This window comes from Neopelma chrysocephalum, unplaced genomic scaffold (assembly GCF_003984885.1).
Source record: "Neopelma chrysocephalum unplaced genomic scaffold, ASM398488v2 Primary Assembly neopelma1_194, whole genome shotgun sequence".
Classification (NCBI taxonomy): domain Eukaryota; kingdom Metazoa; phylum Chordata; class Aves; order Passeriformes; family Pipridae; genus Neopelma; species Neopelma chrysocephalum.
In genome coordinates, this window is record NW_020897856.1 from 481,899 (window position 1) to 725,909 (window position 244,011).

A 244,011-nucleotide genomic window follows, 5' to 3' on the forward strand; every position below is an offset into this window, starting at 1 on the left:
AAGATGGATTCTGAGCAAAGGCATGAAATGTATTCCTGAATGTACTTCCTTTCCTTTCCTTTCCTTTCCTTTCCTTTCCTTTCCTTTCCTTTCCTTTCCTTTCCTTTTCTCTTCTCTTCTCTTCTCCTCTCCTCTCCTCCCCTCCCTCCCCTCCCCTTCCCTCCCCTCCCTCCCCTCCCCAAACCTTCCCAAACCTTCCCTTCCCAAACCTTCCCCTTCCTTCTCTTCCTTCCTTTCCTTTCCCTTCCCTTTTTTTTCTTGGGTTCCAACTGCTGTTGAGTTGGAGCCTGCACATCTTACCCGTGCATGATGTGTTCCACTAAGATGGATTCTGAGCAAAGGCATGAAATGTATTCCTGAATGTACTTATTTTGTTTAGACTGAAAATAAATGCACAACTTCTATGTCCTGTTTTCTATCTTGAAAATAAAAAGTATCCAGGACAGACACAATGTACTCCCCAAAGTTCAAATTTATACCAGTCAGAACAAGCACAGCAGTCATCACCTTCAGAGAGGCTCGTTAAAGGAGTCACTTCCCCCCACAGGACTTGTCAATCTGATTTCACAGACAAGGAAAGTAATTATTAGAATATTTATGTTCATTTTATTTTCCCACCACAAACTAACCCCTGGAGTCACAGTCATTCAAAACATATTGTGTGATCTGGCAGCACTCCAACCCCCGCTGACTTCCCTCTGTAATTAGTACCTTTTACTTCATTGCATCCCCTCAGTCTTTGAACCTTGAGCCTCCGTGAAACCTCAGGTGCTCATTTTTAATGGGTACAGTGATGAAGAAAATTACATTCCTGACAGGAGTTACAAAGAAAGACATCAGTGCCTTGTGGAAGTGCAAGCCCTACATTTGCTGGTGGCTCGAGGAGGTCGAGTGGATCTACTTGTTCTGCTTATTGCTCTGTATAAAATTCAGCAGAACTTTATGCAGCAGCTTTATGCAGGTAGTTTTCTGTAATAACCATTTATTAGAGCCTGCCATGTAACAGCATGCACAGAAGAACTACAGCCTAAACATTTGGCCTGAAGCAAAAACCTGATGTGTGTTGTTGTTGGAATTACCTGTATATTGCACTATTAACAAGGGCTGTTAAGTGAGATGCTCCTAAGTTCGTCTGATTCCAGCAAGAAATAGCTTCCTCTAATAGAACAGTCAAGAAGAACAGCAGTCTTTCTGAGCCAGGTCAGTCAGGTGTGCAGTTTACAGAAAAGATTTCACTCTGCAAGTGATACTTGAGTTTACTGAGAAATGCTGGGCTTTGTCTGCAGCCCTCCAACAGCTCCACTCTCAAATAAATGTGGGGAGGCAGTGCCAGGAGATCTAACCTGTTTGTTAGGAGAAAACTCCACTTATTCACATGTTAGCAGCACTACAAACCAATCTCAGCTACCCCAAAAATCAGCTGGGAATGTGCTAATACCAGAGCAATATGAAGAATGGATCTGCAAGTGACATTGCAGGCATGAATGGAATATTAGAGCTTAAAAAGGCAAAAAAGGTCTCTGTAAAAACTTGTCCATAGCTTCCAGGAGATTGCTCTTGAGTTCCAAGGAAAGCAGTGTCAGAAGACTCACCTTTATCCACTGTGTTCTTCCTGACTGCCAGACACCCACAGGATCTCAGATGCTTCCAACCTAAACACTGGAAGGACAGCAGCACATGAGAGAGAAAAAGAGGGAACAGAAACACATAAAGCAAGGAACATGAAAGTAAGGAACAAGTACAGAAAAAGTAAGCTAAGAAAATCAAATAATAAAATGAAAACTGAACTCACTTGCTGAAATTTTTTTCCCCACTGAGGCAGCCAGGCCACCCTGTTAAACCAGTTAGCCTGAAGGAATGACCAGTTCCTGCTGGGCATCTCTCAGGGCTCTGAAAGGGTTAAGAAATAAAGCTGCTCTTGCCACTCAGCTGAGTGGTGAGTATGTCCCAGAAACACCATGAACTGGACACATTTCAGGCCAGCCAGTCAAAATGATAAACTTTCCATCTAAAAGCCATGTACAGCTGAAGTGGCACATCCATCTTTCCTTCATTCTGCAGACACATGATCGACAAAGCTGAAGTTTTATGTTCTGAGATCCTGCACTCAGCAAAGGCAATGACACAATTCCCATCACAGCCACAGTTTCTTGTCATCAAGTACTTGTTACCTATGGACTGAACCATTTCAGCCACGGAGTATGTGGAAACACTGCATATGTTCAGACTTCTCTGCAAATTAATCATCTGGGTTCACAGAGGTGAACCACAAATCATGATTCTCCTCAATCAGGAATCTAGCAAGCAAAAATTACAAATAATCAAGCTTGCCAGAATTCAGAAACCTGATCCCAAAATAAGCAGCAAATGAGAACTCACATCCAAAACACATTGTCTAAAATTGCTAATGCCAGGATCACAAAGCTTTGAGACTCCAAATCCCCCTTCCTTGTTTCTGCATCTGTTTACTCAGTTGTATTCTACCATGGGTTGTGCTCTGCTAAAAATTTCCCCCATGAGCACTGATCTGTGTAGGAGTTATGTCCCATCATAACACCATCAGCATGAGAACCACAATGGACTAGTACACAACCAACACAGCTGGAAGGAAAATTCTGTTCTAGCTGCTGGACATAGGAAAAATCCCCATGTACTCCTTAGCCAGCAGAACAGGTGGTCCTTAGTGCTCCCATGTGTGATCTCCTCAGGTGATGGCCCTACAGAAATTGGAAGGGAAAGAACTGCTGGCTGGCACAGTGCCTTCATCTTGGGCTGGGTTATGATCACAGGATGAGATCCCTATACCCTAAACCAGCTTATCTTTAAAAGAACTGCATGAAAGGCAACAAACATAATCTGAAAAGAATTGTGAGAAGTATTTGACTCATCGCTGCCATTGAACTTGGAAAGTTAAAGTTGAAAAGATAATTTCCTACAAATCCAAAATTAGTTGACCAGAATTCTAGACCCAATGGAGTTTAATGATGTCTCATTCTTTTAAATTAGTCTTCCAATTTGGGAAGAGAGAAGATGGTAATCTGCAGAGTAATGAAAGTAAAACATAACTTAAAGAAACAGAAAGGGTACACATGATGAGACAAAAAATTCAGAGAAGGGAACATTTTGCCAAATGAGAAGGTCCACAGGGGATTTCCAGAGCCCCTCTCCTCCTTGTATTGAAAAAGTGATGGAAGAAACCATTATGCATTAGTCCCTGGGGCAAGTACTTCCTTTTTGTTGTCATTGCTTTATCTGAAAGACCTCTACCATCTGTAGGAAACTTTCAGAGAGAAACTTCACCCATGTACTTCCATGTGTATAGCCTGACCCACCTGGTTTGTGCAGAGCCACCACAAAGCCCTTGGCTCCTCAACGCTGGCAGATCAGAGCTGGCCACACTGGGGAGCACAACACCCACACACAGCTGAGAAAAACGGAGCCCTGACCAGTGCAAAGCAAGATATGGAAGGGACTGACAGTATTCTCAAGAAAACACCAGAATATATCAATTTTCTTATACTGCACATGTGCATTTATTACCCGCTGCAGCCACTTGAGGATCTTAATGTCTGAGATGATTACACAAGCCATCAATCAGTGTAAATAAACTCTGGCAATATTGATATTTCATTGGCAGGTGAAGCATTGAACCTCCAAGATGACAAGTTTTCACCACCGCCTGCGGACACGTGAGCACTGAGACAGGAGGAGATTGACTTTGCAAGCTCTTGACAGAACCAGGCTGCCGCCAGCCTGTCTGTGTCCCTGACAATACTGCTGTCCCTAGGAGTTTTGGCAGTAGGTTTAACCTCTGTATTCAATATTTGGCATCAAATTTAGTGCAGCAAAATGTCCAAATTGCAAACCTTAGTGTTCTCCTTACAGACAGAAACAGAGCTCACTGCACCAGAGCCTCAGCCTGCTCTAGACATGCTGCTTCCATAACAGCAAAATCAGAGTCTATCAGCAAATTCTCTCCAGGCAGGGAGGCTCAATCTATACCCTGAATCTGAGCAGGTAGATTATTTTTGTCATTTCAGCTTTTTATCAGTCTCACTCCTACGTGCTTGAAATACTCAAATGATAAATGGACAAGTATTAATTTTCTCTGGAGACAGATGCACACACCTGGATACAAATGCATACTCACACAGCATCATCACAGACAAACAAACCTCACACCTGGATTAAGTGTGTAAGTGTGGTGGCAGTTTGTGCCTGGTGGGTTTTTAAACAGCACAAAAGCAAATTCCCTCTTACACTGCCACAAGTGTTCCGTACGATGCTGTTCTGTAGCTGTAAGAAACAACAAACTAAGAGACTATTTCATATTTTCTTTTAAAACCAAGTCGAACATAAAATGAGTATTTCTTCCAGAAGAGTTCTCTGAGCTTTAACTAATCCACTGCAATAAAACAGAGGGTAAAGTTCTGTGGGAGCCTTTTGTATCTGGCAGAGTTTCTCCAGAGCCCGGGAGCGGCAGGAGAGCACATCTGGAAGATGCAAGAACAAAACAGGATATTTAGAATAAATGTTCTTGCTGACAGGAGGGATGAGCACTGCAGGCCCTCTGCACACACCAATGCAGCTCCACAGCACTTGCTTGCTGTATTTACTTGAAAAATTGAAAGAAATGGAATTTAAAGGAGATTCCATACACTAATGCTCTAGAGTGGTTTTGCAGAGAATTCGCTCAGGGCAATATCCCTGAGCCCTGTATTCCACACATATGCAGGAAACATTCACTGCCATATCTAAGAATTTTCCAGCAGTATTTAGGTACCATAACTGTAAGTTCTTCTGTGGACTATGGTCACCTCCAGCTCTCATGGTCACAGACTCTCCTCTAGATCTGATATTTTAGAATCAAACTTTCATCATGGTAATATGAAGGAAGCGCATAACACAGTGTGCTGGAGAAGAGATGTGAGCTCTGACTACACACAGGACCTTCTGCTTCTCATTCCTCATTTAAATCAACAGGAAGGGAAACTTATTTTCTAGTAGGTTTGTTCTTGTAAGATGACTCTTGCAAGTCTGTTCCCCCGAGTTTGTGGGAAAGAGACTCTCACCCATGGAGATGATAGACAATGAAAGATTAAATCCCAAATGATAGCTGCTTTCTGTATGTCACACTGCCTGGTGCTGGCAGTGTGGGTCTCCAGGGATAAGCCAATCCTCCTCACAAAACAGTTGGAAGGTCAGGACTAGGTCTTCTGTCCAAACTGCTGCAGGCAAACTTTGCCAGCTTCTTCACTCCCATTGAGAGCTTCACATAAATTCTACTGAGGTGACTCACTGGACTGACCCTGCTCCTCCCACAGTGTGTTACCTTGATTCTGAATTTTATATATAGGTTTTAAATGTTCTATATACAGTTCTTGATTTATATTACTATTCTAAAAACAAGACAACTTTGCTTGAGCAGTGGGTAATGGCATTTCCATCCTGCCATTTCAGTCATCCATTAGTAAAACGAAGGCAAAGTTCTGATCTGTGACCCTCAGACAATCTCCCATACAAGATTTTTAAAACAACGTGGCCTAAGATGTTGTCTTATTTTGGCAGACATGTAATTGTACCATCAAAACCATCCTGACCCTAACAGTTCAAGCCCTGGGAGGTCCAGCAATAGGCAGCAGTTGTTACTCTGCTGTCCTTTCTGCTCTAACTCTGAACCCAGTCCTAGAGAAACCTGAGTGATGCTGAACAGAGCCAAGCTTAAACAGAAACTATTGCAGATTCATCAACTCCTTGAACTTGCAAGGAGCCTTGAGAGATCTCCAAACTCCTTCTTTCAGATCAGACCTGATTTCAGACCTCAGTGCATTACCCAGATAGGAGCTGAAGACCTCCAAGGCCAGTGATGTCTTTGGTGTACTGTGAGCTTCTGATTAATTATCCTCTAAATGAAAAACATTTTTCTTTATTTCTGGTTCTTTGCCTCAATTTATATGCACTATCTGTTATTCTTCTGCTGTGCATCTCAGTAAAGAGCCTGGCTCTCCTTCACTTGTGCCAGAAGCTGGGTATCAAGTCCCCTCTAAGCAAGTCCCATTTCCTTGGCTGCCTCTTCTAGTTTTCTCCCCATCTCATTCATCCTTCAATGGCCTTGCTCCAGTTCATCAGCATCTCCCTTGTACGACCTTCATCCAAAGCTGGGTGAACTGCTACAGAAAACTAAAACTGCAAGAACATACAGAAGCCAGGAAAAATGTGACCAATCCAAACCTTAAATATCATGTACTGCAGCTATTGAACCCAAGTATCATTTAACCAATATATCCCACAGCCAGAATGCTCACAACTGGTGTAAATGGTCCTACTCTTTCCTGGTGTTACATAGTCATGCACCTCACCTCTGTCTGAAAATGCAGCCCTGTTCATTCTGCTGATGAATCTGAAACACACTGTGGAGATGCTTTTGTGCTCCAGCAGATCCCTGAGAAAACCACAGAAGAAATTACTGATGAAGAAGCAGGCATTTGACTGCCTCCCAAAGAGAATGGTATCACAAGCACTGAGATGCACTCAGCTACTTCCAGCTACATGGGATGAAGACACCAATGACAAAACTTCATCCTAAATGTGTTAGGAGGTTATTAGTTACTTAAGATTCAGATCTATTCCCCTACTACCAGGGGCAGTTATCTAGAAACCAATCCATTGTTCCAGGTCAGGAATCTCAACTGGTAGTAGATTAAGTTGCAGGTGGAGAGAAGTAGTGAATGAGAGCATTTTTCTTGTATCTTACAAAAATCACTCTCTTTCCTCAAAGCAGGATATGTTATCACTCCAGCAACTGACAGACCTGAATTACAGTGGATCCAATTATTTAAATTTCATGTCACTTTTCTTCAGGAGCTCTGCAGAGTCCACTGGCAGATACAGGCTTTCTTTATGCCCAGCAAAGTACTGGTTGTTCTTGAATACTGGGTCACCTTATGAATAGCAATCATAGTCTGTGGTTTATAATCTGAACATTTTAGCAGTGATAATTTTAGATATCAGCAACTTTGTCAGAAAGGAATAAAGTAGCTGAGAAAGCCTCGGTCTCCCCAGTCCCATCAGCTCAAGTGGAGAACTGCTTGTTGGCAGGGGTTTGATCTGGTCCCAGTTTAGCAAGCATCATGTTTTAGTGCAGTAATCATTCACCTCTTGCTTGCTGTGAAGTGGGAAGTGAAGTTATCATCATTCTCTTAACAATATGGAAGACTAAGGAGTCCATTTCCAAATGGTTGCGATAAAACACGATTGGCAGGCAGGGTGAGGATGAGAATTACAAAAAAATTCATGGCACAAGAAGCAGGCTGAAGGAGCAAATTGCAGTGTTGAAGCAAGGCATGGGACTTGGCCTTGTCTTTGCCTTGGGGGAACTGTAGGAACCATCTCCTGAGGCAGTGGGGAGCAGTTGGGTGACAGGTAAGCTCTGCAGAAACCAAACCTGAGCTACAGATGCTCTGCCCAGAGGGGCTGGGGAGGGGGAGTGCAATTTCACCCCCTTTTCACACACCAAACAGCTCCTTCTCAGTGCCGTAGTTAAACAGCACTGAGATCATCTTAAACAGCACTGTCATCATCTCCTCTATCCACCCACTCTGTTCTCCTTAGGGAGGGCTCTGGCTTTCCTGCATCCCCCATGCAGACCTGGAACTCAGGGGCCCTTCCCCAGGGCCTCACACTGGGGACATTCAGGTGGCAGGTTCCCCCCGGGTGCCCCCCCAGGGCAGACAGGCTTCAAAGTCCTTGCAAAGGAGGCTGGGAACTGGGCACCATCCCTGGCTTCCAGATGGTAATAACAGGAATTACAAAGTTCACTTTTCCATTAATAGATTGAACATCAGAGAAGTGCTCGGGTGAGGTTTATCTTATCTGCTCTAACAGAGCACACAGCGTGCGATGCTCTCAGACACAGGCGCAGCCTGAGCCAAACACGAGTGACAAGGCAAAACCAGAGCAAAGAGGTCATTCAGCCTGCACCACACCTCGACTGGAGGTTCATTTGGGTGGGAGATTCTTTTAAAAATGAAAAAAAAATTTCTTTAAAAAAGCAGACTTTTTTCTTAAAAAAGGATAGTTTTTTCCTTAAAAAAAAAAGCCAGTGTTTATATGACATAGTGTGTATGAATGTGCTCTTGTGAGTTACGTTTTTACTTGCCTCAAACCCCAGGTTTTTACCTGGTGTAGCAGAAGCCCCCTCTGCCTCAGGCAGAAGTCCCTCTAACCCAAAGCAGCCACAGAAAGCAGGATCACTTGGCAGAGTACCAGTCAAAAGAGCTACAGATGCTCCAACTGCTCCCAGGAGTCCAGTCCTTAAATCAGTCATAGAATCACTGAGGTTGGAAAAGACCTCTAAGATCACCAAGTCCAACCATCAACCCAGCACCACCATGGTCACCACTAAACAATGTCCCAAAGTGTCACATCCACACATTTTTTTGGAACACCTCCAGGGATGGTGATTCCACCACTGCCCTGGGCAGCCTTTTGTGGGCAACCCTCTCAGTGAAGAAATTCTCCCTGATATCCAATCTAAACCTCCCCTGGTGCAACTTGAGGCTGTTTCCTCTCATCCTGTCCCTTGTTCCCTGGGAGCAGAGCCCGACCACCCCCCCGGCTCCCCCCTCCTGTCAGGGAGTTGCAGAGAGTGAGAAGGGCCCCCCTGAGCCTCCTTTTTTTTCAGGCTGAGCCCCCTCAGCTCCCTCAGCTGCTCCTCATCAGACCTGTGCTCCAGACCCTTCCCCACCTCCCTTCCCTTCTCTGGACACGCTCCAGCTCCTCAAGGTCTTTCTTGTCATGAAGGGTCCAAAACTGACCCCAGGATTCGAGGTGTGACCCCCCCCAGTGCCCAGCACAGGGGACAGTCACTGCCCTGGTCCTGCTGCCATACCAGAGCTGCTACAAATACCATGATAATATCAGGGAAATGGCAGAGACAAAGACTATTGTGGCTCCATTTGTCCCCATTTGGCTTCTCATTTGCTATCTTGTCTGTGTAGAACACAAACCCTCCCAGGCACAGGCACCTTGTTCCCACACAGTGTGTAACACAATGGGACCCTCACTCACACCTCACTCAGGATGTTTCCCTGTTACATTTGCATTACACAACACACCCTCTTGGGACCTGGGAACTAATAAAAGAGCAAAACCACCTCGTGATGCATTTTTAACCCATTTTGCATTTTACAAATCCCCCACCTCCTTGGGGTTGGAGGACATCAGGGAGTTCAGAGAAGAAAGGGAAACTTTCAGGTTCCCTTCTGTCCCAACAGACAATTACAATTTAACTTCCTTTTTTTTTTTTCTGGATGGTTGCTTCTGCTGGGCATGGTGTTGATTTATATCAGGCATGAGAGCATCCTGCTCAGGAACTTGATAATCTTTCAAAAGCACTTCAGTTCATCAGCTCTATCTGGTGGTCTGTGTGTTTGTCAATGTACTTACATTTATTTATATATCCATATCTCTATACATAATATACACACGCTGTATACATATTGTATATATTCTATATAATACGTATGCACAAACACACAGAGCACCAGACACATAGTGTATATATATTTATACATGCATTTTTTTCCCAATAATACAATACTTTCAGTGCACAATGAAACAATCATTTCAGTTAATGTGGGCAAATGAGTGGGCAGTGGACAACATAAATAAAATGTATTAAATATTTCACTAAGGCAGAGATCTTTCAGGACAGTGTTTGAGATGTATCCCGTGGGTTCCACAGAAGCACTCAAGGGTTGTTATGAGGTCTAAATATTTGCTGCAGGATGCAGTTCTAGGGTTCACGTTTGAAAGTCAGAAAGATTTATTGATTATAGATTTATATTTTTTCCCTGTTTTAAAAAAGTTTTTAGTTTCAAGTTTTTTGGGCTGTTGTTGTCAGTCAGTGTGTCATTCCTGTAACAGTCTGACCCTGAAGCACTCATAGCACAGATGAAATGATGGGGATAACAGCTCTGAATACAGGGACAGACAGGTTTGGTTTTTTATCATTCCAAAGCCTTCCTTCTCTAGTCGAGGGTGAGAATTTTGGCTTAGCTCTACAAAGGCATTTGGATGCCTTATTCCTACATAAGTATCCACCATTTATCACACAGGAGCCACATATGTAAATACCTTCACAAATCTGAGATAGAATATTTGAGCTTTGCACCCCCCCATCTGTGAAACAAGGGAATCATACTTCTGGTTAATTTTTTATGAGCTTGATTTTCCTGGAAAAGCAATCCTGTAGAGTTAATACAGTGCTTTGCTAGTTAAACAGAAACAAAGGCAAAAGCAAAAGTTTATCCAAACACCGTTCTCCTGGTCAGCTTCCTCTACCCCCTCCAGGTTTAGCATCACTTGGCCCCAATCTATCTCAGCCACCCCAGAAAGAGCATATTTTATGGAGGAATCTACTTGGAGTGTGCCACAGGGACACTTGGAAAATGAAGATGGTCCTTTCATTAAAGGAATGAAGTCAGCATTCAGGAGTTACAGCACGCTGAATTCCCATGTGACCCCTCTCTTAGGGTAAGCTGTACTCCTGAATCCCAATCCTACTTTCAGGAGGATTAACATGGATTAAAAACTGGCAGACTGACAGCGCTCAAAGGCAGCTCAACTTGGGAATCATTAGTGGCACTGTAACTATTCCCAGTGCATCCCCTGCAACTGGGGGCTCATCAGTGGCACATCACTATTCCCAGTGCATCCCTGCTGGAGGGGGCTCAGAACCATTTAATATTTTTACTGATGACAAAATACAAAATCATCATGGTTAGAGTTTTCTAATGGCATAAAGGTGGAAGAAAATGGGTGGCTGGTGCAGAGAAATCCGGTTCAGTTGTTAAGTTGGATGTAAAAACATGGAAAATGTGGCGTGTCAGCTCTGTGACCAAAGAGCATGGCAGGAGGGGACGTCAGGAAGCTGTAGCTGAAGGCAGCTGGAGTGTCCAAACAGAGAAACCCCTGACCTTGTTCCCTTGCTGGGAAACAGCTGGAAAATCCCATTATTTCAGTAGCTGGCACAGGTTTGCCAGCTCCTGAAGCACTGTCCTAGTGCTGGTGTCAAGATGAGAGGCAGAACACTGGTTTGGGAAGGACTCGGGGAAGTGTGGCAGAATCACCAGAGAAAAATAAAATACAGATTTGCTGGAGGAGAGAGTGAGGGGAGAGTAAGGGGGTTACTTCATGGATGGTTATAAATAACAAAGGACAGGGACAAAACATTATTTGGCTCTTTGCTCTAATGAGCTACATCAGAGCTGGCCCAGCAGAGCCCACGCAAAGGGGGTGAGACAAAACCTGCACCCATGTGGGGATCATCAGTGAGGATCAGCCAATTCTGGCTGTGAATCTGCAGCCCCACAAGGAGGGAATGCTTTCCTAAAGGAAATTAGCTAAGGGAAGTCTGGCCTTGTCCGTGCCTGCATAAGCAGTGGTGATAATACTTCCTTCCAGCCTTACAAACCTGCCAGACTACGATTCCATGTTTCCCTGGTTAAACCACTCCATACCAAGGACATTGCAATGATGGTGTTGGTGCTGAAGAGCTGGAGCTTGACAGTTTTAAATCATACACAAATGGTCACCAAGGTGTTACACTTCTACTGCTAAAATAAGAATCATCTCTTGCTCTGGATTTTATTGGGAATATTGCCCCTGCCCTGCCCTAACTAGGCTGGGGTCACATAGCCCGACTGGGATATCCACAGTTGTCTGCTGCTGTGGTCCTGCAGCTCTGTGACACAGATCACCTGCACCTTGCTAAACCTCATTATTTGTTGTTTACTTTCCCAGATTCCAATTTCTCTGGATTTGAGAACCAGTTTATAAAGCATTAATGTCTGTTGTCATACGTGTTTGCTACAAAAACTGAAGATAATTTTTTGTGTTGCCTTGAATAAGGTGAGGATGTTCTCCATAACTGCAGTTCTTCACAGTCACATAGGCATATTTTAAAACAGAGCTTAATTTCTAAAGTAAATGCACAAAACCTCAAGTCACCTCAGTCTCCCACAAAAATTCAGGTGTAGAGAGGTTTTATAATGGTAATATATAGGAAAGCTGTCACCTTGTCACCTCAAGAGCCATGGTCCATCACTTTATAATCCACTCTGACATTGGCTGACAGGAAATGTCATTTCTTTACTATTATTTGTATATTTTTAGAATAGATTGTCTCTCTGGTCTCTTGGACCAATATACTTAAAATTTTGATCCAGAGTGAGTTTCTACAAATAATAAATGGGCAGATTGTCTGGAAAAAGCTTCAGAGCATCTCAATTTGGAAGAGCCACCCAAGCCATAGCATTTCCCACTGCTCTGGCTCTCTCGGGCAAAGACTGCTGTCCCTGACACATGCTGTCATTAGATTCTGGTTTTATCTACCTAAAATTGTCCAACTGTAATGTCTGGCTGAAGCTTCTCCTCCAGATGAAAATTTGTCGTAATTTTCTTAGAAATTCTTAACCAAATTTTAGTTCCAATGTTAGGATACAGAAAGCAGATTTATTTTTTATTTTCATCCTATTTTTTTACAGATTTTATTCTGTTTTGGGGAGCCAAAGGTGGCACTTGAGCAGCTTCATAAAATCACAGACTGGTTTGTGTTGGAAGGAACCTCAAAGACCATCTTGTTCCGCCCCCTGACATGGGCAGGGACACCTTCCACCATCCCAGGTTGCTCCAAGTCCCATCCAGCCTGGCCTTGGACACTTCCAGGGATGGGGCAGCCACAGTTTCTCTGGGCAACCTGTGCCAGGGCCTCCCCACCCTCACAGGGAAGGATTTCTTCCTAATACCCAGTGTAACACTGCCCACTCCCAGCCTACAGCCATTCCCACTTGTCCTGTTGCTCCACGAATATCAAGTAAGTCACCCTGATTTCAGAGAAACACCCCTTGGTGGAACCTGACCCATCTCTGGCCAGGCCTGTCCAAAACCCCAGTGCCAGGGCAAGGTTTGTGTGATGAAGTTGGCACACATGCCAAGCCCACGGGTCAAACAAGTCCCAGGGATTTCGATCTGCGTAACTCAGAAGAGGATTGAGCCCATGTGATACCAACGACTGCTTTAGACACTTCTTGCACGAGATGCATATTGGATTTGCTTTTATCCCTTCAAAACAGCAACAGGGAGCAATCTCTGAGGAATACAGCAAAGCATTAGTTTGCTGTTCCTGAGTGATGGCTCCATTACAGACTTAGAGGAATTCATTATTATCCTAAGCCTGGTGCTTACTTCAGAAATCAGGGAAGAAGTGCTAGCATGCCACAAATTTGACACAAAATTGATCTCTCAGGCAAAAAAAAAAAAAAAAAAAAGAGTGGCTACTACAATAAAACTGTAGTGTCAGGCTGTCTCTGGGCTAATAGAAATGGGGGGAAAATCACTGAAAATGGAGAAAATTAACTACAGAGCTATTTGCAAGCCAAGAGCAATGGAAACCTGCCGAGCCTTGGTCTCCAAATGACTCTGGGGGAGTGGGCATCCCGAGGGGCAGCTGCAGCTGCTGGAAGTCACTCCCTGCTCCTGCCTGGCAGGGCACCCCCACATCCAGCTCCTGTGCCCTGCTCCCTGCTTGGAGACTAAGACACAACTGCAGTGACCCCTCCATCTTCTCCTGATGGAAAACCCATGGGCCACAAACACATTTTCACTACAATTGCTATTCCCAGTTTAAAACCACATCTCTCTCTGAGAAGATGAAGAGCAGTTTGATACCAAGGCTGGGTTTTTTAATTGATGCAACAACGAAATTCTCTCAGCCCTACAAGCACATTGTGGCTGTCTTTAAGCTCAGCTTGATTTCAGCTCAGTTTGGTCCCCAAAGCTCACTTCCAAGGCCTCTGACAGCCACTGAATTTCATCCTCCTGTGGGCAGCCATATACCCATCACACTTTTATTTGAAATTGGTGACAGACCCTGAAGCTACCTCAGTTTCTCATTCTGGGAGTTCTCAAACTTAACTGAAGGGAAATAATGACTTTTCCTGGCTCAGGTGCCAATTTGAACTAAAAGACTTCTCTTCTTGCCAACACCTTGTGCCACCTTCCTGTCTTGCACATGCTGTGAGTAGTTTTCCATTCACACCTGGACACAGCAAGGCAGCTCTCTCCAGCCTTTCCTAGTATCCAGTGCCCTGGCAAACAAAGCATCATTTGTTTTTTAACCACATCTTTCTTCAAAGTCTTCAGTAGCTTCAGCCTTGGTATCTGCATAGAAGCAGAGTATGATCTCGTGCTTAAAGATCAACCAAAGCTATATGGTCAGATCCCCAGCTAATTTAACAGAGTTGTAACTAAATCCATCTATTTGTACCAGCCAAGGAGCTGCCCACTGTCCATTCTAACAAATACAGATTTTTTTTTTCATGGTGGATGCTCAGTGCTTTTCATAGTTCTGCATTTCCCTGTGCAGTTTTAAATGGATTGCCACAACGAATCATTTTATTAAGCCATTTTTATTTTAACCTTTTGCCCTTTTAACGTCACGTAATGGATTTGTCACAGTCTCTAAGTGGTGCATTCAAATATAATTGCACAGATGCTCTGCAACATTGTCAATATGCTCACTTAGCCTGAAGGATATGTAAGTACATGTCCAGCATTGACTTCAAAACAGCCTGAACCGATATTGGTTAATATTTCTTCTTCCAGTTGGTTTAAGGGACTGAACAACGGAAATATTGCCCACAAGCAAAGTGCTGACACATCACTGTTGTTCAAGACAGTCAAAATGGCACAAGATGATGAAGAGGGGAAATATTCAAATATTCTTTGCCCCAGACATGAGCTGTCTGGGACAGAAACACAAAAATAGAAATTCCCTGCCCCAGCCCGTGCCCTTGACCCACTTCACGTCCTGTGTGGTCAAAGAAAGGAGCTACAAGGAGGGGAAGCAAATGTGATCAGAGCTACCCAGCAAGGGATGAGGAAGCAGTCTGGACTCCTTAACCACAGAGAGACACCTCCAGGAGAGTTCTGTACAGCCTCAAGGTCCCAAGGAAGGTTACGGGAGCGCTGCTCACTGCTGGACATAGAAGGTGCCAGCACGACAGCCTGAAAATAAAAAGAAGACATTTTCTAGCCAAGGTGGAGTTCAGCTACAGAATTCTTTGACACGGGACACTCTGGATAATAAAAAAAGATAAAATTATGTGGTGAAAAAACCCATCAGCTAAGTTCTAGGACAAAAGTCCTCTAAGGGGTTATTAAAGGCCAGGTGCCACTTCCAGGTTGGGATATCTGTGAGCGTCAGGCAGTCACACTAATGTAGTGCACATCCATAGATCCTTCACACCTGCTCTTGGCCATGCCTGGAAGCAGGTTCCTCACCTGGCTCTGCTGTGTGCTCTGGGCAGGTACAGGAGCTCACCTCCAAGATCTGCCTCCCTCAGCTCCACATCACTGTTGGAGAAGGGAGACTGGCACAAACACAGCCCCAGTGTGCTCCAGCACAAGGATTACTTTGTTCCATCTTTAAAGATGTTTACAATGGACATAAAGATGTTTTCCTCATTTTCACTGCCCTGCCTTATTTCATCTCGCTAAGCAGCTCCAGCATCAAACAAAAAACTCACAGCTTTGCCATCTTCCTCTCTGAAGCAGCCGTGACTGTCTGTCAGTGACCAGGCATTCCACGAGCACAGGAAAAAAAGATCTGGGATTAACATCCCCTCTGCTTCACGTCACGTTTTGAAGCAGCTTTACACACAGGTATGTGATTGTGCTCACCTCGTGGGGCTCAGATTCAAGAAAAAATTCTTCTCTGTGAAGGTGGGGAGGCCCTGGCACAGGTTGCCCAGAGAAGCTGTGGCTGCCCCATCCCTGGAAGTGTCCAAGGCCAGGTTGGACGGGGCTTGGAGCAACCTGGGATGGTGGAAGGTGTCCCTGCCCATGGCAGGGGGTTGCAATGAGATGATCATAAAGTTTCGTCCAACCCAAAAAATTCTGCGATTCAATGATTTAGCAAAAGCCCTCACTTGCTCACAACAAAGCATTGAAATGGTGGCACTAGTTCTCCTAAAACCTCATTTTCTTTTTGAAAAACAGTCAAATGAACCCCGTGTACCCCCTCATAGCCAACACAGAGGCTGGACAAGGAATAAACCAATCAAGTCCACTGAAATCTAGACATTTTATAAAAGATTAGGGTGAAATCAGTCCCATTTGCCTCTATCAAAACCTGGCCCAGATTCCCTGGTGCTGATGGTTCCCAGCAGGCACAGCAGGTAAGGACCATCCATCTCACTGTTTTCCTGTTTCTCAGCAGATTTGTCCCTGTCCAAGCCCTGATGGACCCTGTGCACAATATACCTGATCCTTTCGACACCCATGAGCAATTTGGGGCCACAGGTACTAAAAGGTCACACATCATTTAGCAAAAACACAACTTCTGCACTGACAGTGATTGGTTTCATTTCCCGCAGTCTCAGTGCTGACACTGGGTCTTGTCCAAGCTCCAAAGATCACAGTGGGCTATGGAGAGCTCAGATATTGCTTGTGCAGTACCAAAGGCTCAAATGTAGGTGGAGAAGAGAGATTCCAACTGGATCCAGGTCATTTCTGGAATGCTGTGACTCTCTGAGCCATAATTGTGTTACTCCTCACCCTGATCACTGCACTGCTCATCATGTGCAGAATTAGCCACCTGCCAACATGCATCCCACGTCTAGGGAAGGGAAAAAATAACTGGAGCTTGGCTCCATCTGCCTGCCCTGGCACTGCCTTTTACCCTTGCTCCTTGTTTGTGTTTTTGCCTTTGCCAGGTCGTCTTTCTACCAGTGTAATCAGCACATTTTAGCAGAATAGGAAAATTAATAAAAAAGCACTGAGACAAAATTGTGTGGGAATGGGAATAAGTACAGCTAATTGATTTGTTAATGAAAGCTTCCTGAAAGAAAGCTGGGGTTGTTTGAACCCCTGTGACTCTCAATTAAAAAAAAAAATAAAGAAGAAAAAGATAAAAAATGGCAGACATCACTTTAATTGATTGCAGAAAAGGGATGATGGGCATGTTGGAGAGAGACAGCAGCTCCTGGATAAGCAGCTGGCCAAAGGAAAGCCTCACCCAACCGCTGATGGGAAGGACCGAGCAAGCTCTCACACAGTCCGGAGGTTTAGCTCCCAGGCACAGAAGTATTTTGGGATCCTGCAGTGCCTGATAGCTCAGAGCACCACAACTTGGCTGAATTCTGCACCAGCCACGCTGAGAGCAGGTCTGATGTGGCTGTGAGGCAGGTAGGGTCTGGTGCCTTGGTGTCACAAAGACCTGGCGTGTTTTACTTCATGGTTGTAACCAGCAAAGTGGAGATGGTTTGTTGTGCAGCTCCACAGGCCACATCCCTCATGCACAGAGAAGGTTCTTGGCTTATTGCATGGTTTTGGCACCATTTCTGAAACGTGCTGATGTCAGGACATCCCAGCTATAGCTACTGCACTTTTAATCCTCACTTCACTGAAATTCAGTCCCCTGGTTAAAATTCACCGCTGCTGCCACAACTGTATTTTTTTATCTGGTCTTATCATGGCCAGCATATAAAATTCAGCTCTATGCAGAGCTAGAAAGGAGCTATTAGTGGTTTAAATCTTATTTATGCACTAATACGAAGGCATAAGTAGGACTAATGGGATGCTTAATCCCTGTGCTAGCCTTCTGCACAGAAGCAAGCTGAGTTCAGAAGAACAGATTTTAGGACAAAGGAAGGTCTAAAGCTTGTAACTTTTATGACAAATACTGTCAGTGACTCCTATTTCTTCAGCTTTGGAAGTTCCCACTTCCTTCCAAATGAGAGAAGATGAAGAAACACAATGAAACAAAGTCCTGACCCTCCAGCCTGTCTATGTAGGGGAGGTTCTCCAGTCCTCTTATCGACTTCGTGGCCTCCTCTGGACTTGCTCCAACACTTTCATGTCTTTTTTATGCTGGGGGCACCAGAAATGTATGCAGGACTCCAGGTGGGGTCTCACAAGAGCAGAGTAGAGGGGGAGAATCCCTCCCTCAACCTGCTGCCCCAGCTTCTTTGGATGCAGCCCAGGATTCTGTTGGTTTCTGGGCTCTGAGTGCTCACTGCTGGCTTGTGGTGAGTTTATCATCACCCATCACCCCCAAGTCCTTCTCCACAGGGCTGTTCTCAGTCACTTCTCCACCCAGTTCCCTATCCACTGAGTGTTCCATCCATCCAATCCATGTCCCTCCACTTTAGAGACAAGAAAGTCATGCGGGACAGGCACCTCCCCCACGGATTTGTACTAATGAAGTCACAGCAAATGAGATACATGTCTTCTCCTGCATTTCTTGGTGCATTTGGTTGCTAGAACAGCAGTGCAAAGCAAGAAAGCCTCATAAGAAATAGGGTTTGCCTGCTAGCAGGTGACTGGAGTGGTTCATTATCCCTGGAAGTCTTCAAGGCTGGGCTGGGTGGGGCTCTGAGCAACCTGGTCTAGTGGAAGGTGCCCCTGCCTATGGCAGGGGGTTGGAACAAGATGTGTTTTAAGTCCCTTTCAATCCAAGCCATTCCATGATTCTATGATTCCTAAGATTAAAAGAAAAAAAAACAAAAGAAGACATAAAAGGTTTTTGGAAAGTACGGTTTGTCATTTGGATATTTTCAGAGGGAAGTGATGTGGTTTCCACAGTTCCTCAATGAGATAAGCAGGCAGATCTCAGTCATCTTTCTGTAAACATAAACCAGAGCTCGTATCCCACCTTCAAATGGACATCAGCACTCTTAACAGGAAATGGGGTGTATTACACATCCCCTCATTTATTGACCTAACTTCCATTTGTGGATAGATTTGAATTCATACGCAATAGCACCAAAAGACTTCAACCAGTGTCCCAGGCTGTTGAGGCACATAAGGGCAGACAGCCCAGACACACAGGCAAAGCAGAGGGTCCACGTTCAAAAACAGAGAGGCAAAAGGAGGAAGAGCAAGGAAAGACTAGAAGAAGTGTCACAAGTCACCAAACAGGCTGGAAATGGGTAGACACATTGGCTTTCTTTAGCCTCAAATGTACTCCATGTCAACTCTCCACTTGAGCAAAACCTGCTTAGACCTGCCTGGAGCCTTTGTGCTGTTACCAGAATTATTTATTTCCAGAGAATTTGCCTAAAACAAAGTTAACTCATAATCTAGCACTTCCTTCTCCAAAACGCTTTGAATACTTGGAATAAGCGAAAAATCTGCATGTCAAAACAGGTGTTTCTTCCAGCTTGTAATTATAAGCCAAATGGGGTATCTGTATCAGCACAGACCTTTATCTTGGTCCTGTGAAAACCAGTGAAACTCTGCTTTCTTTGGAGTACTTTTCTGAAGAATACCAACTACCCTTACCCCCAAAAAAGCATCTAACAATGTAGTGGATTGTAGGAAAGCCTGATGAAACAGGCAGTGCCTGTGCTTCCTAGCCTGACTCATACTGACGGGAGATATATTTGGTGATACAGACTGATTTCAGCAGCGTGGCTTAGAGATAAAAAGAGGCATTATTAACAGTGGTGATGATGATAGCATGAGGGAAACCAAATCTCTTGCCTAACAGTTTGCCACAAGGTTCTGAATATTCAGTAATTATTTAAAATATGAATGCATTGCTCCTTTTCAAGTTTACCCCTAAGATGTCTGCTCAGAGCCAGCTATAAAAATAAAAGTCATTAAAAATACAAATAAAAATCACAGGTAAGAAGTCTCTAGTATAGAAATTTGGTTTATGTGAAGAAAACTACAGGAATATTGTTCCTGCCATATCTGTCCTGCTGTAATCCCTTCCCGCTCTTCCACACTGGCACGTAGTACAAAAAGATGAAAGTGAGTTTTCTTGCATGTATAAATATGGCAGATGCTGTTAGCAGGAACTGGTCTTTGCTTGGTTAGAGGACAGAGAAAGATCTTCTCCCTTCTGCTGTGTAGTTGAAGCTAAAATCAATATAAAGAAAGAGAGAGCATGTTACCCAGGTGGGGAGCACCAGACTCCCCAGAGCTCTGCCACAGCCCCTCCTGCAGCACTGGCTCTGCTGAGGAGAGGGAACGAGGATCAAATGCAATAAATCATATTTGAGTTGCTAAAGCCTGAAATCTGGGTTCCCACATGGGGAGCAGACCTACTGAGAAAGAGGGGGAAATTTCTCCCCCTGCCACGTTCATTTTTCAGAGCACAGCTGCACTGTCAAGGAAAGAAAAATGATACAAAAAAGAACTCAGCTTTCATTGCACCCTCCACTACAACATCTGCTCCACTGCTGAAGGTCTGAGATGGGTGATGAGTTAATAACTTCAATCATCAAGTCTGGTTTGCCACATCTGCTGGATGAGGAAGCCCCATCCCTATTGTTTGCTTGTACCAGAAAGGGCAGGCAGAGATCGTGGGGTGATGCTCTGTAACTCACCACCTGAGGAGGTGAGAGGAACCTCACAAACCCCTCCAGAACTGCCTGAAGAACCAGGTCCGTGGGGTTCAAGCCAAAAGCAGGGGCAGCCTTCGGTGGGCAGGTTCTGCACCTTCACACTGGGATGACACTGCACAGCAAGGCAAGGGAGGGATGCTGACACAAAGCTGTGGTGGACAACACTGAGAGGCAGAGTTTATTCCTTTTAATAGTTTTAATAGTTCTGGGTGATTGTTGTGGTTTAACCCCAGCCAGCAACTCAGCCCCACATGGCCTCTCACTCAACCCCCAGCAGGATGGGGGAGTGAACTGGAGGGGTAAAACTGAGACAACTCACAGAGGTAAACACAGTTTAACGGGGAAAGCAAAAGCCTTGCACATGAGCAAAGCAACACAAGGAATTCATTCCCACTTCCCATGGGCAGGCAGGTGTTCAGCCATCCCCAGGACAGCAGGGTTCCATCAGGTGTCATGGTAACTCGGCAAGACAAATGTTAATAGCTCTGAATGTCCCTTCCTTCCTCCTTCTCCCCCTCACTTTATACACTGAGTATAACATTCTGTTATATGGAACATCCCTTTGGTCAGTTCAGGGCAGCTGTCCTGGCCATGCTCCACCCCAGCTTCTTCTCTGCCAGCTCACTGGCAGTGCATGGAAAACGAAAAAGTCCTTGGTTTAGGGTAAGTACGACTTAGCATCAACTAAAACATCACTGTGTTATCAGCATTATTCTTACACTAAATTCAAAACACAGCGCTGTACCAGCTACCAGAAAAATTAACTCTGTACCAGCCAGAACAAGGACACTGACCCACTTTCCAAAAAAACCCCTGACATTACAGAATCATACAATTGATTAGATCGAAAAAGATCACAGAGTCCAGCAGTAAATCTAACACTGCCAAGCCCACCACCAAACCATATCCCCAAGTGCCACATCTACCTGCCAGTGATGGTGACTCCATCACTGCCCTGGGTAGCCAGTTATTTGAACCAATCTGGCCAGCAAGTGTCTGCTGTGAGTGCTGGGAAGGAGGTGGCAAAATTTCCATGTTAGTGCTGCAGAGAATTAGAAATAAAACCTGAAATCCATGAAACTCACATACTTACAGAAAGACAGGGAGGTGAGTTCTTACTGGTCATTTCACAGAGGTTTAAGTCCAGAGTTGCACTGAAGCATCAGAAACAATGAATTATGTTATTCCTTTACCCATCAGCATTTTTCTCCTCTTGGTGATGTGCTCCCCCTTGGGCTTGTTCACTAAAATAAACTCATATTCCCCAGAGCAAAAAAGGACTTAATTTCTTACTGAGCAACTCCAAAGCAGGGGAAGACCCACTAGAACACGTCAATGAGGAAAGTGAGGTGCTTCTCTATCTTTTTGAAAGAAAAAAAATAAGGAAAAAAAAAGTGCTCAAGGCTTACCTCATCAGAACTTTGGAAATTAGGAAGAGCAAGAACTATTTGGAGTTTTCAGGATTTATTTAAGCCACACTTCACTCCTCCACCTGGCTCTCACCATAGGCTGGGAATTCTATTGACTGAGAACATTTATCCATAGAGTTAAGCCCCCACTTTGCTGGGCTGGGGAACTGTGAACATGCAATGACATGCAATGTTGTATTTCACAAAGGAAAAATAGGTCTAAAGAGAGGTCAATGGGAATTTTATCACGGGATTTCAAAGCAGCCAGGATATGGTTTCAAACTGGATGAAAATAATCAAGAAATCCAGGAATTGTTGAGGAAGAAGAGAACCGCCCACCAAGCACACCTTGCACTGCCTTCCTGTCACGCTAGAAAAACAGCCTTTCGTCTTGCTTGCAGCAAGCTCCAACAGAAACTCCGTGACATCCAGAACAAATGGTGGACCGATCTAGCTGCAAAAACTCAACTATGTGCAGATACAGGGGATCACAAAGGATTCTATGAGGCCCTGAAAACAGCATACGGGCCTACATACCAAGTCCAAAGCCCACTACTCAGTGCAGATGGTCAAACGCTTCTGACAGATCAAACCTCCATTCTGAATAGATGGTCTGAACACTTTCAGACTCTTTTCAGTACCAACCGTGTAGTACAAGACTCAGCAATTCAGTCCATCACACAACAACCGGTGAAATACGAATTGGATACTGCCCCCACTCTAGGAGAAACCCTCAAGGCCATACAGCAGGTGAAAATCGGCAAGGCAGCTGGGGTTGATGGAATCCCACCTGAAGTCTGGAAACATGGGGGCCTTGCACTCCATGCTAAATTTCATGAGCTTGTGGTGCGCTGTTGGGAACTAGGCGAACTACCTTCAGACCTTCGTGATGCAGTCATCATCACCTTGTATAAGAAGAAAGGTACTAAATCAGACTGTTCAAATTACCGTGGTATTACTCTGCTCTCCATTGCTGGCAAAATCTTGGCAAGAATACTCCTGAACAGACTAATACCCGCTATAGCAGAAGAAATTCTACCTGAAAGTCAGTGTGGCTTCAGAGCCAACAGGAGCACCACAGACATGATATTTGTTCTCAGACAACTGCAAGAGAAGTGTAGGGAACAGAACAAAGGTCTCTATGTAACCTTTGTCGACCTCACCAAGGCTTTCGATACTGTGAGCAGAAAAGGTCTTTGGCAGATTTTGGAACGTTTAGGTTGTCCCCCCAAGTTCCTTCAAATGATCATCTCACTTCATGAGGATCAGCACGGCCAAGTCAGATATGGCAACACACTTTCTGAGCCCTTTCTAATAAAGAATGGTGTGAAACAAGGCTGCGTTCTCGCTCCTACCCTATTCACAGTCTTTTTCAGTATGATGCTCCAAAGGGCCACGGCAGACCTCGATGATCAGGACGGTATCTACATTCGATATCGTACTGATGGAAGCCTATTCAACCTAAGGCGACTGAAGGCCCATACTAAGACCCTAAACCATCTTGTCCGGGAGCTGCTCTATGCTGATGACGCCGCCCTTGTTGCCCACACAGAAGCAGCTCTGCAGCGTTTAACATCCTGCTTTGCAGAGGCTGCTGAGCTCTTTGGGCTGGAAGTCAGCTTAAAGAAGACAGAAGTTCTCCATCAGCCTGCACCTCAGGAAGTCCCCCACCGTCCCCACATCACCATCGGCCAGTCAGAACTCAATTCAGTCCAACAGTTTAATTACCTAGGCAGCCTCATCTCCTCAGATGGTAAGATTGATGGGGAGATAGACAATAGGTTAGCGAAGGCATACAGTGCTTTTGGAAAACTCCATAAACGAGTTTGGCGTAATAAACACTTGAAGAAAAGCACCAAGATCAGTGTTTACAGAGCCATAGTGCTGTCTACTCTTTTATATGGTTCCGAATCATGGGTCATCTACCGCCACCACCTGCGTCTCCTAGAACGCTTCCATCAACGCTGCCTCCGTACAATCCTTAACATCCATTGGTCAGACTATGTGACCAATACATCTGTTCTCGAACAGGCAGCAATTACGAGTATTGAGGCCATGCTCCTGAGAACGCAACTGCGTTGGGCAGGGCACATCTCTAGGATGAAGGACCACCGCCTCCCTAAGATCCTGCTCTATGGTGAACTTGCCACTGGCTGCCGCAAGAGAGGAGCCCCAAAGAAAAGATACAAGGACTCCCTGAAGCAACAACTCAGCCTCGGGCATATTGATCACCATAACTGGTCTACTCTGGCCTCTAATCGGGAGGCCTGGAGACACACCATTTATAACGCTGCTGATGCTTTTGAGAAGGCACGCAGGATCACTCTTGAGGAGAAAAGACAACGCAGAAAGAATCGAACCTTTCAGAATATACCATCTAAGGAGTCTTTCTGCTGTGTCTTTTGCAACCGGACTTGCCTTTCTCGTATTGGCCTTTTTAGCCACCAACGCGCTTGCATGAAAAATGGGTAGAGCCCTTCCCAAATCTTCGTTCGCGAAGCCTAGCCATGACCAGAAGGATGCAGATTCATTGTGATTCAAGCAGACTTCACAAATCCTATGCGAGCTCTGCTGTAGCTGTGAACTAATCACCCAAACCAAAAAGCTCCTTGAGCACAAAGGGAAACCTGAACTGACACTGAAGTGCCGAATTCAAGGTCGTACTGTGGACAAGATGAGGCTGTTCCTTCTGTAAATGCAAAACGGTTTCAGAACTGGTGAGGCTGAACCAGAGCATGAACCACTGATTCTGAAAAGATATTTATTTCTTCTAGTCCACCTAAAATAAATTAGGCCTAAAGCACGTTCTAACTTCATGTTTCATTAGGTACCGTGTTTACAGGAAACTCCTTCAGGCCATAAAACAAAGCTCCACACTTTTTAATTATCGATTATTTTCCTTCCACTGCCAGCTCCTTTTCTTTTATCTTTTCCATTTATCTAAAGCTTGTGCAAAACTCTGTAAGAAGCCTGCCGTTACAGAAAGTGCTAATGGTGGTAATTAAACCTGATTGTTTTCAGTCACTAGAAATCACCATTTAGATTATTGGCAATTCCTGTACTGAAATACCATTATTAGTGAGCTCTAAGGCAGCAACATTCTGGCGCAGAAGGCGACAATACCATCACCTGGAACAACTTTAAGGCTCATAAATGAGTAATAGGCGGGAAATCTTACCCTTTTTCATGTGTTATTCACTTTTGGGATGACTCTCCTTTCCCTAGAGCATGACGGTGAAGGCGAGCATTGGAACCCCTCCCCGAGGGCACAGAGTTGCTCCATGAGCAACTGGTGAGCAGGATGGAGGTGGTGGCTGAGGGACAAGGCCAGGACGGGAGCTCAGCCTCCCCATCTGGCCGGATCTCTGTCAGCAGCGCTCGTGATAATTTCCTTTTCATTTCTTTGAAATTTTTTTATTTATTCAATTTCCATACATAGTCCATGTCAAAATTCATACATTTGGGGGCGGGGGGTGGGGGGGAAAGAGGAAAGAAATATACTCACCTGAAAGGCAAGTAGGTGTGAGTAAATGGTGTTGGGACAGTGCCACTGATGGGGTGCAGAAGTGAGGTGCACACCCTCACCCCAGCACATCCCACAGTTTCCCACAGCACTCCCAGTGCAGCCAGGGCTTCTTATTTTCTCTTCATTCACGATCCCTTCAGCCTTTAGGACCCAGCTGAACTGCAGCCAGTTATTTCAGCTCTCCTATGCAGAACTGGCATGCCCAGGGCAGATTTTTATAGACATCAGTGATGGAAACATAAAAATAAAAGAGATTAGGCTTAAACAGCCTATCACGGTGGGATGGCTGTGATTAATATCCAAACAACATGCTGTCGGTTCTCACTAGATCAAAGTGGGATATATCCATAAATTTGAAAAAATAAATCCACTGTCAAAACACAAGTGTAAATATCCAGCAACTACTCACTTTCAAGTATGACGCTGCTGAATAATAAAGGACTTATAGGCATCCAGGAGACATTTTTCAGAGTTAACGCAGTTTTGGGAGTGAGTATGACAGTACTGAGATGGGGAATACCAGTCAGCACCAGCCAGAAGCTGCCAGCTTCCTGAGCACATCTTGCTTTTGGCCACAGGCACTCAAGTACACGTTGAGGCTCTCCCTTCAGCCAGGCACTGTGAGCAGCTCAGCCCTCCCGTGCCAGCTCATTAACCAGATCTTACTAATTTGCAAGCAATTGTTTCATGGGTGTAGACACAAAAGAGGTGGGAAGGGAAGTGGCATTGAATTTGTGCCTCTGGAGACTTAGACCTCAGGAGGAAGGACTCACAGAATCATGGAAAGGTTTGGGTTGGAAGGCCCCTTAAACATTACCCAGTTCCAACTCCCTGACACATGAAGGGACACCTTCCAAGCTGTCCAAGCCCTGTCCAATCTGGCCTTGGACACTTCCAGGGATGGGGCATCAACAACCTCACTGGGCATGGTTACAGCAGATGAAGTTACTGCTACTGCCCATCACAGTGAAAGAAGGTTCCCATCTGTACAGGCTACTCAGGGTGGTAAGGGAAAAGCCCCAAAACAGAAACCCCAAACCAATCCGCCCTCATTTCAGCCAGCACCCACAAAGAGCAGTGCTCAGATGGAGCAGGATGGGCACAGGTTTTATCTGAACTCTCATCTGGCTTTCACATGTCTGTGGCTGCACGGTGGTTAACAGTTCCCTGCTGGAAAGTAAAACTCCAAGACATTGCACTGTGATGCAGGAAAGCTCAGCTAACTGTGGCCCATAAAATGCTAACACCTTGCAGAGCTCAGCCATACATTCCTCTTTCCTACTTTGTGTTGCTGGGAGAAGAGGAGTAAACAGAAGACGACTAAGTGGCAGCATGAGGCATAAAGTAACTCAGGTTAAAAGAGACAAAAGCTATTCTTTTCAGCAGGAAGAATTCCCTTTTTACAACACAGTTATGCGCTTGCACACAGCAAGGAGCAGCATCAGGTATTTGTTACCAAGATGTTAATTTGAGACCTCATTAGCAACCACAGAGTGTATTTAATGAACAGGGGCTTATTAAAGTATCTTATGAAAGACACTAAACCGGCACCACACAGCACTTAACCGTTTAAATCAGTGAGCCTGAGACGCAGTCCCCAGTGGGAGGGATCTCTGAAAGATCTGTGGGACACACCTGTGGCAACAGGAATGGGACATGTGCAACTCAGGGAAAGGACAAGAAAGGAGATTTGAGGAGCAACCTGCTTGCAGTGATGAGAAAAAGAACTAAGTGAAAGCACAGGGACAAAAGCAATGGAAAGTGTGTGGCCCAAAGAGGATGGAAGCATTCTTCTGTTTCTGTGTGCTCCTGCTTATCCTGAAGATGTTTATTGCATCTTCTTCACTGTTTTGTTGCTAGAATGCTATTTTTCTTCCCTACTTGGCAGTGTAGCAAGAATGTGGCATGTTTTAGAGACCCCTGTCATCATCTTTGTTTCCAGATTTGTCTCATCAGCAAATTTACATTTTTTATATTTGTTCAGCTTGCTGTGATTGGCTGATTGTTAAAGGAACAAGGCTTTGCAAGGGTAGCACCACAGTTTTATCAGTCTCTTCACAGAAAATCTTTCCCTTCTGAGAGGGCTCCAGCTCTTGGCTCAGCAAGGCACCATGTCCCCCTTTTGTCTTTTTTTTTATATTTAGAAAGGTTTTTAAAGGTCAGCGTGGTGGATGCAGCCGACTACCTTAACCAAACTAGAAATGGTTTGGTACAGGCTCTGAAAGAGCTGCAGCCAGGCCATGAACTCCCCCAGGAAACCCACAAAGGGGCAGAGTGACCCCCCAAACAGCAGCGCACGCGAGCTCGGATCACGCGTTTAACACATCAGCACTGGGTGGTTTTCCCAATGCTCGTTTATCAAGGAACAAAGGCAGCTGTGGCTATGAGGAGTCTCATGCATATCCTTCCCACCATATGCAATTTGACTTTGAGCCGGCCACTTTATCCCATAAATACATCAGCCTAAGTGAGCCTTCCCTGAGCTCTCCCTGCCCAGCAGTGTGGCTGCGTGCTGGTGACCCTCCCTTGAGCTGGGAGGTTGGAGGTTCCTTACCTGAGGTTGAGAGAGCCTTCCTTCCCCAAGGCAGAGAGATGCCTTATTTACAACAGATCCTCAGTGAGTGACCGATACTGTGCTGAATTAATACTAATGAAATCCAGTACCTCGTTCCATTACAGAATCACCACAGTTGGAAGAGACCTTCAAGATCATCTATAACAGCCAGTAAAACACCTTCTTAAGAGATCTCTCTGGGATCTACAACAGGGTTGAGGCAAAGTGTCTCTTTGCAATGGCTGAAGCAAAGGGGAAAAACTTGTTCTCAGGGCACACACACTCTTTTATTTTCACCAGTGAGCATCTGTCCTCAGGATCTCTTTTTTCTCCCCTCTTACTTCATTCAGTTCTTCCCTTGCCATTTCTCTCTCTGTGTATAATTTATTGACCTTTCTTTCACATCTCCTGGGACTTGCAGCTTTAAAAATCACACAAACTTCTAGTTTTAATCACAGAATCCCAGTATGGCTTGGGTTTGGAGGGACCCTAAAGACCATCTCATTCCAACCCCCTGCCAGGTCATTCCAAGCCCCATCCAACCTGGCCTTGGACACTTCCAGGGATCCAGGGGCAGCCACAGCTTCTCTGGGCAACCTGTGCCAGGGCCTCAGCACCCACATAGGGAAGAATCTCTTCCCAATAGCCCATCTAACCCTGCCCTCTGGCAATGGGAAGCCATTCCCCCTTCTCCTGTCCCTCCAGGCCCTTGTCCCAAGTCCCTCTCCAGCTCTCCTGGAGCCCCTTTAGGCTCTCTCAGGTCTCCCTGGAGCCTTCTCTTCTCCAGGTGAACCCCCCCAGCTCTCCCAGCCTGGCTCCAGAGCAGAAGGGTTCCAGCCGTTGGAGCATCTCCGTGGCCTCCTCTGGACTGGCCCCAGCAGGATCTGATGATCTTTGTGGATGATCAGCAGGCTGGAGGAAACAACACAGCCCCGTTGTGTTTTCTTACCTGGCAATACACTCCCTAATGTTATACTAAAACATGTATCTAGGAACTCTGGTCACCCCTTTTCCCCAGCTGGAGCACATTCCCTCATCTGACTGCCTTAAGCCCTAACTATGGACACAAGGGCTCCATGAGGGCTCTTCCCTTCTGGTTTATTTAGAAAGTCATGAACCAGCATGATTTTGGGAATTGCTCCACAGGCTGTGCGTTACCAGGCCCCATCACTCCTCAGTTCCAGTCACACACAAGTACACGACCATTAATTCAGCAAAACCACGGGCAGTGTTCCCCTGTCTCAAATCCCTACCAGCAATTTATTTGATAACATCCTATAATGATACCATTTATTGGCTTACAGCAGAAATCTTTGCTGTTGCAACTCCTTGGATAATGAAAATGGGAGCAAGATGGTATTTTTCTAAGCAGAAACCATTCACAACTCTGTCCCCCTGTCCTGAAATTACTGGAGAAACATTGCACTGCAAAACAAAAGACTTCAGAACTGGGTCATGTTCAGAATGTCCCCTGTCTGCAGATGTTTATCTCCATCTCTACAGGTATTGTGAGATGCATTAAAGTGCACAGGATGAGCTGCTCCAAGGAAGATTCAGATCCACAGAACTGAGGAAGTTACTCTCCACTGCCTCATTTTGTGCAACAACTGTGAGTTGATTACAGGTGTGCTCCAGCTCCCTCTGCCATTCACTTATCTTTAAGCTTTGCTTTTATCAACACAAGCAGTATGGCAAGTCCCCTTCCTACTGACACACAGCAGCACGTGGACACAGCCCTGTGTCACACACTACTGACAAACTCAGGCAGACAAGCCTGCAGTGGCTGATTAAATCAATCCAATCTCACCCTGTCACTGAACACGACTTCAAGGAGATCTTTTGCCACCCAGCTCCAAGAATTTGATGCTTCTTGGCACTGGTTTAACAGAGGGACTTGCAGTTTGATTATCAAAAGGGAGTTCCTCACATGAACTGACGAGCACGTGGTCCACACACTCTTCTCTGGGCACTCAAGTTCTGCAAATAGGTCTAGTTCTGCCCAGGTGAACTGAACGTGCACAGGACCAGTGATTAATTTAGTAATGGGTGTCTCTGGCACAGCCTAAGGAACAGGCATCAGATTTTCTCTCTTCTGTAACAACCAATTTTGCTACCAAAACTAGTCTGTTGTTGCTCCCTCTCCCCACCTGCTGAACCACAACCCCTGAAGTTCTACCTTACTCTAAGAGTTTTACACACACTCAGTGTATTTCCCTTTCACATTGTTTCCAGTAGAAAGGTCTCCCTATTTTAATTCTATTGCTGTGTTACTCCCTTTCTCCATGGTGTGGTTTCATCAGTATTTATTGTAATGAAAAAAAGAATTCTAAAACACAAAATTCCAAAATACAATTTTCCTTGTCAAAAAATTAAGTGGACTGTCCATCCTTTGAACAGCACTATGGCACTGGACTTCCTAACACAAATTCCTACCCATGGCTGCCTGTGGAAATGTCCCAATGCTTCCAGATTTGCCCAAAGCACCTAGACTATTATACCTTAACACCACAGGCAACTTCAAAGTGTTGAAAAACTAAAACTTCCAGAGATCTCTTTACAGCTTCAGTATAATCAAGAGTCAATACTGGGCCTTTTATCAAAGCAAAAATGTGCTGCCCTACATGGAGAGTGAAATCAATAACGCATTCACGGGGCCAAGACATGGTGTTTAGTTATTCTTACTCAACTTGGAAGTCAGCTGTCACCAGTTTCACACCAAACATTGCCATCTTCAGCTTGGAATCCGAAAGCATCTCCTTCAGCACTAGAACTGGGACAACATCATATTTTCCAGTTGAACCTCTTCTTGCAAGTCACAGACCACTATGGCACAACAGCTATAGGGCAAATGGCTAATTCTTGTAACACAAGGTAGAAGTATTGACAGATTCCTGCCCATTCTGAGATGGTGGGATAACTGCCTACTCCTCTTCAGACTTAAAGACACTATTACAGACCAGACGTAACCTCTTTGATCCGACTGGGGAACTAAGAAACCCCCATGTCTGCAGAGCATGTTCCTGAAACATAGGGAAGTTACTCAACATTTGCAGACATAGCAGGTCCACATGACAAATTTGGGGACTTGGGAGTCAGGGTTTTCTAACACAGAGTGCGTGCAGTCTACACACAGGAGCACAGTGTCTCTGTAAATTGTTGGGATTTCCATTTGTTTCCTTATCAAGCTGCACATGACTCCCACTGATGAGTGCACACTCCATGCACACGCTGCTCCCAAACCAGATTTTTCCTAAGTTCCTTTAAATGCATCGGTGAAGCTTATATAGATTATTCCAGGTTGGAGGACTTGTTGTCTGAATTTAGAACCACTTTGGCAAGATTTGTCTCAGCAACACTCCCGCACACTGTTGATGCTCAAATGCAGTAATTCTAAGGCGGCCAAGGTTTGTTTTGCTGCATTTGAGCAAGTCATCCCCAAAGCTAGTTACAGCTCCCCAAAACTCTGTTTCAGAGACACCAAACAGAATTCTTCAGATCACACATGATCTGCAAGCACAGCCAGCAACTGGCTCTCTGAAAAGCTTGTCTGAGCAAGGTTTCATTTTACAGTAGCATGAAATCCCTCCACCAACCTCCACCAACACTCCTGCAGCACCTAGAGCAGAGTCCAAGCCCAGTGAAAACCCTCGCCATGCCCCACATGGGCTGAAGAACAGAAAAAGGGAAATGGTAGGTAGGTAAAAAGGGAAGGTGCTTGTTTTCAGGGGACACAGTCATTTATATTTAGCAGGGAAATGTTCCGTGTTGCTGGTGAAAGGCCACGAGGGATGTAACGCGGCTGTCGGAGAGGCTGAACCACCAGCTTTCATCTCCAGTTTCAGTATGGGTGGGCAGCTGGTTCTGGGAAACTCTCCTAGGATGTAAAATAGGTAAGAAAACCCCTAACCATTTGTTACCTCATCCCAAAGAACGTGAAAAAAGTATTGCTGCCTTTCATATGAATACAAGGTAATATTCATGTTTCGGAGCTCACTTTGTGCCTTGATAAATGCCTGTTATACTGATGACTTTTTTCAAATAACCAAATAAATTAATAAAGATACTCAACTATTTCAGAATTGCTTCAAAAACAATATAATGTGATTCTTTGAGAATAATACTTCCAGCTGTATCATTCAATATAAGTTCTTTTCGAATAACAGCCAAAATTCTAGAAATCTAGTGTCCTCTATGAGAATCAGATCTCCTCCTCCTTTCCTCAACCATTAAAAAGAAATCCTGACATTTTCATCACCCTCCTCTGAGCTACTCAATTACTAAGGACTGCTCACCATCCCCCTCACCCCACTTACCAACACCATGAGTTTTTCAGTTACAACTCTCCACTCAATGGGGTCATTTAATTAAAAATTACAGTTCCATCAACAGAACATAAAAATGAGACTGACCACTGCTTCCTGTAACCTGCACCCTGACTGACAGTAATCAAACCCTAGGGAAGAGCAGTGCTTGAGAGAAAACACCTACTGATGTTTGATACACGAATTAACCGGGATTCAAGGGAGTCTGAAGTGATTATTCCCTGTATTATTAAAAGATGGGCTTGTATTTGTTTTGCAGACAGGGTTTACACTGCTGGCTTTAAACTACAAAAGCTCCTGATGATTCAGGGCTTAGTGATAGAGCAGATATTCCCCAGGCAGGTTCCTTGAAGTGTCCCCTGAGAGTGGACAGACACCCCAGGAACAAAGCTGCCGCATGAGAACCTGGACACAAATGTCCCCGGGTGCCACTGTGTGTCAACACTGCAGCTACACTGCAGATATTCTCTATAATTATTTTTTAATTGTTTTTAAAGATGTGTATTTTGACACACTTGGTTATTAAAAAAAATAACAAAATGAAGAAAAATTGGAGGAAAAAAAAGAGTGTGCCAAAGTGGTTTTTTTTTGCTTGGTTAATAAAAACAGAAACTGGAGGATGGACTGAGATGTGTCAGTTTTGTTTTGGTTTACCGTTCTCCCTTCCCATTCCTTTCTTGGTATCAAAGAAAAAGAACCAAGCAAGCAGAATAAAAAAGGAAAAACTTTAAAACAAAATAAACCGAAACAAACAAACCCCCCAAACAAACAAAGAACGAACGAAGAAAATCCCCACCTCCAAAAAAAGAAATGTTAATAAATGAGTAACTTTTCAAGGCAAACACTCTATCCCATTATATTTTCAAGGAAGTTTGGGAGAAGAAATAACACACACTGAAAACAATTCCTTCACATACGACAAATTACTCTTCAAGAAATCTTTTCCGTGTTGACTGATGGGAAGTGATGGGTAGGGAGGAGAGGGAAAATGCAAGTCTGATGAAATTTTCCCAGTAGATAAATCAAATACATGGATTCTAATTTTTTACCATCATGGACTTCAGATACATGATTTATTACATCAATGTAAAAAATAAACCAAACCCCAAACAAGGATAAGTCCCTTTCTGTAGGTCTGAATTATACTCACTCATGCAGATCACTAATTTTCAACAATCCTAACAAGCTCTGGCTGTATGGAGCAGCTCTTCCTCGCTACCAATATCAGAAAATGTAGGAGGCTGAAGAGAAAACAAAAGTTAAACCAAACCATTTAAAAATACAGCACTGTGACATGTTTTATTTCACTTTGATTGATACTACATGCTTACTACCACCAGGAACAGACATGCCTTTTTTTTTTGTTTTAGATTTTTTTTAGATTTTTTTTTTTAAACCTATATTAAATGTTGACCTAAACCTTGCTGTGCCTTGGAAATCTGGCTCAGGAGTTAACTGCAGGAAATTTTATTTAAATAGATAAGCATTTAAGTTTGAAAATAAGATAAACACAGGTGAACAGGAAAAGTAAATTACAAATTCAATTCATACAAATATCTCTTATACTATGCACTAAATCCTGTTATTCAGCTGAAGTCTTTTAAAAATTCTTAAAATACTTATGTAACATTATTTACAAATTATATAAATAAAACCTAGCCCACTTAAATTAACCAATACAACAAAAAAGTCACCTTTTTGTATGGTGTGTACTAAAAATGTTCTTGTTTATTGATCATTACCCAGTTGGCAGTATAAAATGTTTGTTCACTTACATCAAAACGGGTTCCAATAGAAGAAAGGAAGGTATTGGTTCCAAATGAAAACAATCAATAATATAAATGCTTAAAATCATTGAGGCTTCTTAATGTTCTATTCTGCACCATTTGCAGTCATTTTAACAAGTCCCTTCTACAGTATTTGTCTTGTGAACAGGTCATCTCAAAATAGCAGAGACATAGTTTTAGCAAAGGGAAAATACTCAGTACATTGCTCACACTTCACAAGGACCTTTTACCAGGAGGGAGAGGCAGAGAATGGAATGTCAGTGGCCAGCACAAGCCTTTACAACATTTAACTTAAAAGGCAGCATTTATAGAACTAATCACAGACTATACACATCCTGCACTCAACAGCAATAAAAAGGACTGGAAAATATACATTTAGGAAAACAAAAGACCGATGGTTTTCCATTACCTTTGTTAAAATTAATGCTTTGCTCCTTGTCTTTTGTTTTAAAACCAGCATCATCGACACCACCAACAACTACAGCTACTTTTTCCTTTAACATAATATATGGCAGGTAACTACTGGACGTGGAAAATGTACAATAAAAGGCAAGAAACCACTGAATTTCCTATGCAGACACATGAAAATATAAAGCCGTACAGATTCCAAAGTGCCATGAATACCAAATTCAAGTGATCGTTTATAGCATGTAGGAAAGAAACTAAATGGAACTTGCTCTATGGGTTGCTGAGCCCTTCAGCTGTATCCTCAGTCTCCCCTTTGGCGGCTTTGGTGAGAATTTCCATCCATTTCATCTGCAGCTCCTCATCTTCTGCACTGAAATAGAGAGTTTGGTGGGACTGGCAAAGCTTAAAGACGTGCTTCACTTCAAACTTCTCACCAGAACCTGGTAAACTGACTTCGTAGCCAGGCAGAGGGATGGGACGTGGGCTCCGCCCGTCCTAAAGGAGAGAGAAGGAATGTCAAAATTCAGGAACGAACGGCACTGAAGTGGGAGGAAGGGGGCATAGTGCACACACTGCAGGAAGCACACGGATGCAGTCCCAGGGACACGTGCATTTGGCTCCTCGTTCAGCACTGCGGCGCAGAAAGCAGGGAAGAGGCGATATCGACTGCTCGACCTTACCCAAGGAAAAGCAACGACTTACTGGTGCTTTATTCTTCTCATTGCACACATTTCCTTTCACTGTAAACTAAACATGCCCAGGGATTTTCATATAATTTCACGTAACTTAGGCATGTGTCTTTTACAGAAATTCCTTTGCATTAGGTACAGGCAATGGGATCCAGCTGAGAAGAGTTTGAGTTCCCTTTTGAACTTCATGGGACATTTTTGAGGATTGGTTAAAAGGAAACAAATAAGCAGAGCTGGACCCTGAGAGACAACCAACAGGGAAAAGACACTGAAATAAAAGAGACTTTTGGATTTTCAGTCTAACAGTGAATCTTCACAGAAGGTCTTGGGTTATTTATGATGCCTCTCAGAACTGTCAAGAAAGTCAATGCTCAGGTTCTTGAGCATCCTTTATTGGCCAGACTGATTCACAGATCTAAGCAGCAATACACCTCTCTAACAGTCACATCCTGAGCATCAACCAACTCCTCTTCTAAGCTCTTGGGAAAGACATATTTTAGCAAGGCAGGGTGTGCCATGGCCAAGCAACTCTCTTCAACTGCTCCCAGCAACGCATTTCCAAAGACAAGTCCCCAAACTCAAGTCTGAACCACACAGGCATCAAGCATCACCTCCTGTAGCAGCTCCTGTAGCAGCTCCTTGTGTAGCAGCCCCTACCAAAGCTAACCAATATCCCACAGAGAAGTGGCAAAGTCATTCTTCTTCCAGCCCACACCAAATGCAGACAACTTGGTAAATCTGGAAGAGGATCAAAGCTCTAAGAACAATGGCCAAAAAAATTCCCTACTTTTCTAACACCTTGACTAAAGTAATTCAAGTTTCAAAACTGCTCACATCAATTCAAACACATACTAAAGGAGCAAGAAATACACAGTCAAAAATGTGTCTACACAGTTTGTTACATCAATACAGGCTTCCTGATTTATTCATCTACTACATGCAAAAATGCCAGAGCCCAACTGCTAGAAGATCAAGCACTATTCAATGAGATTTAAGGCAGCCTTAGGCCAAACACTAAAGAATTCAGTTCCCATTTGAGTGTAAACAGTTGTCTCAAATGCAGCACAGTTTCTATACCCTGACACCACAGCCACATCCCTATAAACGGGGAGATCTTGCCCATGCAGAAGAAGAACTGGCATGTACAGAGCAGCTCCAGCCCTGCACATGTGGCACTGCTCAAGCAAGCAAACATGGGACTGATGCACACAAATGCACAAGAGCACATGCAAGCTCAACCATGCCTGTTTCGCTGGTCTTGGTTTGGAAAAACAGACATTCAGACTTGTCACATGGAGAACTGGAGGCTGCCCATGACAATGACGAATGATGTCGTTTGTAGCAGTGCACCAGAAGAGCAAATTGATGTTTGAGTTGTACAGTGTTGCACCTACCCAGCATATGCAGACACAGGCAAATTAACCAGCCTGCCTTTGGTTCTTGCATCCTCCCTTTTCTTAATATGCTGCCTTTGGCACTTTGTCTGTACCTGCCTAATTCAAAAGGAAGGGATTTACATTATCTCTGAAAAGCTGCACTACTGACAGGTAAAGGCGAAGCACTTGGCCTCAAGGTAAACCCCACCCCAAATCCCAACCTCACTGAGGGACCAGCAGCACCTCTGGATGCCCTCTGACCTGGAGCCCAGCAAATCCAGAGGCTGTTCTGCACCCATGGGGAATTCCAGCCCTACCCTGAGCATGGAAGTAGGATTTACAGACCTTACAGAGACAAAATTCGTATTCCAGTTTCAAGAGCCTACCAGATTTGGTTGGTTGGACTGCTTTGGTTTTTTTTTTTCTTCTTAATATTTCTGTATGCAGCACAGTAGAGCTGCACGATATTGATATTTCATCAAACCAAAATACCCAGTGCTGAGAAGGGCTTTGCTTTAGGGCTGATTGCAATCATGTTTCTCAAATAGTGAGTGATAGATAAAAATCTAGTGGCTGTGTAATACCATCAGCAATCACAAGCACTGTGCACCCATCCTGACTCTCTGCAGCATAACACAAATGGGTTATTATCTAGGTCATTACAGCAGCATGAATTCGTTGCTGTATTACAGCAATTACAACACCCAGGGTTTAAGATCTGGGAATGGACAGCTCAGTTCCACCACACAGGCAGTTCTATTCCAGGCACCCTGCACACAGACATCCCTCCTGCACTGCACAGCTCTTTGCACTGTATAAACTCTCTTACCCAACAGTGACCCACCAACGGCACCACGGTCATTCCCCCCTCCTACTTTTAAGAGGGTTTAGAAAACCCCTGTTTTTTTCCACCCAAATTCCACCCACTGCCCAATCACGATCACCACAAAAAGCGCAGGCAGAGTTTTGTGTGGAGCCAGGTAAAGCTTCTCCTAAACAGGATCAACAGGCAAGCCAAAAAAATACTTCTCTAAAACCCTGAGCTCAACTTCAAACTCAGCTACTCTCTTATTTTCTAAAAGTTAATCACATTTACACAACAAACAGAAGATTTTTCTTCTTTATAAAGCAAAATTTTCTCTTGGATCAAAGCTGATCCAAAATACATACATATATATCCATATATACACTAGCTCTCACTATATTAGATTCACCCTTCTTACTTCTCCAAAATCCACTACTTTTCTACCCAGCCTGGATGGCTTAACTCTGCACTTATTACTCAGATAAGTTTGTGTCAGAGCTGTGGAGGCAAACAGGGGCAGAAGCTCCAGGTGGAGCCCTTGGAAAGACAGACTAATTTCTCTAAATCCACTGCTCCTTACGCTTGAAGTGGTCTTTGCTTATAAGCAAACTCTTGTAACTCCACTGAGATAAACATGACAGACGGCTACACAAATTCTGTCTCGGTTTGAGGACAGGTCAAATTGGTATGATTCCCAAACCTAAACAAGCTGGGAATTTATCTTCATGCATAAAGCCTTATGCAAGACAAACTAAGAACAATCAGGGGATTAATTCATTCTCCCGGAACAAGGATCTAAAGCAAAGAGCAGTTTTCTTGCTATTTTAAAGTCTGTGAGTTGTGTTTCCATCTGCACTGGCATTCCTTCTTTGCTGTGAGGGCCAGGGGTGTAGAGGAAGAAGCTGTCAGGGCTTTTACTGCATCCAAAACTCCAGATGCAGCTTGGTTTGCTCCTTCTTCCCAAGAGGCAGCTACTCTTTCTGTTCTTCTTAACAATAATCCCCTAACTTTCAAACTCCTATGGTCATGCTTTACTCTGTGTTTCAAGACCTTTAATACTACTGTTGGCAATATTACTCCCAAAAGGCACCTCTTTTAGGCACTGAAATGCTTCTTGGAAAGTCTAAAGACGTCTGTGAGATCCACCAAGGTGGTTGTACAAAACACAACTATGCCTGGGAAAATAACATTCAAGCACATGAGTGGTTCCCAATGGATTTCAGACACTCAGACACCAGTAAAGCAGCTCTGGAAAAGACTTTCCTCAGAAGCCTATGAAAACCAGAACTGACAAGAATGTTGGGTTAATATCAAGGAATAGGATTTGCTGCCTAATTTTTTTTCCTGCAGTTGGATGCAAATTGAGGTATACAAATGGGAATGGCAGGCCCTTGAAGAAGGGATTCATTTTTGTGGTTGTAGTAGTTTAGTCTGGGCCTTCCTTGGTGACCAGTTTGCAACCAAGGAAGTGCCCAGATTTACCCAGTATTCCCTACGATTTTTACGTAAGCCGGAGTATAAGAAGAAAGGAGGAGAGGCCTTCGCTCTCTTTCCTTCCAGCAGCTTTGGAGATGCGGGTTCCCTGCTGTTGAGTCTGTTGTGTTGGGGAGCGAGGCCTAGTGAGGCCTAGTGAGGCCTGGTGAGGCCTAGTGAGGCCTAGTGAGGCCTGGTGAGGCCTAGTGAGGCCTGGTGAGGCCTAGTGAGGCCTGGTGAGGCCTAGTGAGGCCTGGTAAGGCCTTGCCAACCTTGGGCAGCAGAGGTTGCCGGTGGTCGTTCCAGTGTGACTTTCTGTTGTTCCAAGGAGAGTAGTAAGATATTCTTTTGCTAATTCTTTTAGTTGCCAGATCTTGGGCTATCGATCATGTATATTTTATTTTGGTTTTGTGATCATGTATATTTTATTTTGGTTTTGTTCCTTTTTTTCCTTCTCCCTTCCCTTTCCCTTGGAGTTGTGCATGGTATTTCAACCGTACATAGCTGTACATGTCATAAATACATTTATTTTCATAGAAGTTTGGCTAGTTTGGATTTTTCATAGTTTTTCCTTAGCACTGAGCTGGGGGTATTTTGGTGTTGGGTCTGGGACTTGGTGGGGAGCCAAGTAAAACTCAGACAGTTGTTCATAGTCTCAGCCTGCAACTGGTGATTCCTCACAGCAAATCCCAGTTCTGGAATGTTAAGATAGATCAACCTTGTCTTGTTGCTTTCTTGCCACTTTACTGGGAGATTCATCTCACACCTGAAATAGCTGAGGACAATAACCACTAAATTTAACTGTCATAAAATTGACAAGTGGTGTCAAAGGCAACCTTTTCCCTTAAAAAATAAGACCTTACTAATAATATCAACAGAGACTCCAGATCAAATTTGGCAGGACATGGACAAAGTAGGCAGCAACTGAAGGAGAGAAGCTCCTCCAGCTTCCACCCTTGGCTTTGCACAACTGTCAGGTGGGGCCTGCAGAATCGAGCATCATTCTGTGTGCACTGAACGCAGGTGATTTATGTCCACGGGTTATTATTTGTGCTGTCCTGCAACAGCCAGTTGGGTAGTAGGAGAAATTCTACATTTCTGGGTAAGAGGTGTTGTTTCCTCTCAGCTTCTCACTCTGATCATCTCTTAGATGATACATCTCTTAGATGTCATATATTGCTCTTGGGTGAGGAAGGCCAAAGAATTTAGACCTCTCTCCTTCTATTCCCACTCCTCTTGCCCAAATGTGATACAATCAGGCACATCAGCTGAAAAGCTGCACAGCAAAGCCATTTTCTCTGCTTAGCTTTTTAAAGCTTTATTCCTTTCCCTAGACCCTGACTCCAAGAGAGACCCAAAGACTGAGTTTGTTGCCTTGTTTTAGTGCCTCGTGTGAGGCTGTTTGCTTTTTCAACATGTAATTTCAGCCACGCATTTCCTGTTGACTCAGAGAGAAGCCAGGCATTTGGAGGCTTACCCAGTGTGGGGTTGGAATCAAAGATGAAGTCAAGGGGGCTGTGTCTGAAGCTCCAAATTCAAGCTTTCGGCCTCTTTAAGCTCTATGTTTAAACCATTACACACACTTGTTTGAAGCCAGAGGTGCTCTTGCTGACAAGCAGCAAAATGCACAGAGTTCTAAGGACAACATGTAGTGCTTGTTGAACACCAGCTACAGGGTGAGCTTTACTTGGAAAGGCTTTATAAAATCAGGGGGAAAACTGAGTTCCCAGACTGTTTCCAGCCACAAACTGATGCCAATAAAAAGTAAACCTTCTTATCACTACAGCTACAGCAGGACGATGGCAGGCTGAATTCAGACCCATTCCTTCTTCCATCCCACCCAGGAGACAAACAAAGCTGTGTATAAATGTGTCAAATGCCAGATACAAAACTGGATATGGGGAATCTCATTTCAGCATTGTCATTCTTTATCTTCAGCGCTGAGAAAGCATGACTGATATTTCTATTTTGGATATTCTATCTTGGATATAGATGTTTCTATCACTTGACTGTCATCACGCACAACAGCACATTTAGAAACAAAAAAATCTTATTCATGTAACTATTTCAAGTAAAGATAAAATCCCATGATGCTATGACAAGGAGCTTTACCATTTCTCAGGCTGAAGAACAATGACATTTTCACAAATTCCTCCACCCTCTCAACCCAGAACTACGTTTAAAAAAAAAAAGGCCTGTAGCAGCAATTGCAACATTCAGCCTGCTTCACAGCTCTATACTTTTAACAAGAAAGTGGTTTCCTTAATGACAGAATAATAAAACTTTTGAATATACCTATCTGAAACCTCTAAAAAAGCCAAAACATAACCTAATTATCCCTGTTTTTCCCTTTTTTTTCTTAAAAATCTGAAAAGAAAAGCGATGAGACTAAACATTTGCTCACAACGGTATCAGCAGTAAGTACAGGCAACAAGGTAATCTGAAATCTCTGAGGCTTTGTGCTATATTGAGAACACCAAGTTCAGTTTTGTTGTTGAAACCAAGCCAAATCCTTTGACCCATTTCTCCGCTTGATATATTTAAACTTATACTTTTCTTTTTCTTGTATGTTAACCCTCACAAATGCCATCTTACCTGGCTGCTTCCTTGCAGATATAAAACAAGAGGTTCAGTCTTGGGGATGGCCACCCACATTTTGTACCAAGTCTTCCCTTTTTCAAGGAACTGGAGGTAGCTGCTGAAGAGGCTGTTTTCAGCTGCAAGGATGCTTTGCTTCTGGATGAAGAAAAAAAAAAAAGAGCTGTTTCCACTGATGTTTAACTGGACAAAATATTTAGAATTAAGTATAAAACATTTAAGTTGTGCAGAGTCAAAGAACACTGGAGGGTAAATGCTGGAGAGCCCATAACTGAATAAAAATCATTATTATATATCATCAATAAATAGACAATTCCATGTAACAGAGGTAGAGGCTGAACCACCATTCTCAGCAGACATGAAGTTAAATTCCCCCTCCACACAGTAAATTGAGAATGGTAATTAAGATGATGCAGCTCATTTCTTGCTTAGCAAAGTAGGCTGGCAGATTATTTCAAATTAATGCAAAGGGTGTATTAACAGATCCTCTTGTGCGTGGATGCAGAAAGATGGGAGCCAAATCAGAGGGCAAAAAAAGATTGGAAGAAATTGTTGTGTTCTGAGAGAAGGCAAAAACCCCCAAAATTCCTGGTCACATTAGGGTTTGCACAGAAGTCTCCTGGAGATTTCTGACAGCTGTTAATAACATCTAGCGGCAATGTCCTCAGCTGCTACTAAGCTTGTTAACAAAGTTTCATGTAAACAGGAGGAAAAGAAAAAGCCTGACCCTGATCTTTCCTTTCTATACACCAGCTTTCTTGCATTTTACCTGATCCTTTGAAGGTTCAACAGAAAAACAGAAGCCTGAGCATAGAAGGGAGTAATGACACTTTTCCTTGGGTTTTTACAGCTTTCTGCTCTAATCTGCTTTCTGAAGTAAAGCCATAGGTCACATTTCACTGCTTTGCCTTCGGCTTTTCAGATTAACTGTGCTCTCTCTCCCCTGGGTAGGTGCAGGTTTTCACAAACACCTCTGCTGAAACAGTGCTGGAAAGTTTGTCATGAGATACCAGAGGCTGTGTTGATGCCCATGGAGAGCTCAGCATCTGCAGGCACAGCTGCAGTGTACATCACAGAATCACAGAATGGCTTGTGCTACAAGGGACCATAAAGACCATCTCATTCCAATCCCCTGCCATGGGCAGGGGCACCATATCTGAATGGTATCAAAAAAGTTCTGGCTCCAGAACTTTCTCCATGGTCTGCAGACCTGGCAGCTTTTCCATGAGGTACTCAGAACAGGATGGTGAAGGTCAGACTATGGGGGAAGGACAACTTGCAATGAAGTTCTCAGTGTGTCAGTGGCTCTTTCAAGAACCTGATGTCCCTGTGGGTCCACTTCTAATTGAGATGAAGATCCTCTTTCACACAGTGACTTCTGGCTGTGTTTCACAGGTGAAGTAAATAAACCCCTTTTCTCCAAGGTGGCTCATGAAAAGCGTGACATGTAATGGTACTCCCAGCTCTGCCTATGGTCTAAAAAAAGCATTAGTTAAAAGAAGGTTCAGTTTGCCAACATGTTCCTTGTTCTTGTAAAAAATAAGGGTAGGATGTGCTGCTCTCAAGCTGTAAAACGTGGTGACTCCTGTGGCAATGGTGAAGCAGGTAGTTTACACAGGACAGCTTGTGGAAGTCCCATTTTGGAGGGAAGAGCCTGCATTACAGCAGGGTTGAGAAAATTCTGGTGAATCCTCATGGTCTTCCAGAAGGATGCCATTCTTTTGCACAATCAACTAAGAAAAAAATGGACAGGATGTGAAATAAGGAGTGCAGAAGTATCCACTATGTGGAATTAAAAGTGAAAAAACAAAATCTTATTTTGTGAATAGTTATTGTGCACAGCTCAAGATTGGAAATGCATCATAATAAGAAGGAGTCAGAGGTTCTTCCCTCTTCTTTTGTAACTTTAGGAGCTGGAGCTTAACTGCCAAACCCGTGTGCATCCCTGTGTGATCAGCACCCTACGACAGACGCTCACCATTGACAAACAGCACAGTGGGGGAGAAAAGATAACCAATTTGATTTGTTTTTAATAAATAAACTAAAAAAAAAAAAAGAGAGCCTCACAAAGTTTCTTAGCCAAAGACTGTACCTCTGCAGCCAGTCTTTTCTTCTGTTCTCCAACTGCTTCCACCCCAGGGCTGCAGGGGCTCGCTGGCAGCTGCAGGAAACACTCCTTACACACTCGGTTGTGACGGCTGTTATCTGCAAGTGGCTTGAACTCGGAGCATTTTGCACAGATCACCTGTATCAGAAAGATGATGGTTTCACTTTAGTCACCTGCATTAATGATTAATGTGTTTGTGATCCCATGCCGTGTATCAACAGACCAAAACAAATCAAACATGCCTTTTGGGAAATACTGTATGGTTAAAATCATGCGAGTTTGCTTTGCTTTTCTTAGAAGTCTTTAGGAGGCAAAAAAGAGGGTTAAGTTGACAAAACAATTAGTGCTTTTTAATGACCTGGGAAGGACTGATTTTCAGAGTGAAGGTTCCTCATCAATCAGGGAGGTCAGCCTGGGAGAACTGAGGAACCCAGAAAGCACTGACTATTTTAAGAACATAGTCCAATATATGATCCATTGAAAACTATTAGTCTGTCTCAGCTGACAAGAACATTGGGCCCGTGGAAGCAGTGCTTGGGAAGAGTGCTGGATCTGCAGCTCCAGAACTTGTTTTCAGGCTAAAAATCTGTCTCCAGCACACCCACTCCAGGGAGAGAAACTGTTCCCAGGGTGTCAGCCCAACTGGACATCCATTCTGAATTTCTGTACAGCAATACACCACAAACCCTCAGGCATATGTATATATGCTTCACTGCAGGACAGTAACTGCTGTATGAAGAGAACTGCCTTCATCTAGGAAGCACCAAGTTATCCAAACAAAAGCAAGGCAGCGTTTTTCGCAACGTGATAGTCTCTCCTTAAGACAAATTAACTTCTTTAATTTGAATGCTATTGCCACACCACAAGGCATTGCACAACAAACAACTGTTTAACAATAAATTATTAATGATATAATTCGTGTTATCTCTCTGTCCCTGGGGGAAAGCCATTATTTCATTTCTTTAGTAACACTCAGCTTTGCAATGGGACATTTTAAACTAGAATCCAGAAATGTGTTTCATTATTTAAGCAATTAGCAATAAAAACAAACCCAGAAGGTTGAAAATCCCAACTCTAGGGCAAAAATGCCTCCTCCACAGCCATTTTACTTCAACTGCTGAGACTGAGGTTTCTTTAAACATCTTAACTATACATTTAGGCCCCTATCCAGCTGAAATTCATCTCCACTTCAAATGACTAATGTTATTTATAACATTACACTGTATTAGTTACATTAGGAACACTGAAGCGTGAAACTCAAGGCACAGAATGCAGGTTTCAAGTCATATTGCAGAAATCCATCTCATCTTGGCCATGGTTATGATTTACAGAAAAACACCTGAGAGCTCAGCTCTCAGTAAATGGCACTAGGGAAGGTGGCTGAGGGCCTTCAGTAACCTGGTTTTGCCTCTCTAGGATGGATTATTTTGGTTTTTCAAGCAGGAGGAAACCACTTTCACACAACCTTTCTTTAGGGAAAGAACAACCCATCCATCTTTAATATCATGTGTTCAGCTGTTCATCCTAGAAGAGTTGTCACTGTGTGAAGTGAGGTTGTTCCAAGGCCACTGCTTCTGCAAACAAAATACAGGGGACAACCCCCCTCTCCAGATACAGGCACATCCCCACCACCTTTCCTTTTACCCACAGATGCACTGGATTTGCCTTTTAAGCAGCATAGCCTGGGACTTTGCACCACTTTAGCTCTTCTTCCTCCTGATTCCCAGGGAGTAAAGCAAGTGGGGAAACCTGTTCTGTCAACCACTTGCCATGAACTGGAATGTCTTTTAGTTCCTGCACTGAAAAAAAAGTAAAAAATTGTCTGCAATGATTTCTGCAGAAGGAACTCAGGAGCTGAGCTCACTGGGATACTTACTGCCCCACACTGCTTACAGTGGTGCCGCCTCTTTGTGATGGAGTTGAAGCTTTCACTGCAGCTCTTGCAAGCCTGTTTCTCCTTGTCCCGCTTGGATTTGGAGGATTTTCTACAAGAATCACTCTGAAATTAAAAGCACAAGTACGTGATTAAAAATACAATAATTTTAAAAGTTGCAAAAATTATTCGCGGAGTTCTTACTGGCAGAGATCCTCTGGGATTCACACCGTTCTAGGAAAGAATTTGCATAGTTCTGCTGCTTGTCTCAACTGGATGGATGGTTCAGCCCCAGGGGTCTCAGCCCCTTTCTGCCCACTTGTGCTTTTACTGCCACAGAGACTTCCTCTCCCTGCCTGTCAGTGAGGAAGAGGAATGGCCAACGTGGGCATCTCAAGAAGAACTTCCCTTCCAGCCCTCACCTCTTCCTTGCTTAAGGCACATGTTGACTTTATGAGTGAGTTGTAAACTCCCCTCCCCTGGTGGGGAGCAGATGTGAAGGTTTGGGGAAAAATGGCTTCAGTGAAGAAGTTAATGAATGGTGTTGGCAGTGGATTTTGCACCACTCAAACTCCAAATGCCTAATTTAGGAGTTTCCTTAGGCTCCCTCTCAGCCCACAACAAAGCATGAAGCTCCTCAGGAAGGCAGGGACAGACACCCACACTAGGGACCTGCTATCAACTCCTCTAGGCAGATGACATGCACTGTCTGCTGTTTAGGTGGCCAGGTGAGTTAAGCCTCTAAATCTGAGCATCTAAGTTGGTACCTGAAGTCACTGGGAATAATTAAACTCAATTGCACAATTTTCTGATAAACTGAAGAGCACTAGTGGATCCAGCATAAACTGGACTTCCCATGCCTGGAGGTGTTTGTCCGAGGCCAGGCTGGACAGGGCTCTGAGCAACCTGGTGGAAGGTGTCCCTGCTCATGGCAGGAGGTTGGAACAAGATGATATTTAGGGTCACTTCCAGCCCAAACCGTTCCATGATTCTATGACTACCATGCCAATGTGCAGATCACAAAAATACAACTTCACATGGAGCTCTGATTAGATACAGAACAGATCCCTGTTTTGTTTTCTGTTTTAAAATAAATATATTTATCCTCCCTGGTCAAGCTGGCTATGTGCAAGCAGTAGTGGCTCCCTGTGGGCAAGACTGGGGTACCCTCAGCCAGGCAGCATCCACACAGAGACCCAAAGGATTGGCTGCACCACATTCCTCTGGCACAGCTCTTTCATGAGAGACGTTTGATAACTCTCTTCATCTTTGCTTGCTTGACTCAATCATTTAACAAACTACTGGGAGAAGAAACATTTCCTCTAAAACAAAAGGGTAGAGGTATTTTACATGTTTTCTGAAAACGAACCAGGTGAAGATCAGGTCCGTTGTAGGACAGACAGATTCTGGGCTCCTTGACAACCCTTCTTCCCTTTAAGCCATGCCTGCACACTAAGTCACTCAGGTCCACTTGAGAGAGAACAACTGGCTCAACAAACTTCCCCTTCTTCAATGCTTTTCTTTAGCACAAAGATGAGGAAAGACAACAGCATCTCAATTAGCAGCAAGACAACAGCAAACACATCTCAATTAGCAGTGCCTGCCCAGGGATCACCAGGCAGGTGTCACCAGTGTCAGGAAAATCCTGCTATTCACCCTAAGGTCTCACCTCAGTCCTTAGAACTAACATACAGAAGTCATTAATAGAGATTTTCAGGTCAAGTAGAGGAAAAAAAAAATCGATTTTTTAAGCTGACACCACTCTCCCAGTGGTGTCAGCCTCCTCAAGTCTGCCCTGCATTCCCTGTTTACAGAGGACAGCACGTTGTATTTCAGCAGAGCCACTGGAACCACCCTGCCTTATAATGCCATTACACAACAAAACCACAACTAATTACCTCTAATTGGATTGAATCTTTTTCATTCTTATTATCTTTTCTATGGCTGCAATAGCAATGTTTCAAACTTGTATACAAGCACATAGGATGTATGGCAATTCAGCTTGGTGAAGTGCAGTCATAGATTTGTTCATTCAGGAAAATCACTATAACTCCATAAACACATATTAATTGCTCAGCAAAACACAACGCCGGCAAATCCAAGTGCTCCCACACTTAGAGCAGAGAGCAGTATTTCACTTTCCTTGTAAAGAACCGGCTACAACCAGTAGGACACTGAATCACACCAAGGGAACAATGCCCAGGATGAGTCATTAGCAAGCCTTTCCTTTCAGGCTCTATGAGACCCCTCTGAGAAAAGCAGATAATTAGGGTGATTCCAAATTTAATGTTTTAGAAATCTGATTATTCTTCCACTAGGGAGGGAGGGATTGTCCTTAAATTGTCAGATCAGAGCATTTCCTCACGGGTCAGCCTTATTTTTTCTTGTCTTAATAGTTCAAATTTGCATGCAGCATAATCAGACTTTTGATTCTTATATTAACCACAATTACACTGGTGGCAAGAGCATAAATGAGGGCACCATTTACCCCTGTGAGCTCTGACTGGAAGATAATCGAGACAAATGCTAAACAAAACCAGTTTTTGGCTTTCAGTTGATACCTACACATGCCTACATAAGAAAAATGCTGGAGTTCCTCTACCACGAATTGAATGGGCTGCTTCATGTGGAAATTGGTTAATTTGGCTTGTACTTCTACAGGAATATCCATCATCTCCCACATGCACACTCTATTACACAGATAACACTCAAGTTGAATATTTCCTTTAATGGATCTTCTATTTGACACCCTCCTCAGTGTGGAACAGTCTGGACAGTGTCTGCTTCCAGAAATACCTGACCCGTATATTTGACAAAGAAAGAAAGCAGAAAATCTATTATATTGGGCAAGATTTGTTAGGACAGTTCTGCACAAGCTTCTATTTTACACCATTATATTTTAACTTGCACTGTAGCATACAACAAACACCTGAACACCTCTTTATACAGGGCCTTCTTGGATTAGCAAAGTATTAAGTGTTTGGTGAACGGCAGCAATATTTCATAATATTTCTCAATATTGTGAGAACACAGCGAGAACACAAGAGTTTGAAACATTGCTATTGCAGCTGTAGAAAATATAACAAAAATGAAAGAGTCTTTATGACTTGGCAAACTCCAGTGAACAAATACAGAGGAAAGACTTTTTCAATGATGTGATATTTAACTGCTCACACTGAGAAAGAATTAAAAAGCACTTTGTTTTCCATGCCTTGCTGCACAGGCACTGCCCTCATCCCACCCAGTGATGGCTCACTTGACCTGACCACATATTCTAAACACATCATCTGAACAGTGGTTTTCGTAGCAAACAAGGACATGCATCATAATTCACATTGTTCATCACAGATAAATTTTTGCAACTGTGTCCTTTATTACACAAGCTACTTTATGTACTGCTGATGCTTGCTAAAAGAGACGCTAAGACAGAGCTGCCCGAGCTGCAGCTGAAGTATCTTGAAACTAATGCACTTAAATAATTGTCCTACTTCTCATCTTTCACTGTATACCCAGCTCTGTTTTGAAGCTGATGAGTCTGACAGGAAAAAAAACTGACATAAAATCTGTTTAGAGCCAGGAGCTTTCAGACCAGGCTCTTTTGACCACTTTGCTTTTACCGTACAGCTGCATTTAACTCTCTAAATCTTGACAGTTTCCTCCAACTTTATAATTTTGGTGGAAAACCAGTATATATCCCAGCAACAGGTACAGCTCATGTGACTGCAAGCTGAAGGTCCATGGCTGGCCTTCTTAGGAAAGCAGACATCTTCTCATCAGTGAACCACAGGAGCCTCCATTTGCTTCTGAAAAGCAGGGAATAATCACCAAAAAGCTGGTAGGAACAGCAAGAAAACCAGTGCACCCGGGAGACTGCTGTTCTATTATTTATTACTTGCTATATAGTCACAGAATCAGGCAATCCCAGAATGGTTTGGGTTCCTTAAAGACCATCTGCCATGGGCAGGGACACCTTCCACTAGCCCAGGTTGCTCCAAGCCCCATCCAACCTGGCCTTGGACACTTCCAGGGATGGGGCAGCCACAGCTTCTCTGGGCCAGATATTTCATTCTGTCTGGGCCAGCAGGTAAAAATTCAGCCTCAATGCTGTACATGCAACATGAGGCACAGGCTGGTGAGACTCTTTCAGGGGCAGACACATGAGCAACAAAGGGGTTTCCATCATTTTCTTTCTCATTATGCTCTTACAGGCGTATTTTGCATTTACAAGTTACATATTTAGGGCCACCCACAATGGAGCAGAACATCAGCAGGTGCTTCTGGAAATGCTGAATAAAGAAATGATTTTAAATTATATGGTAAATTTTGTACTTGGCAATTTTTTAGTGCGTTTCTCTACGTGCCAACATCATTCATGCACGGTTAAGTGTCAGACAGTTTGCCAAAGGCTCGTCCTCTCCTCCTGCACACAGAAGGCTGAGCCTAAACTGTGCCAGAAGTGCAGAGCAGCAGAGTAACAGCAAAGAGGTACCACGATGCTGTACAGGGGTAGATGATCCTTCCTGCACTGGGACTGCACTGCCTGGTTATGCAAACGTGAACACTGAAGGAAATGCCAGCAGCCTCTTCAGCAGACTCTGGGAAGCACAGGAAGGAGCTCCCAGTTTTCCTGGCCACCACTACCACCAAGTGGTTTGTGTGTGAAGCTGCTGGGCACACGGTGCTTGTGCTCTCACTGAGCTGTTATTAAAGGGGTGTCGGCATTAAAAATTCTTATTTTCTGAAGCTGTAACTGACATCTTTATTCATTGCTCACGCTGATATTATCAATTTGCCCAGAATCAATACTATGCAATTTTGGTGGTTTTAGCTTTGTCTTTTTTACCAGCTCCATTTTTATTTCTATCTCAGGAATTAATTTTTTCTTTAAATACATGACTTAAGGTAAATTATTTAATGTGTCAAGATATGCTAGGCAAACCATTGATATTACTATTCATAATCAAGTAAAAAGATATAACTTTCTAATTTATTTACAGATAAAATTTACATTTCTCCAAGAAACTTAAGACCACCAGAAATTTTTGTGTTTTTTTTTTTTAATAGTTTCAAACATCTTTTTTGTTAAGTTGCTTGCTCACTACAGCATCTGCAACTCAAGGCACAGGGGCACTAATTGCAAAATTACTACAAATAAAGAAAAAATTGCTTAGGGAAAATATGAAGTGTGAACCAAAAATAACCAGCAAGGAGCACACTAATCACAAACACTTATTTTTAATAACCTGGTTTTTATATAGGTTGAGTTGCTGGCTTGTTTAACAGCTTTGCATTGACACTCTGTATACTCTACCAGAAGGTTCCAAGCTTGGCCAGAAGTCTGGAGTAGCTGCTGAATGGCTTCTTTGTTATTAAAAAGTCATGCTAAATACTCAACACCCTGTAGCCTGTCTCGGCAGATAAGGGTTTTTTTGGTTGTTGTTGTTGTTTGTTCTTGTTGGGGCTTCTTCAGTAAACTCAGCTGACCCTGAGGCATTTCCTGAAAATCTTTTATTCTAGAAGGCAGAGGTAAAAATGCTAAAAAATAGACCTTATTAAGGACTCAAACCCTCGGGTTTGACTCAGCAGCAGTCCCAGACTGTACTGAGCAAAATGAAACACACCTTTGAAAGTCTATTTTGCTTTTGTGGCAGACACTACGGAAGAACTGTTAATCAAAATTTGGTCCTGGAGATGAAATCCTGAGTCACACAATGCGACAGCACTACCCAGATAGGTTTCCTGGTCTCTTTTTGCCCTCCTCCCTCCAAACATTCAGTGTAGCTCCCTATCACAATTTGAACACGCAGACACAAAACCAAACAAAAAAACCCCAACAAAACAAAACCTAAAAAAAAAAAAAAACAAAACCCCCAAACAAAACCCCCACAAGACCCTCGTAATAAACCCACCCAAACCCAACACCCCCCTCCAAAAGCCAGTGCTCCCAATTTTAAGAACCAACGTCTCTCCATCGAGGTTCCTCCAAACCAGGCTCAGACACATGGGCAGCAAGAATCTGAGCAGAATTCAAATTCCCTGATGCTGCAAAAGTGGCTGTGTGACTTAGCCAAGAGGTTAAGGACAGCACAGCTGCAGCCACAGACAGCAGGATATAAACCCATATATTGAAGTATGATTTTTTTTTTTCCCTCTGCTACAAAAGAAACATAATCCACTCTCCCCATCCCTGCTCTGCCTCAAGTATTAGCTTCAAATTACTCACCCCTCCAAATGCACCACCACCATCTGCTCCTGGCATTGATTCCACTGAGCTGGTGCTGGCTATCTGAGGGAAACAACGACACAGAACAGTTTCAACACGGACATTCTTCCTAAAATATATTAAACATCAAAAAGAAAACAAAACAAAGAAAAATGGGTAAAAGAATTTAGAAGAAGAGAAAACAAAACCAAAAGTTTGCTTTCAGCCCCTCATCTCTTCTCTTCTGAATACATTTTGATTCATAGAATCTTATCACAGAAACACAGGATGGTTTGGGTTGGAAGGGACCTTAAAGACCATCTTGTCCCAACCCCCCACCACGGGCAGGGACACCTTCCACTAGACTGGGTGCACATGTTGCACATATGCTCAGCCACCCACAAATATGGGGTTGGCTCTGACGTGGATGACTTTACAGATGGCACCCAACTGCCTTTGAGTGCAACCTGTGCCTGCCCCCCACGTGCTGCAGAAAGCCAATGCCATGGTTTGAAGGACACCAGCAGAGCCTGCCAGCCAAAGCAGCAAGGGCTCTGTGCAGGCACTGCATTCTGACAGGAACAAAATGTACTCCACTCAAACACTACTCAGTTAACTTTTTCTTCATTGCAATACATCTCAATTTCTTAATAAATGCAAAATGGCACCTCTACATATATATTCACATAGAATTCATAGACAATATTCATGTATCTATATGTATTCAATAGATACAGATGGCAAATAACAAGCTCGTTTACATTTAGCACCAAAATCACAGGCTACATCCTAAAAAGAAAGGAAAATCATCTCCTCTGCCATTAATTTACAGGGAGTCTGCTGGTTTCCAGGGGGTTCTCAAACTATGAGACCCTTTATGATAAACTCTCCTGTTACTCCCACAGATCGTTCTTCCTTTGTCAGTCAGACAACATCTCTTATTTCGAGGTTATCCAAAAGGCCAGTGCATTCTGGCACTCTGGCTTCATTCCACTTGAAAGCAAAAAGGTTTAACCTCTGTTATTAGAAACAACATGACCTGTACCGTGAGTAAGCAGCCAAACTGAAGAGCTATTAATCTTGATACCTCACTGTACCTACTTCTATTCTAATACAATCAATGGCTCTTTAGAACAAAGAAAGGAGCAAATGCATCCCCTGGGGCCAGGCTTATGCCACCCCAGAGCACTTCCTCAGGGAATGAGACTGCATTAAAGGGAAGCATCACTCCTCAGCTCTAGCCAGCTATTTCTGCCTCCACATAACCCAGCAACCCTAAGGTCTTCACATCACCTGTTCCTCAGTCCTGTGGAAAGGGGTTCTTTTCACTGGGATCCTAAATCAATTCAGGGATTTATTCTGCCTAGTAAAAGGACGTCTTTGTGCTGTGACAGGGGACTTGGGAAAGGGAAAATGTGGAGAAAAGCAAAAAAAAAAAGGGATCTGAAGAAGAGATTGAAAAAACCCCCAGCGAGTTTAGGGAAGAGTAAACTTCTCCAGTTGCCTGTTCAGATCCTCGTGTCCATTTAATGCTTACTTGGAATAAAGGGCTAAAAATCAAATACCCTGTACTCTTACCTGGAAAATATTTCAAAAGGGCTTCTCCTTGTTATGTTACCATTGCCATTCACAGTGTGTAAGATCTGGTATGAACACAGTTATTGAGATTTTTGTCAAAACTACCCAGAACTATGGGGACAGACAGAAACTACGAAGGGAAATAATGATGGTTCAGCATCCAGAAATCATAGTTTAACTAACAGAAGCATTCTCAGTCTTAAATCTCTGGGATGCCACTTCCACAGAGCTCAGCTCTCTACAGCACTTTTCCTTGCCAGCCTCCAATACTGCACAAACTGGCTCCTTCCCCACACCATGAGCCTCTAACTCTTCTTAGATCAAGCAGTGGTAGAAGAGGTCCTTCTTCTTGGGAACATTTTTAGATGGCTTTAAAAACACCCTTCACATAGCCTGGAAATGCTGCAGGTGAAAATGGAGAACTAAGCTACAAAGGAATCACAAAGCTTTCTCAGAAGACTTTTCTTTAAAAGACTGCTGCTACCCTTATCCTGCCTGGGACTGATTGGACACTGAACACTCCCCTCCTGAGAGTTCATTAATTGCTGAAGGCATAATTTCAGGTCAAATTTCAGATCTCTTCACCTCCCAAAAACCACAAGTCTTCTGTAGGCAGATTTCAGGGTGAAATCACCCCATAATGCTGGGATGAGCTTATGTGAGCCAGCAGGGACACAGAAGCATGGTCAGAGTTGCATGCAAAGGCAGGCACTGATCATGAACTGCAACCTGTCATAAGCACTGTAACACAGTAAATGTATGGCCAAGGATGGAAGAAAAGCAATTTGACTCTTTTTCTACAGGCTTATTAGAACCAGAGGCCAATTTCTAGTAGTTGTTACAGATCCAGCCTGGAATCCATGAGTGCATATCTATTTCTTGACTCATGAGAGCAAAAAAGATGATTATTGTCATTTTTTCCTCTAAAGTAGCTGCTCAATATTCCATAGATGATGAGATATGCATGGTGGATGCTGCCTACCACAGTGTATTGCAACTAAGAATGCTCTCAGCATTTGTCCAGTTTTCCTTACAGAAATACTTTCAGCTCCTTTTAACTGACAGCAATTTCTGCCACATTTAGCCGTGACATCAGTTTTCAAAGCTGATTATCTAGAGAAGCTAATCTCCTAAAAATGCAGGTTAGCATTCCAGCATTAAGGAAATTATGGTGCAGACTGCATTAATATCATACCCAGGGATAAACCAGACTCCTGCTCTGCTTGACTTCTATGAAGAGCAGAGCACAAACATGTGGCTACACCACAAACAAAGAAGCAAAATCAAACAGAATTTACAAAGCAAGATAATTATTATGAAGTTGAACAGATGCTGTGTCTTAATTACACAAAAAAGTGTGTTTATTAGTTCGCTTATTAGCAAAAGGTTTTTCTCCATCAGAGCATCCTGGCTCTGAAGGCAGCCATGAGTTAAGTGAAAAAGACAGGCAAGGATTGATTATTTTCTATTTTTTTTCTGAATATTTTTAGCTGCTGAATAGCTCAAGAGCAGTAAACCATGCCAGATTCTGAAAATGGCTCATTGCTGACTGCTATCAGCAATGGGATTCTAGACCCTGGGGAGGTTTGGGAAGATCTCCACTGTCAGTCTGATAATACAGGAAAGAAAAGGCATATCCAACATCTCTCCTGAGGCTCCTGGGAAATCAGTCAGATAAAAATCCAGATTATTGAGTCACTGAGTCAGTCCTGGGAAAGGAGAGACATCAAAAATTGTTAGGTACCAAAACAGAAAAAGCCCGAACAGTTTAGGAGGGCAGGGGAGGGGGAAGAGAAAAAGCTCCCAAAGTTCAATCTCTGCAGATGGACCTTTTCTTCCTCTGCTCCAAGATCTACTGTGTCTGAAATCATCAAGTCCCAGGCAGCACTGCATGAAATTCCTAATTATTTAAGATCCTTTTAAAATGCATCAATTTTAAGTCTTTTTAAGCCCTGCAGGGCTGAGTAACTGTAGATGTGTAGGTTTTAACTACTAGTAAAACTGCTCTGGCAAAGGAGAATGAAGCACTGGTACTTACTGAGGAATCAGGAAGATGCTCCTCCTCTTGTGAAAAAGAGCTGTTGAAAGCTCTGAAGGTCTCACTGTTCTGTTTGTGCTTTTCAATTGTGGCTTGAATGACCTGAGACAAAAATTCCAGCAAAGATGAGAAGCATCATAAAAAAAAAAAACTTTCACAGGAAGATGGGTAGGATTATGATTTGATGAAAAACCCTTAGACTTGTATATATGAAAGGGAAACTTAAAAATCTTGAGTGGTGGTGTTAACTCACTACTGTTTAGGTTAAAAACTAGAACTGCCATCAGATAGGGTCTCTACAGGTCAAACTGCAAGAATACACAAGGCCTGATGCCTCAGTCTCCTCTCTCACTGAGCTTGAGGACTGCAGGAAAGGGGAGCCCATTTGGAGCCCCCAGACACTTTGTGGAGCCAGTGGGTCAGCACTGGACCCTGACTGGCCTCCACATCTCTCCAGGAGCATCTCCACCAGATTGGCCCACCCAGCTTCCTTGCACAGCCACATTCATCCAGAACCCCAGAAAGTGAATTTTAAATGCTGCCAGCATGGTGATTGCTTCCCCTTATCATTAGTGTTTTGTACTAACCTGAATCCATTCCCTCTTCTCCTCTTCTGTCCTGTTAAAACAAAGAAAAACAGAGGAAACATGCTCATTTTACTTCCAATATTTTCAGTAAATTCAATTCACAGCTTTATATCCATCAAGATTTTAGCTTTACTATCCACTATTTTATAAACATTATTAAAAATATTTGACTGTAGTTATTAGAAAATGTCAAAAATATTTTAATTGCTGATACAGTGGAACTTACAAGCACTACTACAAACACTGAAAGCATTCAATAAAGGCAATCAACACAGCACTGTAACACACCTTGGCTTAGGACCAACCTCTTGCATGTCTAAGTTACACATCTCTGCTGCTCCCCTCATGGTTTAAAGCTTTGTCACACTTGCACAGCCCCTAGATCATCAATTTCTCCATATATATTCACAAAACTCCCAAGACTGAACGGGTACTATACCTGGCTTGTAGTTCCAGTGACCTCTTTTTTCCTGTTATGGAAAACGTATGAGTCACATTTTGCTTGGCAATTTCTTGGACCTGTAAAAAGAACAAGTCAGCTTCCTACTCATCCACCTTGTCTTTCCATCATTTTTAATGACTTACAAATATTCTTTGAAATGCTCAGTCAAAAGGATCATTCTGAATATGGTACAGAGGGAGAAAAACTAAGGGATTGTTTTCAGTTACTTGTCTTGCTACAAAACTTGTGGATCAGTATCATCAAGCAGTCCCCTAGAGCAGCAGGGGAGAAGGTGGCTCCTGGGTCAGCCAGGGGACCAGGGAAGGCTTTCAATCAAAGCATGTACACAGTGACCATGATTCTACTTCCCTCCGAATGGTTACCTTATAACAATTCAAAAAACAAACCCAAAAAGAGATACAATCACAGAATCATTAAGGTTGGAAAACACCTCTAAGATCACCAAGTCCAAGGGTCAACCCAGCATCACCATGTTCACCACTGAACCATGTTCTCAAGTGCCACATCCATACGGTTTTTTGAACACTTCCAGGGATGGTGGTTCCACCACTGACCAAGGCAGCCTGTGCCAGGGCTGGACAGCCCTTTCAGTGAAGAAATTTTCCCTAAAATACAATCTAAACCTTCCCTTGTGCAACTTGAGGCCGTTTCCTCTCATCCCATCACCTGGGAGAAGAGACCAACCCTCACCTGGCTACACCCACCTTCCATGGAGTTGTAGAGAGCGAGAAGGTCCCCCCTGAGCCTCCTTTACTCCAGCCTGAATCCCCCCAGCTCCCTCATCAGACTTGTGCTCCAGACCCTTCCCCAGTTTCATTTTCCTTCTCTGGACACACTCTGCCACCTTAAGGTCTTTCTTGTAGCGGAAAAGCTGGATTGATCGGAAGTGATCCAAAGCTGGATTTTAGAATTTTATTATGTTTTTATATGCATACAGTGTTACGTTTTTGGATTCAGCAGGGATCTGAGGCTATCAAGTGGAGAAGCATTAAAACAGGGAAAAAGAAGAGATGCAAACCTGCAGTCCTGCAATGTCCATCTTCTCTCGGACACTGAACTTCTGGCCGATCAGCCTCAGTTTTGGCACACAGTACAGCACCATGCTGTTAAACTGCAACAAGACAAGAGTTTAACTTAGGGGATTCAATGCTGGACACACCCTGCATTGTGACAGTTTAGCTCTCTGGTGTGTTTTATTCTAAGGTGCAGTTCTTAAGAAGAGGTTTAAGGTGAAAGCTGGGCTCAGGGATCATTACTGAAAGCAATGCAGACAGAAACATGTCAGTCAGTCACTTCTCTCTTCTGCCCCTCCCTCTGCATTTGACTGCCTTGAGAGCACAAGAGCTCTTCCCTCAGTGCCAGCAAGAGCTGGCCACCACCTGCAGCAACGTGGTGTGGATGGAAACAGCCTCCTCTGGCACTCCACAAAAACTCAGCCTCTGGGGAGGGAGATGGGAAAGGCACCTTTGGACCTGATAAGGCATCAGTAAAATCACAGCATGGAAGAAGGAAGGAAATCCTCGAGCAAAAGCTTCAAGGGAAAACTGCTGCTCAGAAGGAGTAGCTGGGCTCAGCTGGTGAAGGCTTTTTGTATTTGAGCTTAGAAAGATGGGAATGTACCATAGAATCATAGAGTGGTTTGGGTTACAAGGGACCTTAAAGTTCATCTCATACCAACCCCCTGCCATGGGCAGGGACACCTTCCCAGGTTGCTCCAAGGCCCATCCAACCTGAGCACAACTCTGAAAAGAAAAGAGCAACTAAAGCACTCACCAGGAATAAATACCTATCCTGTGCTGTGCCATTCTTTGCTGAAAGTTTCTGAATATGTCCTTCTTTAATGAGCTCATTGGCTGGGTTAACAATATCCTCTTCACCACCCAGGCGCTCATAGACTTCCAAAAGCTTGTGCATCTTTTCCTGCAAGTACAGAAATCCGGCAATTTAAATTTAAAAATTTATTCCACTCGGTCAATTGCCCATTGTGTCATTTCTGTGGTAAGTGGAAATAAGTTGGAAAGAAAATAAGTGTTTTGCTTCTGCTATAGCTTTGCATTTTCTTGAATACCTGTTGCATACTCTTCAGTTCTCCTCCCCACTCTGGATTAGTCACCCAGGATTGTACCATTTTAATGATATTTTGAGATGAATCTATTTGATATTTTTAGTCATTACTATTCAACAATAAATATGTATCACAGAATCATAAAGGTTGGAATAGATCTCCAAGATCTTCAAGTCCAAACCCTTTGGAACCATTATGTTCGGAAGCAATGACACTGGGTCCAGTAAAATCAATGGCCAAGTTGGAGACCAATACATTACCAAATAATTTCCAAGTTTTAATTTATTAACCCAGCTTCCACTCTACGTCTCAGACTAAGATTCCTGCCACAGTGTGTTCATTTCTCAGCTTCTGAGAAGTGTCACCTCTTGTGTCTGCTGCTGACACAACTGGAGGGAGGTCTCCATCAGGAAGCACAGTCACATTCTGCAGCTCTAAGCTAAGCCTAAAACCTCAGCTGTCTGAGCAATGCTGCAGTCCTACACAGGAGCCTCCATGGCCAAAAGTACCTCTGAAATAGGCCAGGTCAAAATTCTTAAAATATAGTTTTCATGCACTACAGGAATCCCTATATCTCGGTCAAAAATATTTATGAAGGGATTACTACTTCCTGTCCAGCAAAACAGTGTTCCTACTTTACATTAAGTCATCCAAATATTAAAGTCCCTCTATACAGTAATCAAATGGATAAAGGTAACACCTTCATCCACTTTATTAAGCAGTACAGAAGCTGTAACAAGTCAAAATAAGAAAGGTGTGTAACCCGTGCTCCCGAATTACAGCCTTTGGAAAGGTTTAGCTTCCAACCTCAAGCTGGACAGATGTGGTCCAAATGGCACTGTCAGCAAATGGTCAGGAAGTGAAGACCAAGACTGATGGTCATGGTCTGTATCCATACCCAAATATATGCCCAAACACACCTCTAAATCATACCTCTACCTACCCATAGATTAAGCTGGAATTTCAGGTCTTCACACACTTTATTTATCTCCACTTGGCTCAAGAATTTTCACCATAAATATGTATCACGCCAATTCCTGTCCTAATCAGTTCTTCTGACCAATGATTAAAGAAATGAACAGTGAAATAAAAAAGCCACCAAAAAAAGAAACACAAACTCAAACCATTAAAATAAACACACTGCAAACAAAATGGAAGGTGGGGGACGTGGACTAATAACAAGTATGCAAATCACCTAAGCATCAAAAGGCAGATTGTTTTTCCACCAAATGGGAAGATGAGCAAGAGATCCTGCTAATTTACAAAGAAACAAACAAGCAACCATCTCAAACTGGTTTTTTTTAAAGGGGAAACTAGAACACTAAGACTAGATCCAAAACCTGAGGAACATCTGCACTTCTAGGATAAATCAGCTTTGGAAGCATGATTTATTTCTTCTACTGCACCACAACAGGAGGAAGAAGCCAACACTCAGTTCAAACCTCCACTAACTTTTGGAGATTTTGCTACAGCATTCTCTTTCCTTTTGGTTTGGCTTGGACCTCATGCAGCAAAATTATTACTGCAGCCTTTTCCAATAGGTTTTTGTGTACTAACAGAAAAAGCATCCAACACAGAAAGCCACGAGCCCGTAGCTTCCTATTCCTGTTGTCTGCAGAGATACTGCACACAGCCCCCAGGAAAAGAGATTTTAGAGGCCTCAAACCAGAAAAATTTCCACCAAAATATATCCTTATCAAGAGAACACACCAGACTCAAACAGAAACAGATGGTTTCCTCACTGTGTTTTCAGACATACTGAAAATACACAGACACCAGCTGGTTACTGCCCCAGAGCAGCCACAGGAAACGTGATCTTGTGGTGTCCCCACTGGCTGGGGAGGAAGTAAGAGTCTGAGAGGGAAGGGGACATAAACCTTGCACCCACAAATGGCCAGTGGGTATTAAGCTGGACACACAGCATTTCAGATCTATTAAATACAAAAGGTCCTGAGACACCTGGGTGCACCAAAGGGATAACATCTGCAACTATAAAGTCCATTTACTTTTATGGTAATGCACTAGAGCTCTTCTATAGGTAAAACATTTGCTAATGTTCAAAATATCTGTGGTCTGACTGCCCAGCTTCTGAAGTGCAGCTTTCCAAAGCTACTGATATGTGCTAAATGCACACTCAGTGCATTTAAGATGAGCCAAAACCAAATCAAAGCAACCTTCAGTCTGCTGAAGGCCTATAGGACTACAAAACCAGCATGAAAACCTGCAAAGACACCTTACAAATGGACCTAATTGGAATGCTTTCAATGCTTTTCAGGGAAAAGCAAATAATGAGTTTTGTGAAGACCTCCCTTTTCAACCCATTGGGTCCTTAAAAACAAGTAAAATGAAATTTAAGCCCAACAACACACAGTAACTGCATTTACAATAAAGAGAACTCAGAGAGCCAACGGATGTTTAAAGCCTGACTGACAGTATTTGAAATACCTCCCCAGTTTACTGTACTGAGCCTGTTGCAATGAGAAACTATCAGTTCAGCCAAGATCCCAATTCATTCTGGAATTGCTACTCACCATCTTCCGGATGGCTGCATTGGAATGGTTCGCTGCCGTCGATATCAGCTCCAGCGACTCTGCAAGAAAGGCACCAACAGTTATGCATTCTCCACATTACATCTGTTAATAGCACCTTGTGGGTTTTTTTCACCTCCCTGATTATTATTTTTTTGTCCAAATTGCTGTTATAGACACAATCACTTCTGCACATTCAGCTGATCCGTGTGCGTTTAATGTTTCACCTTTCTTTCCTAAAAGTCCAGATGAGCCAAAGAGTACAGTGACAAAAAACTCCATCTTCTAGGAATCACCTACTAAAAGTTAAGTCTCACTTAGGTCTTTACAAGCATGTTTTTAAGATTGTTTTTCTAGAACAGGGTTTGCCTACTTACAGTAATGTGGACCCTGTTTTGGCTGAGATCAAAAATTCCTCAAAACAAAGAGAAGTCCATTTCTCCTGTTTCTCTGTGTGAACAGAGTCTAACTGATTTTCCTGGCAAGAAATATACATTTAAATACAATACACATTTAAAACCATTCTTACTTTCTTCCTCTGGCTATTGCAAGGATGTCCATCCGTCTTTGTCCCTGGCCATACAACGGATTAAACAAAAATGCCAGATGTTCTACCAGGACAAACTTCAATAGATGGTCTCTGCCTATTTGCTCCTTTTGTTCCTAGAGCTGGCACCCCAATCCTTTTCTTCTCTACTCCAAAAGCATTCAAAACCCCTTTGTTTGGCAATGATTTGATTAATTAAAATCTCCATTTCTCCTACAGTCCTGGGGGTAAGTATCTGAACATGTGAAGAAAAAAGTGCCCAAGATTTCATTGTGCTCATTAGACAGAGAGGAGTTTATATGTACTTTCAGCATCTTTCCTGTCTGGAGATTCTTCTGGAAGTTTCTTTAAATAGTCCTTCAGGAGAAGCTCGTAACGAGGAATCCTTTGCACTGGTTCAAGCATGTGATGCTGTAAAGTCAGGTTTCCACACACCTCCTGTTTCTGTAACAGAGAGAAAACAAGTGCAGGAGGGTTTGGTTTTGTTCCTGCCTTTGGTGTTATGAAAAATGTCCATTTACATAAACCAGAGGAATATAGAGGAACTCCTCAACCACCATGGAATGACAGACTCATCAGGTTGGAAAACACCATCGAGATGATCAAGTCCAAACATAAACCTAACACTGCCAAGGCCAGCACTAAACCCAAGTCCTCAAGTGCCACATCTACACATCTTTTAAATCCCTCCAGGGATGGTGACTCCACCACTGCCCTGGGCAGCTGTGCCAGGGTTGGACAACCCTTTTGGTGAAGAAATTTTCCCAATAGCCAACCTAAACCACCCCTACTACAACCTCAGGCTGTTTCCTCTTGCCCTGTTCCTTGTTCCCTGGGAGCAGAACCTGACATCCCCCCGGGCTCCCCCCTCCTGTCAGAGAGTTCTGGAGAGTGAGAAGGTCCCCCCTGAGCCTCCTTTTCTCCAGGCTGAGCCCTCACAGCTCCCTCAGCTGCTCCTCATTAGACCTGTGCTCCTTCCCCAGCTCCATTCCCTTCTCTGGACACGCTCCAGCTCCTCAAGGTCTTTCTTGTCGTGAAGGGCCCAAAAGTGACCCCAGGATTTGAGGTGTGACCCCACCAGTGCCCAGCACAGGGGGACAGTCCCTGCCCTAGGCTGAGGCCACACCATGGCTGGTACAGCCCAAGCGCTCTTGGCCTTCCTGCCCACCTGGGCTCCTGTTCAACCACACCAGCACCCCCAGGTCTTTTTCCAGTGGGACACTTTCCAGCCTCTCTGCCCCGGAGTAGTGCTGCAGGGGGCTGTTGTGACCCAAGGGCAGGACCTGGCACTTGGCCTTCTTGAACTTCATACAATTGGCCTCAGCCCATCGATCCAACCCTCTGAGGAGCCTTCCTGCCCTCCAGCAGACATCAGAGCTGACAGGTTTCGCGTGAACCTTTGTCCCACGTGTGGCATTTTCTGCAGATATGCAACAATGTTCTTGCAGATTCTGTGTTTCCTCACAGGCTCAGAAAAGGTCTTGTCACCCCCATGGCCCTGTGTAGCATTGTTCCCCACAGACTACACAAAACCAGAATGCTCCTGTAGATATACTGCTTGCTAGAGCTCACTGTAGGAGCAGCAGACACACTGCTCACACCCATGAAAGGAGGAGCTGCCTCAAATTCTACTTATTTTTCACTTGAGCAAGAAGCATGGGGGGGATTGACACAGATTACATTAAATATCACCCGATAAGGCACCGATGTGCTCTGCTTGCAGTGGCACTTGGTGTTGGAGTGTACCTGTCTTCACAGGATCCCTATTAAAAGAAAAAAAAGCAAAGGGACATTTCTATTTAAAAGAGGAGAGATGAGAATCTCAGAAAGAAGCAGTAACTTGCTTTAAAGCACACAGGAAGTTCCTGCTAGCGATGTAATCTGACTCCACAGCAGCATGTTAACCACATAAACACACATGCTCCTCTCCACAGCATTATTTTTACATCAGCTCACTAACGTGGCCTGTTCTAGTATAAACAGCCTCTCCACAACCACATTAATTTCAGTGTGCATTTCTCAGAGAAAGGCGCTTGTTTCAAGTATTTGCAATTTCCTCATAAATATTCCAGCCCACACCACTCTGCTGACTCGCTCTGTTCTCGTAGCAAAGCCAGGAGATAATGGGATGAATGCCTGAGAGGAAAATATTGGCTCTCCTTCCAGAAATCCAAAGGTGCAAATTTACTTTCAAAAATATCTTGTCACAGTGTAGCAGGGTGAGCAGTGTTTCTGTTTAGGGGAGCTTAAAGTGAATTTATCATCTCTCAAGAGTTTTACAGCACCATGTTTCCCAGAAAAATACAAGTGGGATGGAAAGAATCAGAGATTCCAGGGCACAAAACTGCATACCATTACCACTTGGATTATATTTCCAAATCCACTTACTATAACTTTCTCCATGGTCTTTTTATTTCTGCAATAGGATGAACCTTAACACAGGACAGCAATAGGGAAGCAGAGGAGGAGGTCACTCCAAGGCTCAGTCAGTTGTATTCACACGCAAGTGCCCCTTTCTGAAAAGGCAGCACTGGCAAAATAAACTGTTCCAGATAGGAAAAGATTCATGCTATGCAATTTTAAAAGTTTACAGAGTTTACATTGGAATTCTAATGACTTTACTAGGGGAAAGATAAATGTTTATTCTGTGTTTAATTCATGTGAGAATACAAAACACATACATGTAATATATAAATATTATTCATTATATGTTGTATATATTTAAAAGTATTTATCTGATGGCAGGAGAATGTTGACAACCCAAAAGCCATAATAAACTCACCAGCTTTTAAGTTTTGGCCCCAGCAAGTAGATGTGAACTGAACAGAAAGTATGTTTATCTTCAAGGTCAGCTAAAATCAACTTGTTAAGTCACAGTCATCCACTTATTAGTAATTTGATTTTTGCTTTCTGTTTTCCCTAGTTTAACATAATTAGTAACTGTGAATGCCTTAAGCTGTATATTATATATATACTATTGCATTAGCAGCTTAGGTAGATCATGCATTCCTGCAGGATCACAACACTCTTCAGCTGGTATCTGAAAACTAACGGTGGCTTTTGATAGCCCAGAGACAGGTCAGATGAGTGGACTAAGCATTCTGGGTCAAATCTCTGCCTCCTGGAGCCACAGCCATCGCTGTGAAGCTGCCAGTAAATACCCTACAGTGCAATCCTGTCATCAGCAGGCTCCAGAGCTTCACCTCCTGCCTGCTCTGCCAGTGCCCACGCTGCCTGCCAAGTGTTCTGCTCAAGCAACAGCACAACTTCTCCTAGGCTGGGACAGGCACAGACTGACAGGTATCACACATCATTTGTGCTGGAAGCTTGGTGGTGGGAAGAGACAGGTGAACCTCGTGGAGGGCAGATGGCTGTGCTGTAGGGAAAGCAGCCCCAAACGGATTTACCCCGCAGAAAGCCATGTACACGGCTTGGCACAGGCTGAAGACAGAAAAACACTGCCCTGCTGCGTGTGCAGGCAGAAGAAGGGTAAGACAAGGCCCTGTGGAGCAGCAGCATGGCAGGAGAGGACCTCCCCCAGTGTCTGCTTCTCCAAGCTTCTGTCTGAGTCATGGCTGCAGCCCTGAGCCTCCACACAGGGCCTCTCCTCTCCCAGGTTGCTGGGGGATTACTTGATTCCTGACAGCTGGCCCAGCCACAATCCTCCCATTTGGGGCAGGCAGCTGTGCTCCCTGCTCAGCTTAACCCGCTCCTTGCCAGCCCTTCCCTTCCAAAGCACTGTATCTACTTTCCCAGGACTGGCACAGGGATGCTCTCGAGCTGCTGGAGCCTCCTGCATCCCTTCAGCTGGCCCAGGGCCTGAGGGGAATAGAGCAGTTTTACAGACACACCAGTACATGCAGAGCCCTTCCTTCCCCTCTCCCCAAGCAGCTTTTTGTATAATGATGAGAAAACACATGAAAATCCCTGTTAAGCATCCTCCTGTGGAACTGTGATCCTGAGAGGGGTTGCACTGCAGCCTCCTCAGGAGCCTCAGGAAAACCAGTCCAACAGCAGATGCTGTCAGTGATATATGTCCAAATTCAAACACATCCACCTCAGAATGAAAACGTACTTATTAAAAAACAATTTAAATTAGTAATGAAGAAGACAAAGCAAAAAGAGTCAGAATTGCTGGGCCAGTGGTGAAGTTTCATTCTGTGACTTCCGACGCTCCTCTTCAATCACAGAATCATGGGATGGTTTGGGTTGGAAGGGACCCTAAAGACCATCCAGTCCAACCCCTTTCTGCTAGACCAAGTTGCTCCAACCTGGCCTTGACCACTTCCAGGGATGGAGGAGCCACAGCAACCCTGAGCAACCTGTCCCTGGGCCTCACCACCCTCACAGGGAAGAATTTCTTCCCAATACCCAATCTAACCCTGCCCTCTGTTACTTTAAAGCCATACAAAAAAATTAAATCTTGAGTGGAGAAAAGCTACCTACGTGAAGAATATGTGTCACAGCAAAAGAGGAGAAAGGACTGCCACTAAAATTGTGTATTTTTAGTATTAGCGTGGTATTGTCTTGCAGCTGAACACTGGGAAACAAATAAACTCACACAAATAAACGAGGACTTCCCGGTCCTGGTTCCTGCCAGGACACAGTTGATTTTTTCCAGTAGCTGGGAGGGGGCATGGCCAGGACCCAGAAGTTATTTGATACCTTTCCATACCATTCCATACCACCTTGTCATTGCCAGGGTGGGGGGAAAGGGGTTCTCTCTCTTGTAGGGGGAGAAGCGAGGTGTAGTTTCGGAGTCTTGGTGGGGACACTAAATTGGAGAGCATCATTCCCCAACAATCTCCCAGCCTTATTATGCCAATTAACAACATACCTGTATGTTCTGAACAACGTCTTTGAAGGGAGAGGACCTCTGCATACATGTGTTCACTATGTCCATCGCCCTGTCAAAGTTCTTCACATATTCTCCATACATCTTCAGAAAAGGAGCAAGTTTCTGTAGGATATCTCCCAGCCGTGGGTTGACACTCCTGTGAGAAAGAGACAGGTAAGTACGGAAATCTCTGGAAATCAAAAGTGTCTTCAGAGAGAAAACACAGCTGTAAGACTTCCACAGCTGTCTCCCACATGCACAAGCACTTAAACACATGTGCAATCAAGACAGGCTAAGTTTAGTTTAAAGTAATTTATACAGTACCCCAGATGAAACCTCAAATATTAATCCTGATGTGCAAGGGATGGTATTTCTGCCCCCACTGTCACTCTCTTAAGTGAAGGGCAGATTCAAACTGACTATGCATTGTTAAAGGAACATCTGTATATCTCTTATGCCCAGCACAAAATCTTGTGGGAAACTTTTACATTTTAAAAATAATCTTTTCCACCACAGCCAAACATCTGAATAGGTTTTAATGCAAAGAGATGGTTCAGTTCAGCTGAGTAATCCCTGGGGGCCGGGCACATATTTGCCTGGAGATGCCCACCCCCATCATTCCAGGCTGGAGCAGCAGTAGCCACACATCTCTCTCTCCTCCAAACTCATGGCCAGACAGAGAGCCAGCCATTCTTCCCCCAGTCTGACCACACGAGACTCTCCTTAGCCAGTGAACAAGGTTCTACCCTCTTCTGACTCCCAGACTCTCCAGTTTTCCTGCCCTTTATTACAGCTGCCCCTGCAAGCTCAAGCACAAAGGTGCTGAGACTCATTTATTCCTTCTGGTCAGTGATGAACTGTGTGAAGACTGGACTCAGCCAAGAGAGATGCAAGCTCTGGTTTTGTCTTGGTCATGTAGGGCACCTGGAAAGGTCAGCACTATCTGCACCTGCCACCAGTGTGTCATCTCAAGTTTCCTAGATCTGATTTACAATTAACTTTCTACCCATCACTGCACTTCTGCCTTAACTACAACTTACAGAATCACAGAATTATTAAGGTTGGAAAAGACCTTCAAGATCATCAAGTCCAACCTTCAACTTATTACAGTAGCCAAATATTAATTGGTATTTGAAAACATTTATTTCATCTACGAGGCCAAAACAAGCAATGTCATTCCTTTCAAGTACTGCAATTTCATAATATTGCAGTAATAAGAGAGTTGGGAATGCAGTAAGGAAAACAGCTCTGGCAATACTTTGGACTGAAAGAGCGTATTCTGGAAATTTTGAGTGCTCAGACCTATTCCTGAAGTCAAAAATGCTTGAGAGACTCCATACTAATACATTAAATAACTAATGTATTAACTACTGCATTAAACCATTAAAAATTTGGACTTAGACTAGGCCTTATGGTTGCTATGGTTTCTTGAAAATGTATTCTTAAAGTAACTGTAGTGACAGTTACCCACCATTCTTGTGTAATTCTTGTTTTGAGCTCAGGGAGAAGAAATTGTCCATGGAAACAATAGATGGAAGAAATGTTTGAGAAGATGCCCGTTATCACTTCGGATGAAATCCCTGCTTCAGACAACTTAGTGCAAAAAACCTGCAGAAGACAAGACAGCACCAACATTTATTTACAAAAAACAACCCCAGACACGCTGACTTTGGACTGTCATTTTGCAAAACTGACTGCTTAGAACACAGCTACGGATTTTGACTTGTGGCAGTCAGTCCTTGGGGTCTTTCAGGAGGTTCACAAAACATAAGCCCACTGTCACTCAGAGTTAGATTTATCACTAAAATTAGGAAAATATGAGCTGCAATTCAAAAAGGACTGAAACAACTGATATGATCAGACACCTCCTATTTGGGAGTGCAAGCAGCAAAGAACATGCAGTCCCTGAAGAGCATTTGCTGCTATTCACATAAATCAAAATAAACCACGTGATTGTTTTGTTTCTCAGCAGGAAAGACTACACTATACTGAACTAAAGGGAAAGACACCCCCCAGATTTCTACAGTCTAGAAACAGTCTCTGCTCATGTAAAACAAACACTGTAAGTCTTCCCTAGAGCTCCTAGAGTCAGAGGGTAGAGGGCTCTTGAAGTTACAGCTTCTACCAGCATTTCTAGCCAGGTGACAACTTTATTTTTCCTCTTTTTTCCCCATTCCTTTTTAAAAAGCCCTTTGTTAGTAATGTGTCTCATCCTCATTTTTATTTCATTCCTGCACATTCATGTTTTTCTTTTTCTTTGAGATAATTATAGAAATACCTGAGCTATGTAGTCAACTCAGTATTTATTGGGAAGAAGCTTCAGACTCGTCACACCAGTTTTACTTCATCCCCACGTGTAAGCATGATGGACAACAATTACAAAACACAGCAGTAAAAACACAGTTCACTCTAAGCATGGGGCTGACCCCTGTGGTCTGATTTTAGTAAGACTCCAACCTCTTGCACATCAAAGAGCAATCACAGATTTCATCATTTCTCAGTGTCTCCAGTGTCCCTGTGATTTCATCTTCCCATAAGCCCAGGGAGGAACCAAATGCTGATGGTGTCTGTATCTTAAACTGCTGCTGCTTTCCCGTTCCCCTTTCTGCCATCCTAATCCTCTGGCTTGACAGAAGACATCACTGCTGCTCACTGAAAAGAAAGGAGAGTTAATTCAAAAGGGAATTACCTGGTCCAAGAGATGGAGTCTTTTAACATACGCTTCTTCTGTGTGGAGCAGCTCACTGGCAATGTTGAACAGCTTTTGGGGCTCTGTACACTGAAAAACAAATCACAAATTACAATCAAGTTACAAGTTACAATCCATCTGCACCTACACCCCTAAGTTTCATCAACTGTTCTCTTTTCCATTTTGTCAGTGGCCAAAATCCTTGCCAGCAGAGGGGCCTGGAGTGAAGGAGGTTAACACATTTCAGAATCTGCTCTGTGTCCCTCATCAAAGGATCACTTTGCTCCAGAGACATTTTTAAAGCTATTTTCTGAAAGAGCAATTAGTAATGCAGTCAGTGGCTGGTCAGGACATCACTTGAGTTCATTATGGTTTTATAAAAAGAACCAGAAACATCCTCTAAAAACCTGGAAATAAGTCTAGCCTATTTGGAAAATAAGGCACTGGACTGTAAATCAACTGTTCTCCTTTTTGGACTCAGGTCCTTTAGCTGAAAAGAAAACAACTAGAAACCAGACTGTTTGGCCAGATTTCTCCTCTGGCCAGCACAGCATTACTCTCTATGGCATATTTCTAAGATTTTTGTGCAGCTTTAAACACAGGCCAATTCCCTGGAAAGAATTTTCAGCAATGTAACCCAAATCGCTCAGTGAAGTCTTTCATTAAGCTCATTTAAAAATATAAAATGAGAAAGGACTACTTAAAAACCCTAAATACAGTTATAAAGCACTGACTTTAGCCAAAAGCTACACAGACCCTTTGCTCTCTAAGTGCTTAAAAATACTCGAATTATTAGAATGCAGGGGTTAGCTGTCCAAAACTCTTTTTAAGGGTTTAAATGCCATGCTTACATACAACCAAACCAGTCCAGAATGGAGGGTTGGCTGGTTTGTGTTCAGGAATGCAAACATGGAAAACAGGCAGCAAGGACGATCAAATGTAGGGAAATTGTACTGGGCTGGATCCGGGAAAAAAAAAAAGACAACTGAGATGAAGGCAAGAGGTGTATAAATGATTCAGGGAACAGAGAGCATTGACTGGATGCAATTAATCACTGTTTCCACGGGAAAACTAAAGAGCATCAAATAAAATCACTCAGGTGCTGCTTCAGGAGTTGCTTCCCCAAGCAACACAACGCTGCCGGGGGTCACCTTCACACAGGTTCACAAAAGGAACGGACAAATCCATGGCAGAAAAATCCAGCTGAAGTCTATTAAACACACGGGGCTGTTTCCTGTTCAGGAGGCACCTGGGCCCCTCACCAGCAGCAGTGCTCCATCCCAAATGCCTGTCTCTGGTGCTTGCATTTGGGGCAGGGATTTCTAGACATATCACCATCAGATCGTTAGAAAATATTAAATAAATACTCTCTTTAAGCTTCTTCAACATCACCGTATTTTGTTTCCAAACAAAGCTGACAAGAAAATTTTAAATACCCACCCCAAACACACATTTGGGCAAACTGCAGTACAAGCAAAAGACCTCAAAGGCTTTCCAAAGCAAGCCATGAACTCAAACAAACCAGACCCACAGTTACCCTACGGGGAGTGAGGTACCACGTGGCATGAAGCACCCACAGCTCCACAATATAAGTAGTATTTGAAGGAAAGTGAATAGCTTTTCTGCATTTGAAGCAGCATCAGGCTTCTTCTGAAGCAATTCCTCTCCTTCTAAGCATGAATCTGGAGATAGGCAACCATGCCATGAGTGAAGTTTCCACATGGACTCTGTCTGCCACGCTACTGAAATATTTCAAGTCAACTCAAATACCCTTTTAAGCTATTTTAACATGGTACACAACATCCTGCTCTGTTCGTTCACGTGATATGTATTAATATTTAGGGGAAAAGAAAAAAATCACAGCACAATGAAGTTCTGAACTTGTTACAAGCAAGTACATCTTATTGCAGCTTACACAGAAGTGCACTGCTGGCCAGTCAAACCCAGTAACTATGAGGATCTCCCACTGGGAAAGAATTTTCCTGCCAGTTTAGCTGGGCACAGAGGAGCACGCAAATGAAAGGTGGCACGCCAGCCACCAAGAGCATCCTTCGTGTTGTTTGAGTTCAGAACTCGAAAAATGTTTATTTCCAACAAAATAAGTTTGTACTCAGAAGTAAATCTTTACATAGCACAGGCGCTTTCTAACCCCCTGACCTTCACCATCTGCAATTCAGTTTATATTTCAAAAAAACTTGCTGACATCTGCTTAAATACCAAACAAGGGCTGAACAGACCCTCAGCTTGAGCTCAGTTTTACAGTGTGACTCTATCTTCAGTTGCTATCTCTGCTAGAGGCAGATAGGCACATTTTTCAGACTGATTTGCAACATATTTGCCTTTCAATGGACATAACATTTTAAATGAAACTGTAGATTAATGAAATGTGAGGCAGTCCCATTCTTCTAACCTCATCTTGTGCCATGGCAGGATAGCTTTAATAAAGCCTGAGCCATCATTCAGTTCACTAGGAACAAGATATTTCATGGTCCATTGTTTCTCAAGGAGAAGTAAAACAAATTTGCAAACCCAGATGTGGACTGTACTGTGCTCTGCCCAGTGCTCTTGTGGCACAGCCACAGCACGCTTGGGCCAGAACCCTACACCTACTGAAGAGGCTGGATGGAACAGACTGGCTGCAGGGGTGTCAAGAAAGGTCATTAAAAGGAGGAGGGAGGTGCTGACTCCACACCACAGGAAGCTCACTCCAGTGCCTGAAGCAGCATGATGCTCTTTCACTTCTTGTGGAAGATTCAAAAATTCATTTCCAGCTGTAACTGTCCAACAAAACATTTTAAAGTAAAAGAAAACACCAGCCCGACGACAAACAGAACCAGATTCTCATGAATGTCAGATGCACACCTGGGGCTGCATCTGCACCTCAAACACCCCAGTCACAGGCACAGACTGGCAGATGAACTGGTCTGATTTGTGCAGTTAAGTGGACATGAGTGCATCACTGCTTCCTGCAAACCCCCTCGCCCACCCAGCTGAGTGCCCACGGGTGTGGCTGGGCCAGGGATCCACAGAGGCAAAGGATCCCTGGCTGTTACCCTGGCCTGGCTGTTACAAAGAGCAAATTGGCAAAATTTAAAGTACGTACAAAGTTTAACATGAGAAAACTTGGGCAATGTCCTGCAGCAACCATTTTTCATACAACTGGTGTGTGTAACCATATTCAGTCGGCGTTTTTCTCACAAGGGGCCCTCAGCAAATCTTGCTGGGATAGTGCCTGGGTTAAAATCATACATGGTTATGCTTTAAAACCCCACCAGTCAGCCCTACAAAGAACACAAAGTCCCAGAAAGTTTATAGATTCCCTCCTACCCAAAAATGCTGAAAACAATAAGGAAAAGTTATCCTATGCTTGGTTGTCTTTGTTGCACTGAGATCTCATCTTCCTTAAGATACTTAAAAAAAAGGATGATGATGATAATATATCTGAATTTTCTCAACCAGCATTATGACTAAAACATTGACCTATACACATTTTTTTCAGAATATACACGGAGATAATCTCATCCAAAAGTCTGACTTGCAGCACTGCAGGCCAAATATTACAACACACACCAGACAATGAAATCAGAAGTGAAACTCCAGCCACGTACAGGCAGAATGGAAGCTTGTGTCAGTGAATGCATGAGGCCCACATGGGACTCCATTGTTACTATTTACACAGCAGGAAGCAGGACAGATGGAGACAGCCATTTTTTGGTGATTATGAAAGAGCACGTGTTACTTTTAGTGAAAAATACCTGAATAAAAAGCTCCGAAGCACTGTTACCCCTCCCAGAAGCATTACTCAGTGCTCCCAGGCAGTCAGGAGAAGCCTTGGGTATATGACTTTGGAGCATGACAGGCCCTCAGTCTCACTTTCATGTCACTTCTTTTCTTTGTAATCATCAAGGTTAATGTGCATCAGCTCCTGGAGCTCCTGACATTTTCAGAGACATTATCAAAACTAATAAGCTCCCCTTGTTCATTTTCATTTTGATAAAAGATAACTGGAAATCCCTGTAAGTCCCTCCTGAGATTTTAAAACACATTCCAGTAATTTTGCACTAATAGTGAGCCATGTAAGACTGGTGCAGACTCCCAAAGGAAGCCACATCACACTGCAGAGCTAAACCGACTAAATAAAACAGTATCAGCCATGTATCAGGCAAGGTTACTTCCTCAGCCCTGGGCTGTGAGAAAGCTCAGGTGGAGGATGGGGAGATATCTGAAGTAGAAAATGATGTTTATTCATGAGCTTCACTTACCCTGATATCCTAGGAGTTACTGAGCCATCATTAAATCACTCTGCAGCTGTACTTCTTATGCATCCTCCTCCAACTTTAGCAACTTGCATATTTAATGGAAGTGCTGGTTACCTCCAGCTGCAAACCCTGGTACCAGGAGCAGGAGGGGATATGCAGAAAAAAGACACTGGCTCCCAACATAAAGCTTTCTGGAGGAGCTGAGGTCTCCCCAGCTCTCAAGCCAGCAGCTGCTGCCAACTGAACTCTCCTCTCCTCCTTCAAGCACGGCAGGTTTTCTGGGAAATCATCAGGTTTGTCAAGGGTGATGTGAAACTCCAGCCTAAGGATAACCATGGAACAAGACAACTTGCAATCACACCAGCTCTCCTCGCTGGAAGCTATGGCCCCTCACCCCAATCCTGAATCCTTAGTGCCCCAAATCTGCAACAGAATCGAAGAGGAGAGCAGGAAACGACCTCAAGCTGTGCCAGGGGAGGTTTGGATTGGACATTAGAAAAAAATTTCTTCACTGAAAGGATGGTCAGGCACTGGCACAGGCTGCCCAGTGAAATGGTGGAGTCACCATCCCTGCAAGTGTTCAAAAAACACGTAGATGTGGTGCTTAGGGACAGGGTTCAGTGGTGGGCCTGGCAATGTCAGGGTAATGGTTGGACTCAATGATCTTGGAAGTCTCTTCCAACCTTAATGATGCTGTGATTTTATGCAGACACTTTACACGGGAATTCATTTCACACTTAACCCAGGAATTGGCTCCACACGCTGCATCCCCAGAAGAGGGCACAATCCTTACACTGAAGGAGGCAGCGCCTCTCTCAGCCTTCCCCCTCCACGTGGCTGCAAAAACAAGGTGACTTGGTGTAGCTTGCTCAGCCTCTAAACTGCCTTTTGGAAGGGGAAATCAACTCAAAATGCAAGGGAGAACCTGCAGTGCATCACATAAATGCACCTCAGGAAGAAGAGCAATACAAAACACCAAAACAAACCAGTCTTCCTCTATAGATACCTCTCTCATAAACTCACCAGGTTTGCTCCAGAGAATTACAACTTCAGAACTCTATGTTTTATCAGCATTATTTCATACTATAGGGACACTTAACCGAAGGAACAAGACTTAAAAACAGCCATCAAAGCTTTGATGTCTTACAAAACGTTGGGATTTGTCGGCAAAGCACTTCTTAATCATTCAGTAAAGTGTTCAGCTTGGGGTTGCCACAGTTGGTTTGACACAGCATTGCAAACAGTAAATTTAATTACCAGATTAAAGATCTTTTAATTTAATGCATTTTATATTCCAGGAGTTGGACTCTGATGATCCTTATGGGTTCCTTCCAACTCAGGAACTGGCCTGTTGCAACTAATAACCAATCTTTTAAATAATATTTCAGTTGCACAGATTATGAACATAAAACAATTAAAGTATGTCACTCTGTGTGTGTGTGTGTGTATAAACACACCCTTGTTGAGTTCTGAGAGACAGAACTTCTTGCACACCACGGACCCACGTGCCATTTTCATCACACTTCTACAGTCACTGGCTGATCTGACCCAGAAACGGCCACATTTCCCAAGGGACAAGCTCTCAACAGACACAAATCCTGATATATTTGGTGATTTCAACAGAGCCACCTGATCTGCACAAGCTGAGGTGTGGACATTACACTTCATCAGCTATACTTCATTACTTGCAGGTGCTCATCGTATTCTTTAAAACACCAAAAATCCAGTATATTAACTTCAGCGTCATGATGGTTGAGGGACAAAAAAAACCCCAAACCCAAACATCTCCAAATACAAACAAAGAACCTCACCACAAAAAGTGAACATCTCGCAGAGATTTTGCACGATTCTGTTTTCTTTTTCTGGAGAAACTGAATCCATTCTATCAGCACTATTTCTAAAAATAACTGTCTTGATAAAAAGATAATCAAAGGAATCTGTCATTAATCTTATACAGCTGCAGTAAATACCCAACAGCCTGGACTACATTATTCTGGAATCAAAGAAAATCTCTTCTAGCTACAGTTTCCTGAAGAGTCATTTGAGGTAACTACCATCAAAACAACTTCTTCGCCCTGAAGAAGTAGTCACACCAATAAAAGCACAGGGTTGCATAAAAAAATATTATAAATTCTGTGTGAGACGAGATTTCAATCATGCCTGTCCTACTCAGATGCAAGGTCCCGACCCTGCAAGATGGATGATCCAATCAGCCCCCCAAACATCACAAAACCCCACTGAAAACAACAGGCTCTAACAAGCTGAACCTAGACAAACCCAGACAACAAACACAAGGTGTGAGTCCTGACCTACAGAAGTATTTAAATTTTAACAGTTTACCTCTGGCTGTGAGGGATTCTCTTAAATGAAACCTTTTAAAGCAAGACTGGGAACCTTTCTAGAAGATACTATCTAAGTCAGCAACAAGCTAGGATCTGCATGAAGCAGGAAATAATACTGTCACGATCCTTTGATGTAAAACCAACCAAACAAATAACCCAAATCATGGACGAAAGTGATCCAAGGGATCTCTCACCACAGTCAGGTTTCAGAGCACTTACTAGCAATGAACAAACTCCCTTACCTTGTTTACATCCAAATACTCTAACTTTGGCACTTCTGCTGTCTCTTGCTCCTCGCTGCTTCCTTCATCAATGTCACTGTCCTCATCCTGTGTGGAGTCTCTCTTCTGCTCTGCAGAGGAAGGTTTGGTGCCCTTTTTGTCAGGTTCCATCTCCCCTGGGTGCCCAGCCATGCTGGGCTTCTTCTGCTCTGCCCCTTCTTCGCTGGGGAATGTTTCTCCAGCCACGCTACAAGAAGGGCTGTCAATGCCACTGTCTCTGTTGGGAATTTTACTGTTCCCATTCAGTTCTGCAGTTGAGTCTTTATTGCCAAGCTCTCCAGAGGGCTCTTTGCTCCCACTCACAGCACTACAGTCTTCATGGCTTTTGTTATCACCCAGGCTTAGCTCTTTAATTTTCATTATGTCTGTGTTTGTTAGATCTGTGCTGCACGGTACGTCGGGCTCAGCCTCATCCGCTTCAGCTTTGTCAGTCGCGGAAGAGCCGCTGGAAGCCACTGTGTCACAGTCACACGAGCTCGTCTGCTTGGATGAGTCCAGGCCAGGTTCCATCTTAAGAGCTAAATTTAGCTGGTTTCTCTGAAGAATATGTACAGGTTGCCTGTGGGTGAAGAGAAAGCATCACAGTCATTCATGTTAACACTCAGAGGTTTCATGAGTGCCCTAAAAGAGAGGGTCTGACTGTGCTTTGATTCAAGCTGTATTTCTTGCATCCCAGTGACAATCCCAGCAGGGCAAGTGTGTGCACATGGCAATAATAACCATCACTCAACAACATCCAACAACAACACACCACCCCAGCCTTAAGTTCTACTGAAATGGCTCCACCAGAATCTCGGGCCTTTAGTGCTCTCCATGTAGCCTTGAAGAACAGCCTGATTTGAGGGTTTGGGGAGGGAGGAATCATCCTTTAAAAGAAGCATTTGGTTGTGGGCTCGTTAAAACAGGAACTCTCATTCTTTAGCAGAACTAAATCTTTGGGGCAAGGTATTTTCTGCCAGAGAGGATGTACTGAGGCTCGAGAAGGCACTACTTTTTCTCTTTGAAAGACACCAGGTTCACTCACGTCATAACACGCTCCAAGGCGTGTGGTGCCCCTGTTTCCATCTCTCTCTTTATGAAAAAGAAAAATAAAATTACTTAGCTCCATCAGGCAGGTTTGGTCTTAAAAGAAAGTTTTCATATGTTTGTAAACTGAGCTGGTTTTACAGCAAAATATGTATATTTTATCCAATTTAGTGTCACTCATATACAGTGTTTCAGAGGAAATACTGTTCTATATGACATTGTTTCACAGTACACTGCAATTCAGCCTCCAAGAAGCAAGATCTGATGTATATTGAATCTCAGATAGAAAATTAGATTATTTTATATTACAATAATCAAGTCCCTATGATACAATCCCCACATCAAGCCAACTTACTGAAAGCAGACTCTGGGCCACTTGTCTCTGGTACAACCTTCCCAAATTCAGCAGGTCTCAAGCTCCTTAAGCACAACTGTAACATTACAAACTAAAACTCGCTGAAATACAGCTTTTATTAAAAAGACACTCCATCCTCAGTGAAGTTTTGCACTTCCAGTAGAAAACATCCCAAGAGGACTTTCTGTGTGATCATTACAGTTAATGTTTTCTACTGTTATATTCTAAGTTAAAAATGCAGAAAAGGGAGATGAGAGCAGATCTCGCAAAGCCATATTTACCTAATGCTTTCAAATTTCTCAATGAGCGTGTTGACTCCTGCTGATATTGGTATTTCGTCCTCTCCAGGTGCTAAGCTCTTTGACGACTTGGGATCAGCTGGCAAAGGCCGAGACGGTGCAGGAGGAATTCTTTCCTGCCCAGGTTTGAGATGGACAGGCTTAGGAGGTACTAATAAAAGAGAAGGGAAAAAACAGGAGGATAAATCTCCGTCTTCTTTATCCTAAACTGGGAACAAAATCCAGACCGAGGGGAATGCATTCTTCCATCATTCTCCATAAACTGCAAGGGTGCAGCCCTGAAGTATTGCTTATACCAAAGCAAGCTGCTAAATAAAGCTGATGGGCTTCTACCTTGTGTTTCTACAGCTGGATCAGCCGTGCGAACAAACCAAGGCGCTCGCAGAGCTGCAGCGCTTCCTCGTTACCAAACAGGATGCACGGCTTTACGTTTCGTGTTCGCAAGTCTGCTCACCATCTCAATCACACCAATGAGCTTCCCCTCCCATGACTTCTCAAAACTCAGGCACTCTGCTCAATCTCTTATATTGTGAAAGAAAATGGGGGCTTGGGGGAAAATGACAACTCAAACCAAACAACCAAAACCCAATCCCACCGTGGATTTCAGTGCCTCGTGTTTGCTTGGTCAAAAACTGCACAGGCAGAACATAATGGCTTTTCTTCCTCCCCTTCTGCCTTCCCCCTCTCTTCTGTGGTGTAGAGTCTTCACAAATTTCCTTCCTCTTTTGATTCTACATTGAGTTGCGTATGATATAAATAAAACACGCACTGTAAGAACACGCACATTCTGCCTCAGGACTCACAGGGAAGCCAAGGTACAAAGTTTAACACAACATTTCAAAAAAATGGCATTAAAATGTAATGTCATTTAAAAAAATTTATCCAGACCTTCCATTGATTGCAGAGTAAATGGTTTATCATACACAAGCAGTAACCCATGGCGACAAGTTCCCATGCTGTCACAGTTTCATATAGGGAAAGCAACTCCCATAGGCAGAGCTGACACTCCAAGGTAGGAAAACTGACTGTGGGATTGCTCCCAAAGCACACACTGCTTGGAGCAGCACCACCAAGTGTCTCCTCCAGTCTAGAGTATCCAGAGCTGATACGTTAAATGAGGAAACTCTACCTATGTGTTTTATTAAATAACATTTTTGAGAACAATTTCTTCCAGGCATTTCCAACTTTAAATGGTCCATGTGGCACATGTGATCAGCACTGTAATGGAGTTTGAGTCAGCAACTGTTTTGAATGTAATTTCAAGGTTACTTGCTTTAGGAGACTAAATGGAGGCGTATGCACCTGAAAAGCGAATTCTTGTCCCTACCTTCCAGAAGGCTCTGCATCTGTTCTAAGCTCCACATCAGCCCAGATGGCCACCCTGCTCCAGTGGATGGGGAGCTGCCATAGCAGTCCATAAACAGTCATCTGAGGTCAGTGATGAAGGGATGTTAAAGCATTTTAGAGCTCTGAGTATAGGTCAGATCATAAACTCCCTACGTTACTGAGTTTATTTCAGCATGAAAGAAAAAAATGAAATCGAAGAATCTGAGCTTTAAGGGGACACTTCCTATAAGAGGATTGATTTGATCAGTCTCCAAAAATATCTAAAATTCCTATCTTCAAATAAAGATGTTATAGTCCAATTCTGAAGAGACCTCCACAAACCCTATCTTACACAGGAATAACAGGGAAGAAGGAAAAGAAAATCCTCTTGCATATAAACAGGATGGCAGAGCTCCAGGTTTTGCTCACCAGGTTTTCGTGTGCATACCACGTGACCAGTGAGTGTCTGACCATGTTTCTCCTTGTAAAAACAAAAAACAACCCAAAACCAAGTATCCATGCCCATGAAGCCAGAAAAGAAAAGCTCTGGGCTCCTTGCAGAAGGTGCACAGTGTAGCAGACAGGTCAGAACCTCCCCCACATACTGCATCAGGTCCTTCAGAGTTGGCCCTGGTTCACAGCACCCAAAGGTTCTGCACTAATATCAAAGCCTTTACACTGGGTGTCACTGCTGTCCATGTAAACACTTGATGCCTTTCCTGTTAGTGGATCCACCTGAATCACCTGAGACAACACACTCTGCATTGAGCCAAAAGGAAGGAGGAAAACGTTTTTGTTAATTCTGAATTTTTACCTCCTGAAGTGATGTTGAGAAATGGAGACATAAGGATGGAGGCAAAGCCACTGACCCTACCAAGGACTACTTACCAAGGCAAGTTTCAACCAAAGCAGACGTGGTTCAAGACCAAGTGCACCGTGGTTGGGGCAATCCCAAATACACACTGAGTGGAGAACATTTTGAGACCAGCCCTGGGGAGAAGCAATGGGGTGTTGGTTGTCAAGATGCTCGACATGCCCAGGCCATGTGTGCTGGCACTCAGAAAGCCCTGTGTCCTGGCTCATCCCACAGCGTGGGCAGCAGGTGAGGGGCAGGGGGAATCTCCCCCTCTGCTCCATTCTGGTGAGACCCCACCAGCAGAGCTGCCTCCAGCTCTGGGGTCCCCAACACAAAGAAGACACTGACCTGTTGCAACAAGTCCAAGGGAAGCCGTGAAGATGCTCCAAGAGCTGGAGCCCCTCTGCTCTGGAGACAGGCTGGGAAGAGCTGGGGGTGTTCACCTGGAGAAGAGAAGGCTCTGGGGAGACCTTAGAACTCCTTCCAGTGTCTAAATGGGCTCCAAGAGAGCTGGAGAAGGATCAAGGGCACAGAGTGAAAGGACAAGGGGCAATGGCTTCCCACTGCCAGAGAACAGGGTTAGATGGGATACTAGGAATTAATTCTTGGTTGTGAGGGTGGTGAGGCTCTGGCAAAGGTTGCCCAGAGAAGCTGTGATTTCCCTATCCCTGGAAATGTTCAAGACCAGGTTGAACAATGCTTGGAGCAACCTGAGCTAGTGGAAGGTGTCCCTGCTCATGGCAGGGGAACGAGATGAGCTCTAAGGCCCTTTTCCATCCAAACCATTCTGTGAGTCTCTGATTCTAATTACAGCTAGAAGTTTGCTGCATGGAAGAGATACCAGCATTACAAAGCATTTTCAGGTGCTCCCTGAAGGCTGAAGCCACATGCTGGAATGCTATTTCCCCACTCCTCCTTCTCCTGAACAGCAACCCGGATCTTCGGAGGAGGCAGAACCCAAAACACAAAATCTTGGTTGCAGAAGGAACAAGTGAAATAACAAGAAGCAGCAGGACAGAATCAGAAAACTCAAAGGCAAGGTTTAAATAAGTGGGAGAAGATATAGCTCAGGCCTGGCCCTGGGTCTGTAAACCAGCTGGGAATATGGGGCCCTTCCCTCCCTGAAAAATGAGCATCTCAGCCTTCGCATGATTTCATCTCCCCTGGCCATGAGCTCCTCTCTCACAAGCACCTTCTCTACAGTAAAGCAAACACTCAACACGCATTTATTAGTGACTGGATGGAGACATTCCCAGCCACCATCCCAGCCTGGGGGCTGCCTGGGGGGCTGTCCTGACTTGCTGAGAAAGCTGGGAGGACCTAATAAAGAAAAAATCTAGTGGTGTGAGTCACACTGGAAGATTTACTTACTTTAGTTAAGGTCTGGACAAGAAGAGATCTAAAAATATATAGATGCTGAAGGAGATTATGGAGGGTTAACCCCTGGGGAGCAAATACACTCAAAGGAAGAATAAATGGCCCAAAAGCACAGGTTTGGGTGGAGGTAGAGAGCTGCTTCTGGAGGCTCAGGTGGTGATGCCAGCACATCACACCCGACAAATCAACGAGAAACAGGCCTTAGTGAGTCAGCCACGTGGCTGCAGGGAGAAAGCCATGGGAAGAAAGGATCTTGCATAAAAATACCTACAGAAAACTAAAGAAAGATTTATTGTCTGCACCACACTGTCACAACTGCTTTCTATGGATATGGTCACCAAGAAAAAGAAAGGTTGTTATACATTAAAAATGTCAACTTCAAGAGAGTAATTTCAATAAAAACTTTTGGGGTTTTTTCAATAAATTTTGATGTTTTCATTTTCCTGGAGAGGAAGTATTGAACTATTACTTATATATGAAGTATTGTATAGTTAGTATTCTCCTTTCTTTTCTGTGTATAAAATCCACAGAGTAACAAAAGATCAATGATAAGGGAGAAAAGCCATTTCAAATTTACAAAGCAAATAAAAGTGAAGACAAAAAAAATTGTACTATCTTCCCTTGCAACATATCCTATGTATTGTTCTCTCCTGTCACACATAAGCTAATTGAAGATACTTTTTAAAAGTAGTTTTATTATCAAGGAATAATAATAAAATATATAAAATAATAAGAAATAACAAAATCATTATTTAAAATTCAAGGTAAAGAAGTGTTTTTCAGGAGGATGGCTGGCACATCCATAATCGAGACTTGTCACCTGGATTTGTAGCTTAGGCTAAGCTGGCTCATCCTGGTTTTTAAGTGTTGGATGCTACACAACAGTCTCACGGGAATTTTCACAGGGACTCCTTCCCTGGACTATTTTTACAGTGACATCAAGAAGCCCAGAAAAATGAGTTCTGTCAAAAAAAGTAACAGCAAGAGTAACCAGTCAAGAAAGCATTTTACTTTTGGGTGTTTATTTCACCTCTTTAACAATTTCCATCCTTTTCCATCCTTATGAGACAGTAGATACACTGACTTCTGTTCTGAGCTTAAGGCTGCAATGGCAGAGAGAGCTTGGGGGTGTGTGAGCAGCAGAAAGAAGCAGTGGTACCTGTCTTGGTGATGGAAATAAATCATATTCATCTACTTAGGTAAGTTTTAAGCATAAATTGAATCAAGCCAAGTAGGCTCCCTCCAAATTTTCTGAAATTCTCACATATAAAAAACACGTTACTTCCTCAGTGACTGGAAATCAGTGCCACGAGTACAACAGCAAAGCATCTACAGCAGCTGACTTCATTCTAGTTCATACTGAACAGACACTTATGCCTTTTTATTGTCAGTATTAACAACATTCATGGAACATCCACTAATTAAACCTGAACAACCAAGATCTCTGGGCGAAAGCTTCATAAAGACACAGACCTTGGGAGATGTTTAAAGCATTTAGGGTCTACTTCCAGAAGCAGAAAATACAGTGCTTTCTTTGTTGTTGTTCAAGGCTGAACTGCTTTTGTATAGACATTTGAATTGGGAGGGGGTGATGGTGCAGCAACTCAGTGTGTGCAACACCAACATGTCATTTTTTCCACATGACAATGACCATCTATCACATGGATACATACCTCAAAAAAATTCTGGTTTATGAACTTAGTATCTTCTTGAGGTTCACCTTCCTTTGTTCCTAACACCCCTATGGTATTTGCATCCCCAATTCCCTTGAGGCAAGCACCCATTACATACATAAGAGTAATTAATTCTACAAAGCAGGAAGCGTGATAGCAGGACACTTGGCAAACTGACATCATAAAGACAGACCCCATGTCATTTCACTAATGGAGAAACATGGAAACAATTTATCCTCTTTCAAGAAATGCACTGAAGTCTTCTTTTTTTTTTTTCCCCCCAGAAGCCTGAGGAGACTAGAAGAGCAGCTGGAGACCAGCTGGATCATGCTTCTTCCTGGCTCTTCTTCCACCATACTTTGGGATTGCCACCTATTTGACTCTGAGCTGGCAGGTCTGTGGAAGTACCACAGCCAACATGTGATTGGTTTAGCTTCTATTTATCATTTTTAAAATACATTCGTTTCATTTAGGCATTTCCTGTTGCCATGCAATAAATGGAAAACAGACCAGCTTTAGACAATTAGCTATTATTACCTAAAACACTTTTCAAAAAAATTTATTTAAAATGTAAACCATATTGCTAAATTCAACTTGCACTTCACAGCTGCATAACAACAGTACATGAAATATAAAATGACAAGTTAAGTAATTGGTTATTGCTGAATCAATTTCTTCTTGAAGGCCTCCCTAAGTGGTTATCTAACATTGGGAAAAATGAACATAATAAAACCCTATCAAGCTATACATTAGAACATAAAAGTAACTATTTCACCGGGACTCAAATTAAAACAATAATTTTAAAATATTACACTTTCCATGCCACAGGAGCTTGTACAATCTCTAGAAGGCCAAAGCCACTTGCCTTGGGGTTTCTGCAGAGGATGCATTTTGGCCAGTGGACTTTTGGTTTTGGGCTTCCTTCCAGCCTGATGGAGACATTGTGCCGAGCTGACGTGCTGCAGTTCCCCGCATGCTTCCAACACCGCACTGGAGTCAATGTGACATTTGATTGGAAAAGGAGAACAAGGGCAACCTGGGGGAAGAGAGGGGGGGAAAAGTCAATATTTATTTTGTTCTATTAATCCTGAAGAAAATTTGTGCTACTTCTAGAAGCGTATCACTCACCCAAGTTCTTGAGGAAGGGGAGGGGAGTAGGAGAGGGGTGAGCCATTCACTCACAAGTTATTACAACCAATATATCCAGCCTTAATAATCCTGTCAAACTGACTGACTGGTAAGACAAGTGGAATTTCGCTAATGCTGTCTTTAATTAATGATTTACTTCTTTATTACAGATACCCAAAATAAAAGAGCAAATATAAAAGATAAAAATCATTTCAAAAGGATTTCTCCAAACAGAAATACAAGTGCTGCAGCACAGAACATTGTTTTACTTGGTAAGATAAACCTAAATTAGGGTGATTTAGAAATGTGTTCCGCATAGTGGGAATGGTACAAGTGCCATTCCTTCAGATTTAATCACTCAAGCTGCATTTAACCCCTATTTATTACTTCTCTGCACATAAAATATTAACATTCCTACAAAAGGCTCTGGTCTAGAAGATGCTGTTAAGATATGATTCAGGGGAACACAGAGAAAGAAATGATTAATGTGATTGTTTGTCTTTAATTTAACATTCTTGATTCACTTCTGTGGGGACTGGGGAAGGAAACCCAGATATCGGTTTTCATAGAGTGGAGACTGCAGCTTTCGATTTGGGTTTTTTTGGACTTGTGGCAAGCCTACAGCTACACAAAACCCCCGTGTCAGCTTTACCAGTGTGCCATGAGAAGGTTAAAAAAGAGTTTAAAAAGGACTGTGGTTTAAAATTGCTGAATATGAACACATGAATATATATGCTTCCGGTAATACTGAGAAGCGGAAAATGTATCAAATTTAGAAATTTGAACATGAATGCATTAAAAAAGGGCAAAGAAAACATGACAAACATTCTTTCCATACCCTTGTTTAAAGTGGGCTTGCTGAATTCACCAGCATCTTGCTGGAGTGTGAGGTGACCTGCATCAGGTAGAAAGGATTCATATAAAAGTGAAAAAACAGTGTTTGCCTTCCTGTGATGTCTTCAAGAACATGGATTTAGCTTCAAAAATGCAACCTACTCTTGGCCAGATTCCTATTAAGATCAAAAACCTGAAATGAAAAGCCCCTCCATCCACATCAACTAAATTATTCTGGGTTTACACTAATGGTATTAAACAGGATGTGACTTTTTGAGTAAATCCACTGGAATCTGAGCTGTGCAGACTGCTCGGGAAGATTAGCTGAGAGCTGCCCTCAAAATGCAGAAACTTCAACTGACGGATTTTTTTTTAAAAAGGGCATAAAATATTAAAGCAAATTTTGTTGTAAAAAATAGATTCAGATGACACAAACCTACTTACTGATCTCTGCCACCCAAATATACAACCCCTGAATTCCCCGTGTATGGCTGCCAGTTGTTGCTGTTGAAGCTTTGTTAGCACTTCTACCACAAAATCTGCTTTTCAGCAGATTTGAGACCAGCTATTAAAACATCCTTCCAGCTGAAACCAGGAAATTATAAGTACTAGGTTCTATTCAAATATAATTTCACTTATTAGGAAAATTCAGTGAAAGCAGAGTAGATCATTAGAGCAGATCAACAGATTATTGCAAACACATCATCACAGAAAGAGTTTACACAAATGCCTCAGCTCTGGGGATAGAAAGTTCCCTGTGACAGCAGCAGTGCCACCACGGGCTGGCTTTTTAGGGGAAAGACTAGGACTTCTTCCTTATTAACAGTTGCTCAGCACAGCCAGAAATTAAAATAGTGCACAACTGAACATCCTAGGCCAAGCCCAGCTACTCCACGCTGACTCGGGATAAGGTACCAGTCACCCCAAGCATTCCCCATTCTTCTTCAACCACTGCCACAAAAAAGGACCGTCCTGTTGGTATGATTTTGTAAAGTTTCAAAAGGAATTAAAATCCAGTTCCTTTTCCTTTTCTACTGAGATTCACTGCTGTGAAAGCAGGTCTGACCACCTTACTTTTCACTGTAAACATGAGCCAGTGGCTACTCACTTGCCTTCAAGTGTGTGGCACCATCATACACCTCTTAGGTCTGGGCTAAAAGCTCTTAAGACCTACTCATGGTACTGCAAAGTAGAGTGCTTTGATCCTTTTTTTATAAATTCACATCCAAGTTTTTCTCTGCTACTGCAAGATCCTGTCAAGCAACCATGGCACAAGATCTTCCACTGGTAATTACTCAACAAACACGTCCATCTTGCTCAAAATTTGGCTCTGCAAGCTCTAGGACTCGTGCTCAGAGGCATTTGCAGAGTAAATACTTTGTGAAGCCTTATGTTACCTCCCATTAAACAAGAGCATCCAAAGAGCAGTGGGCACACAGCAGAAAATAAAGCTGATTAGTAGCAGAAGAGGAACCTAGAAAGCCACAAGTGCCTTAAAACCTAAATGTAGTGCTGGCCCTAAATCAAGAAAAATATGCAGGGGTGAAGCCAGAGAAGTAGCTTTCATTCTTTTTTATTTAATTTAAGCCAACTGGTTCTCCCTCTTTGTCTCTGATGTGGACCCTAAGGGCTGTTTTTTGCACACAAGTCAAAAATCCCCTTTCCTTACATATTTTTTCAAGTGTTATAAAATGATTTGTGAAAACAAGATTCACTGGATTATTTCACATGGAATTTCCTGAGAGTAAAACCCACTGTCTGCCAAGCACACTCCAGGGTGCTCCTGGAAATGGGAAACAAGAGGGACAACATAAATAAGGACCCAGGCACAGCCCAGGTAACCACTCCAAAGATGTCTGTGGCTCTGCCAAGTGCTTCCAGAAGTGAGAGCAGGTGATGGGCCCCCACTGCCTGCTCTCTTGCACCCACCAAACCTGCAGGACCCAAAACAGAACTGCCTCCTCTTTGACCTCTGGTCCAGCCTTGAATGGGGCAAACTCTTCCTAGACCGGTGTCCTGGTTCTGGCCAGGACAGGTTTAATTTTTGCAGTAGCCAGGAGGGGCATGGCTAGGACCCAGAGGTTATTCTACATCACCTCAGGCCATACCAGGGGGAAGTGGGGGAAGGGGTTCCTTCCAGTCCATGGGATTGTTTTTTGCTCAAGGACCTGGGTGCACTTGGTGGGTAATGCAGAGGGAGAGGGAAACACGATGTGCACCTCAAGGGGATGTGATTTTGGGTGACAACAGTCTGTAATGCTGAATTGTATAACACTGGTTGCTGAATCACACTGCCACTGTGTGCCATAACTGCCATGGACAATGAGGATGGACTCCTCCAGATATACTAGTCGTGAGCTCCTCATGCAGCCTGCCACCACCTGACAGACAGCACACCAGCCCTCCTGCCCAGGAAGACAGCTAGGATGGGTAGAACCCACAGCCATGGACTAAATGAACTCAACAGGTATTTTGGAAGGGCAGCCATTGACTATGGAAATGACATGACAAAGATGGTATGGAATAACGGGTGGATAATGTCTTTGTTCCGGCCAGGACAGGGTTAATTTCTGCAGTAGCCAGGAGGGGCATGGCCAGGACCCTGAGGTTATTCTAGACTACCTCATGTCACTGCTGGGGGTGGGGAGGATGGTCCCTCCCAGTCTGGGCGGGGTGTGAGGGGTCCGGGTTTTGCCAGTTTGGTGTGTTGAACACTGGTGTGTGAATCATTCACCATTCTTGTACCCTCTGTCATTAATATAGTTGCTGTTACTGTTTGTTTCCATACCTCATTGCTGTTTCCAGTAAGTTGTTCTTATCTCAACCCCTGATCTTCACCTTTTTGCCTCCAATTCTCTCTCCAGCCCACCACAGGGGAGGGGGAGTGAGTGAGTTTGGAGTGTTTCAGTGGGAACACTGAATTGAGGAATCCCATTCCTAAGCCATGACAACCAGATTAGCTGTAAGTGCCACAGAAGCATTTGAGAAGTGTAGTGGTATGTGCAAATTGATGAAAAAATAGTCATTTGTATCCAAACCTTATAAAAGGTTTTTCCCAGAGAGCCTGGCTGACACTGACTTCACATCCCTGGTGACCTGTGACAGCTCAAGGTACAGTCATACCTGTCCAAAGGCACCTCCCAGGCACACACAACAGGCACCACTCCAAAAACCTGAGCATGCACTTCCAAACTCATAAAATCCTGCAGTAAGACTCAGCTTTGCTCTGCACGGTCCTTGTGCTTCTAACCTCAAGTACTTCATGGTTGGCTTGTGATTCTACTCACATGAACGATGCTGCCTGCTCACAATTCCTCTGTTCAAAACCAATCCAAGCAAGAAAGGACACAGATGATGCTTTCCAGAGGTAAATTTTTGCATTATATTAATAAAATAATAGGTAATTAAGGCTCCTACTAAAGTAAAACCTAAACAAAACTTCTGAAATGCCTCAGTTGAGGTACGATTTGTATTTTCACTAATAACATCAATCTTTCTGACAGAATTCAAAGCCACCAGGAATTTCATGGCACTGAGAACTTTCTCAAGTGTCTCCTGTTATCCTCAGTGTTGGCACCCAGAGGAAAGCTGGTATTTTTGAAAAACTGCTCTTAGAGGCTGTCACAAATTTGGAGGCTACGATATAATTTTCTGTTAGACTAAGATAAAACACAAGGATTTTGGGTGCTCCACTGAGTGAAGTAATAAAGAGACCAGTTGAACCCAAATGGCTGAACTCCAGTTCCCAGGCTTTCCTCCCACCACAAAAGCCAGTTTCAGATCTTGGACTTGGCACCCAGTCCCCATGTAGCTGTATTCAAAAATAATCCCTGTTTAAAATAAAATATCTTGAAGGTCTGTGATAGCAGCAAGACCCTGAAATGTTATGACAATCTCCTGGTTTGGCACACCCTACACTTGCTGATCCATGGGACTTCTCCTCCAGCCTTCTTTTAGAAGAAGAGATTTTGCAGCATTCCGCTGAAACAAAGCAAGCCTACAGTTAATTCCTTGGCTGTTTCACACCTTGCCCTACACTGGACTAGCTCCCAACCCTCTCCTGCTGCTCAGCAAGGAGCAAAGCCTTTCCCACCCTGCCACCAGCTACACCCTTCTTCCTCTTGTGCTGCTTCATTAACTCCAGCATTTTCCTCGAACCCACCTCTTCCTTCTGCCCACGGCCCAGCAGAGCCCCTGTCAGGGATGTGAGGGCTGCACACATTCCCTGCTATAAAACCCAGCTGGACGACACTGACCACGGTTAGTTCACATTTTTCTGGCACTCCAAAACATCAAATTCAGCAAAAAGAGTGACAGCAAAGTTATCACCACGAGCTTTCAGAAACAGATGCAATCAAAGCAAACATTACGTTCGAAAGCAAGCAAGGATCTGGCACGGACCACGACTCCCCCCCAAAACAGGCGTATCACTTACTTCTGCTTGACCAGAGACCCCACGTTTTTTCTTACTCACTCAAGCTGTGAGAGAACCAAAAAGCAGGGAGAAGAGTTCCTGCTGCAGCTCTCATTTTGTGGGTTAAATGCCATGCTCACTGGAACTGCCCTCCCTCCCCCAGCTCACTTCCGACCACCGCTGCGGTTGGTGACTCAAAGCATATAAATGTGGCAAACGCCCGTGGAGGAGCTGCACTCAGCAGAAGTCACAGGAGACTGGTTGCTGGGTTTGAGTTTCAAACCATCTGAAAGGCAACACAGAGGATGTGGATGGTTTAGGACCCTGAATCTTTCTGAAGTAGAAAAGAGAAAGCTAGATCATGGAATCATAGATTCCCAGCATGGTTCACACTGGAAAGGACCTCACACACCATCTGGCCCCAACTCCACTGCTGTGGGCAGGGACGCCTTCCACTAGTCCAGGGTGCTCCAAACCCCGTCCAATCTGGCCTTGAACACTTCCAGGGATAGGGAATTCACAGCTTCTCTGGGCAACCTGTGCCAGGGCCTCACTACCCTCACAGGCAAGACCTTCTTCCTAATATCCAACCTAGACCTACCCTCTTCTAGTTTGAAGCCATTCCCCTTCGTTCTGTCATTACATACCCTTCTAAAAAAATCCCTCTCCAGCTCTCTTGTAGGCCTCCTTCATCTCTTTAAAGGGTTTTTTTGCTTAGATACAGTTTGATATCAATGCAAGAACAGTCAGTGACAGCAGTGACATGTCATGGAAACAAAAAAAAACCCCAGTTCTCAGCACTCAAACTCTCAGGCTGCTTTTCCCCAGTCCCTCTGGGAAAAGAGAGGCCTCAAAAGTGACAACAAATACAATTCAGCCATCATGGGATGGAGTGGTTAAAAGATTTCCATCAAAAGTCTTGAAAGTATTTGATGCTCCTTCTTCCCCTCTCCTGCTCTCCCATCAGAATCCTGCACGGGAAATGATAAAGGAAGAAGCAAAATGTAAAACTTTGAATGAACGCTGCATTTCAGGGCAGGCTCCATTCCCAGGAGCCACAAAGGGGCTGCTGCTTCGGGTTCTTATGGGAAAAACACAATGCTGGGATTTGGGATTTGGTGTACTTTTATCCTGTTCTGACTAATTTTAAATGCCTTAGGTGAGGATCCTTCCTTTAACAGATGTTTCTATAACATCTCGAGAGTCACTACACAACATCACTGTCATAGTATCTTCCATAAACCTGCATCAAGATTTCCCACCTTTATCCTCATCAGATTCTCCTAAAGCACGTTCCTGCAAGCTAATCCAAATCCAGGCTGTGCTTCACCAGCACTGGCACACACCTTACATCTCTCATCATCTGAATCGCAACAGGCAAAGGAGTTTTCGGCTCTGACTTCTGTTCTTCTTGAATAGGTTTCTTCATACAATCAGTAAAAAACTGCTTTACACACTCATTTCAGTGCAGTCTGTCTGTCCTTACAACCTTGTTTTTATTGCCCTGTCCAGAACAGCACCTAATCCAGGTGCAAGGCCACTCCAACACTCCTCTGCCTCTGGGACATTTCACCCTTGATCCCACAGCCAGGGATTGCTCCACAACTGCTTTAGAGAAACCATTACAGAATTTTAATGACTTTTTTAATCTCATATACTTTCATTTAAAGAATTAGCTTTTCACCAGACCTACACCAGCCCTTTCCTCACAGTCAGGAAAAGATTTCTGAGTGACCAAAATGAGGAGCTTCAACATCTAATTCTGTATTACAGCACTACTCAACACAGGTGTGTAAAACAAATTCTGCCGAGATCTTCATACTTATACCACAACAAGCTAAAGAAAACGCAAAACCACAAGCATGTCTCAGAAATCCTGCTGCTAGAAAGTCATTACACACAACCCCACACTGGGGCAAGATAAAAAAAAAAACAAACAAAAACCCAAGCAGGCAGTCACTTCTAGTGTGTTCACCTAGTTTTAGGCTTTTTATGTTGCTCTGAATACAACTGGCCACCACATCAGCCACAGAAAGTACAAGGCCACTCAAATATCCCACATTCCCACCAGAGTGGCAGTGATAACACCTGCTGAGGTGCAATACAGGATCAACTCAACTTGAAAATTTAAACACCCTTCCAGGAAAAAAAGGCAGAATCTACCATTAACTGTATGGAAGGTCATCTTTCCCTAGTAAAAAAGTAAAGTGATATTTATTATTTTATTGTTATTTTGTAGCAGGCTGCCAACCAATTCTTGCCGTAAATGAGGCAAGGGGAAAAACACAGTAGCTGAATGGGGAAATGACCAGCTCCCAACCCTGGCGATTCCAAGGAGCCTTGGAAGCAACGACCAGAAAAACCACACTGAGAACAGAATAAAAAGTCACTTAAAAGGCAAATGAGAAACAAACCAAAGTAAAGCACCACAGAATACACCCTCCCCCAGGACTAAAAATGGGCACAATAAAGCCCCGAAACAAAAATATTTTCTTTTCTTGTACGAAACAGAAGGCGGTACTGCAGTTAACAAGCACTTACCTTTGGCTCCTGAGGTTATTGGTAACAGTTAAAAAAAAAAAAGCTCTTACGTTTTTAACCCAAACTGAGCCCTCTGCCAACATCCAGAGGGACGCTGAGGACATGGCAGCCCTGCACAGCTCCAGCCTCCCTTTGGTCACAGGAGTCAGCCCCAAATGACAGGGTTGTACCCAAACCTCTCTGTAGGAAGGCACTCAGCTCATCCAGGTTGGCATCAGGGACATGTCCAACCTCACCATCTCCTGCAGAGGAGGGACCAGCTCCTCGCTGGGGAAGCAGCTCCTCGCTGTACACCACTGTTACCCAGCACTGGATGGATGCAAGTCCCGAGAGTGGAAAATTCCACTTAACCTCTTGGTTAATAAATTTCTAAGTGATTATAATTTAAACTCTGCTGGAGCACAGATGAGGACTGATAGATTTTTAGGGTTTGGGCTATTTTTTCAAGAAGTCATACATGTTCTCTCATGTGGTTTAACGCAAATACAATAATTTCTAGCTCTGTATCTGCAGTGCTACTATCTGAGTGTGACGACCTACACAGTCAATGACCTGACCAATACCAAGGTTAAATTGTGTGCTTCTCCAAGTTATCACAGAATCACAGAATGGTTGTGGAAAAGACCTCTAAGATCAACAAGCTGAACTGTCAACGCCCCCACCCCCCCATGTTCACCACTAAACAATGTCCCAAAGTGTCACATCCACACATTTTTTTGGAACACTTCCAGGGATGGTGATTCCACCACCGCCCTGGGCAGCCTGTGCCACGGCTTGACCACTGTAGTGGTTTGGTTTAGGCCTCTTCCTGGCAACCACGTCGAAACTAAGGAAGTCCCCATATCCCAATATTCCATTCTATTCTTTATGTAAGCAGAACTATAAATAGAAGGGGGGAGGAAGTCGGAAGGTAGATCTCTTCCGGCGGAGTTGGAGAAAGCAAAGCAACCTCTCTGTGGGCGGGTTTCTCCCGTGGGAGTGTAGGCCTGGGAGTTTTTTGAGAGGCTGTTGCTTCTTCCCGATTTGAGAGGAGAGATCCGGTGGTGTGGACTCTACTTTCTTAAGGAAAGTATTAAGATTTCATTTTGCTACTTCTTTATTGGCCGCGTATATCTGGTTTTTTTCTGGGGGTTTTTTTGGGGGAAGGGATTCTCTTTCTTATATGTATATAGTTTCTGTAACTGTATATAAGTGTAAATATATATACTGCTTTGGTTCTGTTATTTCGGTTTTTTTGGTAGTTTTTTTTCCCCTCCCTTTCCTTCCCCGGTGTTCATAATAAGGGGGAGGGAAGCCTTTTGCTGTGGTCTTGAGCACTTGGCAGGGAGCCAAGTCCAAACTTCCACAACCACCCTTTCAATGAAGAAATTTTCCCTAATACCCAAACTAAACCTCCCCTGGCACAAGGTGAGGCTGTTTCCTCTCATCCTGTCACTTGCTACCTGGGAGAAGAGACTGACACCTACCTAAGTGGCAACTCTCAAGCTCTTTCATGCTTGTTCTCTGACAAACTTGTACCAAAGTTATTCTTTTTATTTTGTTTGTATTTGTATCAGTCTGGCCGTAGGTTTCCTCTCTCAGCTGAGTTGGATACAGGTGCCCAGCAGTAACCTTTGCAATAGCATTTCTGTCACATCTCAGAATTTGGACATAACTCATAGATCTGGTTGTAAACTCTGGCAATACAATTTCAAGTCTCCAGTGACATTCATGCAAGGCACACAGGAAACAGACTTCCAATCTGAAAAAACATTCTCTCTCAGCCTAGTGTTGGAGACTGTTTACTGATAAGTAAATTCCTGAATTTAGCTATAGTTTTCTCAATATTTACACTCAGTGCACTCTTCATATAGGCACAGAGAGTTGGGGGATACTGAACAGCAACTCCCCGTACCCGGAAGGCAGTTACAAACTTCTGTGATTTAACAAAGTATAATGGACAGGTTTTGAAAAGCTCATTCTTCTGGAGGAAGCATTTAGCTGACTCTCCCCCCCCAAACGGTATAATTCAATTACTCCAGGCTAAAACAATCAGCACAGTAACTTTCTGCGACACCAAGATCAAAGGTAGAATAGAAAACCCCCCTGAGATTCTTCCATCTCGTAAGGAAAGCAGGTTAAATGACATATAAAGATTGAGGCATAAAGAGTCACAAAGTAAAGGAGAAGGAGCCTGGGGCAGATGTCAGCCAGTCTGACACTGCAGGTGACAAAAGCCCTGCCAGAATGCTGCTCCCAGTGCACATCAGGAGATTCAGCCATCAGACGGGGCTGTCACACACTGTTCCTCTGCAAGAGAAAGGAAGGCAAGAAGAGATGAGCAGCCAGACTCATCTCTTTAGTGCAGACAAGTCTTGCCCTACTTTTGTGTTCTCAAATGCAAAGGAACTTGTTTAACTTCAGCACCAGATTTCAAGACTTAGTTTCTGAAGCAGTCAAGGTCCAGATGTCAAAGTCCAGCTCAAGTTGTTGCAGGTGTCTAATTTAGAAGAGGGAAGGAGAACTGGATTTGCATTCCTATATTTCATTACAATTAACACGAAACCCGGAATTCATTAATTCGTAAGACCTTGTTTTGCTTTGCGTTTCTCTTTTGAAAAAATTTTAATTGAAGATGGAAGATAATGGCCTCTCCTCCCTAATTTATTCCTGATTTCAGGATTGAGTATTGGCCAGATAACGTGCCCAGACAAAAAATTAAGGTAAGCACACGACACAGACAAGAACACTGTCTAGGGAAATCTTATTTACAGCCAAGCATTTCTCATTGTAATTTTACCCTCACACTTCTTGTTCTAGCCAGGTGACCACAAGCAGGGGCATTTCTCTGACTCACAGGCTGAGCCCTGCACACCACCACTGTGGGGTCGGGTCCTTCAGCACAGCATCAGCGTTGCAACTTACCTTTCCCTCCCTCTGCCTCTTCCCCATCCAAACTGGCTTCTCATCTCATTTTTTCTGGTTATTAATTCAGTTTAGCTCTGGTCTCCAGGTTTAGCCTGGCTGCCTCCTGCACGACACGGGGATGCCTAGCCAGGGTAAGCTGTCCCAGAAGGGAACACCCCATACAAAACGGTCTGATTCCTACGCAGTGTCCCCAGAGATCAGCTAAAAGGCCACTGAGCATGAGGTGCAGTGTGTAGCTGCAACTGTAAATGCATTCTCACCATGGGTTTCCTAAATTCAAGCTATTATTTTGTCTATCTGACAACCCCAGAGCCCTCAGTGATGCCAGACGTCTGCAACGCGGCCTCTCCTCTAAGATGCACACGCTGGACCTCCATGAAGGGATGCAGGCAGAATCCTTATTCAGCATTCCTGAGAATTTCCTCTGATGATGCACAGAGCCTGCTTTTTTCCTTTTCCCTTGACAAGTAACAGGTTTTCCATTATGATGAAAGAATCCTAAATTATTTACACAGATTATGCAAAGCAAAGAACATATTTCAAGCTAATAACACACCTGAGACTTCACATCTGTACTGCTTTAACACAGAAATTACAACACAGAACAATCCATTACTGTAAAAACCCAAAGAGATTTATATCACAAACAAATAATCACAGCCAAGGCCATTTCAATTTGTTCCTTTCAGGTTACCTGCAGCTTGGTGATCGACTCTTGGGATTCTCTCCCAAGAACAAAGAGAAAGATGGCAGATCTCCAATTCTCAGAACTGGGAAGGGAGAGGAAAGAAAAAGAGGGGAAAAAATTATACTGCCCACCTTCCAGTGATTTAACAGCCACAAAGGTGAGAAACAGTCCAATCTAGTCCTATGAGTGAGATTCCATCCTTCATTCAAAACCACGTCATAAAAAATGCTTCATGGGCTTCACTTCTGCTTTTATTAGAAGCTTATTAAATTGTTTTTGCTAATGACAAAAGCAGCATGCAAGGATCTCTCACTGCTCAGTTGATGTGCTTGTGCATCTTCTTAATGGCACACACTGCAATGTGTAAAATCTCATTTAACCAGCAAGGAGAGTAAAAATTATTCTCCACTTCAGATTTAATGGCAATATAATGCATATCCAACAGTGTCCCAACAACTGGCTTTCTCTTATAATCTTGAATTGTTTTATTACTTTTAGTTAACCAATAATTAGCCTCTGCTCATTTAAAAGCCTTTATTTAGGTACTAAATAAAAGTATGTAAACCTAGCTCAGGTTCTTTGCTACAGAAGTGAACTCTGCAGGGCAGGACTATCTTTTCTGTGTGACCTCAACGTGCTGTCACTCCACACTGCAGAAGTCAAGAAAATTCAACTTCATTATTGAAAAGCACAGTGGGTATTTTTATACTGTTTTGACAGCAGAGCTGTACATTTCAAAATCCAGAGCAATTTCACAATAATCACTAAAATAAAACATATTTCAGCTCTTAGTGTGGCTGGGTAACTCCCTACTTGAAGTTTAAGGCTTTTACAGAAAATGACCAAGCCACAGAGTCTTTGAGGTTGGAAGGGGCTTGGGAAGATCACCCAGTCCAACCCCTCTGTTCAAAGCAGAGCAGATCAGGCTGCTCAGAACCTGGGTCGACCAGCTCCAAGCATGGACAAACATATTACCATATGACATCTATAATAATCCCTCCCCATTTAATACAAATGTAACAAACGAACAATGTAAATTCTCAATAAATAAGGTTCTCAGCAGTAAGAAACCCCTTTTATTGAGCAAAGGAAGCAGAAAAAATACTTTACTTCTGACTGATGAGGCCGAACACGGGCAGGAACTGCAGAGGAGCAGACAGGTTGCTGTGGTCCCTCTGCTGCACAGACTGGATGATCGGGTGCCACGTGGGGCCACGGCAGCAGTCACAGTTTGGAGAAGCCTTTAAGAGCCTGGACAGCACTGAGAGGCTGAAAGCAAAAGCATCCCTAGTCCTGTGCCATTTCCTGATGCCTTCCTCATGTTGGAAATATCCAACAAAGCAATCCCACAGAGTGACTGCAAAGTCAGTGCAAGGGAAGCTGTGGAGGAGTCCAGCCATGGTGAGTGGATACTTTTTGGAGACTTTGAGCAGCGTATTATGAGGACCAAAGGCCCACAGGCCACTGTAGTGGCTTCTCAGCTGACTATAGATCAGAATCTTTACCCCATCTCTGCAGCCCCAGTCTCTGCACCTGCTCCACCAGAGAGCCACACACCCAGGTTATCCCACAGCTGCTCCTGAGGTCCAACTCCACGTCACTTCCAACTCTGAGGGGACACATAAGCACAGTCTGTGCTCTGCAGATGGAGCAGCTGAGAGCAAAGCATTATTTCCCTTGCACGACCATCTCCTTAGACTAAATCAATGCTTCCTCACTCTAGGATCCACAGACTTCAAGGTCCAAAGTGAGAGCAAGAAAAAGAACCTGGAAAAGGTTAAAGGTGTTCACGAGAACAACGCGCAGATAAATAAAGTGGAAGAGACAGAAAAGCACTGAACTGGCTCCACTATTTCAGATCCCAGAGCAGACAAAGAATAGGATAAAGCATCCTTTATATTTATTTCAGTCTGGCAAGCTCCAAAGAAAGTAACACCAGCTCAAATGTCTGCAACATAGAGTACAAAGGAAAGCTGCAGTAAAAGGAACTAGTATTAGTTTTCCAACAAAACTTCAGTTAATTCCTTGTATCTGTAGCAGCCGTTTCATCTCTCCTGTTATCTATAATTGTACTTTCATCCAATCCATCATCACTAGATGTGAAAACAAGGACATTTTGCAAGCACTCAGGTTATTATTTGGGACAACAGTTATAAATCACAAATAATACAATCCTTGTGACTGACTGCTCGATCTTCATTCTGAAGAAAAAACATATCACACTTCATAATTGCATTGCTCTGCCAGCAATGATTTTAAAGAAATTTTTAAGGAATTGGAAGCTCAAGCTGAACATAAAACAGGTAACCTTTTCAGAATCAGACCATTAACCCCAAATATGCATTCAGATTGATGCTGTGAAAATAAACATTTTCCCTTTCTTAGGTGACAGCTTTCAAGTCTGAAGTAAACTAAGAGAGAATTGGGTCTATCATTACATGAAATGCAACTGGCAACTAGCACTTTCAAATATATATGTACAGCTAAGAGGAATAATTATAAACCATGTTACGTGCACAGGAGATGTCTGAATATTTGTGTTTAAAATGTTATTGCATAAAACAGCACATATGACAGTCACTGTCTCAATAATTACTGGTTTCCATGAAATTTCTGAATCATTAGTCCATATTATTCTTTTATTGATGGAAAAGTCTCAATGCATACAATGCATGCTTGCTGGTAAAGCTGCATTACTGAGAAAGGATGACTGGAGGGATTTAATAAATAAAGCCATTACAGAAATTTACAAGCTATTAAGAAAAATGCAAAGAATTTTCACTGTAGAAGAAACCCACTAAAATAAAATATCATTACAAGATTATTTCAGACAATAAAGGACTCTTGTAATGAATTTAGAATTCTGAGCTCTTACAATCATAAGAGCTTACAATCATAAGAGTATCATAATCACCATATGCAATGAAAGCACATTTTAGTTATTTCATCACAATCCAATCATAGGTTGTGGATGAATAATTTTTGTTTGGTTTGAGTTTTTTCAGATATATTACGGTATATTGGCTTCAGTGAGCTTTAACTGCTGCCAAGGTCAGGTCACAAGGAGATGAACAAGACACCTTTTCAGAGCCTTTTACACGTAAAGTGAGAACCTGAGTTAGCATCAATCAATAAACAATAAAATAGTAACATTAGTACCTCTCCAAATTCCCTAGGATACTTGGTGCTTCCTTGGCAGCACACTGCTCAATGTCAGCAGACACCACGAGCCCTCTCAAAAAAGAAAAGAAACAAACAAACAAACCCCAAGCGCACGCACACATGAATTGCAGTAAAGTCTGATCATGCCCTGCTGCTCTGCTCCAGCCCACCGTGCTCCACCCTGTGAGTGACCAGGGGACACCAACTCATCGGTGGCCATCAACTGTGACACCAACTGGCCACACAGTCCCCACCCATGGCACTGAGGTTGCCTCCTGCACGTGATGAGCAACCCCTCAAAACACATGACGATTGTCATCACACGAAGTTACTGCTCCAAAGGCACCTTAAACCACGTTAATCCTGCTCATAAACAAACAAAGGCTCCTTAGGAGATGCTGAGAGCCGAGGTGTCATCCCCCCATATCCAAATCAAGCATTCATAAATATATGCAAAGCCTGCACCCAGCAATGTCTCCTCACCTGCCCCGCTGGGCAGTGATAGCTCTCCTCAGAAAACCCAAATAGGGCGGCTGAAGCTGCTGGCAATTTCTAGGTTAAGCCAAGCACACGGCCCAGTGCCCACAGCCCAGCTGTCCCTCCCACCACTCACTGCAACAGGGCCACCACGTGCTGTGGGACCATCCCACCTCAATCCTCAGCCTTCCTGCACACAACCCACAGAGACACAGTCAGAGGGACCAGCCCTGACCTCCAGCTTTCCTTGGCTGAAGCTCTGGGAATGCTGTGGCTCTCAGAACGGGAATGCTCTAGTCAGGTTTTATGATGGACGGTGGCAGAGGAAAAGCCACACCTGTCAAGCAAAATAATTGTTTACTGGTGGTTTTTAATTGAAAAGCTCATTTGCTCTAATGGTCAGGAAGAATCTTGTATTTTGTTCACTGCAAGATGCACAGTTGCAGAATCACAGGGTGGCTTGAGTTGGAAGGGACCATGAAGACTATCTCGTTCCAACCCCCTGCCATGGGCAGGGTCACCTTCCACCAGACCAGGCTGCCCCAAGCCCTGCCCAACCTCACCTTGTGACAAAACCACCAGAATAAAACTAGAAACAAATGGAAAATTCAAGCTAATCTGTCCAGGTTTCTGGTCACAGATTATTTCTTCTTCACAGAGTATTTCCTCTTCTCTGCCTGCCTAGATATGTGAGTGCAACTCCTACAGTCCTATTTTCCCAACCCAGTATCTACAAAAAACATCCTTTAACTGAAGAGATCCCTCTTCCTCCTCACAGAGCAGCCAGTTTGGGATTCTCAGATGTTTTTAAATGACATGTACAGAACTGTAAGATTACTAAAACATGTACTGGGTAGTCACCAAATTGAACTTGTCAATGCAAAAAGAACTGAAGATTGCCATGCAACGTTTGCTACACTAAGCCAGTCACACATTCTTTGTATCAAATGCAACTCCTTGTGGAAGATTAATGGAAGTAGTAGTAGTTACTTAGTGGAATGTAGTAGTCTTCAGCTGGGCATCTTGTGCTCTATGCCTTTCTCAACATAAACCTGTTGTACGGTACATTGTCTTTTTGTGTACACAGATTTTAAACTGCAATTACATTTAACAACATAAAATTCCAACCCACTCAGAGACCTGTTGGAAATACAGATGATAACGTTAAATTAAATTCCTGGGTTGTGGCATATGGAAGAAAAATATTTTTAAACAACAAGAAGAAAAACCAACTAACCAAACAAAAATCACCTGAAAGGCAGATTGTAGGGTTCTTAATGACTGTGTCTAAAGTGGCAAAGGTTTCGAAATCAAGCAGTTTTGGTGTTCAAAGAGAATGCAAACGAATCTATTAAGAGACATCACCATCTGGGCATCAGGGACCAGGCACAGTGGGGCAGGAGCTGCTGCTCTCCCCAGGGACATACACCACGCTGCAAGCCCATTATTACTTAGATCACACCATGACATTTTAGAGACAGATAAAACACTAGAAAGCCCTGTCCTCTGGAATCACAGCCCAAGAGGACACAGCAAAGCCGCGCGAGCAGAACTTGAACCAGCCTTTCTGAGAGACCCCAAACACAGCACAAACACACTGTACCCCATCCCCTCGGCAAAGGGGCTGCAGCCAGCACCGAGGACACAGTCAGGACACTTATTTCTGCCTTGGCTCACTCATTCTGCAAAACAAAGAGCTCGGGCTGTCCTGGGAGGGAAGCACAGATCCACAAGGATAGCACTGGGCCTCCCTGGGGTCTGGGTGCAGCAGGAAAAGCAGGGAGTGAGTGATCTAGAAATTTATTCTAGCTTGAATTTTTTCTCCTGTGTCTAATTTTTCCTTGTTCAATGAAGGAAGGAGACCAGTAAGTAGGGAACTCTCTAGAACAAGCAGATGATGCTTGGAAACAGACAGTACAAAAAGTTAATAACTGTGAGTTATAAATGAGGAAAGGGAAGGCCAACCTGTGACTCACATAGGGGCATAAGTAGGTAAGAACCAACAACAACATGAAATACTCTGCTCCTGTTTAACCTGCTTTGATGATCTTTATTTTCCCTTGCAAAATGGCTGCAGAAATTAGTACTTTATTTTGCCTATGGGTGGCACTTTGCACCCTTTCAGAGCTGCAGTCACCCCAGGGTGGCACCAGCTAGTGAGCACTAAATATAATTTTTTTCATTGCATTTTCACTAGATACGAATCCATGTTCCACCTGACACTGCACCATAAGATGGGTATCATCAACAAGCGTTCCAGAGGTCAGCAAGCAATGGGAAGAAATGCCTATAAACATTTAACACCAAGAAAAAAAACAACTGTCTTGCTTCCCCCTCTGATGCCAACTCCAGGCAGGAGGGATGGTTGGCAGCACCAAAAACTGTGATTAACAGGGCACCCCCAGTTACTGCAGCTGAGCAAATGATTGCCTCCTCCTCAGACCTACCAGCACTGCCTTTGTGATCAGAGACAAGAAGAAACCTCAAACTGACACATTTTATCTCAAAACTGGGGCAGGTTGAGAGCTCGCATTTTAACAACTGAGGATCCGAGCTGAGCTACGGTGACTTACTGTTCTGCCACATTTTGATTGCGAAGAGTTGCATTCCTGCATTCTTACTAGGTTAAAATTCTTATTTTGGTTTAGTGCATCCCTTAATTTAGGACAAATGGAAAAAAAAAGAGAAAAAAATTAAACACCCCTATTCCCCCCACAACTTCAATAGAAACATATCAAAGGCCAGCACTGGTTCCTTCACTACTCCCAAGTCAGTTAACATTTTCAGGCTACCTGAGAACAGGTCCAGGCTCTAAGAGCACAAATGGATTCTGTATCTTGCACTGTAGAAGCTACATTTAATTCTCTTTTCTCACTTGACTCAGAGGTTTAAATTGCGGGGGATGGTGGTGGTGGTGGAAATAACTCTGAGAGATTTTTCAAATGTTCAGCTTTCCAATAAAAACGAGAATTTCTTTTAAAGAACTTAACAGAGCGAAGTCTCATTAAGCAAAAATAAAACTCCCACAATCAGCACTCATCCAGAATCAAATAAGAATTAACACTTCCCTATTCCTAAACCAGATTTACTTTGCAGGTAAGGGATAAGGGAGCAGATCCGATTAGGCAAGACAACAAAACAAGATGGCTTGGCAGAAAGGTATTCATAAATAATTCAGGCCCTAATCTTTGGCTATTAAACCATAAAGGGTAATGGTAAAATTGGTTTAATGATTTTGCACCTGTCACACAACCATTTACATGCATTTCTTAGATGAACAAACTGCTGAAGATGTTGTATCAGAAAACATGTCTGGTATGCTCATTAGTTATAAAACCAAAACCCCATTTTATATGAGCATTCACCTCATTTGTCACCACCAGAATAAATCTGTGCGCTGGGTTCATTGCTGCTGTCAGTGTGGTTTAAATACTGTGTGTGCATATGCATCTATACACTTATTTGGTACATACATGTTGCCCCAGTCTGACATAAATCAACTCCCAAACTCGTCCCAGTACATAGTTTACTTCAGCACAGTCCAATCACTGATTTCCCACCTTGCCAACACTTGTTGTGCAGCACAAAATGATGAACAGAGACACTGAAATCGGTAAAACTCTCGAGGACTGCAGGACTCGGGCTGAGTTTAAATTAGCTTGGTTTTGTTTGTTTATTTTTACAGAACAACATGATGAATTTTCCTTTTGTCTTTTAATATCAAGGAAGAAACAGGCTAGTACTCATATTCACTATGGGTAATTATCTCCAAAAGCTGAGCTCCTCTTCCTGCATAATGCTTTCAAAGGGAGAAAGGCAAATTACAGCAGATAGGATCAGTACCATTCACAATGCCATATTTTGCAGAAGCTATTTATTCTTTGCTTTGTCCTTAACAATGCTTTAAACCAATTGCTGATTTGTTTGGATAATTAACATCCAAAATCCAATTTTTCACAGCTGAACTGAAGTGAGTTTGAGTCCCAGAGAATGCAGCTATTCATCAGCAGACAGCCCTCACCGGGTGGACATTGCAGACAACGTAATTACCAAGCTTGGAAGGGATGTAATGTACACCCCCAAAGAAAGTATTAATAGTGGGATGAGCAGTGAAGGATAAACAAGAAAGCAGTATTTTATCATTGCATGAAAAAACAGTATTCTTGCAAGATCTACCTGCCTACATCATGCACAGCTGTGTTGAGAAACAGTTAAGTACTTGAGTGGAAAACTCATGAAGGGAGCTGGGTCATCCAGAGCTTAATAAAACCACGTGAACTCTGGTATCCTCAAGTGGCATCATTAGTCCACTCACTTATGTCAGTCTAATTTTCATTATTATTATTATTATTACAAGTAAACTTATGGCAAAGGTATCGTTACCTCATCTCTGCAAACAATGTATCAGAATTCTTCGTATGTTTTGACTTCCCTCATCAAAATTTTAATCCATAAACTCGGGTGGATCTGGCAGCACAAACCTGTTTTGGGCTGACTCAATCATGCCATTTGCAGCCACCATCCTGTAGTAACTTCTTGCTAGCCCGTGGAAAAACACTTCAACTACTGCAGGTCCTGTTAAAGATACTCTTTTTTATTGAAGGCAAACTTCCTTTACATTAAAGAGGATTGATGGTCACACCTGCTGCACTTCACATGTTCAATATGCTTCCATTTTCCCCCTTAATTAAGATTTTTCAGTGTTATAGGGAACTACTTCACATGTAGCAAGGGACCTGTCCATACCCATCAGAGGAATTATTCACCTACCAGTAGATGCAATGTCTTCTTTCTGCCTCCCTTACCGCTGAAAATATGTTGGTAAAGTTGGTGACATCTTAAACTTGCGTTCTTGGTCCTGACTTTCCTTTTCTTTGCTTTCCTGAGATGACCTCCAAACACACCTTATGAGCACAAAATCCAGGAGGGCAGCTGGCATGTGTTTCAGCAGGACAACTCCTAATTGGCACAATACAGCTATCTTTTTTTCCACTGAACTGTGATTTTTGACCCATAAACACAACACAAATTACATGAGGATGGACACCTTACCCATTTTAAACGCAGGTTCTCAATCAGCTATTCTGAAGAATTTCTTAAAACCACGAGCAACACCACAGACACACTGTGATGTATCACAGAATCATCACAGAGTGGTTTGGGTTGGAAGGGACCTTAAAAATCATCTAGTTCCAAGACCCTGCCATGGTAAGGATCCCTTTGACACCTTCCACCTTCCTTTTTCCTCTGGTTGCTCCATTTAGTACCTGAGTCAAAGGTAAGCCAATGCTGGACACCACTGTTTTGAGCAGAAAATGTGTCTGTAGGAAGTTCCCAACATGCACAACTTCATTTTCTTAAACCATTTACTTTTTCACCACCTCTTTTTCTTTAAGGTAAAGACACCTTTCCCCCCACCACTCATCTGCCCCACCCCACCCAGCAGACCCCACTGCTGCCTGACCCTGCAGCGTTCAGCCCTTCTCCCTGGACACATTTCAAAGTGGCAGCAGACCCACAGTCTGAAAGACTTGAATGTCCCCCTAGATTTAATTAAGTGGCTTAGAAATAAAACCCATTTCACATTAATATAATCAACAGATTCACATGCTATTTGAGAGAGCTCTTTATTCAGTTTCCAAGTACATAAGAATAAAGGAAAAAAACACCCAGGATTTTCCCTACTTTGAAATAGTCTTCTCTCTTCCCTTATCCCAAGTCCCTCTCCAGCTCTCCTGGAGTCCCTTTAGGCCCTGGAAGGGGCTCTCAGGTCTCCCTGGAGCCTTCCCTTCTCCAGGTGAAACCCCCAGCTCTCCCAGCCTGGCTCCAGAGCAGAGGGGTTCGAACCCTTGGAGCATCTCCGTGGCCTCCTCTGGACTCGCTCCAGCAGCTCCACATCCTTGTGCTGTTGGAGATTCCAGAGCTGGACACAGGGAAGTCTCACTAAGCTGGGGTCTCACCTGAGCGGGGTAGAGGGGCAGAATCTCCCTCCCTCACCTGCTCCCACGCTGTGGGGATGCAGCCCAGGACAGGGGGATTTCTGGGCTGTCAGTGCCCATAGCTGGCTCATGTCAAACTTCTCATCAACCAACACCCTCAGGTCCTTTTTTTTCTTTCCCCAAGTAGGATGCATTAGCTAATTTAGCTGTCAACCGAATATTTCAGGGCTCCAGATTGTCAGATTCTATTTCTCCTTTTTTAAAAAGAAGAATAGAAAAAAGTTAATGAAACACTGCCTCAGAATATCAGAATAGCCTGCTCAGAACAGGCACAAGAGACTGCTGCTAAGAAAATCCATACAGTAGAAATTACTTATTTTCATGGAAGAGACAGAACAATCTTTCAAATCAAGGTTACAGATTCAAAGCTCTCCTCAAGGTTCTCTCAAAGCTCTTTGCTTCAAGAGCCTACAGCCGCATTTGAATTTTGAGAACAATTTGTCTCTCTCAAGTGCAAAGATTCCACCATTTAGTCTAACCAGCAATTCCTCTTCCTTGATTGACCCATGCTAAATCTCATGCAAAAAAAATATTCTGAAAGTAGGAGACGTGCAAGTTCCTGTTGCACACAGAAAAGGGTATGTTATCTGGTTTTACCTTAAAGTTTAAAAAAGCATGTAATTCCTCTTCCCTGGGAGTATAAGAAACCAGAAGAAACTACCATATTAATGGCAATATTAGCATATTAATGCAAATTAATGGAATTGCCTGTATTTCCTTGACATTTTAAGGTCCCTTTCTAATCATCAGTTCGGAGGGTGTGGGAGCTACTCAGGGTTTACACCTATACTAAAGTTGCTCTTCATTTCCTTCGAACATTGATGGTAATAGTATAGTTTGTGCAATTCTCCACACTAATAAGAAAAAGACTCAATTCATTCCAAAATACAGATAATTCTCTACTGAGGCAGACAAGAAACCAAGCAGAAATGCCAAGTCGAGTGAGAAGGGGGAAAGAAAAGTGTATTACTGAGAGTTTTCACTGAATGACAAGTTACAAATTCTAACACCACAACAAAAACATGAAATAAACCTATTTCCAAACCTAAATATTTGCCCTTTGGATATACAGTCCCATTTTTGCCACAGCACTGTTTCAGTGTCCCTTACTCACTCCCACCCTGCTTTTCCCATGTAAATACAGACACTAACCATAAAACAAAAGAAGTCCCACTGATGTAGCATTTTCAGTAAGCTCTGCTCAGTGGATTCTTCTCCAAACCACTGACACCCAGCCCTTCTCACAACACACTTTAAAATCCTCCACTAATCTTCTTCTTTTCCAGGCATATTACCCTGGCTCTGCTTGAAGGAAAGTCTCCCTGACAAGAGCTGTTTCACCCAGGTACAGCCGCAGCCAAGCACAGTCAGACCAAGCTTCTGGGACACAACAGGCCACACCTAATTCTTGCAGCCCTTACTCAGGGTGCTAAATTGAAGTTTTTCAAGCCTGACTGTGGACATGGCCAGAAGCATGAGTAATCCCAGGGATTTCGGGGGCACTGCTCACAGTTGCAACACTACCACATAAACACTGACCCACAGTTTTCAAACTGGGACTATCCACATGGCTGAGAAGTGGTTTATGGGTCAGAGCTCTGCAGAAAGTAAGACACCGAATTTTGTAAGCATTGCCTCAGAAAAGGCAACAAATTACCCACATTCAATCTTCAAAATATCTGCTATTATAAGGAAGTCACCTCCAACTAGTGCTGCAGGACATGATGAAGGACACGAGTAATGGTTCTAGAAAGCCCATTTGGAGACTCATTGCACACCTCACCTCTTGCAAAGCAACAGCAGTGCAACTAAGAACACAAACACAACAAGAAGCACCATTACAAAGTCAAAAGCTGGTGTTACTACTAGATGGAAGATATTCTCCAGTTCATTACAACACAAACCCCCTGGCTGTCAGTAATGTTCCATCTTTCTCCAGTCTCAGTCCTCCATGACCTAAATATTCACTGATTAGTACTTCTGTGCATTTAACTCTTTAAGGGCCCAGTCCTGAAGCCCTTCATATTCTTCCATCCAGGCTGCTCAGAAGGAACACAAGAGCACTGGGCAGCTCCTTTGGAAGGGAAACTCAACACCTGGCAGGACCAGCACGGGAGCTCTGTCAGTCTTCTCTGCGTTGTACCTATCGCCACTCACTCTGATTCTCATAGGAGTATTTCCAAAAAAGGAGATTTTAACAAACCAGACTAAACACCCTAGAGCAGAAAGAAGTGGTAAATCCTGTGCCAAAGGACGGAGTTCAGCACAGCTGCAAGATACAGGTGGTGGGACTAATGGTGCTGTTTGATGTAGCAATGGATGTATGGAAAAAGTCCTGCCAAAGATGGACTGGTGAATCAGAAGTTTTTAATGTTGTTTAAACACGTGTTAAGATGGCTTTTTGCAGAGTCACTGCTCTTTCCCATACCTTCTGTGTGACCCCTTATCTCTCAGGCAGGAGTGTCCTGGGAAGATGTCCCAAGGTGCTCTCATTGGTCCTTTGTTAACCCCTTCCTTATTTGGCTGTAAACTCCTTACCTGATTGCAAGACCCCTCACCTGTGATTGGTCCCCTTTGACCCTCCCAAGAGCTGTATAAACCCCTATCCCACAATAAACTTCCTCTTTCGTCCGTCTCTCCCCTGGTGGTCTGGTGAGTGCTCCATTGTGGGGTCTCAGGCCACGTGGGTGGGGGCAGGGTGGAAGGGCACACACCTTCCAGGTATGGACTGAAGCCAGGCCTGAAGGATTTTCCCCCTCCAACTCATCTACCGTAAGTTTTATACCCCACTTAACATCCTGCCACTGAAAGAGTCATCCTGCCCTGCTCCCTCAATCACACAAACTAAATTATTCTTGGTTAGAAGGTTTTTGTCAGGTCAATAAATTGACCCAACTCCAAGTCGATTCAGCTGATCCCACGCACAGGCTGTGAAAGCTGCACTCGGGGTGGGAGCCAGCAAGACCACAGGGAGCAGAATGTGGAACTGGGCTCGGAGACACCTCCTGGGGTGGCACCACAGGCAGGGCTGCTCTTCTGACAGGTCCTGTGCTCTGCAAAACTCTGGGAATGACATGGTTTACTGCAGCTCAACTGGCCAGCAAGCAGAAACACTTTGTCTCCATTATTATTGCCTCATGGCATGGAAAAAATATCAAACCCTCTTGTTCTGCACCAAAATACTGTCACTGGGAATCAGCAGTATTGAGAGAAATAGTCAAAAACTGTTTGTTCCTCTTAACAGCAAAGTCAACATGACAAGGAAAATAACTAATTTGATCTTCCCACCTTCTGAAACCATGCCATTCTTACCACTCATTCACTAAATACAACCCAAGTTAAACCAGCTTGTCTTTGATAACCAAAGGGGTCAAGACCTTGAGCTTTTTTCAGTGAAGTGTTTTTTCCAGACCTCTACCATTTTTGTGGTAAGGGTTTTTTATTGCCACATCTGCATTTATGGGGGAAATTAAACTTCAACTGATCCCAGGCTTAAGTGAAAAAGCTCAGTTTTGGTTTCCTGCTGGAACTTGCAAAGGCAGAAACTTCTTTTAGGGGGGAGTGAGGCAAAGAACAACAGCTCTATAGAAACAGAATTCAATTTTAACATTGAGGTGTGAGTTTATCCAGTATGATGGAGTCTTCAATTTTTTGAAGGGGTGATGAGTGGGACCCTGTAAGTTGGAAAGAGTTTTTCAGTCTTGGGTGCAGTCCTTCATGGCAGCCCGTACACCAACACTCCCCACCTACTGGGAAGGGCCAAGAAGCAGGATTACACTGCAAGCTAGTGCCAGTCTCTGACACACGGCAAAACCAGGTTGTTCCTAATAAAATACCACAAATTAATTTAATCCTGTTTTCTAGGAGTGAAACACACACTCTTTTCTTTCCTTTCCCCACCTAGAAATTGGCAATAGGAGAAACCAAAATACAAATGCCTTGATTTCAGGTGACTGTCACTGAGCTCTCAGAGCACTACTGCTGAGAGTGGGGGGAGTAAAAAGCCTCATTTCTACCACCGGGACCCTTAAGTACCAAGAATGCTGTAATGGCATCACCAGTGTCAATCTGCCCTATCCCCATTGGATTTTCATACATTAGAGGTTTGGATTTCCTTACAGCACCAAGCTCGACTCTCACCTTGGGAATAAGAAGGGGTTTGTTTTGTTGTTTGTCATTGGGCTTTTTGAGGGGGGAGGGGAAGGGTAAATTTAGGTTTATTTTGTTTTTTAACTGCTCCTAAATTCACGACTTTCAAGTTTTTGCCTCTAGCATTATGTTTCCTAACTGTAACAATCTTGAAAGCAAAGTATGTAAACACAAAAATCTGTATAACCTAATTCCACCAGGCTCCTGCTCTTACTTGTTCTTCTCATCATGGATTTATCTCACTGTTTGAGCCTCTGGCTCAAACGAAATATTTTCTCAAGGTACTTGAGCTGAATTTCCAAAGGACTGGATTTTCTGCACATTTGCTATATTTGAAATGATAACATCAGGTAACACTGAGGAAAAGGGGAAATAGGCCGTGTCACGTAGGCAGGCGGTTCTTCAAAGGAGACAATCCTACCCAGCTGCAGATAATTCCTGTTAAACATGACTTGAAAATTTAGCCCCAGCATTAGACAGAACTCAACGTTTTTCCAAATTAAAAGAAGTCATCATATTAGTCATGTAGCAGCAAACAAAACATGAGGTTAATGGGTGTGAAGAAGAAAACGTGGTTCTTCACGTTCTCATGTCAGGATACAGTGTAATAAGACAAAGTCACTGTCACATTGGACTTACTTTTCAATGGCCTCAATACTGAAACATCTCACAGCTCTGCCATAAGGGCAAGTAATCCATATGTTCTCAGAAAATGTCACAGAAACCATACTTTCCTTCCAAGTTTACATAGGCACAAGTGACAACTGCTGTGATTTTTACTTCCATTGACCCAAATTACAGTGGAGGTTTTTTCCCCATCAAGAAGTATGATGATAATGTAGAAGTATATAACTACCCTCCTCTGCTGACACTGAAATGTCACCTCCACAGAACATCTCCTACTACTTGTAATTCCACTAAATTCACTATCGATTACACAAGCTGCTGTTACAAGTCTAAAACAAGCACCTGCTCTCCAACCCTAGAAACCCTGCCAAGAGGAGGCAGAAGACAGCACTGAGGGAGAGATCTCCAGGTAAGATGTCTACTCTCCAAAGTAAATAGTCATCTGCAAGATTCCTGAGCTGGATCACCCCAAAATATTACCTTTCAGAAGTCTCCAGGCTCCCTGTCCCACATGGGAACACCAGAAGAACACAAGAAGCCCCAAGAGCATGGAAGAGCTCAGCAGATGTTTTCAGATTTGCAGTGCCAAAACTGTGGGAAGGCAGACCCTTAACTCCTTCTGGAGGTGCTTATGTCCTTGCTTAGATCCCACCTTAATTGTACAGCAAATCATATACTTTGGACTGAGCTGAATCAGAGAAAATCCTGCAAACATCATTTTCTTTAAGAGCTGGGTATCATTAAAAGTCCCATAGCAACAGGAGCTGTAAGATACTCCCTCAAACATAGCTCAGAGAATGCCTAAATAGCAAATGTTTAAAAAACAACAAAACAGAAAAGGCACGGAGGAAAAGCCTGATCCAGGTCCCCGTGTTGTCATGGTGACTCCCCAGTCATTATGTACTTCAGATACATTTAGAAAAAAAGCTACATTTTCACCCCTCCCCAACCAAATAATGCAAGGAAGAAAAAAAATCCTGCCAGCTTGTCCCACGCCACTCAAACGGCAACCTAAATCCTTTGATCAGGCAGCACCCTCGATATATTTTAATCAATACCTTCCCTGCACTGTGAATCAGGTACTCAGACAACATGGAAGCAGGCATCGGCAGAAAATTCAAATTATTAATTTGTCCAATCCATTTATCATACAAGACGAGGATGCTATTTGAAATGTTTCTGACCACGCTTGGACCAGCTTCAGAATATTTAAAAATAATTACTTAGAACATCATTTCATTCCTTCCCATTTGCAGACACTGTTTACAAGCAATTGGTTTTCTTTTACCAAGTACTACCAGTTCCACATGTTTATCACAGAGAGCAGACGACCTCAGCCAGCTCAAACAGAATAAAATCCTCTCAACATCTACACGCAAATGCCGCATAAATACGGGTTTTAAAAAGCATAAAATCAATACGGCTCATTATGGAGCTGCACGGAAACGCAGCAAACGCTCTACTACCACTAAATCGCTCGCACCCACCACCACCAAACAGCCTCCCCTCGCACAGCAGGAAAAGGCTGATGCACAAGCACAGTTTTGTAATGAGACACCATTTTCTAAAGGATACCTGAAAAAAGCATGAAGGGCTCCGTGAGCAAGCGGCACCGGAGCAGAGCACAGCGAGCACAGCATGCACAGCCAGCCCCGCCACCTGCCCCCCGCACACGGCATCCCCAGAACCCCCAACCTCCCCTGGCAGCACTTCACCAAGCGAGGCTGTTTTGTCCTTACTAAGCCACGTACGGACACCAGGTCACTCGAAGATTGCCCGTTCTGTCCCGCTGCAGGGGCCTCCCAAATCAGAAGTGCCCGGCGAAATTCAGGCTTTTCGGCCTCCGCCCCCCCCTTTTTTTTTTTTCATATTCATTCAAAGCTGTAGGAATACACTCAGCCCTTGACAATGCCAGCTTGCATGATGAAAGAGCAAAAGTAGTTTTGAGGCTGCAGAATGCCTTTCCCGGGTTACCATGGAAATAAATGTGGGAAGGGGAGGGGGCTTCTCTGATGGCAACTGCTGCTACTCGGTGGAGATTCTCTAAAGCCAGGCTGCGTGGGACTCTACTCCAGGAGAAGAAAATGTGCTTTACTGTTACTACTCTAATTTCACCTGCACTTACTTTCATTTTCACCAAATTTCACTGAGTTGAAATGCACGAAACTTCCCCCAGATGTTGGGGGGACGCTGGTTGAAATAATCACGGTGTAAGAGCCCTCCAAAGAGGAGCTGAAGAAACTTTATTTACATACTGGAATTTGCACAGATGGGAATTACTGCTCAATTGCAATTAAAACTTGGTTGACAAAGTGGAACCTGTTGCAAGGCTGTCTAGTTTCAGGAAGGCTTCATAAGGAGCATCAGCCTGTTGTTAAACCAATCCCAGTGCCCCGACAGAAGTGGCTGATATCTCCTACCCATGTGGGGCCAGGGGAGAACTGGTGGGAGAAATATCCTAAACCAGGTCCCTTCCTGACTTCTCTCACTGCAGCAACTTCTGCCCTAATCTGAGCTGACAATATGCAGCTTGTGCAAGAGCATCTTCTCTTTCAGAGAAGAAAAAAAATTATGAAAACACATTTTTTACATCATCATCTCACAGCAGGAAGATGAAGTAATATTACAGTTACACATATGGAAAACACACTGCTGGTCCATGAGTGGAAAAACCCCAGAGGGAAGGTCCATCTCCCTGCAAAACAGAAAGCAAACAGCCCAACCCACACACTTCTACCTGTTTTCCTCCCCAGCCAAATACAATTTCAACATTTCTTTACTAGCCCACAAATCAAAAACTCTAATACAAATAAAACACAAGTCTGATGTTATGATACCACCGTAAAAATTGGTTTTGCTGCTCACAAGGGACCCAGATCACACAGAGGGATTCTCCTTGCTTTCCCAGGCTCCTCCAGGTGCCCTCACCCTCACGTCTTTATAACCACCCACAGAAAGTTTCACTCACAGCCAAATCTCAATTCCTACACAAACTTAAGGAAGAGCAGAATTAAATCTGCCAATGCAAAGACAGCAAAGCACCACAAAGCAGCAACTGCTACAAACAAGCACCGGGGAAGGGCTGAAAGGGCTTAAAAATCCCAACAGCCAGAAACCGGAGCAGCTCAATCCTGCTGCAGCCAAAAGCCACGGAGCAGCTCTGCAGGGCTCACCTGACCTGGTCTTACATGTTTCTGGCCATATCCCCTCACACCATGCCAGCTTTCCACTGTGCCCCTCTCCCAGCAGCAGCAAGCACTGACCAGTGCAGTGTCCACTGTCCAGCTGGCAGCTGCCATCCTGATGCTTTTTTTTGGGAAAACAGAAAGGAAAAAGAAGAAAATTATTCTGGAGCTCTTTATCCCTTTTCTCAACCTGCTCTGAAATGACCCTGAGGAGCAAGGAGGGACAGAGCACAATGCATAAACCCCAGTTCCTCAGGAAACCAGATTAAAAGCCACACCATGGACTAGCAAGGAAGCTCAACAAGAGCAGGAGAACTCACATGGGAGCAGCTCAGATGGATTATTCTTTTCTTGAAAAGGCAGCTGCCAGGGAGAGACAAAGGTAAACACTGAGGCAGAGCAGAAGGCCAAGAAATTTCAGGGAGAACATATACTGATTATCAAAACTCAAAAAATACATTTATTTTTATATGTATACAAAAATCACACATATACAGGCATGTCTGGGAAGGGCAGCCAGGAGATTTCTTCAAAGCCTCCCTGGACAAACAAAAAAGCATCACTGATTTTAGACTTTCTAAAAGCTAAACAGCAATAGACTGACCAGCCAACATTCCTGTGATTACGTGGCTAAAACTCCTCCAGGAGAGGAATATACACATGATACACATCATACCTTGTCTCCTAGTAACAAGGCAAGGTATCACATGTGCAAAGCTGAGGGGGAAAAGCAGACTTTAGTCTTTCATTGCAAAATAATAAATGGAACAAACTGACAAGTGACTAGGTATTTCTTACTATGTGATCCTGCTGTAATCTTCTTGAAGCTTTTTATCAGAATTGTGCACATGCAAAGAAATGAAGAGTTAATCCCGTGCTTGCTGGGAGCTTTTCGATGACTGATAACCTCTTATTGGAAGAACAGAGATATGATTTAAAAAAACAAAAAAGAGGCCATTGTTAAGGATAAACTAACACTTCAAATCATGTACCCAGAAAACAGGGAACCTGTTAATTGTTTATCCTTTAATGCTGTGACAACTACATTAACCTGCCAATGAAACAAAGGAAAGAAGTCAGCTTGCCCACCTGCAACACTGATATCTGATGCAGACACTTGCACTGCTGTATTTTCATACTGTCAGTAGCTGCATGCACCAAAAATCAAAAAAAAACCCACCAAAACCCTCAGAAGATGCAATAAATCGCTCAAGCCATAAAGGCACAAGTAAAAGAGCCTTGGTTTTTTGAATTGTGTAATAACTTTAAATAACCAACCAAAAAAAAAACCACTACAACAGCTAATCTGTGTGAAAGCTGCACAAGCACACCATGTTATCTGGTCCCCAAATAACACCACTAAAGGTGAAATGGTACACTAGCCCTTGGAAATGGAGATTTATAGAGGAACCTGGTACATCTGGGGACACTCTGTGGTTTGCAATATGTAATTTTACCATTTTCTCTCGTGCAGAGCTGGCTGTGTGGGCAGACAGAAAACTCAGGGTGCTTTTGTGAGCCACACGGGTTTTCCACATATTTCAACCTAAATCCAAGCCACCTGAAAAGGAAACCAGAGTGGTTTTTTAAAAGATGACTTTTCACAATTCTCCTTAAGTTTTCAACATTTTAAGCCCCACATCTGCCAATGTCCAGGATTTCCTTCTCCTGTAGCAGCAGGAAAATTCCTCATATACACTGACAAGGCTTAAAGGTGCTACCCTACTGCTGCTTTAGAATGGCAGTTCAAAAAGTATTTATCAATTGTTATTTCCTCCTGCATCTCTAATCACTACAGAGGCATTGCACCTCTAAAACACAATCTTTTCAATCCACATAGTGTTTCCTTGGTGGCATTAAGCCAGCAAAGGGGGTTTTATCACTGTTCAGTTGCAAGAGAAACTTATGAGAACCAAGTAACTGTTGAGAAAATGGAAGTAGCTTTGCTGTCAGTCACCTCTGCTGCCAAAATACATTCCTTTCAGAGCTCAGCATCTTTGCTTTTTTAAGCTTAAACACACTAAACAGAAAAATTTGCCCTGGTCATACAAATTTCTGCAACTTATTTGATAATCTCCCCCTTAAGATCCTGCAGTAAAAAAAAAAGAGGTTTAAATCACTGGTGTCAGAAGAAGATTAAACACCCAAATAACTTCATCTAGTTTAGTTGGGTAGTTTTTCTACTAAAACAAAATAAAATATTCCTCAATAAAGCCAGATGAACGGGTCTTTAGAGATCTTTGATGCAGCCATTTCATACCACATTTCCAGTAAGTGTATAAATTTTACTGTACTAATAATAGGTTATTATTACTGTTATCAGCACCAACAACAGACAGGCAGTGCTGACCATCCTTTAAGCACAAACACTTCTGAGAGGCTTTCAGCCTCAGGCTGAGTGTCCCCAGAGCGCTCTGCTCTGGAACCACATCAGGAGAAAATCCAGAGCAGGGCTGGCATGCAGTGAGGAACAGAGGGGAGCACGAGGAGCTCGGGAAGTTCAATTCAATGACATCAGTCAGAAACAAATATGAAAGGTGTGAAGTGCCTTTTTCCCCCCTCTCATTTTATCTCCACTGTCAGAAAACGCTTTGAAAGCGAGCAGAACGTCCTTCTGTGAGGTCACTGATGGGAGCTTTGTAATTGCTTCTGAAACATTTCGAAAAGAGGAATAAAACTGGAAAGTTGAAACCATAAACTATGACATGCACATTTATTCACAGTTGACTTTGCAATTTCCAGTTTGGTTTTTATCAGGACAAAACCTCATGGTCTCATTTCCTCCGGTTTCCAGGGAACTTCATTATTAAAACACAGAGTTTTAAAATAGACCATGACTTCACCCAAAAAACAAAGATAGCCTTTGTGTGAGGGGAACCACAGTTGTGTGCTTTGAATGGTGCATAACACAGCACAGCTTTAGCAAGAGCATGAGCCAGGCCAATTCTTTTTAAATTTTTATATATAATCCTTAATACATACATACATGGATCCATACATTATACACATACATGTATGTATATATGTACACCTTGACAATCATTCCCTTTAATAACTTCAAACTTACAAAGAGGCAGTTAGCTGCTGTTATAGTAATTGTTCATGGTTAATTTTATGCCTCATCTCTTTCAGAGCAGTAGGAATAAAAATGTACTCACAAATAACATATCAATGAACAATTTTCTTCCCAAAACTCCTGTCACTGCTGCCACAGCAGACAGTGCACAGGAGCAGCACATTGCCCTCGGCTCTGGAACGTTCTGAAATCATCAGTGAGGAAAAGGAATCTCTGCTATTAGCTGGATATCTGTATACATATGATGTAGCTAACTGGCCATCTACATTTCTGTGGATCTCACATGTTTTTTGGAAGCTCTGGGATGTGGAACAGCAGCGCCTGCTCTTGGTGAGAGCACTTTGATAGCAGCTTGTTGGAGTGGTGTCCAATTTTAATTTTATTATTCCTACAAAAGCACCCAACGGTCCCAAAGGAAAGCAGGGCTCAGAGAGACAGGAACTGTACAAATACTTACTAAAAACAGGCTTTGTTCACAGTTCAAACAAAGTATGCTTGAAAATGAAAGGGGGGGGAGGAAAGTGTTGCCAAGGTTTCACAGCAGGAACAGAACTGTAGCAGGGACTCCTGTCCAGTCCTTCCAGGCTCCTGGGACAGGGCTAACCCCCCTCCAGCACCAGTTAGTGAGCTGGTAGCATCCTTTCAGACAAAAAGAAGCAAATATGAGCCTTTGTTATTCCACTCCACAAAATACATAACTGAAGTGCATGTGTTCTTGGTGCACACAACTCCTTGCTGGCACACGGGAGAGGCAGGGGAATTCTTGTGGGAATCCCCTGCTAGAACCTGGCAGAACATCACTGGCTACATTAGTCACAGCCCAACACAAACAGAATATGCAATTCTGCAGGAAAAAACAAAAGTGAAGGAGCACACAGAGACAGACACCGTGCAGAGAAGTTACTACCACAATAGCATTTCATGCAAGAAGTAGTAAAAAGAACACAGTATTATCCCTTTTGGATTCAGCTGCACTGAGCAGTAAGTGTACTTGCAAAGAAATCAGATTTAAATCGGTGCTTCCAAGCAAAACTTCAAGTCTTTCAAAGGACCTGTTCCTCTTCATGCCACGCTGAAGCAGGGTCATCCCACTGCTGCCATACAAGGTTTAACAGCTGAAAAAGGTCTTGTCTTCCACAATTAGAAGAGCCTTGGACTGACTTTCACAACTCCATTAAAAATTGCTTTTAAAGGTATTCACTGGCACATAGAAAGAGGCAGGTGGGCTCATACAGAGATTTTTATCAAAGTAATATTATCCAGAACAGAAACCGTGTCTTTAAAAGTGTAAATATGGGGTGCCCTAAAAAAGGCCCAATTCCCATCCAAATCCCATAATACAGCAGTCTTAGCCAAAAAAATTGGAAGGTTTCATTGAATTAATGCCTGTTTTTCATGACTAAAGGTGACAGAACCCTGCAACAGAATCATAGAATTGTTAAGGTTGGAAAAGATCTCTAAGATCAAGTCCAAACCATCAACCCAGCACCTTTAAACCATGTCCTCAAGTGCCACATCAATATTTTTTGAACACTTCCAGGAGTGGGGATTCCACCACTACCCTGGGCAGCCCCTTCCAATGCCTGACCACCCTTTCGGTGAAGAAAATTTCCCTGGTATCAAATCTAAACCTTCCCTGGGGCAACTTGAGGCTGTTTCCTCTGCCCCAGTCCCTTGTTCCCTGGGAGTAGAGCTTGACCCCCCCCCCCGGCTCCACGCTCCTGTGCCCCTGAGCCTCCTTTTCCCTAAGCTGTGCCCCCCCAGCTCCCTCAGCTGCTCCTGGTGCTCCAGACCCTTCCCCAGCTCCGTTCCCTTCTCTGGACATGCGCCAGCACCTCGAGGTCTTTCTTGTTGTAAGGGGCCAAAACTGAGCCCAGGATTTGAGGTGCAGCCTCACCAGTGCCCAGCACAGGGGAACAAAAGGAGACTGGGTCTGGGCTCAGTTCAGCATCTCCCACTGGGGCAGGCAGAACACTACACTGCTGTCCTCTACTTAAACACCCAAGTGGACCCAGAGGTCTTCTGCTTTCTCTTGATCTGTTTTCAAATTAATTCAGAGACACCAAACTTGGTGTTAAGAAAAAAATTAGTCTGTGGAAATTTGCACAGTAACAAAGAGCCCGTGATTATTTCGGCAATTTTCATATGGGCTGTCGCTGTACTTCTGATTTATGAAAAAAGCTTTTACATTCAAGGCTTTATCCCAAGCTTTTGCAATTAGCTGTACGTATGTATGCTCTCATGAAAAACAAAGCAGAAGTCTTTTCTTTTACTTTTCCCCTTCAATTTATCCTTTGCTGTAAAGAGAAAGTTACAATTCACTCAATTGCTCATTTCTCTACCAGGATTAAGAGGTAAAAATGCTCCAGTTTCCTTGCCAGGAACCAGCAGCAGCACACTTGCCTGGCACAGCAAATCTATGCATCTTGCTCCACACCAAGGGAAATGTTAAAACTGCATAGATACAAATTAAAAAAAAAATAAATTAACAAAATCCCATTAATTTCCGTATTGCATTGATCAAAAATCAGTGCCTGTACAAAGATCTGCAAAATTAAAAACAAGTCAAGCCTGTAGTTTTTAAAGCCTTCATCCTGGATTCTGTAATGTGTTCAATCATAATTAATTAAGCTTAATAATAATCTTATTATACAAAAGGTGTTTAAAAAGAAATGCCAAAAAAATCCCGAAGCGTTTAATGAAGTAACATTTCCATTGACATGAAATAATATATCAATTACAGAAATTCAAACTCCTTCCAGCTGAGATTTCGCAAGTTTTTGCTGAAGGGACCCAGACAAAGAAAGACAAATCAAGAGACTGAATTCTCTGATTTTTGCCAGCTGCTGTTCTGGGCACTGAGCACAACAATTCTCTGTGACTAGAGCCTGGCCTGAGCTGCTCTGGACACAGAACAAGCTCAAAACTTGCAGGAGAAGGATTTACTCTTGTTCTTTTATTTTTCAAATAGCCACAAAACTACATCCTGGCTTGAGGAACAAGGTTACAAGGCGCTTGTCTTGCACGAATTTGCCTGTTTTATGGCACCCAGGACTTCTGTTCTGAGTGTTGTTCTTTTAAGCACAGCCTCTCACACGGGTTTAAACGTTTAGCACAAGACAGTCCAAAGAGCTCTTTGTTGTAGTTTGCTGCCAAGAAGTTTGGATTTGGGCTGGTTATCGTTTGTTCTGTCCATACTAATGACATCCTTCAGACAAATATTTGGCAATGCAGTCTTGGCTTAAAAAAAACACAACATTTTCTCAAGGAAGTATCTTTCCATATTATTAAATGAATATCAAAAAAAAGAGGATGTCTGTATGGACAAGGTGGAAAACTGCAGTACTGGTTACAAAACAAAGCAAAACTTGGACCTGTTGGACTAGAGGCAAAAAAGTAGGGCACAAGCGAAGCTAGAAAAGGCAGAAGCCCCAAGTTTCCCCACAGTGAGAAAATGTGGGTGTGCTGTAGAGTCAAAGAAACCACCCCTGCCCTCAGGTTAATGCCCACAGCACTAAACCAGAACTGCACAGAACCACCTCGTGGCCGGTGTCCTGCTCCACTCCCCCTCAACCTGTAAAACGCGATTTTCCGCACAAGTAATTTCAAGTTCACGTTCAGGGAAGTACTTTGCTGCTCTTGGAACCCTGCAGCCTTCTGCCTGCCTTCAGGAGCTGGTTGGATCCTCTTGAATCCCACAAAAAATAATTAAGTTTTATGCAACTTTTGCCCCTTCAGTAGTACACCTTGAGAAGATTTTTAATCTTTTTTTTTTTTTTTTTTGGTAATGAAACAAGTTGATTTTAAGGAGAACAAGGGACTATCTGGACTCTTGCAGCAAACCTCACACAGCAGACAGAGCCCCAGGATTGCTGGGACTGGTCCCACAAAAACACCACAGTGCAGCTCGTCCAGAGCCCCACAGACACCCAGGAACTGCATCTGAGGCAGCAATAATCTCCTGTCATTTATTAAGTTGAGCTTCAACAGATGTTTAAACAGGACTGAGGTTTATCATCAATAAATCTTGTCATGCTCGCTTAGCTTTGCCTCTAATTAGGGATGCATAAACTCCCCTCGTTTAATTTCAAATCTCTTTTGAACACACAGTTTAAAAGCTCCATTTGTCTCAGAATTACTGCTTCGTGTTTTCAGTATAATTCTTTTATGGGGTTTTGAGACAAAACTGAAGAGGAACAAAGGAGTGACCATGAACATTATCAGAAAAGGAGGGGGAGGGGGAACAGGGAAAGTGAAAAATAAAGGATTTGAGGAACAGATGGAAAGGAAGGATGGGGGGCAGCAAGGAACATAACAAATGTAGACCATGGCCTGTAAACTATTTCATCCCAGCTTGGCTTTTGTGCCATCAGATGTGGAATTCCTCTCTTTTAATGTATCACCCAGGTATGAGACATGGGCTAAGTGAAAGAGAGGTGAGGATGTGTTTTTAGTCTGGGCACAAGATAAAAGACAAAGGGAAACTCAGATTTTAAACTCTACAGGTACCAGCTACTGATTTCCATTTTGTCAGCCCTCCAAACACAAAGTTTAATGTTCCTCCAGATGTTTAACAGCTTTCCATGCTGCCTTTAGGACTGTCCACCTCTCATCTAACGGAAGGTACCCTGACAGTCTCTCTTGTAGCACATCTTGACCCATCCACAATTTTCCCAATGTTAAGACAGATTTGAAACACAGGTGGACTTGCCAACAAATAAACTACAATGTCACTGACTGACCATGGGTTTTATCAGGGCAACTCTCTCATTATATCATTATAGGTCTGTGAGATACACACATCTCTAAGCAGATGATTCCCAGGCAAGAAATATCACTCCCCTTTATTCCTGTTCTGCAGATTTTTTTGCATATTACTTGTCACCCAGAGTAGTAGGTTATATTGCATTACAACAGACACAGTAAACTAGATTTATCAGGTTGTGGGGTTTTTTAATAATTTTTACTAAAAATAAAACAAGCAAAAATACTAGCATTGAATTTGAGATTTCCAAATTTTCCCATAACAGTCTAGTTTCTTCAGACTTTACTGCTCATCAGAAAAGGTCGTTTCAAAGAGCAAGACACAGCACTGAGTGCCTGGTGGGTCTGCAGAGACCTCCATGGGTGCTGCCACCACCCCCTTGCCTGCACCTTGCACGCTGAGTTTAAGTGCAAAGCATTTTGGGGAATTACATCAGGTGCCACGTTTTGCCATTTCCCAACCATTCAAAAACCACAGTACTTTAGCTATAGGCTCAGCAGAGAGTAAAGAAAAAGACATGAAGAGAGCAAAAGCTGCAACGAATTAAGTTATTTGTCAGGAGGTGGATTATTTCACAGAAAATTATGCCTTTTACTCACAAACCAGCCACCAACCCTTTTCACACATCTATAAACCTCCTAAATACCACACAGTTTGAACTAGAACAGCTAAACACAACCTATCTCTAGTTCCTGCTCTCTAATTAGGAGTTGCTTCTTAGGATGAACAGCAGTGAGAAACTGGTGCAGGTGCACAAAGGTATTGCTGAAGTAGGTCCAGGTACAGGCAGGGAGTTGAGGAGGTCGGTGCCTCCACCATCTGAGCCCCATTTCTCTCATCGCTTGGGAGCCTCCTGGGGCTCACTCCAAGTTTGGTATCTGATGGCCTGAGTCCAGCTTAATAAAAATATCACCCAGAACCCTTTGCAACATATTATTTTACTGCCTTAAGAAATATTGCTACAGCAAAAATTTCTGGCTCTTTTGTCTCCTCTACTCACCAAAACACACACAGAAGATGTGTGCCAACACTGAATATTAACCCTCTACCTTATCACACCACGGCTGTACAGGGAGTTCAGCTCCACACTGAGACAAAACAGAATCACCTTCACTTGGCTTTTCAACATGGATGGGGGTGTGTTCAAGAAAACACTTTGCTTTGACAAATCTGTGTCCAAACCATTTACATATTTGTAATTGCAGTCAATATTGTGGTAAAACCTGCGAAGGCACCAGGGCTCCACCACACAAATAGATCACAAAACCACGCCCCTTCTGGGGAATTTAACAGGGTAAGAACACACCCTTCTGAGGGGTCTCTGCTCTCACCACTAACCTCTCATTCAATAGCAATATAGAATCATGGATGGGACCTCGAAGCTCATCTTGTTCCAACCCTCTGTCACGGGCAGGGACACCTTCCACTAGCCCAGATTGCTCCAAGCCCCATCCAACCTGGCCTTGGACACTTCCAGGGATGGGGAGTATCATTTCTAACAACAATACATCAGAGTTGTGAGAATGACTGTGATTTAATCTGTTGCACAGTTTTGTTCAAAGCCTTTAGAAAAAAAGTCTTCCCTCATTTAGTTTTTGCTTACGAGACATGCGAAAAGCCCAAGCAGAGGATATAAACATTTCCCATACACTTCCCTTCAATTTTACAAGTACTATATGAAAACATTTTGGAAACAAGGTGTTCTGAATTTTTTTCTAAATCAACACCAGAATACAGATTTTTTTTTTCATGCAGGACCGCTCATCTTTTTATCCTTAAGCATCAAGTGTCATCTGGTGGATTGACAGAGAACTGCACTGAAGAACCTCTCAGAGCAAATTTCACTAGGGAAGGAGAAATAAACAAACTAAGTAGAGACAATATTTACCTACAGCCTCAGAGATGCAAACAATAGAAGCACAAACCTCTTTCAGACGCAGGTGTTTAGAAGAGGATCAGCCATAAGACTCTCATCTCATAACACATCCAGGGATTTGATGGACTTACCTCACTGAAATTTGGGAAACACAAGCTTTTTAGGACTTTCTGTCCAACAGCTACAAGAAAGCATTATGAAAGCTACTAAAAAGCTGTATGTCTCCAGCAAAGACATCAAAAACCCTCAGTCAATTTTTATCTTTTTTTTGTTAATTTAATCTGAGATCCATAAGTAACTTCCTGAATCTGGAACTGAAGCTTTAAAGGAAAACAGTCATCCTGGGTGACATGTCAAGCTGTTTTCCCTGATGAAGAAAATGATGATTAATAAAATAATCAGATGCCTTAATCAAGGCCAGTAAAAACACAACAAAGTTTTAAATAAAAGAGCAAATGTTTAACTAGAAACCAAACTTCCTATTTCTCACTGTGCCTTTGCAACACACATCCCAGGCTCCTCTCTCAACCAACATTAATCAGCTCTGACATCATGATTTTAAAGAACAAACATCTCTTTTCTTATCAGTAAAGAGAAGTAAAGAGACCGAGCCAAGAAGAGAAGTTACAACAAACTCCTAACAAAGCTGCAGAGAAAATAAAAATTAATTAAATAAAAGACTTTGCCAGGATCACAAGAAGATTGATTTCTCTCAGTTTTAATGCTTCAATTCTAAAAGTAACTCCCCCTCCAAAACTGTATTCCTTTAAAGACATTAATTTTGAAATACATTATTTAGCAATCTTAATAAGTAAATCACGGGGCACATACCTTTGGGAAACACTCCAGTTTTTAGGAAGAAGAGTGTTAATCAACTTACAAAGTAGAAAAATCATCAGCATCTTCCTGGCCTTTCAAGTGATTTCATCCCTTATTGTGAAGGGTCATGGCCACTGATGGCACTAAAGTGAGTTTTAGCTGTTGGAAACCACAGCAAAAGCCAATTGCCAGAGAAGGCAGCTCAGCCCCCACAGCATGGCTCTGTTTGTTAAGGTCCTAGAGTGGTTTTGGCTGGAAGGGACCTCACAGATCTTCCCATTTCAGTGAGATGTTCCTGACGGGGACAGCGAGACCTTCCACTATCCCAGGTTGTTCCAAGCCTTGTCCAGCCTGGCCTTGAACACTTGCAGGGATGGGGCAGCCACAGCTTCTCTGAGCAACCTGTGCCAGGGCCTTACCACCCTCACAGCCAAGAATTCCTTCCCAATATCCCATCTAACCCTGCCCTCTGGCAGTGAGAAGCCATTCCTCCTTCTCCTGCCCCTCCAGGCCCTTGTCCAAAGTCCCTCTCCACCTCTCTTGGAGCCCCTTTGGGCCCTGGAAGGGGCTCTGAGGTCTCCCCAGAATCTTCTCTTCTCTAGGCTGAACCCCAACTGTCTCAGCCTGTCTCCAGAGCAGAGGTGCCCCAGCCAGTAAGGTCACAGGTGTGTGCACGCTTTTCACTCCTCTTGTTTATTCCCCATGCTGTGTTCATTTGCACAGAGGAATTTAAACTGGGCCCCAGTGAAGTCAATGTACTGGCTGGAGTGGCTGCAATTCCTTTGTGCTGTCCTTCCCGCCGACCTGTGATCCCTCTGCAGGCTCTGGGCATCTCTTGCTGGCACTGGCATCAAACCAGTAGAAGCAGGATGGATTGACGTTCCCCTGCCTTAGTTCAAAGCTCTCTTCACCAGCTTGGCAAGACTATGAGCAAAGATGCTCTTCCCCTTCCCTGACAGCTGGACCCCATCTGCCCCCAGCAGACCAGGTTTCCAAAGCAAGGCCCGTGGTCTGAGCAGCTGAACCCCTGGCTGGAAGGGAACCAGTCCCGTGATCATTTGTTGAATCGCCAGATTCAAATGGTCCTTTCAAACCTCTTGCCTTTGACTGGGAGGAATGATGAAAAAGCTACCTGTGCTTCAGAGTCCCCTACCATCACTCCCAGGGCTCTGCAATCCTTCTTGATACTCCTCAGACTGCTGCTGGCTATGTCAGTGGTGCCCACATGGAACACCAGAAGAGACTAACAGTCAGTGACATGGGGAGTAGACAGGACTGCCTCGCTCAGCTCCAGCATCTCTCCTGATGGATGGGTCTTTCCTCTCCAGTCTGCAGAGTGGTGAAGTGGTTCTGCAAGGGCCCCTCAGGCTCTGGGGGAAGGCTCTTCCTCTTGCAGGTCCTTGCTGTTGAAGCTGTGATCCTTCTGCATTATTGCCCTGGTGCGTTCTGGGGGGGGGGGCAGATTTTGGCTGTTTGGCTGAGAGCTACGTGTCCACTGAAAACTGCACTTGGAACCAGCTGCTGAACTCCTCCTCGGCCTGCCTAGTGTTACACTACCTCCTCAGAGCCTCCTGCAGCTCAGCCACCTGCTGCAGGTCATTCTCCACCTGGACACACTCTTTGCAGGCAGTTCTGCTGCCCATCCCTGCCCAAGGAGAAGGGTCCAGGCACCGCCTGCAGCCTGAGGTTCACACCACATCCTGTCCCTTCAAAGCTCCCTCCGTGAGGAGGCATCAGCCACGGCTGGGGTAGATGGTGCAGATCCCCCCACTGCAGCCTCTGCTCTCAGAGGAGTGCCCCCATCCTGCCCTGAGGGCTAAGCAGGATGGTGCTCAGCCCATGCAGGCGGTCACACACCGGGGCCCCGCGGCTGCACTGTATGTCAGTCAGACTGAGCCGTTCTGGGTTATGAAGTCAGACTCCATCAACTCTGCCATTAATCCAAAGGCAACCTGATGAGCAAAGTACCCCTTAAAGATACAGAATCAATTTGCTGTCTTTCCTGTGTGGGATCAAAGGTGTGGACAGAGAAGAGTGGCCAAGACTCAGTTTGAGCCCTGGGGCACAGCCCTACCAAGTGGCTGTCAAAGCCCACTGAGCAGCTTTCCAGGGGCTGACAGTGGATGTGTCACCGTCCCCGTTTTAGCTCTGACCACAGAGCTCTTAGGAAGCTGTGGCCCAACTCGCCTCACGCTACTGGGTTTTGGTTTGTAGCTCAGCACAGTCTTGAAGCATGACCTGTGCTCCCTTCAGAGGAAATGCAATGAGGAGAGGCATTGAGGGAGTGCAGCGAGCTCACAACAGCAGCTGACAGGCATGTGGTCTGCAGTGCCTTCCTAGAGCTGACCTCATGTAAAAGCCCTTCAGACACACACCCTGGGCAGATGGTGGTCCTCAGCACCACCTTCCTTCCATAGATCCACTTCTATAGGCTGCAGTTATTGTTGATGTAGACAAAGCCAACATAAGCTATTTTTCCTTTCTTTGGTATTTTTAACCTCCAAGTAAATGTTTTAGCTAAGCAAAACTTACTGCTAAACATTAAAACTAAGGATACATCCTAACCAGGACAATACCAACTAGAACTGCTTCCCACTCCTGAATCAGAAACAAAATTACACCGAGAACTGCTTATACTCCTCCCTTACAAGCCAAATCCAGTCTCCCCTCAAACCTGACACAAGAGAGAAGGCAACCACCAAGTCCAGGCTATCCAGGAGGAGGTGAACACAAGCTTCTCAGCAGGGATTTCCAGCAGGCAGCACCCACTGGAAAAAGGTGTGTAAGGAACTGCTCGCCTCTGCATCCCAAGTCACAGCCCTAAAGCTGAACTTCCCAAGTCCAGCAGGGTTTTCCAGTTAGTTCAGGTAAGCTAATCCTCTTTTTTAGAGACTCCAAATAAAGTTCTCAACTGCCCCACTTGAGGTATAGAAGACACAAAAAGCTTCAGTAGATCAGAGGTCCAACTGAGCTGAGAAAGACCAGAAAAGCATTACCTCAAAGCTCAATCCAGAGGTAGCTGATTCACAGTCAGACTGAAGTGCAAGCACTGTATACTGACATCTAAAGGTTCTGTTGCTTCAATTATACAGTGAAAGTCAGTACTTGAAACAGGACAAGTTTCTGATTCTCCTGATTAAAAACTGCCAAGCAACCAAGTGCAAAAGGTGGTCTGCTTACCTCCAGAGAAACCCAAAACAACAGAGCAGCACCTTACCTCCCAGTAACCTCCTAGTTGTTCTGGGTGAAATCTAAAAATACTTTAAGTAACTAAAGGGGTTAAAACGGTTGTCAAAAAAAAAAAAAAAATCAGTGTACCACTGGGCATACCATCAGTACACCATGAGTAAATAAATACCCATGGATTTCCCCCTGGTGCTCCAAAGTGAAGAAAGATATGGTCTTGCTATTAGTCCTAGAAGGATAAAAAGCTCCAAACTCTGCATATATGATAAGAGGAGCCCTCCTCTACTAACTGCAGGGTTATGGCTCAAGGCAAAGGAATGTCTTCCCACAGTGCCAAGGAAAGCCACTTCAATGTGGTGTCCTCATCTCCCATTAGGGATTGCAAACCCTGTGTTTAGGGGCATGGAAAGAAGCTGAGAGATTTACAAGAATTAGCAGGGCTGTATCTAGAGTTTCCTACAACACCCACTTTTTCCAGTGGAGGAGATCCGTGGTCTTCTGAGGACTCAGTCAAACACCAGTTTATTCAATACAAAAAGCTGTAGCTCCACCATGGCACCAGCTCCCAGCTAAAGGAATCTTCCCCTGACACACATCTTACAGATTCCTTAAACATACACCCTTCTAGTTTGGCCTTTAGTGTTGGTGCCAAGACTGCTGGCTGCCAGCACAGTATTAACTCAGGCTTGCAATGGGGGAAGGGGGCAGGGGAAGCATTCCTGACAATATTAACAATTAGGAGTTTCCTGCAACACCAGTGGAGTACTGGTGAGCAGCTGCAGAAACTGCAGAGAATGCTTTTCTTCTCTCAGACTTGATCAGCCATTATAAGATGCCAAGACAACCCTTGTTCCCACTGTGACTTCCTGCAGGACCCCCAGAACGGCTCAAAACAGTTTAGACTATTCCCCACAGAACAGGCCCATTGCAAAGCCCCTTTCTTTGGCAGAACCCAAATTCCCCCACTTTTCAGCATCCAGTATCCCACTTTTCCCACTGCCCTTCCCATGTAACCACCTGAGTCACTGATCATCAAACATCTTATATTCGCCACAAGAAAGACCTTTGACTGCTGCAATTTTTCCTCATCTCCCAAACTGAAAGAAACCCAGTCTTTCTAGATGGACCCATATTCCTCACAAGCTGAACCACTAAAGGAACCTCTTCAACCAACTTCCACTGTAATGAACACATCCCCATCTAACAAAGGAGAAAATGAAGGGAAAAAAAAATTTAAAAAGCTTTGCTCCTACTTTTATTTTCCCTTTGGAACAGACGGGTGTAATAGGCAATAAATATTGTTTCTTGTTCTTATGGATCAAAATCTTTCATGCTATCTAAAGATTAAATCTCCTATCAAGCCTGTAATTAGAGTGTGGAAACAATAATAGAAAACCAATTTATTATAGCCTGGGCTTTTTCCTAAAAATCTTGACATATTGAAGACAGTCCTTAACTGTTAGGCACTCCAAATCTCAAACTAAGATTATTTTACAATCTGCACCCTCAAACACTTTTAAAAATAATCTGTGGATTACCCAAAATTTGAATTTGGAGGAGAGAACACTAATTACATGATCTGTAGGAAACTTTACATTTGTTTCAGATCTCTGAGCATACTTACAACCTAAATCTGAGGAAAATAAAATAAATATCTATTTTCTTACAAAGCTGGATCTAAGTGCAAAGGAATATACTGAACCCCAATGAACTCAGAAGAGTGTTTTTTCCCTTACAAGCCACTGATAGGTATTTTATCTTCTGCAATGCTGGGTCTGCTTAGTGCTGCAGTGTTTCAGCGGGCACCTTAAATTGGGCAATTGTCCATCCCACGACACCACAAAACTAAGCAGGAGTGTACAAAGAACAGAAAACATGTCACTTCACAATAACCCTGGCTACATGACATAAAACTATGGGGTACCCAAGCTTACAAACACTGCAAGACCACTTTTAATAGTGGGTCAGCCCAACTGAACTGTTGGAAAATCCATCCAAGGATCCAACAATATATAATGCAAACTAAAGCTGAGCTCATGCTGCCAAGGATCTGCTGTTTGCCTCCGTTGGGATGAAGCTATTCCAGTATGTACACAACACATATGTTACTTTGGGAGGTCTTCTTAAAAACCAAACACACCCAAAAAAAAAAAAAGGCAAAACATCCACCCTCAAAACAGTACTTGTAACAAAGATTTTTGTATCTCCCCAGGCAGCAGACCCTCAGCCATCCTGGCCAGATCTCAGCCTGGTTTACAAAGCCAGTCCCAAAGAGGCAGGTGCTGACTTACCTGCAAGTTGGCTTAGCAGGAAAGAGCTCAAGGAGTGCTCCTAATTTGGAGAGTAGCAAAGGGAAACTATTCAAATTCAAACACCAATAGTTTTTTTTTTACATGGTCAGTGTGACAGAAGTTGAGGGAAGGAAGAAACTGTGCTTGCATTAACCTTCTGGAATAGTTAGTCTGCCTGATGGAGTGTGGATCTGCCAGTCTGGACCAAATATTTAGAATACAACTGTTGCACTGAAAAACAGGCTGGAAGGAAGGAAATCATACTCCTGATTTCTCTCAAAAAGCAATTAATTTAAAAAAAAAATCCAAACCTACAAGGCAAAACCCAAACCAAAAACCATGCTAGGTTTAATATCGGTGGTCAACAAAACCTGAAAAGGCATTTAACTCGATTTTAGCCCTTGTATTTGGACTACACAGAGAAGAGATGGAATAGGTGGGCCTGATGAGAGAGCAGCAATGTTGGCCCACCTGAATCAACTCCAAATAAGAGACCAGAGATGTCAGTATCTTTACTGAATATGCTGCATATTTCAGCTGAGGAACAGCACCAAATGCTGCCATTATCTAACTTCTATAAACACTTCAAAGCTATCTGTAAGCTGCTGTAGAAATCCACAGCTGAGCTATGCTACAAATCCTACATAAATCAGCCTTTATCACGACTGGCATTAAATAAACGTAAAAATAACAATGTAGAAAAAGTGCAGACTTCCAGTTTTTGTGGGGGTTTTTTGTTTAAACAAACTGACTCAAATCTTGCAGTTGTGAGATGTATTTCAAAAGGAGGAGGAAAAAAATTGGACACTACAGTTTAATCAATACCAGAAAGCTGAAATGAAGACTCTACATAGCATTTTGAATAGGCCAGCTGAGTGCAGGGAAAGTTCTTGAAAAACTAAAAACCAGAGCATTCTGCATATTCTGCTTCTGAGTGAAATAAATGGCAGTCATCATCACTAAAGCAGACTGAAAAATAAGGATTTGGATTTTAAAGCCTTTTCAGCAAGGGCACACCACTGCAGTCACCAGCATCAACTTAAGAAAACCTTAAATCACCACTTGATTTTCAAGTCTTAACTAAACAAATCGAAACAGAAGTTACAGAACCACATTTGAACTGCTTCCCTTTTATAACTGAGGTCCACTTGAAAACCCTAACCAACGCTTTAAAAAGGAAAAACAATTATATTCCACAAAAAAAGTATTTTAAGGCCTGCGGTGCAAATGATGATTCTGACGTAGTTTTGGAAAATAAGGCACATGACATTTGTACACTTTTAATGCATTTCAATAGATCAATATTTGATTTATTAATCAAACAGATATTAAATGAAGCCTCATCTTTTTTTCGTCACTACATGGTGAAATAAAAAAAAAAATTCAGTTTATAGTGCCAAGCGCCTCCTCAGTAGGTGCCTGTGGGACTACCTGTGGGATGCAGGGATGTTCTAAGGAATGACAACAATGATGGATTTTGTTATTTATCATAGCACCACACACAGAATTCTGCAAGCTACACCCCAGAGCCTACAGGCTCAAAAGTCTGTTTTAATACAGAAGATCACTTCTTCCATCGCAAGATAAAGGAACATAAATTTCAGGGGGTATTACATAAATTAAATTTAAAAAATTGGAGAAACAGCAGCACAATTACAGAGTTATTATAACTCCACACACACCACCTATCTAAATCTCAAGGGTTTGGATTTAAAACATAAAGTTTCAGAGGCCTGAAAGCACAAATGTGCATTTTTGCAATCTGGTCCCCAGAAGGATCTCAAGATCAAGGCTAAGTTCAGCTGGAGCTGCAGTAACCCAGGGTTCATTAACTTTTATTACAGATTGTCAGGCAAGCAGATATCACAGCAGAAGCACATCTTGGAAAGAGATGTCATCAGCAATATCCTGGAAGTTTCACAAAACTGGAAGATGTCAGCAGATGGGAGAGACCAAGGACAGTAAGAAATGGAAAAAGTAAGTGGTAGGTTGATGCTGAGCCATAAAGAGAGTACATGAGGGTTCCTCAGTCACCCTGCAGTGGGACAAACAGGTGACCAGGACTCAAAAGGAGCTTGATGTTCATCCAGTGAAGCTGGAAACAGGAGACAGGATAATCTAACATGTTTGGCCAATTTGGAATCGCTCTTAGCAGCCGATACCTTTTTGGTTGGGAAACCCAAGCAAGGGAAGTGCAAAAGCAGATGCAGAAGAAATCAAACACCCAAGTGGTCTCATTTTAATGAGACTGAAGTGTTTTGCTAAGGAGGATGAGTTATGAGGAAGACCAAACTTCTCCCTCTAAGCAACTGTAAATCCAAAATTAAGAGGCTCCAATCGAGGAACTATGGAGAAAGAAAAAATAACAGCCCTCCCCACAGTCTTTGGAGGGTCATCAGCTTAGAATGTAGATCTGCTGGTTAGTTCTTTTGTGTGGGTCAATCACCCAAGGCAAACCCTCCCCTGTTCAACATCTTTCTTTTAAAGATCCAGGTGAAAGAAAAAAAAGAATTCCCCCTTGGTTTTTTTTAGAACAAGTAAACCTATGACACAAGTTCAAAACCTGTGCTCTCAAGGTTTAAGATCTTTAAGAGTGTTTGACCAAACTCCCAAATTACAGGCACCACCTCCTGCTCCTGGGTTTCTGACCCTCCATCAATCAGAGAACAAAGCTCCACAAGCTCCACCCTTTGAAAGCTCTGCTTTGAATGATCAAAAATCATTCAGCGAGATTCCAGTCCATTCTCAACACTGGTTCTGCTTGAAACCTATTCCAGCAAGGAGAGAGAAGAGCAAAGGGAGCAGCAAAACTCACCTGCAAGTTCCTCTCAGCTCTGGGAGAATCAGCTCAAATCCAAAATGCAACACTTTGCCTGGGCACAGAGCTGTGGGCTGGAACATCCCCCCCAGGTGTATTATCATAATATGTTTTATCACTTCAAACATACAAGTAAAACAGTGGCACCACTCTGTATACAGTTTCTGAACAACTAGAAATTTTTTTTTTTTAATAATATGTACTAACAACCCTGAATCTTTTACCAGCCATAAGAAAACTTCTGTTTCCATGGAGGTCATGAGTTCTGTGGGTTGATGAACCCTCCTGCTTTAAGACACAATCCAATTTTTAAACAATTGGGTGCAGGGGAAGAAAAGAAATAGTAAACCCACCTCTTGGTGCCAGCTATTCCATAACCATTTGCTGCAAAGGTTTTCACTGTCTGTGGCCAGAGCCCTGGACTAGATGGATGAGTAACACAACAGCTCCCTACCCTCAAAATTCGCTTCGGCAGTTTCTTTGTCCTAAGAAGAGGATTAGCAGTTTTTAAAATAACTTTTGGGACTTGTATGGTCTGGGAAATACCAAAGAAACCCAGACTATCCTTTCAAGTAAATAAAAAAGTTGCTTCTTGGAATGCAGAACAGATGCTTTTCTTGACTGCACAACCATCAAAATCAAGCAGTCGTAACTCCAATCACAGACCAAAAACTCCAGACACTATGGATGAAGCAGGATTTTTTTTTTTAATTTTACTATTTTGAGGAAATCTTACTCTCCCCTAGCTGTGAACATCTGCACCTCCATCCGTAAACTAAGAATGGCAGGGCAAGACATGTATTTGCTAAAGATGAAAAAAAGTTTTAAGAAATTTATTTCTCAACTGCATAATAATAACTAGGGGGGGACTGCTCCCCCCAACTTTGCTGTTTGGCTCTGGATTTTTACAGCCAAGAAACAGGCTGTGAGAATTCCAATTGCAATTAATAAAGCAGACCTAGAAAAGCTCAGCAGGCAGCACTGTTTGTTCCTCCATGGGAAACTTCACTTCGCGTGAATAACTCCAGCAGCCAGTGGGAGCGATACACAGAGGTGGCACACCTGGCTCCAACAGGAAATTGGAATGGCTGAGATTTTCCTCTGGACAAACTTTATCCACCCCCAGACCAGGGCTTTGCAGATATTCAACGAACAGAGAGAAAAAAAGGGAGAAAAAACTAAATAGAAAAACCATATACTCTACTTCAACTAAAAACCCTTAAGAGTTCCAACACGCAGCTGTGCATTGCTACGGCCTGGGGGCTGGACCTTAATCACCTTTTTTGTAGGTTCAGCCACAGCTCCAGAGCAACCACATCAACCAACATCCCAGCTTTACCTGTGGGGGCACAATCCCTTCTTCCCTCAAATGTAAGAGGGAATCCAATGCCCAGTTTGCACTGGGTTATGCGCTCGGCTCTCCTCTGTGGGTGCTCACTCTCCAGCGCTCCTGGCAGCTCGCTGGCAGCACCATGGAGCTGCAGTGCTCAGCCCAAGGGCCAGGCCACCACCAAATCCCTGGGGCTCCAAACATACCTCCAAACATGCAGCACAGGTGGGCTGGGGAGAGGAAGCTCCATCAGCGTTCACAGCCTCTGCTGAGAGCTGCCATGAGAAACCTGCCTATTTCTGCCCCAAAAGGTGCGAGAAAAGAGTTCACTGTCATCCCCTCTCTTTCCCAGAAAGAGTGCAGCCAGCACAGGGCATGCTGCTGGATTGTAACAGCAAAATCTAAGGAAAAAAACAAACCCACAGGACGTTGAGATCTGGTGGTATTTTTGTCCATTGGTTTGCAGGGAGATCACTCCTTCCTTTACATTATTTATTCAGCTCCCTTTTGCTCATTACCCTGGAGAACCTTTCCCTTACTTCTTCTGTAATCACAGTTTAATCTCCACGAGTGTTTTGTACAGGTTTCCTCTTTTACAAATTTCAAATTTCTTACAAATTTTGACTTTTAAAAAAACCTCCTTCTTCAAAATCTCTTCCTATGCCTCTGTAAAGTTTTTTGCATTGTATTCACTACTTTTTCCTTCTTTTCTATCTCAGTCTTCCCTTCTACTACTTTGTTCACTTCAGTTTTTACACAAACGTTTTGATTCAGCATTTTGAAGCAGCGGGTGAAATTCAAATCACAAGATGCATAGGGCCAGTGGCAGGAAACACAGAATCTCTGTAAATCTCATCCTGGAATACAGCAGTGGCTGTGGGGTGACAATCACACTGAACAGGTGATTCCTACCAAACATGGTAAACTCATATTTGGAGGCTTCTTTGGTCTTCCTTTCCCAGCTCCTTGCCCATCCCCAATGTTTGGTACAGTAACTTTTACCCTGTTCCAACCTCAAGGTCCAAAATGATTGCTGAAGTAGCAAGAATCTCATGAATGTAAATATTTGCTCAGGGTTGAGTTACCAAGAGAGAATTTCTGCTCAGAGCCTGCAAGCTCAAAAAGAAAGAATAAAAGGGAGGCCAAGAGTTTAAGAAAACTAGAGCCCAGTGTTAAATTCCTTCATTATAGTCAGACACCTGCCTGCTTTTCAGAAGTCTAAAATAAACAGGAGAAACCTCTGACATCCAAGCGATATTTAGACGTTGCCCTGCCTTCCAAAAAAATACTGGGACTACTGAGTTGTTTGGACTTTTAGAAATTAGATTCTTTAATATGGAGGTGTTTATCCTCCAAAAATCTCCATCCAGATTGCCAGGATGCCATGTACAGATGTGTGAGCTACATGCATATGCTGGACCCACATGCTCTGTCCCAAGGATCAAGTCTGGGCTGACATCTAACCAGTGTCAGCTTTGGACCCTGTGTTGGTGTTTTAGCCATTCACATTAATTAACCAGCTCGATGCACATCAGAAATTAAGAGTAAAGGTAGCTACTCTTAGCGCAGTGGCTCTGTACACTCCAGCAAGAGATTATTCAAAATGCCTGAAGAGAGAAAAATGACAAATGTAACACGTAATTGATTCATTCCATAGTCCAGCATAAAAATGCTCTCTCCTTGAATATCCATTAAACAGAAGAATGTCTAAGAAGCAGCATCAAATCAGCCTCTGAAGAAATAAAGAACTAGAACTATCTTTCAAAAGGGGATGCTCCAGCATTTTAAGATACAATTTCAGGGATGTAATTACTCATGGCCATGGTGAAATGCATCACCTACAGTGACTCACAGCTCCTCACCTCTCACAGCAATGCTCACTGGTCTGCTCTGTCTCTCTCTGTTAATGCCTAAAAGATTCTGTCACCCCAAAAGATGCTTTTTACTATGACTAACAATAGATTTGAAGACCATGAATCGCACATGACTCTATTCACTGCCCAGTGACTGCTTCTGACCCAACCTCAGGAGCACCTTCAAAACTGCAATCAACACTTCCAACACATTTAAACATACTGTAGAGGCCTATGCAATTTAAAAACTTAGAAATTGTTACTCTTGCTTTTAGTAACACTGAGCTCTCTCAAAAATCACCAGCATTTAAGACACTAAAGTTGGTAACACTTCACATATTTCTTCACAAAACCTCCTTCTCCAGGCTGTTGGTGCCCAACACGAGTACAGAGTGGGACCCACAATGGTCATTCTGACCAGCCTCTCGGGGCTGCCCACCACCAACACACATCACATCAGTCAGGCAGCACCAAGTGCTTTAGCACAGGAGAAAAACCCCATTTTAGCACTTCTGCAACTTTTTTATGCTGATGGTTGACTGCCAAAGAGCCATGAGTTTTCGAGTTCATAACCATAACACTAATCATGCTAAGAGGGAGAGAAGAATGACTGAGGGAGAAAAGTATCCTGCCCATATCTGAAGGGTTATTCAAACAGCCTGGCTCCAAGGTAGGAATTTTGGCCCTCTGTTAATGGAGCAACTCGGGGTGAGGAATTGATAAAATCACTTTGCTGAGCCCCCTAAGGACCCTGCAGGGAGTCCTGCATGAGATGGCTGAGGTTATGCTATGTCAACAACCTCCTCTCCCCAGCCTTCCACCTCAATTCTCCCCTTCACCTTCCCACAGCAGTTAAATGGCTTTCTGTCCGACACCAGGGTCTTAACAAGAAAAGTGCAACTCAGAAAACAAGGAAGCAGGTAATACCAATAAACTCTGAAATTCAACTGCACTTCACAAAAAGACAAAAATAGCAATGAAAACCAGTGACAACCAGCAGAACAAGCTGGGAGGACAGCACTTTGAGAGGTAGCGGTCAGGGACCACAGAGGCTATGCGCTCTAAATAAAAGTTAAATAAAGTTAACCCTGAGAAGCCAGGCCAGGACTGCAGACCTGGGTGTTTCTCACACGTGGTGACTACTGCCAGAAAAAGCAAGAGGTGGACCGCCAAGGGAGTGGAGATGAACATCAGGCTCCATGCAGCACCAGGGAGAGGACACCAGGCACCAGCACATCTCCTCTCCGTGGGCTGGCACAGCATCTGCCTGGCACCCAGCAACAAAACAAACACCCAGCAACTCCCAACAACAGCCAGCACAGCCACAGTGAACAGCCACAAACTGTGAGATGAAACGCAAAGACCCATAAAATTTTAAGTGTAAAATGCAAATCTAGTTATACTAAACGTTGCTTTTAGGAGCTGGCTGGGAATGGGAGCAGGGAGAGGAGAGGGAGGGGCAAAAAGTTCCCCTGGAAGCACTTTCCAGTGTACCTCCACTATTGTTCCACCAACAAAGGCTTCTCAAATTTCACCACTCATAACTCCAAACCAGCCAGAGTTCCACGCTGTGACTGACTGCCTCCCAAACACTCCAGAGAGCTCAATGCTGAGCTGCAGACATCTATTCCCAATTTCATGTGGATTTTCAGAGCAGAGGTTTGGGGTCCTGTGCTCAGGGGAGCCAGGCTCAGTGGGGACTTCAAAGGGGTTGGCAGAGGACAAGAAAATGAGAGACCTGAGAGCTGGTGGTGGGCACACAGCAGAGAGCTGCCACATCATGGAAAGAACTTCAACAATACTCCCCTCCTATTATCCCTCCCTCTCACTCGTGCCTTAGTCCACCTTAGCTCAGGCTTTCTCATATTCTCTGTTCCTGTATCTGAAAAATATATGAAGTTATTTCTTTACTTAAAAGGAACTTTCAACCAGTTCACAGAATTTGGATCAAGAGACGTATTTTCAAAACAGTATCAATATTCATCATTATGTAAGAATTGCAAGTCACAGGAGGTCTCTCAAGTTAAACATTAAATTTCACATTAAAATTTGATAATGCTGACACAAATGGATACCACAGTAGTTATTACTGCTTTTAATGTGCCACTGTTCACTCCACTCAGACAAGTTAACATCTACATAATTAATAGCTCCAATCTCTAACACAGTATCTGTATCCTGGGAGCTAGAAGTATTTATTAGTTAGGCTTTACCAGTCACCTCTTTTAGTTTCAAACTGAGCTTTCAGTAAACGAAAAATTTAAATTTTAAAATAAAAATTTAAATTAGTTTACAAAACATCTTAAAGAAGAAAATTAATCTTACTCAAAAGCATTTCACAAGTTGACAGCTTCAGTAGAAACAGGTGTACATTCAGAGAGGAATCAAAGCATTTATCACATCACTGCTGCATTTACGCTCCCTGCCCTTTCAATTCTCACACAAATCACTGGGTCACACTCACTGACCAAAGCAGGACCATTTGCACCAATATTACTCATCCCCAACAATCTTAGTAAGATCTCTAAAAAAAAGGTACGATTTGGAAAAAAACCCCATACGTCCATTATTATTGAGCTGGGTCAGCAAGGACAAGCGTCAGTGAGGAACATTAAGTGTTCTTTGAGCTTACAGCCACATGGGAAGACAAAGCTGTTCTCAAAACCTCCTGCAGAAGTTAGCTGTCCATTTTTCATTGAAAACCACTAGGAAATACATGCCCTAGGAAATACACTAGGAAACACAGCACTCCATCTCACACAGCTTGTTTGAGAACAAGGCCTTCCCAAAACCAAACACATTGAACCTGATCAGGGAGCTCAGAGTATAAAACCATTGGGATGCTTTGGAAAACCCAGCCACAAAGCCTGCCTTGAAAACACTGCAGTGCAAACAATGCATGAGTGAAAAATCATCACCTGGGATTCTTAATTTCCAAGTCTAGTGTCCCAGGGTTTCAAAAACCCACTTCCACCACTACTGACCTAAGACAGTTTTCCGTGTTCGGGATCACGCTACAGAAGTTCATCCCACACAAAAAGCCACGAGGATCATCACCACTATGATTCCACCAGTTTTACTAGTTTGAATATAACATCCTCTCTTGCATCTCTGAGACACTCCAAGATCAAATACACTCTCAAGTCCCGGCCTCCTCACACATTATCACCTCAGCCAACGTCTGGAGTTTGGGGGACACCCACAAGAATTCTGGGGGTCAGTATTTCTGTGGCATCACACCACCACGCTGGATCTCCTTAAGGAGCCTAGTATCAACTCCCCAGGCTTCCCTGCCTCTGTGGAAGATACCTGACAGGCCTTGCATCTGCACACTGGGAAAGAGGCAGCGCTCCTCTGGAAGGAGAAAGCCCCAGCTTCACTTTCAGCAAGAGCCTTTGACATACATTTAAATGCAAGAAGCTACACCAAAGGCCAACAGCAATTCCAGCTCGATTCAAGAGTGATTTGAACTGAGGCACATCTGATCAAAGCCACAAGAGCAAGCAAGCTCTCCAGGCTTTCCTTAGATCACCTTACTCTGAGTGCCCTGACTCTGAAAACTGAAATAACACTCCCTGAAGAGCACCAACCACAGTCAACAAAATCACAAAGGCACACATGCAGTGGGATATGTATCACAGCAATCCACAAGCAACCAAGGTGAGAACCCTGGCTCCTTCACTGACAGGGAGGGAGGCTGCTAACACAGGCATTCCAGCTACTGCAGGCTCCAATCCATGTGGGAGGACCAGCCTCCAAACTCAACATATGGAAGATCAGTACCCAAGGAGTTTGGGAGGTGCCAGAAGTCAAATTGTCTGAATACTCCTGGATCCAGGGGAGACGGGGAACCTCAGCAGCTCACCATAACCCTTCCTGGGTTGGTCCAAACTTTAACTAACCAAGAAACAGGGCAGAGAACTTCCACTTTTTAAACACAAGTACTTATTTCTTCAAAAGAAGGAGTTCCTTCAAACTCAAACTCATTGTTATTATCTTTTTTCTAGCTTTATTAAGGTAAGGAGACATACAATACAAAGAACTGGGTCACAAATGAGATAAATCAGGAACAACCCAGCTTGCTTATTTCAGGGGATGATTTTATAAACACAGGGGATGAGTTTATAAAACATCCTCCTAGCATTGTGAAAACTAGCTTTCTATGAAAAATAAACTTTTTATAAAGAATACAAGAATACTTTAATCAATGTACTGGTCACCATACGTAACCCATTTCCATTCTGCGCACTTCTCTGCTTGGACAACAAAACCAGTTCTGGTCATTAACAATTGCCAATAGTCTCTTCTACTCCTTGGTGCTGCTGCGTATCAGGCACTGCAAGATTCTTTTATATTGCAGAGCCATTTTCCTTTGTGTTAAAATTCCCTAAAGCTTGCAAGGGAACTAAGGTAGAGTATATCCCTTTAACACAGTTTAACCACCCTTAATATTTGGAATGGAAAATGTGACTTAGGTACTGAGGTTTAAAAAACAGCTACGATGCATGTGGCCAATTTTCTAAACATGAATCTCATAAGGTTTTTTAGGGCCTTTTTTCCCCCTTTCTTTCTATTTTTTTTCCCAGGAGAATGCAGGGCTTACAGAGACAGCCAGCTAAATGCAACAGACCATTATGGCCCAGAGGTTTCCAATTTGCAGCTAGAAATGGTTTACATTACGAGAACTAACAGTTCCAAAAGGTATTTAAAAAGAAGAGTGGTGGGGGGGGAAATCTCAGCATTTCATAAGCGCCTAAATATGGACTGGCAAGGAAATAAATTTAATCTATGCAGTTAATAGCCAGTCTTACCAAAAGAAGAGAGAGAAAATGGCTTTATGTGGCTTTAGGATAAGTAAAATCATATTTTTTACACAGCTCGGTGCTGTGTTTTAGTGAAACGTGGAGTCCCTGGGCATTGTCAGGGGCGCAGGGACGCGGGTCACCCACCGGGGGTGCGGGAGCAGAGCGGGGCGAGCCTGGGGAGGGCGGGGCGGCCCCGCTGGGCACGGGTTTGTCTCAGAACGCTCGGGGGGGGGGGGGGAAGCAAGGAACGAAAAAAAATTTTTGAAAAATTAAAAAAAAAAAAAAAGGAAGGAAGGAAGGAAGAAAGAAAGTTGAGCGCAGCGCCGCGGGTCGGTGCTGGCTGCCCCGCTCCCCCCGCACCGCGGGCCTCCCCGCGCAGGGCACGGGCGGAGCGCGGCCCCCGCGGCCAAGGGAGGCGGCGGGGGGGCCCCGCACACCGGGAGCCCCGCTGAGCCCCCGCACCCCGCCGGGACCCCCGCCCGCCCCGCTCCCGGCCCGGCTCCCCGCGGCCGCCACCGCCTCCGCCCGGCGGAGAACTCGGCGGACGGGCGAACGCGGGGCTCGCTCGGAACCGCGGCCGCCCTTACCCTCCGGCTCCATCTGGTCCCGCCGCCGCGCTCCGGCGCTCCCCGAGCCGCTACGCGCCGAGCTGGGCCGGGCGCTTACAAAGGCGGCCGCCGGGCGAGGGGGGTGGGTTTCCTCTCCCTCCCACTGCAGCTGCATCGCGCCATGAGGCGCCGCCAGCGGGACGCGGCGCCCCCGAAGGCGGCGGAGGCGGGAGGAGCCCCCGGCCCGGCGCAGGAGGCCGCGGGACCAGGTGCTGCCGCCGGCGGCGGCGAAGGGTCGCCCTCGCCCGCCCCTCGTGAGGGGTGGGGGCCGAGAGGAGGGGGAGGACACCCCTCCCTGCCCTGGGGAAGCAGCGCTGCGAGGAGCCGGAGCGGTGCCGGGCTGGGCGGGGGCTCCGCCGCGCTCCCCTCACGGAGCCGCGCGCTCCGGGCGGCAGCGAGGCCGCTCTCGTGCCGCGGGGATCGTGGGGGTCCCTCGGGCGAGAAGGAGGAGGGCGAACCTCGAAATCACGTCACGGGCGGCAGGAAGGGAAACGGAAGGGCTGCAGGCTCCGCGCCAGCTGCTGCCCTGGGAGCCAAAAGCTCCACAGTGCGGCTGGGGGAGCTCGGGGGGAGCCCGGCTGAGACCCAGGGCTGCGGGCGCCTGCCCTGACCGACCTCCTGCCCTCCGTGTTCGTGTCAGAGAGCAATTCAGACACGAATTTTGTCTGAGGGGGGACCAAACCGTGTTGTTTGCTCCCCCTCAGGCAACTAGCCTCTTTCCCACTTGCCAGAACCATCCCAAGCAACAAGGTCTTTCTTCTTGAAAACCGGGGGCGCCCGGCTCGCTGCTGTGTGCCTGGACAGGGAGCGGCTGAGGTGGAGGGTGATGCTCTCCGTCACGGCGCTGGTGAAGCGCTCCTTCTGCAGCCAGGTAAAGCCCTGCGTCCTCAGGTGAGGCACATCTTTAAAGGAGAGCATTTGTGAGAGTTAAGATCTCCAGCTTCTCGTCACAAGGAAAAAAAATAATACTGAGGAAAAAAAAGCTAAATATGTTAAGCTTAAAAGCGCCTATCAAACAGTCTATCTCTGAAAGCACAAAGTCATGTAAAATGGTCTTCACAAAGGCATTTACCTCCAGGAAAAAAATGCAAAACAGTACAATGAGAAGTTATGTATGTTGGGCTTTAGTCTATTTTCTATTACCCAGAAGTTGGTCATTGCCCCTTACTTCCCCCCTGAAATATCCAGCATTGATGTAGGCACCACTATGGAAATACACATTTGAGTACATCAATAGCGTGGTGTAAGAGAAAAATAGTTTTATAATGGCAGTCATAAAATTAATTTCCTTGGACTGATTATTCCAGAATAATTCCAGGGTAACTCTGTGGATAGGGTCTCGTTCAACCAGCGTAAGAAAGCAGATTTTTCAGTAATGAACCAATCTGAGTTTCTTGTTACTCTGGAAATCCTACCTGTTAATACACAACTAATGATTTCAGATGTTTGCCGCTGTACAAAATGGTTATGGCTTCCTGAGATTAGTCCTGTTCTTCAATAAAACGAGGCAGGTCTTCCCTATGGCACTTTGAGCAGAGCAGATCCGAGCTCACCAACCACTGCTGCACCTTATCAAGTATAATGGGAGTTCAGCAGAGACAAACTTAGAAGTTGTTGAAAATTACCAGTGTTCTTTGCTCTCATGAAAACAAGGTCCACGTATTAATTGCAAAGCTGAGGCAAACTTTAAGCATTTAAATGTGTTTAATATATCACCAGAACACCAGATAACCAGTGTCCTTCAAAGTTATCTATTTATTTCCTGCCCAATTCTTTCCCCACCCTAGCCAGCATTTTGATTTGATTTGGGTTTTAGGTTGGGTTTTTTTTTCCTAGAGAACTAGAGCATTTTTCATTGTAGGTGCTCTCAACATCTACAGTCTGGGTATGTGCAGTATTGAATTTGTATCTCTGACCAGAATCACTTAAGTAATTCAGGAGACAGTTTACAATTTAAGCAAGTTGCTTAAATTGCCATTGCTTTTGACCAGCAATGCACATGTGTGCAAGGGAGAAAAGGGCCAATAAATGCAGTGTGAGCAGTTAGCAAAGTTCATACAAATACTCTTTCTCTCCAAAAAGAAAAAAAGTTGCCTGTCATATCACATTAAAATTCTTGTACAGGAATAGCTGTCTCAACACAGAGTGATTCTCCTTCATGGTAGGCTTTGCAGTTCAATAAGGATTACCATTGCATGTCCAGGAAAGATAAATCTAGTGAGGGTAAAAATAACCTCTTCTGGATTTAATGAGACATTGGAGACCAAAGAGCCAAGGCTTTGCAAATACATGGGGTCTGTCTGACATGCTTTTCATGTAGGAGATGCATGTTGTGTTTCCTTCCGGATGATGTAATTCTCAGGGTGACCCTCATGTGCTTTCGCCATCATATGACACTCCACTGCAAACACAAAGTTCCTTTGTGTACAGGGTCCTTATTTATAACTCTTGGAATTTTGATCAGAGCTTTTTTTCCTTCCTGAAGGCACTACTTTTCACGTGAAGATGAAGATTTGAAGATTACTGTGACATGACTTTTAAGTATTTATGCAGTATCATTCCCATGAATTTGAAACTGAGCCTTTTGCACTTGCAGAGAAAGCAGCACTGCTTTCTTTCTCATTTACAAAGAGATTAAACCAGCAATTGCAATAAAAAAATTAAATTTATGGCAGCACTGAAGCTGATTCTGTTGCTTTCACTTTAAATTTGAAAAAAAAAAAAAAGGTCAGAAAAAAATATTTTTAAGCCAAAACCCTACTGGGGTAGGGTATGAGGGCTTTTTTAATTATACCATAGGCAAAAGCAAATTTACTGTATATTCACGAACACCAGTTACCAGAGCAACCAGGAATCCAACAGAAAAAAAGCACAGAACAAGAGACAGACAGAAATAAGGAACTGCAGATAGGAGTAAAGGAGTTCTCCATTTGGGACACACATCCTGTGGCAGCTTGTATGCCCTGGCATGTGATTTTTATAGCAGAGTGGAATAGTCTGTATTTTAGCCCCACTTCATAAAGGAGTTGAACTTAAATATTCATGGGGGCTTGAATGTTAATTCTCTTTAACAATAGACATTTCCAATCCTGGACTTTCTAATTTCACTGGTATGCTTTATATACTGGTTTAACAGGTTCTTTTCATTTAAATTGATGCAGAACTTATTAAGGTAATATAGCTCAGAATTGTTATTGGGACTCTCTGAAAGCAGAATTAGATTCATACAACAGGTCACGAGTGATCAGAGTGGGTCACCTGTTTCCAGAGTCTGATTTTCACAACTGAAAATGTCCTCAAGGGGGGCACCAGAGCCATTCTTCATCTTTTCAGTGCAGGGCTGGGGCAAACAGTTCTCCTGTTGCCATCGACTGACAAACAACAAGCTCCAGGGGTGGTGGATCCATTCCCTGTCTCTGGGGCAGTTCCCTGCGTTATTCGGGGATTCCTAATTTGTCGACCAGAAAAGCTGCACTTAATGTGTGACTGTCGGCACTCACCAGAGGGGATGATGAGGGTGAGGAGGTGTTGCTGACCACTAACAGCCAACATGTGTGGCCGCCAGCAGGGTCCTCACCTCTCAGTGAGTGTCTGTCTGTGTGCTGGCTGCAGCCAGAGCGCCAGGACTGAACTCAGGACAGAGCACAGCGGTGTTACAGGAACCTCTGTGCACAGATTAGGGTCTGTGTACTGTGGCTTTGCATTGATATTTTTAGGTTACTGAAAGCTGCAGGCTTGTCAGACCTGCACATTCATCTGCAGAACTGGGGGTGAACTCAGTGACCCAGAAGGTCCTTTCAGCTCCCCCGTTCATCATTTGTTCTGTATCACTTTGTACAGTAAATGAGGAGCTGTAGCTTGTCACCATTCGATTAAACACTTCCAAGCAACACTGACTTTCACACTACCCTCAAAAACAAGATGTGCTTTATGAATTGGATCATCAGATGTGGCACAGATGCATCCAGGGTTATGTGCTTCACAGTCTGTGTCTTTCAGGAGCATAAACCCCATTATTCAAAAGCAAAACCACAGAGGTACCTAAGTGCCCTTAGCATTGAGCAGGATTAGAGTTAAGTCTTTTCCCAAATTAAATAACCTAAAGGGCATTGTAGATTTTACCCAAGGTTTGCAGTAACCTGAAATCAGCCAAACTGAGATCCTGTCAGATTGCTGCTTTGATCACAGAGGTATTAAACCCAAATCTCTGTCAAACAGGAGAGGAAAATACTGTTTTTTCTGGGCACCATTAGATTAGACATTTACTCCAGAAATGCTGACTTTTAAGACTTGCCACAGTGGTCTGGCAGGCATAAGGCATAGCTTTTAAATAGCAAAAAGGAATTACAGCACTTGATTTTTATCACCCTATCACTGTTAATGTGGGTTCAGAAACAAACACTGACTCATTTTGAATTCTGATAAAGGAGTTCTCACCTATTTTTTTGTGTTAATTCTACTCCACATGCATTCCATGAGCTATGTAATTATTCCATGACTTAGGGGTGACTCTGCAAATCAGTTGAAGCCAAAATATTTAGTAAAACTGCTTTACTCTGAAAAAAAACCCAAAACGGTTAGTACAATATTTTTGTAATCTCTTACTGAATCACCCAGAACACAAACATGTCCTTTAAAAACAGAATCATAGAATCACAGAATGGTTTGGGTTGGAAGGGACCTTAAAGATCATCTATTTCCAGCCCCTACATATATATTTCTGTGTATATACATATATACATACACTTATATAAACCCTGAACTTCCTTGAAGACAGAATCTGTGAGTGGCTTTTTAGCCGAAGCACTGTTATTTTTAGGTATTTATCTACCAAATTATATAATAGATTTAAATTTTACCTTGTGCAGGCATTTTGGATGTACTTAATAGACAGGAGTTGTTAGACCATCTGGTTGTCTTCATACGTGTATTTTTTTAGGTGTCACTGTAATGAGCAAAGGCAGGCTTTAAGTAGTGTGGCCTTAACTAGGAATCCATTTGTGAGGCTTAAATACAGCAACTGTTCTACCACATGACTTTCCTCATGAGGAAAAAAATACAGTTGGAGATGAACTGCAGATCCAAGAGTGGAGTTTCTGGTGGAGTTCCTTTAAATCTCTGAGAGAAATCAAGTCCTTCCTGGAGCGCTATTAGCCTTTAATTGTTGATTAAATAATAGAATTATTTACTACTTCTAATGTAGCAGGTCGATCTCCTATGGAGAAATTACTCCAGTTTTACCAGGTATGCCACTGGGATTAATTACTGTAGTTTCTACATTAGCACTAGGCTGCAAAACTTCCTAAACTAATGAAGCCAGGCTTTTCATTTTAGTACATAGAATTCGGTCCATTTGATTTTTTCAGCTTTGTTTTTCTTCCCATTATTATTATTATTATTAATAATCGAACAGCCTATCTCAGACTTTTGTCCAGCAGTGTCCAGAAAGGAACAAAACACGTTTGTGTGCAAATCCCTTCTGCAGAAGAGAGGAAGACTCCACCTCTGTGAAGAGTGAATCATTAAAGGAGCAAAAGGTGGCAGTGGTAGTGCAAACCATATCGGTCCTTTCTGTGTGTTTATCGAATTCCCTTAAAACATGGCCAATTTTTGCCCACATCTACAGCTTACCAGGAACTCAGGAGCAAAGTTCCATCCACTTTTTCTTGCCTTCATACCTGAATGCTGCCCACTGAAGTCTAGGTTTTCATCCAGTCCTGTCACAGAGCCCAGGGTGTTTGGCGCTGGGGAAGGTTTTTCACCTGATGGTCAAAGCCTCTATGGCATTAACTTCTTTTTGTGAAGAGTAATAAGTAACCAGAAAGGTACCCCATGAGCTCAGGTCCAATGCAGCAGAGAGCAACCAGCCAGACACATGTTTGTTCACAACTTTTCAAGACTGGTTGATCATGTTGTGAACAGAGACTGGGTTTTCCTGCAGTCATTGAAAAGGGGTTAAAAAGAGATTTGTGAGTAAGAAAATGGCCATGGAAGGCATAATGAGTAGGGGACACAACCAAAAAGCAAGGCAGCAAAGCACATAACATTCCACGAGCAAAGCTATCCTGTCTCCAGGTGGTTCCATGCACAGCAGTGCTCTGAGCTGACAGGTGCACCTTTCCCAAAATGTGTGTTGAAAACGAGATAGCACAGAAACAGCAAGGAAGGACCAAGAAGAAGAACAGAGACATGGGAATTCACCGTTGCTCCTTAATGGGAAGTAGCTCAGCCCAATGTACCTCTCCCATCCTGTTCAGTTGCAAAGCAAGAGCAGATCCCTGGTTCTCTGACTCCTAAATACAGTGTGAGGTCCCAAACAGTGATGGGAATGACAGGAAAGAGAGCCAAAGCATGACAGCTCCTATAAAATTCCATTAATAAAGCTTCATATTCACGAGATGCCAAGCCAGCAACTTGTTGGAAGAGCAAGAAATACATCCAAGGTGAGCTGTGCAAAGCCACGGGGAACCACGGCAAAGCTGAACAGAGGAGAAAAGGAGCGAGTGGGAGGGAAGAATTATTGAGGCAAAAGTCAAGTCTTTCAGCGTGGCCAGCTTTGCTCTACTCCCAGCTCCCACTTTCCCCGCAGCAGCCGAGGGTCCCGTGTGCGGGATGTGTGGATGGCGCTGCCATCTCGTGTCGCCTGCCAGAACTGCTCCCCGATCGCACGGAGCTGCCGGCGATGGCATCGCATGTCCAGGCAGAACGGCCACACCCCCTTTACGTTTCTTAGCATTTTTTATCCCCCTCTATGGAGTCTCCTCCCTTCTCGTAGACCACAGTCAGTCCTTCTTTCCTAGAGCTGACTTCCAAAGGGAGCTGCTCCCAGACACTGAGCAGTTGGGTAATTAAAGAGCACGAGGGATCTTAAGCTGGAAGTTTGGTGCTTTCAGCACAAGTGTCGTGTAGAACAAAAAGCAGTTCTGATCTTCAGTGGTGGCCAGACTTGTAAAAAATAGAATTAATAGACACCTTCATGCTGGCCAGATTCTCCAGCTGCATAAACTAATCTGCTAGGACAGATTTTAACTCATCTCTCCAAAATTCATGTCTTGATTTGCTTGGGCACTAAGAATAAAAACCACAACCAGTAATGTCAGAGACAAACATTCACAAATTTGGTGGGCACTCCTGTCTCTTGAAGCTCCTGTGGACGAATTTTCTTCACACTTCTTCAGCCAGCCTTACATTGCCCAGTATGAGCAGCTCGACAGGAGAGTGTTTGTACTTTGTGTCAGGAGCTCCAGGAGTCTGTATTTACACAAACCCTGCAGCCTGTTGTTGTGAACATAGCATTCTGTAGGCACCAAACTTAGTTCTCTTAATGTAACAACACAGAAACTAATTTAGTTTAAAAAATGTTTAAAAGCACCCTAACCTGAGGCCAGTCAGATGTATTTGCTTACCCTTGATATGGACATTCCAGTGTGTGGACATTCATAGCTGTGTTTAGATTGACTCAGATATTAGCTAGAAGAAATATCACAGAATCACAGAATCGCTAAGGTTGGAAAAGACTTCAGAGATCATCAATTCCATCCATCCAACCGTTCCCCAGCAGTGCCAAGCCAACCACTAAATCATGTCCCCAGGTGCCACATCTACATGTCTTTTAAATCCCTCCAGGGATGGTGACTCCACCATTGCCCTGGGCAGCTGTGACAGTGCCTGACCACCCTCTCAGTGAAGAAATATCCAATCTGATATCCAATCTGAACCTCCCCTGGCACAGCTTGAGGCCATTTCCTCTCATCCTGTCCCCTGTTCCCTGGGAGCAGAGCCTGACCCCCACCCCGGCTCTCCCCTCCTGTCAGGGAGTTGTAGAGAGTGAGAAGGTCCCCCCTGAGCCTCCTTTTCTCCAGGCTGAGCCCCCCCCAGCTCCCTCAGCTGCTCCTCATCAGACCTGTGCTCCAGACCCTTCCCCAGCTCCCTTCCCTTCTCTGGACACGCTCCAGCTCCTCAAGGTCTCTCTTGTCATGAGAGGCCCAAAACTGACCCCAGGATTTGAGGTGTGGCCTCACTAGTGCCCAGCACAGGGGGACAGTCCCTGCCCTGGGCCTGTGGCCACACCATGGCTGGTACAGCCCAGGTGCCCTTGGCCTTCCTGCCCACCTGGGCACACCTGGGCTCACACTTCCAACAGGAAATGATCCTGTGAACTGAAGCTTAAAAACGAGGGTTACTGGAACCCAGGAGACTTGCATGAGACGTTCTGAAGCCACACACAGATGCATTCAAATATGTCAGAGAACATATTTTTCCCTCATGTGTTCTCCTCGTTTTCTCACACTGCTCCTTCTCCTGTGGCCTCATGTTCTTGGGCCTCCTCCCGCCCCCGGCAGCTGATGAATGTGGTGGCTGATCCCTTTAACATGGGGAAATGCACACTATGCAGTCTGTACCACCAGACTACACTAAATTGCCAGCTGCTTTTCTGGAATTGAGTTTTTCCTAGGCTTTATGCCAAACAATCCGTGCCCATGGAAGATCCAGCTGCTTCAAGCTGCTCAAGAGTCCAGCCTCATCCATTGCTGCCATTTTTTCCTTCCTTTCCCTTTCATATTGTTGCATACCTTCCTCTCTCTTTTTTTTTTAACTGCCTCGTGCAGATCACACCCTTTCCCTCTACTTTCTTGTTTCCCCTTCTGCAACTTCCCCTTCTCCTCACCCCACAGGAACACATCCATTTTTCTATGAATAGGTATTTGGGATGGGCTGTTTTAGCTTTTTCCTTCTGCCTCCGTGAAAGTAACATCCCTTCTGAAACAGGCCACTGGCGAAAACTGTCCTTCAGAGGAATGGAAGAAGCAGCAACGAAAATTTTGTTCCCTACAAATGGCACGGGAATGGAAGAGGATTTATGTGGTGCTCCCTTGCCAGCAGATGTTCTGTCAGGGTTCTTAACAAAGTGGCTCTGCAGATACGACACAGCAGCAAAGAGAGTCTCATTTTACACCTCTGGGAAGAGCTGTCCAGAAGACAATGAAGAGTCTAACCCAAGTCAGAGAAGGGATGAGAAAAGCTCATGATAATAGTGGCTCTAAGGGGGATAAGCAACACCAGGGAGAAGAGAAAGGCCTGGATTCTTACCTTGCTTCCCACTGCCCAACCAGCTTCTGCAGCCAGATCAGAAAGGCAGAACACGAACACCCCCTTTAGCTCTCATCCCTTCCCTGGGCTGCAATTCCAGTCCTGCTGTGGACTGTTGGTGACTCAGAGGGATTGTGCACACCCCTGGGAGCCCAACTGCATATTGTACTGAGGCAATGAGAGAGGCTGCAGCCACCGTAGCTCCTAGAAGTGTTCCCAGCTGTTCCATGCTCCTGTGTTCCAATTAAAGGCTGAACAAGCTTTTAGCAAGTATTTTCTTGCAGAAGGCAAACATTCAATCAGCAAAGGTATATGTATATTTTCTTATGTTATTTAAAGAAGAAAAAACCACCCGGGCTTTCATCCATATAGCACAAAAAGTCACAGATGCAAACTTTTCCTCTTCCCTCCCTTTTTAATATCAGAACTAAAAGCAGGAACTTAAGAAAACCACAAGCCCTAAACACCACCAGCAGTGATGCAGTGTCAGGCATGGAGTTTCATTGGCAGCCTATAGGAAGGTGCAATTCAGAGACATCTAGAAGGTGCCACCATCACTGATGGACTGCCAGCATCATGGCAGAAGGTGCCAGCCACCGTGACCTGCCCCAGCACACAGCCAGCAGGCCTCACCCAGTCAGGTGGTTTTGTTCCTGCAGCTCAAAAACAAATTACACGGTGGCCAAAAATGGGATTCGTTCACAGCGTTCTCAGTCTGCCCAGTTACCCCTCCTGTGATTCAGGGCAGAGCATCTGGAGTCAGGAAATGTGAACCCCAGCTTTTTGCCAGCAGCTGTGAAGCACAGCAAACCTCTGGCACAATATAAGAAATATGTGAAGCCATCAGAGAGTGTCCAAAGGAGGCAATGAAGATGGGGAAGGGCCTTGATTTGAAGCCGTGAGAGGACACTGAGGGCACTTGGTGTGTTCAGCTGGAGCAGAGGAGACTGAGGGGAGACCTCCCTGCAGTTCCAATGCCTGGGCAGGGGCAGAGGAGGGGCAGGGACTGAGCTCTGCTCTGGGGGGACCAGGGACAGCACCCAGGGAATGGCTGGAGCTGTGTCAGGGCAGGGTCAGGTTGGATCTCAGCAAAAGGTTCTTCCCCCAGAGGCTGGTTGGGCACTGCTCAGGCTCCCCAGGGCAGTGGGCACAGCCCCAAGGCTGCCAGAGCTCCAGGAGGGTTTGGATGATCCTCTGGGGCACAGGGGGTGACTCTTGGGGATGTTCCTGTGCAGGGCCAGGGGTTGGACTGGATGATCCTTGTGGGTCCCTTCCAACTCAGCATATCCTGGGATTCTGTGATAGCAGGAAGCTGATGTTCCACTGCTGGATCAAACACTTCACTCTTTACCCCTTGGTAAAGCTTTGAGCTGCATTATTTTGAATTCCAGGGTAGAAGGCATAGAGGAAAATAAGCTAAGGAACATTTGAGATCAGTAGAAGCTGCCTGAATGTTTAGTCAATATAATTAGGAATAAGGATACAAACTGTCTTAGTTAGGAACAGTCTCATCAATGGAAATAAAGGGGAAAATGTTTATTAGGGAACTGCCAAATTGAGTGTTTTCCCTAAATTTGAGGTAACATGGACCTGAATGCTGGGAGACTGTTTACCCTAAAATTTCTGTATAAAACCATGAGTAAGGTTTCATGGAGAAGATAAAGGAGAAACTATCTTTTTAGTGTCAAGCAATACAAAGCAGTGCATACTTAACTGTTGTTTTCTCTTCTCTCCTTAAAATTAATTATGAAGAATTGTAATTCCCCAAATAGATTACTGTTTGAAAACAGAAATGATCCATTTCAATAAAGATTTGAAAACCCTGTTGTTGAGAATAATGGATCATTCAAGTGTTAGCAAGAATTTATTTTAAAAACTTCTGTTCTTTTAATATTTTTTTTTTGGCTCTTATGATCTCTTTAAAACCATATACTAAATAATCAGTTTGCAATTTTTTCCTGCCTGTTAAGCCTGTTGCAGTAGTTTAGCCTAGGACATTCACAACTCCAAAGTCCACCTGCTGACACTTATTTTAAAAGTAACATCAGAGATACTTTAAATATATAAAGTTGTTCAAAGTTCTTGCAACGTAAAGAGAATCAGGCAGGTACACATTTGGCCTACACAGTGTCCTTCTAACCTGACACTTGATTCAGTCAAAAGCCTTTGGGGGTTTTGCTCTGAAAGTCATTTTAAGCTTATTTAAACTTATTTAAACTCTGCTTCTCTGGTGTGGCTGATGGAGGTCTGGACTCACTTCAGCCTGGCTTAAACTCACCTCATCTGCACGTAGCTAACTCAAGCTTTGCTCCTGTAGGTAGCCTTAATCAGCAAGTAGCACACTACAAACATTGTGCTAGTTAAACTTCAGTATAGCCTGGGTTTTAAGTAAATTTTAAATTTTCTCTCAGGTTTTCTGCAGTGTAATCCCAAAAATCAGCTTTCATTAGAGTGCTCCCACTCGGTATATTAGCTTTGCCTCTGAAATACTCTTAACATCTGGAACCAGATACAGCTTGTTTGTTGGCTTCTGTGGTTTTTGGAGGGTTTTTTTAACACAATTACTGGACCTAAGACATTTTACAACCCCCTCACTTGATAATTATGAAACCTGGCAGCTTAGTTCAGGAGCAGCCATGTCCTGAAGTCACAGGGCTGGGCAAGGTAAGGGGCAGAGCAGGTCTCACGTTACCTTGGTGTTTCTTGTGGAAATTTGCATTTGCATCCCCCCCTCCTTTCCTGGGACAGGACTGCAATGCTTGTGGAAGAAAAGAAAGGACTAGGACAAAGTCATCTTTTGAGTGGTTTGTACATGAGTGGTTTTCCCAACAACCACTAATGAATGTTTGCTTGAAGCTTTTATAGATAAACACTCAAAATAACACTCAAAAATAATAATATAATCAATGATATTAACTAGCCACTTTGCTTGGGTTTGAGCTCACAGAGGTGATCTTCACATTTTTTAATTGTTTTTTCTAAGTTCTTGGGTGGAAAAATACCTTTTCTTGGTCCTGCAGGGCAATGAATGTGAATATATTTTTGAAACTATAACTCCTGTGAGTATTTGTGTAGCTGAGTTTTACCATCTTAGCTAGTGGGATCTCCAAAAAGCACCTATGTCTTAATTTTCATTGCCTTCATCCCACAAAAGCAGCTACATGGGGACTTCCAGGTCTCCTCTTATCTTTAGGCATCTCAGTACATCCAGAAATCTGCCCTGCACCTCCTCTGGGAAGTGCAGCTTCTTTTCAAGCCTTACTTGCAAGAAACAAAGGACCACTGCTGGATTGCTGACTCCACTGCAAGCAGGAGTGTGACATTCACTGGCAGATTCCTTTCCTGGAGACTGACTCCAGCCACATCTGCAGCTGGAATGCAGCTGGTGACCCACCCTCCATCTCTGCACAGGCAACACTCCCCCCAGGCACGGCATGGAATTTTCTACACAGAAAAGAGTCAAAGAAATGGATGTTTTAATTAATAGGCATTCACCAGACAGGCTTTTAATCTAAATATTCTCCTTTTGTTCTCTCATTTTCTTTCTTACTAAGGCATTCTTGAATCACACTGTTTGACTATTTAACAGGCCTGGTCTCAATGCAGATGGATTTACACCATGTTTCTTCCCTAGATCATCCTGCAGGTAAAGCTCCTGTTTTAGAAATGCAGAACTCTACAAGCAGGGCTCTGCTAGTTCACTGCACACCACTGAACAAGTGTTTTCAATGTCCAAGGAAAAACTGGCATCTTGCTCTCCAGGTATAAATTGTGTTGAAGAGCTGGTGTCATGCAGCTGGACAGGTAGAGAAATCAGCCCAATGGTTCTGGGAACCCTACCTGGGGACAGAAGAGCCATTAAACTAGAGTATAAAACCAGATTTAATGTTTTTAGGGGCCAATATCAAGTCATCTCAGAGATCCTTTCCTACCTGGCTGATTCTGTGATTCTGTTGATCTGGGAACATCTTTGTATTGATGGGGCAAACCTCAGCCTTGCCCTCAGCCTGAGGGCATTCTCCTTCAGGGGCTTTTTGTGAGTTTGTTTTGTTGAATCTACTGAACAAACATCAACTTAAAGCTTTTTCATAGAATCCCTGACTGGTTGGAAGGGACCTTAAAGACCATTCATTCCACCCCTGGGCCATGGGCAGAGACACCTTTCACTAGACCAGGGTGCTCAGGGCCCTGTCCAGCCTGGCCTGGAACACTGCCAGGGAAGCGTTCAAGACCAGGCTGGATGGAGCCCTTGGAGTACCTGAGGATTTTGGAGAGTATATGAGAAATGAAGATGTCATTTCAGGACGACTTGTCACCACTGCCACCAAAGCATTAAGTCCTACCCTTCTTTAACATGTACCAGGTACAAGTGTTTGCAAAGCTATTCAGTGACACACATTAAACCAGCCTGATCCAGGCCAAAAATAATCCAGGAAGACCTCATGGAACAAGAGGGGATGGTTCTCCCTGAATATGAGCACAAAGAATTAATTTTCTAGCTCTGCAGCAAACTTCATGCAAAGTATCCAGTTTCTCCCAGACAAAAATCGCTGTATATTTGGCCTCATGCTAAAAATCACTTTGGCAGACGACTTAAACCACAAAACCAAGAGGCAGAACACACAATTCCTTTTCTCTTTTATTGCTCCTGCCAATGTGACCACCTTTATGCAGGCACATTGCCTTCCTACATTAAACACTGTTTTATTAATCTGGAAGCAACGTGTTTTGCCCTCTACCCCCTCCTAAGGTTATCCAATTAACACACAGTTATCCTTTTAAGAAGTTCTCACATTTTCTCTTTTTTTTTTTCTCAGATCTGTGTAAAGGTTACTTGGCAAGATTACATGCATACGACGTTAAATGGAGACCAACCCACCACTAAAAGGTAATGCACATAGAACATAATACAGTACTTTGACATCATTTCAAATAAATACCCACATACAAATGTAGTAATTTTAAATGCAACAATATTTCTTATGAATCAATACTGTAACAGAAGATGGAAATATAAGTCCCCACATCTAGGAATAAGAATGCTTTTTCCAGCAAACAGAAATCTCTTCCGTGCCGTCAATATTGGTTCAATTTGTCCTTTTTTTTTTTTGAGGAGCAGGAGAACTCCTTCCCCCTCCAGCATAAAGTACCAATTTAATCATTCCCAGGAGCCTCAACAAGCCCAGCGGGGCTGGTTGATGCGCTTCCCAACGTTTCTGTTTGCTGAAATCACACTTGGGTACAACATGCAAGAGGAGATGTCGCCGTGCTGCGCCCACGAGGACCGCGAGGTGCCCGCCCACGGCTGTGCCCTCGCATCGCTCCGCTGTCCCACGCGAGGCCATTTGGTTCCCAACCTGGAGTCGGGCTCGTTTAGCTTTGTGGTTTTGTTTGTTTGTTGGTTTGTTTGTTGGTTTGTTTCTCTATACCCCTGAATTTGCACGATGAAATATCATTGACTAACAGAATTTTTTACAATTCCTCGAATATATAATCTCTCTAAGCAAGACTACCGTTAAAAATGTGCGAAAGGGGAGTTCACTTTGCACTTATTGCTCCACGTCTTTTAATCAATTCCAAAACCAGCCGTTTCGTTCCTCCTAAGTGACAGGACTTGGCCGAACGCTACTCTAAGAGTCTCCCTTCAAATGATCAAAGGCACTACTGGCAATAATGAGTGACAGAAAGGCGCTGATAGATAACACCCTATCATTGACCACTTTAGAATTTTTCTTTCTAAATGTACCACAATTTGGCACAATAAAATGAAAAAGTAACACAACAATTCCAATTTGGAATTTCACTGGTATAGTTGTATAAAATTCTGTTAATCAATAATACTTCAACTTCCTAAAACCCAGGAATTCTGGAATTTATAGGTAATACTACTTATTTAATATTTTTCAAGTGCCTATTACTGTTTTAACCAGAACAAAGTCAAGTTTTCTTCTTGTTACATTGAACTATTCCTAAGAATAATAATACAATATGAAAAAAACCCCAGAATTTGAATACCCTGGATTTCTTAATGAACATGGCAGTTAAAAAGAAAATCAGTAATTTAAACATATAAAGCTTAACATTTTATAATAATAAAAAAAGATGCTGAAGCACAGCACATAGTTTAGCAGAGCTCCTGTTTTTTGTTGAAACTCTTTTCTAATCACAATCTAGAGCCCCCCCAAAATCTCTGCCACATGCTGATATATAATTCATAAATCACAAGTTCCAAATTGGAGAGAGACTATGAGCACAAACCACTGCATTTATATAAACTCTTCTACATAAGGAATTAAAGAAGCTAAAGAAAAATATCAAAAGTGCACAGGTTTAACAATCAGGTAAAAAAAACGAGCATCTGCAATGAAATAAATTCCCCCATCCGACATTTCTAGGAGAGCACACACTAACATGGTGAGCGTTACATTGGAAGTAGGTTTCTTCAGCACTTGTAAGGTTTCTTACTGCAGCAGCACTTATAAGTAAAGCTTGTTTTTCATAGCTTCAGGCAGAAAGGGAAGGTTTCAGGTAGTATATAGGAAAAGGTGTTTTCAAAAGTTAGGATCAGGTCAGTGGTTTCCACTCTGCAATGGGCCACCACTTTGAACCAGAGTGAGGAAGGCTAAGAAATGCTGTTGCACTGTTGGAAAGGCCTTCTCCAGGGACTACTCTACAGCTGAAAAATGGAAAAATAAAATAGCATTAGAAAAAAAAAATATCAGTGTTTATTTCTCAATTAAAAGAACTGAAAACACAAACCTATGTGCAGGTTAGTTGGTTGAGGGTCTGTTAGCTGGCTGGGGGAGCAGCAGCCAGGCCACCTTCCCAGCTGGGTGAACAAGGCTCTATGGGCTCAGCCTGGAAGCAACAGCTTTGCAGAAAGAAGGATTCTTACAAGTACTGAATAAAGCTTTGCTGTTCAAGCACGAGTTAACAGCCATGGGTGCACAGGAAATGTTTTCAGTGAAGCTTTAGGTTCTCCAGAAACATGCAGGTCAGTGTGTCATGCAGGCCTATGCAGAGAACCATCCAGCAGAGCCTGCTTGCAGAGGTAGGTGATGGCTTAAGGAATTTTCCATGCTTTATCCCAACCCATTAAGACTGATACGAAAGACTTACACATCAAATGAATGTCTCCAAAAAAAAAAAATCTTAATCAAGAATTAAAAGACTCAGTCTTAAATATTCTCTAAAAATACAAACAGCAGGATGAAGTCACTTTACACTGTCCCTCAGTTCTTTTCCTGACAGGATGAACCATAACGGTGACAAATTGGAAGAGCAGTCAGGCTGGCTTTTGGGGGTTTTAAAAGATTCACAGAAATGACTGAAGGTGAAAAGGAGCACTAAGATTATTGGGCTAATAGCAGAATTGTTCATACTTGGAACTGAAAGAATGAGCCAAGTCTGACAGCAATAGTCACCTGTCTGGTAACACCGAAATCTTTACAGAAAATTCCAGATAATTTGAAAAAAAAAACCCCTAACAATGCATTCAATTATGCAACCTAACAATGCATTCTCCAGTTTATCTTTTTGCCATTAGTATTTTGCAAAAATACTGTCATTAGAGACATGGAAGCAGTGAAAACTGTTTTAAAGCTCCCTACGATAGCGGAAGCAGAATTGTAACTGTGTCTATTGAAGCAGAGAAGGTTAGCACTCAAACACCTGCTTTCACCAAGTATTTTTAAAATGTACTTTATGCAGGAATGAGAAGAATAAAGGCCTTTTGGAAGATTGTGCAGCAAAGAAGAGAAAAGCAGGATTGAAAATTGTAAAAGATGCCTCTTCTAAAATATCAAACCTGCTATTTAGCAATATTAAAGCTCAAATTCAGGAGAATTCAGTGTTTTCTAAAAAAAGTAATAACACACACAGGGCCTAGTTTCTAAACCCAGAATTGCAGTTTGTTTAAACTTCCCAAGCAGTGATGTTTGAGCAACATATGAGAATTGAATCACTTGGGGTTTTTTTCCTCCTCTCCGTATCAATAAATGCAATTCTGGCTCTGGGTGGTGGCATTCCCACAGTTCCCAGCTTTGTAGCAAAGTTCCATTTGTTTAAAGTCTCATTGTATGAATTTTTAGAAGACTTCTCCCCTCTCCCCCCCCCCCAATACCCTGAAATATCTGGGAAGCCAAAATCTCACGTGGTTTTCCCTCAAGTGGGAAAACCAGCTGTGCTGTTTATTACCTTCTGTGAGCACTGGGATATCTCCTGACTACGCGGAGGCAGCGCGGGAGCAAGGGCTGAGCATCTACAGGGCCGGGGGAGAGGAGCAGAACCACAGCAGAGGGTTAGAATGGCTTCAGGGACCGCTTTTTAGTAACACTACAGGCATACAAAAGTCTTTGAAACAGAGTACAAAATGAACAGGGCTTTACATTAAAATAAAGTCTGAGGCTAGGCACTTTGAAACTCCGGGTTAAACAAAGATCTGTGCCTTGCAGGGCGCTCCACAAGTTTTCCACAATTTTAGAAGCAATGTTTTCAATCTTTTTTCTCTTATGTAGGCACCAATTATGAAGTACACTTTTAGACTATCAAACTTACTGTAATTAAGTGGCTAAAAAGGCCCCTTAACAGTTCAAAAGCAGACAAAGGTTTATTTGTTTTTAAAGATTAATATGTATACTAAGCTACTTCATAAATCGTTATTAGCAGGATGATCTGGTTCAATTTCCCGTGCCTCTAATGTAGAGCCCTGTGAAACACGTGCTTGCATATGGAATGCAATATCTTCTGTGTACTTTAAAAAAATGATCAGAGCTCTGCAATGCTACCTATTTAGGTTAATACTGAAAGCTGTTTGTGACCAACAATGCTAGACCATAGTCACATCAATTCTACACGTACACGTTGTGTGGCTACAGTGATACCTCAAACAGGTTCTTTCCAAAGTGTTCTGCTTGCCGAGAGCAACATGAAACCACAAAGGTCCTTTCAAGACATAATTTCTTCAAGTGGAACTGTGTACCAGGTAGGATCCCAAATCTTAAACATTTTAAGTTTTATATCAGATGGGGAAAATATTGCATATTTTTAATATAAATGTGCAAGTTTCTTCTGGTTATCCCTCTGAAGAGAGGGAAACAGGGCATAAATAATGTACCCTACCAAGTGTTTTTCTAGCTTTTATAGCCTATAAAAGCTTTAGGACTTTGGTCGGTGGTGATACAACAGCAAGTTTTTAACATCTCTCACAACAGGCAAATTGTTTGATTCCAGTTTCCAAATACTCTCTAATTTTGATGTTTGCTTTTCACCACTTCATAAGCCACAATAACAAGGAAGGTTTTCTGTTTGTTTCTGCCTGTGAAAGCATTTACTGAAGTATGCTGCAACCCTGGAGAAAGGATCACATTTGTGCTATACAAACTACAATTAGTAACACCAGATATACTCTATCAGGTGTACTCTTAACACTTACCATCAACAGCAAAACCCAGACATGTTAATTGTGGAAAAAGCTAGTTCCTTTCCACTATTAACTTGTTAATAGCATCCCCATACTTATGCATTAGTTACAGTTAAGAACACCATAATACAATCAGTATTACCTGGTTCCACAACATACTAGTACAAGTCAACTCACCGCGACGTTAGATAGTGGGGATTTATGCTGACAGTTACAGCATAAAATAAGATGCAGAATATGACTTTTTTTTTCTAGACACCTGTCCTAGTCACAATAGATTTTATATTTCTCACTACAGAACACCTGGTTGTTCAGGACGGACCCTTCAGACCTGTCTCCGCAGGACCGAACGTGACTTACGCTGGGGTTACTGCCCTTGGCTTTGGAGGCGGATTTTGTGCGCACCCTTTTGGACTGCTCATGGTCCAGCTCCAAGTGTTCCAGGCGCTGGGTCAGGGCCAGTTTCTGCTGGATGGCCATCCGGAGCAAGGAGTTCAGAGTCTTCTTTTCATCCTCGGCCGCTGCGAGCTGCCGCTGCATTTCATCCAGCTGCGTGACGTACTCGTCACATCTGCAACGAGACACAGTGGCCTTTAGCAACCCCGGCCCTGTAGCAAAGGATGTATGGAAAAAGTCCTGCCAAAGATGGACTGGTGAATCAGAAGTTTTTAATGTTGTTTAAACTCGTGTTAAGATGGCTCTTTGCAGAGTCACTGCTTTTCCCCCGATACCTTCTGTGTGACCCCTTATCTCTCAGGCAGGAGTGTCCTGGGAAGATGTCCCAAGGTGCTCTCATTGGTCCTTTGTCAAACCCTTCCTTATTGGCTGTAAACTCCTTACCTGATTGTAAGACCCCTCACCTGTGATTGGTCCCCTTTGACCCTCCCAAGAGCTGTATAAACCCCCATCCCACAATAAACTTCCTCTTTCCTCCGTCTCTCCCCTGGTGGTCTGGTGAGTGCTCCATTGTGGGGTCTCAGGGCCACGTGGTGGGGGGCAGGGTGGAAGGGCACACACCTTCCAGGTATGGACTGAAGCCAGACCTGAAGGATTCTCCCCCTCCTCTCATCTACTGTAATGGCCCCACTGGAAACCATGGACCCCTGGGGTCCGGCCTGTACCAGCAATGCAGCCACACCCTTAAACAGGACCTTCAGCTAACCTCTAGGAAACCACATTTTCAGAGGGTTCTTAAAATCCCATGCTCAGAACTCCATGTGCTTTCAAGATGGAGTATAATTAAGAGCCTCCTTGGAGGATGGGAGTGTGGAGTTTGATGTGTCTGAAGGGCAGTGAGATGTCCTCTCACAGCGAGTAGAACCCACGCAGTCACATTACTTTTGTCTCTGCTTTTCAGAGATCACAGTGGTTCTAAGCTTCAGGCTGTAAAGGGTCTGAAGGGAGCAGCAGGAATGCTGTGAAATGGCCAGTGCTAAAATGGCCACTAACACCAGCTGATGAGCACCTGACCTTTGCCATTCCTTACTTTACACAGAGTCCAAATAACAGATCTCCAGTGGTGACTGAACAGCAACTGTAAAAAATAAGCATCTTCAAAAATTCTACTTTAACCCACTCTGATTCCTAATGTAAGAATTCTATAAATAGTGGATGTTTTCTCAATCACAAGTGGTCTTTATATAATTGTTTTCGCCATTGAAATCTATTTTAAAACAATTAAAGGAACTGAGTGTTACTGGCAAGGCTGTGGTGAAGTTGTATGAATGCCTCAAGCTGTTCTATCTACAGTCATTATCACTGAGCCTGGAAGCTGCTTAGCTTGCACCACGAAAAACTTAAAAAAATTAATGTCTTTATGTGTAGATGCATATTTACTGCACAGAGGTAGTTATGCATATGGGTAGAGAAATAAATATTCATAGGTACCAGCTGGAATTTACAATGGCCCTTTACAACTTCTTCATAAAAACAAAAGTATCAGCGGAGAACTTCCTTTTAATATTGAAATGGAAGAGCCCTTGACTTTAAGGGATATTTATTGTCATTAAGTAACATAAAGCAGACTGGAAAAAAAACCTACCATGAAAAAAACCTGCATTGATATGCAGATTCATCAGCTGTGCTCATACTATCAAGCCTCTAATTCTGCTCTCCCTGACTTTAAATAGCAGGATTAGGCCTATATTCCTAAATATATTTGCTTGGGAAGAGAAAAAGGAAAAAGAAAAAAACCCCAGAATTTTATTTTTGAATATACATGGAGATTAACCAGTAGCCTAGAAATATCCATATAAAACTGCATGAACTATAACTGTGCTGCAACTTCAGAGACCAAGAGGTTTTGGTGAGTTTGGGACCCCCATATGCACAGGAATCTGTCCCCTCACATCTCTGGGCACCCTGTTCTGGAGTTCTCACAGCCTGTCCCACACTGTGCAGCCCAGAGGAAAACCACCATGTGAGGGGTTTTTCTTTTTAAGAAAACAAACCCAGGAACCCTCAACTTGCTGGAAGCCCAGCACCTGCCATGGAGGATGGACTGACAGGGCACAACCAACCCCTCCACCCCAGGCAGCAGAAGCAGACTCAGGGCCAGATCTTGTCCCATAAAACCCATTTAAGCTCTAGAGAGGAACAGAGACTGAAATAGCCCTGGGAAGTCTAAAAAGGGCATAACAGTCCTCGTCTCTGAGGGAGGGCAGCACTGTCTCCAGAAGGAGGGCATGGCCACAAAACTGAACAGCTCAAAGCACCTGGTGACCCTGTGCCCTGCTGCTCCAGAGGATTAGAGAGGTGTTTTCTTCCCTTGGGAGTGGGAAGGAGGCACAGGCTAAAGATTCCTGGGAGGCCTGAGGGTTGTGAGGTTTCCCTCCAGCTTTCGCACACACTCGTGACATTTGAGGTGAAAAGCCAAGTCTAGTTATATCAAAAGTGACCTTTTTTTGCCCACACTTCAAATCTGGTTCCTTCCAAGCTCCACTGCTGCAAACCAGGGGAATGTCCAGACAGCGTTACCAATTCCTTGAGGAACGGAATGCGATTGCTGCAGGAAAATATGATCTGGTACTAGAGTGGGCTGTCCCTGCTCCCCTTATTTCACGCTCACTATTACCCTCCCAAAAGATCTGGGCAAGGTGAAATTACATGGAGGTTTTTCCTCCCCCTTTCCAGCTTCTTTCTTGTGAATCAAAACATATCGACTTTTTTTGTACAGACAGGGCCCTAAAACTTTCAGCTCGGTGAAGCAGTGTCAGGACTGCTGCTGTCTGTTGATTTGATTGGCACCAGAGAGGTGCTAATCCAAGCCAGACATGGCAAGGGGGCAGATCTCTTCCCCCCACCCCATTTAGAACAAAAAGAGATGATGAAGAGATAACAAAACTCTGGCAGTAAAGCAGAGCAGGGACTGCCCACATGGTCTTGCTCACGTGCTGATATCACTCCTGCCTCTTGATCAAGCACAGCCAGTTCTGCCAGAGCCAGTGGCTGACTGGTGACACAGACAGATGCCTGGCAGAGTTTAGAAGGCAATGAAGTCTTTCCTATGTGAGCCAAGCTATAATTAAAGCCAGGATTTTGACTCCAAAAGATTATTGTAGCAAGTCATTACCTCATCAAGCTTCCTGTTAGCACAAAGATTTACAACATTAAATGACTGTGCCTAGAAATGACAAGGTATTCACTATTTCAAATACCTAAATTAGCTTTTTTTTTTCCCCCCTCCTTTGTTTTCCATAAAATTATATTCAGGGAGGTTTTACTTCCTTTCCAACACAAGGGAGGTGTTATCAGTAGCAGCTGCAGTTTTTAACTGTACCTGAGCAACTCTTCTCACCTCTATAGGAGGGGACTGGGCAGAGGCAGGAGTATTAACTGCTCTGCCTACGCACTGCCCTGTGTCCTGAACCTGGTTTGCTGATCTTTAAGCCAAAAGGAATCATTTTGAAGCCTCAAAACCGAAACCTTGTCCTGGTGCAAGCACAGCTGGCCAGGGTCAGAGAACACCACTGTGCAAAGCACAGCAATTATTCACTGGAACAAAGGGTAAAGAAGTTCCCTAAAAGTGGCTGTAGAAGCTGCATGCAGAGGTGGACTGGGATCTGCCCCACTTCCTTCCTTCCTTCCTGCTGCTTGCTGACTCCCAAATTAATTTTCTTAACCCCCCCAAACCCCAACAATGTCGCCTCCCTAAGCATCTAAGACAGCACAGCCTCTGGCACTGCTTTAGCTGGCAGCAGCAGCTCTGGCAGCACATCTCTGTGTTGGGTGTGTGTATATTTTCACTGCTTTGCAGATAGAATAATAAAAGCTCCTTCCCTTTTACAATTCCATTTGCTAGCTGCTAAGCTACTTCCCAGCTGTATATCCAATAAAGTCAGAATAGAAGATGTCTTTGTTTTAAAAACACCTTTGAAAGAAAATAATTAAGCTCTCATGCATTTAGGAAGGATATGAAATTAGCATAAGCCTGTTGTACTTTCACACATTCACAGCTTCAAGTGGATAGTGAACACGAGGCTTTAATGTTGCCCATTTTCTTACTGTTGGCAATTAACAACAACAACAAAAAAAGAAGCTTAAGGAAACTTCAACTAGATTTTTAAAACCATCATCAGCTAAAACAAATATCTACAAAGAGGAAATAAATATCCTAAGTGTTAAATATAATGATGAGAAATTAAATACTCTAAAACACTCTCTGAAGCCAAATTATTGAAAAACCCAACAATGGTTTGTGGCATTTTCCAAAGCTGCACACCACTGCTCCCCACAAACACCAGTTGTGCCTTATTCTACAGACCAGTTTATGTAAGCTTTAGCATGTACTAGTTTTAATACCATTTATAGCTAAATTCACCAGTAAATCAAGGTCTGTTTCAGGGGGAAAAAAAAAAGTGATGTAATCAAATGGACCTGGGCATAATTATACTTTTCCCTCTCCCCTGCAATCAATGAGAACCATGTCACAACTTCCAAGGAAGCAGGACAGATGTCACTGAAGAAGGCATTAGAGAGAAGCATCAACTTCTTCCACCTTGAGAGATAAGACTGTCAAACCACATAAGAAATTCAAACATGGAGGATTAAAATCACAATTTTTCAGCTGTATTAAAAACTGGGAAATGTATTAGCAAAGACAGTCAAAATGAGATGTAAATGAGCACTGACTGCGTTCGGCTGTAAGAGATCAGCCATGTGCTGTTTCTAACTCTTTATATTAGAAATTAATATGAAGGACTGATTTTTAACACCTTCCCCCCACCCTCCCCTTAACCCAACCCCTGGTGAAAACCAGCTCATCTGCAGAGAAAGAGATAATCTGTGTTCCCAGAGGAACACAGGGAAGAAGGTTACAGCAGCAACAAAGTGACAGAAGCTCCTTTCACAAGGTCTCTGCTGCTCTGCCTTGTGTGGCACATGTGGTGTACCAGAGATGGGCTCCTCAGCACCCAGGGGAGATTTGGAGCCAGTCTGTACCCCATTTGGCTGTTTAAGTGGAAGAACAGAAGGTGGTTATTAGGGACTGACAGGCCTGTCTTCAGAAACCAGATCATTTCTATGATCTCACACAATCTGCCTGACCTGGTCTCCTCTGGAGGAACTCAAAAGGGCAGAAGCTCAAGCATGTCTGTGAGAGCACCTCCAAGTGTCTGTAAACACCTGTAGTAAACACTCTACACAGACATTCTACTTCACAGAACAGACAGAGAATAAACAACAGAAGGAATAAGATATGGTTTCCCACACTAATATTCTCCAGGTCTTGGTATTCCCAGGTGCAGGGTCACTGGAGTGAATCTACTCCTGCTTTAAATCCTTTCCTCACAGCACCCCAGATTTAGGCAGTTTACAGTTACAGATAAGCAACTTCAAGGGAATGGAAACCTTTAGCCAATTGCTAATTTGTGATTACTTCCTCAATACCTTGCACCAAAAAAACTCACCTGAGTTGTATTATTTGAAATAAATAAAACCTGTGGCCTTTATTTGCGTAATTTACTGTGATTTTCACGATGAACAGAGATGGTTTATATCCATCTATAGTTTTCTAGAACCTTCATAATCAGCCATGTGTAATCAAAGTGTGTTAGTAAAAGCTAACAAAGAAGGTAATCAGACCACAAATCTTTCCTGTAATTTGAAACATATGGGAAGAATTACCTTCTGCACTGAGAAGAGCAACCAGCCTCTCAGGGCAGGACACTACAGCTCTTCCCAATTTCCACCAATAAAAACTCTCAAGGACAGATGATAAACTTCTATGGCAAAGTTGCTCCTCCTAAAATTCAAAAGAAAATGCCTTTCTTTTTTATGTTTAAAGGTTAAAAGTAATAGTCTTATGCCACTAGATTAGAAGTGTAAAGCTATCACACAAGCAGAACATTTTTCCCAGTTCTTCGCTGAAGGAGTGGCAGGGGGTGGAGGATCTAATCCCAAACTCATGTCATCTCTCTCCACCCCACCCAAACTGTGCATGTGCTTTGCTTTTTACAGCCTACCAGCACTGACACTTCCTAGGAATTGCCAAACAAAACCAAGACTTGCCAGTCTGAAACACCAGGGAGACAAGTAACTGCTGCTGCAGTGATGCCCCATATTTTACAGTAACTCACTTTCCACTTTGTTAAATCCAAAAGGGCAGACAGCTGCCTAACAAGAGCTGGCACAGTCTTTACTCTGAGGAGTTCTCTGCACCACTATTATTTCATAGGAATAGTGGGTCACTCCTAAACAGCAGTGACCAAGCAGAGCACTGGGCACATGGGAATGTGGTGTGGACACAGCCACTCCAACAAATCCCTGGGAGAAGAGTGCTGCAACCCCAGTCCAGGGTCTGTCTACAAGGGGCACCTCCACCAAGGTTGAGTCTCAACATAACCAGCATTTCTTGTAGCAGACATTTTAATTGCCAGACACAGAGTCTAGAGCAGGCACATCAGTGCTGTAAACACGAGTATGTGCACAACATCCCTTGTGGGTTTTGCAGCATGCCTATAGGACAGTGAATGCCTTTGTCCTGCCTGGATGTCTCCTTCCTTTCACGTGGGTGCAGGCAGCCCAGACCTTTTTTGTCTCCAGACATCATTCATCACTTCTAGATCTAGCACCAGAAATAGGAGGCAAATGCTGTTACTCCCGTCTGGGAATCCCATTCTGGAAATTTTTAAAGTCACATTTTCTGTGTCTGGCTCCTCTGACCATTTATCCTATGGGATATTTTTAGAAAAGTTGAATACTTTACCATGTGGAGTCCACTGCCAAGACCCTTTAGCTGTAACTCTCAATCCTGTTCTCCACGTGAATTTAAACTCCTCTATATTCTGCAGGCCTTTGATGGCCACGAACACAAGAATATTTTCCCAAATGCTTTGAATTCTTGGAAAACTGACAAGAGTGGGATTCCAGGCTAATGTATGTATTCATCTGAAACACCTTTTCTCTATTAGAGAACGACAGCTCGCTGCTAGTTCCATATGTTGTAATCATGATTTTGTTTCTCTATCAAAAGTACTATCTTGTCATTTTAATCTCTTGTTACATGCTCTCAGTTTTTCCAGTATGTTCTAACAGTTGCCCCTTGTCCCCTTGCTGACTTATTGTAGTTTGTCTCTCCCTTTATTTACTGTTTATGAAATACTGGAACGTGGGGATAGCCATTCATTACATCTGGGCACACTTGTTTTCTGCTTTCCAAAGCCTTCTGCTCTGCTAGAAGGCTTTTATTTTGCTTTAGAATAAAATTCTTCATTTCTTTATTTTGGAAGAATGAGAAATGTCTTGTTCTCTTACTTCCATTGCTTATTCTCAGTCTCTGGAAAAGAACCAGAGACTACATGAACAGCAAAGCTGAGAAGCCTGTGCCTTTCACCAGAGGGGTGAAGTTGTATCCTAAGTCACTTCTCAGAGCCAGTGTAAGTCTTGTCAGGGTTTATTAGGACAAGTGCAACTTCATATGAACGTAATTGCTTGGTGCCTGACTCTCAGCAAACACCTGGGCTGGTTTTAGCCACCTTTACTTCATCCTGCACTGGCTGTAACCTGTCACACAGGAGGTCCTTCTAAAGAGAATTGATTTTGGTATCCTCCATGAGTGCATGTAGGACTGAGCATGCAAGGTAAAGAGCAAGACACTTGCAGGCTATATCAAAACACAGAAAACCAGCAAGAAAACAACAGGAAAGAGAAAGGTCAAACCCCATGTTGTACTTGCACTGTGTATGGTTTCTGCCATTTTCTATATTTAGTAGAATTTTTTGAAGGATGCTTACTCAAATTCTAGCAAATTAAACTCAAGGAAAACACTAGCATAACAAAATAAAATAACCTTTGCTTTTTAAAATGCAAATTTGTGTTCAAACTGTTTCCTTGCTTAATCCATGACAAGTTTTCCCAGTGCATTCTTTCCTTGGCTGTGAAGGGATGGCCATGCTGGCCTCCTGCCCTACATCTAATCATCCTTCAAGGACTTGAACCTGAATTGGTGGTGGATGAATCTGTGGAGTTTGTGCTTCATTAGCACTGGCAGTGCACTCTGGAAAATGCAGCTTCAGAGGTGTTCTCCAAACAACCAGCAGAAACCTACACTTTTCTTCCTCCTTCCTCACTGAAAATTTATACAAAACAAACCTCAAGCTGAAATTTCAAGTCAGATTTTTTTCTCATCTGTTTTGCCTCAGTATTTTTTCCTCTGCAATCAATTTTAAGAAACCTGAGGTCGGATTTGCCTCTAAGGTTGAAGAACAAATTGCTTACAGGCAACCCAGAAACATATCTTGACCTACAAGACATGGAAATCATGCTTCACTCCTACCCTAAATCATTAGAAAACTGGATATATTCACTTCAAGTTCCCTCAAAGCACTTGGGAGCAGCTCTTTGTCTAGCAAAGAAAGGAATCAGTCTTTCTTCTGACAATATTTTAGAGGAGGATGAATTAATTTATGTCAAATTTGCCACTAACCCTCCTGCTCACACTTAAGTAGGGATTTATATTCTCCTGTGTTAAAAAAATCTTCCAATTTCCTTAGCCTACTAAATGGCAGTTTAAAAAAAATAATAATGCAAAACCTACCATCAAATACACTTTGGAGGTCAAATATTTTTGCCAGGAAAAACAAGGACCAGCTCCTGGCTCTCTGCTCACTCTGAAGTGACATGAATAGCCCCAAACCCTGCTCTGGGACCCCCTGTTCACACTCACTGCTTGGTGCTGGTGGTCACATTAAACATTGCAGGGCATTGGTCACCATAAACTCAACACTCAACACCTTGAAAGTAGCCTCTTGGTTCATATACACTTGAACAAAGACCCAAGTGAAGTGAGTTAACTGCAAATATGTGCTCTTTGTACATTACTCATATCTTGACTTATTCCTCTGTATGACAACTTGATTTTAGGCACACAGTGCTGTCTAGGGTGCTGCAGCAGTCCCTCAGTGCTGGGAGCTGTTAATCTGTGCTGTGCAAGCCTTCCCTTGTCTCCAGCAGAGCTCTTATTGTATTTCCATTACCTATTAAAAATAGCTGGTAGCATTGTCAAATTAGTGGGATTAACCTACTTTAAAAAGGAAATTAGGTCAGTTACTATATTCATGCCCAGCCTCCAACTCTCATCTATTGTTACAGCTCTCTTGCATCCTACAAAATGGGAGTTTTCCTGTGGGAAATACATATTTTCTTTGTTCCACACTTGAACACAACACTGAAGCAAACATGGAGGGGTAAATCCTCCATGTACCCTCCTTATCATGGGTACAAACCTCTTGGCTGTTAAGAAGTCCTCCATTTGCAGGCTACTTGTGACAGCGAAGACAAATTAGGCTGTTACACTCCTCTGATATTTGAAACACACCTAAAAATCACACTCCAAAACAGGTTTTGAGCTTATCTTCACTAAAGCACCTAGGAACACCCCTTCTAAACCCACCTTAACTGAAATGGAGACTTGGATGAAAGAGCCACTGAGAGGAATGCACTTGGGCAACCACCAAGCTACTAATGCTCCCTGACCAGGGATCAGGAGGGGAAGGGGTGACAACACCCTACAGTACTAGGTCATAAATTCAGAAATTACAATTGTTCATTTAGGCAGGGGAGTCTGTTGTGCATCTCCAAACAGAGCTCACTCCTCCTCTTTTCACCCACGACTCCCTGTGAGAGCACATCAGGACACAGCTCCTGAGTCTGTTCCTTTCAGGAAAACTTCTATTCTGCCTCCAATTTCCCCATGCCAAGGAATCCTTGTTACTGTCTTCCCAGGAAAAGGGCAAGATTGACTTCTAGAGTAAAACATCAAGAGAAAGACAGAGAGAGAATTACCCCTCTGGCACTTCTCTGAGAATTCTTCCTCTCCAAACCAGTTCACGACCACCCTCTCATACTGAGGCAGGAAAATCAACATACTGCACTTAGGTGGAAATTAGCCAGCTGGCTATCTGGATATGGGAAAAATAACTGGAAGTTAACTGTATGCTTTTTCCTCCCAGCTTCAAGCTGATCTACAACTAACAAAGAGATTGCAATTTCTGCATATTAATTACACTCCAGAAAAGGAGAGAGAGAGAGGAAAGAAAGTAGGACAAATCCAGACTGTATAGGCCATTCCTTTCTCTGGCAGAACGAGTTAAACCTTTAGCATTCCTTGGTATCCATTTCACTTTCCATGATTACTTCATGCATAGATACTGCTGAGAAAAGCAGAATCACAAGGAAGCCGAAGATTGCTCAAGGAACATGAGAGCTCCTGTAGAAGCACCCCCAAAAATGACTGTACAGAGAAGACTCAGGAATCCTCATCTGCATCCTCATGATTCCTTACCATGGTGCTCCTTAGCAGGTGACAGAGAAAAACCTTTTGTGGCTTTTTGTTTTCTTTAGTTTTTTCCAAGTGTCCAGAGAGGGCAGAGAAGGAAGCAGCACAGAGCACATATAGACTCCCCCATCCCTGTGGCTTAGCTTAAAACCAGGTGTCTAGGTTATGTTAAACAGCATCCCAAGGCAATGCCTGGAATGCACTTAGGGATGTGTGGCAAATCAACACTGCCAGGGCTGTGCCTGTGAATCCTGCTGAGCTGAAACTGCCCATTTTTAGATAAAGGTTTCTCTTTTCCTGTTTCCCAGGACTGTCTCTGTGCAGGAGCAAAACTGAATGCTCTTGAGCTGTGAAGCAGACCCAGAATGTGGAACGTGGTATTGCCTCAACACTCCCCAAAAGAATTCTGTATGCAAGAAGAAGGAATCAATGACAGCAGCATGCACAGCAAAACAGCATTTATCACTGCTACAGCACATGGCATGTCATGAGCTGGGACATGTTATGTGCTGTGTAATGTGCCACCATGGCACGTGCAGCACAACAAGGGAATCAGGCCCAGCTGGAATGGATTTGTGAAAGGAAGGTCCTGCTTGATCAACCTGATCTCCTTCTATGACACACTGACCCAGATGAGGGAAAGGCTGTGAATGTGTCTATCTACACTTCAGTAAAGTGTTTGGCACCATCTCCCACGGCATCCTCCCAGAAAAACTAGCTGCTTGTGGCTTGGATGGGTGGACTCTTCGATGGGTAAAAAACTGGCTGATGGCTGGGCCCAGACAGCTGTGGGGAATGGAGCTAAATCCAGTTGAGGTGGGTCACTAGTGCTGTTCCCCAGGGCTCACTTCTGGGGCTGGTCCTGTTTAACATCTTTATTGATGATCTGGATGTGGGCATTGAGTGCACCCCCAGTAAATCTGCACACAACACCAAGTTGGGTGGGAAGGTTGATCTGCTGGAGGGCAGGAAGGCTCTGCAGAGGGACCTGGACAGACTCCATCAATGGGCCAAGGACAACAGCATGAGGTTCAACCAGGCCAAGGGCTGGGTCCTGCACTGGGGTCACAACAACCCCTGCAGCTCCAGGCTGGGGGCAGAGGGGCTTGAGAGCTGTTTGGCACAAAGCAACTTGGAGGGGCTGGTTGGCAGTGGCTGAACATGAGCCAGCAGTGCCCAGGTGCCCAAGAAGGCCAGTGGCATCATGGCCTGGATCAAGAATAGTGTAGCCAGCAGGACTAGGGAAGTGATCATCCCCCTGTACTCAGCACTGGTGAGGCTGCACCTCGAGTCCTGTGTTCAGTTCTGGGCCCCTCACTTTAAAAGGACACTGAGGGGCCGGAGTGTGTCTGGAGTAGGGCAACAAGGCCCACAAAGGGTCTGGAAAACATGAGGAATGGCTGAGGGACCTGGGTTTGTTTAGACCCGAGGAGGCTCAGGGGGGACCACATCACTCTCTACAGCTCTCGGACAGGAGGTTGTATGAGGTGGGACTGGTCTCTTCCACCATGCCTGCAGTGAGAGGACAAGAGTAAATGGCCTTAAGCTGAGACAGGGGAGATTTACATTAGATATAAGAAAAAAAAATTCACTGTTAGTGTGGTCAGGCATTGGAATAAGTTGCCCAGGGAGCTGGTGAAGTCACGTTCAAGAGACGTCTGGATCTGGCACCAGGTGATATGGTTTGGTAGCTACAGTGGCAGTGCTGGGTGGAGGGTTGGACTTTATGATCTTCAAGGTTTCTTCCAACCTTGATGATTCCGTGATTCTATGTGTCAGCAGGGGTTTATGTCTCAACACCACACCACGAAGCTTAACTAAGCAGCAGAAGCAAGTTCCAAAGCCATAAGCAACCAAATCACCTCACACAGGTCAATGAAATGACAGATGCCAGCTGCAGGATGGACAATCTAAGAATAATAATACGTTTGCAACATCTTTACTTTTTTCTAGGTCATTAGGGTCAAGCAGACTCACGTTTTTAGTGCATAATAAACGCTCATTTTGCATTGTTAAAATGTCACTCCTTCGCAGAGCTAATGGCTTCAAGAACCAGTGATAATCTCCCACTCAAATTCAGTAAATATCACCACAACAGCTTGATGTTTTGTAGCAGCACATTATGTCCCTGCATGTTCCTCATCAACAGGAGCATGTCACAGACACACACTGTAAGCAAGGATCTCGGGAAAAGGCACCCACCCCTCCACTCTCTGCAGGGGTGGGTGGGGAGGATGCCCAACTCTTCCCCACACCAGCAAGGAATGACGTTTTGCAGAGTTCCTATGTTTTTTTACCTTGTAGCAAACATTGCTCTCAGGGAAGAGAAGGTGGCAGCGTCTTCTTTCAAAGCCTTCAGCTCATTTCGCAGCTTCATCATGGTCTCTGTAACCATCGCTTTCTCGTTCTCATACTTGCTTTTTAAGTTGGCAAGGGCTACCTCTGCAGTCTGTTGGTGACCAGGAAGAATGGAAATGTAACATTTAATGAAACTCTTCACCAAATGGCTGGCTAAGAGATTTCTAATCACTACTCACATAATGAAACATTTACTTTGTACTGGAATGTTAAACTTGTGGTCAGCTTTCTTACACAGATAAAATAAAACTTCATTTCTGAACATTGGGAACAAACACAGGAGTCTCCTACTCCCATTAACCATGCAGCAACATCGAGGAAGTTACAAAATATACATGTAGAGACACCTTCAACTACTATAATAAATTAAAAGTTTATATACTTCAACACAAAGGAATGAAGCAGTCTATTTAGTATCTTGATATTTAAATACATTTGTCAATCACTTGCACAGTTCTCTAACCCTTATAGCATTTTGCCTATCTTACATTTGGGACATCTTTATTAAAATGTGCAAAAGAAAACTTAATGTATCATTCCTAAACAACACTATATACCTTCTTTTTTTAAAGACAACTTCAATTTCCATTGCTTTAACCGCAGAGGAGATGACAAGGCATGTCACGTGGCATTTTAATGGCAGTTATTTTCATCTACTACACTGCTAACGTGTGTTGAATGTCACAGACCAATCCCCAAAGACTAATTTTATCTTTCACCCGTTATATTTTGACCATGTTCTTATATTCCATCCTCATCTTGGAAGGCTCTCTTTTATTTTGCAGTTTGAGAGAAAAGAGTACTTAAGTTTCAGAACTCTTTAAGGGTAACTACTAGAAATCTTTCAAGTGAAAAATAAGATTTACCTCTTCATTTTAGGTGTCTTACATTAAACATAACTTGATCTAATTCAGATAGACAATAGATTGAAGTCTCAATAAAGTCTCATGAGTATGTGACAACTGAAATCAGTTCCAGCCGCAGCTCTCAGCTTTACAGAGCTGGGTGCCTCTAACAAACAGCCTCCTTCAGCCTCAGACTAGACAAACATCAGCACCCAAAGCCCCACAGAGCTGAGGGAATGGTAGTGTGACCTCAAAGATAAATTCCTTTGTGTTTCTGACCCAATCCCTGACATTGTGACCTTCACACCTGTAACACCTGGTTACCTGTTTGTTGGCCTTCAGCACAGTTCTCAGAGTTGCTATCTGTTCCCTCTTGGTGCTCAGCAGGGACTTCAGCTTCAGGATTTCTTCCATGAGGGCTTCCTTGTCTTTGTCCACCACGGGTCCAAGTTCTTGAGTGGCCACACGCTGCCTGGACAGCTCAGTTGTTCTGTCCACAGCAGCCTGCAGGTGTTTGATCTGGTCCCGGATTATGGCGATCAGGTTGTAAATGTTCATCGGTTCCTTCCGAGGATCGGACACAGGGGATGGCAGAGATGACACCGGGGATGGGCTGCTGTCACCACTTCCATTCTCTGCCTTTCCCAGCTCAATAGTTAACAGCCCTTTAGAAAGAAGAATGGGAGACCTTCTTCCCTTGGCCTCTGGACTACTGCGTCCACCTTTACCTTCCTTGTAGTAGTCCAGCATTACTCTGTTTGGAGTCTCATTGTTGCACATGCAGACATGGTGGTATAAATTGGCCAGCTCTTCACTGAAGGTGACTAGTTCATCTTGGGCCACGCTGAGGCTGCCCTGTGTTTCTCCAGCAACATCACTGACTTTCTTCAGCTCCTTCTCCAGCCTGGCCACCTGTTCTCTGTCATGCCTACTTGACTTTTCCAGCGAGGTGATCTTTTCAGTGAGAGCTTGGTTCTCGGTCTCATATCTACTCTTCTCTTCCTCATATTTAGACTCACATTCTTTGTATTTGGCCTTCAAATTTTTGAGCTCTTCTTTTAGGTCAGTAGTTTCTGCCATGGCCACCTTGTACTTGCACTCCAGGATCTCTGGCCCATTGATGTCAACCTCATAATAGTCTCCATCTTCGTGGCTGTCTCGGTCCTTCTCGTTGTCAAGGGCAGACTGATGCTCCTTGCTGGCTTGGAGCTTCTTCATGGCATTCAGGTTTTCAGTGAGCCTGCCAACTTTCTCATGCTGCTCTGAGAGGGCCCCCCGCGTATTTTCCAGCTGCTTCTGAGATTCCTGCAGTGTTGTTAACAAGTTTACCTTTTCTCTTTCCATCTGAAATGCGGGAACACAGACATTTACATGAAGGGAACTGTATCACTTAAATGGTTTTATTCTAAGAGACAGCAACTTAGCCAAGGGTCCATATGGTTACAGTGATCCAATCACTTGCACATTATGGAAAAGGCCATATAATGTGTTCTAAAATTATCTCAAGTACAGTGTTCACTGCCAATTCTTTCTCATTTCCTCTTTAAAATAAATGCACATTTTTACACATTTATTCCCTAGCTGATGGTCTCACTGTAAAAACATCCTTTCAGCTAAAGACAAGATAAAGTTTATTATTATCAAATAAATATTACAAAACGTGCAGCTAGTCTATGGGGAAAGCTTGGAACTTCATGAAAGACTCAGCAATACCAAAACAACAAACATTTAACATCCTCAAATCCTAGATCAATCAAAGCCTTTACAAATACAGTATGAACTCCATGGTGGTCACATGAGATATTGAAAAGACCACAATTACACCCCAAACAAACTCTAGGAGCTATTTGGGAGCACGCAATTCTTAAGGAAACCCATTTACCTGCACAAGCTGCTGTTTCAGCTTCTGGATTTCAGAAATGTTTAACTCACTTAGAAGATCTGAAACCAGACTTGGGGCCGGAGGGAAGCTTTCGTTTTTCTTGGGCGTGGAAGTGCTGTTCTTGCCGTTGCTGAGTTTGCTGAGGCAGTTCTGCTCGAAGCCGTTCATGATTTCATCGTTGTTGGGCTCCGTGGCTTCGTCGCTGAACTTCAGCCCATCCAGAGAGATGTTCAGGTGGCTGTTGTACATGGAATCGTTGATGTTCATGTAGTGGGACAGCTCCTTCCGAAGGTTGTTCTTCTGCTCCCGCTCTGTCTTCAGCGTCTCCAAGGCCTCCTCCAGCTGGCGCTCAGAGATCTCCTTCAGGCGGATGGCATCTTCCAGCTGGCTGTTGAGAAACTCAGTTTCCTCTTCAAGCCTTTTGATTTCATGTTTCAGGCCTTCAAACTCCACCTGGAGACACACAAAGGGAGGGGAAAAAAACCTCTAAAGAAAATGTGCCTGCCTGCAAGGCATTTTGCTTTTGAATTTCACTTAAATGTGGTGGAAATAGGAAACTTTTTTGATTTCTGGAGTCTAGTTTTGGCACTATGACTGTGCCAAAAAACATGGCTTATGGAATTTACCTTCACAGAGACCACGGACTAAAATTACCAAGCAAACTGTCAAATGAGCTGATCTATTCCAGCTTAATGAGGACAGATGGGAGATACAGTGTGTGATACAGAGGCATCCCAAAACAGGCCTTCCTAGCACAGCATGCAAACATTTTCTCTGTTTAACTAACAAATTCCCTGGCCAACCTTTCCATAAAGTCAAGCTCCACATTTCCAAAACCCAGCATGGCAAAGCTACGCTTCTGACACTGTGCTGCACTGCCATTAGAACACACCACTGGGTTAAAACTGCAATCAAGCTCTGCTTTTATACATTCAAAATAAAATGTTTTATCATTTTTCTCATCATCATTTCAGCACATCTTGAGAGGGCTACAGTTCAGACTCTATGCTTCAGACTCACACTGATGAGTTTGATGACATGCTACATGTTTTTACCTGTAAAACTGCATATTTTAAAATCTCTCTTGCACTGAAATTATGAACACCAACGATTAATGTGAAATTTTGAATCACTTGGGGGAAGTAGGGAGGAAGAAAGCTTAAAGAATATTTTTCCTTGCCCTGAAAGAAAGGAAATCATACCACATGATATATGACACTATTTATTTTTGCCAATTGCTACATGAATTTTAGATGCCAACATAGAGCAATCTGGGAGTGCTGTACCACACCCAACTTACAAACCAGGAATCAAGCATTTTATGTTAATTCAGTGATGCAAGTGAAGCCTGGGAAAACTTGATGGCTGCTTCTAGTTATGTCAGCAGGATAATTAAAAGTTCATCAAATAAAGTTCTTTGAGGTAGAAAATTAAATAATCCATTGTCATGAAACAAATGAGCTCTGGATTCTGTATACAGCCACTGAGATAAAATATTTCAGATTGCAATCTATTTTCAGAGATTCCAGAATACAAACACAGCAGTCAATAACTACTAGCAACTATCAGGATAGCATCTGAGGTTAGGTTTGGCTCAGCCCAGAATGGCAGCATTTCTGAATATGAATATTGTTATTTTAGAACATGGACATGGAGCTGGGAACTTTCACTTGCTGTTCTGAATATGATGAATGAGACAAAGAAGGTTAAAACCAAAAGAACTACATAGATTCAATTTTACTAGCTCCCTCTCTCTTCCAGCCTTCATCCAGAGCACCACAGACCCTTCTGTCCCCATAGCAGGGCACCCAAAATTAGACCAAATATATGTAGATGAGAACAGGTCCACCCTGGAACCCCATTTTGGGCAGCGAGGCCCAAATGAACACTGACACAGAATTACACCTGAAAATGAATAAAATGCATTCAATGTCCCAAATATCTGGCTGGGCAGGGCAGTTTTCATTCAGAACACTGAAGGACTTCTGCAGCAAATCTTAAAGAGCTTTTACTATGTGCTGACTATAACAGATGGTATTAACACTGCTGTTTTCGAGTATTATCATGGAATTGTAGAATCAAAGAATGGTTTGGGCTGGGAGGGACCTTAAATCTCATCTTGTTCCACCCTCCTGCTATGAGCAGGGACACCTTCCACTAGCCCAGGTTGCTCCAAGCTCTGTCCAACCTGGCCTTGGACACTTCCAGGGATGGGGCAGCCACAGCTTCTCTGGGCAACCTGTGCCAGGGCCTCCCCACCCTCAAGGGGAAGAATTCCTTCCCAACATCCCATCTAACCCTGCCCTCTGGCAGTGAGAAGCCATTCCCCCTTGCCCTGTCTCTCCAGGCCCTTGTCCCAAGTGCCTCTCCAGCTCTCTTGGAGCCCCTTTAGGCCCTGGAAGGGCCTCTGAGGTCTCCCCAGAACCTTCTCTTCTCCAGGCTGATCAGCCCAGCTCACTCACCCTGTCTCCAGAGCAGAGGGGATCCAGCCCTTGGAGCATCTTTGTGTTCTATGCCAAAGACCACATAAAATCTAATTACCTCCACAAATGATAACTCAAGGAAATTCTTAAGAAGTTCCAAGAATGTAGTTTCCTAAAATTCTGAAAATAGGTGGAACTGTGCAATTAAATGTGACTTTTCAGACAAGCAGTCACAGAGGTGTGACAGCGTAGAGCAACTACAACAGTGGTGCAAATTTAGTGAAAGTAGCACAGAACTGGAGAGATAATGTAAGGATGAAGTAATAATTAAAACATATGTTCAGAAACACCCCCATTTCCAGATACTGTAGAAGAGGGAGGATGGATGGATGGACAGATAGATGGATGGAGAGGATTGTAAAGAGACACTGAAAACCTAGTGTAGCAAAAGGACTAAACCAAGTAACAAAACAGAGTGCTAGAGACTTGCTTTCATCAGAGAGAGAGAGAAGGCAATGGAAGGACTTGGAGGTCAAAGTAGAGGCAATAAAGCATTGTGACTGTTATAAGACAGAGTCAGAAAGGACTTAAACATTTAGGGACAACTCTTGGTGCTAAAATATAGAGCTTTTAGTCTCAAAAGTAGTACAAACCTAAAGAAGTGGTTGGATGTTCAAACAAGACAGAACCATAATGTAACACAGGAATTAACAGGTGCTACCAAAGCAAACCTCACTGGTTGAAAAACTTGCCTGATTTTGCTTCAGGACAGACACTTGTTTCTGGAGACAGATGTTTTCCTCTTCTAGCTCAGTATAGTCTTGCAGCAGGCGTGCTTCTCGAAATTTATATTCCTTAATATCATCTCGCAGACGGGCCCTTTGGATCTCCACATTCTGGTTGACCTGGAAGAACAAACAAACCCCCAAATGATGGTGATTTGATCAGCTACGATTGAATTCCAAAATTTTATATCTTTCCTTATGTGCACTAATCAATTATATTCTACTGAAACAGAAACTCTTCCCCACGCCCCTGAAATTACAGAAAAGTAAGCCATTTATGTATTTCTACATAATTAGATTTTTGTTTTCTTGCTTCTCTTACAACTGACTCAGAAGAAAGTCAAGAAACAAGCAGGGAAAGCAGCATTCCCACCTGTGTCATCCCACTGGCTGTAACGACAGGCAAAAGCTTTTCAGACCAGAAGTTAGTGCCTAAATCTGTTCCCTCTTTAACAAGAACAGCCTTTTCACAAGAGAAAAACAGATTCAGATGACTCTAGATGTTCTTATTTGGACATGTATTAGCTGCTGCTTTTCAACAGGTATTTTCTTTATGCCCAGAGCAATAATTTGAAAATGAGTTCTAAGGAATTCTTTTGGAGAGAGGCACTGAGTTAAAACTCAAATGAAATCTAAGATCTCAGGTAGAAAAAAATAGAAACTTTAGTTGACTTATAAAATCTTCCCTCCCCTCAGCCCCAAGACTTATGCAAGACCTTAAAAAAGGACTTAAAAAAAATCACCATTGTTTCAAAATAGGTAAAAAGTAAAAACCAGTATGTTGGTGTAGTGTGATCTTTGGATCTTTCATGAATATACACAGACACTCGAATAAATTGAGCTGGCACATATCCATCTATGGGAATGGCTCACTGTACTTAGCTTTTATTTTTTCCAGTATTATTTTCCTTCAAGCCACATCTTCAAAACACCTCATTAAAACAAAGTGAAAACTATGTTCTAAAACAGCAACAGAATTATTGATATAGGCAAACAGGCACTACAGTTGTTTTTACAGGAGGGATCCACACGAGTAACCACACAGGTACCAACAGGCACCTACAGCACATGGAGATAAGGGAATGTTTGCAGCAGGAGCGTGTGCCAAGACTTGAATCTGGCATGTCCACAGACACAGAATCACCTGCAACTGTTAAGACCAATAAATTTAAATTACAGCTCCCTCACACGTCATTTAAAGATTAGATTATATAAACTTGTCTGCTTATTTTTAGCAACAAAGAGGAGAGCAATACTTCACGGCAGACTGAGAAACCAGAACTGCTGCAACCAGACACTACAGCACACCAAGGCAAATGAGGAGTTGCTATATCCCACATTCCAGGCCTAAGTAAGTGTTGGCTCTACCTTTGCACAAACCCAGGGCCGCAGGGAAAGCTGAAGGCTGACATGAGTTCACATCTTTATGTCTCCATAACAACTGCAATGGAGACCTCTTGCCTTTGGCAGAAGGAGCCTCCAGCCAGATAATCCATACTGTTTAACAGGATTGCAAGAGGCTCCATCAAACAAATCATCACACTATTTTGCCCATTCCCAAGGGAAGACCTCCCACAAAGCTACTGGCGAGCTTCTCTCCCCACCATTCAGGCTGCTTTGCTCCTCTTCCTCCTTGGATGAGCTAATCTTTGTAGAGGTCAATGCCTGAAGAAACCTTTGGAAACCTTTGTCTGGTCTAAAGAAAGAATGGTTTCTGTCCAAGCCTGCTTGTTTCATTCAAAGCAACAGCAAGAGCTCATTATTTAACGTGCAAGTATTGTTGTGCTTGTCTAGCGCAAGAAAAATCATTCTATTTCCATGTGTGCAGGAAGGCCAGGTTTAAAAATAGCTCCCTTGTTTCCTGACCAGGGAAGGGAGATCTAACCTAGATTTATTGGCTGTTTAGCAAGCTGTGCATTCAATTTGCTCTCAGCATTCTCCTGTCAAATAAATGTGCATGCTTGCAAGCTGCAAGGTTCAACTGGATGCCATGTGATCTTGTATAACTGACCAAATGGTGGGATTTTTCTGCAGGATAGAGAAGCTAAAGCTACAACATCCTTCCTTGATCAGATTTTTCTATTACTCACACAGAAAGTGGTATTTGTGTGATTTAAGACAGATACACACACACTGCACGTGTTCTCACAGGTGGTGTTTCACACTTCCTCTGGTCTCTAGAAAAGGTGGGGAGTTCGAACGTTCCTTTGACCCTTGTTGCTTCAGTGGCTCAGGGGCATCTTCCTTCCTCCTCTGCCCTGAGCGCCCTCTGAGCACAGGGGAGAAGAGGGGCTGGAACACACAGGAATGTCTGGCCAGGCACTTGGCTGTAGCAGTGCCTCACACCTCCACCCAAAAGTAGATCATACAGTGGCAATATATATTAAAGTGCCGTGTGGAGAACTCATAGCCACAAAATCCCACTGCGTGTTATTCTACCTGACAAACCCCTCAAATTCGCAACCCAGAGAACATTCCCACTATGCAGAACCCTCCCATCCATCCTGCCTAAGAAAAGACTATGATCTGTAAGAGATTTTGCCTGATCTAAAGGCCACAGACTGCCTTCAGCATTTTCACCCTCTCAGCGCTGCCTCAGAAGGGTTCTGCAAGAGACCTCTCTGAGTAGCACTGGTACTAGAAAGAGCAGGAATTCCTTCAGGACCAGTCTGAATTCACCCTTGCCTGCATGCCAAAAGCACAACTACTGTCCTGCAACACTGCTAGAAGCCTGCTTTTTCTAGGACACTCCAGCATATAAACATTACGTTTAATTTGACCCTAAGAATTATAATAATTGAGAGAAAAATCTCAGGTAGCTGATTCCTTCCTTTGTCCTGGGCACTGCAGAGTGGCCTCCAGGTCACCAGCCAGAGGGTGATCTTTCAAGCCAAGCTGTGTCACTAGCAGGGGTTCTGTTGCCCTGAACTTCACCAGCTCATGAGGTCAGTTTGAATTCCCTGCTGTAGTAACATGCTCACGCCTGATTTTACTTATCTATCATCATCAAGAGCCAAAGCTTAGTTTGCTGAAATGTATTACTAATTCTAGGATTAGATTTAATTCTTTTAAGTATCTCTACGTATGATCATTCCCTCTTGTGTTATTCATGGGAAGGAGTCACAATAAAAGGATGCTGCCAGTGGAATAAACACAGTGCAGTCAGACAGGACAGCAACTCGTATGTATATATTCTGTTGCTGTGGGGAGAAGAAAATCATAGAATCATTTATGTTGGACAAGACCCCTAAGATCATTATCACTAACAAAACTGCCAAGTCCATCAAAATAATCAATTAAACATCATCTCTTAGACATCTGAATAAATACAGGCACAAAAATTGGAAAGACTAATCCTCAGGTACGTAACTTAGTCCCATACTCAGTGACCTACTGAACAGTGAAATTAAGAAGTCAAAACCTGGGCCATTAAGCTTTCCTGTGCACGAAAAGAAAGCTTCACTAGACAATACCACAACTAACAAGTTATATTTTTTAGGCTCCAAAGACCAGCAGTTTGCAAGTCATGTAGGAATTCCCTGCTGCCCATCTGACTTCAATGGCATTTCCTCCGCATATGTGGGGACTGGGGTCCCGTGGCAACATATCACATAACTGTGTAATTAAGGGCTGGGATATAAAATACTTCTAGAACCAGAATTGAATTAAGACTGCATAAGAACCCCAAAATCTTCCCCTAGTTCTCAACTTACAAGCTTACAAATTGTTTTCTTTCTCTTGTTTTCTTATAGATACTAATCAAAACACTAATTTGAGAGAGGAAAAAAAAAAGATAAAACATTCCATTAGATCCAGCTGTTTATTACATCAGCAAAAGGTTTGGAAACCTGAACTTTCAGTACTGCAATAAAGTTCACCTGCATGACATGGCTGTTTACAGCTCCTGGCAATGGGTAAATGCTTTTGGGGCACAGATGCAGACCAGCAGCACCTCGTGATGATGGCCTTCCCTCCCTCTTCTTTCTCAGATGTGGGAGTTTCAAGAGCTTCTCCTTTTTAAAATTTTACCCACTCTGTTCTTACAATAGAGAAACTATAAAATAGTATAAAAATAATTGTTTATCCACGTGAAGGGAAGGTAAGTGCCATGGTGGCCTGGCTCTGCTGCCCCACTCATCACAGAAGAACTTGCCTCCAGTCACACCAGGATCCTGTGCACACACGTACTGCTACAGCATAAGATGTTCCTTGGTAAGAGGAAAGATTTATAAATAAAACACCTGTCAGTATCTTGGCTCAGACCACCTTAAGCTAGGAAAAGAAGCAGTTTTATTTCCCACACAAGCCCCGTATAAAATTCAGGGTGTATCACACCCCCCTCCCACACTGAATGCAGGGAGGCTGGTGCAGACCTACAGCCAGACACAGCTACACCTATAGCTGTGTTCTGTACCCATGACAAAGTATCTTATTATGTGTCTCAGGATTCTCTTTATCTGTGATTAATGCTGGGGTACACCTCTATTAATGTACTCAGCTCAAGATTTACTGATTTTTTTTTTTTTGCAAATCTTTAAATAAAAACCTTTGAGAAGCCCTGATGTTACGGGTGAGTTTATCACAACAGTGGAGAACAAAGAAATGCACTGTCAGGGAGTTTTTTCTGCACAATATTAGCGAGACCAGAGTTGACAGTCAGATACCACAGCATATCCTGGGGCCAGTTAAATCTTAGAACTACTAAATCAGTATTAAGCCTTGATACAATGCATATGTCCTTTTACTTAACTCATTGCTTACTACCTGTTCACACATTTTATCCAAACCAAAAGCACACCCTCCCAACCTTTCCTTTGTCAATGTTATTTTGTGTGTGAAGGGAGGGTGAACACCTGGGCTCGTGTGGCAATATTTACTTCTGTTTAAGTTCCCTGCTCCAGTGATGCTCTCCAACTACAAGCTAAACCCCAGGTGAGGATAAACACACCTGACCCTGAGCCACAGGCTGTAGATGCCCACCCAAGTGGGCAATCTTTGCCCAGGAGCCTGCTGGGCACTAAACTCGAGGTGTCTGGCACTGGTGCAGCCCACACAGGCAGCAGCAGCAGTGTGATATCTTCACAGAAACAAACAGATCCACGGTGTAGAAGAAGCTGGGAGGGCTGGGGTGAGCCTCATGATCAGAAGCTGGGGGCACTGGTAGGTCTCTGAGATCAGAGGATGACTGTTTAAATCCATCTGAAATAACTCAATTTAAAACTGGAATAAGTCAGTTATTGTTACTGGTTTCGTTTCCAAACGGTGATCTCATCTTCTATAAAACTGAGCCATTTCTGAGCTCCAGGAGCACGAGAGGGGAGCCCATTCCCTCTGTGCATTTCCAGCCAACCTTCTTCCTCAGAGACCTGGGTGTGTCCTCCTGGGGCTTCGGGCAGCGCTGGGCACCTCAGCCTCGGCTGGTCATGGGAGTCTGGGTGGAAAATGCTGACCCAGACTAACAGCAGTGTTATGAATGGCACTGTGTAACACTGCTACTCAGCCTTCCCCTCCTGCACTGGATTGCTTGCTTAGAGCAGTTAAACTCCAGCTGCTTTTCAAATCTCAAATCTAAATGCTTGGCAGTTTTCCATGTCCTTCCCTGCCACGATGAAAAACATTTAACCCTTCCAAGGCCTGCCAAATAAGCTTTTAAGATTACAACAGCCCTCTGCATTCAACGACCTGTCATTACCCCAGGTTTGGGAGGACATGGGGATGTTGTTCCCTGGGGGATAGCTGAATTCTGATAAACCTCTGAACTCAAGCTCTGACTGCAGCAGTTCTCCCTATGGATGCAAACCAGCAAGGAAATGTTAAACATGCTTCCAGAAAACAAAATGAACACCGAACCAGCCATACTGACACACAGAGCTGTCACTGCCTCCTCTGTGGGCTTGTCTACAGCCCACAGGCACAGGAGGAAAAGTCGTACCAAAGAGGTAGCTCTAAGTCACATTTAGTTTTTAAAAAAGCATATCATTACACCAAAAAGATTTATTTATACTTCAGATTGAGGCTGCTTATTAAAAAGTTAATAACCAGAATCATTCACCCCTGTGTCTGCACTTCTTAACAGCAAACAGCAACGAAACCCACCCCAGTGAAGTGGTGAGGCTCTGCCCAGGGAAGCCGTGATGACTCAGAGGAGTTACAGAAAGAGAGATCAAAACGCAAACTTTGAAACAGTATTGTGCTGCAATTCATTTCAGACCCTTGAAAGCTCTCGGGGTTTCATTTCCTGAACCAAAATTAGATTCTTCTGATGCACTAGGTGTCTTAGGAGACTCCAACACATGCAATCCACTGTGACACTTTGGTAGCAAACTCAGAACTGACCCACTTCCCTTTCTGGAAAATGGGAGAGCCTGGTGAAGGAGCAGCAGGGAATCAAATTCCAAAGGACCTGTCCTTGTCATCATAGCAGTCAATGTCCTGAACAGTCTCACTTTTTCCTAATCAAGCTAAACCCAGGCTAACATTATAGTGTTTCCATAAATCACTTTTCTAACAGACTGATAACTTTTCAGTGCTTCTCTCCCCAGTCTTTTTGTTGCTACTTCTGTTTTGTTTTGCTTTTATTTTAACATCCTTCTGTTAATCTGTGATAATTACTGTTCAAAAAACTCCCACTTCAGTGATTCTAGAGAACAACTGCTCCACACTGTGCTCCATGCCTCCTGCCTGCAGTCCAAAACCGCTGAAGAATTCAAGTCTGTTCTGTCCCCTGTCAAATCCCTGCTAAGCCTGCGTCATCAGAAATGTCCACAAACCACCTATTTTCAATAACCATAAATACAAGTTTGTCTTGTAAATTAAAGCCTGCCCTTCTCTGTTACAAGGGCTGTTGAAGGCTCCTTTATTTTATTACTCTAATATTAAAGGCCTATTTTAAAGCTTCCATTAACTGTTTCCAGTGGTGACAGTTTTTCTTGGCCAGATTTAACACTAGCTGCAAGTTCATGGGACTTCAGCACTAGATACCACAAAGCTGTCAGACTTAAAAGAATTTACAATTAAAATAATATTGACAAAAAGCCGAAGTTAGTACAGCTATCAAAGATTAGAAGTCTCCTACTGACTTAATTTGGCCAGAACTAATTTACATATAAAGCATGAGATGAAAGCTTTGGCTGGATTGATCTTCCCAGCATGAGTGTCCTATTTTCACAAGGTGCCACACCTCTGGAATGTGGAATGTGCCTAGCTTACACTTCCCAATCCTACTGAGATACAATCATCTCAAAGCCACTGCCTTACAGTTCCACTACTACTTCAGACAATTTTAATGAACTGACTTCCAAAGGAGTTCTCTGTCTAAATTAATGACACCTATGATACCACTTTATATGTAACAGAGGCTTATGAAACATTTTGCTTACATTGAGACTATGGAAGAGGTACTTCTTTATAGAAAAATCCATGGAACAAAGGAAAATACTCTAATACTGAAGAGTATCATATGGAAGCTGGTTAAAAAAAAAAGGTATTTTCCCTGTACAGGCATAGCATTCTGGGTGGAGCACAGCAGGGGTGAAGAAGATGCCTGGCAGCTCCAAAGAACGAGAGGTACTTGGTATAAATCAAAGTGACACCCATCCCCAGTACAACTCACAGGAACACCCACTTGCCCTCTGCTGCCTGGGGTGCTCACAAACACCGAGCACTCATCAGCTAAGAGAAACCACACAAGTGATGGATGCAGTGAGCTCTGTCCTGCGATCCTGGATAAAAACCATCATCTTAACTCTCTATCTGAGCAGGATCTGCTAATGGTACAGTTCTATCAGTCTTTGCTCACACCAACAACCAACTTCAGCCAGGTAATTAAACTGCTGGACTGATTTGAGCTCTGATTCACCAATGGTGATGTGGGTCACCTACGGCCACCACCTGCGTCTCCTAGAACGCTTCCATCAACGCTGTCTCTGTACAATCCTAAACATCCACTGGTCAGATTATGTGACCAACACATCTGTTCTAGAACAGGCAGCAGTCACAAGTATTGAGGCCATGTTGCTGAGAACACAGCTGTGTTGGGCAGGGCACGTCTCCAGGATGAAGGACCAACCACCCCCTCCCTAAGATCCTGCTTTATGGTGAACTTGCCACCGGCTGCTGCAAGAGAGGAGCCCTGAAGAGAAGATACAAGGACTCCCTGAAACAACATCTCAGCCTTGGCCATACTGATCAACACAACTGGTCTACTCTGGCCTCCGATCGGGAGGCCTGGAGACACACCATCTATAACGCTGCTGATGCTTTTGAGAAAGCACCAGGATCACCCTTGAGGAGAAAAGACAACACAGAAAGAATCGAGCCTTGCAGAATTTACCATCTAAGGAGTCTTTCTGCTGTGCCTTTTGCAACCGGACGTGTCTGTCTCATATTGGCCTTTTTAGCCACCAACACGCTTGTAACAAATGTGGGTAGAGCCCTTCCCAAATCTTCGTTTGCGAAGCCCAGCCATGATGATGGTGCAAACTATTTTAAAGCAGTTGCTGTGTATCACTTACATTGAGCTGGAGGCAGAACCCCCAGTGAGAGTAAAAGATCAAGTGAGAAGGGACAGAAAGGGAGATCAGTGTGGGTGTAACCCCAGCACTACTGTTCCACAGCCTGCAGTTCTGTTCTCCAACAGACAAACTGTAGGTTACAACAGGAGCAGGACCTAGACTTTCAGCAGCCTTGTTTACCACTCAGCATGACAGACTGTAATAACTTTCTGATGACTTAATACAATTACTTCATATGTACTATGACTAAATGCTGCAAGCTCCTTCCCTTTTCACAGCTCCACTTCAGCCAGGGTGTTACGTCCAGCCTGTATTCTACAGAAACAAGATGATGTGGGGACACAGCAATTGGATCTTCATCAAATAATGACTAAACGTTGTTTCCAGAGATTTCCTTTGCCTCTCAACTGTTATCTTACAGCTACGAGAGGTTTTGAAAAGCCCAAATCACCACAGGATCAGCTGTGCTGAATATATTTAAGCCACAGCATCCCCTTCCTTGCAGGAAGCAGCCAAGCTCTGCATGCAGAATACAGCACAGTGAAGCTGCATACCAGGCATTAGTAAGATACTGGTTTGTCCACTCACAAAGTGCACGGTCTGTGCCTGTTATGTGCCCCAAAACACACACACACAAAAAAGTCTTTGTCTATATAATATAGAGTAACACACTGCCCTCTTTCTTATAGAACGGATTATCTTCCTAAGAACTGTTTTGATTAATGACGTTAAAATTACACTGTATAAAACCTGCATGTAGGCAAAACTGGCAGCAGCAGAAAGGGAAGAGTCCCTTTGCCATGAGAAAGGCCATGTTCACTGACCCCACACTGGCTTTTCCTGCCACGAGAGCTTTTGCTCCTCTGAACTCAAATGCCTGGGACACTGTGAACATCAAACAGCTCTGCTAGAATAACCACGGGAACATACTGCCATCATTAAGACACAAAAAGGGCAATTTCCAGATTTTATCACAACAGCAGAAGTGGCGGCATTCTGTTGTTGGAAGCAGTTGTCAGTGCCTGTGCTGCCATGGCTATCTATATATTGCTAGTTAGCCATAAGTTGTCCCGACAAACATTGCTCCTGGAGCTGCTCATGATTTTCACAGTGGTCACACAACTGTAACACCATGAACCTCCTCAGATGGTCTCAAACTCCAGATTGAAACTAGTTGCTTATGAGGTTGCAATCAGTTGTTTTTTCAATCTCCACAGCAATGGAGGGTTAGGATAACGACCGGTAAGAAAAAACAAGGTCATCTCTCTGGCTCCCTAACCTGAGTTACCCCATGCAGCAGTTTGGATCGTGTGATTTGGTTCGGTATTTCCCTTCAGTTCTGGCTACATTAGGAACAGTTTAGAGCAGAGTCAGTCTGACACACAGGTAGCTCTGGTCCAGGAAAACACCAATTTCTCTGGGCTGCTCCCAGCTTGCTCAACTTTAGAGCAGCAGACACCTCCCTCTGAGCAATCAAATGCTAACAAGTAGCAGGGGTTAATGAGTAGCTCCACTGACTAATGAAAAAAAGGGAGATCATTCTAAGCAGTGCCAATTAAAAAATCTGGACCCCCTCCATCTGCAGGCATATATGGGGAGCTATGGAGGGAGAGCTGATCTTGTTACCAACCCAAATTTATTTCACCTAAAAAACAAACAAACAAAAAGGCTAAAGAGCATTATCAAATCAAAACCAAACTTGAAAACCAAACCATAAGGTTAAAAAAAAAAAGAATGGATTTTGATAGTCACAAGGGCAGCAACAGCAGAGCATTGCTATTTGTGACACTACAGGCACATCCCCAGGCTGGCTCTTTGTGCTTCTGCCCAAGAGGTATTTTGTCACCAGCCACATTCTTAAAACCTTTCAAATGTTACCTGAAAATAAATCTTGGGGCAGCTCTGAACTAGTCCATCTGCACAGCACTACAAGACGAAACAAAGGATGGATTTTGCCAAGCACAGCACAACTCTGAGGCACACTGTGGTACATGCTCTTTCCTATTTTCAAAAAATGCCAATCTGACCCAAACGAACCCTTCTTGGGTGGATTGCCAAGGATCGCCTCCTTGAGTGGCAGCAGTGCCAAGCACAGGAGAAACAAAGCAACCTCCTGCTTCTGCATCCTAAAATCCCACTGCCAGCAGAGAGGAAGTTTTCAGTCTGTGGGGGGGAGAACCACACACACAACAAACACGACACAAACCTCTTTAATTAACACTTTGCACAGCGACTTTAGGCCATTGTTTCACTGATTAGTGTGTCTCCAGCTCCCCTCAACTGCGCAGATTGATTTTACATCTGTTAGAAGATTACAAGAGGCTTTCTCGCTCCACTGCTCACACTCTCAGAAACCCTGGGCAGACCAAAGGTCACCATGAAGGTCACCAGGAAGCTGTGACTGAAGAGACAGACTCATCCTGCCATCACTGTGGCACCCACAGATGCCCAGCGACTTCATTATAACACAGCTATGAAAAGCTCCCCCAGCAAGTGTGCTGCCAGGTTAATTCCCAAACAATGGAGAACTGGGAATCTTAACTGCTAATTGAAACTTGGAGGATCATATTTAGAGTGGTATAATGTCAGAAGAGCAAGAGTTTATTTTAATATTTCTTTAAAATCTGAAAACACGCAGTGTTCAAATGGTGACTTTCAATGTCCCCGTTGTCAGCATTAGTTCATTTTGGACACTGAGTTTCCAGGCAGCAGCCACCACATCAAGAGAAACACTGCTGTTAACATCTTTCCTTGGAATATATCACTGCACAACAACAATAGAGAAATCATGAACAGATGCCTCCTTCCGTACGTGCAAAGCACATCAACTCAGGTTTCTACGACAATATGTCTTCTTCAGAATGGGTTTCTATTATGCTTCAAATGGCTACAAACTACACAGAGTACTGCCTTTTCATAGAAATACTATGCTCTTGCTAAAGGAAAAAAAATTTTAAAAATGAACCACTACCAAAAAGGAATAAAACCCAACTTCATTGTAAATAAAAAGGGAGTGAGAGAGCAGCAGCTGCCACCCGCAGCCACCGTCAGTGTGCTGAGCCAGCACACAGCTACCACACCATGAGCAACTGCCTTTGAACTTCTGGCACTGCACAGAGGGCAGGTTTTTGTAAAAAAGAAAAACCAAACCAAACCCCACCTATTCACACTGTGACCCTTCTAACTCTTTCAACACATCAGCGGACAAGAAATCCAACCCTGCACACTAACTGTGATGGGCTCAGCACCTTCAAGAACCAGGGTCATTGCTGTCCAGCTTTTAGAGATAGAACCACTTTTACATTTGGAGTACGTCCAGCAGCTGACTTCCAGCCATGCTGCTCAGTTCAGATATAACTTCCAGTGTATTTTAGCATTATTATTTTTATTATACACTTCTGTACACACAGTTAAAAATAACCAGCAATGAACCAAGAAATATCTTCCACACTGCTGTGCATTACATGTGGGCCCAGAAGGCCCAAAAGGTAACAAAAAACCCACAGGTAATCGGTTCTGCAAGAGCCTGTGTGCTCAGAGGCTTTTCCATTAGAAGATAAGGGCTGCCGTGGAATCCCTGAACAAGGAGAAATGGGGGAGAACCATTTTTATCTGCTGAGTGTTACACTGAAAGCTGTGTCACACTGCTGCTTTACTCTCAGATTCAGGGCTGCTGAATACATCGATTTCTGTGACATTTCAGGGCAAAAAGGACAATGTGTAAATGCACCTGCCTCCTGCAGCCTGTCCCCTCCAGCTCCAGGGACTGGCAGGAGACTCCCACAGACAGCCCCAACACGACCTGGCAGAGTGACCCTCTTGGCACACTTTTTTTTCTTTTAAATAAAATGCCCTTTTCTCCATGTCTCACCAGCCCACAACCTGGTTTATTTATAAAAGTTTATTTAAAGCAGTCAGCTCTCTTACAACTTCACCTTGCTTGTATTTTTTCCCAACAACTTGATTCACCTGCCTCTACATCCACCTCTCCCACTCCGCTGCCTCCAGACTGCACCCCAGTCCTGGCCCTCAGGCAGCTTCCTTTGGTACCCCAGGCTGAAGCATAAAGCCACCCACAAAGTTCTGCCACAGGGGTGTTCTAGCAAAGCTCACCATATTCTGCAACAAAGACATTACTATTTTTGTTTTAGCTCCTTAGACAGGAGCTCCTTGCTCTTTGCCAACATCCCACCCCGACCCTCCACTTTCTTCTCGCCTCTTTCTCTAGGTCAACAACCCTGCTCCTGTTTCTTTGGTGACCATGATGAGTTTCTCTCACAATTCATTCTGCCTCCATGGGGATCCTGCACCTCCAGAGACAAGGTTTCTGGAAAAGCCTTTATTCACACCTCCCTTTAGCGCAATCAAAACTCTCACACTGCCAAAACTCCAAGCTCCCATCACTCCACAGCAGCCAATGCTACCATCAACTTTCAGAGCTTTTCAGCCTCCTTCACTAATAATTCAAATATTACCGCTAAAGTCATCTTCCTTCCCCCCTTACTCCAAGTCATATTCTCCATGAAAAACATGTCTTTTCCTCACTTCATGCATCTGACACCATTTTAATGCCATTCACATCTCTGACCTCTTTTTCCAGTCTTCCCACTTCAGCTTCCAAAAGCTGCTCTGCTACTGTCTTTTTTTTTGCTTGGAAGGAACATCTCTAGAGATCAAGTAATTTTTTCTTCCTTTCTTCTGTAAGATTCTTATCATGAACAACAATAAATCTTTCAACACTTCCCTTTCTCTAAGCTATTCACCTTTATATGTAGCATTACAGATTAGACACTATTCAGAATGGGAACAGTGGTTTACTCCACACCATGTGAATGTGTACAGAAGTACTCTACAAGCATATTTCTGCTGGATGATTAACATTACCTCAAGTTTCTTTGACGTTTGCAATGTATCCAGAAATATCACAGAAATAACATTGAGAATTTAATATGATTTTTGTTCAATCGAAAATGTATCCTCCCTTTCCTCCATTTATTTAAAAAGGGAAGAGTCCTCCTAATTTGATACAGAACTACAGGTCAGACTTCCTGAACCAGAGGGCTTCAAATCTAGAATATACTATAATAAACTATTTGAAAACACTTTTGGCCACTTACCTGTAGTGCACAGTGTGCAATTTACAGCACAATCAAGTGTTGCTTCCATATATTCTCTGCTGGAACAAACCAGCAGCTCCTGATAGCACTTTTAGGGAATGCAGAACATGGAGGCTTTTCCCAACTGGGTTGCAGGGGAGAGCTGCTGGACGTGTTCCTGGATGGGTTATCAGTGTGTTCAAGGGGGAGGAATAGAAAGCAACACAAAGGACTATTCAGTATCTTAGCTATGAATCCTCGTGGGAGAAAGACCTGTAATCGTAACTTTAGGAACACTCTTCCTTCCCTGATAATGTTGAGGAAGCCTAGAGAACTTTAGCAATTGGGTTACCAGTTTATAGAATAACTCTCAGCCATCAGCACTCTGAGAAGGTCTAACAAACAACTTAATGGCCTACCATGGAGAAAACACTGGCTCCAAAAAATAAATACTTGTTAGCAATTAAACAGTCAGATATTGTGGACAGGCTGTGTCCTGGGCTCCCCAGCAATACCTCTCCCACCTCTGTTTGCAGTATTTTAACTGCAAGGCCCAGAAGGCTGATACAAGGACCTGCAAATTCCATGTCCAAGGATGTGGAGAGATGACTACTAGCAATTATTTTGTGGAAGGCAGCCATGGTCACAGTGGCCTGACTTTAGACAGCACATCTCATGCTTCCAGTGACTGATGATCTGCTTCCATTTGAAACTTGTGTTTAGCTTTGGGCTCCTCATGACAATAAAGACTTTGAGGAGCTGGAGCGTGTCCAGAGAAGGGAAGGGAGCTGGGAAAGGGTCTGGAGCACAGGTCTGACCAGGAGCAGCTGAGGGAGCTGGGGGGGCTCTGCCTGGCAGGAAGGAGGCTCAGGGGGGACCTTCTCACTCTCTACAACTCCCTGACAGGAGGTCATAGCCATGGGGGGGTCAGGCTCCCCTCCCAGATAACAAGCATCAGGACATGATCAGGAAATGATGTCAAGTTGTGCCAGGAGAGGTCTAGACTGGATACTATGAAAATTTTCTTCATTGAAAGGGTGGTCAGACATTGGAACAGGCTGCCCAGGGCAGTGGTGAAATCACAGCCTCTGGAAGTGTTCAAAAAATATGTGGGTGTGGTGCTTAGAGACATGGTTTAGAGAATAGGATGGAGGGGTAAAACCAATAGATCTTTTACAGAGATCTATGTGCTGGGTATCCATTTTTCTACAGTTAAAAACAAAGAAAGAACCCCCCATGATAAGCAGTTGTATGTCTGTGTTCAGAAAAAAAAAAGGCAGAGAGTCCCCTGCACACAGCACGCCAGGTAACTGCATGGTGTCTGATATCCTTCAGGTCTAGGCACTCTTGATAAAGCCTGTTAGATGTTAGTGAAGAACAAGAAAGTTTCTTTGGAACAAACCTCAGAAAAACAGCTTCCATCTTACAACCTTGGAGGGAGAAAATTGCACATATGTGGCTGATAACTTGAGGGGGTTTAAAACACGCTGTTTAATATTATATTGTACCATGTCATGTCAGCTATTTCTCTTGACACATATAAAAGTACACACATTAGAGTATATTTCCTTCCTTAGTTTACATAATCAGAACACCTTTTCCTTTCCTGGTAAAGAATCTCTGCTTTATTTTTCAGCTTCTCTGTTTTGGCCACAGCCACCTCATGACTTCACAGCCAGATCACCCTGTAAAATCTGTTTTGGTGCCACTAAAACACAGTAGAGACAAAAGCAGACTAAAAATGAATAGCAATTAACAATTTCTCCTTCCAGCGACTCTTCCAGGACACAGGAGCCGCTGAGCTGGTTAATAACAGCACTGAAACTCATCCTGGGTAACCACCCCCTAGGCCTGTCTCGACAGGCCACAGTTGGATAATTCAACAGAAGGCATCAAAATCACTTGTGTCTGCTACAGCAACTCCAGGTGTGCCAAATATCACTCTTCTCCTTCCAGAAACAGCACCTTGCTTCTGTGCAAGTGTCCTGAGAGGTCACAAAAGGAATGATGTGCTTGAATGCGCTTCCAACTGATGTAGGACAACATCTTGTTTCAACCCACCACTGCTGCCAGGAGCATCTCAAGGGGAGCTGGTGAACTCGACCACCCTCCTTGTGCCACCACTAAGAACTGAACAGATTCTTCCAAAAAAGTCCTAGCAACAGTAAAGCTATCCTGTCAGACAGCTACAAAACAGCAGATAAAAATGTTTGCAGCCAGCCCTGACAAGTAAATCTTCCTTGAAAATAAAGCGAGACTCAGCCTCAATTGATTTCCTGTGGGGCATTTCCTGTGGGGTTTTGTTTTGCTTTCTTTTGAACTTCCTTCAGGTTTTGACAGGAAGAGCCCTCTGTCTGGCCAGAGGACACACAGACAAGCACTTTCCACATCCTCCCTCTTACCTGGATCAAATCCAGAACAATTGCAATGGAAGTCAAGTCTCCTGTTCCCCCAGACATCCTGCAAAGTCAGTGCTCTTGATAGGCACTAACACAGGGCTTCCAAAACACACACAATAAAGACTAGGTCTGTCCACAAACATTCTCTACAAGAAGATGGAGAAGAGCCACAGTAGTTTTTCTTTCACCAGCAGTCAGAAAAAAATGAAGGAAGGAATTTCCACTCTGCAGTATAAAACAGCAGATCATATTCCACCTTCATCCCCAACACTTTCAGACTGCAGCAGCCTTTTTTCCAGCACAGTGTCTCCTTGGACTAATATCAACATAAAACTTTCACCAGGAGACAGGCTGAAGCTAAGCATGGCACCAGGGACTGAGGAAAACCACACTGCTCTTCTTGCTAACTAGCTCACTACAGCCACATGTTCTCCTTGACTTCTCTCACACAAAGCTTTCCAAATAAATTCACTTTTTGACCTATAAATTATCACAAGAGGCCTTGTGCATACCCTCCTGCTTCCACTTACTGGACAGCAATGGTGACACAGTGATTGAACCACTTTCTGATGCACCATATGAGAGAAAAGCCGAGTCCCTCAAGTTGCTCCCATTGGCTTGGCTGTTTTGTGGGCCATGAGGAGGCCAGTCCAGGCTCTGTTCACATACCCTGCCTCACTGTTCCCTACCAGGAATTATAAAAGGCAAATCAAAACAGAATGCAACACACGAATGGGCATCTTCAGAGGAAAAGAATCCCAAACCACACACGGTCAACTGGCCCAGATGTTTTCATTTTAACACTAAAGTTTTCATGCCACTTCTTTTTTCCTTCGTGCCTCTTTGCCCCACCCCAGTTTACTGGCAGGAGCAGAAAGAGTGAGGCTAAAAAGGAGCATGAATACATGCAGCACCATGACACAACGCAACAGGCAGAGGAACCCCTGACTGCATGGTTCCAGTTGTTCATCGCATTATATTTTGATTTTTATTTTTCTTTAATTGAGCTCAGTTTCCATTCAAAGTTTGGAATCAGTCACAGCCAGTTAAATTATCATCAGCCTTTATTTCTAGTCAAGTCACTAAATGCCTCTTCCCCCCTTCAACAGAGAGAAGCTTAAAAAAAATCAGAATCTTCACAAGAAACCTGCCATCACCCACTTCTCCTCTTCCCGCACTCCGCCATCCTCACTGGGGTCTTTGTGCAAAAGGCTGTATGGGGGAAAGTGCAAGACAAAACCTACTTTAAAACCTTGCAAACAGCTCATCTCAGGGCTGCATAAAGCAAAATGTAGCTCCAAGCAAAGGTGACTGGAATGTGGCAGTATCTGGAAGGAAACATCACCTCCAGCTGCAGTGACACTGGGAGCAGACTGGAACTCTGCTGCTCAGCACTCTTTGAGCAGGGTCTGGAATCCCTCAGAGACACCAGGCTGCCTCTGGGGTGGGAAGGTTTTCTGTTAAGCTAATCTTAAAGGTTAGGAAATACAGACAAGAGTTGTGTGTGTTTGCAGGAACTGGTTCCCTGTCTAAGGACAAAGCCTGATTCCAGTTCTCTTATCCCACTGCCAGGACCCAGGAAGTTAAAGGAGAAGTTGACTGGCCTGTTTGATCACCTGTGACAGCTTGCACCAGGAATCTTCTCCGTCATACCCCAACGAGAGGTACTAGGGAACCACCACATCTCCACAGAAGTAGCCCACATTCCCTCTTTTGTTTTATTACCAAATATTATCCATGTATTTGTTACTATACAAATAAGAAATTCCATGAGACACTTCCAGCTGTGCTCACATGGAGTAAGTTGAGATTCAGACTTGAGCTCTTGGATAACCTCCCCTCAGGGCAAGGGAGCCCAGTCAATTAGCCCAGGACTAGACCAGACTAGTCCCCAGTGCTTCAAAGGAAGGTGCAAGAAAGCTCAGGAGTAATAATTGCTGACTGTTTAATCCATCCATCTGTGGTTTACAGTCTCTGTAGCTTTTACCACTCTGAACTGAAGCAATGGTTTGAGCTCTCAAAACAATCTTTTCTGCACCAGTGCTCCAGTGACTTGTGCTGAGCTACAGATTTTTTAAGTAATTAAACTTTATAAGTCAATTTCTTAGTGATTATTTCCCCTTAAAAATATGAGGTTTCAATAGGAAAACAAAAAAAAGGTCAAAGCTACTTTGAGGTAGTAAGTTAAGCAACCTATGTAAAAGTAAAAGCTGTCACTTCATGAGAGAAAACACAAGACTATAAACTTCGCTATCAGTCTCTGTGCAATTCAGTGTTTTGCTATGATCCCACACCCTCAGAAGTTAGGGTGGAAAAACTGATATAAAGGGAAATTATGCCACAAATATTCTGCAGCAAGAAAATCTGCACTGGGAGCGAGGCAGAAAAAGTACATCCAAGGATCCCTGTGCTCAGCCTAAACAGGTTCCTCTGCTTTTTAAGGCAGCAGTTCTGGGATGAGGGAACTGATGTGCAGTATCCACAATACCAGCATTGCTAAAACACACAGCCACGTTCTGTCAAATCACCTTTCAGCTCAAGAATTTTCCTTTTTTTGTGTTACATAGCACAAGAAAACGTAACAATGCAAGCTGTGGTGCACCCCTTCACACCTTCGCTCACCTCCTTCAGTTCCTGGGCGACGGAATTAAGGCGTTCATTTTCAGACTGTGTGTTGGCAAGGACATTTCTGATCTGCTTCAGTTCTGTCTGCAACTCCATAACCTTCTTCATGTAGTATTCTTCTTTGGTAGCTGATTCCTGGATCAAGGTCTCCTCTCTGCTCTCTCCATCTGCTGCTACCTTCTTGTGGTTGGTATGGGCCTGTCCAAAAGCCTAGAGGACAGTCAGAGAGAAACACATCTTTTATTAGTAAACCTGGATGTTTGCATAAGTAACTTCAGTTTTTAATCGTTGAAAATATTTACCCTCATACATTTCTTTGATGCAAAGGAATGTAACCTTTTCCTACACTCTCCTCTTCTGGGATCAGACCTCCAAATGCTATTAAGTGGCCAACACCGGGCTCGTGAAAATAAACCGCAGCACCTGAATTATCCATTATCCAAAATCCAAGGTATTTTGTGATGCACAGAATGCTCACATAGAACTTTTGTGGGAGGGAACAACGATGTACTGACTGTTAAAACAAGACTGGTTTTCAACCAGATGACTGCAAGGTGACCAGACACTGCTGCACACGCATGTTCTCTGTGGCGGGGTCAGACTCACTTCTGCAAAACCGGAATCCCTGCGAACACATTGGGTATTAGCAGCCTGTTCCACGCTTACTCGCCCTGACACAGCTCCCTGCAGCTGCTCATGGCTGAGGATTACAGCCCCCTCCCACCCAGGGTCAGCAGGGCTGCTCCAGAACCAGGCTAAGCCCGCGGGGTCACGCTGGCTGAAGTAGGTCAGCGGACGGCTGCACTCCCTGCTCCAAGATGTCATCTCCAGCAGCGTGCCAGCAAAGGCACTTAGAGGCAGGTCACAGATCCAGGGCTCTGCCTAGACCTGACATTGGCATTATTTTGCTTTCTCCTGGCTTCTTTTTTTGGGGGGTTTTATTTTGCTGGAAACACTTCTAGGTGACGGTCCCCGCACGCGCCAGCAGCCCACATGTGGGGAACCCTGCTGCAGGGACAGCCATGGGCGAGCTCCTTCCCACAGCCCCTGGGAGATGTAGAGCAGAGCTGACCACTTTCAGCAGTTTTATTTGTAACACACTGCCTGGCAGATGGGCCAAAATCAATGAGATTACAAATGACATCTTTTAAGTGCTGCACATGCATTCATCACAATCCAACCCAAGGCCTGTTTGGAGCTTTCAGGTGCCACAAGATCTTTTGGGATGCCACTGTCCATGTGGCAAATTTTCATGGACAACATTAATATCAGGCCAGGTCAAGGACAGAGCTGCATCTCAAACTCCCTGTCTAATCATGCATTTTCAATTGATCATCTTTTGACAGCTCTCCAGAAAAAATACTGTCAGTGTAGGAAAAAAAAATCTGCTTTGAAGAGAAACAGATTTCAGTATTTTATTACTTCTGTATATTAGAGCAGGCATATTAATAGCACAGAAACTACTGTCTATACCAGGGCTGAAACAGCTGATCAAATATGCTAGCTCTGCCTATGATTAAAGACACCCAGATATTGCTCCTATCAGACTAAATTTTATTTCAGATAAGCAAACATCCATTGAAGAAATTCTAGCCAGATTCACCAAGATGACCCAAGGGAAATAAAAAGCAACACATTTCAGACAGAAAGTAAAGCACCATCTGTGCAAGTCCTTGTCAAATGAGTTTCAACAAAGCAGCTTAAAAGCCTAATACCCAAGATCTCCATAAATGTTAAAGGGATAACAAAAATCATGCCAGCTTCTCAAATACACTATCTTTTCTTCCCCTAACAAATCAAGATCCACCCTTTACAGACCAGCACATATGACAAATCACTGGCACAGAGGAGGGGATTCTGGGCACCTCTTTGCCCAGTGAAGTGGCACCCTTTGCTTGGCTGCAGGATGCCAACAAGCACATGGAAGCTCAGCACACTCAAAGCCACAGCTGATCAGCCAGACCACAGGGTCCAGGCATGATTCCACCCAGGAGCTCAGGAACGCCACTAAGGGAAGGATTCTTGGGAATAATGACTGGTTTGCTCTTAAAACTTCTGATGCAGAGGCTGGGCCTCAGGTTCCTTTAACAGCTGAAAAAGAGAGTTCATCCTTTTGCCCAAGTCACAACTGACAGGGAGTATTTTAACACAGAAACTGCCACAGCGGATGAGGCTGGGCGCTTTTTTAAATCCAATATCCTGTCTCCTACAGAGTCTAATGCCAGATGCTTCAGAGAAAGGTGCAAGAAACCACTTAATCTCCCAGAGTTGGGGATTGCCTTAAGCCTTGGTGTGGAATTCTTGATGTAAATTTGGAAGAGTTATTAACATTGAGTTACCCATGTAAAATATCTCTTTATTTTTCACAGGTTTATGCATTTTTTGCCTCAATAAAATCCTACAACAATAAATTCTGTATTTAAAATCCTACCCTTACCTGATAGGTTTTTATCAGTTTACAAGTTTTCATAAAAGAGAACATATTTTTGTTCAGAGGTTTGAAGGTATGTTGTTAATTCCATGGTCTGCTGTCAACCATTCACTGTTTTTGAGACTTCCATCACAACAGACTATGTAGAACAGGAAACTTTTAACAAAATTGTGCAAAATTACAGGGCAATGCAATTACTTGCCATGGTTACAGCCCAGACCTGTTTTAAATCAAGCTATTAAAAGGAAAACTGACTTTTCACTGCTATGCATGAAACTCCTAAACCTTCACACATCCCCAAGTCCAGCATCTACCCGTCCACTTTTGCTTTAACATTATCTAAAACACAGAAAGAGAAGTCAAAGTTACTCTGCTCTTCCTCTCTTCCAAAACTCCATTTCCATCTACTAGGGATGTTCACAGTTACGTTGGAATGATACACTTTAGAGTATCTCTTCACAAAATAAAAGTTTCTGACCTGAGGGCTGCAAAGCACCACGTTCTGCTGAACAGCTGCCTCAAGGAAATTACAGCAAGACACCAATATCAAGGGACTATCAAAGTTCTTATCTTCCAGATTTCCCAAGTTCAGGGCAAAAGCAGTATCAAGCTGCCATCCCCTACCAGCCACACCAGTCCATGGAGTCCTTCTCCTCTCCTCCCCCAAAACCACTAGGGAATGCTGCCCAAAAGCCAATTATAACATCCATGGGAAATCTACTATAATGAGCTGATAAAGGTTTACTAAAACTAGTGTCATTCACCAAAATGCCATTAAATCAACTTTTGTGTTTGCACCATTTCTTACATCAGCAGACTCAAAGCATGTAGAAAACACTGTGCTATCACAGCTCAGAAAATCTCATTGCTAAAAATCAAAGCGATTTCTACAACTTTAATCTTCAGTCAATGGGGTCTTAAAATAAATCTCAAGAACTCAAAACTCTCCATAATAATTACAAATGGAAAAAGGAACCTGGACAGCAGAAAAAAAAGTTGTTGGGCAGATGAAAATTGCAGCCAGAGAAGAGTGGAGTGAGAACATGTGAACAGCAGTGTAGACACCAAGGTCAGTGGAGAAGGAGGGGGAGGAGGTGCTGCAGTACCAGAGCTGAGGTTCCCCTGCAGCCCATGGGGAGGCAGCTGAGCCCCTGCAGCCCGTGGAGGAGCAGGTGGATGTCATAAGGAGGCTGTGACCCTGTGGGAGGGCCCTGATGGAGCAGGGTCCTGCTGGAGACCTGCAGCCCAGGGAGAGAGGAGCCCACACTGGAGCAAAGTTTCCAGAGCAGGACTTGTGGCCCTGTGGGAGACCCACGCTGGAGCAGCCTGTGCCTGAGGGACTGACCTCATGGAAAAGTGACCCATGTGGCAGCAGTTCATGGAGAACTGTTGCCCGTGGGATGGACTCACGCTGGAGAAGTTGGGAAGGACTGTCTCCTGTGGCAGGAACCCCACAGGAAGCAGGGGATGGACTCCAAGTCCTCTCCCTGACAGCTGCAGAAACAACAACTGACCATAACCCCTATTCCCTGTCTCCCTGCACCACTGGGGGGAGGAGGTAGAACTTGGAAGGAAGGAAGGGTGGGGGGAAGGTGTTTTAAAGATTATTTTACTTCTCAGTCTCCTGCTCTGATCCTGTTAGTAATAAATTTAATTAACATCCCCACTTTGAGGCTGTTTTGCCCGTGATGGTGATATAAAAATCACAAAGTCCCTTGCAGATGTTTCTTGCTATTGATATTGAATTTTGAGAATGTTTCTCTGCTTATTCCACAAACGTGGTATGACAACAAAAAGCAAAGAGAGACTTAAAAAAAAAGGTTTAAGATCAATATGTCAATCCTGCCAGTTGTCTGTAACTGAAAATGAATCATGGACACTAGAACTATAACTGTAATGGAACAGAAATGTTAGCTTCAGGTCTATGTTTAACCACAAATCCTTCAACTGAAGAAGAGTCAAGATGTCAGTTATGGATTTGCAGTACAGCAATTAACATTTTATATCCAGCTTGGAATGAAAGTTATGAACACTTCTGGAGCGACAACAAATTTGCTTTTCTCAAATGCCTAGCAGATTAAAAAAAAAAAAGGAAGATACAAGTATTTCAATAAAAATATAAAGAATAAACCATAGTACATTGCTACAAGGAAGGCATTTTGGAAAAGTTGTTAAAGTTCAGGCATTGGGGCTTAAGCTGGTCTCTAGTCTGGAAGGATTGCTACCTTGTGCTGGTAGCTTAATCCTGCACCTTCCCAATGCCTTTTTTCAGATACTGGTCACTGGTGGAAACTGCTGGACTGCAGAGATGACAGATCTGATTCAACATGGCAATTTATTCGTGTTCCTTTACCGCCTTCCACACTCAACAGCCACCTTGGCTTCTTTTGGCAGTGACCAGTGCTCTTTAAATCTCATGCCCAAATGACATGCAGGGAAAAAAATAGGCAGAAGAGAGCATGAGACAAGAAATGCTTTAACCAAGTGACCCATCCTGCAGACAGGTCCACAGAGACAACAGCATCAGCTGCATGAGAAGTCTCCTGCTCAGCCCCCACCTCTGCTCAGCCTCCAGCCCCAACCCTCATTCCTCCTTCCCCTCCCTCATTTTGTGATTTGGGGGAGTTTAATCTGTACAGGACAGCAGTTTTACCTTTAGAAGCACAGGCTGCAGCTTCTCTGAAGAGCTGTGTGAAACCTAATTTGCTACAGGAGTTTAAATATGCCTCTTAATTTTTTTGGAAAAGCATTCCTCATCAGGAGAGCTGCCAGGTCACAGACGGACAAGCTCCGAGTACCTTTGCAAGCAGTTTTCAGATGGCACCATGGAACACTGGGATTTTCCTGCCCCTATGTGAAAATTCCTCATTTTCATATTTTGTTCCTAGCAATTTCCTTTTAATTATCAATATCTCTCATCAACATTAAACTAATCAGGATGTGTTAATATGCATCAGAAGATTAATTAGGTCTAAAAGTCAATCGCATTTTTGTTCATGTTTCTGCACTGTCAATCTGAATTTAATTACAAAGCTTTAGCACCAGTTCAGCTCCTAGTTCCTTCTGCTTATATGATTCAAAAAATGAGATGTTTTCCATGGCTTCACCAAGCATTGCACATTTTCCAAAATAATAAATTCATCATGACCAAAATGATCTAAAAAAGTAATACCAACGTGCACAAAAACGCTGCTCTGAAGAGACTGGCACATCTTTACAGGGAGCAAGGAATTTAATATAGGAAAGTATATTCCTCTTGTGCATTGCACTCATATATTTTCATTTTAAATTTTCTTGTAAAGTGGTCATTCTTGCATTCTTCAGTTAGCAGAGCAGCGCTGTGACTAAACAGTTTTCTCAGCAAAGTCCTTAAATGAACTGCACCAGGCTTGGATTGCAGTGAGACAGAGGCATTTTCATGTGCTCCCCTAAACATCCTAATCCTTTGAGCATGACCCAACCTTCCTCTCCCACTGACTCAGTCCTCCTCGGCTCCCTTCAGCTGGGTGCCAGGGCTGCTGACAGCATCAGCGTGGCTGGGGGTGGGGGGGCACAAACCAGGGCCAGCAGAGCTCATCCCTCCTTTCCTGACAGCTGAGACTGAAGTCCTGGACACCAGCAAGGCCTCTGAGCTCAGTCACACTGCTTCTAAATCGCTCTCTCAACTTTCACTGAAGCACTGCTTCATCTCACACACCTCACTGCTGCCAAACCGTCCTCAGCAGCACTGGGGAAGCTGCAGCTAAAACACAGCAGGCATTTTTGTGCCATTATAAAGCTAGGACAAAGTGCTCATGCTTTTAAGAGACTGACATTTGAGAGGAAAAAGAAAATAAAACCTCCCAAAACCAAACAAGAGGTTTTTGATACCACAATACAAGGTTCAGATGACTTCAGTCTCGTGTTGCTTGAATTAATACCAGGCTCCTGTGTGTTCTCAGAGATCTGAGGGCAGCACAGCAGAGGAGAAATTGGCTGTAGAGTTCCCTTGTCCCAAGCTACCAGCCATAGCAAACCAGCAGGGATGCTCTGGCAATGCTGGGAGGGACAGGATGGCAGCAGTATGGTCTAGCTCTTGATGGTCCTCTCCTTCCAATCGAGCTAAGCCAGTGTGATCATCAGACTTACACGAGATTTAACAAGGTTTCAGGTTCAGCAGGAAGAAATGCAAATGCCTTATAAGATCACAATATCCTCCTCACAGATCAGAGAGACATTCCGCTGATGGCATTTTTTTAAACGGTAAAAACACACTGGAGCCTATATTTAGAATATATTGCTTCAGTGCACTGCCGCTGGGATAAAAAGATTTGATGATAAAAGTCTAATTTAGCCTGTCAGTTTAGTTAGCTAGACACTTAAACTGCATTAACTTGCACTGGAGGGCTAAAAGCAATTGTGCCTCCATCAGTAGCTAAGCAGCAACTCCACATACTGTTACAAGAACTAGTGGCCAGATTTTGGCCATACTGGACACAGCTGGCAAGTGGCTGTAGCCTCTTTCCTCAGTCAATACTCTTTGATATGAGCCCTCAAAAAAAAAAAACAAAACAAAAAAAAGTTGAGGGATAAAACACAGTCTAAATCAAGACAGTGGAAATGGCTCAGAGCAATGCAGGAGACACTTCACTTAAAATCACCAGCACTTGACTTCGTTCGCAGGCACAACTGCTCCATTTCCACTGCTTTTGTGATTTGGTATGTAGGGTCCTCTTATAGGCGTGACCCAAGGGATTACTGAAGCTGAGATCTTGGCTTCAGGTGTGGAAATTGCTGAAGCAGCTAAGAAGCAGTTTGCTTCCAAAGTGAATTTATGAGAAAAGGTGTTAACATGACAGCTCTTGAGTCTTAGAGGCACACACAAGACCCAGCATGAGGAGCAGCCACAGCATTAGTCTCTCTCTACACCCTCCCAGACTTGCCCTTGCAGGTCCCAGCTTGGGTGTGACAGAGCTACTCCTCTGCCCACTCTCTCCTGGACAAGATGAGCAGCTCTGCTTCTTTGGCACTCCCTCACTAGTCTCAGACATTCAAACTGCTTTCTGAATCTCAAAGCTGTCATTATATGGACACCTGCCCATGGCAAAACCATCCTTTTGTTTCACAAAGGCCACTCAACAGGTATGAAGTAGCAATTATTTCTGGATGCTCCTGACCCATGCTGAAATGTCTTAGGCTGTCCCAGCCCATCACCCCATTGTTGAGTTAAAATCTGAGGCACCTCCTCCACGGTATACAGATAAAACATGCTAAGGAGGTGAAAAGGTTATACTCTCTTCTCATTTAAAATCTCGAACATGTCCTCCCACAAAAGGGCCCCACAGGCATCACAAAGAGCAACACTTTTGCTCACGCAGAAGGAGAAGCGCAGGTCTCGGCTATTTTAAACCACCCCTTGGTTCACCACATCCTGCTGAAAACTGTACCTTCAGACCAGCAGGGATGATGCAACCTGGAAAGGCCTCTCTCATGCCCCACCATTCCCTTGAGAGGGACACAAAGGCAGGAGGTGAGGGAACCATGTGGAAGCACACGCATAACACCTGGTAGGAATTTACTGCCATGCCTTGGAATGCTGCTGCTCTCAGAAGATGCTGGAGCAAATGAAGTGACAAGCAGTTTACTATGGCTTTGGAAGTTACCTGCAACATTTTCATGCTCTTTCTAATCCTGGAAATTCACCTCTCATAGAAAGGAGTTACAGCCCATTTTCCATGAAGGAACCAGAGACAGAAAGAGATTTAAGGCCTTACCCAAGATCAAACATCAACATGAGAGAAGGAATAAACCAAAAGCCTGCAGAGTTTCCTGACCTGGCAACCTTCAACTTCATTACTCCGCCTCTCTACAAGCAAATACCTCCATCAGGAACTGATTCTTGCTTCCACACTGTCCTGCACAGCAGTATCCAGCTATCCTGCCCATGCCTGGGCACCACAGCGCTGAACAGACTGCGTGACACGCAGAAGAGGGGAGGAGAAAAGGCTGGTCAACAGTGTCACAACACCAACTTGCACAAAACAAGATCACCAATTCATATCTAACCCCAAATTAGCACAGGTACAAAGATCTACACTAGAAAGGGAAAGAGTGGAACAAAAGGAAGAGTGGGGAAAAAAAGTCATCCTACGCTGGTCATCATGCAGTCTTTTCTCAGCCAGGTCTGGTGCAGACACAGAGGAAACCCACAAGCTTCATCCATCCTGCCTGAAAAGATCAGAATTTTCCTGTTCTCATTCCAAATTCTTCCCTCCCAAAGATTAAAGAAAATATGCCGGGCACAGGGGGAACAAACAACAAACTAAACTACCCTTACTCATAAACTGCTTGCTAATATTAAATGTGGAATCTAATTTTTTGCAATTTCTTCCCTTCAGGCGGTCTCTGTTAAATAAGTTAAGTATTAGCAGCCACAAACCTCCAGAGACTGGTTCTATTCCCAGCTCTTCAGTAAATTTCTTGTATGACTGTTTGGAAAGCCATTCCATCACTTTCTGCTTCAGTTTCCTGACCTACAGTAGGGACACGAGAGTCCCAGTGCCCTGTGAAATACAGAATAGTAGTAAATCTGAAAAAACCCAAACAACTAGTCAGGAACACAATAAACAAGTTTTGCTTTTATACTTCACCTTTTCCACTCTCCCATTATATGAAGAAGCAGGTGAAATCAACCTGAGCACTAGTCCAAAAATGTACTTATCCTGAGCAGAGATTTATCCAGCCAATACAGGAGGAAGGACAAACTTCATGGCGACAACACTCCAGCACTTTTATGCTCTGCAGCAGTTTTCAAGGCAATCCCTGCATTAGTAAATTTTTTTTCATCTGACATTGTCATAAACCCAATTTGCCAGGAAGAACACTTCCTTTTGGACTTCATAACGAACGTGAGAAGGTTGTGCACACTCCTGACCTGCACCCTGAGCCATGACCAGTATTTCCCACGCATTTTCACACAATCACACCACCGGCAAGGGCTGTCTCTTCAGAAGTGTAATCAACAGAAGGAGAATGTTTACATCATTATACCCAGAGTCAGAGGACTGAATGAGAAGCACTTATACAAGAGAGTATTTTTTTCATTTCAGTTGGATCTTCTGTCCTGCAAACAGCACCATAATGCTCATGGGAACCAACGCATACTCCCCAGCAATAATTCCTCAGGCAATTCCTTCAATAACCAATTTTCTGAGATTAAAAGGTAATCTTCAAAAGTACATGAGGGGGGTTGAAAAACCACAATGAAAACAGGATCAATCCAACACCATAAAGTATGTTGGCAGCAAACTCCACAAGTCCTGCCCAACCACAAATGCCCCAGAGTCAGAAGGGCTCATCCCAGCAGGTTCTAATTAAGCATTGTCACTTGGAAGTGAGAGGCAGGGCATCACTGCTGGATTGCCTGCAGCCTACACACCCAAGTGTGCATGTTTTTCTTCTTTAACCTTTCCATAAAGGAATCATGAGTGAAAATAGGACACCATTGTTCCTCGTGCTCATTTCTTCTCAAGTGAGGCCTCCCTCGCCCGTGCGTGTCCTCCAGCAGCGTTAACCCAGCCAGGAAGTGTGTTCCTCCCCATTTTCCAGGCTGTGCATCCAGCCACACGTGATGCTGAAATGTCAAGCAGCGAGGGGCAGTCTTTAATAAATGCCATGCTGCCCTTTCCTCTGCAGTGAAACACTGCTATATGATGCTAATTGTACTCAGCAGATGAAGCAGCATGAGGCATTAACCCTTGCCTTCACTCACCCAGTGATGTTTAAGGGCTGCTTCAGCCCTTCTTGTTATCACAGGCACGGAATGTGCACAACATGTTCCTCCAAGAGGCACGTTAGGAAGAAGAGGAATTAGTTTCAAACTTATTGACTAGAAAAGCTGGCATAAATACAGGAGAAAGGCAATATAGGAGAGCTTGTCTGAAAAGAATCCCTTGCCCTGCTCAATCAAGTCTGAAAAGCAGAGTGATGTCCGTTGTTTCACCAGAGGAAACACACACAGAAGTGCCTGCTCTCGATTCGGGAGCACTCTGTTAGATCTGTTTCTGCTTATTCATTCCTGAAAATCAAGAATGATTTGCAGAAATTTCCCCATTTAGAAGGCTATCATTAGCTACTCTTGCAGCAAAAAAGTGGTTTATCCATCAAAAATTAAATAGAACCCAATGCCCCAATAAGAAAAGGTGTCATTAATCAAGATGTCCTTTTTTTAAAAAAAGTAAGGATGGAAGTCATAAGACTAAACATCAAACAAGGCATTTTATTTCAGTTGTTCTTTACAACAACTCGAGAGATTCTAGCCTTTTTTCCCTTCACAAGGCTTTGTGCTGATTAGCAGAGATCAGCACACATCCTACCCTCCTTCAGCTGCGGGCACTGAACTGTGATCAGGGTACACACTCTCCCTTTGGTGTCACTGAGCAAAGCCAGCCCTGCCAGGACTCATTACTGTCCACCCTGACTTCCAACGGGAGGTTTTGGAGAGCTTGGAGTTAAAAGCCAAAGGACATTAGTCACAAGGGATTTCATTCATCTGCCATGAAGGACAGTGGGCATCGGTTGCCCCTGAAGATGTGAACCCTAGTTTTGTTTCACAGCTAGAGCTATAAATCAGCTAAATACACACCCTCCCAAAATGTGGTCACTGTCACTCACAAGCACATGTGACTACTGGTGTCAAGAATATGTTTGCTGACAGTGTGGAGCATTTCCTCACCCCCAGTGTCCTGTGCTGGAGACAGTGGGCAGGGTGGTGTCCCCATGGCCACCTCAGAACCTGCTGCTGCCTTCACCAGCCTGTCCTGGAGTAAGTGCTAACCAGCAGCTGCTCCAGCTGATCTCAGTGACTGCAATGGGCACTCAGCCAAGGCTTGGGGTTTCTTTTTTTCTCTCTCTTTTTTTTTTCTTTTTTTCTTTTCTTTTTTTTTTTTGGTAAGAAAAATGGCTGCAACTGCAGCAGGGAAGGAAAATTAAAAGGCCCCAAGTGCATTCTACTCAGCTTAAATTAGAGAGGAATGGGGGTTTTGGTGAGCATATATTTGTGCTTTCTTATAAATAAAGAAAAGGAGCATGAGGGGGCAGGAAGGTGAGGGGAAGCAACACATAAGTCAACAGAAAGAAAGTACTCCTTTTAGGATAATTTCAGGTCTGATGGGTTAAGGAAAAACATAAACCAAGCTATCCTGAGGCATCTTTCTCTCCTGTACATCATAACAGATCAATGAACTAATGGTCCTGTCTGCTGCCAGCAAACAGTCCGGACCAGGCCTCAAAAGAAAGATGAAGATGTGTGGGAGAAGGAGTTAATGCTGCTGAACATCAGCACTTTTTAGGAGCTTGACAGCAGAGGAGACAAGACACTTCTACTTCAAAGTGCAAAGAGTGCCCTTACCTGCCCACTGCAGCATCGAAGCACAGCTCAAACTCACTCTTTCCAGAAATCACACTACAGAAATTGTGATCATCGATTGCTGGTTTTTAAACCCTTCTGCTAAATTTGATGGAATGATTTATTTGTACAGGGCAGTTCACAACATCAGTCTGACCCTGTTAAGCAGGTCACTGTGTCTTCATCTTCCTCTGCACATGAATTAAGAAGCGACTGCAAACGGATTCTGAACGCTGGTGTCCTGTTAGACTGACACCACTCTGCAGGCACTCGAGCTGAGCAACTGTCAGGACCAGCATTACAAATGACAGTGCAGAAATTTGCTGTAGGTATTATCCACAAGGAAATAATTTTTAGAAACTGAAAACCAGGAGCAGTGATCTGTAAACATTACACTAGATCTCTGGCAGCTGACCTCAAAGAGTAACTCATAAAGCCCACCAATAGTGCTGAGAAGGTATGTGATGAACCTTCAAACTCAACAAGATCACACTGAAATTTACTTCATAAAGGACAATGCAGAGTTATCTTAAGCACTTGCCTCACACAGCCTTGTTACAATACTTCATAGAAGAAAAAACTTTCATCTAGTGTTATTAATCACTGTTGTTCAGCATGATCAAGATATCACTGGAAAATGAGCAAATGCATCATGGAGGTACCTCTGCTGACATCACTGCCTTCCTTCTTACCCTCACCTTCAACCTATGGACATAACTGTTGGATTCCAAAATTTGGATATGAGAAAAAGAAAACTGCTAGGTTTAAACAAAAGCCTTGGGCTAACAGAGACTGGGGAAAAACCTCCATCTAGAGTCCAGACAAGGATCCATTGATGTCACGGGTTTGGAATGTCCTGCCCAAGCCTGGAGAAACCATGCCCTGATTTCATCAAGTCAGTGCAGAAGACTTATTGTGTTTTATCTCTCCCTTTGTGTTCCCTGGTTCCTGTGCATTCTGCAAACCTGAATACCTCTTTCCCCCATGTAATCCCCCTAAAATAAGATGGGTTTTCCCTATGATGTATGTATAAGACCCCAAATTTGTTAACCTGGGTTTTTCCCTTATGTCATCCCCTGAAACCCCGTTTGTAATAACTGTAATAGTTACAACCCCCTGTTGAATATGTAGATCCTAAACCCTTTAAATATGAACTTGTGAGTCCAATAAAGCATTCCAGTTTTTTGCCTCCACTGGGATCATGGTAGTTATTGACTCGCTACACGTAACTTGACAGTGAGGTAATTACTAATATTCAATAACACCAGCATTTCCCCTCCTGTGCATGTGCTAATTTGCTGTTTTACACTGAGCCTTGTGTAGGGTACCACGAAGCTACTCCAGAGTCAGCTGGGCTTTTGTTACCACTAAAAGCTTCTGCAAGGGGATGAAAGACAAATCAAATGAGATCTCGATCCTCTAAACATGTGTGTGACTGTATTTAAAGTTAGGAGGAGTTATACTTAAGGAAGACAACTTATAAACTTACAAAAAACAACTTACAAACCTATAAAAACCAACTTATACTTAACAAAGCTCCTCATTTGCTCCCCACCATCACAAAAGCTCTTACATTTCCACAAGTTTGGGAGCAGGCCCTTTCTCCCACACTCAAATATCCCCATGGGCCAAATGCAATCCTTAGCTAAGCAGCAGGAGCAGATTCACAACCACCACAGCTCACAGTAGATCTGATACCTTCAGAGAAATTGTGAGGCTTTTCAAAACATTACATCACTTCCTACCATGTCAGCCCACCCCATAAGGTCACCAAACCTCTTCCAAGAGGTGATGCAACAGTGAAGATTTGTGCCCTCTCCAGGAAAGAGTCCAGCCCTTGATCTGGCTTTGATTTTGTTAAAAATAATGGTTTACACTTTCCTTGGTGAAAGCCCAATTAACACACGAAATAATTCTAGACTGCCTTTCTCTAAAATGTGGTTTCAGTTGGAGATGGATTAGTCCTCCCAGAGCATCGCTGCAGCACAACTCTACAGCAGAGCTCGTTTATCCTTAGATGCCTGTAAAGTAACAGACTGAAAGGAAACAAAGTGACACTGCAGAAATCTGGAGTATCAGGCTGCCCATCTACTCCGGAAAAGCTGAACATCCATCAACGTTAGGCCTTAACTTTAGAATTGAGAGAAGTTGCTGCACTAGTATGAACTATAAAAAAATTTTTCTACAAAATTAGCATAAAAATAAAGCACAAGACCTAACATCCTTGTTCCCACACAAGAAAGATTACTTATGAAATATGAACACAATCCACTTGTGCAACCAATGTTTAATTGCAGGTTTCTACGAGGTCGACCAAGAGTTTAAGCCGGCGCCAAGGGAACTGCTCCCTGGCTCAGCAGCCAGTCTCAAGAAATTAGTTTTAACCTCTCTGTCACCTCCTCTGCCCCAACCCAGCATTTGCAATTAGAGAACTGAGAAGGTGATTATTTTAACTGGGAGTAAGTTTGAGCGTATAGGGATGAGAAGACACAGCTTCCACTCACTCTTTAATTATTGGTAACCAAAGGGTCACCCACACACACGGAGCAGGGACAGAAGTCTCCTTCCATTCTCTTCATGCAAGGGTTTGCTTCCTAGCCAAGGGCCTTTTATCTGTGTGGCTGACAGTGAGCATGAAATCCTCCAGTGACACTCAAGTAAATGTTTTCCTTTTCCTTTTTTTTTTTTTTTAATAAAATAGCTGACAGGATTAGCATCTCATTGCATGAGGGATTCTCCTGACTAAGAACAACACTTGCCTGCTGTGTGGGCACACCCACTCCGGAAAAAACGTGAGGAAGTAACTTGCATCCTGCAAAACATATTTAATGTAAAGCTCATTACCCTGCTTGTCGACCAGCACAGTGGCTTCCTCTGGTGTGGCAACAACAGAGGCTTTAATGAACAAACCCTGCTCCACGAGGAGTCACAAATATGGCTGCGGAAACACAGCCCAATACATGTAAACACCTGTGTGTTGTTGGTACTGGAATGAACCAAGACATGAGGCACTTTGGGGGGAAATAAAATAAATTTTTAAAAAAATCTCAGACTAATTAATTAAAATACCTAAGCAGAGTTTTAATCACTGAAGGAGACTGAATGGTAAGTGAGGAATCGCTTCCTGCATATGTCAGTCACCTGTGAGCTTGGCTGCTCATGTGCCTTGTACACAAAGAGCTTTACAAAAATCAAACTTCTTAGTCAGCCTTTCTGGTCTTAGTGGTTTTCAGTCATTCTGAGACACACAACTGCATAAGGCATATCATCACAAGTAGCACCAGTACTTATTTCTGCACTGCTAAAGTAGACTTTTTCTTGTTATCTAATTGCCCTTCCATTATAAACTCCTTACACCTGAATAGCAAATTTACTTTCCCCTTAGAGCCCGAGCAAAGGTCCAGAGTTTCATCCAACTACAACTGAGTAATCTTTCTTTTGTGTCCAGCTAATACAGTATTTACAATAAACTCCAGAGGGGTCTCTCAATTCCACTTCACATGTTCTGCTTGCAGCCTACACCCAGGCTTCACACTGAACTACAGCATGGCCCCTTACCACCACCCGTTATGGTTGTGTATTGCCTAAAAAAATAAGCATTAGACATTGTAGGGCCTCTATTTTAAGGCTTGAGTTAAAAAGCAAGAGGGACAAAATCCAGCCTTCTCCTCGTAATCCAATTTCTACAGACTGTAGAGAGCAAGTGCAGGGAGCTGCAACAGCCACATGGGCAAGTCACTGGTGTGCACCAGTTAATCTGGAGCACACAGCTCAATCCATGCATGCCAAGGTGCTGCCCATCCCCTCAGCTGTCTGGCTGCCAGCAGTGTGAGCGTCAGAAAAATTGCAAGGACAGGATTCTACCGCCACTTAAAAAAGGGAAAACAAATGCATTTCCATCTGCTCAACTCTATGAGACACTTTCTGGAGGAAAGGGGAGGGTTAGGGAAGAGAGAATTACAAAACACAGGAGGAAAGAAGCCCTGGTGCATGACTTGAATGCTGGCAAACAGGAAGTGAAGGCCCCACGGGGTCCCACCAGGACCAGGAGGAAGTCCCCAGATTACGACAGCACAACCGTGCTGGCAGCGATTTTCACACAGCCCTGTCAGGATTACAGCAGTCACTATTTTGACAAGCACTCTGCTCCAAAATAAGCAGAGAAATAACAGGCATTGTCCTTGCTAAAATGGACAGCACAACAGCCAGACCTGCACACCATCACAACACATGCTGAGGGTGCTACAGATCCTGGGATGTTACTGCTCTGTGGCCATTTGAGGGGTCCTAAATCACCACGTTCTCATGACACTATCAGCTGCAAAGCAAGTGCCTCTTCTCTCCAAACATTCAAAACTTCTCATACTTCTCAGGATTTAAGTTGCATTCAAATACTTCTCATACTTCTCATGATTAAAGTTTGGTTTTGTTTTCCAGCTTATGAGCAAACCCAGAGCCTCTCAAAGCCCAGACCTGATGGTACCACAGGCTTCTTTAGCACCTCTTATGTAGATTCTTTTAGGTGCTATATTGTTTTAATAATTAAAGAATGTTAGCAATTATTATCATCAGAAAGATTCCTGCTTGCTTTTTATGCTCCTGGGCCATTCTTGAAATGGATGGAAAGTAAATTCTTATTCTATACTATAAATTAAAAAAAAAATTCCTTATATCAGTTATACATGCATTTACTTCCATTTTATAGATCCATGACCGCTGTATTTCCAACTACCTGAGAATTCATAATCAGGTACTCACCCACCTTATATCCAGACCTCTGACTTTATCACAGACTCCACTCAAATCAAAAATATGTCCACATTTGGCACCAAGCAACAAGGAGAGGCTGATTTCCTGTTATCACTCAGGCAACCACAAACAATCCAACCTTCCAGCCCTGGGCTTTGCTCATTAATATTGAGGAAACATTCAATTACGACAAACAACTGCAATTCTGTAGAACTTTAAAGAACTTTAGGAACACCGTGACAGTTAAACACAAGCCCCTTCTTTTATTTCCTTTACATTGAAGCTTCAGTGCCCTGACATGTAATGGCATTAAAAGGAGCCACAAAATTGCACATGAAGCCAGAACAAAAGGCATACCTAACATTAACCACCTTGGCATTCCCAAACAGGACCTGAGGTCTGTCTTTAAAGCATGGATAAGCTGCCTTCCTTCTTTGTGAACTCCAAGTGGCTGTCAGAGCTGTGTCATGATGAGAGGGAAAGGCATTCCTTCTCAGACTACTCAGTAACTCCACAGCCTCACAGGAGCAAAGAGCAAGAGCCTTGGAGTTAACTACTGACAAATACCATTTTTGCCATTTCCAGCCATATTTGCTGGCTCAAAAACGCAACTTTAGAACAAAATTTTTCCTGTTCTTATTATCTGCCCTAAATTTTATACCAAGGGCTTAAGTTCTTCTTCCATTTACAGGAATGTAAGTGGAAGACAGTCAAGATTTTGACTGACAAACACAAGTATAGAAAATGGACCATATCAGAAGAGACACCTAAGCCATCACACGTGCTACAGTTAGATTCTGTTTGTATCACAGAAAAAAACCCAAGCAATCAGTACATTTGAAATCTTTCCCAGATGTGCAAGTATGGCACTCTGATGGGGATTTCTTTACACTTTTTTCTAGCGTTGCTGCTTTTAGTAAAACAACTCAAATACAACAAAAAACCCCCTCACTCAATACAGATACTAATTTTTTTCCCATGGTCAGTGCTAAAGAAAAAAAAATTCAAAACAAAGTCTTCATTCTTCAGCTCTTAATGATTTTAATAAGCATCATGTGTTGTTCAGAATTACAAAAGATTCCAGGCAGTGACTGCAAAGGTCCTGCTGCTATGAATTACAGATCCCTATTAAGAGCACTGATCCTTTAGTGCTTGCCCCTCTTGCACTGTGCCAAGGCCCTTGTGTTTAAAGGTCCAGCATTCCCTAAATTAGAACTCTCCAAACAAGCAAAACCATGTTGCTTTATAGAATCTTGCAGCCCCTTTGGCCAATTCATGTTTCTTCAGTCAGATCTATATTTAACCCAGAGTCTTATGAATTTCTAGTTTATCCATTACCCCAAGTGCAGAGCTCTCCCCACAAGGCTTTAGTCTGACTCCCACACAAAAACTGCCATTGTTAACACGAGAGAATCTCCACCAGCACAGAGCGACTGCAAAAACAAAGCTGGAGCAATGGGAAGTCACCAGCTGCAGGCAATGTCCAGCCTGTGACAGGAGCCCACCCTGGCACACTGAGATCAGCAGCTAAACCCAGCCCAAAGGCAGTGCCCTCCTCCCTGACAACACAGCAGCACGGCATTGATCCCAATGGATTGCACTAAGACATCAAACCTCACGGTATTTTATGTATCCTGCCTGAGATGCGAGGGAATAAGGTTGTTGGAAAGACAAATAGGTCAGGGTAAGAAGAATACAGGTGAACAGCTGAGGAAGCTGCAAGCTGGAATGCAAAACAGACAAAACCCATGCAGCCAGGTGCAGGGTGCACTGAAGAGGAAAAGAGCTCATTAGCAGTACTAAATTTCTCGTTATGAAATGCAGCTACACCAGGAATTATCTTGTGTAACAGCCATCAGCTGGCAATGAAAGCACCACGCCCTTCAACATCAGCCTTAAGCCCCCATTAAGTAAGCAGAAAAATGGTGGCAGACAAGCAAGCATGGAAACAAGGTGAATTAAAAATCAGCACACTCATCGTAATTCCATGACAAAGGCTCATTTCAGAGCTGCTCTTCCCTGTATTTAAGAAGGAGGACATGTCTTCCTGGGGTTCAGCCCCATAAATACAAACAGCAAGTAAGAGAAGTGACTTCTGCCACTTCAGCTGATCTGTGTGCAAACTGTATAAATACCATAATTAAAACTGATGAGGAAAAAAAAATCAGATGCCATTTCTCAAAAATGGCCAATTTCTTAGTCAAATATGAGTTAGAATGTGTCCTCATGAGCTGCATGGCAAAATTAATTCATTTAGATACTTCCCCCTTCCACTGAGAGATGCCAGTGGAAATAAAATTCATCCTCTCAACGGCTTTCCAAATTCCTTTTATTTATTTACTTTTTTTAAATAAAAGACAGACCAGTCAGCATGGTCCATGCATTGAAAGTTTGAGTCCCAGAGTTTAGTCAGCACACGTTTATATAGATGGAAGTCCACTGATAACACCACACACTGCAGATTTGCTCTCAGGCAAGAAAACACCAAATCATACCTGTAATTATAGAACACCAGGTCAGAAAGGACCTCAAAGGATCATCTGGTTCAAACACAGTCTAGACAAGGTTGTCCAGCATCCTGTCCAGCCAAATTTGGGAAACCAACAGCCAACACTGGGGAATCCATCACTTCCCTGGGGAGATTATTACAATGGCTGATTGTTCTCGTTGTGAACAATTTTCCCCTTGTGTCCAATCCCAGAATTACTGTCAGGTCCAAGCAAATTGCTGAAGAACAGGATAAGGACTGAATGCTAAAACTGCCTTTATAACAAGTGAGGCTTGGTCTAAGCTGCTCTACCTGAGAGCAACTACAGCACTAAGAAAATTAAAGCCTGGTATGTATTTCAAGATTTTAAAAAAGAGCTGTGTAAAACCCAGACTATTTTTCATACAGAAGCTTCTCAGATTTAAGCTTTGCCCAGGGGAAGAAGTGAATGGGTCTCATCACTTGGAAGACAGAGCTGCTGAGTGCAACCGGAGACCTCACCTCAGCAAGGCCCAGCGTGCAAGACCAGGATAAACTCAGGAATTCTCCAAGTTGGATGTAATCTGAGAAACCCAAAGGTGGCTTATGAACACAAGCTTCTGAAAACTTCCACAGGAGCTATCCATTAAAAATAAAAAATAAAAAAATTCCCACCGAAACCCCAAAATGGGTCTTCAGAAAACATACAAACAAACCCTCCAGTGTTCTGCAGCCTGTCCTTGCCAGCAATGCAGCAGCAAGTAAGCAACAGAAAACTGCCTTCAGACTGCAGAACAGTCATACACAACCACTGGCTACTGAAAAGAGAGCAGAATTAGTTTAAAAAAATGACTGAATGATAACAGGACAAGAGCCTGATTATTTTTGGAAATGGCAAAGGGTGGGTTTTTTTTGTTCATTAAAAGACTATGAAGAGAAGTCATATTGATTTTTAAGTGATTGCTGAATTGTAAAGCACCTCATCAGAGAAGGAAACCGTTACAAAAAATAAATCTCGAAAGTTAAAAGATGCAGCAAAACTTGCAGGATTCAACCCAGAAAAGATGGAATTACCAAACTCTTCAGAGAATTGCTTAGCAGACATTTCATACACACAGAGTAGTTAACTAAAGTTAGAAATTAACAAAAATACAGATCATTACAATGAGTTCCAGAAGAGTGTCTTGAAAAACCTCTGTCTTGGGAGTCCAAGGCCAAGATCTGAAACCTGAAATGATGACAGTGCTTCAGAGAAGCCAACGAAGAGCAAGGAAGATGTTCCAACAGCACGATGGACTCACACACAGTGACAAACCGCCAAAAACATTACAAAGCAAAGGACTGGCTCAAGCTCTAGCAATCTGTTCAACATTGTCAAAGACAAGAACCTGAATAATCTACATTGTTATTTTATTCCACAGCCCCAGACACTCAGAATTAAAAGGCAGCAAATCAAGTCCATGACTTTTGGAGACTTTGAAAACAGATCACAGTTAGAGCTCCTGAAACAGCTGGTGGAATACACCTTTCCAAAGCTCAGCCAAAACATAAATAAATCTTGTATTTCATTAAATAATTAATTTCCAACTAATATGATTGAGACTTTTTATGTATATCTAAAGTATTGCTCAAAAATAAAAAGGAAGTATTTTTCTTCCTCTGAATGGATCTACTTTTATTTTCTTGTGCTCACACCCCTGATTTCAGCAGGGCAGGAGACTGCAGCAAAGCAGAGCTGAGCAGCAGGAAGCAGGAGGAATGTTTACATTCCTCAGCAGTGCTTTCACTGACTTCCAGACCCACTGAAAAGAAACAAATGTCATTATCATCTTTAAAAAAATACGTACAGAAAACTTCATGCGGGTTTTGGACATGTGAGGGAACGTGACTTTCAAACTGCTGCAAGGATTCATTCAAAGGCCACTTGTCACCAGCACAGCTGCTCAGCCAGCTCTTCTGTTTTGCCTCTATTTGTGTTTTCCAAGACAGGGAATGTTTGTTACAGACTTGTACCATCAGACTATTCAGAAGCCATCTAGTCCTGAGCTTGGAGACAGATCAAGAAGGCCCAAACCAGGTCTGAGTTTTGTAGGAATGCTACAGACGTTGCTATGTCAGATCCTAAATGAACAGGATGGGGAAAAAGTCTTACATAATAATAGAAGATTTTATATAACAGTATATTTCAGATCCTACTGCTGGAATTATCCCACCAAAATTCCCCAAACTATTCCCCCTCCAAGGAACTTGTGTTACAACATGGAATCAAAGCAAGCTTCTGAATACTTTTCACTGATGAGCTGGGCACAAACTAGTGTCCCCATTCCTGCCCCCTCCCTCTGTACTACTTGACTGCATTTTCTCACTTAAGAACCTTTTAAAAAACAAATCCACCTATTTATAAGCAAATAAACTTTTTGACTGCATCTTGCTCTATGGACACAGTAATTCCCCTAAGGAGAGGCATAAAAGCCTAGTGTTAATAGGGGGCTCAAAAGGAAGCCCCCTCATCCCCAAGGGTGAAGTTTGTTGCATATCATGTTTATTAATCTAGATCATCAATTCCAAGAGAGGTGAAAAGTTAAGCCCCTCCTTGTTGATTTATGTCGTGACAGTAGCCTGATGTCAAACAACAATAATTTAAACTACAGTTTCATGCACACAGTCACCTGGATTAAAACAAACCAAGCCGTGCTGCCAGGACTGATGGCTCCAACACAACCCTTGCACAGCACACACAGCCACAGGCAAAGCCATCTCCCCCACCACAGCAGCCAGGAGGAGGACTTCGGCAAGGGAAAACTTTCTCCCAAGTTTCATTCCAAAGGCAATACAAGGAAGTGGTAATTAACTCTACTTCTCCATAGGGGACTTGGGAGTTGGATCTACAGAGGCAGACCAATGAAAAAGTGTGAGTCCTCTCCACAGACAAACCATCCAGACCATTGTTGTATGGGTCAGTTGGACAGTGGCCCGAACAATAAGCTGTTTTTAGAAAACTAGGGATTCATCCTCTTATGTGGCATGAGGGAGGGATTTAGCCTTAATTTAGCACCATTTAGAAAAGATTACCCTTTAATTGCAATAGGAGTTGGCAGACACTGGCAGCAGTGAAAAGCCTTTATCCTGCAAAGCTTCCAGGCGGTCAGTGACAGCTCCCAGGCCAGCAGCACAGAGCCAGCCCTTGCTGGCCCCAGCTGGCTGCTCCAGGCCACTGGACCACGGGGCCACCCGGCAGCTGCGGAGACAAACCCCTCATTCATGGGCATGAGGATCAGGGAGGGCATGTGGGGCTGCCACAGGGCACCAGAGGAGAGGAGCCACAGCCTTCACAAGGGCTCAGCCTTTAGTACCATCCAGGGTTTGGGCAGAGATCTGGCATCAGGGAGATGCCCACTGCCTTCCTTTGGGGATCAATCTGGTCAGCAGAGGCACAGCTCCCATTCTCTGGTGGCAGGGTCAGGGGGCAGAGAGGTGTTATGCAGTACTTTAGAGCTCTGCCCAAGCAGAGTGCAGGGTTGCCAAATCCCTGCCACGATCCAGTAGCTCATTGCCACCCAGTCTCATTGCCACCCAGTCACCTGTTAAAAATGTCATCTAATTTGGAGCAAACCCAAATGCTCCTCCAGAGTGGGGTCCAGGAAAATGTCATCCTTGTTCAAACAGATTTTGCTGCAGCAGTAACACCTGTGCTATGTCTGTGCTGGAATAATCCCAGTTTAGGCTGGCATAGGACATCCCAGATCCTACTGCAGTTTAACTCAACCCAGCTTTATTTTTAAAAGTTCAATGAAAAGTAATGATTTGTAAGCACAGACAAGGCCTTAAGCCAAGGTTTAACACTCTTCCCCCTCCATGTCTTACCCGTGCCTGGCATGGCCTTAGGCCTGAAAGATGAAGCCACTGCCCAGCTGCTGAGCCATCTGAACTTACTGGGAACCAGGGAGGGAAGAAATAATTCTCCAGCAAGGAGGCTGGGAGCTGGAGAAGAAAGCTGTCAGAAAAGGACTGATTAGATGAAAAGCCATGAGAAGGAATAGTGTCAAGGGAGGAGGCAAATCTTGTAAGGAGGAGGTAAAGAGCATGTGTCCAAGGGAAAAGAAGACACTCAAAACATGGCAGAGGGTAACAGTGGAAGGAGGGAGATCAGAAACTGCAATGGGGTTCAGCAGGAAACTGAGGAAGAGGAACAAAACCAAGTGCAGGAGGAAGTAGGAGTGAGAAGAAGAGGTATGAGCCTGTAGCTGCTTGACCATTTCAGATATGAATGGGTAGCTAATTATCTAGTCTCCCCTTTGTGCCCTAACTGCTTCCAGCCCCTTGGCCTAAGGCTGAAATTTGTCTCCCATCTGGTGTCCAAGGTAAAGATCACAAAGCATGGCCTCCCATAGAGCTGTGTACGAGTCCTTAAAATTAATCACATATTAACCAAACCTAGCTAACCAGCAACTGTCAGAGACACGAGTCTACTCAGGACATTATTTCAGTCTAAGACTTTACAGGACAGAGAAACCATCCTGGCAGGGACAAGGAACAGCACTGGTTTAAACTTAACAGCATGTGAGAACTGCCCTCCATGTCTAGTTTTCACACATGGAAGCAGAAGGTCTTGATCCTCTTCCAGCTGCAGCAAAAGCTACAGAAGAGAAAGTGGAAGGGCAGACTTCAGGTTCAGCAAGGCAGCACACACTTGTTTGAAATACTGTGGGTTAGTAGAGAACAAAACTCAACCGGTAATTGCGTCATTTGCTCAGGACGTTCTTTCCCAAACATTTAAGTTCTGTTCAAGTAGCCTTGCATTGCACTCAAAAATGCCTTGGAAAGATATTATTAGATACCCTTGAACAGTATTACACTTCTTTGCATTCATTGCCACTGCTGCCCTTGCTGCTCATTCTCAAACATCTTTACAGGACTAATGTCTAAAGCACAATTAATTTAAAATCAAATTATGATCCCAGCACAGAACAGAGAGTCCCATCTTGCACTCAGTGACACACTGAAGCAGAGAAGTTTTATTTTTTAAGACTACCAGGAAGAATTCTCTGTCTTTCCAGGAGCCCACTGCACATTCAGAGCTGGAATTTGAGCAAGTTGGTTTGTTGCATTACAAATGGACACTGTTCTTAGGCACATGAAGGCCACAAAGTTAAAGAAAAATGAAAGAAATAGAGTAAGAGGAACTCCAACCATCCAAATTCCTCAAACATAACTTTTTCATTATTACAGCAGTTTTCTGCACTCCAAGAAGAAAAAGGAAGAGAAATACAAAGTCCTGAAATTTCAAGACACTAGATCACTAATCCAACAGGACAATACTAACTACACTCTGCTGCAACACCAGTTCCAAAGGCAGCATTAAGACAGATCTTAAAACACAAGAAGAAGAGTTAAACAATCCAAGAGTTAAACAATCTGAGTCTGAGCACTGGAGAGCATTCATGTGCACCTAGACACCAAGTACTGGTCTGTTCTTGATAGCTCTTTTAGAAGTAAAATCTAGCTTTTAGAGCCTCATTGAACCAAGGCAATGGAACAAAACTAAGATGTGCCTGAACTCCACATCTCGTGGAAGCTCTGTTCCCCCACTGAAGATTAAGGCCACATTCTTCATACAAAGCCTAATGTTATGTGCAGTAAGACAAAGCTAACACATGACCAGCACAGCATGGTACTGGGCAGCAAATGGAGCCCAGGGCAAGGAAATACTTCCATCAAATTAATCACTTTCTATGGAGATGACCTTGCCACAGAGAACAATGATGATAAGACAAGAAAATACATTCCTTGTAAAGCTCACACAGAAATATAGTGTCAACCTGAATGCTATTTCAGGCCTATTGTGAGCAAGTACAGGACAGGCCTGTTGTGGAAAAAAGGGCAAACACAGCCACAGTGATGGTGGACACGATAAATGTTCTTTGAGGCCAGTTCTCAAAATTCCCAGAGCCAAGAACCTTAAAAGTGAACAGATGCCTCACAGGGGCTTTGCCAGCCCCCAAAGCCTCCCTGGATGAGGCAGATCCAGAGACATTCCCCAGCTGCAGTTCCTCACGCTGAGGAGCATGAAAGGAATGAATGCCTTACTATGCTCCACGAAAACCCCCGACAATAGGGAGGTCAAAGGGAACATCAGACCAATTTTAACATTAACAAGCTTTGTGTCATGTTAAAAGGGTCCATTTGCTTCAGTCCCAATAACTCATTTATATTTTAGGGCACTTGGCCACACAGGCTAGATTAGAACAACCAGCTACAAACCAGTGGAGTAGCTATTATTATACATATGTATCTCCACATATATATATATGTGAATATATGCCTACATATCCACACAGCTACAATTCTCTGCAGATACCAGCAGCTCTCTCCCACTGCATTCCTTACTGTATTCCTATTTCTACCAGGTTTCTACCTGTTTTCCAAGTGAAATGAGTAGGCATTTCTCTTCCTTGTATCCTTCCACAGAGAGGAACACGAACAGTTCTAGCTACAGTTTCCCTCCAATTCACTACTGTGCTTTCCTTCACTGAGAACCCAGGAGGACAGGAAAGCATAATGGCTCACTTGAGTGAAAATTAATCCTGGAATACAGGATTTTTCCCATCCCAGAACCCCACAGAAGTTAATCACAATTCCTTCACCCTGTTCTAGGAGTTATATCAGCAGTTCACAAGGACAGAGGGTAGAATGATGCAGAACACATGCAGGGATGAGAGGAGGGCTTCAAAACTCCTGTACATGAGAGCAATTAGTAGGATCACTGCAAAAGCACACATGTAGGAATAAAACTATAATGCCCATGAAATGCCTGACACTGACAAGAGACAACTCTCCCCTGCATTCCTTTCCTAAGATGTAATGCTGCAAGTGTCACAGGAGTCAGCATTCCTTCAGCCCTCCTGAAATCCAGATAAACAACTCACATATCTCACATGCTCCACTTGCTAAAATCTAGATTCAGCTACCCAACCCTTCAGTGAGTATTCACTGACTATATATAGCTGAGGGGTGAACCACAAAAACCAGTTCAAACTTCAGAACTGCATCCTAAACTGTGGAGCATTTTATGAAGTACAGTAAGCAAAAAACATACACATGGAAACAGCAGAATTGTTGAGACTGGTGACTGGAAGGGAGCTCTGGAGACCACCTACTCCAACCTGTCACCAACAGCAACCTGCTCAGGACACTATCCAGTTGGGATTTGAATGTCTCCAAAGATATTCTTTGGCCCATAACCTATGGGCAAAGAATAGAAAATGAGAAAGTAAGTTCAACATGGCACAATGTGTTTGTGGTTATTTGTGTATATGCTATGGCTCAGTCTCTAGTTTTTATGGACTGTTCTGTAGCAACACAAATAACACGAGCTGGAGCTAAACAACTCCACAGCTGGATTTGTTCCAAGTGACTCAAATGTGCTCTTAAAATATTTCTATGATTACTGAACGATCTTAGAACAAGACTTCATTGTAACCAGTGGGGGTGGAGGGAAATGTTTTAAAACAACCCTCTTCCCCAAACGCTGCTCTAATTTAGCCAGTTCAGTGCAAGTGGTCTCATTTCCCAGGGATTAGTTTGGGTATTTTAGCCCCAGCCCACCTTTAAATTGGACTCAACTAGTAGAGAACATAGGTTGCAGTCATATAAAAAAAAAAAGAAAAAAAAAAGTATTAATTACCTCTAAAAGAAGAAAATTGCAAAAATAGCTGCCTTATAGTTTGCATTTTGTGTCTGAAATGCAGCCCCTGACAGAGCTGCAGCAGATGTTACACTCAGGCCCTCAAACTGCACCCAAGAGCCAGAAGACATAAGAGAAGATACACAAACCCCAAGCTGTTAACAGGCAGATCTGGAGTTTAGTGATTAGCATTTAGAGATACTATTCAGAGTATTTAGTCACAAGAGCAGCCCTGTTGCCTGGACATTACTTGTCCTCGGGCAGAACAACATTCTTTCCTGCTAACTATGCTTTAGACAAAGTATCCTGGGCCAAAACTTATAATTTACTTTTCAAGCCAATTGTGCATATACTTGTACACCTGGCATTGCTATAACATTAATATAGTGAATACAGAAATTACCATGTAATGTTTATTATATAAATAAACTCATGCAAGACAAAACCTGGCATACATGCACAACTGAAAGCAATTCCATATGGTAAGTGCTAACATTTTAAGAATGACAGGCTGGTAACAGGTCAGGAATGTTAAATTTCAAATAAAACTCCTAATATTTTTTTACTTTTAAAATTTTTTTTTACAGAAGCGTTCGCTTCTGAAAACCTTTCAGAAAAGCCCTTTCATGAATAGAAAAAGGAGAAACTTTATAAAGGTTATGTCAAGTCTCCTGCTCTCCAACTGCAGCAATTTCACAACCAGCAGTAGTCCCAAAACAACCCCAAAGCCCTAAGGGTTTACAGAGGAGCATCCAGCTGAAGGCAGGAAGGAGGCTGGAGTTGGCTGATGGCTGAGGAATTAAGCAACTCCAGTTTCACCTTCCACTGGGGAGTGGGGAACTCACACACACCTACCTGCCACACTCCAAGTTCTCCACCCTGTCTGGCTTAGGTTGCCCCCCAATCTCAGAGATTCCCTTTCAAATCCATGAAGGCTGTGGCTCTCAAGTACACAGTACATGTAGGGTTACAGGCAGAGGAGGCTGAGAGAAAATAGCATCCTCTGAGAAAAAAAAAAGCCTACAAAAAAAAAGATTTGTTGTCTTTTCCATGTGTTCCTTCCCTTTTATCTTCTGAGCACAAAGCATTTTTAAGACCAAACAGAATTCCCCAAAAATACATATTAAATTAGGAGATTGAATTCGGTTTCTGTAATCAGAAGGGATCTGAACAAAAGGGCTAAACCTCCATGTAATGGCAAGCAGGGAATGACAAGGAGCCAAAAAAAGAGAGGCACCTCTACAACTACCCAATGCACTTTTGGGAAATATGCCTTCAGAAATCCTTCCACAGATCCAATGAAATTCTCCAAGAAAGGTTATCTGGGAAGCAAACACATCAATCTCTTCAAAACTTTAGAAGGGCAAGGAGGTAGGGAGGCTGGGGGAGATGGGTGGGGAGTGAGACAGCAAAAGGTATCAGGAATGCTGCAACATCCTCCACCAGCACAGCTCCAGGAAGGATGCTCCTTGGGCAGTTGGGAATGTTTAGACCATGCTCAGGGTACACAAGTTCTGTGCCCACTCACCAGCTCTCCTTATCCCTTCCCACTGCTCACCTGCCAGCTGCCAAGGTCTACATAAGAGAATGACCTCTCATTATAAAGAAGTGAATTACCAGAAGCATCTTTCAAAATCCATTCTTAAAAGAGCAGCAGATTAAAGATGTTTTCTTCTTGTGTTTAGCTCTCATATGCAAAAAAGAGACTCGAGCTTGTTCAGTCTCCTCATCATGCAAGAATTTACCAGACATGCATGTAGGTGCACATGAAAGGAATCAGAATACAAGTAGCTGCCTCCTGTTGCAAGATATTCCACATGTGTTTATGCTTTATTAACTTCCAGTGAAATACAGAATTCTGCATTGTATTCACTGTGTGCCATGGGGAAATCTGTGTTCACAATTAGGTTTGATGTGCTCAAAGAGATTTCTGAATGTGGTTCACCAAGGTCACATTAAAGCAGGCAAGTCCATCCATTCAGTATTTAATTGCCTGTACTGTAGCACAATTGGGAGAGATAGCACTGACTCCTGGGCTGTATTTAAGGAAGTTTCATCAAGAATTGCTTAAGTACATTAAACTTTACATGACAATAGGTTTTTGGAATTTCAGGATGTATTTCCTTTCACCACACGAGTAACAAGAATTAGAAATTCATACCCTAAACAGGATTGAAGAAGGAATGCATGTTAATTTAAGATTAAAGTCCGGTAGCAAAACATAAAATCTAAAATCCCTTTCCTTCAAGTTACTTTCTCACAAATTGAACTAGAGAAACATCTTTAATAGCCTCACTGACACAGTAAGGAAATTTGTGATGCTGAAAACTAAGGACACAAGACAACAGTTTTAAAAGTTTGCTGTTTCAAAAAGCAAATGAGCTCTTCCAATTCCATGACAGTTTTGGCCATTTCCAAAAGGAGAGAGTTCAACACACTTCCACTGGCTTAAGTTTATTTAAAACAGCTGCGCTCACAAAACCGACATTCCCATTTCCTGCCCACAAAACATTCTCAACCCAGTTAAAATAAAGGAGGGAATAAAACAAGACAAGAATCTGGTGCTGCTACTGCAGATCAAAATCCAAGTATTTATGAGGGTGTCTCGCTGAACTTCCAGGCTGCTCTCCTACCAGACCCTGGGGCACAGCTCCAAGGAAATGCTGGCACATCATTTTCCTGCTGATGGGGAAGAAAGTCATTGCAGTTCTGGTCATTACTTTTCAGGATCCAACTGCATTCCCATAAGATCTCCCAGTTTGTAAGCAGTTAAAGCACAATACAGGCTATGCTTTTTTGCTGGTTTTAGAAAAGCTGCACCAGAGGCTTTTTGAACATGCAAACCTTAACTCACATAAACCCCAAAGCATCTGCAGAATTATGGGCTTGGTTTGGGGCTGCAGTTGTTTATACCAGGGGCTTAGGAGCACAAACATCTGTACAAGGGGAGATGCTCAGTTAACGCTTCACGTGTCCAGATACAAAACTGTCCCATGAGTATCAGAGGTCTTAAATTATTCGGCGTTCAAAATACAACTACTGGAGTCATAGAATTACTCCTCTACAGGATAGGAGAAAGAGAAAATGCAGGGGCAGTTCAGGTACTTTCTAGCCTCTCTGGGCACACATAAGAAACAAGTAACCTGAACTTTCAATTCCTCCTTCCTCTATCCTCACTTCAAAAAAAACTCTAGGGGGTAATTTTTTTGTTTTTAAAGGCACAATCCCTGATATCTTCGCATTTAAGACTGGCAACACTGTCAATAAATAAGCAGTGCCCAAAGTCAAGATTTTGGCAATGAAAACCTGTATTTGAGGCTACAGGGGCAGATGTCTTACATTTGTCTCCCCTGAACAGATTTGCTGCACAAATAAGAGCACAGATCCCATGCAAGCCCAGCATACGGCACAAAATGATTTCTTAAATCCCTCTCACTTCAATTAGTTACTCTGGCAAGACCTTCATAACCCACCTATGAAACAAAGTCATACTGGACTGGTCTCTGTTGCCACTGAATTCCCAGAGGATCTTGTCACAATTGAATAATCAGATGGTAGAGGGATCTTAATCGTGACCGTACAGAAAATCAGCAAACTTTGTATTTAAGTAAAATTTTAAATAAAGATACACAATAGAAGAAATGCACCCCTTGTAATGATTGAAATTGCAATCTACTGTACTGTACTCCTCCTTCCCATCAGGAAAGGAACACCTCCCCAAACACAAAAGGAGTGTCTAGTAAACCTGCCATGGTAAGGGGATTTTTCAACTTAAAGTGTTCTGGTTGTCAGGCACTTGAAGTTAACTAATTTCCACTGTTTAAATGCAGATTTCACATAGCTATACAGTTTGCTACAGAACCCACTTTCACTTCAGCCTTACCTGCTGTGCACACATAAGACAGATTTTTAAAACATGACAAGATCTCATTCATCTCCAAAACCAACCAGCCATTCAAATTTAAAAGCAACCATCCACATTGTTATGAAAGACCACAAAGCCAGCCAACAAAAGCTAGAGCAGCTGGATTGATTTAAGATCACAAAGTTTATCATTCCATTATAACAGGGAGAAAAGAAAATCAGCATATTTTTCTAGAGGACAAGGCCAGCACAAAGACTTCTTAAGGGTACTCAGAGAGTGCACAAAGGTTTGCATTTGCTTACTTGTTTGTCACACTAAATATGTTGCTGTATTCCCAATGCAAATCCTTCTTTAAAATCCTCTGCCTACCACCACTACTAAGAGATGTAGGAGAATATCCCAGCACTGCTGAGAGACAGAGTGAAAACCATCACCAAGTGTGTAAACTGGACTTCTGGAGTGAAAAATGTCAGAGATGGAGGCCACAAAAGCTTGAAGAAAAAAAGAACCACATGGAACAATAGATATTTATTGAAAGGAAAATAACATCTCTTGTTATAGGTCAAGCCTTGTCATTAGTGGCATTACAGGTATTAAATTATGGATATTTATACAAAATTCAAAAGGGACAGAAGTGAGTTTGAGTTGGAAATAAACAGATCAATCCCTGTTCTCCACTTGAAATCATTTATGTGAGAAATGATTATTTATGTGAATCTCAGTTATAACAGGTGAGAATATTTGCTTTTAACCACTTCTTAGTTAAAACCAAACACTTTTTGAAAGCATCACCAAAAGGGAGCCGAGTGGAATTGCTTTGCACAGCTGTTGAACACAGTGAACCAAGACACAAGTCAGACAGAAGCTTTTGCTCACATGGATACAAGTCTCAGAAAGCTACTGGATTAAACTATGCCAAAGAAAAATTTCAATCAGGACCACTGCTGGATGATCTCTGCTAAGTCAGAGACCAAAATTTATTCAGGGAAGTATTTTTTGGCAAAATAGCCTTTCTTCTTTTTATAGCAAAGCTTTTGTACCAAAGCTAAGGGCACATGCTACATGACACTGCTTTTTTCTGTTCATTGCCTCTTGGGGACAGTCACACTCATCCAACAATAGCCAATTTCTATTTCAAAGGCCAAATGCCCCTTCCAAATGACATCAGAGAAGAACACTATATAATTATATACTGACTGCTTGAAAATGCATTCTTTCCCTTTCCTTCCTGACATCACACTGTCGAAAAGTTTCATCCCCGGCTTCTGGCAGGGCACCTACTGCCCAGCACCAGCAAGAGCTAGAGGGCTGAGTGGACTACAGACATGTCATGCTCATGCCACACTGGGCATCACAACCAAATTTCTCCCTCAAAACAAACGCAGGCTTATCCAGCGGGATGTGAGAAAACCCCTTCTGCTTTAGACTTACCCATTCATACAACAGAATAAACCCTAAACAAATATCATCCCTGATTATCAGGAAACACAAAGGATTCTGACCTTGCCAAGAAACTAAACTCAGATGTAACAAACTCTTTGTGCACAGGAAGCAATGCGACTGGTTTGGTTTGGGCAGGTCAGATGCCAGTGATGGCATTAGGTCAATACATGTCTCTGCCTTGGAACCAGAGCCAAAATGCAGGTTCAGTTCTGTCCAGCACTGACAGACTGGACATGCAGAGGGATTTATTTCCTAATGAACTTACCAAATACTGTCTCCCTGTCTACAGCACAGCACTCTGCACCACACTAGGAGCTTGCCAAGTTCCACACTGCACGTTGGCAGCAACTGAGGGGTGAGAAGATTAAAGGACATGAAGAAGCGCAGCCTCCCGCAGAATCCAGGCCACCCAGCACAGCTCAGCACCCCACCAGACACACCACTCGCTTCAGTGAGAGCTGCACAAGTCCTCACATGGCACAGCTGCTTCCCAAACATGGCCACAGGACTGCAGGAAATCCCTATCCATCCCCACACTGAGCTTCAGCTATGCTGGGGCCAAACATTCCCACTCAGACCCATGCCCAGGCACACGTCCAGAGCCAAGCTAGTCCTGTGTAAAGGTCTCTCTACACAACATGTGGGTCCCTGCTTGCCCAGAGCTCCAGTGGCAAATACATTTGTTTATGGGCAAGATGGACCACAGCTTTTAGCAGACTCTTCAGGTAAGTCCCATCTACCCACTCCAAAGAGGGGTAAGCCTGGGGTGTAAAGGCAGACTCCACTGCCTGGTGGAAATTCCAGTCAGAGTAGGGAAAACAGCTGAGAAGAGGGGAGGGGGAGGAAAGTAGGAGGTGGAAAGAAGAAAGACAAGAGCTGGAAGAAGGGGGAACTAAGAAAAAAACCCAGTCTGCAGCTATTACACTTAAAATTCAGCTCTTCTCTGAAATGGAGGCTCCTCCATTCATTTGCATGGCAAAGTTGATTTATGTCACTTCCCTCTGCTGAGGTTTTGCAGATCATATTTCAAACCCATGTTATATTCCTCTGTTGCTGGGTTACCAGATCTGAACAAACAATTCTCTGCAGTCTGCCAAAAGCAGAGAAAGCAAGCAAATGAATGCCTGGAGGATGCATCACCCTCTGGAAATCATCTTATGGCCCCACGCTGCTACAGATTAGTCACAAGCTTACACAGCAGAGACTGAAAGAGGAAATGGTGAATCCATTAACTCTGGGGGCAGCACAGAGACCTGAGAACTGCTATCCCCACCTGCCTGCCCCCTCCCAGGGAAATCAGGCAATTTTCCAAATCATTAGAATTTTCCTGTAGATTAGAAGAAATATAGCCTTAAATTCAAAGGGATAAGTTGGGTATTACCCCTGAAACCACCAAGCGCTTTCCCACAAATGCTGAAAGAACAACCAAGAATCAAGATTTGTAAGGAGCAAACCACAACAGCCCATGTGACAAAACACCAGTGGCTGTGGGTTTGAGACTTTCAGACAGGATGTCTGACACACAGGGGGCTGCACAAACCTCCCCTTCAGGGCTGTGGGAACACACAGCCGTCCCCTGCTGTGCTCAGCACCAAGAGGAGCTTAAGATGCTCCTCATCACCCCTTTGGTGCTGCTTTAACATGCCCTTGGTGAGCTGGTACCTGCACAACCACGTACAGTAACCCAAACTGGGGAAGTGACCTAATTCAAAGACAAAAACAAAAGGAAGAAAAATAATAAAGCAAATCTGGCTGGGTTCCACAGTGTAGTTTAACTGTATCCCCTCCGCAGGACAGGAAACACCCAGTGCTGCCACACGTCCGGGGGGGGAAAAGTAGGTAGCAAATTGCACTACTGTTTCCAAACTTTGGTTTGGTGAAACCTTGAGTTTATTCTAATGTAGAAAATGAGAAACAAAATATCTAATGTCTGCTGGAGGGTCAGGGCCAGCCCTTTATTCTGGCCCAAGGCACAGACAGGGCACCAAAAGTGAAACGTGATGTTCCTCCCAGCTGAGACTACAGCAGCTTAACGGAAAACCACTTCTCCAGAAATATGTTTCTAAACAAAAAAAATAAAAAATTAATTCCCCTGGCAGTCTTTGCTATTCACTCAAATATTTATGGATGTCCCATTACATAAGGTATAGTGAACTTTATCACAGAAAGCCCAAGAACATTCAACAGTTTCATTAAGTAATTGGAAATCATCACTTCAAGAATATTAATTCTTATTTTTAAAAAAGGGAGTTCAAGGAACACTGGTAAAGAAAATTAAGCCTGTAACATGAAGCCTTACAAGTTACTATTTCCAGTACAGCAGGAAAAATTGAAATGTTTAATTTTTCAGGCTTTACTTTTTTGCAAAAGAAGGATATGTGAGAAAAGCAGCTTTTCCAAAACACAGCACTAACAGTGTCTATAACACTGCAAATATCAGATTAAACTTACAGGTGCCTCTATTCTTCATGTAAACCAACTATGATGTATCAAAATATAAGAAGTTTATTTTACACAGGAATAATTTGCTCATCCCACCCATAGTTTTCAATCTGATTTGACACTAGAGACAGCAGTTGTGTTCTCTTCTAACATTTAAGTGTGGCAGGTGTTGGAGTCCATTAAATCTCCAAGACAGGTTCACAGAAGTATAACCATTTTCTATTAGTATGTGCAAAACTGGGATCAGTCCCCCAATATCAATTTGCAGTTGCACTTTTCTTATTCTAGATTTACATACATATAACCAGAATTAAATTTCTCCCCAGATGGTCTATTTAAAGAAACATTTCCTTTATTTTATGCACTAAACCCTTTGACTTTAACTATGCTGCAAGGTTAGAGGTAACTTCAAATGTCATTAAGGTCCTTCTCTTTCAGCAGGAATCAATATTACAGCTGAATATTTATTAGGAGGCTGCAGAGGCACAGCTGAGGCCTTAGAGGTATTGCTACTGAACATCATTATTTACCATGATTAAACAGAAAGCCTTAGTCAATCCAGCACTGAACTATGAGCACAGAGGGTCTAATCCCAGTCTGTCACTGGCTTGTTAGGTAACTTTAGCTTAGCCATTTTAGCAGAGTGTTATTTGAATGTCTCTTTCAAAGACAGCTCCCAGGTTTACCCAGGAATCACCTACAGAGATGTCATGGCATGGCATAAAGTCAATGCGTGATCCTTAAAGGTGAAAAACAGAATCGAGAGCCACTGTCAGCCTAAAAAGAAATAAAGAGCCCGGTGCAGACCATTGCCAGTGTTCTTGTAAGCTTGTTCCTCTCTTAAAAACCACATACAAACCATATATATCACACTGTGATGCACTGACACGTGCTTTTAGACTTTAAAAACAGACACAGTCTACTTGTGAACCTTTACATTATCACAGAAATAATCAAACCCAATGCCTATGTTTTCCCAGGGATTTAAACACAATTCTACCACCACCGATACAACATAACCAAGCAATCAGAAAGGAGCTTTGGACAGCAGCCAGTTTCATAGCTGAGCTAGTAGTTGGTCCTAAATCTGACTGACACGTCGAAGCAACTCCAAAGTACCGAGTGAAGCAGATAACCCCTTTTTCAAGCAAACCTTCCATGCTACATTCCCCCACAAATCATCAGGGAAATTATATGTATACAATGTGATGTGTAGGATTTCACTACAAAAAAGCCAGTAGCTTATTCTTCTGAACTAGGGAAAACATTTATCATCATTTTCAATGAAGTATGAAATCAATTCCCTTTTACAAAAGCAAAGGTGGTACTGAAGATAACCAGTAAGTTTACATGGGGAGACAGTTTGTATTTAAATTTTGTTCTCTCAAATGAAAATGATAGAAGAAATGCAGCCCAAATTACCATAAAAGATATGAGATCAAGTCAGCACACATACAAGTAAAAGAAATAACTTAGGGAAGACTCAATAATAGTTAAAAACTGGTTGGTGTGGAGCCTCGGTGCCAGGACAGGACAGCTCTCCATTTTCACCAGGACAACCTGGATTGCAAACAATGGGTGTACACAGATGTCTTTCCAAAACGGGGTACAGCTCTGAGGATTTTTTTGCTCTCAAAGGGATACAACAGTGTATCTGCCACAATCAGGGATGGAGGGCAGGGAGAAGAACCTGGCCAGAAAGACCTGATGACTGTAGCAGAAAAGCCTGTACTTGCAACAAACTGTGCTACAGAGTTCCCACGCTCAGAGCCCATTTACCTGTGGTATGAACAGGGCTATGACATGGGGGTGCTTCATAAGATGAAACAAAATAAAGCATATCCAAATCTACAACACCCAGCAGGACAGGAAACTGCTGCGTGCCTGCCCTGCACCCTGCCTAACATGGCCTCGTGCTGCCGACGTAGAATAACAAAACAAGACCTCTAGAGACTAAAAGGGCTGTATCTTCAAAGGCTGCATGAAGTCACAGTTAAGAAGCAAGAGATAGAAAGCACTCCTGTTCTAGGCTGACATGCCACCATCAATCCCCTGCATTCCCCAAAAACAGGTGACCCAGGGGGGAGTCCCTTTAGGTTGGAGCTTGCCACGTGGTAGGTCTGGTGTGCAGCACTCCCCCAGCCGTGCCTGGGAAAAACAAGAAGTTGCATAAACAGCAAAGATGATAAACTCCCCCTCTGAGAGCATGCTTTGTGCATCTGCTAAAGGTTTTACAAGATCTAATGCAGACCAGATTCCCCCACAGCATCACAAGAGAGCTAGAGGAGCAATGCTCTTTCCCTGCGTAGGATAACTAATAGTCTTCAAGCTGTTCCCAGAATTGTTTGCCTCCCAGGTTTTGATTTAATTACAATGGGACATGCACACACAAAGCAAATCCTTCAGCATGTTAAAAGCAAAAAGGAGTGAATCATTGCTGATCCTGCCATTTTTCTTTCTTTTTTTTTTTTTTTTATCTCTTTTACAAGCTTCTCAAGTGGTGCAGCCCTAAAAGGATGAAAAGACGTTATCATCAAGCCTTTTTCCACCTGCGAGCCAAAACACATTAATGCCCAAACATACACAGCACAACCCAGTGACTAAAGCACCACCTGTGACTGAGGCAACCTGGCTCCAACTGCCTTGCTGACTGAGGTTGGGCCAGCCCCTTCACCTCTCCATGCCATGTTTCCCATCCCACCCATCTAATGGCTTTACTGACTTTTCGTTCCCTTGAGCTCAACTCTATAGCTCTTACCTTCTTTTCAAGGCTGCCACTGCCCTTGGCTTCCACACCTCTACTCTTGTTATGCTGCTGTAACCCTGCTACCTCAAGTGGCTTTAGGAATAGCAGCACAATCAGTTCAGCTCCCGTTTTTAGCTAACAAATTTATAGCCATGTAATTCAAAGTTATTAACCTCTTTGCTTATGCTGGTTTAACATAATAAAAGCAAAATAAAGCTTTATTTACAAAACCAAAAGACACACAGGAGGCAGGAAGGGAGAGCATTCACAGATTCAACTGAATTTGTACCAGTCCATTCCAAGTATTTACTTGCCCTTTGAAATAGTGTATTTTGATGTTACTTGAAATCCATTTCCAGCAGAATAAGTTAAAGTAAAGCTCCACTGGATACGGTTTGCACGGGTCAAATAAATCCATGCAGGTTGCAATCAAGGCAAGGCCTAAATCAGTTGAAAAGCAGCACAGGGTTTTCCTGCACAGCAAATCACCGGACCAGCCAAGGCTACAGGCAGTCAGACAACCTCCCAAGGGACGTGGTATGGAGTGGATTGGCAGGGGATCAGCTCACAAGGACAGCAAACCACCAGTCTGGGTACTGTGACTCTTCCCACGTTCTACACAAAAAAAACTTTATGTGCCAATTGACCAGCACAGCGTTTCTCCTGACAAACCTCACCCTACTGTACAGATTAGATCTGGATTTTCCTTTTTAAAAAAATAAAATAATAATAAAAAAAATACACCAACGACGCGGAACTGCACCAAACCAAACCTTATGCGAACTAAAGCCTGCTGTTTTCTTTTTGCAGTGGTCCTCAACTGAGGAAGCGATTTAACAGCGACACAAGATTCCTCCCTCCACACAAAAGTGGGGGTATGAGAGCATCACCACCTCACCCTGGTCCCGGCCCCGGGCAGGGTTGAGGGGGCAGCCCCGGCCCCGCTCCTCGGCCTGACACAGCCCTGGGCCGGCACAGCCACCAGAGCCCGATGCCGGACGGGAAGAGAAAGAAAAGCGTTCAGTCACCTCCCTCGCACATCCCCGGCACAGCGGCGGGGCTCGAGGCAGAAAGGCCTTTTCTTTTCCCCACCCCATCCCTTCCCCATCCCGGCCGGCCCGCAGCCAGGCGCTGTCACTGCGGGGCAGCGCTCAAACCCGTGCCCGCACAAGGCCCGGGTACCCGGCCGGCACCCCGGCACCCCCGGGCCCCGAACCGGCCCCGCCGCCGCCGCCTCACCTCCTTGAGCTGCTCCATCTCGGTGCGGATGGTCTCGTACTCCAGCTCCAGCTCCTCGTACTGCTGCTTCAGCTGCTGCTTCTCCTCCAGCACGGCGAGCCCGTACTCCGCCGCCTGGATCTTCTCCCGGGTGGTCTCGCCCAGCTCCTGGAAGAGCCGCTTGATCTCGCTCCGCAGCCACTCGGGCTCCGACTCCATCACCAGCCGGGAATACTCCTCCTCCTCCATGGCCAGCGACATGTCGGCGGCGGGGGGGGCCGGTGGGCGAAGGGGCGAACGCGCAGCCCAGCTGCCCGCTCCCTAACAGCGGCGGGGGCCGCGGGCGGCCACAGCAGGGCCCGCTGGGGCCGCCATCGACGGGCCGGGCGGGCGCTGCTCCCGCCGCGAATCCTCCCGGTTCCTCCCGCCGCGAGCGCCGAGCGCAGTGAAATCATTCAAAAGGCACGGCCGGGCCGGCGCCGCACGGCCCGCTGGGAAAGGAAGTCCTCGCCCGCCGCCCCAGCGCGAGCCGCGCCGCCCGCCGGGCCACAGCGGACTACAACTCCCGGCGTGCACCGCGAGGGGCGGTGGCGGCGGGCGGCGGTGGGGAGGAGAGCGGCCCCTGGCGGGAGGAGCGGGAAGCGCAGCGGGGGAGCGAAGGCAGCGGGAGAGCGGGGACGTGGGACACACAGCCCAGGGTCACACCGCGGGACCCCCGAGGGACCCGAACCGGACACACACACACACAGCGGGGTCACACAGCGGGACCCCCGAGGTACCCAAACCAGGCGCACACCCCGGGATGCCCCGAGGTACCCAAACCGGGAACACACTGGGGACACACAGCGGGACCCCCAGGGTACCCAAACCGGGCGCACACCCCGGGATGCCCCGGGGTACCCAAACTGGGCACGCACCGCGGGCACACACCCCGGGTACCCCCGGGCACCCACCACGGGCACTGACCCCGGGTACACAGCCAGGGATCCCCCCGGGCACAGACCCCGGGACACCCAGGAGAGGACAAAAGGTCCCAGGGGAAGGCTGGCACCAGCCCCACGCCATAGCCGGAGCTGCCAGCACCTCATTGTTCCCGGTGTTCTACATCTCCAGTGCAGCCTCTGCTACAAGGCGTTCTCCGTCCACCCACGGGGACCAAACCGTGCCCCTCGCGTCACCCTGAGGATGAGCAGAGCCACGGGACAAGATGATCCCGCACCGCTGCCTGCTGGAAGGAGGGATAGGTGGGAGCGAGACCAGCTACCGTGAACTGCTGTGTGACAGTGGCACTTTGGGCAGCTGTGCTGCACTGTCTGGAAAGGATTTGCCACCCTGTGGGGCTGGTGCCATCAGCCTGTGCCCCAGGTTACACCACTGGGCACATTTGGTGGCAAAGGCGCAGGGGTTGGGACACCACAGGTAGAATATCTAAATTAAATAATTTCTAAAGTGTAATGAAGACTGAACAGAGACAAACCTCTCCTAGCTGGAGCATTGCAATTCCTAAGCAGCCCCATAAAGGTGGCATGGGTATGGCCCTGTGGGGTGGGGAGGTGGCAGCTTCACCCCCGTTGTCACCCTCCCTTTGTGCAGCAAGTGCAGCTCGGACTTTCTTCCAGTGTCAAAAACAATCAGTAATGAACTGGTGAGCAAATGCCAAATATAATAAAAACAATTATGTTGTTTGAGCACTCCACAAAGGTCTCAAACATAAAGCAACGTATGTGCTCACAGCTGCAGGGGTTTTTCCAAGCTACTTTGAACTTCTGCTTGTGTTCATCACGCTCTGTCCCGGTGCACATATCCTTTAGCCCTTTAATAAGCTGTGTAATGGCTGAATGCTGCCTCTGAATCATGAAGCTGCCTCAGTCAATTTTTCTTCAGCACCCTGACACTGCCTGGAGTGCAGGGATGTGTTTGTCCCATGAGCACTGATGTGACACAGTCACCTGGGCCTAAGAAGTAGCAAATCCATGTCCTCAGCCTATGTGTGTATGTGAAATTTCTTTTGCTTTTTATTTTCAGAATTCCTCAGGAAAATCATTTTTGTCAATAGCAAATATCTAGTTGGCCTAAGCTGGAAAATACTCACATACCTACTCAGTGATTAATATGTCAGCATTGGGATGGTGTCAGGTTTTTATGTTCCTGTGAGGCCATATCAGCTGCATGTGCCAAAGCTCATTTCAAATCCACATCTTTTACATTTGGGCACTACCTCGGGCTGCCTGTGATCTTACATAGTTTTCAGCAGGGGCAAAACACACCTTTGCCTTTGGCAGATCAGGACAATGCAGGACTGTAAACCCCCAGGCAACCCCATTTCATGTGAAACCATGAAACCCCATTTCTACCCAAAACCTAAGACTTCAGCTGGTTGTTTTTTTGCAGGCAATATCCTGCTTTGGCAAATTCTAGTATTACAATTCAAAGGAATCATTAGGACAGAATAAAGAGACAGGCAGAGTGTCACTAAGTCACCTAAAGTCAGCAATAATTCCTTAGAGCTACTTTTAATCCCCCAAATCACATGTCCCTGGGAGTTAACATGCCACAGCCAACATATTAGAAAGGCAGAAAAATATATCATAAACGAGGTATAAATTAAAAAAATCATATTCTTCCAACTCAAACCATACTATAGCTCTGTGGTGGGAATCTTGCACCAGCTCAGAATACCTTGAAACCCACCAGGGGGGTGAGTGATGCAGAGCCAGCCCTGGACCTGGCAGAGGACCTTTGTTGGACCTCACCCTGCAAAATCCTGACCCAGGCACACTCAGCTGAGGTAGCAGAGCCATGTCCTGCTCCTGGTCTGCTCAAGCTGTGGTGTTCTTTAAAGCAGTGCTTCCTCCATGGATTTATCTAGACATGCCCACATTAATAAAACAGCAGTAAACTGCAACCCATCATTTCCAGATGAAGTTATGTGAAAAGTTTAATGCTCTTTCCATGAAGCTGAATTCTCAATAAAAGGCATTTCCACTCTCTTGCACTGGGTTTGTGCTGCTGTACCATCATGACCATCACAGAACATTTTTAGGGGGTTTAACTATTCTAATTCATTTTAAATCCAAGCGAGGAAAACGACAGCATTGTTTCTCAGATTCTCCTCCTCACTATTTTTCACTCTTAGGATTTCTTCTCAAATGCCATTTATGTTTAGGGTTTAGGAAGGGCAGGTCCTGTCTGACCAACCTGATCTCCTTTTATGATCAGGTGACCCGCCTGGTGGATGAGGGGAAGGTGTGGATGTGATTGTCTGAACTTCAGCAAAGCCTTTGACAGCGTCTCCCACAGCATTCTTCTGGAAAAGCTGCAGCCCACGGCTTGGACAGGGGCACCCTGTGCTGGGTTAGGAACTGGCTGGAGGGCCAGGCCCAGAGAGTGGTGGGAATGGTGCTGCATCCCATTGGGATCCGGTCACTAGAGGTGTCCCCCAGGGATCAGTGTTGGGCCCAGTTCTGTTTAATGTCTTTATATGGATGATCTGGATGAGGGGATTGAGTGAACCATCAGCAAATTTGCAGATGACACCAAGCTGGGGCGGAGTGCTGATCAGCTGGAAGGCAGGAGGGCTCTGCAGAGGGACCTGGCCAAGCTGGATCCGTGGGCTGATTCCAACAGGATGAGGTTCAACCAGGCCCAGTGCTGGGTCCTGAACTTTGGCCACAACAACTCCCTGCAGCCCCACGGGCTGGGACAGAGTGGCTGGAGAGCAGCCAGGCAGGAAGGGAGCTGGGAGTGTGGATGGACAGGAAGCTGAACAGGAGCCAGAGTATGCCCAGGTGCCCAAGAAGGCCAGTGGATCCTGGGCTGGCTCAGGAAGAGTGTGGCAGCAGGAGCAGGGAAGTGATTCTTGCCCTGGACTCAGCGCTGGTGAGGCCACCCCTGGAGTGCTGTGTCCAGCTCTGGGCCCCTCAGCTCAGGAAGGACATGGAGGGGCTGGAGCAGGTCCAGAGAAGAGCAGCGAGGCTGGAGAAGGGACTGGAGCACAAGTGCTGTGAGGAGAGGCTGAGGGAGCTGGGGCTGTTCAGCCTGGAGAAGAGGAGGCTCAGGGGAGACCTCCTCACTCTCTACAACTCCCTGACAGGAGGAGGGAGCCAGGTGGGGGTTGGTCTCTTCTCCCAGGCAACTCTCAGTAAGACAAGAGGGCTCGGTCTTCAGCTGTGCCAGGAGAGGTTTAGGTTGGATATTAGGAAGAAATTCTTTACAGAGAGGGTAATCAGCCATTGGAATGGGCTGCCCAGGAAAGTGGTGGATTCTCCATCCCTGGAGGTTTTTAAGGTGAGACTGGATGTGGCATCAGTGCCATGGTCTGGGAACCACAGTGGTAGTGGATCAAGGGCTGGACTTGATGATCTCAGAGGTCCTTTCCAACCTGGCTGAGTCTATGATTCTATGTTGTTCTGTTGTCTGCCCAAGTAGGTAGCATTGCTAATTCCCCCTCCCCCACTCGCAACTGATTCATCAATAAGATATATTTAATAATAAATAGTGGCTTATTTTCTTCCACTTCATACTTTCTAAGCCTTCATTGTGCTCAGGGTGTTCTCTGCAACTCCAAACTTGACCACAAATTAGCCACCCTTCAGTGCTCCTCCCTCTCCTAAACTGCAATCTGCAAGTAACAGCTTGCTCTCAGGACACGAAGCTTCAGTTCACATCCTGAATATTTCTGGGATTACAAGTGAATTGTGAGACCTGACCAGTTTGGGGGGATTAACAGAGATGAGCTGATCAACTCGTCATAACACAAGGGACTTCACTGGGTAATTATTAGTTTTCTAGGTCATTCCTAAAATGAAAGCCTGTTCCTAGGTTTCACACTTTGTTATTTGGCTAAACTGCCCGAGATGCAAAGGCAAATATCCAGCAGCAGTTATAAATATTACAATAGCTATTTCAAAAGCTAAGGAGGAGACTATTGGTCTTTTTTTTCCTGTTGAGATTTTAGAGTTAACCATTGAGGACAAAAGTGTTCGGGATACACAGGAACCATCCTGAATACTAAAATAAATTTGAGTAGCGTTTCTTCTTGTGGGAGTTAACCCACAGAAAAAATTTCCCCTGTGAACAAGTCACAGGAATGGCAAAGCCCTGGAAGGTTAGTTTTATTTAACCTGAGTCCCAACCCCAAAGCAGGTAGACACTCTAATCCAACGCCACAAAACATTGAGGTATCTGAATGTGGAAAGCTCACCTAACCTGTGCTTAAAATTAGGGTCACTGCAGACATGAGAATCCTTAAAGATGCCTTTCTTTTCACAGCTTACTTTGAAATAGTTCAGATGTACAACAATTAGGTGGTACAGCACATCATAATTTCATTCTCCTTTTAGCCACTGCATTGTGTACAGCTCATATATAGCAAACATCAGAACAAGAAAGTCTTTAGATTGGCCCTAAAACAGCCATAAGAAACCCTGGTGAGCAGTTCCCAATTCCTTCTCTTGTTTTCTATTTAAGAAAAAACAAATTACTTCAGGAGTTAGAGCACTTTGGAATTGCTGAGATGTTTGGTAAAGGTGCGGTAATGACAATTCTCATACCAAACATGCTTCAAAATAAGAACCTGAAAGTCTCAGGTACCCTGATAATATTTATTTGCAGGAGTTTGGTGAGTTCCTGGCAGAAAGCTGCTGGAGGTAACATCTCCATGCAAGAAATGAGCAGAGGAATTGAGACGTTTGCCATGAAACCAAATTCTTAAGATGTCTAAGCATCAGGAGAAAGAGGCAGCTAAACTTCGGACATTTGATGGAATGTTTGGGCTGGATTTGGGAGCATACAACAGCCACAAGGACTGCTCTTTGACCAGAACAGTTGGACATACCAGCCAGAGTGCTTGGCCCACTGCCAGGATATATGAAGCAGGAATGGCTGGAGAATCCAAATAACAGTGTGTCTGGCACACCATCTGCAAGGGAGGCGTAGCAGGGAATACATGTTCAGGATACTTCCTTACTCTGCCAGGGAGGAACAAGCCAGAGAGGAAGGGAGGATTTTTTCCCCTCTCAAACATCTTCCCTGTTTTTGCCTCTTCCCCACTGCACGCCAAGCCCTGCACGTCCCTCTGACTCACCTGCAGCTTCTGCAGACCATGCTGTGCCCTCTTGCTCTTCAGCACTTTTTTCCCTTGATCTTATTCACCTGGAGAAGCCTCTCCTGCACATCTGCAGGAAGGGCCAGGTCAGCCCAAGGAGTTGGCATCTTCTCAGTGGAACTGCAGTAAAGGATCATGCTTATGCTTCATGCTGCTGAAAATCACAGAATCATAGAATAGAATAATACAGTAGGTTAGATTGGAAGGGACCTTAAAGGCCATCTAATCCAGCCCCCCTGCCATGGACAGGGACATCTTCAGCTACTAAGTCTTTCAAACAACCCTAAACTGCACCCACACCACCTCTGGTACCAGTCATCCAGGACTTTCCTCCTCACCATCAATGTTCCCTTTTAAATCATCTTTGCAAATTGGACTGATGAGCAATAAATGAGCTGCTGTTACTCTCTTTTGATGGAGTGAACACACATTTACTTGGATTTAAACCAAGCCTGTTTCATTTTAGATAAATCATTTAGGCATATGTTTAAACTAAAGGAAGCCATGAGTCTGCACATCAGGGTGTACCAGTATAACCAAGTGGATCATTGCAATGCTATTTCTTTTTCTTCTTTTTTCCCCCCCATTTTCATTTTCTTTTTAAAGCATGAAAGAGTCACAGGTGCCAAAGGTCACCTGCAGGGGACTAATATAGCTTATGTAGGCACATAGAAATGCAGCAGGGACTGATTTTGCTTTTCTCTGGAGAAGTAAGAAATACTCCTACTTACTTCCACCAGTGTGAGAAAAGAAGTCTGTGTATTTTAGGTCTTCTCATGAGCTCTGGAATAGGACAGGCATAGTCAGAGCCTGCTCTTGGCTGCACTGTGACATGTAGCAGGCATTTCACTGGAGTCTGTTGAATTACTCCACCTTGATGTGACGTGGGTAAATTCATTGAGTCGGAGTTTTGGCCCCAAAGAGGATGTTCTCCTAATACCAATGAGACACAGCAGCTTGGATGCCTTTGAGCATCACCTCTGCAACCCCCTGCAATGTGCCAGAGCCCCAGCATGCTGCTGGCACCTCCTCCTCCACCCTTTTTGCTGGACAGCTAACCTGGGAGAAACAGTGGGGCAGCACTTCGGCAGTCAGATGGTCTTCTCACTGCTAGAACATCTCTCTGGCAGTGCCAGTTTTCCCAGTATAAAGCAAACCTCTGGGAAGTGCATCAGATCTTCTTTAGATTCAAGACAAGGCTCATGTGAAAAGTCACTTTCAAAAGTTTCTCTTTCCTTCCAAGCAAACACACTTCTGTGGCACCTCCAGTCTGGGCCAGAATTTGATCTGTTTGGAAGGTCTTAATGCCACTCCCTAGGTGATGAATAAATTTAAAACAGGACATTTTTTTCCCCATCAGGGAAGCCAAGCTGTAAATGGCATCTACTGCTGATGCATTCCTGTCCCATGGCACTGCTCAGCAGCACATCAAGGCTGTTAGTCTTTCTCTACTCCTTTTGCCCTTTCTAAACATTCCTCAGTGCCAACTTTCTACCTTAAATTAAGGAAAAACGTGGAAAAAAAAAGGCAAGAACCCAAAACCTAACTGTGGCATTAATTTCATTAATTTGAAAGTTAATCAGCTAAATACTTCACAGTAGGTCTCAGCTCATTGGTAATTTCCTCTGTTACATAAATACAAGGGCCCTACATGACAAGTCCATCAGGTTTAAATAAAGGAAAAGCAGAGGGCTGGAGAAGCTGTGCAGGCTGGCAGCAAAGAAAAGTTACTGCAGTTTGGGAAGAGGTATTGGAGAACATTATTTCCACTTACACAGTTTGGGAGTTCACAGATTTCACCAATATTTGCTAAAATTCCTGTATTATTTACTAATGATGTGAATTCCTATTAAATATCTGTTATTTATTCCTATTAAAATTTTTGAAGAAGCAAAATGTATCACATGTCAGCAGCTGGTCACTGAGGCAGGGCTCAACTTTAGCACTTGGAAATACTACTGTGGGGGTTTAAGATTGTAACAGTAGGTTTCTATTTTATGCATCTGGTTAGAAATAAATAGACTTCATCCTTATCCTGTGATGTCTGTCCCTCTGTTCTGATCCTCAGATAACACTGCCAGAACTTATTAAAAACACCTGCTATAAGAACCAAACCAAACCAAACCGAAGCAAAACTAACAAAAAACCCCACCAACCAACCCCCCCCCCCAAAAAAAAGGCAACACCAAGAGACTAGAAAAACATCTGATGTATAAAAAGACATAACTCTAACATGTTGACATGGGCAGCATTTTCAGTGTTATAAAATCCACAATTAAAAGATAATAAAACATAATAAAATGCCTCACTGCTCACTGCTCATTTCAATTTAACTGCCCCTTGTTCCATGCAGCCATTTAAAGAACTAGACCTTAATGGGGCACATTCAGTAGCTACTGCAGTTTTACATGTCTCCATATGATAATGGGGTGTCTATAACACATAAAAAAAAGAAAACTGTTAGCAAAAATATAAACAAAAAATAGAATTAGACTTTTGCTTTCTTTTTCTATCAGGAAAAACTACAGATTGGACAAAGCATGAGTTATATCTTTCATACCAGATCTAGAAAAAGATTTGGAGGGGAAGAAGTCAGATCCAAAGAACCACAACCCTGATCACCCTGTCAGGGAGAAAGCCACACTATTATATAGGTAACTTCAACATGTAATACTAATATAAGAGGTGTTAATGGTCCTATGCTTGACTGGAATACTTGCAATTCTCGTTGGGGGTAATGAATGCAAATCATGTGGTAATTACAGCACATTATTGCAATCAGAAGGTCTGCTGACACAGTGCCACCACAAATGAAAGCCCAGGTCATATGTCATGCCAAGAACATAATGAGGATGTTTCCATCCAAGCACAGCTTCCATATATCCCATATATATCCCACATCTATCACCCTTGAAGAAGATGCTCCACATATGTACCATGTCACCAAAACTGGCTGTATTTTTAATGCCATTGTGCCTATGGCTGTTGGTTTTTAAGAGTATAACATTTATCAGTATTTCACCCATTTGTTTTGCTCTGACAACCTCTGTTTCT

At 43.7% G+C, this 244,011-nt stretch overlaps 2 protein-coding genes and 2 long non-coding RNA genes across 19 annotated transcripts; 1 reads left to right on the forward strand and 3 right to left on the reverse strand.

The window, feature by feature from the left end:
• Nucleotides 1–1,288: 1,288 nt before the first annotated feature.
• Nucleotides 1,289–6,443, reverse strand: LOC113977000. The gene is made up of 3 exons (XR_003537243.1): nt 6,360–6,443; nt 1,593–1,659; nt 1,289–1,343 (listed from the first exon to the last, which is right to left on the reverse strand). It is a non-coding gene; the product is annotated as an uncharacterized LOC113977000 (long non-coding RNA).
• A 27,118-nt stretch (nt 6,444–33,561) lies between these two features.
• Nucleotides 33,562–140,392, reverse strand: FGD3 (FYVE, RhoGEF and PH domain containing 3). 8 transcript variants are annotated; one of them, XR_003537238.1, is made up of 20 exons: nt 140,190–140,389; nt 83,538–83,708; nt 77,423–77,591; nt 75,722–76,319; nt 68,879–68,968; nt 67,661–67,797; nt 66,190–66,346; nt 61,658–61,796; nt 60,809–60,867; nt 57,986–58,132; nt 57,231–57,323; nt 56,189–56,268; nt 55,750–55,780; nt 55,163–55,264; nt 51,568–51,630; nt 45,348–45,470; nt 43,457–43,609; nt 41,362–41,502; nt 36,507–36,605; nt 34,698–34,918 (listed from the first exon to the last, which is right to left on the reverse strand). XR_003537238.1 is itself a non-coding variant. In XM_027702720.1 (20 exons), the coding sequence occupies exons 1-20, from the start codon at nt 140,323–140,325 to the stop codon at nt 34,840–34,842; spliced, it is 2,763 nt and encodes a 920-aa protein (XP_027558521.1). In that variant the 5' UTR covers nt 140,326–140,390; the 3' UTR covers nt 34,715–34,839. The 8 variants fall into 8 exon arrangements, 7 of the variants coding, with proteins under 7 accessions (XP_027558527.1, XP_027558526.1, XP_027558524.1 ...); XM_027702720.1 differs by having other exon boundaries at nt 34,715–34,918; nt 36,507–36,601; nt 140,190–140,390; XM_027702726.1 differs by lacking the exon at nt 36,507–36,605 and having other exon boundaries at nt 33,562–34,918; nt 140,190–140,392.
• Nucleotides 140,370–153,194, forward strand: LOC113976999. 3 transcript variants are annotated; one of them, XR_003537242.1, is made up of 3 exons: nt 140,370–140,419; nt 140,961–141,081; nt 152,935–153,194. It is a non-coding gene; the product is annotated as an uncharacterized LOC113976999 (long non-coding RNA). The 3 variants fall into 3 exon arrangements; XR_003537240.1 differs by lacking the exon at nt 152,935–153,194 and adding an exon at nt 142,696–144,413 and having other exon boundaries at nt 140,961–141,101; XR_003537241.1 differs by lacking the exon at nt 152,935–153,194 and adding an exon at nt 142,696–144,413.
• BICD2 (BICD cargo adaptor 2) lies at nt 152,728–235,242 on the reverse strand. Of its 7 annotated transcripts, none has more exons than XM_027702731.1 (9): nt 234,873–235,241; nt 196,419–196,631; nt 177,756–177,908; nt 174,581–175,033; nt 173,023–174,042; nt 171,793–171,944; nt 159,082–159,292; nt 157,497–157,560; nt 152,728–152,744 (listed from the first exon to the last, which is right to left on the reverse strand). In XM_027702731.1, the coding sequence occupies exons 1-8, from the start codon at nt 235,110–235,112 to the stop codon at nt 157,525–157,527; spliced, it is 2,478 nt and encodes an 825-aa protein (XP_027558532.1). In that variant the 5' UTR covers nt 235,113–235,241; the 3' UTR covers nt 152,728–152,744; nt 157,497–157,524. The 7 variants fall into 7 exon arrangements, 6 of the variants coding, with proteins under 6 accessions (XP_027558532.1, XP_027558531.1, XP_027558534.1 ...); XM_027702730.1 differs by lacking the exon at nt 152,728–152,744 and adding an exon at nt 154,113–155,976; XR_003537239.1 differs by lacking the exon at nt 152,728–152,744 and adding an exon at nt 154,113–155,976 and having other exon boundaries at nt 157,497–159,292; nt 234,873–235,242.
• Nucleotides 235,243–244,011: the final 8,769 nt, after the last annotated feature.

Excerpts from the sequence above, each read along its gene's own strand:
- FGD3 (XM_027702726.1), bottom strand. The coding sequence starts at position 140,325 with ATGCAGCTGCAGTGGGAGGGAGAGGAAACCCACCCCCCTCGCCCGGCG. Across the intron at positions 55,265-55,749 it reads AGAAGAGGGAATGGATTCAG|GTCATTCAAGCCACAATTGA; the intron begins GTTAGTACAAAA and ends TTTTTGTCTCAG. Across the intron at positions 45,471-51,567 it reads GTGGTGGTGCATTTGGAGGG|AGTGATTCTTGTAGAAAATC; the intron begins GTGAGTAATTTG and ends TTTTAATTTCAG.
- BICD2 (XM_027702727.1), bottom strand. The coding sequence starts at position 235,112 with ATGTCGCTGGCCATGGAGGAGGAGGAGTATTCCCGGCTGGTGATGGAG. Across the intron at positions 174,043-174,580 it reads TGAAACAGCAGCTTGTGCAG|ATGGAAAGAGAAAAGGTAAA; the intron begins GTAAATGGGTTT and ends CCCGCATTTCAG. Across the intron at positions 159,293-171,792 it reads AGAGCAATGTTTGCTACAAG|ATGTGACGAGTACGTCACGC; the intron begins GTAAAAAAACAT and ends GTCTCGTTGCAG.